At 37.5% G+C, this 288,358-nt stretch overlaps 1 protein-coding gene and 1 long non-coding RNA gene across 2 annotated transcripts; one reads left to right on the forward strand and one right to left on the reverse strand.

Moving 5' to 3' along the window:
• Positions 1–1,313: 1,313 nt before the first annotated feature.
• LOC135448959 (uncharacterized) lies at positions 1,314–30,367 on the reverse strand. The gene is made up of 6 exons (XR_010440617.1): positions 30,277–30,367; positions 29,423–29,556; positions 22,047–22,163; positions 13,521–13,627; positions 3,336–3,393; positions 1,314–1,505 (listed from the first exon to the last, which is right to left on the reverse strand). It is a non-coding gene; the product is annotated as an uncharacterized LOC135448959 (long non-coding RNA).
• Positions 30,368–44,646: 14,279 nt separating this feature from the next.
• LOC135448683 (chromosome alignment-maintaining phosphoprotein 1-like) lies at positions 44,647–153,037 on the forward strand. The gene is made up of 3 exons (XM_064714901.1): positions 44,647–44,767; positions 44,966–45,510; positions 152,689–153,037. Exons 1-3 carry the CDS (start codon positions 44,732–44,734, stop codon positions 153,035–153,037), a joined length of 930 nt encoding a protein of 309 aa, XP_064570971.1. The 5' UTR covers positions 44,647–44,731.
• Positions 153,038–288,358: the final 135,321 nt, after the last annotated feature.

The following is a 288,358-nucleotide window of genomic DNA, read 5'->3' on the forward strand; positions in this document are numbered from 1 at the left end:
TCTGTACCTGATCGTATGTATCTGTCATCCTGATTTTCCCTGCAAATAGGAGTGGGAGAGCTGCTAAGCTTCTTAGGGGCTGTGTGGGAACCTCCAGACATTTTCTGCATATTGGAGCATCCATTTATTTTGATCTGTTGCTGTGACATTCTTTGCAACTTTCTGCACTTAACATGAAGAGTTGCCTGCTCCTCATTCACATTTTAATTTTGTGTTTTAAAGTGTATTTAATGGCAAAGGAATTAATGAATTGCCACATTATGAGATCTCAGATGAAAGCTCAGTTCTTATTTGTAATCATGTTTTGCAAAGTTTTCACTATTTTGAACAAACATAATGCTGTGGCTATTGGCTGAAGAAAAGCTTTATGGTGACTTCTATAACTATTTCTGGTTTTTGCTGGTTCATTAAAAAACAAAAAGATTCAAAGCAGCTAATTTCTGTCAATCTTTATTAAAAAGGTGGGGCATGTTTCCCTTCAGGGTTATCTACTTCATGCTCTGTAGGAGACAACTTTTCGTAACTTAAGTAAAACTGCTATTCTCAAAATCCGATTCAAATCGATTACATAAGCTGTTATAAAACTGAAGTGTAATTAAAATATTAAATACAACCTAATATGCTGTGGTTGAGAAAGTCTGCATCCAACAGTGACCAAAATAGCGTGCAGCTATTAGACTACAAATGTGTATCCAGGCATGCAAAGAAAGGACAAGGCAAGGATATATTATTTTAACTGCAATACTGCAGTACAATACCCCAACAATCTCATAACTCACTCTTCTCATGTGCCTATACTACTTGGTTGTTTCTCACTTCCTTCAAAATATAGACAGTTTATTTCTGCATCCAAGTGACCTCAAAAAAAAAAGCCCACTGTAACTCTAGTGTTGATTGTACTTCTAAGCCTGTTATTCTGCATCAGTCCACATGGTGTCTTCATGGACCGTTAATCTTTAACAATAATTCAGAAGCCAGTTCCCTTTGAATGCAGCTTTCATTCTTCCCTTCTCTCCTCTGCACATATGTATTAACACACAGCTCATGTCTGACCCATTTGTGACTTGACAAGATTTAAAGCTGTTTACTGTGAAGATTTGATTTTTTGTTTTCTTTAAGGAAGGTGACCTAGTAAATGAATAATTTTAAGTTGCTTTAGGGAGTTAAGTATGTTAAAAGAACATGGCTTTTGAAGGCTTTGAATTGATTCTTCTTTACTTGCTAAATACTCACATTCAGAAGCAATGTTGTTCAATACATTACTGTAGGTATTTTAGATTCCCAAGTAAGACAGTGGGATAGTGGAACAGCATGTGAAAAAATCCCTGAGAGGAAAATCAGAGGATTGGAGTTTTTTCAGCCTGAGAGAAGAAGCCCAAGTGACGCACTTTCACTCTTCCAGTACTTGAAAGCGCAGCTGTGGTGGAGAGGGAGGTGTTTTCTTCTTAGGCATGCATGGGGACAGGACAAGAGGCAATAGGCACAAGTTCTTCAGAAAGGAATCCCTGTGGACACAGGAAATATTTTCTTTACCATGAGAACAACAAAACTCTGGAATAGGTTGCTCAGAGAAATGGTGGAGTGCTCCTCACAGGAGTTATTAAGAGCTTGGCTTGAGAGAGCCCTGGGTAACCTAATGTAGATCCTTGCCTTCAGGAGTTTAGAGCAGGTCATCTTAACAGCCACCATTCAACTTGGACTATTCTGTGTTTGCATGGTTGCTCTTGTTACCTAATTTATAAAGCTGAATGTTGGACATAATCTGTCTTTAAGGAGAAAATTCTAATGTTGCTTTTAGTGTGCTAGGGAATTGTTGTTTTGAGGACCCGAAGCATAGTGGTATACAATATATAGAAAGACAGAGACATAGGGAAAGACATGCAGAAAGAAGTAAGACTTGTAAAAAGAGTATGATCTATACAAATTCATCCAACCTGGCAAAGTCTTTCACAGGTTCCTTCTCCCATTTTGTGGCAGCATCAGTTGCAGTGCATGTCTTAGTTACTGAGACTGTGTTAGAATGGAGATAAGCTTTTGAGACACTTCCCAGACTTTAGAAAGTCAGAGTAGTCACTGTTCTCACTGTTACGGGAGGATATGTCAGTCTGCATGGGCCATCTCCTCTACTGAAAAAACTGTAGAAAACTATTCCACTTAATCTTTGATGCTAATCCACCAAATATTTGATGATTATAAAGCAGTGAGATTTTTTGTTTTGCTTTAACAAGACAAAATTATTTTCATATGTAAGAGCTGCCTGAAGACCTTGCTCTGCTATTACACAAGCCGACTTTTTAAAAGTAGGTAGCTAAAAGCATGACAATTAATATATTCAATTCTTGGTGTACCTTGAAATTAGAAAACCAGGATAAGAAAGCCTGGAAGTCCTCAAACAATAGGAGTATGCAGCATTCTAAAAGATCAGGGTGAATGTACATAACAATTTTCACTGAATTACTAATCATTAATAGTAATAAAAAGAAATGCCTACACTGCCTTTTTTGGTGTTGAGAAGACACTACAGAGAATGAAACAGAAAGCATAAACCTGTAAGTTAGAGGCGAAAGGATATATTTTTAAAAATTACATCACAGCAAATTGCTCAGAGCAGTCTGAGAATGTCAAAAAGCAGGTGTCACTATGTCTTCTATGTAGCCACTTGCTGGTGTTTCACATCCAGAACTCTGTGTTACATACCTCGGCTCCCTGTCACCATCTGAGTTTTATATTCATTCCTGTATGGAATCACCACAGCTCCAGCAGGAAGGGAGGACATGCTAGTGTCTAACAGAGGAGGCAAAGCTCTGAGTCAAAGCTTGTAAATATTCTTATTAAGGTCGTAAATAGTTTCATTGTAATAAATCATAAATTAACTTACATGCAAGACAGCAGTTTTTAAGGAGGTAGAGTTTCTCTCCTGCTCTTTGTTGGAATGCAAAACTAGCTGCTGCTGCTTACAAGGAAAATGTTCCAGTTTCTTTAGAGAAGAAAACCTACAGTGATGCAAAATTCTTCCCAATGCTTCCTCCTTTTTAGGTACTTGTGAAATAAATTCAGAGCAAATTAGAAATTTTGTTAATCAGAGTCCTGCTGGGAGCTGGAATAAATAACTGTTCACTGTGAAATAAATGACAGGTCTTTCGGTGCAATTATTTAATAGTAGGTTAGGATTTCATGCTTGGCATCTTTCATATTATGTTTCTGAAATCTGGTCATCAGCTGGTGCAAAAGTCTATATACAAACATCTCTCATTCCTCTTGTTAAATGAATTTATAAATTCTATGTCATGTAAAGCAATTTTAAAATCTTAATTCATAATTTTTGGGTCTCTTACCTCTTTATCTTATGAGCAGACTTTTGTTCCTGTTGCTTCAAGTACAGTTCTTGAGGATCTATAAGGTGATTTAAATGTTAGAAGATTTGGGCATAAAGCGCCATTTTTTATCCGTATTGAGAATTTCCAGGTCAATCTTGGTAATATAGAAATAAGGTGTAAAGGCTATAAGCTATTAATAGGTGCCACTGTGCCAAAGCCATTGTGCCAAAGTTAAGTTTGCAGCTGCTCACAGAACCACCATTCCATGACCTCAGTCTCTGAAACAAGTTTCAATCTCCACTTTAGCAATATCAGCAATCAAGTGAATCCTAAATTCTGCTAAATGAATAGGTATGTAAATGAATGATGACTAAAGGTTCATTTACTGTAGTAATTTACATTTTAGTAAATTGCAAAGGTGGTTTTTAAGAGAATTTTTACAGAAAACTTCTTGTGAAGCATAGTTTAAAACAGTGCCCAATTTGTTAAAGGCCTTGATAAAAACCCTTGATAAAAACAACAATTCTCAATAACTGACAATAAAACAGTCTAGCACTACATACATTTTGCAGTATTCAAATTCTGCTTTTCAGAGAAAGTGATTAATCCCCTTATCCACCTCTTTGTTCCATCTTTCAATATTACCTCAGAAGTGTACAGATATTACTAATTTTCACCACAAATCTGCAAAAGGAGTGATTATTATCTTGTTTAGCAAAGGAGAGACACAGATTTGAAGGACTGCATGTGATCTTAATTAAAAATAACAATTACTGGTGTAAGTCAATCACTCTTCAGACCATGGCTGCCAGTTTTGCCAGCAAAAGGAAGCCAAGACGAATTCCATGAACTACTGTGGGTTGTGGAATGATTTCTTCACTGAACTTGGCATTAAACATTTCATATGTTTAGACATGACTTCCAATAAGGCAATAAGCTTGTTAGCTAGAACATTCTCTACTGGCAGTCTGTGAAATGCTCATTTTAATTCATTTGTCAGCATTGCACAGTTCATAAGTGTGATATGGGATGAGAAGGAGCTTGAAGAAAAGACTAGTAGTAGTAGTAGCAGTAGTACTAGTAAGGCTGTATCATAATGCAGTCAAGAAGGATGAAAATTCAAACAGTTCCTAATTGTTAAGTGCTTAATTCTACACACAAATAATACTTTTGTAATGTTATTTTTATGGATAATTTCTTAGCTTAAAAAAGAGAACTCAAAGCCCTGGTGCCGCATCACAGTGAGGGACAAGTCCCTTTTCCTGTATTTCTCCAAGTAACATTTAAACTCATTGATAAATTTAAAGGCTTCCAATAGGTGCAGAAGTCTTAACAATATCAATTTTTTTCAACTAGGGTGAAAATGTAGCAGAACAGAGAAATAAGATCCCATATGAAGTATTATTATGGAGTGATATGGTAGAGCAGAGACATTTTTGGCTTGTGTTGTGTCCTACATGTGTATCAGAGCGAAGTATACCTGCCAGTACAATTAATAAAAATAAATCAAACAAATGAGTGAATATAATACTTTGTTATTTTATACAATTCCTTTATCAATGCAATCACATTTGCTAACACAATTTGTACCTTTACTGATCAAATCTTGGATATACTAATTCCATCTTTACTAACCCAATCTTCTCCATTTTTTTCCTTACACTAGTATTTCTGCACTCGTGACTTTAAAAAATACATACATATATATATATATATAGCTATATGACTATTTACATTTTCTCCATTTTCATGTATCTGGGTGTCTATGAAGAACATATTTAGAATGCCAGCGTAAATCAATGTCTGAAAGGAAGACGGGAATTTCTATGCTCAGTGGTGTGTGCAATAGCAATAGAAACATCCAGAACCATAGAGTACTTTGGGTTTGGAGGGACCTTTAAAGGCCATCTAGTCCTACACTCCTGCAATATCTAATCTTCAATGGGTAATCTTGCTCAGAACCCCATCCAGCCTGACCTGGAATGGTTCCAGGGATGGGTCATCTACCACTTCCTCAGGCAGTCTGTTCCAGTGTGTTGTAAAAAATGTCTTCCTTATATCTAGTCTAAATCTACCCTCTCTTAGTTTAAAATTGTTACCCCTTATCCTGTCTCAACAGGCCCAGATAAAATGTCTGTCCCCATCTTTCCTGTAGGTGTCCTTGACATACCTGAAGGCTGCAGTAAGGTGTCCCCAGAGCTTTCTTTGGGCTGAACAACCCTGATTCTCTCAGTCTGTCTCCACATAAACATATGGTCTAAGCCCTCTGACCATTTTGTGGCCCTCCTCTGGACTTGCAGTGTAAAACAACACAAGGCAACAGCCTCTTAAGTCCATTGCTTTTTTCCTTTTTGTTTTTTTGATTTTTAGTCTGGAAAATCCTTGGGACTCCTGAAATGCTTTTGATCAGTTTGATATTTCCCTACAAATTGTATTTTATAAGAAATCCTGTCCAACCTATATAACAGCTATCTCTTTAAAAGTCAGTAGACATCTGTGTAACACTATGGTGGAAAATCAGCTGGGACTTAAGAAAATAAAGGATATTACATTAATTTATAATGGGCAAGTAAAACTCATCTTTTCTCCAAATAGCTCTATAGAAAACTGAATACAAAACTGTTTGTAGGAGATCTAACCTCATAAGCTCTGGAAAAATTTAAGGATCAGAATGGAACTTTTCAGACAGTGGTCAGGGAAGTAGTATTTCTACAGCCTTCCTGCTTAAAAAGTCTGTGCCTTTTTTCCCCAATTCCCAGTAAATATACACGTTCTCAAGAAACAGTATGGTTTGCAGAATAGAGAGATTAATTTTTTTATGTAAGGTTTTTATATTTTTGATGTTGTAAAATCAACAATCAACTTTCTGAGAGAAGAATTTAATACTGAATTTAAGGATTTCCAGCTTTTTCCTGTCTCTCTTCTGTCTGCTTCTCTGTTGTTCCTTTTGTGCTGACTTATTCTAACTTGTATTTGAAATTAACAGCTCTTTCAAGGTGGGTTATTGGGATGGTTGGTCAAGTGATTGCATTTTATCCACACCATTCTCCTTATAAATCGATAAGATGTTTCTTCAAAGCAGAATGCTTATCTATGATAAAATGAGGTGCACACCTAATTTTAAAATTTTGTTTAAAATTCTGTATATTTTCTCATATTTAATCTCCAAAATCCTAAGGAATTTTTCTGTGTGGAACAGAAATCAAAGCAATGATAAAGTCTTTTTTATGACATTTACTTCAGAAAGTCATAAACACTTGTTAAACTTGGCTGGTTTTACACATTACTTCACATGGGATTTCATTTGGATCCCATGTAGCCAAAACAGATGTGTTTTAATAGCAATGAAAGTTGATTATAATTTGTTTTCTTGAACCAGCAGCTTTCATTGATGCTTTGTAGTTCAAATAAACTCTAGTGACTTGCCTCAGAAAGTCTGAACACCTCTTTGGAGGCTAAAATTATAGAAAGAGCTCTGAAATAATCTTTGATGTGATTTTTCAAGCAGTGATAGGTCAAAGTGACTGAAGGGGACTTTCTATGGAGAAGTTAACGAGTCTTTTCCCATTCTGCTCTCATTTACAGTCTGCCTGAAATTCTAGGAATCTTACCTGCCCAGCTACTGCTTTTTCTGTAAGACAGCCCCCATTGCTACAATCAGCATGGGTTTTATAAATCCCTTTCATAATGAGATGTGTTGTGAAGTAGCAGAAATTTCTATTGTGAACTTAATGAACTTTACTGCCAAATCCATGGAGAAAAGACAGGAAACACAAGGAAAGAGCCAACACTTCTGACCCCATTCAATTTCTTAAATTTCATATTCTACACAAGTTTTATGGGATTATTAGTATTTCTACTCATTAAATTAATCTTAGTGAAAATAGGAGGCTCTGATAACTGTTCATTCATTCTTTCCACTAAAATTTTCATTTCCCTAATTTGTACCTGCATGTAGGTTCAGATACAGTGAGAAATAAAGGTGCAACTTCACAACTCCTGGGTACATTGAATTTTGATTTTCACAGAGGTAAGGACTGTTTTCCTTTGTGTATTTTCTTATTATGGAAAACACAGCAAGACAAGAGCACCTTTAACATCATCAGAGGGTTGCAAACAGATCTGGGTTAGTATTTTCCTTCATACCAAATGGCTTTCACAATAGACCTGATATGGTTGTTTAGGTAATTCTTCATTTATATGGAAAATTTTGGGTCAATAGAAAATTGACTGGCAAACTTTCTGTGAATACTTTTCTCTCTGTACTTTCTAGTGTGTTTTGATATTTGATTTTGATGTGACAGGATATTTTTCTTTAAAAGTTTTCTTGTTGCTCTGCCCCTTTTGTGACCTTCAAAGAAAGTCAAAAGCCCTCTTCTATGTTGCTGCTCTCCTCTACCACAAAACACAAATACTCTTTCTTGGAATATTTGCTAAAGTACATGGGATTTACTTTTCTAGTAGTTAGTTCATGGAGAATATTTGCAGGAAGGAATATGTCTCCTTTCTGTTTGATTTTCCATTCCTGAAACAAAGATTTTAGCCTCTTTATCTACTTCACTGAATTTTTAGACAAGTATCATGGTTCATTCTTAGCCTAAAACCCCTTGACCTCATTTTTTAAAAGTGAAGTCAGCTTTATGTTTCAACACTGAGGCTGAAGAATAGATTAAATCCTTCATGGATCTTTTGTAATATATATTGACGTTTGTGTTGATGTATTGTATGCATTATTCTCCAACTAATTTGATAACTTACTGAAATGTATGGTAGTTTTTAAAGGCAAGAAAAAAGCAATTTTTTTTTTTTAAGTGAGAAAAGATGTAGTATTTATATAGACATTATGCCAAAATGTAACAAGCAGAATTACACTTAAAAATTAATTCCTGAGTTATTTTCAAGCACAAAGTGCTTGTCTTATTTTACTGTCTTTGAATTATCCCTAAAACTGTCATGCTCATGGTTAGTACAGGAAACTTTTAAAAATTATGTCTTTACAGTTTATGTTTTAATACAGGAACCTTTCATAAAAACTATATTTATTATGTATATAAGGAGAAATTAATGGTGATAACAATTTCTAACATTTTCTAAAATGCTGCGTATAATTTTTTAACCCTAGAAAATGCTCTATTTCAAAAATTCCTGAGGGACAAATATTGCAATAATCTCAGTTTAAGTTTTATAATCCCTGCCCTTTCAGCAGTTGCAAATAAAAATAGATATTGTCCTCTAGGTTATCAGTATGAAAAAGAATTCCAAGAAATTGTATATCTTCTAATTCTTGTTGGCACCATGACTTAACAAATTTATATTAAAAAAATTGCATATATCATTCTGACATTCTAATTTACTGAAACTTTGCAGATAGTGCCAAAACATTTTTTGTGAGCACACAGTTTTCTATTTGTACAGAACAATGACTCATTTTTGCCTACTGCAATTGTAAACAAGAAGAAATTGTTCTAAGAGCACACATGCCTTCCTGCTACTGTTCATTTTAAGATTTAGGACAGGGTGGAGCAGCCACAGAATTTTCACTGTCAAATCTTTTTAATTGTTGGACTTCTATCTTATTTTACAACTTTTAATTAAAAAATGTACACCTGTGGGATTAAATAACTTTTACAAAACTGTTATTTAAACATTTTTGTTACATATAATTTGCTCATCTTGTGTCTTCCTTTTATTTAAAGAAACTCAAGACTGATCTTAGAAAGTGAAGTATGTCTTAGTCTGCTCTGGCTGATTTAAGTAATAATACATACAGCTTTATTTCTATGCTGAAAGTATCTTGATAATTTGTGCTTGTCATTTTTATTTGGCAATAAAAAGGAAAAGAAATTAGAGGCTATACTCAATAAAGTTTGATACCATGAAATTTAGTTTTTTAAAGAACTTTCCCCCTAGATTACTCTACACAACCACCCAGTTTTTATTACTATGAAACTTCACAGTAGGTTTGAAGTGAAAGATTTATAAAGCTGTATTGCTAAAAAGGTATCTCAGCCAATATCTAATCTGAAGTGAGGGAAAATCTCAAATCCCATTCCACAGACTCTTTCCTCCATTCTACAGGGATGCATCCTCTTACACAGGATCTGCAGCACTAAATTCCCTCCTGGAGTTAGTTGCTCATGTCATTTTTCCTTAAAATACAAGTTAGGCTCATCCTTTCTTCTGTGAATATAGCGTGGCAGCTGAAGCATATGCTGAATTTAATTCACAACTGTTCTTGAAGACACTCACACCAACTTCCAACAGGATTTCCTGATCAGTATGTGAGAGATTTCTGCCTGGGCACTTGCTGCCTTTCCTGGTTAAGCTGTGCAGAAAGTTATGATGGGTTAGTCAGGGCCATCAGCTTCAAACTCGGTGTTTGCTGAATTCCTGATTCAAAGCATGTTTTCTCTTATAGCTTAAAAAAACCACAGAAGCAGACAAGACTGAAATTAGGAGTGCTTATGTAATGTAAATGTACTTATTGCAATTTACTCTTATTTGGATGCCCAGCACTGGTGAAAAAACAGTTTGAAGGAAAACAAATATCACCACTTTTTTTTTCTATGAAAATTCCAAATAAAATTATGAGATAGAGTTCCTGCAGAAATTTAGTTCAACAACAATCTTTGCATATACTTGGCTGGTGTTTTAATATTTTCTGTGATACAGATTCCATTCTGGCAGAAGAGAAAGAGTCATAATAAGCCAAATGCATATTAAGTGTGAAGGAGTATTTTTTTCTCCCCTCTAAAAAAATCTTCCTAAAATATATCATGATTCCAATTGACATTGTCTTTCTCAGAAAACTTCATTCTGAGAAATACTGAAGATGAATTGTCCAAGAAAAAGTCTTGTAGCACAGCTGTTGAGAAGGTTCAGTCTGCTCACATGCAGTGCAATGGAGGGGACATCTCCTTTGGGTGATCTATGGATGTTTCTTGCTACAGGCTCCTCCTGGAAATTTCATAGGTGAGGATCTATGCCTCTTTCCTAGTTTCAGGGCAAGCTGGATTTTCACTGCTATTTTTAAAAGCAAATTTTGAGCTTTTGACTGTAGCTATGGTGAGTAAGGTCAAGGGTTTTAGTGAGAATAACAATACAGTGTTAACCATGACTTGACTTCAGTTTGTGATAATTGAGGATTTTTTCATACTTCAGGTATATCAAGTTCAGAACTTAGTCATTCTCCACTTGTAGTCAAGAGCAGGATACCCATTCCCTTCATATATGCAGAGTGAAGCCTTGGGGGAAGGAACAGTTGGCTCCAGGAACTCTGGCATAATGTATAAGGAGCTGAGGGTAGCAGCTAGCAAACAGTAAATAATTTAATATGTATCTTTCTTACTGCAAGTCTAGTTTTCACTGCAGCTGATTTAGTCAGGACCAATCACACCAATGTGCACTCCGGTATCTGCCCACCCAAAAGTTCATACAAATGATCAGTTATTTCAGGAGCAGTTGCTTTTCCAGTACACTTATTTTTCATTATGCATTCTTAATCTTGACATATTGGTTTCCTTTCCATTTGTTTAAGAACAAAGGGCAGTTTGTGTAACTGCCTGATTTCTCATAGCTTCCTATTTGCTTCTGGAATAAATCTTCAATTACTTAATTTACAGATGAAATCACAAAAATTTTATATTTAAATGACCCTGTCAATCAGTGTGAGGGAGTAGTCTTAGTTCTTCAAAATACTATTGTTTTGGCATTTCTCACTGTGATAATCAAATGCACAAACCTGGAAGTATTTTGCTGTGAGTTGTGTACTACTCAGAGAACACATTTTGAGTTTGATAAACACCACTAATATATTAGGAATTTGATAGGTTGGGGGTTTTTTTCCTCAAGGAACATAGACTAAATATCAGCACTTTGAATAGTCATAAATTTAGAAAAGATTGCTTACCTGAATATGGAAGAAAACTATTTATAAGCCTTACTACAAATAAGCCTACAATATAAGCCTGCATATAAACCTAAAAATCTTACAAATGGGAAAGTCTAATTGCATTTTTTTAATTACTGTTTTTATTACTTCTGGTCTATAACCAGCATCACAAAACAACTTGACATTTAGAACATGACATTTTTAATGATATTAAGTGAGTTGGAAAATATTTCAAGAGGCCATCAAGCCCAATCTCCTGTTCAAAACCTCTCTTACTGCTTGTGGTGCGAGAAATGCTGGATATTCTGGTGAGCCACAGTTAAGACATTACTTGCTTGGTAATAAGAGTAGCACATTTGTTCTTTAATTAGACTTGGTTTCCCTACTTTGCATGGTCCTTTGAAATTCTGGTGAGTAACCTGATGCATACCTGTGATCTTGACCAAAATCATGCAGAAAATAAACAGTTGAGCTACACAGAAAATTCAGAAAGCTGAATTGTTTCAGCTTTGTTCAAGCCCTATTCTCTCTGGATTGCTTTGAAATTATTTGGGAAAATCCTTCAGGAATTTTTTCTGAAATGTGTGCTGAGGCATCAAACAGGAAAATCTCTATAATGGAAAAAAGTTCTGCATGACTGCTCTGCACCCCATGCAGTAATTTTTTCAGGTCTGTACTTATCCATAGCACTCATAAAACATGAAGAACAGATATTTTCTATGACATCCTACCATTTTTGGTGATCTGGAAGAAAATGTGTCAAATTAAAAATAGATTATCACATTTAGATACTGTTTTTTGGATTTTGTTTCCAACACAGGTCCCACAGCATTATTACTTGTTAATTCTGAGCAAAGTTTTACATTGGCTGATGGTGAAAATGCAGGATTAATGCTGCTTGCTTGTCCGGTTATCTCGGCTGTTTGAGGGGCCTGGAAAGGCCCGAGGTGGCCTTGGGACAGCCCGCGTATCGAAGGACGAGAAGAGGCTTCAGTTCTTCTTTCGGTTTTTATGTTTATTAATTGTTTATCTAAAAGATGTTCTTTCAGCCGAACAGAGATCTGCTCAGCAGTCAGCCATGAGCACACTGTCTGCTGCCCTCCGGGCAGCCACTATCTTTATACCCATTGTTACGTGTACAATATTTATCATTTTTCCCCAATACCATTTATTCTTATAACTCGGTGCACTTTCAGTAATAACCAATCCAAAAGTGCCACCATGGCCAAAGAAGATGGAGGAGAAGAAGAAGAAGAAGGAGGACAGGACACACCCCAATTCCTCCATCTTACTTCTCTAAACCCCCCTGTACATAAATCCTAAACCCTGTTTCTCACCCTCTAATTAACTAATCCCTTCACCATTCACCCCGGTGAAGCCCTCATCCTTGTCGTCTCCTGTGTAGGACCAAAGTCCAGCCACCAGACACTTCTGGCAACATTCCAGGACTCCCGAGCCCCCCAAGGTGGTCTCGGTGGCTCAGCACCTCAGGACTGAGATCCTGAGATCCGACACTTGCTCACCAGGTCTGAGTGAGAATTAGTTTTATCATGTAGTAATTGCATAAAACAATTTTCTGATAAATTGAGGAAAGTTTAATTTTAGCACTTTTGTTATCTATTAAAAAATAATTCCCTAAATGCTGCACTTAATCATTTGCTAGTTAATGGTATGTTCAGCAATTCTATTGCTGGTTACAATATTTAGTCAAAATCATCTCCTAATATAAAGACATTCAGAAAGGTTTTTTTCCTATTGACTTTGTGAAATGTGAGAGATGAGGTGTGGGTGAAGATCAAGACAGCAACTGCTTTCTGCAAAGACTTTTGATGGGGTTGTGGGACCTGCAGCTTACAGGGCTCTGTTCCAGCTCCTGTGTATTGGAAGAATATGAGTTATTTACTCCTCAGGAATAATGCATACCATCACACTGCAGGGTACTGTATTTCAAGTGCTGTTTTATGACTAGATACTTGGTAGCAAAAAATGCACTAAGATTCTAATGTACAAACCCTATTTTTATGAATAAACAGGTATTTTAATTTTTTTTTTAATTTTTAACCTCAGTTGAAGAACTGAACAAAAACATTCACTATCTGGATTATTTGCAAAACAGTTCTAGACACCTGATACTAAATGTGCTTTCTATAAACTGTTCTGTTTCCTTTTAGGAGGTTCTAATGTGAGATATTGCACACAAGAAAATTGTAAGAGCTCTACTTGATTACAGAGAGTGTGGTGAGTTCTTCTTGTTTCCACACTTCATATTTTTAGTCTTTCATCTTTAGCCAAAGTCTGAAAGTTTTACTCACATCTCTCTTAAAAATCCTGGGAGGAGAGGTGGGCATAATTCCAGCATCCCTTCTAATCATACCTCAATGTAATCTCTTGTAACATCAAAGCAGTTGGAGGATGATGACTGGGAGGAAAAAAAAAAAAGAGTCAGATAAAGTTCAGTCTCTGAATAGGCTGTGTTTGCCTTTAGATTTGTGTGTGAGGAGGAAGGGGGTGGTGGTGTCAAACTAATCACATGGAAAACTTGGCTTTTCCTGAAATAAGGTTCTTATATGGCTGGATAATGAATTTTTAAATAACTATTTGCCTTCATTAATGGAAGGGGAAACAGTTCATGAAGGAATTCAAGCTAGTGATTTTTAACCTTTAAATATCACACACCTGAATTTCATTTCTAGAAGCAATGTCCAACATGCTATGTGGCACTTTTAGACAAATTTGCAGCTGATAAATCACTTGTATTGCATCTTTGGGAGCCAAGTATGGACTGCATATACTGAATTGATTTGCAGAACTAGAAAGAAACTAATGCCAGATGTCACTTGTTTTAACTCTTGAAAATCAGTCACAAACCATTTAATTGTCCAGTCAGGGCAGGTATTAGAGGATATTATTGCTTGCAAAAAAGCAGTAAGCATTAATTAAAATCTCTCTCAAGAAACAGGCAATGAATGCTGAGACCATAGACTAAGACCGTAGTCTGTACTAAGAGCATAGACTTCTCCCCACATCGCTTCTGTGCACGCTGGCAAATTATTTACACAAATTCTGCTTGCTTTTGCAGAAGACTTGTAACAAAGTCATCACTTCTAGCACTTCAATCCTGCAAAATATTTTCTGCTGATCATGCCTTAGGCTTTTGCTGATTTCTTGAAAAGAAAATGCCCATTAGAACATTGTAAATTATTTTCTTATTGATCATATCCCAAGAAAGTGCTTTCTAGCTTGGACTCTTGTCTACACGATTCTTACTTTGTCAGACAGTCTTTTGAGGTATCCTGATCAGTACCACAGCTAGTGTTCCTGAATATGTGGTTACTTATACATTCTTTATCCAGGGAGAGGACTTGGGTTCAAATTCTGATCCTCCTGATGAAAGCTATTCTTATGAAAAATTTTTACCCTTTCCTATATTAAATCTCAGACAGTGGAAAATGTCAGAAAAACTTGAGTAAGAAGCAGTTTGGATGCAATAAGAAGGAAATATTTTACTCTGTATTTTACTCTAACAATTCACAGAAAGACAGTTTTCCATTGCAGCAATTTAACTGAAATTTATTTAAAAATTTGGGCATTAACACCTTCACCAACTTTTGTTTCTCTATTAGAATGTAGCATCTGTGACTGAAAAAAAGCTATAAATTTCCTGTTTATTATCTGCAAAGTTATTTGCATGTACCTGAAATAAGGTTCATTTATGCTTGGATAATGACATTTTCAATAACTATTTGCCTTCATTAATGTGAGGGGAAACAGTTGATGTAGGAACTCGAGAAACCTGATGTAGTTGAAGGTATCCCTGCTCACTGCAGAAGGGTTGGACTAGGTGGCCTTTAAATGTCTCTTCCAGTTCAAACTATTCTGTGATTCTATGGGTTTCTGCAGAATTTCTTCATATGGAGCAATAATAAAGTACAAAATGTCATTTCTGGGTAAAGTGTTGACAAGAAAATTATTTTCCTTATTCAGTTTGTATGGCTATAAAAGCCTTCATAGATAATATGAAACAGAGTAATGGAAATTTACAGTTCAGCAAAAGGAATGGGTAAAATTTTTGAATTCTAACTTACCTAGATAGCCACAGAGTGGCTGGTTTCAGGAGTCTGGTTTAATTGAAAAAATAAGTCTTTGATCCCATCTTATCTGGGTCTTATTCCATAAGAAATTGAATTAACATCAACTTTGAAATTAAATCCAGCAAGAGGACTGAAACTAAGAATGTACATAACAAAGTGTGTATATGTAGTAGATTTTCACACCCTTCAGTTAAAAGAGGAAGAAATAGGAAAAGATTTTTGGAGGAAAAAAATCAATAAATCTTGTTCATTCTGACTAGACATAAAAATTTGAGATCCTTTGGAAGATTTGACACCATTTTTGAATGTGAACTCACTTGCATGTCCCCACAATTGCTTTTTGCAGATGGAAATTTTTATTAAGTAATCCTATCACAACTTCTGTATACATTTAAGGTTCACCTGCACTCAAAAGAGTTTGGGTACCTGTATGCCATTGCTGATCTTTCCAGTTCAGCAAAGGAAAGTGAAAAATTAGGTTACATTGGTGCTTTAGGCTATAGTGATGGTAAGTAGAAAAGCACTCTGAAGTATCAGAGGTGCAAGCTTACAATCCATGTTTCTGGATTTCAGGTTGTAAATTGACTAGAAGATTTAGGAATAGAAAAAAAACTTTACTACTCTATATTTTTCATTGTGGGAATATGATTCTTACATTGTGAGTTTATTTCCTATGATAATTAAATGCTATAAAATAAGCCTGATATTCTAGCACTGTTAGACTTCAAAACTGAATAGTATCATCTTTTTTGTTGTTAGAACTCTAAATGGTCCTTCCCCAAACAAAGCAGCATTTGCTAATTTCTATTTCAGTACTTTTTAGCATTGATGCACTGAATCCAAAAATCCTTTCTGATACAAGGAGATGGCGGAAAGTTTGGAAATTTCTTAATAGAGTTCACAGACCTAGTTTAAAAGTGAAAAATACCTTTTTCCTACTATTTCTATTTAAATCAATGAGGAAAAAAGTTTAACTTCTGGGCAGACGAATTTATGCCTCATCAGATATAATTCATTCACTATGATTTCATTGTTTCTTTCCTCCTTCATATACAATGAGATGATCATACCAACTTGTTCCAATGTTTATATGAACTTGTTGATCTGGACTTTCTAGGAAATAGAACAGTGTTTTCTTCCTCATGGGTAAACACGTAATGCGTGATAAGGAAGCATGCTTGCAGATATGGATTTATGAGGGAAATTTCTTTTTCATGTAAGACAGTTGAAGCAAAACAAACTCAGAGCCAATCTGAACAGTTTTCAAGCCCAACCAACACAGCTGCACATTATCCTTGTAATCAGTACCAAGAAAAGTGGCTCTGTGGCTTGGATAACATCAAATTTTAATTCTGTGAGAGTGCTTTGACTGTGAAAGGGAGTCTATATGCTTAGCTGGGCATCTGTCCAGCCATTTAATTCATGAAGTGGCTTTCTCTCTACTTCAGGTGAGGTGCTCTAATGACTTGGTTGGCACAGGATGTGTGCAGTTTCAACCAAAAAGTTCCAGTTTTCTGAGACTTGATTTTTTGCCTTTGAATAGCAATTGAAACACATCTCCTATTAAATAACCTTCTGTATATTCCTCTCACCGCAGTGCTGTGTTATTGAACAAACTAAACCCATGACATCACTTGATGAGTTCAAGGTACTCAGCACCAAACCATTCAGGAAATACTCAGACTATTGCAGAATCAGGCCCCTAATTACAAACTTATGTGCAGTGTTCTGGTTCATTTCTATTACTGATGTCCCATTTCAGTGGCAAAGTTTTTTTTTTTTTTTCTCAGTAATCCACCTCTGTGACTCTAAATATTCTCCAAGGTCAAAGATGGCTACTGCTGAATGTGAGCCAAGGTTCCATAGTTGAATCTCACATGCAACTAAGAGTATAAGGCTGTGACAGAAGTAACTTCTGTCTTGTAAAATGTTACTGTCTCTATCTATTAGAAAAAAAAATTGAAACCTCATTTTTATGTTACTCTGCAGACACTTTAGAGATCAACATGCAGCCCTTTGGGCTGTTTCCTTGCACAGAAAACAAGTTTTTTGGTGGTTGGACACAATATTCTTTTTTAAACTAAAATTCTGGATAAAATAATTACCAAATTGTTAGTACTTTTAGGAGACAGTTTTTAAAGAAGCATAAGAGACTGACACAAATTGATTTGCAATCTCTAGAATGCACACCTCAGAAGTTAGAAATGCTGTATAACTAAATAATGTGAATTTTAAAATGGGTAACTAATGCATTGTAGTTTTGATGTAGGAAGATAGAGCTATTACTAATCTTCAGCTTTTCCCCGGGACCCACCAGCAATAGGATTGTGACTTTCCTTTTGGCTTCCTGCAGAACCGTACCAGCCTTATCTCTTGCTGACTATGATTTCTGGCGTACATCTATGCACTGAAGAGGACAACCAAAGGCTCTCTATATTCTCTGTATTGGTCCTATATCAATCCTGGTCCTATTTAAAGACTGCACAGAATTCCGTCTAAAAGTAGGTGATATGACTAGAGATACAGAGAACTGTGGCCTGCTGTGATGTCTGTAGAAATGAAGAAAAAAGAAGCTTGTTGTGGAATGCCATGTTTGGTTCTATAAACCTGGTATTTACATACCCTTTAAGGCTTACTTAAGCAGTTGAAATCTTTAGGAATTGCTGTAGAAAATGGTGAACATGGTAGTCTATACATCTATATAATTGTCTTTTTATACCTCTGAAACTCCACCAAATTCTTTGTTATATCCTTTTTCAAAGAGTAGTCCATTATTTTCTATGCATATATTCATTTTTCAAGAGCTTGCGTAGAGTGAGCTTGGTTCATGTGGAGGTTGCATTTGATTCTGTTAATGTGAATAATAGAAATGGAGTGTTCTGTGGTTAAAAATAATATTTGAAAGCTATCCTTATCTCTTTTCCATTCTCCCTCTTCTGTAAACAAATATTTAGAAGGAGAACTGCTAATACTATAAATATGTACTCATTTTTCACTTATAGTCAGAATGCAGAAAGTACTTCAGCTAAAGACTCCAAGCAAGATGGTGCAAATATTAGTACTTCATTTCCTCTACATGCTCCTGAAGTACCAATGGCTCTGCATATATGTTGAAATACAGATGGCTTTGCCAAAAGTCTTACAGCAGCTGAAGAGCAGCATGACTTCGGTAATGCTTTTAGCTATGTTGTCCCTAGTATGTCCTCTGCCATGATTCTTGAAGGATGCCACAAAATACTGCTCAAAAAAGTTACCCTGAATCCTTTCCTTGACACTGATTCTTCAAGCTCCTGTTGGAAAATGTTAGAAGTTTCAAATTTTTGTATTCTGTCTTCCTTAATGACATGTTATTTTGCTACATTTATACACACAAAGAGAAGGACACAACCCTTCCTCTAGTTCAGTCTATCCCATTCTGCCTGTTTTGGGGAGTGGAAAACATGCAATTGCCAGTGGTTTGTATTTTTATAATGTTATTGCTTTATTAGGTATTTTTAGGGATATCTTAAGCCTAACTATGTTTCTAAATCCAAGGACTTATTGTACAAGCAGAAAATAAGTAGCAGAAACAAAAACCTCTATTATGAAGCGGTTATTTTCATTCCAATATTCAAAGGAATGAAACTGTCAAGGAATGGTGAGTATGTGGTATACAAGAGCTGCTTCTGAGCAGAATGTTTTTTAGGAGATTTCATTTGATTTTTTTAAATGCTTCAATAAGGGACAGCTGTAGACAAGAGAAACAAAAATATCTCTGAAAGTAATTAAACATGTGTTTTGGCAACCTTTTCTTTAGAAAAGTAGAAAATGTTTCAGAGGTAGATTCTAATTCATGAAACAGATCCATCCTTTTTTGCTTTGTAGCTGTGGGTCCTGTCAGTTCCTACCGCTAAAAGTAAACAGAGTAACTCAGAAAGTTGTTCCTGTCTGTTGTTACCTCACTAGGAAAGAGGGTCTGTCCAGCTTCTGCCTTTATTCTCTGCATTGTTTAGAGTGAAATAACTTTATTTAGCTGTACCACATTTCAAATCAAATACTGTATCTGGTTGCTTGGTAAATGTTAGGTCAATTTTTTTCAATTATTTTTTTATAAATCAAGTGTCTACTTGATATGCATCTGTCCATAATACTAGAATTTCTTTCATTTTAATATAGGAACTCTGTCTCTAGAAGGGTTACCCCCACTGCTCCCTTTCATTAAAATGCCTATCCCATGGACACTGACCAGTCTCTTTTCCTGCATGATAACTGTGTTTTGCTGGTGAACCAACAACCTGTACCACTTTGTATCTCTCACTTAAGCTTTGGCATTTTTGCAAATGAGCCATAAAAAAACCCATAACAGGAATACAGGACAAGATCACACACACCCACATGAAGCCAAGCTTCAAAAGCCACCTTTCTGTCCCAGCAAATATCCCACTTATCTGATATATGACACTGCTGCTGTTACCCAGCTGCTTGGAAGCTACAATTAAAAATTAGCCCTTTTTTATTGCCACAGAAGCCTTGCATTAAAATTCCAGTAAAATGCCAATCTGTTGAGGATATGGGCTACAGGTTTATTCAGCTTCATATAAAGCCTATAGGTATTCTAAACAAACTTTCAGTTAAAAAACACTGAACACCTATTATTGTCTGATAGGCATTTTTAAATAATTATAACTATATTACCACATAGTATGACATTAATCGAATAACATTACACCTTGTTGCAGTTACCTATCTTTACTTGCTCCTTTGAGCACACAAAGAGTCTAAATTAAAATATTAGATTTTCTAGTATTTCTCTGTTTTAAAAGGCTAGAAAAAAACTAGACCAGACATTTTATTAACATATTTTGGTCTTTTTACACATAGATTGGCAAGTTAAAGATGATTTTTTAGTCACATGTTAGTTCAGAACAAAGGGGGATAAAATGGTATTATTGTAAAATTTAAATGTTATGCAAGTCCTGCTAGTCTTTCTGGCTTCTTATTAAGTAAGTAGGTAAGGGTTTGCATTTCTGAAGTGTCTTTCATCCCAGAGACTGGATTAATACACACCAGAAGCCCCTGCTACTGAGAGCTGTGATAGCAGAGTGTGAGTACAGTTAAAACGGGAGGATTAACTCTTGCACCAAATAGAGCATCTCTTTACAAACTGAATGCACAAAGATCCTAACTCACAAAGTATAATTAAAAATGCTGAAAGTAATAAGGTTAAAGGAGTAAATTTACTGAGAATCCTTTGATGTGATAGACCAGGTTTAATGTACTTCATCCTGGATTGTATCCAGTGTCAAAGTGCGCTTACATGGAACAGTATATCTTACAACTGAACTAAAACTCTTAGTGACTAAAACACAAACCAACAACTCATAATTTTGGAAAAAAAGATAGTGAGACCAAGAAGGGATGTTTGAAAAATGAACAGACTGGAACACAGGAGTAAACCGATATAGCAAAACCAGTGAAAATGTCAGCATTTTGATGAAGTGATCATGCTGAAGGTCCAATGACCTCTCATGCAGATTGTCTGGACTTTGTGTGTGCATACGAATGGTCCTGACTCAGCTAAATGCAGATCTGGAATTAAATTTTCCATTATGAATCTTGCTTGGTTGCCCCACATGTAAAAATAGGTAGATCCTAACTGTGTACAACTCTGTCTAGGCAGCTCCTGGGACACTTTAGAGCATAAATAATGCTTTTATCTGAAAATGATCCAAGTTCAGACAGCTGTGTGTAAAGGCTCCCACTCTATTCCTCAGAGAGGAATAAAAGTAAGAGTAGTTGCATGTGATTTATTACTGATGCTGTTGGTAAATTTCAGGTTGCAGCAATAAGAGATGGTATATATTTTAGAAAATATAGGCTGGGGCAAGAAAACAAGAAAACTGTTCAGAGTTAAACAGTAAACCGCTTTATTGCAGCTATGAATCTCACTCAGTGATAGTTGCTGTATGGCCACAGAAGTTGTTTTTAAGAGACAGAGAGCTAGGAATGATCCTTGGCCATTTTCAAGAAATTCCACGGCTGTTTGATTTCCATGTAAACAACTCATTAAAGATGAATTGCAAGACTGTAGCTTTTATGATAACTCAAGACTGACAAAGTTCAGAGCGTTTGATGTCTACAGCACATGGAACTAACAATGGCAGAAAATTGAAATTGTGGTATAGAATTAGAAAAGGTAATATACCTTAGTTTTACTGTGGTATAGCTTTTCCTTTAATTCCTGCAGAAGATGCTGTCTATTTATTGTCTGCTGTTACACATGCCCAACAGAGCAGAAACATCTAGCTTAGCACTGCAGAACAATCTAAAATGGTGTAAGTCTTCATTTTTTGAGCTTTGGGAATGAGTCCATGCATTTTAATTTTCATAGAAAAAAACATGCCAATACATCTAGAACAATAATCACTTTAGATGAAACTCTACTAGTTCCTTTACTTCACCTTCTAAATCTGGAAGGGGTGTCACACACATATGGAAGGCCCATTTCCCGTATTGCCTGGCTAGCACATCCCTAAAGTGTCTTGGAAATAGGACCTTTGAATGTATTTTAGTATTCCTTGTTCTCTCTCCAGAGGCTGCCAGCCAGTCTACAAATAATGCCAGCTGAGTATGCTACATTTTTGACAGTTTTTGCTTGTCTCCACAAACAAAAGTAGTTGTGCATTGATTTGTTTATATTTTGCTATGTCAGGCTTGTAGCAAGTCACACCATTGTAATGGAGTGGAGATGTCACCTTAGTTTCTCACCTGCAAGAAGATGCTGCCTCAGATAAATGAGGCTTTCTGTTCCTTCTGTTTTGACTTATATGGTCTTCGGCTGGAAGGTTGCAATACAGGATGAAACCACAGAACCCATGTTTTCAGCTGAAAAGAAAACATTTCCATGAATAGATGAGACTCATACCCTCAAGGTCACTGTTTTGGCGAAGAATGGTTTGTAAGAAATATGTGAGAAACTATGCTTATTCTAAAAGAAAATACAGGGAATTTATAACTTTATTCTATTTCTTAAATACTGACATTTAAAAAACATATTCTTTGAAAAAAATAAGATGTTAAGAATATCCTGGACTGGAAGTGAACTTATCCATAGTTTGGAAGAAACAAAATCAAAGAGATTTGAACCACTACAGTAGAAAGACACAGAAGAAGGCAAAACTAAAAATAGCTCTGGCAGCACCCTGTGTGTGGATTTTGTGGGACATAAGGCCTTCTGAACACACCTTTTGGAAGGCAGCTGAAGCTTCTGTCACTTTCCAACATTTGTCCTTTAGCTCAGAGATACTACAGACCAGTAAAGTATTTCCTTCAAGACAGTTGCTCAGCCAATTTATCCTCTTTGTCTGGTGCTGAAAAGGTTCTATCTAGTCTGTACTGCCTGGTTTGGTATTACATTTTTAACTTCTGAACTAGATTTTTCAGTCTGCAGCCTGATCACTTTAGCAGAGCTTATTTTGTGAAACTGGCATTTTTATGCCTCTTTTGGGCAGTAGAAGTTTTCACTTCCTAGACTCTGAACTGTCCTTAAAGCTTCCTTTAAATATTCCTGGCAGTGAAAGCACAAGGATCAATTTATGATTTTTTGATAAATAATAAATAACCAACTTTACAGAAAAGGCTTCAAGTAAGTGAGAATATTTCTGTCTGACAACTATATGAGAAAGTATTTATATTCTTTTCCTAACCTTTGTGTACTTGTCAGTTGGCCACATGGTTGCCTATGGACAGGGACTAGCCTTTTGCAAATTTTTTTATATGCGTGTGCTTGTGTGTATTTTTGTCTTTATATCTGTGTAAGTAATAGAAACGTATTTACCATCTCTCCTTACAGTAGATCTCAAAATGCATTACAAGGTTTAGGTCCTCTCCTGGTGATCTGCAGCCTCACTAAGACTTTTAACAATGTCTATACAAGTAGAATATGACAGAGCAGTTAGTTCTGGGACCACAAGATTACTATACTTAAAGCAGCCATGTAACACATATCTTTTATATAGCACCTGAATGCATGTGCACTTTGCATCTTACTGCAGTACAGAACATTGGTCTCATCTGGGAAGCAGGTATGTCCTTGGAAGGTTTTGGAGATTCTTCTTTCCTTTGGGACAACATTACTTGTGATCTGTGGTTCATTTACATTTACTTCATGGATTCTGCTTTTTAGTTCTTTCAGAGATCATTCCTGAAGCTTCTGTCAGATGCTGAAATCAATTCTGTGTGTGCTGGGGAAGAAAGATATTGGAACTGCAATCTGCTCTTGCACACGAAAGGAGAATTTTCTTTCAACTGAAGAGCTTGTCAGTGCCATTGAAACGTTTGTGAAATGTTATCAGTTGCACCTATATCTATTAGAATATATTATATTTAGAATGCAATTTAAGCTGAAAGCTATGCCAAAATTATGAGAAGCTTTTATCCATCACAGGGAGAGACTCATTCCCTATAGATAGCTTTCTCAATTTTACTGGCTTTGTTCAGGTGTGCATGAAAGAGGTATTCTTTAACCTTTCCCAAGTTGAATCTTGCAGCCTGATTTATAAATGGGATAATTTTTCTCCATGTAAATTCACTCCTGCCAAGGCAGTGCATCCACAAAATCAGTGGAATTATCATCATTAGAAATGTCTCTCTATGATGTCTACCTAAGATAGAGAATAGTCAGTTCCAAGTTTGCCATAAGATAAAGGTTAATGCTACTCCAGTTGCTTGTGTATATCTTCACTGAGTGAAAATAAGCTTTACTAGATAATTTTGGTCAAAATGCAAGAGAACTTCTTTTATGCTAGCTGTAGTAGTTCTTTTAAGTGACTGTCTGAAAATAATGGAAGTTTTAATTCTAACTAAAAGTATTAAAAATATTTTATATGTATAACATTTAAAAATTAAGATTCTTGGTCATACTAGATAGTTTAGTTATGTCTACCAAGGTTCAGTCATAACAAGTAAATAGATTTATCTGTGTGCATCTGTGGAAACTCAAGTACACAAAGAGTTCTCACAACATTCCTTTCTGATAAGCCATGCACCGCTATCTCAAGACCATTTCTTGACAACAGGTAGGCATTCAGCCTTTGTTCCTCCTGCAATTTTATTGCATGGTCATTACTGGCCAGACTTGACTCCCTCGGTGATTCTGCTCTTCCTAGGTGAGTGTCTAAGTGAAAATCTATCTCTAGTGTGACACTTGAGCTGTGCAGTAAAAAAACCCCACTCACCGGGAGCTCATATCTTTTCCTAATGCATCCTTGGGAATTTAGCATTGTTGTGAAACTATCTGAGAAACCGTGGTAATGGAAATGTTAACAGAAACCAGACAGTAGTGTTTAGAGAGCTATTATGAACTTTAGCTTCTGTTCACACAGTTCTCAGAAAAAACAAAACTTTCAGTTGCTGAAACTGCAGTCTGAAGGGGGTGAATGTTTACCAGATTCTTTGTCCCCAGCCAAAGAATCCACAGAAAGCATATTCCATCATATGTTTACATAGCAAATCACATCCACATACAAATGCTTTCATCAGTTGAACTCCACTGGAGACGCTCAGCTGAAAAGGCTTATACTAAAGCATATTGAAGTCAGTGGAAATTTTCACATGGACTGCAGCAGGTTTTCTTTCAAGTTCTAACTCCACTTTTAGCAGCTGAGTTAAAGAAGTAACTCCATAAGTTGTAAACTCGCAGCACATTGTGATCTGTGCCAGACCTAATCTCGTGACATGATTATTCATTATTATGCTGCAGTAAAATCGTGGTGAATATTGCACACTGTCCATAGATAAAATTTTATGAAATTTGCATTCCCTGTGGAATAAGCCTAAACTACTTCATAGACATGAAAATTCCTCTTTATATGCACAAATTCTCCTGCTGAGAAGGGATAGTTTGAGTTGGCTTCAAAGGACATATAGATCATTAACCAGGCCTGTGACAATTTCTTATATAAAGATATTTTTGAAGTCTACTATACAAGGGAAAACAATGTAAATGGTTAGGGTAGGGTATGGCCTGCAGTTCAGCTTCTATGTGTCTTCTATATTTTAGTTGAGTCTGGTTTGATATGGCAATTTGAACAAGGAAATTGCTTCATCCATAGTGAAATTACTTTTCATAGAAAAAAGCAGCCTCTGTACAGGGCTGTGATGTATATTTCTTGCATTTCCCTGTAGGGAACTTGAAAATTTAGGGGTTTTTCCAGTTTGAGCTGTGAGTATTTTGCTACATGAATGTGACAAAAGTCAGGTTTTGAGGAGTACATTATATTAGATGGGATTGCTAAGGACTGTCATCATGAGTCCACAAAAATTGCAGAATCATGTAAAGATTTGGATTGGAAGAGTTCTTTAAAGATAATCTAGTTCCACCTCACTTCCCATGGCCAGGGGCATCTTCCACTAGGCCACATTGCTCAAAGCCTCATCCAACCTGGCCTTGAACATTTCCAGGGACAGGGCATCCACAACTTCCCTGGGCAACCTGTTCCAATGTATGTAATACATATCCTTTTCTCTCATGACTAAATGGGTAAACACAGATTGCTTGGATATGCAGATCAATGCATCTATGGCAGTTCAGACAAGGGAAAGTTAACAGAAAGTGTTAAGAGCTGTTGGCTGGCCCAGACAGCCAGTGGTGTTACTGGGCTGCCATCTATTCACTGATCCTGTTATTCAGTCTTCCTCACTGTGCCTCTGGAAATTCACATCTTCATGACCTGTCAGGCCAATGCATAAAGAAATATAGATTCATATGCAAAGGATCAGGGAAGATTGAGGAGGACAATGAAAAGTGCTTTTCTTTTCTAAGTATTTGTGAGATTTTAAAAGATTTTTTAATCTTTAACAGCTAGCAAAAATCCATTGTAGGAACTTCTGAGAATAAAAGATTCTGTTTTTTCAGCTGGCTCAAATCAAATGATGTGTTTCATTTAAACAGCTTATCTTTTGAATACATGAGTAATTCAAATTCAGACAAAGTATGACACAGTCACAGAGTGTTTCTGTATATAAACTTGTGAATTCTTCTAGGTATAAAAGACAGACATAGAACATGACTTCAGAAAAACAGTCTGCTAACGGGCTTCTTGGAGCTGAACTTTGCTCGCAGCATGCTCTAGGGAACATGATGACACACAGTGACCTTAGTCACAGAGAAACATAGAATACATTTTCTCAAAACAAGAAATAGTGCTAGCTCTGCTGTCAGTTTCTATAAATCTGGGAACAGAAGCTGTGAACCAACCTTCTGTCAAAACAATCTAATAGTCACCAAGTACATGTTTTTTGTTATTCTATTATAAATATTCACTTAACTTTTTACAAGAATGGACACTGTACTTGGGCTTTCTGTAGGTCTCTGTTTTGTGCTCTATATAATTTTTCTTCAAAGCATGAACACTAATTATAAAACTAAACTTTTCCTCACAGCTTAGGTGAAATTAAGGATAGAATTGCATCCAAAACCTGGGATCAAACTTCCCTGAAACTGAAATCCTTAATTAAAACCAGATCAAATTTAATAAGATGGCTTTATTTTTTATTAAAATGATCTTCTTTGAATATCTGTTCTTTATTTTAATATTTTGATTTTAAGTCAGGTTGGGTGCTGGATTTAAAAACTCTTAGTCCACATCTTGAGTTTTGTCACTGACCTACTGCAGGGTGGAATGTCAGTTCAGATATTTCAATCAGGTTCAGGATTTTCTAAAAATCTCTAATTCGTGTCTTTTGCACTCAGAGAGAAGTTTAGATAGGAGATCGCTTCCTAAAAAGGTTGTTGGGGAAACAAAACACATTGTATAACAGGATTAGGATCACTTTGAATGTTTGAACTGCTAGTGGTTACTTAAAAATAACCTCGTGGACTTGTAACTGAAAATTCCAGTTGTATTTTTAACAGTAGGTGTTGCTGTAGGAAAAGAGAACAAAGCATGCAAAGCAAACTGCATTCACAGGAACAGCGCATTAGAGAAGAAAAAGGGAAGCCAGAACGCTTTGTTTAGAACTACTTTGAAAAAACCTATTGTAAGTTTACATGATTTAAAATTTTATGTTGTCACCTTTTCTCAGTCAGTTCTGATGAGCTGCCTGTAAAAAACAGTTAGATACTTTAGCATTTTGAATATTTTTTCTGATTATAAAATTACCACTCAAAATTAAACCTCCCTCTTCTCACTGAAATTTATAATAATATTCTGTCTGCATGAAAAATGAATCATAGACATATATAACTTCTAAATACCACTGCCTGGATAGTATTTCAACCTGAAGATGTGGACAGATCAGAACAAAAGTTAGGATTTATATTAGGTAAATAATGTGCACAGCTTACTCTTATGTCTAGATAGCAGGTATACTACTGGCAAAGCTCTGAATGTCACTGTAGGTACCCATTTGGCATGTTGGGTTAGCAGACAGATATGTCTGGGTGATGCTATCACTTTCCAATATGCTCATATAAATAATTTGTGTTGCAGTGGTTACAGACCCTTATTGGAAAGAACTCCATGAGCACATGGTGTACACAGAAAAAAAGCCCTGTTTGCCCTGGTCTACTGAGGTACTGTCATAGCCTGAGCAGCAGAAGCCCATGGCAGAAAAATAAGCACTTTTGTTACATTTTTGATCTGGAAGTGATTAGAAAGACTGCTAGGAGATTGTGGTGAAAATGTGTTTGGTTGAAAAAGGAGGGAAAAAGTCACAGCCATGCTTGTGCCAAGTGTTACCTGGGGAGAGCGTGCTCTGCTCCAGCCTAGTGGAAGGACAGGCCCTCTTTTAACTTGGGTTTTTTCTTTCAAGTTTTCCCCTCCCTCACTTCCATTACAATTCAGAACTTCAGGATAAAAAAACCCTATTGCCTTCTGAGGTTCAGCAGGTTTGAGTGTAAGGATATGTGTTGTAAAACAGGCTTGTGGAGGAGCACTGTGTGAGTAAGCACAAGCTGACAACTTGCTGAAAGCCCAGGAGCTCAGCTTTGCTTGTACATTGTGCACAGCCTATATATATTCCTGCTATCTGCTTGTGGGGAAGAACAGAGGAATTCTTCACTTCTCACTCTGTGGAGGCACATGGAAGTTGAGATGTTAGATGTTATTTCTTACCTAATAACATTGTGATACTATCAACAATGAGAGTTCTTGGTTTGATGGCACAAATAATTCATAAAAATATGAAAGCTTTATAGAAATAGCAATAATTGGAAGTGAACCAAGATGCCTTATAAGGGTGCAATCGTAAACATCAGAGCCTCGACCTTCTTCCAGATCAGACTACTAGATCCAGCTGAGTGCCAAACTGGAGCAAAGCCTCAGTAAAGTTACAGATTACAATGACAGCGCCAAGTTAATAGAAATCTAGGAATGTAGCAGAAAATGCCTTCTTTGATATATCTAACTGGAGATATAAGTAGTGATGTCTGTTGGGAAATATTCAGAGATGATGAAGTGTAAATTACAGCACATTAGGAAGTCACTTGAAAGTTTCTTTTTATGGCATGAGAGATTTACTGCGTTGAGAAGTTACTCATGTAAGGTCATTTTGTACCAATCCTAAACAGAGGCAAAAGGGTTTGAGTTATGCTTAAAACTGAATAAAGTTTATATATGTGATGTTCATGGCTCAAAATAAGTGAGTCAATGAATCAGTTCATTGTATAAGAATACCTTCTGGTCTCTCTAACACATACTATTCAAATTTAGAGAAGTGAGAGGGTTTAATGGTTTAATTACTAGTTCCTTACTTCATGGTTTGGGTGTTATGAAGGTATGAGATGTTGTCCTTAGAAGAAATTACAAAAAATATTTTTTAAAAAGTGTAATTTATTGGAAAGAGAAAGAGAAACAAGTCCCCACCCAGGGAGCAAACTGTAATAGCATTGGCAATTTAACAATGAAAGATCTCATCAGTTAAATTTGTAATAGTATTGATAGCAGAAAGGATGAACAAGTGTTGAATACTAACCAATACTTTGCCCAAAGAGTGAAAGATATGATGAGGGTTTGTGAATCGAATTGAATTCTTATCCTAACATTCCTTGGGTCTGTTCTTCCAAGGGTATCTTGGCAAACACATGGTAGAGGAATTGAGATCTTTTCTCCTTTATATCTTTAGAGTATGCAGCCGGTACCTACCTCGTGCTCCTCTCAGCACTGCAGATTGCCACTTGTTCCACACGTGCAGCAGCACCCTCGTGTCCTGCTCTCTGCTGAGGGGAGGAGCAGCTCCAGCCCAGGTGCAGAGCAAAGCTGCCTCTTGCTTCTCAGAGCTTTTGTTCAGGCAACACCAGGAGACAGGATGAAGTAGAAACATAGAAAAGAGAATAAAGCTAGCATCACAGGCCAGTTGTTAGCACCAGCACCTCCAAGATTTGATTTAATTTTGCATACTTATAGATATTACTTCTGCATCATCTGAGGTTATACTTCACAACATCTGCAACCATAAAAAACACGTAGATAGAATAAGAGGGAATCTTTGAGTTAAATCATGCAAAAATGAAGGAACAGGATTTTGTTTCCTCTTTACTGAATACATATATGCAGTCCTCAAATAATTCTAAATTTTGGCTAGGCATAAAAAAGAATTGAGGATAACATAATGGCTGACAGAGCTGACTGAAAATGACTGCAAACCTATAGTAAAGATCCTTGTTCCAGTGATTTTCTCCTGGTATATTTTAAATATTGCGTATGGAAACCAATGTTTTGTACTCATTAACAGCTCTGTTGCATGTCAGCCCAGCCTTTGCTTGCAGCTTGGTTTTTTCAACAATGTAGTTGGACTATTGAAAAGTTCAAACTTCAGGATATTCTCAAGCTCAGCTGAATCATTTATATTACATCTGCCTTGGAGTAAAATTAGGAATTATTACTAGGTGCTGCAGTATGAGGTGCCTTCTCCATCACCTGGCTCTCCTAAGCCAGGTTCTTCTGCAATAAATTTGGAACACAGCCATAAGACACGACATTTATCCCAGGCAATTTACCACAACAGTCACAGAATCCCTTGCTTCTGGCTCTTGACTTCTGGACTTTGTGTATTTTTGGTTTGCTGTGTCTCTGAAAACAGACCATGCCTGGAAGGGAACGCAAGACAGAAATACCTATCAGAAAGATTCAGTTTTGCATAATGTAGATAAGTTAGAACACATTCCCACTCTATTCTGGATTTTAGAAGAAGAATGTGGGCACCAATGCTGTGGGTTGAAAGATATATTTGAAAAAATTGCTCAAGGTTTTATTACTGTGTCTCCTCTGCGCTTTTGAGTAAATCCTCTAGTTAGTTTTCATGTAAAATCAAATGCACAAATCACATTTTGCTGACTGTCTTGAAAGATGGAACTCCCTGTGAGGAACAGATAATTGGACTTGACCATCTTTATGGGTCCATTCCAGCTTGAGATATGCTATGATTATAATCTCCTGGGGTCCAAAGGAAATGTGTTTGAAAACAGTTTTGTTTGGGAGTCCTTATTGCTGGCGCTATCTATACATCTTGTTAAAGAAACCCTTGTCTCTTTCCAAAACTAGAAGTGGAAATCACAATGGGAGTGAGAAAAGAGGAAGAGTAGAAAGATGTGCCAAGATTGCCACAACACACAAAAGGCAAAGCAGTTAATATCCTCCTTTGTCCAAGACTGTGTATACTGTTGACTCACAAATTCTCTCAAATTCTCCAAGGAGTAGTAGAAGACACAAAGAAGTGAAATTGCTGAGAGATTGAAAGCTTACCTTTGCAACACTGCTCAGGCCCCATTATGAGAAATACTATGTAAGAACATCAAGAGCCTGAACCTTTTCCCCTCACTGGTAATACCAATTTATGAATTTAAATCTTTGTTACTTACTTCACCCTATTCCCAGCAAGAAAATACCTAAGTATTTAAAGTTCTTCCATATAAGGACTGGATTCCTTTGAAATAAATTATATAAAAATATGAAAATAGTCTGCAGTTGAATCATACTGATTTTTTTTAATATAGGTTTATTCAGCAAATTGGCTACCAGTTGAGAGCAATGGTTTCCATACTACGATTTGTGGTGTATTCAAAACAGATGGAAGCATCTCAAAGCCTGCTTTGTCCAAAGCCAAGAACATTTTTCGGCAAGAAGTCTGAACTTGTTGCCACATAAACAAAACGAGTGATTTAACTTAGTGTCTACATATTTTGGATTGGCAAAAACTGCTGCAAAAAAGTAAAGCCAGAGAGCAGGCTCTACAAAAATAGGAAAAGACAGAGCAAAAAAAGGGAGAGATACACACACATATGCGTGCACCACACACAAACACACCCATTCTGGCAGCTGTTAGACCCGAAGTGTTTGTGTTGCGAGATTCTAAACAAGTAACAGGGTGTTTTGGTCCATCTGGAAAATTTCTTACACTTTTTGTTCCCTGAGTCTAGGCACTCGTGTCAATATTGAAGAAAGCATATTTGTATGCCTTCTGTTGGCAGTCCCTAAAAATAAAATTAGGCCTCTACATTTTCTTCAGGTTTGTTTGTGATGCAGATATTCAGTAAGATGCTTTCCAAGAAACCAAATGTATCCTAAAACTTTGAAATGTAGAAAGGTAAAGAGAGCAGATAATAATCTTGACAGCTGTGTATGTGTATACTTGTGTGGAAAGGGTCAAAGATTTAATTTTGTATTAAGAGTCATGTGCTGAGTCTTTTGGCCCTGAACTTCACCTAGATGATTCTATTGTGGAGACTATCATTGGGTATTTCCAAATCTGCAGTTTTTGTAGACATTGAATTTTTTTCCTGGAAGTGCTCATGGAAGAGGACTGAGTATGGGAGTAGACAGAGAAAGCTGTGCATAAGTCTGTCTCCGTCATTGGTGTTTTTGGTGGTTTTGGTATTGCAAAGCTGTATAGTTGTAACTCCAATTTTGTTCCCTTTTCTAGGGCAGTGTTTCTAGTTGAAGTGTACATCAGACTGTTTGGCAAAATGTCTTCTAACCTTGCTTTGTTGTTCCTCCAGTTTTTGCCACAGCAGAAGTGATGATGGTGGCATGAAATGAGAAATTATTATGAAAAATGTCAGACATGGCATCAGATATAAACCAATGCATTTTGTGATATTTCAAAGCCTATAGGTGAACAATGCGAAATTCAAGAACAGACTGACGAGGAAAATGAGTTCCAAAACTCATTGACAAAATAATAGATTTCTGACTAAAAAAATCTAGGACAGTTCAGGAGTGCTGTTGTTTGGTTGTACTATATTCTTAACCAGAGAACTATATTTTACTATATATCTCACAATTTGAGGACCATGGAGCATGCAATGAAGCTGTTGGTACATATGTGAAAAAGCAAAATTTTTTTTCAGAGAATGAATAAATAGCTTAAGTAACCTATAAGTAATTTGGAAGCAGAACTATTCTAAATCCAGAAAAAATGAAAGTCTAATTAATTTCTCATAGCAGATATTAAACTGCCAAAATTCTGTTTATCTCAGGAAAGGTAAAGTCTAATTTGAGCATCTTAATTAGACATGAAATAGCATTTATCTGTAGTGAGAACATGGTGAAAGATTATTCAGAACTGCTTAAATCATGGTGAACTGTATTTAACAGCCAAGACTACCTATTAGAGAGAAAGCTCAATGCTTGCTTTTTTAAATAAGAAATAAGGCAATTAATGGCACCATGAGTGGTAATTGAATTTGTATTGCTGACGAGATTTTAGGGGATTGTGACAAATGGTCTCCAGAAGAGGATCTGACAGGATCTGTCTGACTTCTGCAAGAGGCATCTGTGAGAGACAGCAGCTACACCGGCACTATGAAAGAGGTCTAGGACTTCCTGCCATGCATTAAGCTGGTGATGGGCACATGCCCAAGCAGCATTTTGATTCTGTGTAACAGTCAGATGCAGTTGCACATCCCATTATTCACACCACTGGATTTCCTTCAGAATTAAGTCTAGATATGCAACAGTGAAAAGCTTCATTTTAGTCTGGACAGGCACCTGATTTGGACAGATGGAGAAGTGATATGCTGAGATGCACGGAGAGTGCCATTGCTCTGCATTTTAGATAGCTTATGAGAGGCAGAAATTGGAAGAAATAAAGCAGTTACGTGGGCAAGGAAATCTTCTAACTAAGAAAACCTCTGTCTGAGAAAAAAGTAAGTGGAGCATGTATCTGGCACACCACCAATAAGATATTCAAATATTTTTTTCTCACAATTATCAACACATCTTTTCAGGACCGTTTTTGATTGTTATACATAGCAAATTCTGAGCCTAGCTATCTTCATGGTTTTCTTCTATGAATGAGATGCATTTTCTGTGGAATGGGGGTGTAGAAATGTAGTCATGACTGTCCCACAAGTCTTTCATTATCTCATACATCTTGGGCCAAGTGGATCAGGAAAACACTGAAGAGGATAAATTCGGACTGTGGGGTACAGCTTGAATTAGGGATTTTTTGACTTCATGTGACTCCTTTTATCTAGCATTTTATTAGCAAAAAGAGGCCATTTTTTTCTTTTGTGTAGCTCTGTTAAAGTCAGTGAGCTCAGAAATATGGATTTGTGTGACTATCCACTTTATTGAAATGCCCCCAGATGACTAGAAAGAAATCTTTGAATGTCATGGAATGAAAAGAAGCTATAAAGATTCCTGGGATTTTTAATTTGATTTCTAAAAAACATTTATCAAACATGCATTTGTAGAAAACATTGTGTCTTTCTCAGTAATCTGTTTTCTTCTAGAATATAACATAATGAAACATATACCAATAGATTACCAAGCACAATGGCAATACAATGTGATTTAGTGAAGGGGGTAACATTTCAAGTTCATAACAAACAGTTAAGGAAGCAGCACAGGAGCCCTAAACTCATATGTTAAAACTAATGTGAAGGGGGTTTTATACCTTAATTCTGGATCAGTCACAATAAAATACAAAACGTATTTTTAGAATGATTGGTAACTTCATTTTTCTGAGATCTGTTATTTTATTAGACATTAGCACAAAATTTTACTAAAATTTGCAGATCATTTAATGAACTTGAAGGTAATAAATTCTTCAGAATACACCAGAGCTTTGAAGGGTTATGCCAGCATTTTCTACAAAGAGGAGATGGGAAGGAATAAGTATATATAACTTTTCTCCTCATCCTTGCATTTTTGATGTTCAAAATTATACTTTTGAAGTAGCTGCATATGAAGCCTGCATATGAAGACTTGAGATTTTAAGCTACATTCCATTTATATTAGGTGCTCTGTTTGTAGATTTCTGACATATCTAATTTTAAAAGTGCTTTACTAATACTATATTTAAAATTAAAACCAAAACCAGAAGCCTTTTAAGGATTCTTTTACTTTGTGCTCCTTGTTGGATTTTTGTGGTTAGAGAACCACATTTTTGTTTCAAATCCAACAGCTCTGTTATGAGAACAAAACCTAATGATGAGGGAAAACCTTGCCGAGAGATGATTCCTAGTGTATATCAAATGGAAGAACAATTACTTACAGTGAAAAATGGCTTGACTGATTCCGGGCTTTACCTTTATATGCTAAACAAAATTGAGAATTTGCAATCCAGAATAAGCTAAACCGTAATAACAGTAAGGATTTTAACACTGCATAATCAGAAAAGTATTTAATTTCAAATGGTTTAACGCTGTGTAGGTGGTCCATGCTCACAAATTTCTTTTGTTTAATCTCAACACAGACCTCAAAGATGTGTCAGAGGTCCCTGAAGAGCAGTAAAACTAGAGTCTAAGATTCCAACCATGGTGAAAGGCGGAGACAGTGAATCAGATTATTAGCTACTAAGACTTGGCACCTTGTGGTTTTCCTTACATTGGTGTCTTTAGGAATAAAGAGTGATGAATTTGAAAGTAACTGCTTACTGGTCATTAAAAATTGTGATTCTCAAGCAGAACTGGCCCAGTGCTTCTCAGCAATGTAGAAGAACATGAATTTTGCTGTCTCAGGGGAGGGCCCTGCCACAGGAAACATAGGGACAGATGTCCAGGAAGTCTGTTATAGGGAAAGACCATGGAAAGTAGGGATTGCTGCTCCCACTGCCACGGGAAGGATGGACAGACAGCTGCTGTTTGTGAGGGCCCCTCCTCACCACAGAATGAGCTTTTGCCAAACCAACACTGGTTTGGAAGCAGTCAGACTGGTTTTCCACACCTTAGGTGTGGGTTAAAGGAAGCAGCCAGGCCAAGGTTACTGATAACATCCCAGAATTTGCAGTCTTAGAAAACTTTCTGCTGTACCTGAGCCTGCAGTAAGTCACTATTGGTCTTTTGCCTTTGGATTCTGTATGTATTATTTGAAGAGAATCTGTAGTTGATTATGTAGTTGACATCCAGAAATTTCTGCTTCTTACTTCAAATCTGAAATGCTGTCTGTCTCAGTGGTCTGGATAAGTAATTTTTTTATTGTTCTGCACCTTTTTCTGGTCTCATAACATGCCAGTCACTCACAGGACTGTGGTTAGGATTTGCCAACGTCAGTAAAGGATTTTAAAAATAAAGAAATAAAGTCAAGTATAATGTCAGAGTGTACCTGGTAGAGATGGGTTTTTGTATTCAGCAAAGAGCAGCTCTTCAGAGAGAGAAAGACCCTACCAGCTCAAATGGTATCATTACACCATTGCAGACAATCTCAGGCAATGGAAAATTCTCAAAGAAGGGTTTCTCCTCATCTTGTCTAAGATTTATGTTGAACACTTGGACCTCCAGGCCAGAGGATGCATGTTGCACAGGGAGAGGGCAGTTATGAGGACAGTTATTTATGTTGAACACTTGGACCTCCAGGCCAGAGGATGCATGTTGCACAGGGAGAGGGCAGTTATGAGGACAGTTATAAGAAGTTCTGCAGACACCAGATGGCCTGAAAGAGTAACTTTATGTAAGAGAATTGAGTCTTCTGCTTTAAACAGCCATAACTCTTGCTGGAAAACTAGGAGAGTAAGATATAAGGTATACAGAATCCTTCTTTCTTCAAAAGTTCCTTCCTCCTTGTCATGGTTTGACCAGGAAGAAGTTGGGAATTCTGGGAAGCTGTGGTCAAACCAATGAAGGTTTTGGGTTTCATACTGACACCTGGTGTAGCCAGTGGGGTTTGGACACACCTCCGAGAATACACAGGGGTTAAAAGCAGGGCACTGCCCTGGCACTTCCTCTTTGGACCTCGTCGGGCGAGGAGTTCAGATCTCCCTCCCCCGCCCGGCCCGCTGCTGCTGGGCGGGGGAGGGGCCAGCCATGCGGTAAGGCCTGGGGCCTGGACAGAGGGGGCTTCGGGGGGGGCTCCAAGGATGGAAGGGTGGCGGAGCCCCAAGAGACATCGAGACATCGGGCAGCCAGCCCCCCCCCCCCCCCCCCCCCCCCCCCCAGGAGGAGAAGGGGGGAGGAAGAGAGAGCCCGGCCGGCCGCAGCAGCAGCACGTGTGAGAGTATCATCTCCTCCCAGGACAGACAGAGACTGAAAACTTTTAACCCTTTCTTGCATGATTGGGGCCTTGCAAAAAATGCTAATCCTCCTCGAAGCTGAATAAGAAGGGAGATGAGAGATGAGATGAGATAAGGACTTTGGCCCGGAGATTGTGGAGATGATTGGATGGGGAGAGATGATTTGGAGTGGCCTTTCGGCTGGACTTTTCTTGTAGCCATGGACTCAGTTGTTCCTGTGACACAGACTGCATTTAGGGGGAGGCAGTGCCTCAAAACCAGGAGGGTTCATTCGTGAGGACCCCCCGGCCCCAGGGGGTTGGAAAAATATGGGGGGGACAGTTGTCCCAAAAGCAGAGACTGTGCCTTTTTGGAGTGAGACAAGGCATCCTTGAAAGACCACCCTAAAAGCAGCTCTGGCCATGTCTCGGTGGTGAGAGCACTGGGCATGGAAGGAACATGTCACAAGCGGCAAATGGACTTTCCGGGCGGTGCCGAAGTGACAAGGAAGCATCCGAGGTTTTCAGTGTGTTTCCAGAAGCCTATGGAACAAGAAGGACTCCTTTTCCTCTTCATGAACTGCAGTTTGAGTATACTAAAGTGTCGTGCCGGGCTGGGCAGTTGGTATTTTTTGAGAGAATGTATTGGATTGGGAAAGTCAGGTGGTGGGGAGGAGGAAAATGGTTTTTTTGTAAGGTTTTCAATTCTTTTTTCTTCTTTTTCCTTATAGTCTCTCCCTATTTCCCTGTAGTTTAAGTAATAAAGTGGTCTTTATGTTTAAGTTAGAGCCTGTTTTGCTTATTCCTGGTCACATCTCACAGCAGACACCAGGGTGAGGCATTTTCATGGGGGGCACTGGCTCTGTGCCAGGCTCAAACCATGACACTCCTGTGTGCTGAGTTTGCATATCACATTTGCTTGGAGAGAGAGAAGTCACAAAAATCACAGAAATCACAGAATATCCTGAGTTGGAAGGGCCCCAGAGGGATCACTGCGTCCAACTGTTCAGTGAATGGCCCATATGAGGATCAAACCCATGACCTTGGGGTTATTAGCACCATGCCCTACCCAACTGTGAAGTTTATTGTCCAAATGTACATTGAAATATGTCATTTTCAAAGGCTCAAAATTATGTCCCTTCCTGAAAGTGTATCTACTGTACTTTATCAAACACATATTTCAAACACAGATTGCAAAACTGTACTTTTAACTAACTGAGATTTCTAGATGAATAAAAAAAGCTCAGCTGAGTCTTAAAAGATATCGAGGATTCTTAACAATAATAAGTGCTAATTGAAAAATACCCTCTCTTGATTATTTTTCTGGTCTAGAAGGTTAACTCCAATAAATACCTGTTTTGCTTTTAGACCTTTAGCATGAAAAAGTTAGATGACTTAATTGTGATATTTCAACTCAGCCCAAGCTTGAGAAGTCTTGATTTTCTTTTCATATCATATGTTGCCTCCTCTAAAGAAATTACAAAAGGAAGTAGCATCAGATGATCAATGCATATTCTCTGAATCTTAGTGGCTCTTACAGGCAATTGTAGGACAGTGTGTGGCAAGCACCAAATCACTTATCAAATAAAGCTTTCCAGCAGGTAAATGTATTTTGTTGGGCAGAGAAGCATGCCATGCAAACCCATTATGAATTGCAGATTTTCATAAATGAGACTCTTGCCTTCCGACTTTTTAAAGGTAAGCTTGGTTGGCTATACTGCCTGTTTGCCTTGGTGGTCCATAGTATAATTTTGTAGACACAAAGTTTGCACCGTCTCAGAAAATGGGTCCTTTTTATTAACTAAGTTTCTAAACACCAGGGTTCAGAAGAGAACCCCAGGACAAAGGGAGTCACCCTATGTTCAAGGAGAGATGATATCATTTGGAAGTCATTTGCTCAGGGAAGAAATAGGAGGGAGAAAACATCTGTTGACTGTTGGGAGGCTTGCCAAGCAAAACAGGAGTTGCGGTTGATAGTTAGGACATGCTAACAAAACCAAGGAAAGTAATAATTGTGTATAGAAGCATACAGGACACATACTACACATAGTTTTCAAAAGATGACCTTCAAACTAACACAGCTGGAATTCTTCTGAAGTATGGTTATCTATCTTTGCTTTGCATGAAGAAAGTAGATGAAAACGAAACCATTTTTAGTTAAATATTTTGCACAGAAAAGAAAATTCACTTTGTCAGCTGTTTCTCAGCCTTCCAGATGGTTTGAAAGACGTACTTGCACTGGAGCTAAGGGAAAAAAAACCTGTGAGACAGAAAAAAATGTACTCTTGTATTTCAGATACTGCACAATCACAGAGTAGCCAGGTTTGGAAGGGACTCTGAAGATCAAGTCCACTCCCTCTGCCAAGGAGAGTTACCTAGGGCAGGTGACACAGGAACGTGTCCAGCTGGGTTTTGTCTCTCCAGATGAGGAGACTCCACAACCTCCCTCAGCAGCCAGTGCTCTGCCACCCTCAGTATAAAGAAGGGCTAGTTTTAGTATTTGGGTAGATCTTTGGGTGATCCATTCCTTCACCCTGTTGTTCCACTCTTTTATGGACAATTACCACAGAAGAAACAATGTGGCTACAATTACTCTTAGATGTTAGTTAAACAAATATAATTTAAAATAAAGACAGTGCCAAATGTTTTCATTTTTTTTCCTTTTCCTTTTTTTTCCCCAAAATATTACTGAGAGTATTCTAATGATTCTCTTAAAAAATCCTCAGCTCACAATACATTGAGGTGGGGAAAAATAATTAGCATGAAATGTAAGTACTAAAATTAATTAAACAGATTGGACGAAATTCCCCTGTGCTGGGTAATATAACAATGGAACCTTATAAGTAGGATATGGGTAGCTGCTCATCTCCTTAGTCATGTCTGTCTGGACATCTCATCAGGAGAAAACTCTTGCTTTATTTCAACACTTCACCTGTGGTCTCTGATGGTATCAGGAAATGCTGAAACACAAGAAAATTGAAGGCAACGGTCTGTTAAGAAGACTAACACGTAAGTTTAAGGATTTATGATAGACTGGGTCTCCAAAAGCTGGGACAAGTCTCCCATAACTTTCCATGGTATCTTAAAAATAAAGATAGTGAACAAAAGGAAATTAAATATCATTTCCCCTCAGCTTTAATACTGTTAAGATGTATTAAAAACCATCAAGAGTCTGAGAAGTATGGCTGTAGTTCCTTGATGGTATTCCTTAATTCCTGTATCCTCTAGAGCTCTCTAGTATTGGTAATGCTGAAGTCTGTATAAGAATAAAACTCCCTAAGTAACTGAAAAGAATTTTGATGAGTTAAGTCTGCCCACTTTCACTTCAGAGGTCTTCTGAACATCTTCACTCTTTTATGTAGAAGACATAAACATGCTTTTAATGGACCCACTGCTACTTAATGTCTTCTGAAAGTTGTGGCCAAATAGAAAATTTAGGCAAAGCCCACATTTTCTAAAACTCCAGGGACTGACTATTTTAATTTCAGAACTTTTCTTCCATCCTGGTAAGGGGCTGTGTAGATCTTGTACATATCAGGGCCCATGGAGGACCTAATTATGTCCTCAGCTTTACTCAAGGTGATTGCCAAAACCAGGTGTTCTGAAAGAATATTGCCCACAGAAATATATGGACAGGCTGGGAACTGCCTCAAAGAGGCTCCAAGTGTGAAATCAAAGGGACAATGAGGGGATTGAGGCCAGTAAGCATTACAGGGATGAAAGTGGATCTAAGATTCTCTCTTGCAGAAGAGAAATGAGCGTCCTGAAAACAAGGAGCCAGGGAAAAAATGAATTCCAGGTTGGACAGAGACCCAAGACTGATTATATAATTCTCCGGATTTTGAGGAATGACTGTGAACTCTTTTTTACCCCTGAGAAAGGTGTGAACTTGAATCACCCCAAGTAATTTGAGCTGCCTCCCTTTTCCACTCAGTAGCAATTTGAATGGTTTTTTCTTTGAGGAAAAACCTCATAATTTAAATTGTGTATCTCTAAACATATATGATTTTATATAACTGTTGAGTTTTACTATTGTTATTTTCATTTCTTCAGGATGAAGCTCTTACCAAACAGTTTGCTTGCAAAATTTGTCATTAAGCATAGTAGAATAAATAGGCATGGATAGGCGACCTTTGTGGTGTTTTGGGTTTGCAGATCCTCTAAAACTTCATTTCATAATTCTTTGAACTGATGAAATATGCCAAGTCTTCCCCCCCAATTTAATTTTCTTGCTCTGCCAGTGTATTTGTAACTAGGTGGAATCATGTGTTATTTAAATAATGATTCCTGTCTGAAAGTAATTTCTGCCCTGTTTGTGGAAGAACTGTTCATGCAAAAACAAAACCTGTGGCAGCTTAGGATTTCTATTTGAAATCCTGAATGGAATAAAATGACTGGAAATAAAGCCTCAAAATATTGTGTGTTGTAATTCCTTGTTCTGTGCTAAACATAGGACTCTGAGTTATTAAAGGGTCCAAGTTCTGGCACAAATAGTTTTCTCCTTCCTTTTAATAATTGCCTGTGTTAACCAGACATGGTGACAACAAACTTTGATCCTTACAGTGGTATTCATAAATCTCCAGGCTGCATCCAGTCAAACCGTTTCAGGGCTGGTGAAAATAAGTTGGTGCTTGCTAGATTTATATGGATCTGGTATAAGAATAGAAAAATATGAATGCATTTTGTGTTGTCTCTTGTGAAGGAAATTTGGAGTGCTAGTCTGGAAGATTAATATTGTGGTTGCCTTCTTATCAACAGTACATTAGAAAGCACCAATATTTTTTCAATAATGAGAACAGAATATGTCAAATAGTATGCAATCCCTGGTGCCAACATGCTTTATGTAAATATTTGCAGTAAACTATTTCTTCATAATAGATTGTATATCATATACATATATAAATATAAACATGTGTCTATCAGAATGCTGGAAAAAATCTCGTTTATATAAAAATCTCGTTCCTAATTTTTCCTGAGACTTTTTTTTCTTCCTTCCCATCTGGGTTTATAACTATATCTGAAGTATTATTAAAGTAATAAAGGAAATGGCTAAAATTCCACTAAAGTAAGGTAAATATTATTTTTAAACATTAGATTAGAGTAGATCTAATCCAAACCTGCACAGTTATGGATTCAATGCTCTCCACAGCACTACCTCAATTCCCAGAAAGAATGATTGTAAGCTGAAATATAATATTCTGCCAGGAAATCACTAGTTCCGAGTTATTAGATTCCAGCCCTGGTTGAGACTGAGCAAGGAGACAGCACAGGAAGCACTCAGAGTTCTTTGTAAGCGTGGCTTAACATTTTTTAAATAGTATACTTTCAAAGGTAGTGGAGGTGATGGACTGCAGCAACTAAACTGCAGGTGCAAAGAGACCCTCCTGTAAACTGTGATTATTTCTTCCCTTCCTGTTGAAAGTGTGAGCACAAGTACTTAATTTTGTTCTCTAATGTTTGGAATTGAAGTATTTATATTTCTTGCAGTTTGAAATAACCATATCTATTTTTGCATGAATCTCTGTGTGTGGGATGCAGAATGTTATGTTCTCTTTGAGCAGAGCCCACAAAATTTCAATCTTCACTAAACAACTTCAGCCTAATTCAGAAACATGGCCCAAAAAGCCTCTAAGGTTACTGAGGTTGCTGTTTGGTGGCATATTCTCGGTGCTAAGAAGCTTTACAATACTGGTTAAGAGGATCATATAGATAATTCAAACCTGAAAACAAGTAGTCTATAATGTATCAGTTATGATTTATTTTCTTTTAAATCAAGGGAATACTGGCATTTTTCTTTTAATTAAGGAACATCTTTTGGAGAAAGCATCTGTTTAGTGAAGGCCAAGAAAAACATTCTTTAATGTTGCTCTTTCATCATGTGGGACCTGCAGTTCAGGTATTTCCTGTTCTTACTTTTTCTCAGTTGTGTTTCCCAGCAGATGACATCCATCCTATTTATTTTTCAACATAAACCCTAATTGATTATTCCTGGAACAATTCTGCCACTTACATTGGACTCCTCTCACAGATCAAATTCTGTACTGGTCAGACTTAACTAGAATATGACACATGACTGAAAGGCTGTTTACATGGAATTATAACAATTTTATTTCTGTTAAGTGAGAAGTGGGCAGCTATTATAAAACCCCCTAAGACATTTTCTGTTGTAGCAAACATTTGCACTGCTGGTTTTAGTAGGGATAAAGGACTGCCTCCACTATGAAGAAACAGATTCCTTTCCATGCTTTGACTATATAGTAAAGAAAAACAGTTATTCTTTTTTCTCTGTCTCTAACATTGAAGTTATTGATGGAACCATGCTCTGGTGCTTAGGTAACTCCAGGTAATGCTGTCAGGGAACAAGCAGAGTCCTCTTAGCGCTCACTCTTTCTCTTTTAATAACTATCCCTGAAGCTCTAATGATCATTATATGTACACAAACCAGAAGAATCTTAAATAGTATTTACTCTGGCAAGTGTCCTGTATTTCAGGTTTCCCTGAGATTTTCTATACCAAGAAATTTGCTATCCTTGATGGCAACCTCCAGGCAAGTCTGTGACACTGATTGGTGTTTTTAAAAAGGGTCATTCAAAGGTTTGGACTAAATTTGCATTTCAGTCCTTCTGGTAGACTGAAATGTAAATAAAGATACTTCTTTACACTTGCAGTGTAAAGAACAAGTGTGTGAATTCACACAGTAAATTCAGAAGGAAAATATTTTCAAAAATGCAAATGAATCAAAAATACACATTTCTGTGATTTCCTTTCCTTTTTGTCATCAGTATTCTGTTCAATTCTGGGGTCCAATAACATTTTACATCACAATAACCATAATAGGGAAAATGGTGAAATGGTGGCATAGATCTAGTCCTACTTCTATAGAAGAAGAATATATTTCTGACCAGTGTCTACATTTTTTCACTGGAATCTTCATAAAAAATTTCAGATTTAGTGAAGGAAAAATACTTTGCAGAAATTCTAATTTCTGTGAATGCTCATTTCAGAAAAACACGGAGAAAAACCCATAGCTACAGTTTTCTTGTTGATCTACTGAGTTTTTAATAAGAACAGCTGGATAAACTTTTTTCTTAAGTTAATATTATGATATTAGAGGTATGAGATGCATCTCTGATGTAATCTTCATTAAATAATCATGTTGTTTTCCTCAGTAATAAAATTCATGCTAAAATATTTGGGCTTGCCAGTCAAAGCAATAGAAAATAAAATAAGGAGCCTACAGAAAAACACAGGACTGTTTCATTTTTATTGGATCTTGTGGAAGGATATTACTTCTAAAATTGCAGCTCTGCTACCTCATCTGTCAGGTTAATTTCACCCATGTTTTCCATTTCCTTCTGTTGAAAACCATTAAAAGGCTGGTATTTATTATGAGGACTCATTTTAGTGTACTGTTTATTTAAGACAATTGATGCAATGAAAGAATTAGGTTCTCTTTTTCAAAAGCTCCAAGATTTTCACTACCCAGATAGTTAAAATTTGGCCTTCCTAAAGTGACCTGTTAGTTAGTTGATTTTGATTAATGTCATAAATATTCTTTAGGTTCATTAATGTCATAGTCTTGTAAATATCCTTGTTCTTAAAACAGGTTGAAGGTTGTAGGCTGTTTATTTTCCTTCTATACTCATTTAACACAGGATACTGCCCACCTACTATCTCCACCTCACTGAAATGGACAGAGTTATAAACAAGAATTTATTTACCATGAGCATTCCGCTTGTCTGGTCCCTTTATCAAGGTTAAGAAAACACGAAAACATCAAAACAAGGGGGGCTGCCCGATGCCGAGCGCTGGCAGTGGCCCCGGATGGCTTGCGGGACCGAGGGCAGGGAGAAGCCAGCGTCCCTCTGGCAGCCAGGGACGGGCAGCAGCCGCCCTGCCAGCCCGCGCTCGGCTCGGCCCGCCAAGGGCCAAATGCGGTATCTTGTGTCCCCGCAGGCTGCCTTCTGGTACGGAAGAAGCAGAAGACCTAGAAGATCTGACTGCTTGAATATTTTTACTGCTTGAATGTCATGTTTTGAGGCCGATGCACTCACCTGCCAGGTAAGAGAGCAGAGAGAGCCGGGCCGCTGCAGCCGCGGGGCTGGGGAGCCTCCCGCGGTACCGCTGAGCGGGCAGAATGGTGTCCGTGCGCATAGGTGCGCCCAAACATTTTTTAACACTGCAGTGGCATTCTCACCGCCTATTTATAACAGCTGTACCCTTTAATTTTAAAAGAAAAATACGTATTTTATCCCGTAGGTCCTGGTAGTGTTTGTTCGCCAACTCCCTGGCTGGCCCGTGCCGTGCCCTCCCACCCGGGTCCCGGCTCTCGTTGCCCCGGGCCCTCCGTGGAGCCGCAGCTCCGGACCCGCCGCCGGGGGCGCAGCCGCGGCGGGACAGCAGATGGCGCCCGCGCACCGCCCGTCGCGGGGCTCCGCGGCCTCCCCGTCCTGGGAACCGCACAGCCCATACCGGCGCTGGAATCCCCGCTGCTCCCTGTCCTGGGAACCGCACAGCCTGTACCGGCCCTGGAATCCCCGCTGCCCCCCGTCCTGGAAACCCCACAGCCCGTACCGGCCCTGGAATCCCCACTTCCCCCTGTCCTGGGAACCGCACAGCCCATACCGGCGCTGGAATCCCCGCTGCCCCCTGTCCTGGGAACCGCACAGCCCGTACCGGCCCTGGAATCCCCGCTGCTCCACAGCCTCCGCCCCGGGCGCGGGAGGCGCCGCTTGCACGGGCGGCTCAGGGGGATGTTCAGACATTCCGCCTGTGGAACCCTCCAGGGGTGGCTCTCGGCGCAGGTAACTCGCAGAGGGCTGCACAAAGTAGCCCCAGCAGCTGTCCTCTCGCTGCCCGGCCAGGTATCAAATGGGAAACAGCTGAGGGGAAACCACCTTTTCAGGTGTTCACTCCTGATATAAAGAGGTTAAAATATTTCAAGTGTAAATTTCAAAAGGTAGGATGAAAAAAAATGTCCTGTCTATGCACAGGAGGATCCAGGCAGAGATATGCTTTTGCCTCAATGCATTTATTAAAGTGCATACTTAGACCTAGACTTTTAAAAATGGTACCCATATTAGCCTGTATCAGAACCCATATCAGAACAATATATATATTGGTGTTGAGAGGTTCTCCTGTGTATTTACTAGTATTAAAATATTACTTTATTTAGAGGTTTGCTAGTTTATAATGTAGAGCAAGTCACAATATGACATCTTCAAGATCTTGGATCTGAAGTGAAAGAATCTCAAGAGCAGTAACAAATACTCTGTCAAATACAAGAAGTTGACCTTCCAGTACTATGCTTTTCTTTTTAAGTACCATTTTCTTTAGCAATGGGCCTGATAACAATCATGGGAGATTTTGAAGAAAAAAAAGCCATGGTTTTTAAGCTTTAAAAACATTTGTTTGCTTCTGGGCAGGGTTAGGTCTGACTGGGAATAATGTCTTCCGTTTTGGAAATAGAGATATGCGAGGTTTGTTATTGAGACATTGGAGGCAGAGAGGGAGATCTTGTGGTCTGAAACAACTTCCAGGGCGCTAATCCCACATCCTCTGCAATATTTACAAGGCAAATAATTTATATGTAATCTGGCTTTACTCAGTGGAGCTCCTCCTGATCTATACACTGCAGTAGAAATCATAAACAGATATTCCACATCTGTTTCTGGTTTTGAACATGGGAAAAAAGGAATCAAGCCCAACATCTAAGCCTCAGTCCATACAGTTTAATATTCTAAATGAGACATATCTCCAGTAGGATGAGTTGCCTGCTGTGGATATGTGTAATAGTTAATTAATTAGCAGCCTTTGCAGACACTTTTTTAATTGCACAGCACAAGAAGTACGGAGCTATCAGTCACTTCAAAGTACCGCCACTTAGCAGTGCTTTTCTGTCTTTCCTCAGTTTTAAAATCCATGTGTTTTTTTGTGGTTCAGTCTCAGATGCAGTAAAGCTGCAGCACTAGCATTGAGACATATCATAGCAGGGTTTGTGGCCTTTTCCAATGACTAGGTTATATCATGGTTATAGTTCTAGATGTTAATATATAGAATAAATGACAGGCCCTGAAGTAAAGCCCTGTAAACACTGAGCATTGAGCGGACCATGACATCGTAATTAACCAGATGGGCAAGGTTCCAGAGCTTGCTGTTGTCACCAGTACCTTCTGTAATTGCAGCTTTGTCCATGGTATCTTCCTGCTTCACTTTTTTCTCTTTATAGTTCAGAGAACCAGTTAACCTTTTTAGTAGAAAACAGTTTTCTGGTAGGGGAATAAAATCTGACAGCTAAAAATTGTAACTATCAACATTGATATTTTACAGAGCCTAAATCGTTATATGCATCAAATGTACTTGACTGAATATGACAGTTCTGTCAACAGGGGATTAATGCCTAGCAGAGTTTTTTTTGTGTCAATCCTGCTTATTCTTATACAGAAGCCAAGGGTGGCAGAGAAGGTAATTCAGGGCATTTTAGTTGTCTCAGAAGCTGAACAATTCCCTTTGCAAAGAGCTGGTTCCTGTATCTGGAAAGTATTTGAGATGTAGTATGCTCCCTGCCTCAAGCAGAGTAAGAACTGTGTTCATTTACGGCATAAAATGGAAAAGAGAGGTGGGGCATATCTGGACTGGTGGATTTGCTGAGTTGAAAGAGTAATTTTGGGACTTTAGGCCTCTCAGAGCAGTTCTGTTGCTGGATGTTGGCTCCCTGCATCTGGTAAGAAGCCCATCCAAACAACTGTGCTTGTGATGGAGACACTTTCAGAAGTAATAAATAATTATTAATTACCTCTGAAATTAAATAAATAATAAATATTAATAAATAATAAATAATTACCTCTGAAATAAGGGATAAGTAATGAGGTACATATATGTATTTAACTTCAAGATAGGATTTGGGTCTTCATTCAGACAGGAGTCACTGAATGCAATCACAGAATGTCCTGATTTGGAAGGGATCGACAATGATCACCGAGTCCAGCTTCTGGCCCTGTACAGGAGAACCCCAAGAATCTCACCATGTGCCTGAGAGCATTCTCCAAATGCTTGCTGGACTCTGACAGGCTGGTGCTGTGACCACTTTTCTCAAGGCCTCTCCCAGTGCACAGCCACCCTCTGGGTGGAGAACTTTTGCCTAATACCCAATCTAAATCTCCCCTGACACAGATTCATAACATTTCCTTGAATCTTATGGGTTTTATGATTTTTATGACTTTGTATTTTATTTTTATTCTTTATGACTTCTCACTGTTATGAGTTCTTCTGTAATTGTTATTTGTTCAGTGCTTCTAAATTAAGTTGCTAACTTTAGAGTGAACTTAATAGAAAATTTATGATTTCTTAAAAACTTTTGCCCTTTTCCTATACTTTCAAACTACAAGAAACACATTGAATGCTCTGTAGTGGTATTTTTAATTCATTACTTGTTTTTAAAAACTTTTAGCAATGAAATCTGTGAGCAAGTGGGACACCAGATCTCCTCAGGAGGCTTGTACCTTTAAATGTTAAAATATAGTGAAGACTAAGGTTTTGTAATCTTGAAGTGGAGTTGTGTGGAGCATCTCTAAAAAGAATTATGTACTTTTGGAAATATTGCTGATTCCAGTGCTATGTTCCTCATATAAATCCAAGGCACCTTACCATAGTTTGTAATCTTAGCAATAGTGACAATAGCTTTTGAGGCAGACAGTCTCTTAGAGTTGTTTTACCACAACAAATTAAGATTTCTTGCTTTCCTCCTCCATCTACATCCACATTATATGGCACAAAGGAATCTTTTAAATTATAAATACATATAAAAGGAAGAAAAAAATATCCAAGATTTAGCAATCAGATTTTTTAATTAACTCTGCTTTATTCATTCATGCACAGACACAGTTTGCCATGTACTGTAATGATTGATTCAAACCATGATCCTTGTCTAATTCCATTATCCCAACCATTGAGATATAGACCCTGAACGTGGTATCTGTTTTTCTTCTGTCTTAAAAATTCATGCCAATTTAGTTTTGTTACAGGAAAACACATATTCCAATTGTCTTGTTCGAATACCAAGCACTGTGCCAAAACCAGGGCCATGCTGAGGAACTCCCTTTCTCCTCAGGCTTTAGTGGTTTGTATTAAATGAAATCTGGATTCACAGCTATTCCACTGAGGTTTTTCAAAACCTTTCTTAAAATCTTTTGCCATTTTTGCTTTTGTTGACCTGATGCTCTAAAATTATAGAGTTTGCCAGGGCTCTTACTACTTAAATTAGTGTCTAAATTATCACAGTATCATGCCTTTCTAAATTATAGTACTATAATTATGGTGCCAGATTACATTAATCTGTGATTTATGATGAACAAGTAGTAAACATTCTATCACTTTGTGATGTATGTGTAACTGCATTTCTCTGCTCTGCAAAATACCATTCCATTGTTATCGGTATTTTCTGTGGTGTACAGAAAATCAACTTGTCCTTCATTCATTCATTTAATCCATTCACTGTAATTTGAGGCAGTCCCAACCTAACAAACAAGCCCTGATGTTGCAAAAAATTACTTTAATTTTAAGTTTCATTCCCATGTGGTTGATTGCATGTGGAAAAAAAAAAAAAAAAGTAGTAGATAAACATACAGCACATGATAATTGCTTTTTTTCCAACACACCTACTGCTGATTTACCCCATCTTAGTTTTGTGGGTTTGGCATGATAAAGGCAGTATCATGCTTTGAGAAGTGAGACACAAGCTCTTGTGGCAATAGCCATATTTCTTTCTGCAGACATTGAAGCAGAGGGCTGGATGTGACCAGAAGAGAGAGGGATTTTAAGGAAATATTCAACATACAAGTGAATCATTGATATAAACTCCTGTTTTGTTTAATCCCATTGTGTAAATGTAAAGGTCTGAGTTGCTACTGTACAGAACTCTCAAAACACTGAATCAGCTGCCACAAAGCTCCTTCCTCTGTCTGATATTTAGCAGTATCTCATGATCAGGCTGCAGATTTGGTGAAATGTGGGTTCTTTCTTTCCTTATTAGTAGTGACAGCTGGAGTGGGTGTTCCTACCTTGTGAAGAAGTCCTGCTGGAGGCCAGCATAATCCTCCTAATCCAAGGAGGGCTGTGTCTCCCCTGTGTTACCTCTACTTTCTTTTACAGGATCAAGACTTACAAATGTTGTTGGGTCTTTTTAAAGAAAGGACTTCATTTTAGAAACAGAAGTATTTTGTTCCTTTAATGAATCAAAGAGATGTTTTAACCAACAAAAATGAGTAAAGGACAATTCAATTTATCATCTCCAAAAGTATTACAGAATAAAAGTTATTTCATTTATTATACAGTTGTCTCTGGCTATCACCATGATACTAGACTAGTCTTTTTTCTTCATTTTACACATTGATAAAAAAATTAATGTGATTTTGAAAAAAATCAAGCAACAATTTTTATGATTCATCTTTAAAAGTCATACCTCTAGACAAGCATGTTAAAACGGATACTTTACAGTTTTAACATATTTCAGAGTTTCATATTCTCTGTACTAGGAAAATGACAGTAGATAACCAGATTTATGATAACCAGACAGATAAAATCTGTGAAGTGATTAACTGTGAAGTGATTCCCCAAGTTTGCCTGGAATTTAATTTATCTGCAGTTTTTATCCAGTAGAGGTTATGATACTTAAAATGCTGAGGGCTTGAAGGTTGATGTTCACTAGACAACTGAATATCTTCTCTGTTGAAGAGGTTTGCACATAATCCTCACATTTTTCTTGTTGAAAGAAAGACTTGTAGTCCAATCTAAAGGTGTCAGTGTTAAATTAACTAAATTTTCTTGGTATAAAATTATGATTAAATCAAGGACTGGAGTGTTTCTCCACTGATTAGGAAATATTTCCCCCCACCCCTCCCTAACTAAATAAATATGTAAATGCATTTTTTTAAGGGAAAATAATTTCAAAGGAAGAAAAAATTTGTTCAGTGTTATAGGAAAAACTTTCTAGTGGATTTATTCAAGTCAGATTTCTAGGGAATAGGAAAATGGCAGGGGATAGGTGTTTGGTTTTTTTTTTTATTCTGAGTGAGTGCTTTCCATTGCACAGTAAGTAAAAGAGATTTTTGCCAATTTCTTATTTCATAACTTTGTGCCTTCACTTCTTTAAATACTATTTGGAAATGCAACATGTAGGAATAATTGAGCCAGTTTGTTTTCCTAGTCTTAATATTTTTTTCATCTTAATTTTTGTCTTTCACTTTGATTTCAAATCAACCCAAATTTGGATTTTTATGTTCAATTCTGCAGCTAAATTGACAAATTAGTTATCTGCAGCTTCACAGTTACTCTTAACATTTTTTTTACCCAGAGGCTCTTGGATTAAAACTTTTTTCTGTGTTCAAGCCTATATTTCTAGCAAGTTTTGTAGTGGCTTCATGTGTGATATTACAGCTGTGCCCCTTGAGGTGATAGTCTTTAATGCTGAAATTTACTTTTTGCTTTTATAAAATTAGCAAAATGACAATTTTATTATTAATAAGTCTTCATATTAAATAACATGATGTTCTACTTGTCCTCAAGATGCATCATAATTGATTCTTTCTAAGCATAGGTACATATTAATTTCATCTCACAGTGCATTTGTAAGCTTATTAATAAGGTCAAGCCTTAACATCAGAAACCTCCCTGCAATTTAGGGGGGCTTGTCTTATTTCCTGGTTAAGGGCCAGCCTTTTACTTCTGTGAGAGCACCTTTGCCCTTTTGAAATTAGGCTATGGCTTTGCACATTAGACAGTAATATCAGTTAGGAATTCTGGCAAGAGTTTTCTGAAAATCCAGGTGCACAGCATCCCCAGCATTCCCCGTGTTTGTGTTGGCAGTCACAGGCTCAAACAATTCCAGCAACTAAGTGAGGCATGCATGCCCTTCCCTTCCTGAGACCATGTTGGCTATCCTTGATTCAAGATGTGATTTACTGGCTGTTATACCATTTTCTCTTTTCCAAGGCTTTCCCCAAAACTGGTGCAAAGCTGCAAGAATAAGTCTATAGTTTCCTGATCAATAGGTCCTAAAAATGGCCTTATTTTGATGACACATTTTCAATTCTTTTCAGCCTGTATTCCTTTAGTTTCTTTTGAGTTGCAAAAGCCAGAATTTTATATCGAACTTTCTTTAGGGTTAACATTTGTCAGGATTTGCTGCCTGTAGCTGAGAAATCTAGAGAGCTTCAATGCAATCATCTGGTTCAAAGGAGTGGTGAAGGGAACACAGATTAAACAAGAGGTTTTATCACTGGATGATGAAGCAAACCTAGTAGAACAACACAAATTCCTAGATCTTGTAATGAAATTGGTGCTTCTTCAGAAGCCTACATGTCTCAGATCATAAAATCTGCCAATTTCTTGCCCTGTTAGCATCTATGGGCTTTTGCTTTTATAATTGAATAATACTTGTAGCTGAAAAGATTTTTAGATAAAACACAATTTAGAAGAGAGGCATAGCATCTTTGACTCATCCCTCTTTCATATTTGTTCATCATAAAAAAAAACATAAACCTTGTAAAGCTCATTTGACTAAAAATTGAAATTAATATTTTGTAGAAATAAATGTGGTAAAAAGGTAGAGATTTGCTCAGCAATTAATGTAGAAGGATGTCCAACCTGTCATTTTCTTCTCCAGTAATTTTGCAAATAATTATCTTTTTAAACTTTTATAAACTACTCTTTTACTAAGAAAAGCCCAAACAAAGAAAAGGTTGCCTATTATGAATTTTGAGTTGCTCTTTGGAGACTAGAGTATTTTCTTAAAAATGTTCTTTTAACTGTCTGTATCAAATCTTAGTAGTAACCTTTCTCCTTAGCTGTTGTTTCTTGAAGCGTGTTTGATGCATGAACTTCAAGGAAAAGAATAGAATTATGAACTTTTTCTGCAAAATTGCTAAAAGAAATTCTCAACATTCTGAGCATTTTGCTGTTAATTCTATGTTGCTTGAATGTAATTTTGAAAGAGAAGAATAATTGTGTTTGATGTGCAATATTCACTAAAATTAAAAATAATTGACAACAATAACAAAACCCCCTAGAAAACAGATTGGAAAAACAGTATAAAATTTGGCAGAGTAGAAGATCTTTCTTTTCATAATTTTTCTGATAAATTGAATTAAAACTCACAGTTGCTTTGCATATTATTCACACAAGGCCATTTTTGGCCATAAGGTGTTGCCAAGTAATAGAGATCCACATTTCATTTTTTAGCTCTGGGCTGCCAAATTATATAAGGAAATGTTTGCCCTCAGTGTTGTTCTTTTCTAAATTATTTGGAGTGCTGTGTTTCAGTCTCCTTTGGGTCTATTAATTTTACAGAGGTTCTGTATTCTGTCCCTTCTGTTCATCTTCCAATAACAGCAAATGTCTTACATCCAAAAATCTTTTCTTCAGTTGAAGCAGATAGATCACTCAATTCCCTGATTCCCATTACCCTTCACACAACCTATGCCTGCATTTTCCTGCCAGGAAAAAACCTTTTAGGAATCTGTTTTCCCCCTGCTCTTTACCTTCATCCTTGATTGGTTTTCCTTCTTTGACTCACTTTTTCCCCACTCTCTTACAGTGATATAATAGTTACATGCACAACAAAAAAGGATACCAGAACTTACAGTGACCCAGATGACTGTTAAGAAAGGAGTCTGAACTGGAAGATTTAAAAATGCCCTTTTTCTGTCAAGATAAAGCTGGTAGCTTTCCATGGAGCCTTTTAGAATTGAGTAAGAAGTTCTGTTATGTTGTAGTTAGTGAAGTGGGGTCGTGAAAGGTTGTCTGCCTTTAAATGAAGAAGCAGAAATCAGCTGGGCTGACAAATCCTTATTTTCAGAAGTAAAATGCTGTGTAAATCAGTTATGGAAATGTGAGATTTAATATACCTTGCCCAAATTAGCTCTTTCCTGCACACACTTAACTAAATATTTTGCTGTGTTTAAGTAGCTGCAATTATATACTGAATGGAAGAGATCACAATATTAAGTTACACAGAGCCATCACACATGGTGACATGAGGGATGTTATTAATTTCTATTTTCTGAGAAAGAGGAATGATGCCAGAGTAAAGATTCCTGAGCTACAGTTAGCGACTGAGAAAATAATTTGGATATTGTGTTTAAAGGGCATATTTCACAGCATTTTTCACTTAATGATCCCAGTTTCCAGAAGAAACCCATGCAGCTCTGGGACCTTAGGACATATGGGATCTGCATCGTTGTTGCTGAGTCCCACTTCTGTTTTAAAAGGCAGCAAGATAAACAGATATGTGACAGGGGTTTGACTTATGTCATGCCACAAATGTCCCAGGTTTAAGGTACAGTTATATCTGTGTTAATCTAAGCATCACAACAATGTAAACAATGGTATGTGTGACTAACAGTGGAGCTTTGTTGAGAATATTTGTACCAATTATATTATGAATGATGGAATTTCAGGCACGTGTTTGGATTACCTATCCATTTCAGTAGTTTCCTGTTGTTGATTCTTTCTAGCAGTAATTTTTTCCAATTACAGGAATCGTTAGGTTTTTTTTTCCTGGAGACACTAGGCCTTTAGTATGGGTAGGAAAAGAGTCTGGATGGTTTACATAGCCATATCCTCAAAGGGGCTGCTGCATAGGGTATCTTTCAAAGCTTAGCAGAGTGCATACCACTGCTAGAGGATGTAGAACATCTCAAGGGTCCCTGTGGCTGTTTAACTCTTTGAAATAAATGGTTCCCTCCAGCATGAGAAGGAAAAAAACCCACATTGGTTTTCCAAAGCTGTGCAAACACATTCATCCAAATAACACTGATCAATTATGTAAAAAATGAGACATTTTAGGGGCAATATGCAAATGAAGGGAAAGAGGCACAATTATTTTATTTAGTGATCATTTTTTGCTTAGATGAAAAATATACTAGGAAAAATCAGCTGCTAAAAGAGATACTCTGCTTATGCAAATGAAGGAAATGGGCTTTTTCTTTATTGTTTAGAGAACCAGAAGGTGCAAAAACCAGGCCTATTTCCAAAAGCACACTTTTTTTTTTAATGGGGAAACAATGTTTTCCTAGAAATGTTGATCACTCTGTTTGTGGACCAAGATACCCTTTTGCTAACACTGCTAAAGACATGATATTTATCCTAAACATGAATGAAATTTCAGCTATCAGTGAAAATTCTCAGCAATAACATCAGTTTGTAGAAATACTATTCTATTCCCAAGCCTGATTTCCTTTTATGACAAGGTAACCCAGCTCGCCGATCAAGGGAAGCCAGCTGATCTAATATATATGAATTTCAGTAAATCTTTTGATACTGTGTCTCACAGTATCCCTTTGGGTAAAATGTCCAGTCTAGATCTGAATAAATACATCGAGGTGTGTTTGATGATGAGTGAGCAACTGGTTCATGGGTTGGATCCAAAATGGGGTCACATGAGACTGGCAAGTTGTCTGTAGTTCCTATGGGGTTCTGGAGGGTTCCATTTTGGGGAAATGACTTGAACACAGACCTGGAATGTGTACTAGGTATATTTAATGAGGATACTAAACTGGGAGGAGCTGTTGACTCCCTCAAAGGCAGGGAGGCCCTGCAGAAAAAACTTTGGGAATCAGAGGATTGTGTAATCACCAGCCACATGAAATTCAACAAGGGAAAATGCTGGATTCTGCACCTGGGATGGGGCAACCCTGGATGTATGGACATACTGGGGAATGGAGAGGCTGAGAAGCAGCACTGTGGAACAGGACCTGGTGGTCCTGGTCTGTGGCTAGGTGAACATGAGTCAGCAGTGCCCTGGCAGCCAGGAGGGCCAGCCCTGTCCTAGGGTGCATCAGGCACAGCATCACAGCCAGGCAAGGGAGGGGACTGTCCCCTCTGCTCTGAGCTGGGAAGGCGTCACCTTATGTAAGTATAAGAACACTGACTTTTTAGAGATAGTCCTGAAGAGGACATAAAGGGTGGATGAAGATGGGAAAGTTTAGAGGGGAAGCCATATGGGGAGGTCACTTGTTCATCCAGGAGGAGACTGAGGAAAGACTTCAAAACTGTCTCCAGCTTCCTCATGAGGGGAAACAGAGGGGCAGGCATAAATCTCTTCTCTGTGGTAACCAGTGACAGGACCTGAGGGAATGGCCTGAAGTTATGTCAGAGGACATTTATGTTGGATATTAGGAAAAAGTTGTTCACCCAGAGGCTGTTTGGTCATTGAAACAGGCTCCACAGGGAAATGGTCACAGCACCAGCCTGACAGAGTTCAAGAAACATTTGTGCTCTCAGACACATAGTGTAATTCTGGTCCTGTGCAGGGCCAGGAGGTGGACTTCAATGATTCTTGTGGGTCTCTTCCAGCTTAAGATATTCTATGATCCCTTAAGTAATTAGGAGTTTTGGGGTCAGACTAATGCACTCCAGTGCTGTTTCTATCTGCTTTTTTATTTTCCAGGTATTCTTTAATGAAAAGTGTTACAGAATTGTCCTGTAGAAGGTGGTAAATGAATAATAAGGATGTAATGTAGGGCATTGTCTAAGTGGAATGAAGAAATTTGAACTCTAAGACTGTCTTGTCAACTAAGTGATAGTTAGCTTAGAATTGCAATGTGGAATTCTATTGCTTACAAAATATGCAATTTCCATTTGCTCCACCCTGTTTTCAGTTATATGCGGCAGTATGATTTAAAAGCAATAAGGCTTTCTGAAGATATGCAGGGGTACCAAAGATTAGTTTAGTGTCTCTCTTTGACCATGTAATGGTCAAGTACTGAGCAAAGGCAGCTCTAAGAAAAGAATTTTTTGCCTGATGAGCAAAAAATTTTTGACTAGTTGTTTACTGGTGTTATGTAAACTTATAGGTCTGTGCTCTTACCTAAACTCTTGAAACTGATGGGTACTTGCTTGCTTAGCATTCACATCAGCAGCAGGTACCCACCTTTTTCTAGACTGAAAATGGCATTTCTAGTAGTGTTTTAACTTTTATTGTCTGAAATTTTCCTCTAAAAAGAAATATGAGCATTTTTCAACTTATGACCTAACACTGTTCACCCCCATGTTTTATAGATTGAAATAAAAGCAGAAAATGGAGTCTTCAGAGCACAAGGATTTGATGAAACAGAAAAATAGTGCAAATGTTTGCAAATCTACTTAGCTAATTTGAGTATTTTTAATCTAAATTCCTCAATGTACATGTAAATAATCCATCCATCACTCCTTACAGGATTGTGTGACTGAGTTATAGTTCTGTCACTGAAGTCCTAAGGAAATCAATTTTTTCAGATGATAAATTTCATTTGCATTTTTTTGACAAGTGGCTTCTTTCCCTATTGAGTGCAAAATATCTGATGTTTTTGGACCTGAATTTTCCCCTAGAAAATTTTTCTTTAATTTTCTACTATGTGAATCTCCTCTTCCAGTATGTATCTGTGTGGTTTTTTGAAGTGGTTCTTTGGACTGTTAACTGAGTACCATGGTATGTGATGCTATTGTTCCTTAGATGACTGAAAATAAAAAGAATTTGCCATGCACGTTGGAAACACAATACTGGAAATTATTTATGACATAAATTTTACCAGAATCTAGGGCTTTCTGAGTCTTTATAACAAATTTTTGAAGGATTCTTAGCAACTCAAGAACTTATGGTAATATTTCATCTGAAAGGTTATATTTTCTTTTAAAAATTGACAAAAAAAATAGAGGCATGGTATTTAAAAGAAAACCATATTATCTGGACCAATTAAAGCAGCATTGAGACCTATCATGTGGATGCTGCTTCTATAACTGCATGAAACACGTCATTGTCTAGGATTTTGTTTGGGCAGGAGACAAATAATTTGAAATGTGGGATGGATATAGTCTCCTACATGAACACTTTTATTAGAGAAGAAGCATTTGCTTACTTTAACTTAGAGCTCTTCCCAAGTGATGCAAACAAACTTCAAAAAGCTTTGTGGTATTGAAAGCAAAACATCTGCATTTAAGATCATGACTGCATTATTTAAAATTTACAATGAAACTGTACCAAAACAAATCTCTTGTGTTGACAAGGCTGAGTTCCACAACCTCATGTGCATGGTCAGCAAAAATGAGTGATTGAAAAAGCTTTCTGTGCTCCACCAAATGAGTAGTTAGGAATGGTGGATTTGAAAGGGAGTAATCCATGGGTAAGAGAGAAAATCACTACCTAGTGGGCACAAGTAAAAAAGGTGTAAAGTATGACTGTTTTCAGCAGAAGAAATCCTGTAATTATATCTTATATTTACATCTCTATGGAAAAAGGAAGATCCATTTAGTGGTATACGAACATGACTTTCATAGAACACAGATGATGAGAAACAATGTTAAATGAATAGCAAACTGAAATTTCAATATTGCACATTGTGAAAGAAAAATACAAAAATATTTTTAAACTTTCCTTCTCCTGCATCTGGATCTTGCCCTTTTCTTTTTAGTGGTGTACATTTTACCTATCTGCATGTTAATGCATATGTTTAATGCAGACTGTAATTGCTTGTATAGGTTTATAAACAAGCTAAAATAGAAAACTCTAGAAATATTGTCATCAGGAATACTTTTCACCACTCTGATACCTGATATTTTTCTAGAATTTTGGGTGTGATGCCTTCTAGCAAAGAGCCAGGAAAAGCTGTATTCTGTCTTGGTGCCAGTGTCAGCTTGGAGCTATGACTGATGCTTTTCTGAGCCCCTGTCAGCTGTGGCCACAAAGGCAGCTCCTTTGGAACTTCACCAACGGGTATAAATTAGAGCAGACTTCAGGATGCTGGAATTTGTACAGAAAAGTTGGCCAGGCACAGGTGTGGCCTCGGGCTCTGGGTCCTTTTGCTTAGGCTGGTATAAGAGGACTGATCTTCACACTTGCACATGGCAAGAACGTGAGCAAAATTATTTGTGTTTGTGGATAAAATAGTTCAGCTCATTTTCTTTTTTAGTAACAAAGTTCAGAAGGTTTTGTGAGATGTTCCTTTTACAGTGGGCTTATTTCCATGATAATTTCTAAGAATGTAATTTCTAAATATGTGTTTTTTATTTTCCCCAAAGATGTATAAGCAGTGATCCTACATAAAAGTGATCTTTGATAGCAATAGGTTTTGCATGGATTCATTTCTGTTATTTATGAATTAAAGGATCTATATATTTTTTTTCTTCATACCTTGATGTATTGTGTTATTTTACTTCTGGCAAACATCGTATAAAATCACTAAATGTGCGTGTCTGACACAAAATGGAAGTGATTACTAGAGTCCTAAAGGAGAGGTGTAGTGGTAATACACATCCTAAAGTTTCAATCTGACCAGCAGACAAAAGAGAACTCCTTCATGACCCTAAGGTGAAGAGTTTTGTATTCTTAGGATATTATCTAGGTATTTAATGGGATTTTTTTTTGGTTTTATTGTTAAATATAAGTACTTGGTTTGTGAAGAAAATGCTTAAGAAAACTGACAGGTAAGTTTTAGTGAAGCATAGCAACACACATGATATACTTTAGAGAGTCCTAGAACATGAAGCCATCTCATGCAATATCTCAATTTCACATTAAATGTTTTGTTTTTCTTTTAACTGAGAGGTTAAGTCAGCTTGCTCCTGCATTTCTTATGGTATGGACCAGAATGTGACTGTATTCACTCCTGAGCAGCCATATGGTTTGTACAGTTTACAAATGAGACATTTTCTTCTACAGACATCTCCCTTTTTACTTGGAAAATGAACCTGAAATTTATATTTTCATTTAAAATTTGTTCCTTACAGGTGGTGCCTCCTTACAGTGCTTCCCCTCTCAGAGGTGCCCTTGGTTCAGTGCAGGGTGCCAGCCAGATGCCACTGACCAGCAGCACCACAGGATGCTATTTAAGCATTTAAATAACAGTGACTGTCACACTGTAGCTAACTGCTGGTTTGTTTTCTCCTCACATTTCAGAATTTTTAGTCGTACAAAGGAATGGAAATTCCTTGTTTAAAAATAGAGCTGTGTAATGTTTTCATGTTCAGATGGACTTAGGACCCAGAGGATTGCTTGCATGCAAATGGCCTCTCAAGCTAAAACAAATACAACTGGGAATTTGCAAAATCTAGTGTCCTTCTGTACTGTCTAATTACCCAGAATGAGTATCAGGTGTTGTGAGATTATTTTAAATCAATTCTGCATGATGATTAATTTATGCACTTACACAAAAATGTGTACAATGAGTTTTACTTTATTTCTTGTCTGGTTTTCTGTATCAGAACTGTGAGTTCTGAAGTGTTTTTTCAGTAGCCAGGCTTCCAAGTTACTTTGTGAGGTCTAGGTAACTAACTCCATCTACCATCTACAAGACATAAGACAAAATTTTGTAAGAAAACATTAATATCTTTAAACCCAAATTTAAAGAAGCATAGCAATTCATCACTGCTGGATGTCAACTCTTATTTGACAGGAAAAGTGTGTAAATATTTATAGTGAACTTGGAATTATATATACTAGGATTTTATTTAGTGTGTTTGTTTGGATGTTAACTTGAGCTTTCATGTCTATATTTTGCTAATGCCATTTTTCTAGTTTTACTTCTCAACTTTCTTAAATCATGGTGGGCAGAAACAATGTGTTCTAAAGAAGAAATTCTAAAAGGATGAATCTTCCAGAAATAGTCTATTAATGAAATTTTTAAATTTTTATTTTATACATGTACTTATGCCCTTGCATAGTATTTTTTTAAATGGAAGAGAGAAAAAAAGGCATAGCATGGAAGAAAGTGAAAAGAAGAAAATGAGAAGTAGACGATAGAAGAAAAGTTAAAAAGAAAGAAAGAAGCAGGAGAGGGAAAAAAGGATGAAAAGATAGGAAAGGAGGGCTAAAGTGAAAAACAGAAGGGAAAGGGGAAGCAAGGAGTTTACATCTCTTGAAACAAGAAATTTATTAAACATGAGAAGAGGGAATATTTTATATGGAAACACATGGAAATGATTCCTGGTTTATATTAATAGATCTGGTCTTGGTGCATGAAAATAATATTGGAAAGCCAGATTGTAAAGGTAAGTCTTCCAGCCAGGCCTCTACCTGATATCAGGTATTCACATATATCAGATATTCAAACTTTTCTTATTTAGATGTTTTTGGTCTTTCCTATATAAAAATGCTTTTATTTTTTTAATTTAAGGAAAAAGCATTCTCTAAAATTAACAGAAGAGTTTTGTTTTTTTCATGTTTGTAGAAATGTCTTGAGATAAAACAAAAACTACTTTTTCTACTGAGACTAATGAATTTCTAGAGTACATCTAGGACTGTAGCCCTGAGACTTTTTAGTAAATTATAAACTACTTTTTTTAAAACTACTTGAAAGAAAGTCACATGCTTGATCCCTGCAGAACAGGAGCACAGGTTGGACTGGACCTTTCTGCTGCAGTGGACCTTAGTTCAGCATCCTCTGAAGTTGAGGAAGGTGGAGGAGAACTCACTCAAAAAGTGTTCCTTCCTTTGGAGAAGTGTATTATTTTGCTTGAAAAATTTGTATTTAAAATGCTGAAGTTTTTAAACTGAAACGCAGTTTTGTTTGTCTGGTCAACAAAACAAGTGCTTGTTGATATCTTTGCTGAGCTGGCAGGCTGGCAGTCTTATATAGTATCACAAAAAAGAAAACACCACTTGTAATAACAGATTTAGTATGATCACCCTTACTTTAAAGTGAAAAGGAGGAATCATACTTCATCCTAAAAGAGCCATCCATGTAATTATCATTCCAGCTATAAATAAATATATCCTGACGGTGGTTAGGAGAGGGTGTCTCATTGTACAGCCTTTATGCCCTCAAATCAAAATAGACAGTGATGATGCTGAGCATTCTTCATGTTGGCCTTCTCATCCCTGGAGAACCAGCTAAGTAGCAGACAGAAGTTCCCTTTAAATCTCAGCAATACTCTGTGCTTTCTCTTAATGGCTTCCAAAACTTTTGTTTTGGTTACAGATCAGATAGGTAACACAAAGTGTTAAAGGTCTAGAATCAAAATTATAAACAATTGGGATTTATTTACTTATTTGGAAGTATTTTGAAAAGCTTCCATAGGATTTCATGATTGAAAATTGGCTCACATTCCTCAGTGAAATGGTGTCCAGGTCACTGCCTGTCATTTAAATGGGATGAGGCAGTGTCAGGGAAGGTTTTTATCAGTATAGTGCTACCAGTAGATAGCAGTGGATATTACATTATAATGCAAAAGGGAGTGAACATTAGACTTCATACAAACAAGTACTGATTTCATTTAAAATGCAACAAAATCAAAATAACTGAGCCCCAAAATTGTAATGTTTTCTTGTGGTATTTTTTTTATTGTTTGATGTTTGTTTGTTTGTGGGTTTTTGTTTTTGTTTTTTGTGAAAGTGTTTAAAAACCCTTATTCAGATCATTATGTAATGATCCAAATCTTTTAAACATACCATTCCAAAAATGCTTGATTTCAAATTCTGAGGTGCTGGACTTAAAAATCCTCACCTGAATTTGGACATGGTAGATCAGCTCTGATTCTAGGAGTAACTGAGTAATATCATAGTTGTTAAACTTTCATTTCAAATTAAATTTTGTGCTCACTTTGCATTGAAAATTTTCCTTCTTGAAATATCACTAGTAATTTTGCAACTGAAATAAATTTACATCTAATCTTCACTAATTTTAAATTATGAATATTTAATACACTCAATATCAATCTTGCACTCATTCAGTCAAAGAATCTAGTGGTCTACACACCCAGTAGTCTTCAAGGAATGAAGATTGAATTTAATAATAATTGGCTTTTATTCTCCAGGACTGGCTCAAAATCAATCCTCATTTTCATGATTATTATATAATAAATAATTTTGTGAATAATTTGAAACTATTATTTGAAACTAATAATGACAATTCACAGCAGGAATAAAGCTGTAAAACAGCCCAACAGCATTTATGCAGTGGTGATTTTTCCAGATGGCAAAAGTTATACCTATAAAAGAGATGGTAGAAAGTTGTCATCAGAGAAGGACCAGAAGAGAATGCTGTCCTTCTCAGCTTGTTGGAGCAAGTCTGGACTGTGAAGGCCAGAAAGGGACTCCTTTTTTTTTTTAGTTATTTGAGTGTTGCACTTTGGGAAAGAAATTAGTATCTGTGCTCAGTCCTCAAGCTCCCCCAGTAAACAAGTTATAGTTGTGAGATTGAGACTACTCGAGTCCGCATCCTCTGTTTTGTGGCAGATCTAACTTCACTTCTGAGTCCACTTGTATTCATTTTACATTGAAGAACTGATAGTGGCACTGTGGGAAAACTGATTCAACTGACCAACATTTTCTATTCACTGTGCCTTAAGCTTAGTCTTTTCGAAGGTTGGTATTATCCTCTGAAAAGAGCTGCTTTGGAAATGTTCTGTGCAATGGTAGCTACTGAGTTTTTGTGAATCTTTCAACTGTTTATGAGGCAAGTATTTGCACTTGTCCTTTTATTTGGAATTTTATATATTTTGAGAGAAGGAAATTCAGTGAAGGAGTGTAAGTGCTCCAAGGAGTGACATGTCATGCGTGGAACAGTCAATAAGTCAATAGACAATACTAGGAAGTGGAAAATAGAAGTGGAGTCCTTGTTTGCCTGATTTGATGCAAGGACAGAACACTTTCGTGTCAGATGAATGTTGCAGTCACAGAACAATTGGATTTTCTTGTGTGAGGGCTGTCTGATTTACATCCTGCATCTAATAAACAAACATTTCCATTTGCTCAAAAACAGGCCCACATTTGGCTTGAGAATGTTTTTCATTGGTCATGATAAAATAGTTATTAAAAAGAAAGTTATTGTAAGGACAGAAAACCCATTCACCACCTTGAAATGACACTGTTTTCCTTGATGTGGATAAATTGTAGGGAATTCTAGACAGGTTGTAGCTGCCCTGAGGGTTTATTTCAGGAAGCTACCGTAGTCAGTGTCTGTCTGATGACCTGTATCCCTTTTCTGAACCAGCTATAGCATTCATCACTGAAATCTGCCTCTACTGGAAAATAGGAATTCATTCCAGGACAGGAATTTTTGTTTCAAAGCTGAGCTTTGTCAGTGTCTGTGAGATAATGCACAAGGTCAGCTGTGTAACACTTTGATATCTGCACATAGACTGTTATGAGGCCATATCCCCAAAATAAGCACAGTTGCCAGAAATCTTGTGTAGCTACACTGGTACTCTGGGATTAACCAAATGCCTGGTGGTTATCTAAATACGAGAACTTATTTTCTGTGTTCCCCTCTCACTGATATTGTAGCTCAGGTAGGAAAAATTCCAAAAATAATGTATTGCTGAGAGTGGGACTTCCAAAGAAACAAACTGTATATCTTAAAAACACACTGAAATTATGACATTAATTTGTCACTGAAGGATTATGTATCCTAACCTGACTACTCTGACAGTTCCAAGAGATTTTGAAATCTAATATTCCATATTTTGATATACCTTCTATCTCAGGGTTGCTTCAATGAGCAGGCACCCTTATATGTACTACTTAAAGGGCAGATGGATCCTCAAGCAGAGAGGCTTTGAGTTCAGTGTTCTGGCTTCTGTGCTTTTCTCAGCTCTAGAAGTACTTGCCCAGATTAAATCTCCTGAGAATGTGTCAGATCTCTCATTTGCATGTCAGTGATGAAAACAAGTTGATAGACTTTGCATATGAAACTGGATGTATATTTCTTCATGAAAATATAGTGCAGACACTTTTGCTGAATTTATAATTTGAAATGTAATTGCTCTTAGAGATCACATGTGAGGTTATGGAAGAAACCTGTGGTGCTTTTAATAATATTTTTAAAATAACATGAGAGTTTCAAGGGTTGGACCTGATGATTGTTGTGGGTCCCTTCCAACTCAGAATATTCCATGATTCTACAATTCTCAAGTGCCGAGTCTATGAAAACAAGCATACCTTGTGTATTTGCTTTTTAAATTTTGGTAGCTGATTTGACTTCTATAAGTTACTTTTTTTCCGGTGTTTTTCTATTTATAAATTTGTTTTTGAACTTTGCCTGTTTACAAAAGAACATATGTGAGGCAGAATTTTGATGCTTTCTTAAACAAGGGATGTAGGAGGCACAAGAAACAAAGCAAATTATTGCCAGACTATCTGTACTGTACAGTGATGAAGTCTAGCAGCCCCAGTCATAAATCAGATACTCAGCAAATAAAGAGGAAAAGTTAACACATACTAGGGTAAGGAATCAATCAGAGGAAAGAACAACTTTGGTAAATAAACAAATATTAGAAAATGCATTTTCCCCTGGGTATGTTGTCAAAGAATTGGAGTTTCAGTGCTTTCCTCAAATGCATCTTCAAACTGCCAGATATCAGACACTAGATATCAGACAAAGTAGACTATTTGCTAGAATATGGTTTTCTTCTAACACTCACCTTTATCCATAGTCTCTTGAGAGAGCTGTAAAGTAAAAGAAATATTTTAAGAACTCTTCTGTATGAAATCCATGCCATACATGCTCTTTTAATGGGAGGAAAGACAATGAAAACATGAAAGCAAGCATAATTTAAAAGCAAGCACATGAATAAAGAAGAGCAAATTAGGATGACCTTTAAGTACAGAAGTAAAAAGTAAATCCATGATTTTGAGTCCATCAAAAAAAAAGGGCAATAGGAAGTGACAAGTCTGCAAAGCAGCTGCTCTTTTACCTGTTCTTTCCCTTTAATAATTTTTCTTTCTTTCAGTGGAAAGTGTTGGCTTCTTTTTCCATCTTGTTTATTTTTTCCCTTTTATTTTGGTGAAAACATGTTTCTTTCCAGAAATCCACTCTGCCCGCATCCTGGCAGAAACTTCCCACTGTCCTTAATATCCCTTGGTCTTACCTCAACCTCAAGCACTGGTCTTACCTCAAGCGAGAACTTCATTCTTTGCCTCTTCTTTTCCTAAGATTTCCATATGCTTCTTGTAGGTTATCCAAATGTCTACCAAAGACCACTCTATCCAAGTCCACAAAGATCTGATGGAATTATCTGCCTGAATTTCTAGTCTTTAAAGGAAGCTTATTTTGGATGATTCATAGTGACTGCTTATTTTGCTACTGCTTCAGTAATAAACACATTATTTTAATGGCTCTTAGAAACAAATCCTGCAGTCCTCACTGAGCAAAACTTCTGACTTCAATAAGTTTTCCTGGGCAAGTTTAGAAAAATAACTTCAGTATTAGGTTGAAAATAAGTAACATGAAAGGTGTGTGTTTTTCAAAACAATAATAAAATGTGTTGATTTTTTTTTTTTGGCTTTTAAAATTGTATCTTTCAATATCTTTGCCTGGTTTGCCTTCTGAAACCAAGAAAAAAACTTCACCATTGCTGGAACTAAGTGTCCTTCAGGCATTTGACTTTTCCCAAAAATGCCAGGGCCAAAATTCCTTTCTCAAGTGTTTGTGAACTGGAAAAAATGTGTATTCTGGTTTCTGGCATATGCATAAGCATGAGTTGGCTACTATTCCTCTGCATACTTTAATGGTCATAACAGTTTTCCATTACTTGTTAACTCCTGTTAATAGTGAAGCATCAAGGGATCACAATAAAGGTAGGGTTGATAAAATTCTGACTCACATGTAGCAAATGGGAAGTTTGGCTTAGCCCAAGGAAGGGCTCCTCTTGATGTGTCAAGACTTTTCTGTAATAAACACAGTCAGTAGCAATGTGTGGCACTTTTACTACAATAAATATGTACCCAAAGGGAAGATAAAATCTGGCACTTAGATTCTGCTTCAGTTCTGGATGCACCTGTTTCTTGTGAATGGCAGAAGGAAATGTGACAGCTGCTTATCTACTCATTCAGAACTAGAGATGGCTTGGCTCAACTGGAGAAGCTGAAGTGTTGCAGAAAAGCAGAGAAAGAGATGGGCTAAATTTAGGGATAAGATTATTTTTCCAAATCTGATACTAAACTTATTGCCTAGTATTAAACAAAAATGATTTTTGGTGATTCCTTAGCATTGCAATAGGACACAGATATGCAGTCTGTCACACCCCACATAGTATGATATTGTGAACGAATAAGATGTAGGTAGAACAGCTCATGCACTTGAATTTGGAAGATTCTGGCTGCCCATATCATGGCTTTTTCATCAAACAGATGTCTGATAAAGAGCTGTTTATTCACAACTGAATTTTAGTTCCTTTTGTATGTAAAAAAATTGCCAAATTATGTGCAATGATACCTTTTGTCATTAGGTTGCAGAATAACTTCAGAAGTTTAGCTTGGCACTGGCTAAACATAACACCTCAGCAACCTAGCCCAGAAAGCGGCTCTTAACACACATTGATCTCTGGGTCATACAAGAACTTTCTGGCAGGACAGATGAACACACCAAGTCTTTTTTTGAAACACTTTTTTTTCAGTTTTGTTCTACATACCACTGTTTCTCCTGAACTTATTGCTCCTGTTTTCCTGAGCGCGTAGCTCAGAGGAAATGAATCCATCACCATCTCACCTTTCTATTTCCCTCCTCCTTTTAAAAATCATTGCTCTTTTCATGACTTTTTTTAAAATTGTAAATGAGATACAATTTTGCACTGAAATAGCCATATTTAAACTGTCCAAGTGCCAATTTCCATAAAGGATTGACATATGCAAATACTACATTTATGTTTTTTCCCTCACATCGTTAGATATGAAAAGCTGTGGTAAGAGGAAACAATTATTTAGATGGCAATTGCTTGCTGATACTGGAAATACCAAAATTAATTCCTGCAGTTTAAATCTAGCATAGGCACAGATGTTCTCTGGTGGGAAGAAATAGTCTTCTATCCTCAGGGATTTCTCTCCTGGATATACAAATGCACTCTAGGCAAGTTACAATGCTAAGGTCAATGAACTGAGAACCCTGGGGGATTTCAACATACTTCAAAATTTTCTTATTAAGTCATTGTGACTGGAATACGATAAACAGATATGTTTTAAGTCTATTGCTCTCTCTGTTAGGTGTATTCTGTAATACATCTAAGTTACTTATACCTATTTAAACTTTTATAAATAACAGTCTACAAACCAGATACTGTTACACAATCGTGTATCAAGACATGAAAATAAATGAAACTTTTCTCTGTTTTCCTAAATAATTCTGAAAATGTTCTGGGCAAGTGACATACTCTTCTGGAACATTTCATTTGTCCATTGTGATTAGTGTCTTAAGTTTATGCCCTTACCCTTAGAATTTGCAATTGAATTTACAGTTGTTTACTTTCAAATGTATATACAGTAATATATTTAAAAAAACAAATAAAAGGGAAAATGGAAAGACTGTATCCATGATTATGCCCATGGCAGGGGAGTTGGCTAGATGATCTGTAAAGGTACTTTCAACCCAAACCATTCTCTGATTCTGTTATTCAAAGATAAGAAAGTACTGTGCTTTCAAATTCAATTACAGTTTTCACTGAAATAACTCAGAACTAGATTGTATCTGCTGAAACATTAACGGGATCTAGGGAGGCATTGGAGAAGAAGATTCACTTTGCAATAGACAGAACAACAAGACAGTCTCTGTACTTGGCTTTAACAGTATTTTTAGTCACAGCCATCCAGAGCTGTACTTGTTTTATATGCAACAAGACGTGATTACCAAGTAATTGCATTTTTTCTTTCATGTAATGCAGCTGCTATGGAAGGATTCTGCCCTGCTGTATGATCAGACAAGCCATATCTTCTCATGAGGATCGGGACCATGATTCTTGACAGAGGTAGCATTTTCCAAGAAGGATATTAATTAACCCTCATTAGAGGTAAGAAGGCCACTGCCACATTTATTTCAATCAGCAGCAAAGAACCGCAGACACAGTTAGGACATGTGGTAGACACCTGCTAGGTAGGCTGAGAGCCTGGCTCCTTCCTCCTCTCAGGTTTTTCAGCTCTTTCTCAGCTCTTCATAGATAAAGTGTTGGCTCTGTTAGAGTCAGCAGAAGATAGACCTTTAATTTGAGCAGGTCCAGGATTTCACATCATAAACCTGAAACTCATTTTAGAGTCTCTTCCAGACAGCACCGTGGAAAGAAGGAAGTATTGTTTTACTTCTACAGTGGTTGATCTGAGGTTTTTCTCATACTTGACATGAAATATGGAGAAGTATGTCTGAGAGCATGTGCAAGAGACCAAACATCCATCCTCATAATGCTACTGAGAACCTATTTGCCTTCTTTGTTTTGGGTAGAATGATATGAATCATTTTACTCAAGACTGGCCAATTGGATTGAAGTGTCTTGAACATTCAGCAAGGTTTGCAAGTATTTGGAAATTTTTTCTTTGACTCTCTTAATGAATTTAGCTATGCTCTCTCCTGTTTCTGTTCAGAAGCAGAGGGACTGATATATTGCCTGAAATATGGCTCCTAGATAGTCCTTAGCCTCAGTAGAAGAAATTTCCAAAAAGATATTGGAACTGAGATATTTAGAGAGTGCATTTGAAGATTACTTTGGCATCTCAGCTTTTGAATACTGATTATCTGAAACAAACCCCTGCATCTCTGAAGACTTGCCTACCACCTACTTGGTTGAACTTTGATGCTTACCAGGGGCTTTGTAGGGACTTGAATTTTAGTCTGGACTGAAATTTCTCACTATGTCTTTGGAACTATATCTCAGTGTAACAACAGGTAAGATAAAATAATCTAAAAGGGTTTTCATTGAAATTGAAATAGAATTAGCTATTGTGGTTCACCATCTGTCACATGTCCTATGCCTGAGGTCATTGGGTTAGACCTTGACAACACTGATAAGATTAACTTGTCATTCCTAGTGTTGAGTTGCAGATTTATGGATTTGGCTTCTACTGAGAGTAGCTCCAAGGATAGGAGGAAAAACAGCTTATAAATTCTTCAGAGTTCTTTGGAACTAAGAGCCAATTTTTGGCTAGCTTTGCAAGTGATATTATTTAAAGGGTACTTGGAGACATGAGAATAATTGAAGAGTAAAATAAAAAGTTAAAAATACTGGAAAGTTATTTCTCATATAGAGTAACTGATAAAAACTGCATTCATTATTATCTCCAGTAATGTTTCTCATAACAAGTAAACATTCTGTCATTGCTGCAAGCATAAGCATTTTTCAGGCAGATCACTCAGCTACATTTACTACTCAGTTTATCACTTATTTTCTGTTTATCACTTATTTCCTTGGAAAATATTTATGAAAAATGGGCATTTGTATTTTACTAAGATTTATTGGACTTTGGCCAATAAATTCCATTAACACATTATCTTTTAAAATGTCCAAACTGAAGCTGGATGGGAAAGACAAAGAATACAGTTTTTGTTCATAGGAACAGAAAATACATCAACAAGTCAAATCATGAAGCTTTTATTTGGGAGCATGGAATAAGTACTTATTGTCACTTAGTGAATTGACACGCACTAAGTTGCTGAGATTTTGCAGAACTGTCATGGAGGAGTCTCTCAGACCTTGTTTCACTTCTAGCTGATAAAGATCTAATGAAAGTAGTGGGGTTCTGAGAAGATTAGCCACAGACTATAAAGACATTCAGATTTTATTGGTTTATCATCCATCTGAAAGAATCCAATAAAATCCAAAGTCAGGGATTCTTCTGTCTGTTGAGATCATGAAGCCCAATATGACAGATAACTTCTTGTTTTGACTTTGGTAGACTTCTTCAGAGGTGACTAGTGCTAGCTGGAGATGTGGGGAGCAGGTGTCAGGAAATGCAGTAGTTATGAAGCCAGATCTTGCCTGTGGCTGAGTAGTTCACAGCAGAGCTAAGAACCATAGGATTTAAAAATAAGCTGTAGTTGCTCTTTTCCATAAGTGAGACTAACTAGGGATAAACAAAAATTATTGTATCTTGCTGTGCTTGCATTGTAGTTACAGCAGAGTTGTAATGATGTAATTGTGACAAAAAATTAGTCTCATTAATTTGATATTTATAGGTGGGAATTCTGATCCATACCTTGGAAAATCTCTACCATGTCCTGCTGAAAAGAATTCAGTATTCCTGCTTGGGTACTAATCAAGAGTGTTAGGAAATCTGAAACAGGTTGTTGTCCCTTTCTTTGGAACTTGTTAGTATTTTTCCTCTAAGCAGCAATAAATTTAGTCCTTGAACTTGTGCAGATCAAAAGGTTTATCAGTAGACCTTTCTGTAGAACTTGAAAATATTTGAGGTTTTTAAGATTTTTTCAAACTGAAAGGTGAGAATTATGTAAATGCATAAGTATACTGTTCTATACATTCTTTTTTTTTCTTAATGACTTCCTTTATTCTCTGCTACAGAACTTTGAAAGAGATAGAACTAGAGAGATTTTTTTGTCTTACACAAAATGGCTGGTTAATGCCCTTACCTTCCAAAGTGCTTCCTTTTGTGAACAGTAGTTAGAGAGTTAGGCTGGAATGATGACAGATACTATTCAGGTTGTCTTCCACCTGTTTCAGGAAACTCTGGGATGATAAATTGCCTTCTGACTCTCAGGCCCCTTGTTTCAACAGTCAACAGGTGCCTTTTGAATGGGAAAGTTTGGCTTTTGCCACTCAATTCATTTTTGGCAATGTTGCAAAAAAAAAAAATCTGAAATCTTGAATCTTATTATGAAAACAAAATACATCTCTGCAGACAGCTCTGCCATCTGTGCTTCAGGTTCCCTAAAGTACCTCTAAAAACTTGCACACTATTTAAAATTTGTCAGTGTAGTAGATTAAAAAGGTTTTTGTAGCCCATGTGCTTATTATTTTTTACTTTTTTTTAAATTAGGGTTGCCTTGAAATTTTGCTTACTTGTCTGTGGGTACATATGTATACAGAATTTAAAATAAGTGGTAAAAAATAAGCAGTTTTTTTCATGTTGTGCAGCCAGAAGATAGAGATCTTTGGGTTAAAAGGCTTCAATTTCATCTTCCAGTGAGAATTTTCGAGTTTTTCTGAGAAGCTCCAATTGGGGGCTGCTATTCTAGATTCAGGAGACAGGAACAACCAGTGACATTGGGGTTTCCATCCCCTCTGTGAACCAGCAGTGCTTGCTTCAAAATGTTACATCACCATAGCTGGATGTTGTGGGTGCTGAGTGGGAGTCAATACTGAAATTGTTATGATTTTACATAAATGGAAGACTCTCTAGAACTCTGGGTCTGCAAGAAACTGAAATGGCTATGAGAACCATTTTCTCAAAAGAATTAGGCTAAGGATGTTTAAGGGTGTTTTAGGCTGAGGATGTTAAGATTCCTCTTAGAATGTGTGTTTGTGTGATTCAAGAGATTTCTTGAGGTTATTCAAGAAAAAAAATAGACCAAAGGATAATTTATTAGCAACATGCCAATAGAAGGAAATAAGAATAGTAATAACAAAAGTCTTAGACCAAATTTCTTAGACAAAACAATTTCTACACCATTTCCAGATAGAGAATACCAAATGCTTATGCACAAAGTATCAGGACACTGACTTCCCAGGTCCTTGTTCGGACCTTTGATCTTATATTCAACAGTTGTAGGTAATATTGCTGGTTGACCACTACCAAATTAGTAATGATTGCAAGCTAATTTCTTTTGAAGTCTATGCTCACAAGGTCACTATTATATTTGAACCAATTTAGTGGTTCTGCAGAAATGCAACAGAGGATGAATTTTGAAAGACTGTAATTGGTGCAAAACTTGACTAAAGCAGAGGATTTCTGGACAAGAAACAGAAAATCTGATCTCTCTAATATTCCAAATCAACCAGGTCTTGGTGGATGGTTTTTTATTTACATACTTTTGTTTACATTTTATTGTTTACCATAGTTGTGTGCCCCATAGAACCTACTTGCAACTCCTCCAGTGTATCTAGATTTTCTCAGAAAATGGACTCAATGAAGGTGTTAATTTCCTTTTGGTGAAGGGAGGAATAAATGGGTATGATAACAGGAGTCATGATACATCCTGAGTTTGAGCAGCCTCTGAAAGCCTAGAATGAGTGGCAAGGTAATTCCATGCACCAAGAAGAAGCAAAAGAAAGAAAATACCTTTTATAAAGTGAGAACTGTGTAGACACAATCTATAGAAACCATGAATTTCCTCAAGGAACGGAAGTAGGGGTTGCTGGTCTCGGCTGCTGTTGTGCTCAGCAACTGTTATTGCATTTAGTCTTCTGGTTGATTAACAGATGCTTTGGTAAATGTTTCTGCTTGAGTAGAGCCTGAATTAAAAAAATTCTTGAGCACTGTTTCCAGGACAGTGAAATTTCCCTAAGAAATCTTGAACCCATGAGCTTTACTTCTGCAGTTGCTTTGCTATTTATAAGTAGTTAACCTACATTACAACACACTGGAGAAATCACTATAAAGTCCTGCAGTGTAACATAGTCAGTAGTATGCCAGTAACAAAATGAAGCTTCTAGTATAAATTGACTTGGATTTGGGGTGACTGTTTTGTGGAATATCCAATTTCACTGTGTGTGGCACACTTTTTTTGCTTTAGCTTCATCGTGTGCATCATGAAGTGATTGTTACTGGTTATCATATGGGATCTGTTCTCATCACCACAAAGATCTCTTTCTCAAACTCTTTGATGTACATGTAATTTCTGTAGGACACTGTGTTTGCTGCTGCCAGAAATATGTTTTATATGCTGCTTGTATATCCAAGTGCGACTGTTTATGCCTAAACATACATCAAAGGGACCTATGCCGCTGATGACTTGTGGGCTTCTTCTGTTCTGCATGGAAAGAAGAAACTGGCCTATTTCCTTCCTCTAGAGTGCTGTTTTCCTGACCATAAATTTCACCAAATGAGCGCACTATTGCCAAGTTGACTTTGAAAATGCCTGACTCCTATGAAGGCAACTTACAGGAAGTCCTATGTTAATCTTTATGATTGAGATCTTTCCATCTGTTCCCTTTCAATGACAATATTGAATGCCCTGTATTAAACATGCAGGTATTCAACAACCACTTCTCCCCTGTACTTATAGATTGTGCTTATTTTTTCATGCATGAACAAAACCTAGAGTATCCTACTCTAAATGGACCCTCCAAAACTTACAGTTTCAAAAAGAAAAATTCCACTTCCCTTTTTTATCTTTTAGAAAACTGGAATCTAGTGTATCAAAAAACTCTAAGAAACAAACATTTTTTTACACTTTCAAAATATTTAAATTCCTTTGTTACTGCTGGAAATCTGAGTGGTTGCAACTTTTTAATCTAATTATTCATGACTAGAAAGCAAATAAAAGATGGATTTTTCTTGAGTCATTAAAAATGGATGATTTTCAAGATAAAGAAGCAAGCTTTTCCTTTGTGAGGTCTCCAGAAAGAGCAACTGTCCTCTGTTTAATGGAGAATGATCCATGTGTCTCCTCTTTAGTGTGCTTTGAAATGAAACTGTTCTGGTCCTTGCCTGAATGAGGATTGCAGGGAGAGAGGTTGCCCTGTTGTAAAAATGGAGTCAGATGGGTAAAATACTAGGACCTAATTTTTTACCTTTACAAATTTTTGTTGTCATAATAAAAAAATAGCTACTTATTTTTGGGTGTGAAACTTGTCCGTGTCAGTCTGAGCCAGAACAGCCTCAGCCATGTGTTTGTATTTTGGTCTGACTTGCTCGAGAAGCCTCAGCACACCACACAAAGCTCCTCTGTCTCTAGGCTGAGTAACAGCCATATGATACTCCCAGAACATACCTTTCCTAGCCACATGACATATTGCCATTCCAAGTACTGAAAGCCTGTATATTTCTCTTTCCTGTTATTATAAATTCCACGTAAAAACGAAACTTCAGAAATATAGTGAGGTATTTGCTAGAGACTTGAACCTGAGAGTGAGTGCTTTTCTGAGATCTCTTCTGTCAGTTTGGACCTCTCCACACACGCTGGTGGCCCTCGGGGAATGTGTAGAGACCTACAATCAAAATGGGGGTGCAAGAAAGAGAAATGTTTATATAGGCATAAGAGGTAGTGACCTGAGGTGGCCCCTGTAAATCAACAAAAATGTGCAAAAGGTTTTCGTTGCATGAGCAGAGAGGGAGCTTGAGTCACCTAAAAAATAAAGGGAAAAGGAATGTTTTGGATGGAAGCCAGCAGGGACAACATGAGAATAGGAAAAGAAAAGCTCAAAATGGAAGCTGGGTGTGACAAGCTCCAAGAATAAGAGATGCATGGAGTGAAGGAAAAGGAGCATGTGTGCAATTCAGAATCGCAGAGTGACACAGTCACAGAATGTTTGAGGATGGAGGGTACCTCTGGAGATCATCCAGTCCAACCCTCCTGCTAAGGAAAGTTCACCCAGAGCAGCTTACACAGGATCACATAGGTTGGTGTTGCATTATCTCCAGAGAAGGAGTCTCCACAACCTCTCCACGCAGCCTATTCCAATGCTCTGTCACCCTCGAAGAGAAGTTTTCCTCTTATTCAGATGGAACTTGCTGTGTTTAAATTTGTGCCTTTTCCCCCTTGTCTAGCTGCTGGACTATTTAAGAATGTGTGGCTAAAAGGCAAATTTTATTATTTCTTATTCATTATTTCAGTATTTATGTTTTGATTAAACAATATTTGTGGTGAGAAATTATCTGTTACTGGGCTTGCAAGGGTCTTCAGGGTGAAGAAAGAGACGAGAATGTTGACCTCATGTTCAGAGGGCTTGATTTATTATTTTATGATATATATTACATTATGACTATACTAAAAGAAATAGAAGGAAAAGTTCTCAGAAGGCTAGCTAAGCTAAGAACAGAATAGGAATCAATAACAAAGGTCTGTGTCTCAGCAGAGAGTGAGACCCAGCTCTGCCGTGAGTGGTCAGTAAATCCAAACATTCACCCAAGACCAATCACGCATCCACCTGTTGCATTCCATAGCAGCAGATAACCATTGTTTACATTTTGTTGCTGAGGCCACTGCTTCTCAGAAGGGGGGAAAAATCCTAAAGAAAGGATTTTAATGAGAAGATGTCTGTGACAATTATCTTCTTTGACCTGATTCCCCTTACGGTGGAATTCTCCATTTGGTTGACTTGAAGAAAGGATAGTTAAGTTCAAGGGTGAAATGGTCACTGTCCAGTAAAACTTGCTTTATTGTATTCATCAGTATCTGAGGGAAAAGAAACTAGGAATTACGGGGAAGAGGAGAAAAGATGAGACCACAGCATGTGAAGGCCTTCATACTGTTTATGTCTGCCTGCAGTCCACTTGCTGCATAAGGGACACAAGTTGCTTTGTGGAAGAACAAGACCTAATTACACCAAAAAGTGCATAATATTGAATGATCAAAACTTACAGTTGGATATTCAGCTATAGAAGAAATAAAGATTTGCAATATCCCAAAGTCCAATGAACATTCTGGCTTAGCCTGTGTCTGCATGCATAATTGGTCACAGTGTCTATTGTGCACAGTTGGTGTGCATAGTTGTAACTCAACTTGAAATGTCAGAGTCCTGTACCATAAAGATTGTCATGGAGATATTTGTAGTGAGCCTCTTCCTGCACTCAGCAGCTCACCAAATAATAACAGTGCCATAATGGCATGGGATCCTACATACAGACATTCTCTATCGAGAAATGGGGATGGCAAGTTACATTTCTCCAGCTGCTTATTCCATGTGATAACAATCTGGTCTTTGGTTAAGAAACATCCAGAGAGAAGCAAAGGAATTGTAAAAAGGATCAGTGGAAACTACTGCACTCATTGCTCTCTCCCATGCTCAAAGCAAGAAAATCAAAAAATATTATTTTTTCTGTCATTATTAATGTCTATCTGAATCTTTCCTAATGAAGTATATTCAATGTATTCTGTAAGAATACACTTTCCCAGATGATGGGTTCTACTGCCAAAGGTGTCCCTGAGCCTGGACTTGACTATCCCAAGCTCTATGGGAAAGGAAGTGGATGGACATAATGATCTAACTGGATGCATGGCCACATTTTTCAAATAACCTCTCTCTGTGAAAAAACCCTGAATGCCTCTAAACTTTGAAATGTTGGTGCAGTAAATCTAGATCTCTCTTCTGCTTATATGGCTTGGATTTTTTCCTTTTACTTTTCAGTCCTGACTGTTATTCCATCTTTGAAATGTAGAAGTGCTCAGTTTATGTTACTTAGTTTCAATATTGTTTATGATGGCTCATCCTTTGGTAAAACCATAGGTCATCACAGGAGCAAACCTGAGCAAATTTCTTGTTCAAAAAGATAAGATACAGCACGTGCCATTACCAATCACAATTGCCTCTAGTTCTAGGAAGCAGAATGCATTGCAAGACCTCAATTGCTGTAAGTTGGGATAGTTCCATAAATTTAAGTGGTGTTGATTCGATTTGTAGCAACAGGGTCCTCATGCATGGGGAGAATAACAAAACCCCTGCATGTACTGTGTTCTCCTGCATGTAACATTTTTTGATTACCCTATGTTAATTATTATTGAAAAGGGGTGGTAATAGAAAATCACAGCTTCTAAGGAGGCTGAGGCTATTTTGCCAAGAACAACATCATATACCAGCTTTTACTTCAGGGTGAAGTCTGTTAAGTATCTAGCAGATTTGTTTTTCATCAAAATAGAGTTAATATATTATATGTGGTCCTTTAAAGGCTACATGGTTACTGAAAAAGTCTCTTTTGGGATCAAATTGCATTCATTGCTGAACTTGATATGGAGATGGTGAAGCTCATTAAAAAGCTTCATGGCTGGTAGTCAATGCCACTGCTACCACAAATCTACAATTTTTTTCCAAATTACAATTCCAGGCATACTTTGGTTTCTTCTGGGCAAAAACAAGTGGCACGTAGAAAACTATAGGCTAGGAAATGAAGGAAATGGGCTGTGTGTCTCCATTTGATTATCCTATTAATTTGCAATAATATACTGAGTATCACTGTAAATCATTGAAATGCCAGACCAAAACGCAGAAGATAGTATTAGGCATAGGCCCTCCAATTTCAAAAATATTTAGATTCCAGTGACCTAACTGGGAAGCTATTTGACAGCTAATTTTGACCAAATTCTGCTTTAAAGAATGGTCAAGTCTTCCTACTTTTGATTTCTTTTTCCCTCACAGTACTTTACTGTCATTAATCTTGCATTCTTAATGTTGTATTTAATCACAGTATATTTTAGTAAATACATATGCTTAGGCACTGGGATTGGAATTTAAGAAGATACTAAGAATTAAATTCAAGAAAGTGTTTTCCAGATCTTCACTTAGTCACTGCTTTTATAGTTCTAAAGCTACCCTTGTAATTTCCTAAATCCCCAGGTTAGGAAAAAAAAAGCTTCTGGGCACGGACAAAGAATTTCAGTTTTGGTTTTTCTGGGCATTTCAGCTATTTATCAGAAACATATCAAGAAATATATCTTCATAAGTTAGACCCTGAATAAGCTGTCATCCAGAAATGTAAGAGTCTCCAGTGTGCTAAAAACATAGCACAGTTACAATGTATGAACATTGGAAAATGAAATTTTCTTTCTTGGAATTTGATAATGTAAAATTCTTATGTTGAGCTTCCAGGACTGGATGAGCATTTGTCAGCATTTGAGCATGTGGTTTCTCACACAGGGCTGCACAGTAGCCTATTATGACCATTAGACCACTGACTAAATGTAGTGAATGTAAAATTTGAAATGTGCTTACAAGGCTACAGCTGAATAGCCAATTTGGGAATTGAAATTTGGAGTCTAAATTGTTTTTTACCTGGGCACCATATTCTCCTGACACTGGAAATGAATAATCAACATTGACTTTTGAAAAATTGCTTGTCTCTACAGTGGGAAAACAAGTCCTTTGGGTATACATTGCCTACCAAAATCACAGACATGCTCTGTTCTTTGTTTTCTCAAGATTGCTATCTCCTTCTTTAACCATCTACACATTCTGATTTTTGTTTTGTTAATGCTGGATATTATAGACAGAAATTGTTCTACAAAGTGATGAATTTTGCAAGACAAATTCTCTTTCACTGTCCAATTTAATAAGAAAACAAGCATATAAGGCTCAAGACAGAAGGAAAAGCCATTGATTTTAGGGCATGATTAATATTAAATATACATAAGCATACACAAATGCCATTCACATTGCCTTTTTCACTTTATTTCTTGTTCACTTCATTTTCTTCTAAATCAATAAATAAATTACAGTGGTGGGGACAATCGATTTAAAAATCTAAGATAAACATAATGCTAATCTAGGAAACAGAAAGATAGGAAGGTGTTTAGATAGATGCAAGGAGAAGAATTAAGAAGGTGGGTATTTTCAATGTCCAGATATATGAGACATATTTTTCATTAGGAAAGAAAAACATAGTGGCACAAAGACTGTAAGAGTGTAAGAAGCAGAAGTTACGTGGTAATTGAGGCATTCTCTTATAGGGAGCCTGTGAAGACTCCTACTCAACGTATGCTGAACTAAGGATCAAATTACAGGATCTTTTGCAATAGGAATAAAAGACCCTCAGATTCCACACAGACAGATTATATGAGCAAAGCAGCTAAATTAATGAACTGAGGAAAAGCAGGTTGATTAATCTGTAGCTGTTATGACTGTGGTGAGGATTTGATAACAAGCCAAGAAAAGCAACTGTAATAGGGAGCTACTATTGAGCTTTCTAGCTGAGAAAATATGTTAGGGTGTAATTTTAATTAGGATTCTGCATGAAAGACAGCAGAAAATAGCTTTGACATTGAAAAACTGAGTGTGAAACATTATCCATATTGCTCATTAAAGTTTATCTATTTTAATTTTGTGGTTGAAATATTTTTTCATACTGTGAACACATCTTTTTATATTCATGAGACTATTATTTTAAACCTTTTTACTCAAGGAAAGAACAATGTCTGAAAAAGAAGTGGGCAGGAAGGACTCTTTTTTCAGTAACCAGAAACATTGAGCTTATCCAAGTTTAAGGTTTGAAAGACTGCTCCTAGAGGAGGTGCCTTAATTATATAAATAAGTATAATTTTACTTGAAGCTTAGGAACCTAAAATTTTTTTTTTAAAGTGTAGATTTCTTAAGGAATATTATGTGAGTGCCAGGCCCTCCATTTACCCCTTGGCCATATTTAATTATTGCTTCTGTGAAGTACATGTATAGTGCGGTCCTGTGTGCAGTGCATAGTACCATCCTATATATTAATCACCTAGATTTGGTTACATAAATTTAAATTCTTTGACCTAAGTAGCACTGATACAAATATTTTCAACAGCTTGCTCACCTTTAGCTGCTGAGAGATTCTGCAAGGCCTTATCACTGCTGTCTTTGTACTCTTACACTTAGGAAAGCTGCAGCAACATTGACATCAAGTAGCTAGGAAAACATCTGCATGTGCATTACATTTACTTCTCCAGCTTCAGCTCAGTTGATGAACTGTCTGCTTCCATGTAAATCAAGAAAAACAGTTGATGCTTTCATCAGGTGAACAGTGCTCAGGAGTTTCTTTGAAGGTGGGGCTGTATTCACTGCAGTGGCTAAATGTGAATATAAACACGCCACCTCAAAGATGTTGTTCTGTTTTTCAGACAGGCTTACAGGTGTTCAGAGAAAGTGTGCCAGTGTGCCAGGTACCAGAAGCCAGACCAATTTACTTTGAATTTTTGGAATGGAGAGTAAAAAGAAAACAGCCAACAAAAATCCCAAGAGTGGTTTTCGAGATCTTAACAAAATAGAAAGGGTGAAAAGCTGAGATTGCATCTGGGATTTATCACCATGTTTTGATAAACCTTTGGGTTTAGCCAACACTCTGTTCTCCACTGAGGATTCATAAAATTACACCATATATATTCTCAATAGGGTTTGTCAGATCAACTTTACACCTGAGTGTTTTTGACTGATTAGTTACTGGCATAGACAAGTGAGGAGTTCAGAGAAAGGTGACTTTTTCTTCTTAGGAAACTTAAGCATGAGAAATATTACTAGGGAGTGTGACTCTAATTAGAAAAATGGGAATAATTAATTTGTTTCCATCCTAATTTAAAGTTAACATCTGAATCTTCTTAAAGAGTAGTAGATCCATTTTGCTTAATATCAAATTGATGTGTAATGTATTGCAAGTAAAGGAGAGGTCTGTAAAATAGATTCTTTTAAGATTACACAGTGTCACATGAATTGTCCATAGCCTTTCACAGTGCATGAGCTCTGAGGTACCAGAGCATGAGAATCCATCTCAGTTATCCACTTGAAAAAGTCAGGACGGGTCCTAGTTAATAAACTTTAGAGTAATTCTATTGCTGCATATTTGATTATTTTTGCAAAAATAGGACAGCTTTGACTTGAGAGCTGCTAACAACTTATCCCTGGAATATCTTGTATTCTGTCAGGCCCTGCTTGGATGTCTAAGGTATAGTGAGAAGACTTGACTCTTTCCCCATGGTCACGCTATCTGAAATGACCATTTCAGTGTATGCTCCAGGTCACAGTCCCTGTTCTGTGAGGCTATTCCTTCTTTACTATTGCTGTGTGCTTCCATGTAGCTGTGTCCTAAAACATCCAGGTCCCTTAAAGTAAGTTGAGAAAACCATGAAAATTACTCCATGTAAGCCGTCTTTTTTCTTTGGACTTAGCAATTATTTAGTCTTATTATCTTTATCTCTTGAACTTTCCTGGACAACATTTTGTCTTTTGTTCAGATAATTTATGAAAGAGATTTAACAGTATTTTACAAGGATCTATACCCATTCAGAATCCTCTCTGAAATGTCTATAACCAGTAATTGTATGTTCTGTTTAAAGTAGAGTTATAGTGATGGCATTAACAGTGCTAATACCTTTTAGACTTTTTACCTATATGGCTCCTATCATATATTAAAATGCACTTTTAAGAATGTCACATGTATCAACCATACATCTCTTTCAAGGACTTCAGTTTGCATGCAGCTTTTTTCTAAAATTGTGGTTTTTCTGCTTGCTTAGATAAGAATCATTGACTGCAAAAAAAAAAAAAAATAGCCAACATGGTGATACAGCCAGTAAAACTACAGTTTTGATGACAAGTGTATGATGCCCTCTAAATTTACCTACAGTCTTGTTAATAGTGCACATGCCAATATGTTCTATTTTTATTTAGGAAATTTAAAAAAAATCATTTATTAATAAATCAGAAAAGTGCCAATCAACCAGATATTCAGAAAGAAGTCACAAACAGTGTATGTAAACATAAGGCCTTTGTAACTCCAGATACTGTAAAATCAGCTGCCTGATGTGTTTCTGGAAGCCAAGGCCAAGTGACAGAGTATAATTAAATGTCAAATTAACCTGTAAGGGGTTCCTAAGGACAGAGGATACATTTTATTTAAAGAAAGTAATATTGTACCTCATGCCAAGCTGAAGTAATTTCCTTCCGCTTTCTATGCTTCCTGGGTTTCCAGATTTATATTTTTAACAGCATTTGCCAGAGCTCACCTGAAGAAAGCATTACTCAAAGTCTAAAGGAAATATTTTTGTTCAGAATCCAGACCCATAAAGAATAACTACTGTATGCTAAAAGAAAAAAATCCCTGTAATTTTACTACTAATTATGCACATAAGTTGAATAAATAGCCCACTGTTGCTGTGTTGAATAGAAAATTCACACATTGCTGCTTACAGCAATGCACTGGGGCTGCTTTCTCTATCACTAACCTAATTGAGAGACTTCTTAGCATGTTGTTTGTCTTTTCTTGGAAACCAAAGTAGATTGTGTGAAACGAAATACACACATGGTCCCATTGACTGGGAGAATTATTAGTTTAAATGTCCACTTCCTCCAATTATTCAAGAACTCAGCTACGTCTTGTTAGGTATAAAGGAGCTTTGGTTTAATTGAATTTACATTTAATATATAATTCACTAGCTGCAGAATTCCAGTAGTTCCACTGATATACTACATTATTTGAAGACCAAAAGGCTGAAAGTTTAACCATCAGGAGCTGGACTCACAAGGACATGTATGAGTCTAAATTTAGCATTAAGGTACCTCTTTTAGTCACAAAACTATCAAGCAGCTGCTGCTTAGAATCACAGGAGCATAAATTTCCCCAACAGTTAAGTTTGCACCAGTACAGCATTTCCAGTGGCTGCATCTGCTACGGAGCACTGTTGGTTCTGTCAGGGCTGGAACACATTCAGGGTACTTGGGTCAGGGACTTCAGTTCTTTTGCAGAGGGACTGGTCATCTCACAGTGACCCTTCCCAGCACAATGGCTTCCCCATGCCAGCTGGAGGCACTCATTTCTTCCACAGCTCCATGCAGGGATTCAGCTTGGGGATATGGATTCTGCCAGCTAGTAAGACAAATTTGACTGGTGCGTGACTTGAGTCCTTTATTTCATTTGTGGTGACCTTTTTGCAGTGCTGTGCAATGAGAATTGAAGAACTCAAGAAATAAGGCTGAGATTTTATGAAGTCACCCATCCCTCTCCATGAAAAATGCAGAACATGAATGGAGTCTGATATTCTCGGGAATGTGTGAAGATAACACAACCCCTGTATGACAATAACCAGAGAATTGCTTTTTCCTAATACTAGCAAATTATTTATTTATTTAATTATTATTTAACCTAGGAAAGAACCATGACGGCCGTCTTTCCTTCTCTTTCAACTTGGATTTGCTAGCCAAAAAAATCCTCAACTATGTCCTGATTTCCTGATTCATGTTTACAGAGAAGTACATGTGCTCTCATCTATCATTTATTTTCTGAGTATGTGATATTATCCAAGAATATTTCACAGCAAATTAGAAATCCAGATGAGTCACTGACTTCAACAGGGACCCATATCTGCCTGTTTTATGTGTAAAAACATTTTGTACAGATATTGTATTTAGTTTCATTAATTCTTGAGCTGTGGGTTCCTCCTGTTCATTATGTTGAGGATTGCGCAGGTGGATTGCCTGCTGCCTTTGGCTGGAGCTGTGAGGAGCGTGTCAGTGATGCTGTGGTCACAGGCAGATCAAATTGCCCTGAATCATTAATGCTGCTTGTGCCCGACCTCTCAAGTATTTGAGTGGTCTGTAGTAGTATAAATGATCTCAATATATACTGCAGGAAATATTTGAGTTAGTGTTTTGGTTATGAAATTATATGAGTATTGAGTCTCATGATTCTGTTTTGGAAAAAGTATTGCCTTCCAATCACTGAAGATAAATCACAGAGTATGCTGATGGAAGACACCCATAAGGACAATTGAGTCCAACTCACAGGATAGCCCAAGTCACACTATGGGCCTTAACATTGTCCAAACACTTCTTGAACTCTGTCAGGCTGGTGCTGTGGCCACTTCCCTGTGGAGCCCATTCCAGTGCCCAGCAACCCTCTGAGTGAAGAACCTTTTCCTACTATCCATCCTAAACCACACCATCAAAACTTCAGGCCATTCCCTTGGGTCCTGTCTATGGTTGCCACAGTGAAGGGATCAGTGTCTGCCCCTCCTCTTCTCCTCATGAGGAAGCTGTAGACTGTGATGAGGCCTCCCCTCAATCTCCTCCAGGCTGAGCAGGCCAAGTGACCCCAGCCACTCCTCACACAACTTCTCCTCAAGGACCTTCACCATCATTGTGTCCCTTCTTTGGATTCTCCATAATAGTTTAATATCTTTCTTATATTGTTGTGACCAAAACTGCAGACAATATTCAAGGTGAGGCTATGTGCTTCAGGTATTTGAGGCTGGCATCTCTCAGTTCTGCATCTTTAAGATAGTCTGTGACAATGAAGATTGCCCTGAGATTGTTGGTGGTATTTTTCCTTCTAGTCATGCCATTCCTATACAGGTGATTTGCAAGAGAATTAAAATTTAGATCAGCAAAACAGAAGTAATACTTCTTTCTAGAATCCTCCTAGCAATTTACACTCATTTCTCTTCTGCATGCAAAAATGTTAACCATTTTCAAAAAAGATAGCCTGATCACCAGAGAAACTTTACAAGGTGTGTTGTGTTCCATGATGAAATAGAGAAATGCATTCATTAGTTTAATTAGATGATAATTTCTGTAAATAAATCCTGTACCTTTGTTTTGAGACAAGTAACCAAATTGTTGCTGTCACCATGAGTCTCTATTGATAAAAATTAATCTAGATCTGTACCTTGTTAAAGTAGCTAATTGTCGTGGTTTGACCAGGAAGGGGTGGGAATTCTGGGAAGCTGTGGTCAAACCAATGAAGGTTTTGGGTTTGAGACTGGCGTCCGGTGTGGCCAGTGGGGTTTGGACACACCTCCGAGAATACACAGGGGTTAAAAGCAAGGCACTGCCCTTGGAACTCTCTCTTTGGGACATCGTCGGGCGAAGAGGTCAGATCTCTTCCCCCGCCCAGCCCGCTGCTGCTGGGCGGGGGAGGGGCCGGCCATGCGGTAGGCCCGGGGCCTGGACAGAGATGGGGTTGAGGGGGCTTCGGGGGGCTTCGAGGATGGAAGGGTGGAAGATCCCAGAGAGTCAGCCCTCGGGCAGCCAGCTCCCCCCCCCCAGGAGAGCAGCCAGCCAGGAGGAGAAGGAGGGAGAGTGCCCGGCCGGAGCGGCAGCGTGTGGGCAGCGTGCGTGGGAGTCGCTCCGGACCGACAGAGACTGAAAACTTTTAACCCTTTCTTGCATGATTGGGGCCTTGCAAAAATGCTAATCCTCCTCGAAGCTGAATAAGAAGGGAGATAAGAGATGAGATGTGGAGATGATTGGATGGGGAGAGATGATTTGGAGTGGCCTTTTGGCTGGACTTTTCTCGTGGCTATGGACTCAGTTGTTCCTGTGACACAGACTGCATTTAGGGGGAGGCAGTGCCTCAAAACCAGGAAGGTTCTTCGTGAGGACCCCCCGGCCCCAGGGGGTTGGAAAAATATGGGGGGGACAGATGTCCCAAAAGCAGAGACTGTGCCTTTTTGGAGTGAGACAAGGCATCCTTGAAAGACAACCCTAAAAGCAGCTCTGGTCCATGTCTCAGTGGTGAGAGCACTGGGCATGGAAGGACGATGTTACAAGCGGCAGAAGGACTTTTTTTTTTTTTCCGGGCGGTGCCGAAGTAACAGAGAAGCACACGAGGTTTCAGTGTGTTTCCAGGAGAAGCCTATGGAACGAGAAGGACTCCTTTCCTCTTCATGAACTGATGTTTGAGTATACTAAAGTGTCGTACCGGGTGTTTTGGGAGAATGTATTGGATTGGGAAAGTCAGGTGGTGGGGAGGAGGAAAATGGTTTTTTTGTAAGGTTTTCAATTCTTTTCTTCTTTTTCCTTATGGTCTTTCCCTATTTTCCTGTAGTTTAAGTAATAAAGTGTCCTTTATGTTTAAGTTAGAGCCTGTTTTGCTTATTCCTGGTCACATCTCACAGCAGACACCAGGGTGAGGCATTTTCATGGGGGGGCACTGGCTCTGTGCCAGGCTCAAACCATGACACTAATATAGGAAAACTATTTACTTTGGGCATTTAACCAGTCATGACAGTTTTGGTTTTTTTTTTAATATGCATAATTTTATCTAACAAATTTTAATAAGGTACATACAGAACATAGCAAAACTACAAATGAATGATGCAAAATAATTTAAAATAGAAATTAAAAATTATTATTTTATTAAGAGGTTTCTTTCAAATAGTGAGGGATTTTCCCTGTACACTGTCCTGAAGCTCCTCACGAGAAGGGACTGTTGTCTCTGTTATTTCCCTCTAGCAGAGAATGTCTGTGGATTTTAGTGCTGGACTAGTCCAAAAAGAGGCCATAGGAATAGATACTTCAAAACACCAGCTAAACATGGTGCCCAATTTTCATGCCTGGAAATGCAATCTTGCTGAAAGGATGTACCTGTTTCCAGCTAATAAATGATCCTGCCATTTGCATTATTGGCGCATCTCTGCTTACTCTTGGGTGATTTTATGTATCATACATTAATGGTAACATATAGTTTGGACTTTTGTCAAAATGACAACTGAGGCTGATGTGCTGCACAGACACGGTTTAAACTGCTGAGGTAACTGCTTTTTCATATAAACCTTGTTTTATAAAGCTTTATATATGGACATCTGCTTTGCTTCAGTAATTCTGCTACAGCTGATAAAATGCTTTTGGAGGATTAAAAATGTTAGAACTTATAATGATTATATAAACTTATAAATTATAATAATTTAAAAAATCACTAATTAGAGAATCCTGTGAAATCTGCTTGCTCTCATGAGATAGTCTCACTGAAATCAGGGGAAGGTACAGCACAGAAATGGCATCTGTAAACAGCCCTTTATCAGCCTTGCAATAAATTTGCAGCACTTGGATTTTACTGGATCTCCATGTCCTGGGTTTGTGATTTATGTAGTAGATTTTCTAGATTTTTAAGGTTGCCCTATGAATTTTGAGGTTTTTGGGTTATTGCTTGATGTTTCTTAGAGGAATGTAGAGCCTCTACCTTCAACAACACAGTTGAAAGTTGACAAAGCATGGAAATAATAAAAGTTTTTAATGATACATGAGCTAAGTCAAGCTCTCCTCTCGCTTCAGATGACAATAATGCAGAAAGGATAATATCTTGCTGGAACTGATTTGCATCCTTGTTTCTTGTTTCAGGGGAGATCAGAGACTAGTGGTCAAAGGCAGGCCAAATCGGAAGGCCTTGTGCAGTCTAACGGTGCTGTTTGACTTCAGTGTTTGGGGAGGTGAGACATGCAGACAGAAAAGATCTATTTTGAACTCATCCATTGTTGATGTTGCTAAGATGGAAGGACAGGAAAAGAATTAAAGTTTTCAGTGAACTGCCTTTTAGTTTCTGCACAATTCCCTTGCTAAATCCCCTCCAGAGTTTGCCTCTGCTTCAATGAAACTATCCTTCCTAGAGGATAGGAGCTTCCATTCCAGTGGCCAAATTCCCACTGATTTCAGAGCATGGAATAAGACTTCTAATCCTTATTCTGTTTGTTTTAATACCAAAGTCTTCCTTTATACAGCATTTATTTAATTTCTATATTTATTATAGCAACTTCAAGGCAATACTGGAAAAAAAAGAGAATTGAAGCACCTAAATGAGTTGAGTCCATTCCCATATTACAAACAGGCTTAAGTTGTTACAAAATGGACATGCAGCATGTTTTCTTATTATCCTTATTCTATATATTCATGTTACAAGTAATGGATTATTTTGCAGGGTAAAATGCACTTAAAGCACAGATGAAGCAAAATTATTAAGTTTATTATAAATCAGAAACATTGACTGAGGGCAGTGACTATTTTAGTCTTCCATTTCACTTTGGTTTTGTGGATAAAAAAATCACTAAATAATTCTGAGATATTTATATTAAAAACATAATAGAAAAAAGAATATATTGCTCAACATTGTTCATGCAGCTCAAAAGGTAAGATCCTAAGTTGCTTCTTGCCCTGAAAAAGGTTGGAAAAAAAAAGTCTGTGTATTAATATGAAAGTATTATGTATGTGCTCAAAAATCACCATAAATTTTAAAGTTATTGCAGGAACTGCAAAGAAGTTTGGACAAATTATAAACAATTTAGGAAGTGATTTGTTCTGGAGACTTTGGTTAAAAGGGAGTTTCAGTAAAGTGGGAGGAGGGAGGTTTACTAAATACAGACTGTATCCACAAATACATGCCCAAATGTATGACATTGCAGGGGAAGAGATGAGATACTGAAAACTAATTGGTTTTAAACTTCTCCCTTTCCATTCCAGCAATTTTCTTTTCTAAGAGGCATGTTTGCACATCTGGTTGGAGGGGAAAGTTTAGGCTGAAAGGACACCTCTCTAACCATGACTCAGGAACTAAAGCAAGAATACTTTTCAAAACATACTGAATAGATTAGCCATATGTTTTCAGTGCATTTTATTTGTTTTTATGGACAGAGAACAAAAAAACCTCTTTTATAGGTGAATGTTCAGCTCCAGGATTTAAAGACTGGAAGTGCAGAAATATCAAGAAATGGCAAAGTAGCGTATATTGCCGAATTTACTTGTCCTCCGTATCACAGTGGCTGTTTTTCAAGATATCAGACACTGTCCCCACTGTATGCAAGCACAAAGAATGTTATAGTGGCACTGTGACTCCACCTACTTAATCTCTTATTGTCTTTAAGATACTGCCCCTAAATAGTATTTTGGAATGTCTTTGTGAAGAAGGATAAAACAATAATGGAGGATAGCACAATAATGAAGGAGAAAACAAAAATAATTTGTTTCCTTTTGATTTACTCTTTCTGTCAAGCAATAACATTTAGTTAATTTATGGTCAAAATATGAATCAAACTAATAACTTTGTTTTGCACAAAATCATAGAAAAAAGAGGATGGGGAAGAGAGAGCAGCCAAAATGGGCAGAATGCTATGGAAATGTGATTATTAGGATCTTAAGAGAATCCAAGGACCATTGTGAGCAGTGAAGGGATGTTTTATACTTTGAGTATATTCTTATGCTCCACCTCACTTCTTTCCTTTATGATTCATTGCGTGCGAACTCCTTGCAACTTACATACAGGTTTACTGTAAACAGTTCAGGACATGGAATGTATCTTCCTGTGTGCTCCCTCAGTTAAAATACTTAGGAAAAAGAAGTAAGTTATGCATACAGAAAAAGGCATATACCTGTATAGAAAGGGGAAAACAGTAAAGCTATACTTCCTTGCAAGTTCTGTTTCAAACCTGGATTAAAACTCCATGATTCATGGCTTGATAGAAAGTCAGTTGGAGGTGGCCAGCAGGAGAAAATACAGTGTAATTGTAGTGAGAGAATGCTCCTAGGAAAACCAGTAAAACACTTCTGCTGCTGCACCTTCCCACCCTGTTATTGGAAGGAGTAGGTAATGTAGATGCGGCTTCCCCATTGCCATAGGAGTTGAAGGCACATTATTCATCATTCCTAGGTCTGTAATGATATTTCAGGTTTACTATTTTGGCTTAAGAATACCAAGTGGTGGTGTTTGGTTTTGGAAAAGTCCGCATAGTTTTCAATGAATGTCAGAAATTCTTGCTTACCTCTTGGACACTAAATCTTCCCCAGGATAATGTGGCCTCCTGTGAGTTAAAGGTTTTGAAAAAACCACATAGTGGTCAGGGTGGTGCTAAAACTGCAGCCTGAATTTAGTCTTTGGTTTTCATTTGTGTCCCTGAACTATGAGGACATTGTTTTCTGTAAACATCAAGAAAGAAAAAAGCCCAAGTTCATTGCTGCAGTTGTACTGGTAGCTTTAGACGTTGCATCCAAGGCATTGTGAAATGCTGCATCATTGAATGCATTGGAATTATTCTAAGAACTGTAAATAGACTTTAACCATTGTAGGTAGGCATCTATTTTGGGGACAAAATATTAGCATTGTGTATTTCAACTGTTTACCAGCCCATTAAACTGCAAGGTAATTATCCCCTATTTCCTAATGGACACAGATATTTTTCTTATTGTTATTGGAAGCATTTATGATGTTTAATAGTAGGAACTTCCTCCAGAAGAGGATTCAGATGAAATGATGAATATGTAAATTTAAAACCACCCCTTATATTGCACCTCTTTGAAACCTGGAGTAATAGTGGGGGGTTTTTCCAAACTGTTTACTGTCATGATTTAAGTAACTCATAGATGCACTTTAGCGGTAACCATTTTTATATTGTCAGAGAACAGTTTGTAATTCTCATGAAGTGAGTAATCAAACATGATTTTGGAATAATAATCAACTTTAGCTTGGTTTCTAGTTGTCCACTATTTATGTCTGATATTTCAAACTCAGACTGTTTGGATTGCATATTCATAAAGTTAGGCCTATTTTAGTTTCCCACTCACAGATGCTAGCAAAATTGTCCTGGTATGATCTCTTAACCTCCTGACTCCTGAAAAAAAATGGAGTAAACAGTCCCCTAGAGACATTTCACCTCCAGAAAAGGAAGACTTATAGAATCCTCTTTTTTTTTTCCACAGAAATTGTATATTTCATATGTCTTGACTGGTAATTTCTGGCTTGTACCAGAATTAATTCAGATACCTTCCATTTATCTTTAAAAAGAGTATGAGTTATTAATGAAAAGCTTTATGTAGTTTGTAATTTTCTATGAAATAAATTTGTGAAATAATATACAGTCAACCACTGTATATTGCCAAAAGTCTCGCAATCCAGCACTCAACACTTCAAACTTACAGAATTCTTCTGTGCTCTGTAGGTGACAGTGCCTGAGAGGGTGCATTAGGGGAAAATGAAGGCTCCCTTCCTCATCACTAACGTCTTTGGCTGCAGACACTGCAAGATAAGCTGTCTCCAAATGGTGCGAGGCACAGTGTGGCAGTTGTGTATTTTGAAGTAAGACTATTTGTTTTTAAAGCCTGAAGGAAAGGAGATATAGGTTGCCTATATTCCATAAATACAGTTAGGTCCCTGGATGATATAACCTTGTGGTTGTCCAAGAGGAAATTCCATGTAACTTTATGTGATTATTAGACTCTGTCTCTCAGTGTGTTTTCACCTCTGCTGAAAGACTGTTAGGAAAATGAAAGGTTAAGGAGAAGTTAGGGATCAGCCTCGGTGTGCAGTGAATGCTTTGCATATCCCCCACTTCCTCCTGAGAAGCTAATGGAAAGTAAAGCTCAGCTTTTCACAGCAGCTGCTTTGCACCTATGGAGGTCAGTTGTGTCTGTATCAGCAACATTTCACTCTGCTCCCTGGGCCCGCATGAAACGGTGACAAGAAGTTGACAGCTCTAATGGAGATACATGGGGATATAGGTGAAAGACTTCCATTGGACATTATGTTGCTAAGGGAAATTTTACGCGATTCAGCATCAAGCACTCTTTCTTCTAAATAAATATAAACCAATATTCCAGCAGACCACATCAGGAAAAGAATCTACAAGTAGGTTTGCCCTTATACAGAGATAAGTGTGAATGTCTTTATCAGTGGGAACAAAGATCTGGTGGTTAGTTTTTGAAAATGAATTGGTCTTGACCTCAATACATTGCCTAAAAGTGAATCTAGAAAAACTAATTCTGTGTTCTTAAACTTCTCCTCCAGGTTTATTTGTAAAACACACAATATTCTTCATGCCTCATTCTGCCCATGGTTTGGGGCTGCAGCTTTTAGCTTGCTGGTTTTATTTTGGAGGCGTTCTGAAGACACTACTTGTAGATTATAGATAGAGGTAGGGAGAAATTTTCATCCCACTGAAGTCAAGGGGAGTCTTACCAGAAAGTTGGTGGAGATTTTAAGTGCTTTGACCATCTTAACATTGTTTCTTAGTGAACGGCAGTAATCAGCTCCATGTCGTGCATCTCTATTTCCACAGAATGACCTGGATGAATATGCAACAAAAATTTTATAGGTACTCTGCATTCAAGTAATTGACACTCAATTTGCTATATCTGCCAGATATTTCAATGTGCATCTATAACGAATTTTTGTTAGCATTTTTAGTGTACTGTTTTTTCAAAATAGTAAGTAAATTGAATTTTTCCTTCCAATATAACATGCCGATTGTAGTTTAGATACAGATTACATCATGCAGCAATTGCTCAAACTTTTCAAAGACCTGAACTTATTGAGTAGCTCTCCCTTTTACAAGTGAATAACTTGGCATATTCAAAAGAATAATATATCCCAGAGCCCTCAACCCCCTGAACAATTAATTATTTTAACAAAATGTTATATCACATGTTTGAAAAAGCAAGAGCATAAATTCAGGGAAGATCTGGATTTTTCTGAGGAATTTGACTCCTATATGCTATTTAAATATAGAAAATGTCTCTTCCTTGTGTGTTAGATTTTGCAGCATTAGCCAAGTAATTAAAAAAACAAACAAAAAGTAGGATTTTAACACAGGAAGGATAAACATTGCATCTGTTTGCAAGGCAAAAATAGTATTTACTGAAAATACATTTAAATTATATACTAGAACAGCTTGTAGCTGGAACTTCACTTCAAAACTTATCTGCACAGAACACATTATCCTTAAGCAAGTGACTTGAAATAAATATACTATGGTTAACATTAAACATTTCCATTTGCCAACAGTTACCACATGAAAAACCTGAGATCACGACTGTTTCCCTTGCAATTAGAACAGGTCATATACTTGTGATAATTTTGTGGTAACCAATGAGAATGTTCTTTGTTTGTGACTTCCACTTGGACACACATTTTCAAAGAAACAAAACAAAACCAGGAACAGTGCTTGAAATTTGATTAGAATAAAGCATCATCCCAAAATCATAACATGTACCTCTAGCAGATGGCTAGTAAAAATATTGAGGTGAAGACATTTTTTATCTTTAGTTATTCACTTCAGCTTCTATTTTGCAAAATAGAAATGGATATACACAAGCAACTCAAAGTCAGAAGGCAAATTTTAAAAATCATTGGTGGAAAAATCAGACACTGTAATCCCAAGAGATACTTCCAGGAGTCATATACACTGTGATTAAACCCCTCCTCGATAAAAGTGTGTCAAGTAGGTCCAGCAAAGGAATACTCAATGCCTGCTGAGTGTGCTACCTCTGCTTCACCACCAGGGAGTGACTGTCCCATTGCACTTAAACAGATTTTCAGGTGCTTGCAGCAAAGATTTGTGTCCTTAGAGGCTGCATTTATCATGAGAAACAGTTTTTTTCTCTGAATTAATTTCTTTGACTCAAAATATTGCTTTAGGCAGTGAGCTGCTCTTTCCAGGTTATGCTTTCGTAAGGAAATGAAAAACAGCTCATGTTGTAATGAAAAGAGGTTTCTGATGTTTTCATCTTCTGGTGTCTCAGAAATAAGTACAGATGAAAAAACAGGAAAAAAATGTTTAGTCCAAGGGGTGAGTAAAGCTTCATTCAATCTCAACCAATTCAACAGTTCCCCATTCTTCTTATTTCGCATGATTTCCAGTGGTTTCAGATTTTTCTAAGTTTTGTTTCCCATCAGTACAAGCTTAAAAGATACACTGTACCAAATTTTAAGTACAAGTCATACCAATTACAGGAAATTGTTTTAATTCACAATATTGCTCTGAAACATACCTAAATATCAATTAAAATGCGTAAAAACCAAAAGATATAATTACATGTTGAATAATTACATCACATGGTAACATTCATATAGGAAATGGACTTTCAGAAAAAGAGAAGAAATGTGTAGACATAGATTTCTCTTTCAGTCTAAAGGACTTGATCACCACTGAATTTAGTATTACAGTACTGAATCTACCCTACAGATCCTATATACTCAGTTGGATAATGTGCTTCTGTTGAGGGAGTGACACAATTAAATTTATAAAGTGATACTTGTCACACTAGATTCTCCTGTTATTACCAAGAGATGTGCTCTGAAGAACCCGAGGCATAACAAGGAGGGGAGCTGAAGCTGTACCAAGTATGTACATGCACCCTCCCAGCACTGTGCTTTGCTTGGGAGTGCTCTCTTGTACTGAACTGTTCCATCAGACATATTTAGATTTCACCCAAAGGATTTTAAAAATATGTGCCACTCCAGGAAATCTTTATAGCTGCAGTAACTTTGAAAGAAATCTGACAATTTTACTAGCTGATGTTGTGAAGTGTTGGCTCTTGCTAAAGTTCAGTCACTTGGTAGGTGTATAAGAACAGATCAACAAAGTACACAGAGGAAGGATTTATACCCAGCTATGATTGTCTGTGATTGTCATCTCCTGAGGATGTGCACTGGAGTCTCTGTCTTGAGGTGGTTGCAGTTTATTATAGAAACATAAAAGAGAATAGCCTGGAAGCCATAGGGGTAGAGCTTCACAACTGGTGTTATTTGGCAGACCTCCACTAGATGTAGGACCTTCAGACTTTTGTTCAAACCAATAATGAACTATAACTGCTTTAAAACATCAGATTTATTTTCACCAATAGATTTATTATTCTTGCATGCTGTAGTTGTCTATTTATCTCCCAGCAGGATAAAATACATAGGAATTAAATAACCACTCCTTTAAGTCTAGTGCCAAGGAATGTAATCTGTACATTCAATAAAGGGGCACCCTGCGTCTCTACAGGTTTGCTAAATTATTTTACCGTGTTCATTTCCTTTACTGAAGATTAGTCACATGGGTGTCATTAGTTTCATACAGCTTTCAATTAAGCATGGATGTCCCACCCACGTATACTGCTATTCAGAATTTGTATTCCTTTTAGGAAACTCAACACAAAGAGAATTCTTTTGTTTTAAAATTGTGTTTTAACCTTAAAAATTAGCTTTGTAAAAATAACATGGAATTATCTCAATCCATGTTTAAGTATCTTGGAAACAATGTTTTCTCAGCATATATGTAAGAATCGTCATCCCTGAGGCAAACTGGGTATGGCTAGATTTTCCTTTGGTAATTGTCTGCACGCCATACTCCAGAGAATATTCCTTGCACATATTACACTTTCATCAGACCAAATATATTTAACTGGGCCTTTGAATACATTGGAAATAGGATGAAATTTGCCTCTTTGGTACTGTTGCTGAAAGACATCATAACAATGTGATGTATGAAGACATATAGCAGACTTTTCATAAATCTCTCTCCATCTGTAGACTCTACAGAAAACACCTCGGTTCCATTTGACATGTCTTCTCAGCCTTTTCTTCTGAAAATTTTAAACCAGGTACAAGAAACATGTAAAAGAAGATGGCCTCATTATAATGAACATAAATAAATAAAAATTTGTTTGCTCTCTGAATAACCTGTGGAACAGGTGAGATCTACTTTTCTAGTATAGCAGCCATGAACCCTGTCAAGTTCAACATAAAAAAATATGAAATAGTTCAGGTGTCCCATTCTCATCCTAATATAGTACTAGATGTATTCCTTTCTATGGGTTTGACTTATAAATTTAACAAAAAAAAAATTAGTCTCCAAAAGAACCTCCTTTGCATTATTTCAGGTCCATAGATGGATTTCTTTTAATAAATATGACTGGAAAATACATGCTTTGTACTAAAACGGTGTGGAGACATCAGTAGAATATTAAAGAATACAGAATTTTTAAGAAGTTTGGACTGGCTTGCTAAGTACAAATCTAGTTATGACATCACTGCAGTAATGGAGAACAATCTAATAATTAAAGAAATATCAAGGTATCTTTAAAAGAATCATTATTTTCTCTATTATTGGAAGTAATTTCAGAGTATTTCTTGAATGTGTAGGGAGAAAACTTGGTACTTAGCCCTGAAAAGTGGGCTGCAGAGCAAAAAGTACTTCAAGGTTTTAGTTCTGGTTGTCTGCAATAAGAGGAGATTCTCTCTCTCTGAGCAGCCCTGTGCATCTGAGATCCATGCTCTGGAGAGAAACTCACATGTATGCCAGCTGTTTGTGTACAATCCTTGCTGTAAACAGAAACTAAAGTTCAAAGTTTCCACTGCAGCACCTCTAAAGCAAAATAATGTGCCTTTTGACTGGGCATTTCAGATGTCTGCTCTCCAGCAAAGTCCTGACCAGAACTGTGTTGGACCAAGATAGTTATCTGACAGGTTGTTGTCTGTAGTCTTTGCATTTTGTGGATGCCTAACACAGTTGCTTTGCCAGCTAATCACCTTCCCTAGAAAGTTTCAATTAAGTTTTGTAAAGCCGTTATAAAAATGATAGTTTGCAGAAAATTCAAATGTACCTTTCAAAAGTAAAAGCGTTGCAATCAAAATTTTTGAGCAAATTGTTATCTTTTCTTTCCTATAAAACTTATTTAAAACTTTACTACCAATGTTTGGTCAGAAAAAATAGCTAACTGTAAAACTATCTTTTCATTTTCAAGGAAGTCTGGTTTTAAATTAAAATGATTAACATACATCTGGGCGTTCACTTAGGAGCAATTTCATGTAACCAGAATGAGTGTTGCCTTGAAAGGCAGTCTGAGAAAGATATTTTGTCAAAACTTGTGGTTTGTCTCATGAAGAATACATTAACTTCTTGTTTAAGTTGAAACACACATTTTGAGTTTTTTTCTATTCACATATTCTGCCTGACTTCCTGAATGTTTCTTTAGACACCTTAAATCAGTATTCACTTGGTGTGAAACTAAACTGCTGTCCACTGCTTGTGGACTCTGCAACCTGAAAATGTAGTAGCAGCTATGTCCCACTTTTGCTGTTCAAAGAAAACTTCTAGATTCAGTCATCCTCTCTTTGCCTTCCTGCCTCTAATCATGAGCCACTGAGTAGACTTCTCCTGAGTCCTAAGTGGTGAATCCATTTCACACAGATGGGGCACAGTGCATTCTTTTGGGTTCTCTGGGACCTTTCCTGGAGAGCCAGTGGAAATGGTGCAATGTCTTGTTTGCTTTCATTGTCAAAGAGTGCTGGTTGATCCAGGTTTGCAGATAAAAGTAAAATTTTTTATTAGATCAAATATTAAAACTGGGTAATGCAAACAGGCTTTCAAGCATATAAAATCTTCAAGCTAGAGAGACACAAGTTTGTCAATATTTTCTAGCTATCTGCAAAATATATTATCTCTATCTGCTAATTTTATGAGGTCTGGATGTGGAAGAATTATAAAGATTTCTGAGTCACCTCTCTTGGAATACCTTGTTTTACCATTTACCTTAAATCACAGTGAACTCCAGTTAAGTAAAATGTAAATAAAAGCATTCATTTATAATATCTAAAATTAGCAGTGTAATTGTCAATTTTTTTAAAAGTATTGAAAAAAGCAAGCCACCAGTCAGCCTCTAGAATTGATACTGTTCATAGATTATTGGTGATTTAATCCTGATATAATATTATTATCAGAACATTAATGTAAAAGCATCAGGTAATTCAGTTAGCCTATGTTGCGTAGTCATATTCTTTGGGCCAATATATTTCCTACAACATCTTGACTAGGCTGACTGCTGTGGTCCAGACTGTGGGCCAGATGTGAAAGCCAGCAATAAGGAGCTTTCATAATGTGTACATGGAAGAAAAAAACAAAATCCAAATCCCCCCAAAACCAAATGTAAATGAAAATAGAATATACAATCCTTTCTCAACCTTTGCTCAACTTATATTTTGGCCCTCAACTCATACTACCAGTAAATGTTAAAGAAAATATGTTGTCTTGTAGCAGTGTCTGACCTCTCTTACCATGGTCACTGTTTTATTCTCACACTCTGGTTCTCACATATGCTAGTCTGTGCAGCCCAGAGATTAGAAGGGGCTTGTGTAATAAAGGACTAGTAAACAGATTTCAAGGATTCCACCACTGCCAATTCACTGAATGTAGTGCTGAAAGCATATATAATTAATTTAAGCTATTAGATTAAAAAAAAAAATTATATAGTGCATATGACATGGCAATATTTTCTGTGTATTGCAGCAGTAAGATATCTGCTCCCTAGACATAATGGTTCAGTAGAGGGTAAATAGTTAATTTAAGAATAACCCCCTGCACCAATACAGAAAGCTGGAAAGTAGCACTATGGAGAAGGACCTGGGGGTGCTGGTGGGCAATAAGTAAACCTTCAGTTAGAGACTAATGAGTTATTATCTTATATAGAACATTTTTAAGTACTTGGTGTTTACAACACAGTACTTGTATATATTTATGTAATAGAGTTTTTTAGGGAGCTCTATGCACCTTATGGCAGGCACTGTTGTAGGTAGATATGGTAGAATTAAAAAGTAAACAGCATGTCCTTTTTTCAAAAGACAATAACAGCTTCAGATTTCAGGAGTATGGACATCATGCTCAGAAACTGAGGGATCATCCTAACCAAAACTTCTGTTAAACTGTAGGGCTCATCAAGACTTATTAGTTTGAAGCCAATTGCAAGTTGAATTGGTTCTTGCAGTTTTTACTTTAGTAAAAAGTAAAGAATTATTGTAGGTTTTTCATTGATTTTTAGCTTAGGATTTCTATTTCTCACTTCCCATCTGCATCTCTTAGAGTACAGTGAGGCACAAGGACTTACAGTGGGTGTACAAGCTACCATGGCGCTTTGACATCTATGGGTATCCATAGATGTTCTTTGCTCTGTATCTTAGTTAAAAAGAGGAAGGGTGTGGTTTCGTTGTAGCTGAACAGGAACTGTCTATGCTAAAACTCCTTTATTTAATCCAGCCACAAAAGGGCTCAGAGGAGATACATTCTTTAGAACTCAAAGTGCTTTAACAGTGTGGACTGTAAATTGACAAAACCACTCCTAAGTATGCGTTTTTCTGTTCTTGTTCTTACTAATTGCATCTTTAAAATTATAGTGCTGGGATTCAGCAATGTACTTCTTCATCTGTGAATCTATGGCATTTTGAGTGGCTGAGATTTTTGTAAATAATTGCCATTCAAAAATCACTTGAAATGTTAGGTTACTGCAAAAGACTTCATCTTAAAAAGCTTTAAAGCAAGAAAAATAATATCACCTCATAGCAATAATTCATCTTTTAAAATGCAAGACATTTCAAGTCACTGAGCACACAAAATTATAATCTTTAACTATTTTAACTAGTCATTCCTTCCTGCCTTCTTTACTTCCTTTCTCATATTTTGGAAACCAACTAACATTCTTCCTTAAAAAATTACCTAAAAACTGTTCTTGGCTAGCCATTATGTGTGCCTAGGTTTTGATACTGAGAGCATGTTAATGGCCAAATTATAAACCCTTGAGAATTAGAGTTCAGAAGACAAACATTAACAGACCCTTAACTGCAGTAGCACAAACCAAGATGCTATAAATTACAGGGTGGTAGTGTTAAAAGCACTGGCTTCCTGCTGTCTGGCACCCCAAACCTTTTCATTTGCGTGTATATCAGGCTGTGGAGAGGCTGCCACTTGCCATTTGGCCAGTATTTAGCTGGCAGAGATATTTGTTTAAAGTTCAGGCCAATCAATGGCTCAGGCCTGCAACTAAATATTTTGTTGTTATGCCATCAGAAATATTTACCCTTCTCTGTTTTTTTCTCATTCCTTCACTCGTTCACTCTTCTACCTTTCTATGTGACATAGAACTTGCCAGTTTTTGCGATTCTGGCCCAGTACCTTAATGAGCTAATTTCCATCTTTACAAGTGAACTTACAGCCAGGATAGCTTCATGGATTTCTCATGGATTATGGGCAGTACTTGAGGTATCCCTTCCTTTGCATGGGCACTTGCTGCGTTTGATGCCAGAGTCGCAGAGATATTTAAAGACAGGTATCTCAGAAACTTTGTATTTATTGCTTTCATTAAGGTGAAATAGCCAGGAATTTATATTTCCTCTGTTGACCAAAAGCTACAATATGACACAATTCTCAGACCATACCTTGTACATCGGTGACATAGTACAGGAAGTTTAGCATCTCTGTTGCCACATGCTGTGCTGAGTGTGGGAACAGCAAAGCTTTGGGATACAGTCAGCCAATCCAAATAGGAGGCCTTTAGCATGTTCTTTCCCAGGGGCCTTCCCTGTATGCTTAGCTCTGCCTTAGGTGAACTTTCATATATGTGAAAGGATTGTCTGCATACTGAACTGAAATTTATCACACTTAGTATGTTTGTTTCCTGGTCTGATATAATTTTGTTGCTTATCATTAAGGGACACTTCAAATTTGTTGAACTAACCAGAGAAAAAGTATTAAAGGAAATGATAGAATGAGTCAGAATCTCTTCAGCATTGCTCTTGTATTTATTCCTTCAATTGTGTCTTCTGGATCTCACCTGGACTCCATCCATGTAAACAGTAGCCTGATGAAAAAGCCCTGTTCCAGAAATAGGCTGTGCCCTTAATTCAAGGGCTGGTATAGGCACAGAGAATTAAGTGTGATTAGCAGTTGCATTCTACACAGTTCCATGGGATGCTGTACAGGTAGTAGGTCATATCTAATGCCTCACTCCAACACATGGCAGATTGCTTCTTATTGTTTCATTTCGGTTTTGTTTGCTTGGTATGGTCTCTGCTGTTATCAAAATTACTGAGGCGCCGAACTAAATCCCTTGTCTTTCATTAGGAAAACCTTAAAGCTGAGGCTTTGTATGAGAATAATGTGGGAATATACTCCACACCTTTATGGGTAGAGATTATCAGCTATTGTTCTATTCATTATTTGTAGTACATGGCATTCTTGGCATGTGGATGTACAATGAGGTAAACAGCCATGAGGAATGGTAGCATTTCATAATTAACCTTGTACCTGAAAAATTCAGATGTATATTCAGAGGGCCTGTAATCCCTGTTACTTGATGAAATAAAGCAAACAAATTTAGACTGCTTATAAGGAAAACATTACTTAATTGCAGCAATATATTAGACTGCGGGACAGCTTCCCAAGGGGAAAACAGGAAGCAGTCTGAGTAATTTAAAAAGAACACTCATAAAGCTCTGGAAAATATAATGTAGAAATAAGAACATTTTGGCAGAAGATGGAGCATATGCTTAACACATCCTTCTCTTCTTGACTTTTTTTTTGTAATTTTGAGCCAGATTATAAACCCGAAAGTTAATATCTTTCTGTCACTAGGACCTGCAAATTTGATCTCAGTGTGATTCCAGTTTAGAACTGGACTCTGACATTAGAAAGCTGTAAGGCAGAATTTTGTAATAGGAAAGCCCAGAGTCAAGGTTATTTCTTAATTTGAAAAAAATGAACAGGTTCTTTTCTGGTATAGGCACATTTTGCAAATATCTAAGAATCTGAACAGAGTCAGAAGTGTTTTGGGGGTAAAGTTGGAATGTTATGAATTTAGGTGAAAATTTGCCATATTCAAATAAAACGTAATTTGACAGTGCACTTCAATTTTGCTAAAAGTCAAGCCAAGGGAGTAAAAATATGTACGGTCCAAAAATAGAACATACACAAAAAGTGTAGAAAAGCCAATATACTGAATTTTTTCAGATGTATCCAATACTTGTATATAAATAGTACTATGGTTCCTTTGTACCAGTAATTACAGATACAGTGGTAAGAAAAATTTAGAGAGCTGAAACAATGCAAAACTCAAGCAGAGTTCATAAAAAGCCCTGACATCTTGATTACTGCAATATTTTCATTCGTCTATGTGTGAGGGTTTGTTTTGGTATTTTTTGTTTTGTTTTCTTTTGTGGGGTTTTTGTGGTTTTGTTTCGTTTTGTTTTTTGGGGTTTTTTGTTTGTTTGGTTGGTCTTTTTGGTTGGTTAGTTGGTTAGGTTTTTTTACAACAGTGACCAAAACAATAAAATAGATAATAACTGTCACTGGTTAAAACTCCAAACTTCAGAAATGCCAGAAAGGATTCTTTCCATCAAATCTCCACACAGCACTTTAGAAAACAAAACTTGTCCCCATGCTTTACTGTTGTTACAGGACTACAAATCATTCTGCAAACTTCACAAGTGAGCTGAAATTAGGACTTCTTCTAAAGCTTTACAGTCTAATGTAGTGATTAACTGAAGAAAAGTCAACATAAAAATAAGGCTAGGGATAGGCAGAGAGGAAAAATGAGAAAAACCTGTTTGTCTTGTTTCTTGTGACAGACTAGGTATATGTCTTCTTTTTAAAGCTACAGGCATTATGTAGCCATAATTATAGAGGTGGACTTTTTTATCACTATTGCTTAGTTAAAACTGTAAAAAAGACCATCTAAAATATGTAGAATTTTTTTGTTTTTCTTTTAAAAATGAGAAGGTATTTACCCCCTAAATTTGCAAATAATTCCTATGTTATAGTTTAAATTGATTTGATTTCAGATTTTTCTCAAGGGCTATCTGTTTCTAGGAACAGCATATTTTGAAAATTATTAAATATTCTCCAAAATACTTTTGCACTTTTTTGCTGTAATGGTGAACCTCAGATCTGTCTATCATTAAGTAGTGGTGATAACATCTGCAATAGAGCATAGGTTTATTTAAAGTTACAAAAGACTTTGTGCTTCCATTTCTTCTTCCTTTTCATTAAGGTATATAAAATTACAGTAAGCCAATTTGATGACTACACTTTGCTGTAAAGATGGAGCATTTTGCTACAACAGGAAAACCATTTTAGTATTGTGACATATGAAAGGAGTGACAGTATCTAGGGAAAACAGAAAAAAGTTTAATAAGAATTCTATTGTGGTCCATATTTTAAATTTACTAGGAAATACTGAGCACCATCTCAAAATAGAAGTGTTAACATGCATTGCGTGTTGTTTACAATTCCTGACTAACAGAGAGACTGGAAGTTCAGGAAATCTCAAGTTATGACACTGATTCCTTTCTGATCCATTCTATTTCTGCCATTCACAATTTAATCACGTCAGAGTAACATCTATTAAAAACAAAGATGAGTGAAACAAATTGCAAAAATAACTTTAGCTCTGAACAGAAGGTAGGGACATACACAACTATGAAGAGAACACTCAAAAAGCTAAACAGAAGACTATTGCTATAAGATTGAAAACAAATGCTTTCAGCAACTTGTCCTGGGCAGGGCTGAATATTCTGCACAGATTTCTTTAATTTCCCCTTTGCTATTGGGCTTCTTTTTGCTGTCCAACATCTTACCTAATAATGAGAAAACAAATAGCAGCCCTTAAGAAAATATGATCACATGAACCCTCATGGCTGTATGCAAATTAAAAAAACCAAACTCTGTCTTTCTCATGCATGCAAATAAATAATTGATTTCCTGACATCAGTTAGTCTAGGAAACTGTGGTCAGCCCTCCCTCTTTTACTGCAGGCAGGGTAGAGTCCTAGTTTTTCCAGCTTGTCTCTCTGCAACATTAACAGTTACTGAAGTAGAAATTAGCTGGATTTCCAATCTGTGATCCTAATGTTAAATACTAATAATATGAATAGTAGTAGTAGTAGTAATTTTAAAAGTCACTGCTCCTGATATGGAAGAGAATAATAAAAGACTGAGACCAGCATGTAACTTTGCTACTCAAATATTACAAATTGTCTGTTGATGTGTGTGGCTAGCACCAGTGGTGCACAAGTCTCCTTTGGTTTTGGATTTCAAAGTTTCTGGAATTATAGGAAACCAAGAAAATGTGCATTAAAGAGCATGGCAGTAAAACTGTACATCAAACAGCTGAAGCAGAAGCTTTGTTGCATGTGGTTTGTCATCTCCCTTTCAGATCTCTGCAGGAATATTTCAAGAAAAGCAATGTTAATGTTAATTTTATTCTTTCTATTTCAATTAGGATCAGATCTAATAGGAGCCTAAGATGTTGCATAAACCAAAAATGTATGAATCATGGAGAAAAAGAATCAGTGTTCAGAATATATGAGGGTAAGTGCAGAATATATGAGGGGAAGTTTTCAGAGAGTATTTACCAAATCTTTATGCACATACATGCCCAGTTCTGATGTCTACTGAACATATTCTGATAGAATAGTTATCAAAATTGGCACTATGATTGTTCATAAGTATGAAAGTCCCTCTTTTTAGAGAACTAATAATGTTTTAATTGCTTCATAGACTTATATAGAAAAAAGATCCTCTGTCATAAACAATTTACAATTCCAACAGGAAACAAGGCAATTCAGTTTATTTTACACCAGCTGGATTGACCATTCTGAGGTGTTGGTCAGAAAGCAAACATTTTTCTTCAATAATGGCATGTAAGCACCTGGCTAACTCTAAACCTCACAATTAGTAATGTCTTTAAGTATTCTGCTGAATACTAATACCTGAATGCTTTATTAAAGTAGGCCTTCAGATTCAACTGAATCTGAATTATTTTGTTGGTATCTCATACATAAAAAAAAAGAGTTAAAGAATCTGATTTTGGAAAAAAAATGGCCTAGACACTGGATTTTGAAATGAAAATAATGTACCTTGAAACCTTTGTGGAGTTCTCTGAAATTTAGATTTTAAAGCAAGATATTTGCATTTAAAAATATTTTTATTTTGATATTTAAAATAAATCCCCCAAGAGCTGAGTCTGCATATAGAAATTCTGTTTGAAATACATTCATATTTCTATGTACGATTGCTGTTTGAAAGAAGAGCAGGCATTAGGAATAACATTCTCTTACTGCCAAAAGCTAAGTCTGTTAGAGCCATCATTTGGTCCACCAGAAATGCCCTGCTGCAAACAGGGCTACTTTGTGTCTGAGGAATAGGAAATGGCCGTGCTGAAAAAGCCAGCAGCTACTCAACAGCCTTTTCTCTGTACACTGCTGCCTAAACAAGGAAAATAACCACCAACATTTACAACAAAGAGGCTTTGGAGGAATGTAACAACGGCTAGTACAAAGTCAGCAAAAAAAGGACACATGAAAGATAACTTCTAATATGTGTTTTATAAATGATCAGGTAGACTGACAGACTACTTTACAATTTCAAGTATCTTGCTTGAACTTTGGTCAAGTAATGAAAATAACAAGCAGATTAAGTACTTGTTCAATGAGTGGACAACATAGGACAATGACAACTATTCATGTGTTGTAGCCAGACATTCCCCCAGACAAGTCCAGTTCCTGTTCTGCAAGGAACAGAATTTTGTTCCTTAGTACAAAACGAAAAGAAGATTTTACACTCAAGAAGACAGATTAAGAAAAATAAGTAATTATGTATGGTAGTCAGTATTGTGGAACCATCTCTGAAATTTCCTTTAGGGTGTATAATGTCATTATAATTATTCTGGGAAACATAGGATGGAAACGTATCGGTATTCCAAGGGTTGTCTCTAGAGGAGTGCATGTATGAAGACATAACCTTGCCACCTGATCAAATCCTGGTCAAGTCATTCTTGAACGTGTTTTTGGTTGAATGCAGCTAAAACAGTTTCTGAACCATAACTGTTTAGAGGTACATCCATTTGCTGAATAAAAGGAACAAAAATGGAGGGAATTAAGTGTTTCAATCCCTTCTGAGGTGGTCTGTGCAATCTTCAAACAGTAAATTGGCACCAGGAAAGGACTTTTCAAACCTTGACTTTCAGACATATTTGTCATGCCAATGTTAAACACAGCGTAGAATTTGGAAAGATGTGGAAAAAAAGCCCTATGATATAGTTGCTGTATTATAACACTGAGTTTCTAAAACACAGCAGTATGTTTTTTTCTGTGGCACAGCTAGCCAAGAGTCTCACTGCCAGGTTTCCATGATCTCCCAGGGTAAAATGGCAATCATTTAAGAGTGAGTCCTCGATTCTGTAACTAATAAGGACCCACAGAACGCAGAGGGAGGGTAGATCTACAAAATTCACCTATGGAGGAAAATGGGGAAAGTTCTGTACACTCCAGCTTAGAGAGCAAACCTACTAAACTGGCTCTTTGTTTGGTTTTGACACAGTGCCTACTAGCATAGCAGTACAGCCTGAAGGAATGTTTTTGCTATCATATGCATAAAAACATCCAACCAAGAATATAATGAATGCATGCAATTTATACATAATACACACATTTGTGTATATATGAGGGTATATCCTATTTTTGTGACCAATTCACAGTCATGAATGCATACATGTGTGCAAGCATATGTGCAATTTTGGTTTTCTGTTTCTGAAAAAGCCACTGTAGGAGAATTTTATTAACAGATACTAACATGTGGGCCTCTCAGATGTTTCACACAAGTGTTTCACTTCATTTATACTCAGTGGGACATTCAGAATACAGGAATCTGACATAGCTCTTCACACATATACATGTAGATGCATTGAGCTTTCTAGGACAATATTCCTTTTTTTATTTGAAAATTTCATTCTGCCTACTTATTTTGTTCAGTTTAGTGTCACAAAATTGGGTAGTAATGATCAGGAACTCTGAGTGTTAGGGTCTTATTTTTTCTAACATCCATGAAACGCTTACTTTGTTCCTTCCACTTTCCCTAAGTGAAAATTTTAGTTGTTCAGTTGTGAAAGTGGAAGGAGAAATGGTAGGACTCAGATGAAAAATAAGTTCTGAACAATTTGCTCCATCATCCAGATGGATGGTATGAGGAGTAATCAAGAGCCAGTACCAGCAGAAGAAATAGGCACCTCTATTGGACATTAAGATGCACAATATATCTGGGAAAAGACTGATATTGCTGCAGTCTTTCTGTTAATTATACTTAAATTTCCAATTTTGGGCTTGATACTTTTCCTGCTCATTGATTTTATCAAGAAGAAGTAATACCTTTAAGTGGCATCAAAAGCTAATTGAGAACTACATGAACAATTTGAGTATAACCAAGATACATAGACAATAAACATATTAATTTATCTATGAATCACTGTATGGTGAGCTATTTTGAACACTACAGATCAAAAATCCTAGGCAAAGGAGTGACAGCTACTATTAAAATCATCATTTAACAATCAAGCAATACAAGAAAGAGAGTATCACACTTCACAGTATGGTTTAATGGAAGAACACATTTGACCATACCAATTTATGGACAACTCCTCCTTCTTAGCAGTTTTCCTTTTCTACACAATCCATGTAACAGGACCATTTTCTTATGATGAAAATTTTTGCATGTTTATATTTTCAGTTACAAAATATGGAATTCTATCTATTATCGTGTGCCTGTAATAGTTTTCTTAGAAATTTTAGTTTTCTGACCTAAGAATGTTTGACTTTCCTTAAAGTTAAAAACTTCGTGAAATATAAGAGAGAGGTGTTAGTCCATATGTATTGTCCAAAATCAGGAAACATTTTTCCAGTTTGAATGAGTGAAGTAAAAAGTAATCTTCCTTCTCTAGTAAGTCAGTCTAACTCTGTTTATGAGATCTGAAGGGCTGATTCAAGATGAGAAATCCTTGTATTTCAAATAGAGTGAATAAATGACATGAAACGGATGATAAATCTCAAAGTGTGAGGTATAAGCCCAGATAATTGTTATCCCATGCCAATGATGGAGAAGAGACATCCAGAAAAACATAGGTGACAAAGGAAAAAATGCTGTCAAATAACTGAGATCCAAACTACTGTCATTTATAGCTGAAAAAAGTGGTTAGGCTTTTGGGTCCTTCCTGTCATGGAAGCAACAAGTCCCCTTGAAGACATGGCCCAGTAAAACAGAGGAGATGGAAAACTGACGATCTGTCCCTTGTGGCTTCAAAAGAATCCAAGGAATGTTTGGTAGCAGCACAGTTTTAATCTTTGTTTGCCTTCAAAATTCCAGTTCTGGTCATTGCATTTAGCCCAACTAAATTACTTACATGTTTTCAATTGGCAAAAGTTATTTTTCACTTCCTTTTAATTTAATTACAGAATTTCTCTGTTGTGGAAAACCTATTTGGGAGGATCTTTTTGTGCCAAAAGTGGCAGTATTTCAGGTGAAACTGCATTTCATCACTTCAGAATACTTCTGAATCTTTGTGAATTACAGCCCCACACAGGCATAGCAATAAAAGAAAAATAAACCAATTTAAAATTAATGTTGACTGTATTTTGAGTGCTCAAAAAAGGTACAGTTACAGCTGTCTTTTTATTATCTAGCAATTTCTGAAAAACTTATTACATATTTGATTCTAATATTCAGTTATTTTTTTCATTAAGTTCATTGCTGTTAATGACTTTGGATCATATACCTCAGAATTTTGTTGTGGTTTTATTTCCTTCCATTGGCCATTCATTTTCAGTCACATATCCAGCTATTACTGTGGTGGCCACACCTCAGGTATTAATATTCAACTTCTTAGTATGACATTGGCAGAATGGCATTGTTAAAATGATATTATGAATCTGGAAAATGTATGCAGTGCTGAAGTCTATTAGCAGCACAGACAAAAGCCTTGTTTGAATCCTAAGGTGGGCTTATTGTACTTGGGATGAGCAAGTGATTTTGAGAGAATCTAGGACCACACAAACTGATTGTCTCCTACCCTGCTGCACCAATACCAGCCATTTGAAAGGGGGCACTGAAATGGCCAGAAGCTTTTTGTGTAGTATCATCCTGAGACCTCCTGATTGCTGCCAGGATGGTGGACTCAGATTCACAGTGTAGAACTCCACCACTCAAATAATGAGTGCCTGATGGAAGTGCTAGGATATCACCACATTTGTTCAGTAGCAGTTGAAGCCTGAATTCTACAGGCATTTTTTGGGACTCAAAACATCTTCAGGTTCAGCAATTTTTATTTCTTTCAATTTTTTTGCAAAGAAACATGAACTGGCTGAGCCAAACCTCTTATGTCCTGCCTGTCCAGCAGGTTGTGTCATGGACCCATTTCTGTCTCCAGCTTACTGTCCCACTTGCCTATTTTTGTTACTCTTGCTCAGATATTTTCCTCATGCTTATCCTTCTCACCTCCATCCTTCACAGTTTCCATATGTCTTTTCCACATAAAAATCTCCCCTTTCTGGTCAGCTCACCCCTGTTCCAGCCGTAGCCTGAGTGTACAGGTGAGACTGCCCTTGACTGTTACTGTGTTTGCCAGCCCTGAGGGCACCAGCAGGCCCTGCTGTCCCTGCCCACTGCCCACAGGGCCCAGTGTCAGCCCATCCATCACCCATCAGATGCTGCCCCAACAATGCCACTGCAGGGCCTTGTTCTGCCTGGCCATGGGCCCTGAGCTGTGCCCATGCACAGCCCCACATCCTGGTATGGCCCTAGAGAGGTGCCTGGTACTAGGGCTGAGACCAGCCTGGACCCAGCCCTGCCTTGAGGCATCCTTAGGGAGCCCCTTCACCCCCCACTACCGCCCCATGGAGCTGCGGGACCCCACTCCATCCCAACAGCACTGATTTCTCCATAGGAGTGTCATGGGAGCCCTGTTTAAAAGGCTAACATTTTTCCAGCCCATAGCTGCTGCACATTCAGTGTAGGCAGAACTTTTAGGAAACATTTTCCAACTAGCAAATATCTACTTGGTTTTAATGTACTAATTGTGCTCTCTGAAATTTTTTCATTTGGATGAGGTATGTATTTTGAAGAGTTATGAATGGGACGCCCTGTATCAAAGCAAGGCAACACTTCAGCATCTTAAATAGCAAAGGAATTTATCACTTTGGACATGAAAAGATTTTTCAATTTTCTCCCCTCACTTGCCCTTAGAAATTGCTGAGCTGTTTTGACTGAAAATTCCCCAAATAGCTCAAATAGCAGATAACTGCATGGAAGGCTTGTAACTATAATTAGAAAAAAAACAGAACTGGAAGTTAGAATTTGGCAAAGTTATAACAAATTACAACCAACTGGAAAGGGTCGAAGCAACTGGAAGAATATAGGTGGTGCTCCTTGCCACACCTATAATACATGAAGCTTATTTTTCTTAAGCTAAATTCATCCATTGACAAATTTATGAGCTGCTGAGTGTTGTGTCTGGGCTTCAGAACACTTTGAATTAATACAGGAAAGCCTCTTTTACACTGAGCATGAGACTTGTTTGAAATGCTGGCTATAACTAATTTTCCAAAAATTGTTTAAAACAATATAGCCCTATAAACACCAGCTAACCATACTCGGACTTGCCTCTCTCCCTTTTATGAAAAGTGTCTCAAATAGTTTGCTAGTATAACCTTACAGTATGTATGATGTTCAGAGATAAAAGAAACTAGAGTATATTTTTTGAAAATTAGATCATATTAGTTTTTTTCATTGGAAAAAAAATCTGAGAGTTACTTTTTCTCTGATGATTCACTGCAGTCACAGAACCAGAAGTATGGAAATTAATGCTTCCAGTTTCTCTCATTTTCCTCTTCTCCCTTGGTACCATGACTCTACTTCCCTTTCTTCTTTAACTCATGGGTCCTTCTCTCCTGAATTGCCTCTTGTACAGCTCCCTTTTATGTCAAGTAGGCTAGCTTGAATGTTGGTAGACTGGTCATTCATATCTTCTATGAAGAAGGGAGAAAATTCTTGATGTTCAACCAATTAGTACAAATGAATAGTGCCCACTCTGCTGAAGGGAAGTATGTGTGTAAAGGATGGTCACAGCTATGTTTCATAACTCTTTAGGCAGAAGGACACATATCTGTTTAAAATTGACACAGATTCATCTGAATAAGATGGTACCTCTACCTGCCTCACACTCCTTCAAAACTTGAACATAGCCCAAATAGCTTGTTGTCTGCTGCAGTCTGGTACAGGGCCACAAATGCAGAGATATTCTGTTGTACCATGAACTAATTTAGCCAGAAATATGTCCATATGCAGGTGGTTTTAGGCATAGGTGGTAGACCAGCACTTTTCTAGGTCTGATTTTTCCGGGAAATCTTGTCTGCAAGCACTTTAGCAGACAAGATGGTTAATGTTCTCAGCTGACTATGTTCACTCTGTTTTCAAAAACACTCTTACTCCACTAATGGTGTACAGAATCTGACTGATGGTGTACAGAATCTGACTGATTATGTCTAAAGGGCTGAGAGCTGTAAACACAGAAAGGGAAAGGTAGGAGACTGCTGAAGTTAAAGGCTAATGAAAGCAATGTGAGAGGGTGTTATGGCCTTCCACAAACACTGAGCAACTGAAGAGGCAATGGAAGGGATTAGTTGTGCAGCAGAGCAGTTTTGCCTGAGGTATGCCAGATGTCTGAACTGCAGTGCAGGACAAAGAACAACATTCAGAACTCGCTGGGTTGTTGAGAATATCCTTCAGACTTTGCTGCCTCCCACACTACTTTGTGGAGAGAGGAGTAAATAGGATGGCTTATTCACTTAATGTCATCCTCAGCATAACCCCAAACCAAAGTGTATGATTATTGTTATTATTATCCAAGACTAAAATCCTTCCTCTAGGAAATACTGAAATGCTACTTTTTTCTTACAAGGAATGCTGTTAGTGTGGTAGAAGCATACTTTGGTGCATTGATTTAGGTATGAAAATATTAATATCCCCCAAAGTCATAACTTTGGTGGTCTCAGTCTTTTTTTGTCCTCATCAAGTGTGGCAAATTATATTTTGATAGCATATGTTAGGAGCATGTTACATAGGAATTATACTGTATCAGAAATTCAAGCAAGATCTTCTGAAAACTTGCTTGAACAGCATGGCTGATGTAAGTGAGCAAAAAACTGGGACTACTGACTAGCAGAAACAGCAGTACTTTCACAGATGAAATGGATTTAGCTGACAATCACTGCTTCGGACTATTTCCCTTTTTTTTGGTTAAAAGACATAAATGTGCTACTGTATTTTGTTAGTAGTAGGTTACTTTACAAAACAAATGCCAAAAAAGCAAATACAGAAACAGAAGATAGGCTTGGCCTTTTAGTTGTCATTCAAGCTCTTAAAAATGGGCTGTTCCTGCTGCACTACAGGAAAAGGTTCTAATGGGCTTTTATGACATAAAGCAGAAAAATGCAGGTACAGCTTTTATCTGTCCATAAAAGGCCAAAACTATCTCTTCATTCAATGGGAAGCATTCATAATGAATTGGGTGACGTGCACAAGAATTTTTATTTGTATCTTAGGAATGCATAACTAGAAATATTATGAGCAATTCCTTGACAGTTCCTATTCTGCTTAGAAAATATGCTAACAATTTGTACAGTCACTTTGTAATATCTTCCTGGATGTTTTGAACAGAAATACATGCAGGACCAAATATTTGTTCTGTTGTGTTGCTCATGCAGACTGTTTTACTATCAAAATTTTAGTAATGAGTTTTATGGTACTGAATTCTATTCTAAGCACACAATTTTTGAAACGTTTGCTCAGACATTTAAAAAAGATTAAGAGTTTGCAAGTGAAAATCAGTGTATATTTCCAGCCTGGAAATGTCTTCTTTTTAGAAATTTATTCTCTACTATCTCTAACCATTATGGATCCATTAAGAACAAAACTAAAATCAACAAATTAGCCTGCTCTGCATCTTCATTAACAAGGAACATACAGATACTCATGTGTGTAAACTTTGTAGGATTCCAAATTTTCTCTTAGAAATCTCTTTCCCTTACTTGTAGAACTCACTTGAAAACTCATAACATTCCTCCATCAGAAGAACAGAGACTGTGTGAGCACTGATTTAACTGGGAGCAAGTCCATTAACAACAGTATATTTAGCAGTCTTACATTTCTTCCTATCATGAAGAGCATTTCTTGGTCTGGTCTGATTTTTTTCAGTTTCAGTAATCGATAGAGGAATATATTTTATTCTATTTGTTCAAATAAATCATACTCAGAAAGAGAGTTCTGAAGTAGTTAACACTGTTCACAGTCCTGTCCATAAAAGTGCAAATTATGCTGCAGAATGGTGTGACCTTCGATTGTTATGGGTTGGTTAGAAAAAAACTATGGTCTCTTTGCTTTGTGGGAAGGTAGTTTCTACCCTTTCACCCTACTGTCTTTTCTTGGGACCTCTGCTGCTATCATTCCTACTGCATTGAAACTATTTTTTCTAAACTATTACTGAAGATATTTCTATATTTTTTGCTCAAGGGCATGTTAGTTATAGAAATGTTTTTGTTTGGTTGGCTATTATTAATTTCTCCTTCCTAAATCATAGACTCTAGAATATAATAGATATCATGCTATGTTAATTTTCCCTCTGAAGTAAATTTCTGACTGCTTCAGCCCAGTTTACTGTATACCCTGTCTCTTCAAGTCAGTAAAAAAGAAAAAAGAGAAGGTGACAGATTGACCCTGGCTAGATGTCATGGGCCCACCAAAGCCTATCACTTCCTTCATCAGCTGCACAGGGGAGAAAAAATACAGCAAAAGCCTTGTGGGGTGAGATAAGGATACTGAGAGATCACTCATCTGTTATTGTCACAGGCAGAATTGCTTAAACTAGGGGAAGGTTAATTTAATTTATTTCCAGTCAAACAAGAGTAGAGTAATGAGATAATAAAAGCCAACATTTAAACACTTTCCTTCCTTGCCTTATCTCCACCGCTCTCTTCTTCCTGGGCCCAACTTCAGTCATAATTTCTATAACTCCTTCCCTGCAGTGGCACAGATGGACAGAGAATGGGGGTTGAGGTCAGTTCATCACCACTGTCTTCCTTCTCCCTCTGCTCCAGTGTGGGGTCTTTCCCATGGGAGCCAATCTTCCATGAACATCTTGAGTCCTGCCATAAAGCTTAACATGAGGCTGTAGTTCCTGATGGACTGCTCCAGTGTAGGTCCCTCACATGTACTTTACGAACAGACTGCTCCAGCATGGATCTCCCACAGGGGTCATGAGTGCTGCCAGAAATTCTGCTGCAGCATAAGCTCCTCTCTTAACACAATCACAGTTTCTTCCAGATGCCTGTTCCAGCAGGCTCCCCTTCTTAAATATGTTTTCCCTGAGGCACTAGCACCATTTCTGATGGGCTCAGCAGCAGGTCCATCTTGGAGGTGGTTGGTATTGGCTCTATGTGTCATAGGGGAAGTTTCTAGCCACTTCTCACAGAAGCCACCTCTGCAGCCCTCCTGCTACCAAGACCTTGCCATGCAAACCTAATATAGACAATTAATGTAACCATGAAATGTGCCCATCTCTCTCTTCCTCACAATAGCCCAGACTGAAACAAAGTATGATCACCACAGAAAGCCACCTAGAAAGAAGAAGGTGCTATGACTGTAAGAGTAGTTCCACTAATCATTCTTTTTTGACATAGTCTAGTTCAAGGATATGACAATTTAGGGTCAGTCATTTAGTAACTTTGGCTGCTGCACAACTCTGCTGTATAAAGAAAAAGTTCATGGGAAAAATCTTAATAGACAACTGCTTTCACAAGACACCTTTGGGACGATGTAATGACTGAAGATGTGAGGAACATCGCCTCAATTTCTTTCCAGGTGGAAAAGTCTGAAACAGCGTAAGAACAATATGTTGATCCATGTCCGTAAAATTCTAGAAGAATAGGCGTGCATATGTCTTGGAATATAGGATAGCTTGGACATGGGAAGGTTAATTAAAATGGCAGGAGGAAGGAGAGTTTAGCTGTAAAATCAAGGACGGTAATTGCAAGCATGTAAACTCTAAATAGAAGAGTCATAACTAAAAATACAAGGGGCAGAATAATTGTAGGCATCTTCACTCTGATTAGAACCTAAATATCTCTGGATTAGTGGGAAAACTGATTCAAAGAAAAGGACAGTAGTACATCTCTTTTAGTTAGTCTTCTCTATCAGTTTCTTTTCAGATTCCTGTGAAGAAATTCTTCCTCTGCCTATTTGTCTCTCTGTTTTTATGTCCTTGAAGGGTTAAAATCCCAAGGTGAAGCGTTGTATGTGTGAAGCTCTCGAAAAAAGTGCATTTCCTCTTTGTTAGACAATCTATGAGCAGGATGGAAACTTGGTCCTCACAAACAGGGAATCCATGTTTCAGTCTGGAACTACCCAGAAACTCTCTAGCTGAATGAGAAATAGATGGTTTTTTAGTATTTTGAGACAGTCTGAAGTCATGGATGCCATTTCCCATTGAAAACACAGGATATTTCTGGGAAACGGCATGTGTCCAGTAAACTTTCTCTGAAGGGCTTAAAAACTGGAGTTGTTGTCCAAGTGTATGTTAAGAGGCCCCTGCCAAAATCCTGTATCTGGATGTTGTTCAAACTTTGCAGGCTCTAATGATCATCTGAGTCAGTAAAGTAGATTCCAACACAGGAGACTGAGTACTGTCTCTATCATGAACGTTCTGCTATGTATGTCTGTGGAAATCTGTAACTGACCCAGTTATGAAGTGAAATATTTGCACTTAAACAGAAGAATTGCTTGCTGTTTGTTACTGATATTACCTGATGTCCAGTTTCTGATATGATATCTTTTTTCTAGAGGCAAGTAATTTCCTTATTCTTTGTCTAACCACATTATGCATGGTGGGTTTTATTCATGTGGGAGGGAAAGTTTTCCTTATTCACGTGGTAGGGCAATCTTTTGTTTTTCTGTACCACTGAGAGTTTCTCTGAGTGCATTGAACAAAAAAGTGCTACTACTTAGAAACAAGCTTGTTGGTAAAACACAGGATGGCTTAAGCTTGTGTTAGAATAAGTCAGTCTTACTTTTTTCGAAAATTTCTTAGGCTTACTTTCACCCATCATGCTGTTAAACATTGTCAAAAACCCCATTCATTGGAAATATAAGATGATTAACAGGAAAACTGCTTTATGAAACAAGCCATTTTTACAGTCCCCTTGCAGCCATAGCAATGCCCAAATTTATTCACATGCTTTATTCCAGTATTCAGTTATGAATTTTCCTTTGATTTGTGTCAATTCTTCCAGACAATAGGCAGAGTGTCATCATAACAGGTCATCCAGGCCTAGAATTGGGTTTTTCTATAAAGCTGTTGTGACTGGGCTTGTAGAAGTCCATACACTTAATATTATTCTCTTACTAGTTGTCTTTCTAAAAAATTGAAACATATTGCAGAAAAAAATTAAAGATACATGAAAATGTTGCTTAGAACAAGAGAGTCTTGATATCAAATCACTACCAATTATTCATAATGATTGTAACTTTCCATGAATAACTTTGATTCTGAAATCCTCTTATGTGTTAAGTGAGTTTGCATTTGGTGGAATTACCCAGAATCACATCACTTTTGTTTTTCCCCACTCAAACTTTGTTATACTTTCCTTTGGTAAGGAATGTAATAAGAGAAAGCCTTAATTATTTGCATTTCAGAAATTTATAAGAGATTAATATGATACAGGTAGTTTAAAAGTTCATAAGAAAAAGTTTGTATTGTCTCTTGTCTGGTTTTCAGCTGTTTGAAGGGCCTGGAAAGGCCCGGAGTGGCCTTGGGGCAGCCCGCGTATCGAAGGACGAGAAGAGGCTTCAGTTCCTCTTTCGGTTTTTATGTTTATTAAATGTTTATCTAAAAGATTTTCTTTTCGGCCCGACAGAGGTCTGCTCAGCAGCCAGCCATGAGCACACTGTGTAGCCCTCCGGACAGTCACCTATCTTTATACCCACGGTTACGTGTACAATATTTATCATTTTTCCCCAATCCTTTTTATTTTTATTGTCCGGTGCACTTTCAGTAATGACCAATCCCAAAGTGCCACCATCACCAAAGAAGATGGAGGAGAAGAAGAAGAAGAAGAAGGACAGGACACGCCCCAATTCCTCCATCTTACTTCTCTAAACCCCCCTGTACATAAATCCTAAACCATGTGTCTCACCCTCTAATTAACTAATCCCTTCACCATTCACCCCGGTGAAGTCCTCCTATCCTCATACAGGTGTCGTCTCCCGTGTAGGATCAAAGTCCAGCCACCAGACACTTCTGGCAACATTCCAGGACTCCCGAGCCCCCCAAGGGTGGTCTCGGTGACTCGGCACCTCAGTCCTGAGGTGCTGAGATCCCACATCTCTTTTGCCCAAGTGCCTGTAAAACCAATGTTTTCCTGAACTGTATGGTTTGGTCTGTTATGCTCCTTGTCCAGACAGAAATTGAGTGGTCTAGTGAAATAATTTCCAAGACTTCTTGTACTGCATGTGCTTTGAGCTAGAAGGCAATACTTTTATGGTATTTCAGAACTAAATTCACGAGTGCCTCAGTCAAGTTTACAATAATTGACAACTGTATGAATTAAAACAACTTGGCCAAATTCACTACTGACATCAAAAGAACCAAGGCAACCTGGGGCTGGCTACTTGCTGATAAAGCATGCACATATACAAATGAAGGGAGAATTTGGGTTATGTTCAATAACAGTACTGCATGAGCTAGTGAAGCAAAATGGAAATGAAAGATAGCCTTACCCAAAAATATATTTTTTCCAAACCAAAGTGTATGCAACCTTTCCCCTTGGACAAGTTAAGAGAAACCTGGCAGTCCCATCCTTTCAAAATTCTGGTTTTCCAGATCCAGCCTAGATCTGACTCAGTCAGCTGATCCAAGTAGTAGCTGGAATTTATGCACTGCAGCGTATACAGTGCATGGGAGGTCAGCTGTAGGCCTTTATACCTCTAAGAAAATCTCATAAATATATATATATATATACACATATACAAGAATGCATCTACTCTTAGTGCTCTAGAACAGAAAATGGCCCTCAGACAGAGTCAGGCAGAAAACCAGCTGTCATTACCATTTGCCATGCAGAGACAGTCACAGTAAAGGGCTTTGTATAATACCATGAATGATCTGGCAGGAGTTGCAGATATGACTCCAACTGTATTGCATCTTGGTCTGTTGAGCTGAGCCAGACTGAACTTCATCTCTCTCAGCCTCAAGTAACATTTCAGTAAATGGTAATTTTCAATAGTTGCTGAGACTTTGCCAACTATTCTGATGCAGATTGCCTCACATCCCATGTAAAAGGCACATTGGTTGGACTCTGGATTTCTGTGGCATGGAATTGTTCAACTCATTGCTGCCTCTGACTGTAACTATTTGTCTGGCCATACAGAGGAATGTGAAACCCTCTCATACAAACAACTAAGAATTACATTTTATGGCTTTTGTCTCTAGAGTGGAAGGCTTTCTTGAGAACAGATTTAAAGAATGGAGAACTAGACTAAAAGAATGGAAAAAAAAATAGAGGGATTATAAAAAATTGCAAGCTTTTGGAACTTTGTCTGAGGTTTTCCATTACAAGGGCATCTGTTTGAGGGTGACAAATATGACTTTAAAAATTGAATTGTGTGGCTTGATTCATTTGGGTTAAATAATAATGAATAGGCAACATCATAATCTGTTATTAGTCATAATTGTCTCAGAAAAATTTAGAAAAGCTGTGCCATACTAGTAATCACTACTTCAGAAATATCTGAAATTTAAGTATTGGAGGACATTTTTGTTACTAGCATGTGCGGAACATGTAGGAAAAGAAGGTTCCCAGATTAATTTTTGCATTTTTATTAAAAATTCATATTTTTGTAATCAAATTTTGAAATGTCATGCATAATGCCAAGCATAGATCACTCTTCAGTCTACATCCTGCTCTGGAAACTCTTCTGCTATTGGCAGCTCATATAAATACAGGAACTTCATAAGGGCAGAGATAACATTTCTGCTTCTTTTTCTGCAGATTTGCTGTAGCCTATTACAAGAAGAGACTGCACTTTTTCTTCCTGTTGAAGACTTTGCCTTTTTGTTGTTGCTTTTTCCTTTCCAAAGCTGGATATTACACAGTCACTTAAGTCTCATAGGTTATGCTTAAGTTCGTTTTTGTAGTCACATATTTATAGAACAAGTAGGGTAATCTACCACATCAGGAGAACAAACTATATGCCTTTCTTGCTGCTGTCACAAACGCCACAATGTGGTGTAACACATAGTTTTGAAAACAAGCCTCTAAATGACAGGAAGAACAACTAGATGTAGCACAGAAGCTGAGTGATCTTTGGACTTCTAGTGGTATGTCACAATTATAGAATATGTTGCCAAGGAAGCTCCATTGTGGCTTGCAAGCTTCCAAATTATTCATTATATTTCTGAACGTAAAGCATAATTCAGCTCATGCTTCAGATAAAGGCAGTCCTATTTCGGACATTAAAATACATGGAGTTCAGCTAGAACTTTGCATCTGCATTGTTTCATGTAAACTTATCAAGCTTTAATCCATATCATACATAAATGAAATGAGCAAATACATTGCATTGTAATCTGATCTAAATAATCCATGGAGCCAAGGAAAGAGAAAACGAGGCCTATTTAGTAATCTTAATGTTAATACTGTTGGACACAGCTCTGTCTGACACAGCTGGGAAATGTTCACAAAATGTTATTATTGCCAAGGGCTGAGTATTCCTTTAGTGATAAATTGAACATGAGTTCTTGTTTTTTCAGTTCTTTTTAAAGTCTGTTAGGCTATCCTGCCTCTAAATGTTTGATCATAACAAAATATTGTGAAGACATTCAAGTAACAATGATGCAATGTGCAGACAGCCACACGGCACTTAAGTGCCATCATGGTAGGTGTCCTATCAAACTCATCTAATTAGGATACACCAACATAATAAACAAAGGTCACTCATGTAAATCTAATCCAAAATCAGTAGGAATCCTAGGAATCTCTTCTGTGGTGACAGTCAAACACTGAGGTGAACTGGAGCTTATATTCCATGTCCTGCTTTCACACATAAGCCTGCTGAAAAACTGGAGACAACCCAGGGGTCTAATGGCATCTTTATAATGTTTCCAAACTGATGGAGGTAAAGAAGTGCAAAGCCAAACTGCCCTTATTCTCTTAGCTAATTCTTTCTCTTGCCATTTCCATACTTGGGAGAAAGGCAATTGAGCTTCTTCAGGCAAAAGGTTAGAATTTGACACTCCTTGCCGTTTAAAAATAAGAAGTAAAAATAAAAGAGAGAAAATAAGATTTATTATGTTTTGAATCTGCTACTGGGTGTATTATTGCCTTGTTTTTCCTTTCCAATCAAAGTCCAACGGATTTTTATTTTTGTGTGGCTTACCACAAAAAGTAGTACTTTTTTATTTTCTTTATGGAAAGGGAACACAAAAATGATTCATTTTTAGAAACCTTTTGGTTAAAAATAGATGTGTCCCAACCCTTTTTCTCTTCACAGTATGTGAAATCTGGTCAAAGTGTAATATTTTTGCCTACTGTTACCTAGATTAAATTTCCCAGGGCAGACAGAATGTTGGAAGCCAGAAAAGGAGTATCCTCCTGCTGCTTCATAAACAATGTCACACCTAGCTGGGAAAGACAGAGCTTTATAGGAATCCTGCTTTTAATGATGTGTCCTTATTTCCCCTGTTTTTGCTTTCAGTACTGTTACTGGAAAGTTGCATGGACTATTACAGTGACCATGGTATAACGCAGGTATGTTTGAAGTGTGTACACAAAACAATATCGTTAAACAAAACACCATGAGGAGAGATAAATAAAAATAAAATTCGGAAAAAGAGAAAAGGGGAAGGCTATATTTGGAAAAAATCAAACAGCTATCCCTAAAAACAGCAGTAGCTCAATTCAGAAAAAATCCAACGTACGTTTATGTCTCTAACCCCTCTTTCAAAGTACTAACTAGTGCTGCAGTTTCTGATTTTTAGATCAGTTGCATGACTGTTTTGACTAGGTCAGAAGGTAGCTTGAAAAGAGGAGTTGGGATTGATTCCATCATTTGTGTTGGTGCCCAAAGAATTTGTCTAACCCCAAAAATATCTTACAGGGAAACAGCCTGTCACCCAAAACAGACATTTCTTTTGTGCACAGTGACACTAGAGATGTGGTAGGAAACTATCTTCACATCTGTCCCATGTTGACTTATTCTAAATTAAAACATCTAGTGCACATTGCTAACACCACTGTATTAACAGCTGGCATTTCCTTGTGTCTAAGAAGAATTTTCTTGCTGTTCTCTGAATAACAGCTACCGTATTCAGTGCTTAATGAAGTCAAACTATCAACTACAGAGAGATGTGATAAAATTAAGGACTGTGATTGATTTCTGAAACAAATGCTTTATGAATTTACTGAACATGAGCTATTAATGCCTTTGCCATATCTAACAGATGAACACATTACAAAACTAGGAAGACTCTTGTGAATAAAATTTTCCAGTGAAAAAAATAAACAAAGTACTATTATAACTAATCCTCATTTGAGTTGCAGCCTTTAGTTTAGAAACAAGACAACAAACAGACATTTATTGTGAAAGTAAATCTGCTAGAATATTATATAATCCACTAGGTATTTATCCTCATTGCTTAATAATTTAGCTCTGTTTCAAGTAACTGATAGATTTTGTATCTTTCTTGAATATACCTAAAGAATCTTCAGTCACAATTTTATTGAAATACAGATAATCACACTCTGTGTCCAAGTACCTCTTTGATATCACAGTATTGCTCTCAGTATCTCTTCATATTTATTTGGTCTTTCTTTATATTTTCCCTATTTTTTAATTCTCTTATAACTGATTTTGTGGGAGGGCGGGGAGGGAGAAAAAATGGTCAAAGTATGGTATTATTTAAATTATTTAAATTTCTAAATACACAAATATAAACCTGAAGACTGTGCAGATCCCTCTAAAACAGCCAGCATAACAAACTCTATAAAATCCAGGAACAGGAGACTTTTAGGAGTATAATGTCACATTTTTAAACCCTTCCTATCCCTTTAAGGCTTATGAAAGAAGCTGGGACTTGCAAGGCGCTAAGGCAGTAGGCAATCATTCTCAGCTGTTCTTTCTCTGCTTCAGACAAGTTAACCAGAAGGTACAATGGCTGTAACCAAAGACTCACCTGTTTATGCTGGTTAAAACATGCACATGGACCAAGCAGAAATAGGCTCAAGGAGTTAATTCAGTTCATGCAAAGAAAGGATCAACTGTGTATTTCTAAATTCCAGATGAAAGCGTAAACTCTGAGCTATTTACCTGGGTGAAAGGGATGAGGGTAGTGCTGCATTAAATAAATCTCATCCGGTTTTAATATCTCGGACTGGGGTTTTAGCCATTGTGCTTATCTGTTAATGTCTTGCATGCAGACTATAAATTAAAACATCTTATGTCTGGTCTGTAAAACTTGGATACCAGCAATGAACATCATAGGAAGAGATTTCAGAATTTCATATAAACTATGTTTGGTTTTTTTTTTTTTGGATGCTGATAGGACCTGACAGAGAAGCAGAATAAATGATGTTGATCATGGCACCTTTCTCAACAGATTGCTAGAAGAAAGATGCTCAAATCCAAGAAGTTTTTAACTGATTCAGACAGTTGACTTTACAAGACCTGCTCTAATGAAAAATTAATCACCTGCTAGTATGACCACTTCATGGCACAGAAGCTGATTTGTGAAATTCCGTGAAATTCCATCAATGGCAGTCTCCTTGTGCTTTAGCTGAATTCTTGATTCCCCAGTAAAGACAGAAGTTCTGTCATTTTTTGGGAAGGAGTACATTAGGTAGCTCTATGCCTTATCATTCAAACAATCTGGGGATATGTTCTACTAAGCATAAAGTTACATGTGGCTGGGATTCAGTCCAAAGCTTCTGCTAGTGTTTAATTTAACCATACCTGTTCTATTCCTCTATGCTTTGCACCATGAAAGCAGGAGCACATCTTCATGGCTTCAGAAAACTCACACTGGGTTATTTCTCAGTTACTACAGCTGGGCAGCCTCATCCTGACTGCAAGAGGGTCTTTTGAACACATGGAGGGAATGAGATACAAGTTCCTTCTTAACTCACTAACCATATGCCAAAATGGTATCATTTTAAGATACATTCAGCAGGTTCCTGCTATCTCCAAACTGCATTCAACTGAATAAATTCTTTTTGCTAGTACTCTGTAACAGATTTTGTTTAATGCAACTGCAGGAGAGCACAGCTGTTCTACATTTGACTAAAAACTTTTTCCAGAAAGTCACAGAAAGTTTTGTACTAAGCTAAATTCCAGTCTTAATAAACAAGTTAAAAAAAACCTCCTAGAAGCTCCTTCATATCTTGATGCACTCTCACTTGTCTCCAAATATTTCCCTCGTCACGCTCCTTTCAATGCAAAACAATAACAAAATTATGTTCTTGTTTATTAGGGCTGCCAGCACTTGGAATTGTTCAACAGTCACTGAATGCACATTAGCTATGAACTTTGAGGTAGCAGGACCTGAAAAAAAGATGTTTTTTTGTGCAGTTATTGCTTTTTGAGAAATTTGACATATGAAAAATTCACTGCTGGGAAACATTACTGTGGCTCAGCTGTTCTGCCTGTTTGCACAGTCTTATTCTCCAGTAAATGTGAAAGATTTTAGTAGAAGAGAAGTAAATAACTGCATGTTTATGATTCAATGTCATGTGGAGAAATGGTGTGGAGATTGCTTCCATGCTTTATCTGCTCCAGGGTGGCTTATTTGTGTTTCAAAACACTGAGATACCAAGTAATGAATATTCTGGCCAATAATATTTTATTTTTGCACAGAAGAGTAATTGCACAACAAAGTTTTTGGCATTCACACTTCATTGATTTATGTAAACTGACTTAGAATATTTCCTTCTTTCACATACCAAGTTGCCGCTAAGCATCTCTGTATCAGAGATGATAGACTCAATAACCATTTCTTAACTGAATGAGATATTTCCTTGAAAAAGAAACACCTGTCTTCTAAACTTGATACAAATTTGAATGTCCACTCAGTAGGAAATGTCAATGTTTCATTGCTTGACTTAATTTCTTATAAAATCAAGTAAATGAAATACAATTTTCCTTTTTGTTTGCAATGAAACATTTCAAAATAGATATGCAAAAATAACCACAGCTTGTAATGTTTTTTATTTTTAAATTGAAATGGCATATCTCAGTATTGACAAAGGAAAGTGTTTTGATTTGGTTTGTTGAACTAACTAGAAATACTTCTTTTCATTTTCACACTGAAATGCTCTTCTTTGGAATTGTAAGTTGTGTCCTGAGTATACAAATTACTTCTCAAGAATGGAAGCATTACCATTCTACACTCTAAGGTGGCTTCCTAGACCTAGAAATTTTCCATGAAGCATTAAAGCACTTAGTTGAATAACTGCATTGTATTGTGCAGGACTTGGTCAGAGCTATGTTTCATGTGTGTGAATTAGATATATGAGCCTGGATTTTCAGGAAATATTGTATGCTGCAGTTAGACTTATAATTTTAAGCTTCTTTTCTTATTGTGATCCTTTTTCTGTGCTTGTTTAGTATTTTCTTTTATGTAAATTCAAAACTGTTTCCAAAGTACCTCCCTCTTCCTCTCCCTTTTCCTTTCTTTCTTCCCTCCTTCATTCCTTCCCTCCTCCTTCTCTTTTTCTCTTTTTCTTCTGTCCTTCCTTCACCACATGTAACTTCAGTGTCAATGGGGAATATAACCATTTGGCTGCCTTTCTTCCTAAATGCTTGGGTTGTAAAGCTCTCACTGACTCTGTTTTTCCATAATAATATATCATGACAATTGTTTCAATATGCACTGGTACCATGACTTTTTCTGCTATGACCTATTGCTGGGGTTTAACCCAGCCAGCAACCAAGTACCACACAGCCACTCGGGCAGCAGTGGGATCAGGGAGACAATCAGAAAGGTAAAAGGTGGAAAACCCATGGGTTGAGATAAAGGCAGTTTAATAGGAAGGGCAAAAGCCATGCACACAGGCAAAGCAAAACAAGGAATTCATTCACCACTTCCCATGGGCAGGCAGGTGTTCAGCCATCCCCAGGACAGTAGGGCCCCATCATCTGTAATGGTGAATGGGAAGACAAACACTACCATTCCAAAGATCCTCCATTCCTCCTTTTTCCCCACACTTTTTATACTGAGCATGATGTCATATGGTCTGGAATATCTCTTTGGTCAACTGGGATCACCTGTCTGGGCTGTGTCTCCTCTCAGTCTCCCATGCACCCCCAGCTTCCTCACCAGCATGGCCATAGGTGCAGCAGAAAAAGCCTTGCTCTGTGTAAGCCCTGCTCAGCAATAACAACTTTATTATCAACTCTGTGTTCATCAGAAATCCAAAACCTAGCCCTGTACCAGCCTCTGTCTACGGCAGCCAAAACCAGCACACCCGTCCAGATATTCTCTTTGCTCAATACCCCACGATACTTCATTACAGCTGCTCTCAGTGCTGCTGCCTGCTAACATGGAGGGGGAGATAGAAGAAATAGCACAGAGTCTTTCCCCAGATCTTGAGACATCTTTCTACCAGTCTCTGACTCATCGCCTTGGGCCCAGATTTCACAGTACCCTCTAGTTAATTTACTGATCTTTTACACTACATTTCTTCCTGCAATCATGATGGTTATGTGTAATATGGTACTCAGAATTAATAAAATATTGCCTGTTGCCTAGACTTATAGTCACAATGTTAATGGGCAAAAACTGCAATAACCATTAGATTTATTAGATTCTGCCATGCAGATTTGTAATATGGAAACAAAAATTTGGAATATAAAAACCACACAGATGCAGAAAATTTTACAACGTCTATTTGGGGCAGTTTAGAATTACTGCTAAAATATTCCAACATGAGGAAAAAGACAGATTGTCTAATTGCAAGCAACACTTATGAATAAAGTAATAAAAACTTGGTTATATGGACTGAAGGAAATCTTAGCCATGGTCTCCCAAGGGCTAGTCACAACAGAAACGTGATTAAATCTGGCCAGGAGCTTCTGTGTAACTGTATTAGAGAATTAAGCAAGCAAGGTCCATCATATTAAGAATTAACTCTGTGACAAAATTATGTTGTTTAAAGACTGTCAGCTGTGTGGCATGTCAAGGAAGCATTATTATTTTATAGCAAAGCAATCCAGTGGATAGACTTCTATGCTGAAGCACAGAGCCATAGATCTGATGGTCCAAGGATTAAACCTTTTTTTACCATAAATTCTTGGGTAAGTAATGCCACATTAGGCTATTTCCTGTTTCTTTGGTTAAAAAGAGACTGGATATTTTTCTTGCTTATGTCAAATATTCTAATTAGTTAGTAAATCTGCCATCTCATGTGTATGCCACTGAAAGAAAGAGTATAGTGATGAGTGTTTGTAGAAGCTGCCTAGTAAACAAGCTTTAAAAGACAAAACATTATCCAGCTATTAAAGCCAAAGGAGAACTTAAGCAAAAGTCAGAGCTCAATTCAGCTTTCACTGAAGAAGGAAATGCTCTTTCAGACTGTTGGTTTAAAAATGAAAAGGACAATTTATCTGAGCTTTGTTTTTCTTATTATTAAGTCAAGATCCTAAAAATATCAGGGCACTGTCACAAATAGAGCTGGGCAGTCTATTTTTAAGGAAAATTTATTTAACAAAACCTTTGTACATTGTGACTGACCCTTTAAGTTCAGTGACCACTCTGCTGCCTTTGGCAGGATCTCAGGAAGGGAGGGAGAGCTTAGCAGATGATAGAAAATGTCTGGAGCTCCCAGAAGTACTTTTTCAGATCTAGTGATTGGTAAAAGAAAGAAATGAGCAGGGCTATTTTTAAGACTCTACATGGGGCAATCTGAAAGCAAAAACTGAAAATTTGATGGAAAAAGCAGTGGAAAGAAAACTCTGAGGTGGAGAAATGTGTTACACAAGGAAGACACTGGAGAAAACTTGCAAAAAGTTTGACAAGTAGGTGAAATCCGAGGAATAGAAACTATGATAGCCAATGTTTTCAATGGGTGACATGTGAAATGGGAAACTGGAATAAAAGCCCAAAGGGATGGTAGGCTGCAAGAGCCTAAAAAGCATTTTCTTAGGAAGGGCTCCACAGGACCTCAGTGTGGCTTTGTGTCCTTGTAGCTGCCCTGACAACAAGGGTAGTGTTCACACAGGACTGTCATGCCTCACTTTTCCAGCTGATCTGTGCCTCATAGCCAGCCTTCTGTCAGGAGGTGCCCTCAGCTTGTAGCAGCTAAGCAGGACACGGATGCTGTTTGCAGGCTGCCTTTGGGACCGTGGCTGCTGCCTGACGGCACAGCTGGACACACTCTGTGCCTGGTCCAAGGCAGAGCACCATGTGCCCTCCTGGCAGCCATCGTCACACAGCCTTTGCAGCACATCTAATGCTGGGGCTGGGGGTCCCAGCCATGCTGGAGCTGCTCTGAAGGAGCAGGGCAGCTCCAGATGGGGGCCCCAGCAGCCCCCATTGTCATCCGTGGTCTTTGTACGACCTCTCTGCAGGCTGAATGCAAGCTGGGCTTCTGTGTCTCTTGTGTAATGTTAGAAATATATTTGAGTGGTCCAGGAGGGGCTTGCTGATGGCTCGCCATCACCTCAGAGACTGCTATTTGTTACTGTGTGTTTTGGAACTAGACTGGCACAGACTCTGTGTCTGCTCCTTGGCTTGAGAATGAGAAGTTGGCCATGCTTAGATGTTGAGCAGTTCTTGTGAATATATGTGAAAAATACCTCCTTTTTGTGAGCTGCCTTCTGGACAAACCCTAGCTCATCTGCTCTTAAAGATAATATATGCTGTGGCATTTCACATAGATGTTTTCAGAGAAGAAAAAAAAGGCTTATGTGCTTCATTAATATATAAAGGGAAGTATTTTTCTTAATAACTGTGAGTAGGTGATTTTCTTGAAACACAGATATTGGCAGTTTATGTCACATTTTGTACTGTACTTTCAGACCAGAATAATAAAAAAAAAAAAGTTCAGGCTCTCTCTGAGAATTTGGGGCATGAAGCTTGATTAATGAGTCCTTTAAACTCAGAGATCATATTTTAGGGAAAAAAAAACCAAACAAAAAATTGCCAAACAAAATAAAGGGCACCAAAAAGAAAACAAACAAAGAAAAACAACTCTAGAAGTCTGCCAGTGGGAAATATGTGTATTTAATTTCTGTAGTACTTGTTTTCTTGTACACAGAAAACTGTATTTCTTTTACTCAAAAGAGAGAAGGAGGGGAAAACCAAGGTCATCGTGAATCTTTAAAGGAAAGGTTGCTCCAGAAAAAATATTTGTTCTGAAGAATATTAGACTTGTCATAATGCTGACACATTCTTAATAAATTTTAATGTGATGATGTTTCAGACTATAGAGAGATTGGTCTGCAACTTGTTGGGCCCTGCATTTGAATGTCCTCTAGAAAGAAGTGCAGAAGAGGTAAAAGAGCAACATAGGCCTCTGCCTACTCTCTATGTTCTATGAGCTGTCTCCATTTACAGAGAAGCAGATAAGGAATGCCTGCCAGTCCTTCTCTGCTGGGAGTTTATAACCTCTGTCAGGAGAACCTAATAGGCATCTGGGGAAACAGCTACATTTGTCAGGCGTAGTCTGATATCCAGCTGTGTCTGATCAAGCCTTTAGAATGCTGTGCACTGTTTTCACATCTGAAAATCTTTTCATATACTTAAATTCTCTGACTTTGTCCCTTTTTCTAATGGAAACAGACTATGCTTTGTGAGAGGTTGCCATAGATCCCTCAAAATCTGAAATCATGCTAGATTCCAAATCTATTTCATTTAGGAACTTCTGTTCATAAAATGGACAATGTAATCTGTAAATAATGTTGTTAGGATAGCCCATTGTTCAAACAATAATCAAAAAACCCTCACTCCAGAAAGTTCCCTAGAACAGGGAGGAAAATATTTGTAATTTAAAATTTTGAGTTTTCTATCACATCAAGAGAATTGCTGTCCTGTTCCTATTCCTTCGGCATTTTCACCTTGGAAATACCTGGGGTGTGTATGTCAGTTACTCAGCCAGGGCCCCATGGCCAAACCTCATGAACTGGATGCTGACCTCTTCCCATCCTCTCAATGAGGGGCTGACATTTGATTACAGCCTTCTCTACTGGGTAATCTTATATTACTCTTTAGCATCATGACCCCATGACCCTGCAAGCATGGCAGTAATGTTCTAGTCATGGTTTTAGAAATCTTAGTGCTTTTTTATTATAACCTTTGCCATCTTCCAGTGTCTTCACTTTCAATCTGAAAGTAACTGTCCTTGTAATCCAGTGCCAGCCTCTACGACCTCCAAACTCCTTGTCTTTAACAGTGTATAAATGCAAAACATACTGAACATGTATTTTCTGTGTAAGAACATTATTTCAGATGACTGTCTGGCAAAGAGAATGTTTCTGGATTGGAAAAAACAGACTAGCTTGCAAATGTTGCCAAAAGTACTGAATCTTTCTTGAGGGCAGACACTTTGGATGCTTCAGCTGGCAGAAAATCACTGAGGGATATTTTTCAAAATATAAAGTTCTGTCCCTCTAAAAAATGCTCAGTTCCTTATAAGAATGTAAAGTGTATTCGCACCATACTGGAAGCCAGCCACCTGACACTGCTAAAGTAGGAATAGTTCTTTCAAATCAAAATTGGACTTTGTATTTTAATGCCACTAATAAAATAGAATGAAGGAAACCCTTGCAGTTGAGTAAGAGTTTATTTTTAGGTAACCTATTAGCTGAAAATAGGATTTTCTATACATAGAACCACATTTTTCCTCCAGTGTGTGTGTTTATGTCTGGGCAGGCTTGGATGTGACTACTGGTGACGGATGAATTATCAGTTCTGCACTCATGGCAAGACACACTCATTTTGCACTGGAAGCGTAATGATGAGCTGCTGAAATGCTGAACCCAGAGTCTTAGACATAAACCCAGAAAAACATATCTGTCTGTGTTGTGGGCACCAATTCTGTAGGCATTCTCTGAATTGATTTTGGAATGTAGCATGCTCTTTGGGCTTTTAGAAATGTTTTTCAATGAATTATATAAAAGTTTGCCCTTTCTTCCCTTTGTTCCTTACTTTTGTTCATGTATTTCCTTTCATAACACACCTCTGTGAGGAAGGTTCAAATAGTCTGGGGGATAGGAGAAGTAATATAGGCTCTTGTATTTTTGGGCAGGAACAGTAAGGATCATGTTGAGTACTGTCTGCCTGGTTCTGTCAAACGGACCTATAAATTATCATTACACAACTTCATAACATGAGCTATAAAAATAAGTATTGAGAAATGAATAGGTCAGAGAAAGAGAGTGAGTTCATTCTGTTGTGATTTCAAAACCACAATAGTTTCCCCCTTTCTCTTCTCCCCACAGAAGCAGAAATGAAATTATGTCATTTTACCTTGGTTCATCTGTCAGATTTTCCATAATTCATTTGTAGATTCAAGAGTTCAAGCTGTTAGTAGCTTGCCCTCTTTATTCTTAACTGGTTCTGGTTTTTTCTTTCTCTAATTTATTGAAAAACAGATATTTTTCTTAATTGGATTTTTCAAAATGGATTTTTTTTTTGTAGGTGCCTTTGAAAGAGCTTTCATTGAGAACTTTCCAGACAGTAGCCTAGCTATATAGAATATACAGTATATACATATTAGTATCAGAGCTGCTGTATTGGTATGAACTCAGTTTTACACAGTCTGGATGGACTCACTACTCTGGAAGTGGTTTCATTTTTGGAACTCACCCTTAACTTTCTAGCAACTAAAAGTCATAATTAATGAGAAAATTCTCTTGTACATTTATGGTGCTTAAAACATGAAAACAAGAAAAATTACTGATTTAATAAATGGAAATCCAAAGATTCTGAAATGCTGAAATCCATAGGACTGTGAAATAGTGTTTTCTGGAAACCAAAACAAGTGAATTAAGTCCCTCAGACATACTCAGAACACTGAAAATATATCATATGCAAGTCACTGTAACTTTTGAGGATGAAAAATTTGGCGACATAAAACATTCTTCTCTGATACCCAGATGCAGAGAAAGCAGGGCAGTGCAGTAATAGAGGCTGTTAAGCTGCCATGCCCATGGAATGGCAACGGCTTAGGGAGCACAGCCCTTGGAGCAGCACAACTGGGTAACACTTGACCTGTGTGGATGCAGCTGTAGTGATTCTGCTTTTCAAGCCCCCTCATATGGCAGTAGTTGAGAAATTGAAGTGCATAGCTGCATCTTCAATTGAAGATGGAAGATTGACAATGAGGAGATGGGAGGTTGAAGCCCTTATTTTGGAATATTTAGAGCTGCAGGAAGCAAGCTGGGATGAGCGGAAGAAGTATCACTGCCTGGAAAAGTGGTTTTGAATCAGAAGGAAACTAGACTATTAAAATCACAGTTTAAAAGCAGTCTGATAACTCTGATATTTAAGTGTTCTTTTACATTAGGTCCTGCTGTTTATTCAATGATTTATTTTCAAAAACTGGTGACTACCTGGAAGTACAAATGTCAGTACCAAAGAGAGTTCCATCCCAGTGCATCTCCAGTGCATCTCCTAGGACAGCTCAGTTATAACAAGTCACCATCTAGTCTTGAAATGCTTACTTCTTTTCTTGTGAACTGCTTTATAAAAACATATTCATGTCATAAACTTGCTTCAGCAGAAATTCAGTATTTTCCTACTACCACTGAGTGCCATAAAACCTGAGATAGGGAATTTTCTCTGATTTAGTCTCCATGTCCCCATGATTCCAGACTGCACATTGTGGGCACCAGGCTTGAATAAGACTGTCTGAGCCGAATGCTCCATGTCAGGCACACTCCTATCAGTCATGGGGATGTAACTGAGGTCCAGGCTGGTATTACAAGGTGATTCTGAGTGCAGAGACAGCTGGCTCTTCCTGGGTCAAATCAGCCTCAGCCAGCAGAGAGGCCACTGGAATGATCAGGGCAGCTGGGGCTCAAATGAGAGATCCTGTGGCTGATGTGACAATGTCCTCAGCTGGCTGAGCTTTCACATAAAATATGGGGGGATCAGTTACCCTGGGACTGAGCTAATGCCAAGAAACTCAGGGATACTTCTTAGGCACTTTTACTGTAGTGGACAGTCAGAGATGGGCTCCTTCAGAGTTTTCTGCAATTACAGGAATAACTCTCTGATGCTTATGCTCTGGCTCATTCTTAAAAGTAGTTTATCAGTCTCTATTGACTGTTTAGGGAGTCTGGCAATACACATATCCTCAAAAAATCTCTTTACTGAATGACTAAGGAGAAAAGTACTTTCCTAACTGGCACTGTGAATCGTCTTGCTGTGGCCAAGCATCTTTTAGCTGTTGAAACACCTAAGGTGGATATGTCTTAAGCCAGCCTCAGATAAAATCAAGATTAAAGCTAAAGAGTCCTAGTTCACAGATTTTTTTCCCCTGTAATAATTGGAAAACACTCTGTACTTTTCAACCTCTAGGTAGTTTCCATTATTTCAACTTCCTTCTGAAACAGACCCAAAGCTGTTTGCAGTATGTGACTTTCAGATATACAAGGATGTTCTGATATAAATATGGAAACAAAGAGGGTTTGTAATTTTTTTAAAAAATTATTTAACTGTAAGGGGTACATTTGCAATAATTGAAGATTTGGGTTCAGTGAAAAACTGTTTTCCATAATTGATACTCATACACTTTAAATCATACCAGAGGGAGCACATGTGCTATTCTGGGAACTTGTGTCAAGGAATCTGTCTTCAGCTTGTCCTTTGAAGGGTCCCTTCAGAGGGGAGAGACCCTTGAATGTTTAGAAATGGAGGACACTTGAATGTTTAGAATTATTTTACACGATACAGCATCCTCTGATTTCCTTTGTCACTTTTAAAGATTTATCTCTTCCTGTTCAGACTTTCTGAGGTGACAAGTGTATGCAGTCCCTTCCTGGTCTTCACTAAATTGAGGAATGGCAGTTTGATCAGGAAATATTAACTCTCCAGAGAAGAAATAGTGGAACAATTCTTCAGAATGCTTATATTTTTAATATACTTCCTTTTCCCAGGCCTTATCTTCCTTTGACAGGGCTTGTGATTCCAGCCTAGAGAGCTTCTGGATTGTTGCCTATCATTTTCTTACAGGAGTAGCTGTTGTGAACCTCCTGCTTTATCTCTCAGTGCCTAGATCTCCTCAGCTTTTTCCAGTGAAACACGCCAGTTCTCAACCTTAGGGAAAAGTCAGATGAAATGATCCAAGTGCCACATGTAGTAAATTGTGGCCCATTTTTCCTTCATTTCAACAACTACCTACTGTTGTAATTGGTGCTACTCAATGTGGAACTGAGTATTATTTTTAAAATAGGTATATCTTCAAAATATTTCTAGCAATGTGCTATAATAAGGTCAAAGTGAGAAAGCAGAGTCCCTCTATTGCTACTCCAGAGAACAGGATTAAAGATCCATTGGTTGTGCAGATGTTTTTGAATGCTGATACGTTTACTTATTATGAAGTTTGTTCCTCTTCCAACCCTTATGGTATGCATACTCCAAGCTGGTATCTTATTTAACCTCCCTACTAAACTTATGGTTTCCTCCTTAGATTTTAAAATGACTTTCTATTTTTTTGTGAATTCCAAAGGGCTTCTTGCCTGTGTACTCATATGTGCCTGTCTCATAGGAGACACGGATGGTTTGATCTGTGAAGGCTCGCCACATACTCCTGTCCCTCTGTATCTGAGAGTCAGACTAGTGCTTTGAGGTAGGCTGTTCTAATGGAGCTCCAGAATGTGAAAATTGAATGCTTTTACACTTTCAATTTGCTAAGATTTCTACCACAAATGTAGAACTTTAGATGCTGAAAACCACCTAATGAACATTAACACTTTTGAAAATGTACCAAAAATTTCCAAGGGGAAAAATTATAACTCTGAGAAAAAATTAAGCTCAGAAATCTTGACCTTACAGCCAAATAAAAACATTGACTGCTTCAGAGGTTGTAAATACTTTATCTAAAACTGACTTCAAAATACATGTTTGCTCTTGATAGGAATTGTAAAAATGCTTTTATTTTGTTTCAGCAATATGTCTTCTGTTCTTGATTTTTGTCACTTAAGTTTTTAAAAAGTGTTGGAAAAAGTATATAAGCTTGAAAAATTATCTGGGTAATCAATTGATACTAATTTACATTTAATAACATCCTGTTCCTGGAAGCACATTTCCTGTAATAAAAGGGCACCTCTCTTTGGGTTTATAGGCACCAATTTGATACAACCTTCCTCTGGTGCAAATAGATACTATAGAAAATGCACATTCTCTGGCCTGTTTGTATGCAATTCAGTTTAGAACAGTCATCTCCATTAATTTTGGTTTGGTATTTTTAGTCATTACAGTAGGTAGAATAATTTCTAAATCAAGATTCCATGTATCACTTTTCACTGTAGAAGCTTTCTTTTAAAGCTTGCTCTTATAGCTCCTTCTATTAACAAAGGTAATTTTGGACTCAAATTGCAAGTGTGTCTGATCTTTTTGTATAAATCCCCTCTTTCTCCATCTTTCCATACTTCTTATTAATAAGACAAAATAACAGCTTGAAAGCCAGATTCCATCTCTCTCATCATTGGATTCACCAGCTAAAATGTAAGAGATGCCTGGGGAAAAAAAAAAAGTCTTTCCTCTGTTAATTAAGGATGCACTTTCTATAATTAATACAAATTATCATTTAATTTAAACAACTTTTAGAAAAGGAAACAAGGAAAATTTCTTGGCCATAAATATCAGAGTTCTGCCAATGCACTTAAGGAGGTCAAATGACCTGACAACATGCCTGAACCCTCATATGGTAAAATAATAAAAAGGAGAAAGAATTCCTGTATAGCGTTCCAATTTAACTGTGCTGAGAGATTTCTCAAAGAGAAATATGGTATGAGGGAGGAAGTAAAAATGTAAGAAGACAACAATTACATTAAATTATTTTATTTGTGTCTTCCAAAATGAACAGCTGTAATGTGTTACTGCATATTTTCCTCTGTTGTAGTCTTTCTTGACATAGATAAGTTTCTGACTAATTGAAGGCTAATTAAAAAGATTTTTTGTTGTCTGTTTTTCCTTGCTGCAATTTCTTATGGATGTGGTTATTCTGTGAAGTGATGACATATTACAAAACCCATTGATTTAAATAAAAAAGGCATCCCCATTTTGTTCTGAAAATATCTTGCAGAAGGATATCGTTAGCATTTTTCAGACCTTCACAACAGGCCTCATCTGGTGAAGTCAGTGCAAGTCTTTCCACTGACATCAATGGGCAGTGGATCAGGGCTCATTTATGTCCTACTTCTAACTGTGTTTTCTCCATTCTTTTATTTTACAGTGCTTTCATGCTGAGATTTGTTGAAGTTGATACAGGTAATTCTTGTATTTCTTTGTAATTCTACACAAGTGATAAATACTGTGCTTATATGCGTCTTTTAATCCAGTGAGTTTTTCCAGTTATTTAACAATCCCATAGAAAGAACAAACAGAAGGGACCTGTATTTGTAATGAGAGGCTATAGATCAACAGGATAACTGTGTAGGAGTAGTTCTGGCTAAAGACCACCAAATCCCAGAAACATCTCATATAAAAGCTGCCATAGGACTTCAAGGTTTCACTTCTGCACACTTTTGTGTGCAGAAAGCTGCTGCTGTGCTTTCAGGGCATACCCCATCCACCACATTGGACTTAATATTAACCTTAATAGGCAGTGTTTTATTTGACTTTTGCCAAACTTCATAAAAAAGTGGTTTTCCTAGAGATTTTTAATATATAGTAAAGCACACGTACCTCAGTGTGAGTGTTCTGCCCTTTTGATAAACAATAGCTGTAGCTGGCCAAAGTTACTCATCCTAATTATCTGTTCTGGTGTAATTTTGGTTTTAATGAAGGAAGAGCCTGCTGACTGCCAATTTCTGCAGTGGAGGATGGTCATGTTTTTCCTTTGGAGGGTAACTGTGGAGGAGAGGGAAAGTATGAAGGGCTAAAGCAAGATACAAGAGAGCTGTGGCATCTGGGGCAGATTAGCCTAACACCTCTCTCAGTTTTGCAAAAATCTTGATAATTCAGTTATCAGAAGAGCCTCAGGAATGACAGAAGGAGGAACTGAGACAGACTTGCTGCTTCTGTCACAACTGTGATGGGGGAGTGGTAAACGAAGGTCAATATGGGTCTTCCAGTCTTCCTGTAAAAAACAGTATCTTTTTTCACACTTAATTGTTCCTGTGCATCACATTTTGATTGCTTCTAAAAAAAGAACAAAATACCTACCCCCATCAATTCCCCATCAGAATAAAGTAATGAAATGCCCAGCTGCAGATACAGCAAAATTCATTCCAGTTCTGCTCAGTTATTGTCTGTCTCATCTTTAGCAGATGGCTGGACGATGATGTCTGCAGTAATAAAAATATTAAAAACAAAAACTGCCAGCTGAATTGGAAAACTGACTAATTTCTATTTTTACAATGTGGTACATGAAGCTGTTACTTCTCAGGCCAGTAATGGCCATATTCAACAACAGCCATGTGAGAACATTTAGTGGAGAGAAGATGCAGTACTGGATTTCTCCATCCCTTGACTTCTGGGAAGAAATGGCACCTCACATCACATATAAAAAATATATATATATGTATATATATATATACACACACACTGCTTCTGTATGTTATGAAGAAGTGTCAGCTGTAACATACTGGTAGCAGTGAGCCAGATTGTCCCCTGGTGAGACAGAATATCTCTGAGGTTTGCTTCAGAACTGTTTACACAAAGCCACATAAATTGTGTGACCAGCACTGCACGTCCCCTCATGCTCACAGTGAGGGAGATGTCTTTGGAGCAGTCAGTAGCAAAGAGATGCTTTTGAAAGACCGTGGCCTTCATTTGTATTCCAGGTTCTCCCCTTGCTCCCTAGTAAGTACTGGCATTTTAAGCTGTGGAAATATAATAATATCATATAATATAAAATCAAATTATAATATTATATAATTAATTAATTACTTTCTATTATATAAATATATATTTATAATATATAATATAATTAATAGCATTATATGATGTAAAGCAAAATTGCTCAGGTAGAATTTTTTCTCATATAGGTTCTATGTTCTGAATTATACAAAAACAGAGGCTAAACTAGTCATGTAGTGAGAGGTGACAGAAAGTGATGAGAAACTGATGCTGTCAGAATATTTGTTGGATAATAGTCTTAATTATCTTTGTAGTGGATAGATCTCTAAATGACAGAAGATCATATGGCCCTAGTTCATGCACTCATGTGAGCAGTATTTCACTCCTGGAGAGTGAGGTGTTATCACTTTATCACTTCCCAAAACATAGGCTTTTGAAAGGAGGGATGATTTTAGAGCTCTGGTTTAATAGCCCATTGTTTGAAATACATTAGAATATTCTGATTTTCAGGAATTACTACACATCCTTCTTGAACTCAGACTCCATAGAGGTATCTTGATTATCTGACATAATCCTGTGTTCAGTATTTTGACATTTAAAGCATCCAAACCATTTAGCAGTTGTTACATATGTTCTAGCAGTAATAGTCTCAGTTAAATGTCTGTCCTAAGATTATATTGAGATTTGGGTGTTTGCTTTTTTAACTAGAGAAATTCACTGGCCTACAAAAACAACAGTTTTTCTTTGTGAAAAGCACATAAAGAATCCTACATCTGGCATCTCAGATCTTATTTTTAGTTAACATAGCATACATTATTAAAGAGAACAGCCTCTTCATTTTTTTCATCTTTCAGTTTCAAATTGTATTCAACAAGGGGGTAGGAAGAAATGTGAAATAATGTTATGTTGTATTGTGTTTGGCTCTTAAAATTTGTAGTGCATTAATTAATGCTAGGTTATTTCAACTTCTATGGCCAGGAAATTAATTAGTATATTGTTTGAATGACAGAAAATGCACAAATCAATTTTTACACATTTTATTACTTACATTTGGAGGAAAAACAAAAACCTTTTCCTGAGTGTTTTGGATAAAACAGAATTTTTATTTGTTCTTTTTTTAGCTAAGACTGTGCACACCTTATTTATTGGTTTATATTCAGACCTACCTACTGAATAAGATCTGCTCACCCCTTGCCATCCACTGTAACCTGACAACATATCATGGTTTAGGAAATGTATTCTCCAATTCAGTGTTCCCACTGAAACTACTCACAGCTCACTCACTTCCCTTGTCTCCTCCCCCTGCCAGTGACTGGAGATGAGAACTGGAGGCACGAAAAGTAAAGAGCACAGGTTGAGATAAAAATAATTTACTGGAAATGACAACGAGATAAGAAAAGGAACAGTAACAACAATAGCAATGACAGCAGACCTGAACATCCTGACTCAGAAGCAAGCCCTTCCTTACTCCTGGAAAATGATGTGGAGTGGTATAGAATAACCTCAGGGACCTGGCCATACCTTTCCTGGCTACTGCAAAAAAATAACCCTGTCCTGGCCAGAACCAGGACACAATTATAGTGACAGGTTTACCTTTCAGTGGAAGAGAGGGACGGACAAAAGCTTTGAAAACCAGAGTGTTCCAGTAATTCTTTTTCTTATTCATCCATTTTAAAAACAAATGCTGAATACTACTGGCCAGGTTTATAACAACATGAGAGAAAAATGTGTCTGTGCAAAAGTGTTTCAGAACTGCCAATGCAAAGACTGAGAGAAGAGAAATTACTCTTAATCTTGGTTTTCTGTGTTTCAGGCGATGCTTGCCATTTCATAATCTCTCTTAGAGACTATAAAATACCTTTCTGTGCGGTTTTGTTTTTTTTTTCTGTTAAGTATTATGTTTAAATCTGAAATTCCTTTAGAAATCAAAAATATACTTGGAATTATCCTTTATAAGCAGAATAATATACTTGTAAAATAGGGTACTGCCAGCCTCCTGCACTTTGTCACTAAAGCTTTTGCTGAGCTAGACATGACATCCACACATTTAACACTAATTTCTCCAGTCTCCTGTTTATCTCACTTAAGCTTTACACAGTAGGCAGGCAGGTCCACACCTCAGTGATGTATTCAGGCAGGACATACCTGCCACTGCTTGCTTTAGATTTGCCCTCATTAAGTTTCATTCATGGTCTATACTTCCTGTATTTGGAGAAGTGATGACCAATCTGTCCCCATCCACTTTTATTTTTTTTCTTCTCATGATTTTATAAATCTTTGTCATATTTTTGCCCAGCTGAGTCCTTTCCAGGCACAAGAGCCCCAGGTACTCAATGGCTCCTTGTATGCAGCTGCTGCACATCCTATTGGTGCTGCTGCCCCTCTCCACACCTGTATCCATTTTTTGGGACAAGGGACTCACCTGGGCATAGGATTCATGATGCAGCATGGGTCTACTCTGGGCAAAGCTCTTTTCTTTTTTTTCTCCGTCATTTTTCCTTACCTAATAATTCTTGTATTTTTATTTGCTACTTCAACTGCTACTGATCATTAAGCTGATGTTTTCCTAGCTCTTGCACAGTTATAGCTTCCAGACTTTTCCTGTGGTGATGGTGGTCATCTCAGAAAATTCTGACTTGGAGTTTTTTCTCCTCATTTGTGAAGAACCACTTACTCCTGACTATTTTTGAATCTACCACATGCTAGTTTCATTTGATATTCTCCATTTCTCTTATTGAAGAAATGTGAAGAATGAGTAGACCTCAAAAAATATGTTCAATGTATTAAATGATCCTTTTATTCTATTATCCTGTTTAATAAACAAGTCAGGCCACTGCATTCCACAATGATCTGATGGTCAAACTGTGAGTAATTTTTAAGAAAAATTTTAGGATACTTTAAAAATAGTCAGTTTAATGACATTTTTATGTAACTCATAAAAGTGGCAGGAAATAATATTGCCAGGATTCATCTTCACATTTCTTAATAGAATCCCTCAAAGAAGTATAGGACAGAGTTCATGGTGATATGTTATCCTATATTAACAGCTCTGAGGCAAGAAAATTTGCTTGTAAGATTTGAAGGACACAATGGGACACTATGAGAGACACTACTGAGAAAAAGCATTCTCAAAAACACAACTGAGCCTGGCACAGAGTCACTCTAAACATCTGTTTGGACAAACATTCACGTCTCTAGCTTGCAAGCTCAATAGAAATATTTTATTCATTATTTTGTCTTCATTTTAATTTTGTGAAGCTGAAATATTAGAAAATAGTCAAGTAAGCTTGTCTTTTGCATGCTTCTACTGCAACCTAAAAGCTCACTATATTTTGTAAAATGAATCTTAATCCTTGATACCACATTTTCTTTTTTAATTTCTTATGTATACTTCCATCATTTATTGTAACATATTGTATTCATTAGCTATAGTCATTTCCGAAAAAAGAAAATAACTAAACTGACAAACCCTATTGCATTGGAGGATGGAGTTTGCAATACATGTTTGCAAAAACTCACATATAATGCACAACCTCTTTCCTCCTGACATCAAGTAGCAAGACCTACTGGGCTGGCGCATGCTTCCCATGCTACCTCTGAGGGGAGCCATTATCCAGCAGTTGTGGTCAATGCCAGGAAACCATATATCTGCAATCCTTGCAGGACCACATAGGCCTGAATCTTCTCCTTTTTAACTGATGTGAGTCAAAAATAGGCTGCAGCCACATAGCCTTCACAGCATGTTGGGATAGAACAGATGTAAAATACAGCCAAAAACTTTTGCAGTCCGATCTGTTGTTTTCAGTATGGTACAAAAATGAGAAAAAAGGCAAATGAACTGTGTAGAAAAAATAACTTTCAATTTTTCTTCATTTCAGTATCTGGTTGTGTGTGATTTGTTAAGGCTCATTCAGAATAAAAGATATTCTTAGCTACTCCAAAGTTTGAGCAAATATAACTAAACAGATACAGAACATAAATCTTAACTTCAATGCTTATTTTTAATGACACTCCACACATTTATCTGAAGTTGAAAGCATATTCTGAAGTTTGAAATTTCATTTTCAATTGAAACCCTGAATGACAAGCATGATTTTCTAGCCTAAACTTTCATTTGGAAAGGTGGAGGAAAGATGTAGAAGAAGGCAGAGGAAGAGGGATGAAATAATTCAACTAACAAATGGGTAAATGGCATATAATCTTTATTGCTAGATTATTACTAGTGTTCGCAAAGAAAATATCCCATGTCTTCACACACTTAGCATTATTTTTTAGACTAGTGGAGTTTGTTTTTTATGTGCTGAATTGTCATGATGTACTCTTAGAAATATAACTTGTTCACTGAGGAGGCCAACAACAAAACTACTGAGAAAATTTCCTTCTTAATTACAGTCCTCTAAGAAACACTTTCTGAAAATCTCTGCCAGGAATAGGCAGATAATATAGTTAAAGATGGGATTGTATGTGAGAGATTAGTGAAAGCTTTTCCTTTACTTTGAACTATTCCCTTTACCATGGAAACTGTTTCATGGGATATTTACTTTAAATGCAGACTAAATGTGTTTCATTGGTTGCAGGGAAGGCTAGAGTGACAGACATAAAAAAAATTCCTTAAAAGTGGAAAACTTCATATAATTTAAATACAACAGGTTTTTTTCATTCTATTTTCTTCTTAACCTCTGTATTTGTTAATATATTTCATTTTACACTTGCTAAAAGGCAAATAAATGAAAAGTCAGCCTTGAAGAAACTTTAGGGTACATGTTTTTCAAATTACTGTAAGAGAAGTTATAGTAAGTTGTTTCATCTTCACTGTGTAGATCCCGTTGACTCTTAGCCAGGCTTAACAACAGTGTGACAATGCCAAGAGGGGCTTGCTGAGATCCATAGGATAAGGAGAGATACCTTAACAGAGTAGTTGGTGTAGTTAGTAATTTTCTTTTTTTGCTTAGAGGCTTTTTTTTTCCCTGATGAGGGATTGTCAGGATAGCAAAGGTAATGATGTCATTTCACATCCCCAGTCTCCTTATTTCAAATGTGCACATCAGAACTGGAGCAGACTAGGAGTTGTATGTCTTTCCTTCTGTTTAGAGACTCCTAACAATGTTGCAAATTGTGGGGTTTTGTGAGGAACGGATGCACTCATGTTTTGGAATTTGGACTCAGACCACTACTAGATCATTTCACATAGACTTCCAAAAAACTAGAAACCCCAAAACCCAATCATATGATAACTTCTGGCTGAACTCCTGCCCAGCTTGAACTAATGTCAAATATTGCTTTAGCTAAACTAAATCTCACTTGGTCCTGGCTTTCAAATAAAACAGTTGTTATTTTTGTTTTGTTTTGCTTCCCTGTTAAATGAACAAATCTGCTTGAGATGTCCTTAAACGTCCGTGCACTGATTCACCCCAAAGTAACAGTAGATGACTAAGACAAATGATCTGAGTTACTGATTTCATGGCTGGAGAGAGTGAGTAAGAGGTGCACTCTGTCCCTTGGCTGTCATACACTGCTTTACCATATCTCCATTAACACCCCAGTGAATGTGTTGATTACTGCTCTGGATTCTCTATTTAGTGGATTGTATGAAACTCTCACTGGAAAAAAAAAAATTATTAGTTTGGCTTATCTGTTTTCATCTTGGCACAATAATTCATTTTTCCTAATCAGCTGATTTGAAGTGAAATGAGGGGACAAGTTTCATTTGAAGTGAACTGAAGTACCTCCTGCCTTCAACTATACAGTTCTTTGCTGACAGCTCCTGCACTCAAAATTTGGGCAAGGTTTGCATGGCCCAGTACCAAAACAAAATATTACAGTAGGGGTTTTTTTGAGTGCTTGAAAGGCATGGCAATGACCTAAGACTAGCATTTTGTCCAAACCTAAAGATCTGTTCCAGTATATTCCAGTCAATCCTTACCTTGGGATTTAGGACTAAAGGCAGGGATTCAAATTTTGCTTTATTTATGAACATTATGTAGGAGACCTGCACAGTTTAGAGCAGAATAACTTTCAAGTCTGTAGGGATAAACACATGTGCTTCTGGAAGAATCCTGATGGTTTTCTCAGATAACTGTTTCTATACTCACCAATCTGTGAGTTTCTTCAAAGCCACCTTGCTGTGAGACATAACAGGGGGAGAAGCTAAATATCAAAAGATCAAAAAATGTAGCTTGTAGTAAAATAAATATAGGTCAGCATTAAATTCAAGTCACAATGTATCAGTATTTACCAAATTTGAAGAGGAAGACACTTCAGATTGCAAAGAATTTTTGGATCAATAATGAAGATCTTACTGTAATTCCAAGTCACATGCCTGTAAATTGCCTAACAAAGGTCTTATTATTCCCCTTCTGGTTTTTTTTTTTTTTTTCTTCATGGCATGAAAATTGAGGTTGAGATGCTTTATTACTTCTTAAATGTTGAGATAGAATAACAGAATGATTTGGCCTCCAAGTCAGACAGACAGGTGGTATAGATTTATTTGGTTCCTATTGAAGAGTGCTTCCAGCAGCTGCTGAAATGGAAAGCAAACACATGAATCTTGAGATGGAGCAACAGCTTAGGCCACAATTTGTAAACACAAAATTTCTATTTCTTTTCCTTTTGAAATCAAAGATAATTCTTGCCAATTTTTCAGAAGTGTCATACTTATGCATGAAACATATGTATCTGCTGATTCAGGTCATAAATTGCAAGCACCCAACACATGAAACAAAAGGAGGTAGTAATTTCTTTTAATGTTGTCTAAACATGTACAATAGTACTATTTTTAAGAGAGAAAATGGGTAGGGTCAAAATCTATAACCAGCTAAACAAGCTGAGCTAGCCAAATATTTTCTATGAAATTGAGCTTCACCTACTGGAACATTTATTATCTCAAGACAGGTAAACAAAGACATCTCTATTAAACTAACTTATTAAAAGTGTTACAGTTTCATAGGTATTGTTTCCTCCTCCCTCTCATTCATTCTGTTAATTGTCATTCTCTTCTACCTGGTCATTAAAAACAAAAGGCAGGAAATGAAAAGAGTAGGGAAAAAAAAGGGAGTCAAAGGAAGAAAGGTAAGAAGAAGAAAATGCAATAATTTAAAAATCAAAGCCTGAAAAGTATTTGATTAAAAAAATGTAGAGTAAACATTAAGTTTTTTACTTTTTTCTTGAAACATACTTGCCATTTTTCACCCAGTCCTGCTGCCAACTTTCTGACTGTGTAGTACAAACAGCTTTTCAGCTGCTCCTACAATGGTGCATTCAGAAAAAGATGCATGTGCTAGTGGCACCTGCACAGCCACTCATTTATGGCAGTCAAGGAGCAAGTGAACGTGCCAATCAGATAATATATGCAGGTTGGATAACTATATATCTATCTGCCTGTGTGTGGTACCATAGCTAAAGTCAGGGCAGCAGGGTGACATGGAGGCTGATGTGTTCTCCAGGGTACATCCATTTTCTCCATAGCAGGAAATTGGTTTTGCAATGGTAATGTGTAATTGGCACTGACAGTATAGTATAAAATAAATTGCTAACTTTCTTAGCTTTCGTTTCAGATTGAAAAGAAAAATTAATCTGAAGCAGTAGGTTCTCAACATCATATCTCTTCAATTATTTTTCTTGCAATATAAATATATGCAAATATATTAATATATATAGTTATCTGTTTGCATTAAAAGGATTATATATGTGTACATATGTATACATATATATCTATATCTATATGTGTGTATGGTGAGTATATTTCTTAAATGCAAGCAGATGACTATAAAGAGACTTTTAATCTCTGAAACTGAAAATATTAAGGCCTAGGGGATATTGACTAGACATTCTATTAGAGCTGTGAAATAACTCTTCTAGTATTTCTAATGAAGACCATCTGCAAAGAGCTTTTTTTTTTTGTTTGTTTTTCCAAAAAAGCATTCAAATTGTTTTTAATCCAGCTGAACTTTTCAGGGATTAGCTATTATGTTTTCATTACTCCTTTCACTGACAAATAACTTTCAGGAGCAATTCCATCATCAAACCAGTTCACCAAGTGGAATATTTTGTTTCATAAATGGGAAAAAAAAAAATCAAAGAAAAAGCCCAAACACCAAAACTTCCAAAGAAATCACAAAACCAAAAAACCAAAGGCAGTCTTCAACCTTTCTATAAATTGATCTTAAAATTGTCTTATGTAGTGAGTAGTTCTAAATAATAATAATAATTTTCACAGGATAGGATATACAGAATATTCTGGATATTTCACCACTTTTTTTTAACACTAAGCTGAAAAAGTTGTGAGAGTCAAAAACATATTTGTGGTCCTTCTGATTGATTCATTATTGTCTTTTAGAGATTTACTTAATTGTTTTTATTTTCTGCAGAGGAAAGGTAAGCAAAATTAGCAAATGAGTATGATACATATGCAAAAAAAGAACAGAAACTATGTAGGCATTTCCATTCTGACCTTAAGGAAATTTAGCTTACACTTTGACTAAAGGATTTTCTGGATTTTCAGGATTTCCATAACTGTGTCCTTTACAGAAGATTATATCCTTTTATTGATTCACAGGAAGCAGAGGAAAGGTGCCATTGCAGTAGAATGCATATGAAAGGAAAAATAAACAACCGAAGGCACATTTCTTTTTTTGCCATGCAACTAACCTCCCATGTTCTCATTTCTGTGTTACTGTTGGAGGAAATATAGAAATATATACCCAGAGGTACAATGCTCCTTCTCTGTGCCCATTTTCAGGCAGGAGGTCTGACCAAATGGTGATTATAGAGTCTTTTGGATTAAGATTCAGAAATTTTAACTGCTAGACCTAGAGTATTATTTATAGTCCTCCAGTAGGTTTATAATTATTTCAGCATTAAAAAAACCCAAAAACACATTAAAAAACCTCCAACAAACTCAAGAAAAAAAAAAAACAAAACCTGTATGAAACAACTCCCTGTCCCCAGCCTTAGCATTTCTATATGCAGGGAAAAGTTGTCATCTAATGGAAAGTTCAGTACTTCACTGAAGTCAAAATGAAGTTATGATGATGTATTTGAAATAATGGACTTCTCCCAAATTGGACATCAAAATCAGTATTTCTGTTACACATTACTGCAATCCTCTGGTGGAGTGTTTCTCATAATTATCCCAGTAAGATCCAAAGATAATTGAGAAACACCTTGTTTTAATTTACCTTGCAGATCCATAAACCGTCCCTGAAGTGATCTAGGGTTATCTGTGCTACATTCTGCCTGGTGTGCCTTTGGGCAGTATCTGCTCTGCACTTCTCCCTCCTATTCATGCAGCAAGAGATTTCTAGTAACAGCTCTGCCTGCCTTGCCTTGCCATGCCTTGCCACTCAGCATGCTCTCTCCCTGGATGCTGCTAGGAACTTGGTCCAGAATCCTGGAGATCAGCAATGTGGTGTGGCACAGTTCAGCCTGCTGGAAATCTAGGAGGAGAGAGCCCTGTAGTGTGCATGCTTGTGTGAGTGAGGATGTGAGAGCTGAGATCCTCCACAGTGCACTGTGCTGGGAGGTAAAACACAAGTCAAAACCAGACACATACTTCTTGTAAAAATCACGCAAAAAATGTTGTGACAGGTGGAGTAAGTGCTTTGCTCTCCTCATTCGTCTGCACAAAGCAAAACTCTTAGTGCTGGTTTCTGCAGACCAACACTTGCAGGTCCATGGCTGCCTAGAAGCCTCCCACCATATCATATCAAAGAAATGCTCAACAGTCCTGGGATATTTGTCAACAGAAACCAAACCACGCTTTTCTACACAGCTGAGCTATGTGTGTCCGAACTGCTTCCCCTGGTTTTGTTAGCCATTTCCTGGCCTGGGAAAGAGACATATCTTGGGGTTTTGGGAAGGGTTATTTGCCATGGGGCTCCCCTACCACATGACAGTATTGTGGATGGGTAGCACAGGGAGAGAGAGGAGCCATGGGGCTGTGGAGCAGCAGGAATCTAGCAGGGATGGGCTCTAGCACAGCAGTAACTGGTGGTGGCTGGTCCAGGCCCACCGCTGTATCTCACTGTGCTGTACAATGACTGGTCCATGGTGGCTGTGTAGAATTACAGCTGACAAAATAGCATTGGGTGAAGGTGTGTAGTGTCAGCCATCAGTGCAACAGGCTACTTGGTGCCTGCTGGTCTGGGTTTTGTATGTGACTGCTTGCTAGGCAGATTAGATCATCTGACAGCCTAGAACTTGGTATTCCATTGGCAGTGGTAGAGCACAGTCTTCTTTAAGGGAGAGAGAAAAAACTTCACTGCTTTTTCAGTGAAAAGCAGGAAGTGAGCAGGAATGTATCACTTCTTTAACACAGAGAGCAGGCCTGCTGCTGCTCTTGAGCTTTCCACTCTTTTTTATAGGTTACAGGAAGCTCCAGCTCCTTCGAGGCTCTACCCAGACGCAGGACTAGTGTGGGAGCTTGTGCTATAGCAGGAAGGATACAGGTTGTGCCCACCATAGATGAGATGTGCATGTGCCAAGGCATTTTTGAACATTTTTGAGAGCATGGAAAATTATTGCACACAGTGGTTCAGACTATCTCCTGTCTTATTGGATATACACTGGCAGACCAGGAAAATTCCTGGGGATCATCCACACTAGTGAGCATACAGAAAAAGAGGTTTCCTCCCTGGGATTTCAGCTAGGGCACGATACTGTGTGCAGAAAGAACCGGACACTATGTGCATTGTCAGAGAATTTGGCCTCAGGGGAACTAACAGGGATGCTGTGACAGGATACTGCAGACACAATGACTTATATTTCCAATCAGGATTAATAATTGTTCAGGCCATCAAACATAAATAGGTGGTGTTTAGACAAATGAATTTTATATCAAGCTTTTGGTCATATGCATTCACGCGCTGCCACATCAATTGAAAGCAGGATGAGAGCCATGAAAGCAGCAATAGGTTATGGGCAATCTGACCTGATGGGTCCTGGGAAAAGTGTAGGTTTCAGTGCTGAGTACACAAATCAGCTATGCTAAGCCTGCATGGGAAAAGGACAGCCAGAATATATTGCTCATCAGTATGGCATGAGACTAGTCAGTCTGAGGTTTATGCACGCACACAGTGGGCACATGCATACTCTTCTGGGTTTGGGGGTTGATTTGTTTACTGATGTTCTTACAGCTGTGTTAGCAACACCATGCCTCCAAGTGTCTGAATCTGTTACTGTTGCTGAAACAACAATAACCAGGTACAGAACTCTTTATCTGGAAGAGATGGATGCCATAGGGACAGAAATCACAGATCTACAATCCATTGAATAAGGCAGAGGAGAATTCACTGGTTCTGACAGCTCTCCTCCCTGGCAAGCTGACTACTCGGTCCAGAAGTCTGATGCTTATTTTCCTTTTCCTGCTTCAGAGTCATATAGATTCTTTCCCACCATGATTAGGTGGGAAGCACACTGCCTGGGCTGACATGACACTTGTGTAGGTGGCACCTCTTCATGTTGTTCATGCTCATATTGGCTTTGGAAGAACATTTGGCAAAAGCCATCAATTATGTGCTTTAATAGAGAGAATTTAGTGTGAAATGTAGTTATGAGATAAACTAAAATGTATACAGCAAATGAAAGAAGTCTCCATTGCAGCAGCATAACTCACAAGTACAAATCTACCCATGCCTGTGAAGTCATTGGTGTAGCAGTACGACAAAAATTGAATGTGAAAATTTGGCTCGCACATATATATCTCATCTCCAACTTTTAGAATTCCATGGAATTAAACTCTAAAACATTTCAGTACTTCTGTTAAGGAACAAAACTTAGAATTTTAATTAGTCACAGTTCTAAACACATTAGAGATTATGTTGATGAGATTTTTCAAACTCCTGCTTTTTAGAGTAAAAAAAATATGAGCAGCATGAAAAGTGGATTTTACCCTCTATTTGCTATCTTATTTAGTAAAAAAGCTTGCCAGAGCTCAGACAGACTGCCAAGATTGCAAAGGCTAAGCAATTCACAAACGTGGGCGCACCACCTGTGCCTCTTAAGTCCATGAAGGGCATTGGCGTCCCATTTTGGAGGCAAAACAAGAGGAAACCGCTTCTGACTCACTGAGACAGGTGGAGGAACAAAGCAGTGGCTTTGGCTTAATCATGGAATTGACTAGAGGAAAATTTTTATTGCCAAAGGATACACTCTATTTGTGATCAGTTCCACTGTTCTTGGCTTAAAAAAAATGAATATTTCTCCTTGATGTTCCATTAACTTATCAGTACATGAGTGAAGCCTACTTCTGGTGTTGGCTTAGTTAAGAGAGCCATCTTTCTAAGCCTGATCCAAATGCTGCTGCAGTCAATCAGATAGGAAAAAGAGTTAGTAAGCACACCAAAATACAGAGCGTTTGTTATAGACCTGAGTTATGACTCAGACTAATGGCTAAGAAAAGGATCCCTACATTTCCCTTTGCTTTTTAATTATTAATTTCTATGAGAAACATTAAAAATATCCCTGTTTCAACCTCTTGAATTAGAAAAGTTTTGTTTCCTTCAAGACAGAATTTTTCCAAAAGTAAAATATTTAAAATGTTAGCAAATTTAGATACAAAATTAATAAAGAAAGAGAAGCATGGAAATAGGATATAATGAAATTATTGAAATTAAATGCTCCCTCTGCACTCTGCCCACACATTTTTTGGATTTTCAATTTCTGGAAATTATTGAGATTTTTGACTTTCATCCTTACCCGAGAGGAAAAATGCAAGCAGCTCAGAACTATCTGCAGTAAGAGAAGGGACTTTCCTATCCTGTTTCAGTCCCATTTGGTTGCTCTCTGTTGAGAACTTATTTGCAATGGGTGACTTATTCCTGTAATTTATAAAGTCCTTCTAATAGAAGAGATGAGATGAGGCAATGGAAGTTGGTAAGGACTTCCTGAGTATGAAGACCAAAGCAGCTCATAACTTGTGTTCCCCCCTTCCCTTCTCTCATCTATTCCTTCCCTGAACTGACTTTATTCCTTATATGCTTACTGGGCAGAGACAAGCTAAGTACCTCCTAATACATAAGCCTCTGCCGCACTCAGAGACCTTAATGAAGGTTAAACTTCCTGCAGACTAGGTTTCAAAACATAAGTGTATTTTTGAATGCAATTAAAAGTCTTAATAGGTTTCCCAAAGTCAATCCAGAATAAAGAACATTCCTCTTTGGCAACTTGCAAATAATGGAGAAAATTCTAACCACAATGTCTCTGAAGCTATCCCTAGAGTCAAGCTGGAATTTTTATTGCTGCACTGCCTTTTTAGTCATGCCACTTTTTAGCACTGTTAGTTTTAGAACTGAAGGATAAATCTATGAGCAAGAGTTTCTGATGCCTTTAGAAGTGGCTTATTCAGCCTGTGTTGTTTATGAACTACAGGTCATTCCATTTCTTTCAAACCTCTGCATTGCTAAGGTTTCCAGGAAGTTGTCAGTACTATGGCACATATTAACAAGTAGTGTTATACACAGCACTAAGGATGGCTATCATTCCATGCTGGTGGAACTTATCCATGTTCATGTGGGCTGGGTTGACCTTGGCTGGACACCAGTTGCCTACCAAGTCACTCTATCACTCCCCTCCTCAACAGGCTAGGGAAGGGGAGAAAATAAGATGGAAAAACCTCATGGATCAAGAAAAATGCAGTTTAATAAAGCAAAAGCAAAAGTTGCCCATGCACAAGCATAGAGGAAAGCCAAAATATTTTGTTGTCTACACTCCACCAGCGGTAGCCAGTCACTTCTGAGGAAGTAGTGGTTACAATGGAAGACAAATATTGTACATAATAAATGGCCATGCTTCCTCCTTTCTTTTATATCCAAGCAGATTTAATCTAGTGTGGAATATCCCTTTGGTCATTATGGGTCAGCTGTCCTGCTTATCTACTTCCAGCCTACTTTCCCAAACCTTGCCTACTAGTGTGGGTGCGGAATGTTAGAGAGAGAGTGTTGATGCTGTGCCAGTTGTGGGCATCCTTGGAACCAGCTCAGCACCTTATTATTTCTTTGCCATATAACTGCTGAGACCAGTTATAACCTCTTATATGTATATAGCAGCATTTCAACTGCTACACTTTAAATTTGGACTATTCTGTGTTATTGAATACACAAAACTGTGATTCGGCATTTGTAAGACTTTCCAGACTCACAGCTATAGCGTGATGTCTCCTTAAAGTCTATGTGCTTATGAGCTGAAAATCATTTAAACTTTAGCTATCTCCTCTGAAGAGCAGATACAGAAATATTATGAGAAAAAATTTCTTTTGTTGGTTAGAGCCATTAAATCTGCAGGCACTCTCATTTCTGGCTAGGAATAGGAGTAACAACAACAACCCTCTCTTTCCTGGTCCTCATAAATCTGAATCCTATGTCCTGCAAGTGAACAGGTTATAAATAAAAGGGGCATAAATTTATGAGTTCTCTATATAGAATGTTATGCTCCCATATGAGAATCAGTAATAGCCATCAAAGCACAAATAACATGATTTCACCCTTATACTAAGCAATGACCTTTCAGGTTATCAGATGCAAAACATGGTAGTTAGGATCTATCAGAGTAAAGGAAGTCAAAGGGAAAAAAAACCAGTGAGTTTTGCTTTAGGATCTGGTGATCTGTAAGAACATTTTTAATTATACCTAGAAGAGATTAGTTCCATGTGCAAGCTCGCATGCGTGCAATTCGTAGAAGTTTACATGGAAAAGCACTCCCCAATAGATACCAGGAGTCAAAGTACTTGTAAGAAAGTCTTAGATGATTAAACTTCAAAATAACATATGCTTACTATTATCCCCTAAGTTCAGATGGTAAAATATTAAAAGGCAAAACCAATCAACTCCCTCTTTGACTAAGATTATTATTTTGGTGTGGTTTTGGAGGATTTTTGCCTGTGTGCATGCACATTTCAAACACTGTGTCTTCATGTGTACACGTATATTTTCATATGTGACATAAATGCACATACTGATGTATGTGTATAAAACATGTATCTGCAATATATTTGAAGTATCTATTTTGCATACAGTTTGTTGTTGGGGTTTTTTTTTGATTGTTTATTTTAGCCCCTTATCAAGTTTTGACATTCCCGATTTTTGCTTTCAGGAGTCCTAGGACGAGTACTGAAAGATGCATGCAGAGTACAAAATGCATTTCTGGGAAGAAATAAAAGAAGAAAAATAACATTACAAAAGCAAACTGCTTCCATGACTTGTCCCTCTGTCTCCCACCAAGAGTTTCTGGCAAACACAATGCACGCATTGGTTGTAGGGCTATGTCAGGTATATCACAGTCCTCAGATCAGGACCTGTACATACACATAGCCATGCACACAGTCAGAGTGTCAGTGGATACTGTGATTACAATTATGACAAGAGCTGACTTGGATGCATGCCATGTCAGAAATTTGATGGGCCAGGCTGTGGATTGAAGAGCTGTGTTTTGGTATGCAGAGTGTGTTATTAAAGGGCTTTCAGAAGTGAAGAGATGACTTTGCTTTGTGACTGGTTCAGAAGAACAGTTAGGGAAGAGCTACTCCATCCCTTTCCCTCCTGGCAGATACTGAAGGAAGTTATTCCACATACCCTGCCATATAAAAGACTGCAGATGAGGACAGTCTGAATAAGCAAGATAGAAACCAGGGCATTCACTTCAATTTTTTTAAGTATGAATATATGCCTCACATTGTAACTTGTTTCCTCAATGAGATTTCTATTAGACATTTATGTCTCATTTATTTCTGTTCTGAAAGTACTAATCTAAACCTTTTAAAGTTTCATTAATTTCCTTTGACCTTACAATTATCCATTATATTGGTTTTGTCATATTCTTTCTTTGAGGCTTACTAACTAACAAATTATCCCTAGGCTGATTTCATATGGAACGCCCCCCAACTTTCTCACCAAACATTAATATGTGTAGGGCTTTTTTTGTATTCCTGACCTCTGTGAAGCAAACCCATGGCCAGTTTGCAGAAGCAGTCACCATGTTGCTTAGTGGATTGTTGCTTAAGGGGATAAATTTGGTGTCCTGGCAGTAGGGTAAAGTATGGTTTGGCAAATATATTTAGGCTTTGATGCTATGAGTTGTCCTTTCCAAACAAGAGTTTCTGGGTGGTATTTTGAAACTATGTAGCCTGCTGCTGTTTTCCTGGATATGATAACACTGCAAGATGCCTGTTGTGTTAGCGGCCATGCTGTATGAATACTGCACATTTAATGATCTCTTCTTATGACCTTTTTTTCCCAGAAGTGGAAATGACAACAAATGAGCTCACGCTTCAAGGACTTGTGTACTTCAAGGTACCTTGGAGCACAGCCAGGGCCTAGAGAGGAGCAAACAAGGCCCACAGTGGGAGCTGCCAGAGGAGAATATCTCACCCTCAGCCTCTCTCACAGGTGACCCTTGGCCTTCCAGCTGGTTGGCTGGTGAGAACCTGAAAATGCCACTTCCACCCTTTTGGCTCAGGGCTTAGGTGTGAAACTGCATAACTCCCTGCTCACTATGAGAACTTTCCTGCATTTCTGCCAGGGGCCATGGAGGGGACGCTGGCTCCCTCAGCCCAGTGCCCCCAGCACATGCCACCCAGAGCCCTGTGGCTGATCACTGCCACCCAAAGATTGTGACCCATCTCGGCACATCGTGGCAGCCCAGCTGCTGGAAGAGAGTGAATGGGGATGCAAGAGACCCAGGGCTGTCCTTTCACCTGGGGCACCCCCACAGCAGCGAAGCAGGCCTTCCTCAGAGCTCCCGCTGCCTCTGGACCTCCTGGACATTTGCCCTCAGTGCCAACATCCCTCACAAGCATGACATGGGCCCTCATGTGGTCAGCGAGGAGCAGGATCTGGGAACCCAAAATGCAAATGTTCCCATTGACTGATCCATGTTAATGTGCTGAAATGGAGAGATGGTGGAAATGACTCCTTCTTGGTGGTGCCTCACTCAGGCTCACTGTGCTTGCCCTTGGATCTTTAGGAAAGCCTTCTCCTCACCTGCCCAATTATGCTTCCACTTGCAGTACAAAAATCTTGCTCACCTAGTCCTCAGGTACTGAAACACTTTGGCCTTTTTTCTTTAAGTTCTGCCAGATTCAATTTTGTATTCTGTTTTCCAGAAAGAGGTGAGATAGCATCACTCTCCAGAGTAGGTCTTCGCATATTTTGGTCTATCTAATGTCTGCCAAAAAATGATTACACATGGTCCTTGGCTGGGGTGAGGCAGTGACATCTCATGTAGAGGAGCCTTAGAGGTTGCAATATGGTATACTGCCTTGATACAGGGACTCAAACTTCAGCAGTTAAGAATAGCAGAATTTTTTCTTCAGAAATGGAAATTCAAAGGAAACTGCTTTGCACAGCAGCCATGAGTCTCAAAGGTGCAGAGAGGGGAGATAAGGTATTATATAAGAAATCCCAGGACTCAAGACATTTCCAAATTAAAAAAAAAAGGAAAAAAGAAAGAAAGAAAGAAAGATAAATATCTGTCTTTTTCACCCCAAATCTTCAGGTTTAGCTTTAAAAGCACTCCATCAGAGAAATTCAGCATTTTACTGCAAGACAAGATTTTGCACAGAAATCTATGATGATAAAAAAAACAGTTTAGAAATGTGAATATTAAGAAACCTCCAGCCTCTAGTCAATTCAAATATTCAAAATAGTTAGTTCAGGGTTGAAACAATGCAGGGCATTTTTATGGTTTTAGCCTATAAATTGTGAGATTCATCTTCACATAGTAGCATATTGATGATCTGTATTCTAAAAGCCTAGATGCTCTCTCTTTCTGGACAAAATTTGAGTTCACACCTTGGGCAATGTTGTCTTGTGAGTTTAATTTTCATATTGTATGTACTCTTAAATGTACATACATTTCTGGCTGGAGAAGTAGGGAAAACAATAAATTTGAATGCAAAACTTATTACAGTTCCAGCATAAAATACCTGGTCATGCCAAGAACCAGAAACTTATATATTCAAGTAACTCTGGGGAAGTAATTTTCCCTGTTTCTGCTGCTGGTGCTCATTGAGCAGATCTAAAAAGTCCATACGTTACTATGCCAAAAGACTGCTGGCAGACATTTTTTTTTACATGAAACAGGCAGTCTGTAATTAAAAACTTGTAGATGGCTGAACTCAGTGAGTTATGAATGCTCTGGGACATATAAAAAATCCCTAGAGCAAGATTTGATTCCATCATTTGGGGCAACAAAGCAAATGAGTTCTAAGCACAATTTAATGAAGTCTGCAAGACAACATAGTTATACTTTTCTTGCATTTAAATGCTCTTATGAGAACACTGCACTTACACAATGTCTTTTAAAAGGTGGGGAAATGAGCAAGAAAGGAAAATTCTTCATGTTTTAGTCAAAACATAACAGTTAATGCTCCTAAAAGGACAGTTCAGACTAAAGGACAAGTGTGAAATCTGTAGAAAATACCATAAATTCTTCTGGAGACAAGCTCTGATTATTTCTGCCTTCCCTCCTGCCTCTGAATAATACCATCCCTCATTTCCACAGATCCTGAGAGACCATTTAATTCCTACTCTTTAGCTCTGCCAGTACTGGTGCAACTTATATTAGTAGGTCTATGGTAAGGTTGACCAGCTGCTGACTTTTTGATTGCGATTTTGTCTTGTGGACCATAGATGCTTTGCAGCAACAGATTAAAGTCACAGGGAATTTTTGCACTGTTTGGCTGAGAAGAAGAGTCAAGATTTTGTGGGTTCTGTGCCACACTAATTGAGCTAGGTTGCTTTGGGATCTTCACATCGTGAGGATCTATCAGTGCTGGTCCAGGATATAGATCCTGATCAGTTCTTGGCATGTTTAGCACAGGTGCAAGTCTCCCATCCTGATTCCAGTTTCCAAGCAGCTTTCCATTAGCTCAAAATCTGATATTTATTGAATAGGTATAAATATACATATAATGCCTTTGACACTCCCTGGGAAGGCAGCATGACTCCAGTTCATGTGTGAGCAAACTTAAAATGGTTTGGGAAATGTGGAATATTTGGATTTGATTTAAAAAAATATATTTTGACATTTCTGAACTGATTTTTTTCCTAAACATATTGGTCTCTGAAAATGCCAATTTGGGATGAAAATAGTTTGGAAAATATCAGCCTTTTTCCCTAGGAAGGAAATTTCATCTGTCAACTCACTGTATCATCCAAAACAAGTCAAGGGCAGAAATAAGCAGAAAACACATGTCCTAAATAGGTACCTTTCTGTCTATTGCTGAGCCCAAGGAGTTTAGCTCAAATAGGAACCATTTGGCATGGCTGCTTGCCTTTTTTTTAATGGCCTAATTTTGCAGCAGTAGCCATGACTATCATAACAATGAAAACAAAGAAAAACATGGAATTGGACTCAGACTTAGCAAATTCTGTCTGCCCGTTAGGGGAAAGTCCAACCAAAACCTTCACTCCCAAACACACGCTAAATTTTCAGGAGGTTGGCCTAGGGCTTCATAGCTTCTAGCTCAATTTCATGTCTGCTACCAGTAATTGTATCAGATCTGTTTATGAAAAACAAACTGCAGGCTTCTATATTTTTCTAGCAGATTTATAATCTACATCACCTTGAAGTTATTCAGTTACAAAGGAAGAGAAAGAAAGTGTCTGTAAGCCAAATTCTTTGTCCTCATAATTTTGGCAGCAGCAGGAGCTTCTAAATTAGCTTTTGTAGTTAATCCCAACAGGTCATGCTGCTCTGGTTTCTGACTTCCTTTCACTTTGTGTGACCATTGACAGTTGTTCATTCAGGAGGAAACCTGCTTTATCCTTTCAACCTACTGGAAACAGGCTCTGCTGAGTGCTTCCCTCCTATTCCTAATGCCAGGGCCTGCACAATACCCTGCATCAGTTTCACTGTCAGCAGCTCTCATCAGTAGTTGCAACAGAAGACTTTTCCTCAGACATATATAGATACTTACAGTTCTTGTTTATTAATGCAGTCAGAGAAATAAAAATGTATTGTTCACCATCCTGGCTGATCTTTCCTTAAGGAAACACTTTTTCTGCCTATCAGTTAAAAAAAACAACTATGAAAGAATGCACAAAAAAGAGTAGACATGATACAACCATTTATGGGTCTCTGAGAATAAATATGTTAATATTGGCTTGCCTGCTTAATAAAGGCTCAGGCTTTGGTCTTGGACACACAGCTTTGTAATTTCCCACTATTGCACTATTGCAGCTGATGATGAAAGGCAACAGACCCTCTACATGGAAAGGTGTCTGCCCTTCCTTCCTTCCTTCCTGCCTTCCTGCCTTCCTGCCTTCCTGCCTTCCTTCCTGCCTTCCTTCCTGCCTTCCTTCCTGCCTTCCTGCCTTCCTTCCTGCCTTCCTTCCTGCCTTCCTGCCTTCCTGCCTTCCTGCCTGCCTGCCTGCCTGCCTGCCTTCCTGCCTTCCTGCCTTCCTGATGTTTTGCAAGATAGTTTTGTAGTTACCTGTACAGCTGTTGGATGAATCTTTTCAATTCCACATATTGGGCCTCTTTGCCTTCTTCTCCTACTTGAAATAAGTATTTTTAATAAGTCTTCCTTGTTTACAGCACAGTTAGCATTTGAATGGAGAAATACTTTAGGCAGAAAATGACTGCTGACAATTGTTATTTTCTTTAAAAAAAAAAGTTTCTTTCTTGGCAGAAACATCTGTGAGAAATGGGATCCTCACAAACATTTGGGAAAAACTCTACTGCCAGCTGCACACATCAAATTATTTTTCCCTTCAAAACTAATAACTAAATATGAAGATGTAGAAACCAAAAGATTGAACTGCAAACCTTACTCATGTTCTCACCATGCTGGAAGTGAGTGCCACAGCACTGCCAAAGTACGGGAAAGCTGGAGGTGCTCTGAGGGCCCCAGCACAGCTGGGATGCTACTGCTGGCCAGGTAGCAGAGATGTCATAGCCTGGCACTGCTGGGCTGCTCCTATCTGCAGAAAGCTGAAGGAGAAAGTTTATTACACATGGGAAGAGTGATGCTGCAGATAACACATCTCAGTCAGATTTGAGACTGCTCATAATTCAGAGTAAAATGGAGGATAATATACAACATAGAGCTGAATGTACTGAGTTCTTTAAAGAACGTTTCTGGACATAGTGCTTGATATTAGTTTCATGCACTCTGTGCATGAACTTTTATTTTTTTTTGAAGCTTGAAACTGGTGAACTGTGCATGAGGGAGAGAGATGATGGACACAACCACAACATATCCTTTTCCTTCTCAGGTCTCTTCTTTCCAGTATAAAAAGCATACAAAAAACCCTAAAAGGAACTGCAAGTGTTTGCAGTGCCAGGAATGAAAAGATTTTTCTTTCAGTTAATTTTCTGTGCAGAATTTGAAGGAAAAGATGGAAATAATTTTTGTGGAGGAAAGGCAAGCTCTTTTCATCTCCTCTGAGAACTAAAGAAAAATTGAGCTTTAACTTCTAGCTTGGAAATATCTCTTCTGTGAGCAATCTGATAAAATTTTAAGGGACAAATTTGAGCTGTGATGGATGACTTGTGGTTGTGACTTTTCAGCAGAGAGGAGGAAAGGACATTTATCATTTCAGACTCATGGAAAAACCTCATAAAATAAGGACTAGAGTGGTAAACATGAACATGAAATTACTCAGGTTATTTCAAATGCAATGCAAAGCCTAAAAATGTGACCAGTAACAACCAGGCAGAAAAACTCTAAATTTAAGGAGTCATGAGAAGCTGGCCTGTTATAAATGGCTTTAGGAATATGTGGGGGAAAAGTACATTCGAATTTTGAACCCAAGTCCTAAATAAATTCTTGATACACTCATTGGGTTACATATTTCTGTTGCTATTTTTATAAATTTCCTTCCCAGAAGAGTCTGTTCTGGACAGGATGTCTGACCTCCTGCATAGCTCAGGCCACACAGTTTCACCCAGCCATTTCTGCATTAAGCCCCAAAACCTGCATTGAATCAGAGCCTGTGTTTCACAAGGGCAGGACTTCTTGCACAGAAGACTCCACCTGATGGTTAAAACTGTGGCCAGTTGTTTTTGCTGTTAAGAGCTTCTGCCCTGTTTCTGAGAGGAACCTTGCTTCAGCTGGCCTTTATATTCCTTGGAATACTAAATTTAAAAGCTCTTAAGTCTCAGTTAGTCATTAGGGATGACTGGTACTCCACAATCCATTAAGTGAATATAAATGCCAGTAAGGATAGGTTAAGGCATGAGAAACATCCCCTCTTCACACAGTTGTCCATTGTTTGGCATTCTGTCATATCAGGTTCAACAGTAATCTGCAGAAGATGAAGGTTTTAGGAATGGGGTGTACAGAAATCTTTTCTCTACTTTTATGTGACCTTCATGATAATCAGAAATGTTTCTGGAACAAGAAAGTAATTCCTATATACTTTGTAGGAAACATAGGTGATCATGCTTATTTATAATCAATTATTGCAACTATTTAGAATCAATAAGGAGATTTTTTTTCCAAAAACTTTACTATGCACCTATCTACATACAAGTAATTAAAAAAACCTGTCTTATAAGGACCAGTGGGAGAAGGAAATATGTGTCAAGGTCTAAACATCTTGTGTTCAGACTTGTTTAAAAAATTAGTGGCTACCCTGCATTTTGCATTGATTTGGACTCACACTTATTTTACACAACTCCTAAGTTACCCTTTGATCTGCCAAACTGAGGAACAGACTGATGTAAGATTGCAGTCAGGTGGATTTGAATTTTTTCTTTTTGCTCAAGCTTCCTTATTTTTAACTTTCCAAAGCTGAAAATAAATAATTTCATATGAGCTAAGATTTTTAAAAATTATATTTACATCAATCTTGGGAGTAAATCTACTTTAAAAATGCAGTTGTAGTTTTGGCTACACATCTCAAGGTTTTCCTATTGCATTTTTTTCCCTCCAAGAAATACTACAGTTCTCCTGTTTGAATTGCAACTCTTGCAAAAGAAGTATGCCTATTTCTTTTCTCCAAAATCCTATTAGAAAGACAGCTCACGTCTAACAGGAGTATTTTCATCTTGCTCTGTAAAAATATCTGGCATTAGTATGGCATAATATATCATGAGCTTATTAGTGTGCCTGCCTCAGGCCCTGCAGACACTGCAGCCTGGAAAGACACCTGAAATGACATGCAGCCATGTTTCCTTACAAATTTGTACACAACCACAAAAGAAGCCAAAAGAAAAGTATAGGAATAAGCTCCTGCAGATGGATAGATGTAAAAATTAAAAACAGGATCTTAAGAACAGGCACTCAGGTGAGTAAGTGGTTTTTTTGGTCATTGATAGCAAGCCTCATGTGGATCCATGAATCAGGTCCTGTGAAACCACTCCCACTATGCAAAAACCTTTGAAGTTCTTCTCGTCACACAGGAGGATTTCTGCTCTATGGATTTCATTGTTGAATGGTACCTCCTGCAGGAACTTTTCATTGTTCACCCCTCAGCACCCCCTGCAAGACCTTCCCATCAGCATGTTACCTATTGTCAGCTTTCCCATAGAATGCAATGGGGGATGGGGAGAAAGCCATTTGCTGCCAAAAGTAATCTGCCCTAGTTTTGCACCAGTAACACTCTTCTGAACTGTGGGCAAATTGCTTATATGGAGGATATAGGAGAACAGAATTAAATCAGATTGATATGGTGGCAAAATATTTCACATCAGTTTTTTAGTTGTTTAAAGTCTCATGTGTTATCATCTTCCTATTTTACTGATTTAAAAACTGTTTTAAATTTTCAGATGGCTGGAGACCCCGGAATTGTAAGGTCATGGATTTTTCTTCCTTTATGTTTTGATAGAGTTGCTACAGATAAAAACATACAGGAAAAGAACAGTAACCAATTTCTCATGCCAAGTTTACAGATCCGTTATTGATTACGCTCGCAAATAGGGATGAAGTATTACCATGTTTGTTATTGTGTCAGCTCTGCTTGCCCGAGAGTCACCGATTCTCTCTGCTACCTATGCCATTTCTCTGACACAGTGAAATTCTCTGAAACCTTCTGTGGAATATTCACAGGAATGCCCATCAACCAAATGTGCCAGGAGCATATAGAAAATCAAAATACGTTAAAGCTTCAAAGAAACTCCTCTGGCTGAACCAGAAAATACACACAGGAAATATATGTGTTAGCTCTACAGCAGTTTAGAAGCATCCATGACATAGCAACAGATTGCAAACAGCAGAGCGGTTATACTGAGTAATGGAAGGCAAGACAGCACTGATGGCATTTTTTGTCAGGCCAAAGTTGTCACAAAAATGATTGATGTTGAAAGTGGGATCTCATGAAATAGGACATTTGATGAAATTTTATTTAATCAAAAGTACTTCAAAATGCTCAAATAGCAAGTTATAGATTCTGGCTACAGAGAACATTTTTAGTTTTAATGTCATCTGAGGTCTCAATAAAAAATAGACTTACCAGGACATTAGCTAATTTACAATAATTCCTAACATTTTTCCATAAGGAAGGTTCAAGTTTTCAGAACAGTATGTAATTCAAAAGCAATTGTTGGATGTTCTGCTGGGTTTGACTTAATCTCTGATGGATGTTCTATAATTCTGATGTTAATCCAAGGGGTTTTTTTATCCCGATTTCACTCTTAGATATCCACATTATTGACCTTAGATAAGGGAGCACTTCAGTGAAAAGGCCTTTCTCCTTCAATATCTTGGTGGATGTTTTGTTACACACATTTGTGCTGGACATTATAGAGAATCATGCGTAGCTATACCTAGATAAAAGAAAATAAAATATAGTAAATGAAAACATTATTTCATTTGTCTCTCCCTATTTAAAATACTAATTTTACTGCTGGTCTTCCTAGGGGCTCCTGATCTTAGTCATTCGCCCACTATGCTAAATAATAATAAACATAAAGCAAGCAGAAGATCTCTGCCTCAGAATTTAGAGCTGGGACAAGTCCAGGAAAAGACAAAAAAATGGCATTTTTTGTGTATGGCTAAATAGACAAATTAATCTATTATTATACCCTTGTGCATATAGATTTTTCTGATTTTTAATTTAAATTAATGTTCTTAAAAACTTTGTGATGGAAAAAAGCTCAATGTTTTAAAGCCTTATTTTGTCAAAGGCATCTAGACTATTTCTGGGTATTTTAATTGCAAATCTTGTATCTATTTCTCATAGCTTTTTTTATATATACCTTATTGCTATGTTTCTGGCTTACTTCTCGTCAAACCTAACAGACTCTCTTTATGACCCATTCATAAGGAACACAGAAAAAGAAATAGGCCAGGTTAATTATATACTTTTATGGGTAATTTACAAATTTTTGTATGCTATGTAAACCCCTTGATTCTCCTTTTGCTAATATGTGAATGCAGCTGGATGCTTCTACATATAAACAATGGCTTGAGGCAAATAGTGCCAGGACATGTTTTGAGAAAAATTAGTATTTGTAGCATGTCTTCCAATTTGACAAGGCTTGGTCCATGCTGGAACACTTTATTTTCTTTACTTGACATTTTGACTGGAATCACATAAGCAGCAAACCATTCTAGTAACATTCAGTATAATACTATACTTACACACTGTTGGTCCTGCATATGCCATGTATGCAAGATAATTCAAGAGGTCCCAAGGGCCTCCTGATAATGTAAAAGAGGAATGGCAATTTATGTATATACGCTAGCTTGAATGCAAATACTAGTTGTTACTGAGAAAAACAAAGAACAGTTAAATCCCTGGAAGAAGACCAAGGAAATGGTAGAAGACCAAGGTCTTCAGCACAAATACTATCTGTGAAAACTAGGGAAAGAGCATAAATAGCAAGGTAAGTCATATACAAACAAAATACGACTGAAAACAACACTCAGAGGTTGAGATAGCAAAACGTGAAAGAGAGGCAGGAAGGAAGTATTTTATTATTTGAGTCCGTCCTTCCTTATTCAGAGTGGCATAAATCCACTTTCAGAGTGGGCAGGACTTTTGGGAGGGAATGAAGGAAATGGGTAGTCAGTACTTGTTGAAGAAAAGGGTGTCTACACATTTATAACTAGCTGCCAAAAATGCTCTGTTGATAAAGAGCTTTTCATGCACATTCGATACTTCTACCCTCCAAAGAAAATTTACCAGTGACTCTGAATGGGAATGTTCACTTTTCTAAGCCAAAAGAAGTAATAAAAATATGTTTATGACTAGTTAGGAATTTAGTGAAAACTGTAGAATTTCATAGACATGTGAGATGAAGGTGTAAAATCAATGCTTATTTTTTTCTGATGCCATTTAAATCAGACTTACAAAGGTAGAGCATTTTGAAGAACGTATAAGTTGTTAAACAACACAAGTTATAATTTTAGACAGTTTGCTGAGAAAAAATAAACTTTATTGCAGATCCAGAATATTTCTGTCAAAAGCTTAGAAAAAATAAGAAAATGCTCAAAATTCTGGGATAAGTTCCACCTTATTCAAAGAAATTCCACTCTATTTTATTTTTAAAGGACCAAAAGTAAATGAAACAAAAATAAAAACAGAGAAGGGAAAAAGGCATCCACCCTGCCTTGGTGACGTAGGTACCAAACTAAAGCTCTGGATTCATGTGATTGCCTCATTGGGAGTCTATGACATGAGACCTCAGCACGTTCTGGTCCTGGTTTGTGCGTGGGGGTGGGGAACACCCTGTTCACATAGGAGTGTTTTTGTCCATATAAGTCTGGAAATTCCGGCGTGTGCTGACACAAGCTGGCTTCTGCAGGGGTTCAGCTCAGTGCTCAGCACAGAGCTGGGATGGACACAGCCGCCAAAGCTTGGCCAGGAACCTCCCCCGAGGAATGTCAGGAATGCCCTCAGCTTTTATTCAGCAGGAAGCTATTGGCTAAAGTCACACGTCAGCAATTGCATAAGTTTCTTTAACAAAGCAATCTGGGTTTCTTCAGAACAGAGATTGGCTTCTCAGTTAGGGAGGTAGATGATAAATTGTTTCAGTTATATTAAATCCTCTAAATAAGAGATCAGGTTTTGCATATCTATTTGTTTCCTTTTTGCATATAAACTAGCGTTGTCTTTTGGCTCCACTGTAGCTGATATGTGTTGCTGAAATAATTTTGATATATTTGAATCTAGCAATAGTCAGAATTTCTTCTTAGAGTTATCTAGGTGATCCGAATGATAAGCAATGATAGGTTTAAAGAGAAAAATTTTACTGTGTGCTGTTAAAACAGTCAAGGTAATAAAGTATGCATATAAATGCCCAGTGACAGACAGTCAATAGTGAAGACGGACTACAACTTTGCTTCTGAGACCCAGTTACAATCCATTCAGAATGTGGACATGGTTTGACAGTGAGAAAAGAAACATAAACATTTAACTTTGGAGTTTGTTCGGGTTTTTTAAATAAATACCTATACTGGTAAATGGGTAGATTAAGTTAACAAGAGATGTAAAATTTTGAGGCTGCTCTTAAGCAGCTATATTAGGAAAATGGCCTAATAAATGCAAATAAATTTTCAAGGTCTTACAAAAGTGGCTTCCACCAGCTTATTCAGGGCTTGTTACTGTTGATGCTGTACACTTGAGCCCAAAGAAACCAGTGTATTAACTTTCATGTGTTAATCACGTGTGTAAATCTAAATAATCTTTGAAATTTTTGGAAGATTTGACACCTTTCAAGTTCAAGCATTTGCAGCAGCTGGTATACTGCCTGGGACACAGAGAGCTATTGGCAAACCCAAGTTTTTCTGTCCTTTTCAGCAATGGTATGATCCACAGAGACATTTTATGGATCCAGATCATACTCAAAAGCAGTGGTTAGTGAGCCAGACACACATATTACTCCTTTCTCATCTCATGGGGCATGGACTTCTAGCATATTGTTCCTTACCATGATGGGAGGTTTGTATTCAGTCTTCATGGGTTTTGTTTTACAGTAAGTAGATTCCTAAGTCTGAAAAGATCAGATTCACTCTTAAAAAACATAGTACTCCATCATCATCTCTGCATGAATTCATCTTTAATTATGAATTTGACAACCAGTATATATGCATAGGATAGCAGAGCAGAGCCATACACACTGAAGTGGGTTCCCACCACAGCTGCCTGTTGAAGAGTAGGATGACTTTGTTTCTTTACTCTGCAACTTCTAAGTTTGTGTCAAGTTCAGGTGTTCCCTCCATTGCTTTTGAATTACACACACACAGACACACAGACACACACATAGACACACACAAAACACCCCAAAAAACCCCACCCCAAAACAAAAATAATAACAACAGCAAAAACCAAAACAAAAAAATACCCACCGAACCAAACCAAAAAAACAAAACGAAACCAAACAAAAAAACAACCCTCACAAACAAACAAAAAACCAAACACAAAAAGAGCCCACATTTGCCTAGTGAATGTTCAAATACAGCAAATCTTATTATGGTTGAGAAGTAATAGTTTAATTGGGATAGCAGTTTTCTTCAAGTCTTAACAAAATGTATTACTTAGGGAAGAAATTGGCAGTACAGATGTACTCATGGAAATCCTACACACCTTTATGTACATTTATTTCCTATGCTTATACATAGATGTATGTTAGTGACTGTATACATGTGGGTTTTGCTTTTCTGTGTATAGGGTATAGCTGAAAGGAGATATGACATTTTAGATGCTTTTACTTTGCCACAGAATCAGTACACAGTATTCTCTGCTTATACAAACTATGACCCAATACCTGACCTCGGGTTAAAACTTCAATGAATGTTCAGATATGCAGATATTAGCTTTTTTTTTTTTTTTTTTTACCTGGTCAGGTATGTTGCCAGTTCCTCATAATTTGACTGGAAGCCAGACATATTCCACATTAGACAAAGGATGTCTATGTGTCCAAACACAAATAAAAAAATCCATTGGGGTTTTGGTCAACAGCAATGTATTAAAATATAATATACATAAACACATAAAACATCTCTATGACTGTAGAGATTATAGTTCCTATTTCAGCTTTGTCCATATTTTGAGGAAAATTATTCTTACTCCTGGGATTAAAGTATGCATTTCACACTCATTTTCATCAGGCTGGATTTTTATACACAATTTCTAGTTACGCTGGGTTTCCTCTAAGAAGGTAGGACAGTAGGTCACGAATGGCCTGAGTTTCACTAACCTGACAACTTAAGCAATCAAATACTCCTCTATTGTTAAATTCTGTTTAGATTGACAGACCAAAAAGAGGCATTAGGGAGGTGATATTTTTTTATTTACTTAATTATGAGAATAGAAGCCAGGTTAGGTCATCTCTGCTGTCTCTCTTTTCATTGGTAGAAATTAATGTAGTTTATAATTTCTTAATAGAATGGCAAAGAGTTAACACATACTCCTTTATAGCAGAAGAGTCTCACGTGTTTTCTCTGTTTTAGAAACTCACAGAAATATTACCACTAGCATATAATTAAAAAGACTGATACATCCTTAGGGTGTAGCCTCTGCCATAATCTTTTACAAAATAACAGCACAAATCCCGATTAAACACTTTTCATTAATTTTCTTTTCATAGTCTCCATTTTTAGAGTAGGAAAAAAGAATGTAAGGTAATTATTTGAAAAGATAAAATACTACATGCTGTTTTGCAGAAACTGCATGGTAACTCTAATAGAACATCTTAATTCTGTAGGAAACCAAAGTAACTGAGTAATAAATTGTGTCATCTCTGTCTCTCAATTTATCTCTTGATAAATTTCAAAGATCTCACTAGACACTATTTTTATTGAATAAAGTGAAATCACCATGAGAAGTGTTGCTTCATTTTGTATTTTCTTGTGACAGCAAGATTGTTCCATATTCTTAGTATAATTGAGACAGCAAACAAGTGTCATTACAGGAACAATAACACTGGAAATTGTTCTAGGTTTGAAAGTAGTTCCAAAGGGTTTCTTAAAGGTGGAACTACACACACCATAAGTACTCAGGCATGTAACTGTAAGATGAACAGAGAGACATATAGTCTCTCTGAATATATGAATATATAGTCTGGAAAAGAAGTCTGGAATTCATCTAGCCCATTGTACTCAGAGCAGGCCCACTGTAGAATAGATTTTGGCAGCATCATCTTTAAATCTAAAGAGAACTGACATGTCAGATCAGTTCTATTGAGAGTATTAAAGAGTAAATTATTTTCCCATAGTCAGCTGATCCAGGGAACATGAGAACATTACTGAAGTGTTACAATACTAATGAGGAGTAAAACAACTGAGAAATTGCTACTATTGTCATGTTGCTTCTGAGCTACAGTATAGTAAATAGATAAAAAATTAGCTTGTGCCCAGAAGTATTATCCAAGCCAACAGTAAAAAAAAAACATAGAAGCTATTACTGTTTGTTAAGAAACAAAACATAGGTATCCCCATGTACCAGATGAAGTATTTTTTGAGTTGTTCAACAGAACATGCATTAAAATAGCTATCCATTCTACAGTATAGAAGCTGAGATCTTCTGAGATACTTCAATCCATTCTCCAGATGAGAGAACTAAAATAATTTCTGATTAGAGGTAGGACCTTTTCCATTGTTTTGGAATGTTTGAGATACACTATTAATGGGAGAAATCCAGATAATCTTAGAAAATGGCATGGAATAGTAGTTTGTTATAGGCTTTTTATAGATTTGGCTGCTTCTCTTCATGTTGTAAAAAGACAAAAACAAAAATGTCTGGAACACAGATCAGTAAAATGGCTGTTAGTTCTAACTGGTCATTGGGTACAAAAATACCAGAAGATAATAAAAACTATAAAACATCTGCTCTTATATGAGATCGTACTCCAGATATTGTCAGAGTGGACCAGAGTTGAAGATTAGTCCAACTTTTTGCTTCTACTTGATCAAAAGCTAAAATGAATAGAATTGAAAGGATTAAGGTAATTCAATAAACTTTTGTCTTGACTTTTCCATACATTTGTCCTTTATGTCTTGGAAATGTAAGTGACCTTGCTATAAATATATGGTAACGAGCATCTTATAAAAAATCTATATACATACCTCTGGTTTCTATATGATAGTGGCATTTACATAACCTCCAGTGCATTGCTCAATGGAGGCTAACAATGATATGGAAATAAGGACTATAAAAATGGTGTCTTTGAGATATAAACTTTAATGAATACATATTTTTAAAATTCACTCCTTTATTCTGTGTAGACTTCAAATAGCTGCTGGTCCCATTCATGACTAAAATTTGCTTCATACTGAAATACATATACTCCTAGAAATGCATGGGTCAGAAGGGATCTTAAAGACCATCTAGTTCCCAGCCCCTTCCACTAGACCATGCTGCCCTGTCCAAACTGCCCTCAAACACTGCCAGGGATGGGACATCCACAATGTCTCTGGGTGCCTGTATCTCACCACCCTGACAATAAGGAATTTCTGTCTAGTATCCAGTCTAAACCCACCCTCCTTCAGTTTAAAACCATAACCCCTTGTCCTATGCATACAGGCCAATGTAAAAAGTCCCACTCCAGATTTCTTGTATCATTTTTCAGGTATTGGAAGTAAGGTGTCAGCAGTAAGGTTTCCCCTCAACTTCCCTTTCTCCAGGCTGGATGAACCCATGTCTCTCAGCCTGTTTTTATGTGAGCGGTCTTTCAGTACTCACCATCTTCATGACCCTTCTCTGGACATGCTCCAGCAAATCTGTTTTGTCCTTAGGTTAAGAGCCCCAGAGTGAGACACACTACTTCAGGTTGAGTCTAATGAGAGCAGCTGAATGGGAAAATCATCTCCCTCGACCTGCTGGCTACACTTCTTTTGATGCAGCCCAGAATGTGGTTGTCTCTTCAGGCTGCAAATGGGCACTGCCAGGTCATTCTGAGCTTCTTGTCACTCAATGCCCCCAAGTGCTTCTCCTCAAGGCTGCTTTCAACCCATTCTCCACCCAGCCTGTACCTGTGTTTGGGATTGCCCCAACCCATGTGCAGGACCTTGCACTTGACCCTGTTCATCTTCACGAGGTTCACACAGACCCACCTCTCCAGCCTGTCAAGATCCCTTTTGATGGCATCCCTTCCCTCCAGCGTGTCAGCTGCACCACACAGCTCAGTGTCACCAGCACGCTTGCTGAGGCTGCTCTCAGTCCTACTGTCCATGTCACCAACAGAGATGTTAAACAGTGCCAGCCCCAGTGCCTACCCCTGAGGAACATCAACTAACTCCTCACTAGTCTCCATTTGGATTTAGAGCCACTTACCACTACATTTTATGAAAATCCAAGAAGCTCAAGGCTTTTAGTTCAGTCTGTCTTAATTGGTATTATTTTAATTATGAGAAAGTATGCACAGCAAAAATATCTTCTATTCTAGTGCCTGCAGGTTACATTGAGGTGGGATGTTGTCTCCTGTTGAACCAAGATTTCCTCTCTTTCTCCTCCTATGTTTTTTCAGGGAATTATGTACCGTTTAAAAGCTGCTTATCTAACTTATTTTTGCAGTACCTTTGTCCTACTGGAAGGTTAAAGTTGGAGAAGGAAATACTTGCTCCCAAGAAGCAGAAACTGAACTCTCCCAAAAGTTTGTAATGTAAGATATTATTATCTCTCTTTTACTGTGGTTTGGTGAAGCTTGTTTTCTTTCATGTTTTGTAATAAACTGTGGCATTTAACAATGTCTTCAATAACCTAACTAAATTTTTTTCTTCTTTAGATGCCAATGATTCATTTTTTCTGTGTATTCAAAGAATTTGTTTTTTCCACTATCAAAACTACAGTTTCACACAAAACCAATTCCTAGTTAAACCCTCCTTTTACTCTTGCATTTATTCAATGAGCAGTTGTTTATTGTTTTGCAAGCAACAAAGTGAACTTGTTTATCAATTAATAGATATATTTAGATATCTTTCATAAAACTTCATCCCTTTTGTTTGGTTAATAAGGAGAAGAAAGTCCCTTAAATACAAAAGCAGTTTCTTGGATGATGTGTTGCTTGTTTTTTAAAATAGGTTGGCAAAATGAGACAGACATGTCAGGATACTGTAGTTACACCAGTCAAGGCCATTCTATGCCCTAATTTTCCCTGTAGAGAGCATAATCCTCTGGGTTCATTCAAGGCAGGAATAGCTCTGATGAACATTTCCAGATCACGTATATCAGATGTTTGTGCCTAAACGATCAAGCATTGCCACTTGTGCATGTCTGATATTCAAGCTTGGTGTAATTTTTCATGTTAAGTAGGTGGTATGTTCTGGGAAAACAAAACATCATGTTTCTTCAGTGCATCCTGACCTTTTCAACCACCCTTTCTTTGGAAGATCTGACACAGACTAACAGCGCCTGCCCCATCTGACATGACAGCATCAGTGCCTCTTTCAGAAGGGGTTTCTTCACAGTAAATGTGTTTCTGTTTGTTCCAGTAAATCTGGTAATGCCAGAAATTAATCTTTTCCAGTCTGGTTTCCTAGATGCATGACTGTGGAGGGAGGAATTTAAACAGAAACCAGAGCTGCTGACTATTCATCAAGGAAATATTTTATATACACAGTTAGGATTCCTTTACCAAGCTTGTACATTAGTATATTCAATTTATTTTATGTAGAGCTTGCTTCCCAAATATTGTTCAGTCCGATGTCTGGACAAGGACTTCCCCTGCCCTTGTTTTTCATCAAGCAATGGAGTAAAAACTTCTCATCTCTCATATTAACTAACTGCTTCCTATATGGTGGAGCTGCAAAACTTACATATCATCACCCTTTATTTCCTACAAGTTACAAGAAATTTTATTTATATTAAAATTGGATGACTTGAAGAAGTAGGAAAACATATCGTTTACTAACAGTGTTTGAAAGTTTTTTTCAGTCCTTAAAAAACAAATAGGGTTCTCATACATGCTCTGTGGCAACTCATAAAAAGAATGTGCAAAATGCAGTGAAAGCAAAGCCTGGATGAGGTCCTGACATGTTGGATACTATGTCTTTAGCCAGACAAAACTTTCATTGGCTTTCATGCACTAGAAAGAGCATGTATGGTGCCAGTTTATCATCTCAGCTGCACCAGTCCACAGTCCTGAAATTACACTTCTTTCAGCTGCAACTCGAATTAGAACTGATTTCAAGTAGCAAGGACATGTATTACAGGCTTGTGGTTCAAAATATTTCAGTAAGACTACTTTAAAGCATTGAGATTTTGATCCAAAAGATGTAGAAAGCAAAAGAGTTAATATATTTTACACTTATTTTCATCAAGTTCAGTGACAAGTAAAATCTGAGCTCAGCTGCCAAGCAGACAGCTCAGCTCTGTAATGATGGAAGATGGAACCTGTTCATTTCCTTGCATTCCTCATTATGGCCAACAGTTCATTTTCTAAAAATATGACCGTGGAAAAAGTTAGAAATGTTTCAATTGATTCAGTTCTCATTTATAAGTCAGGAATTTACTCCACAGCTATAAACAAAGTCTCAGCATTTTGCAATCGCATAAATCAGACTATAACTTGTACTCTACATTTATGTTTTCCTGAATAGTCTTATATTACTTTAAATGTATAAATTCATCAGTACTCAGATTTTGCATTGCTTTGCATGACTTTATATCTAAAATCTACAGCAAGGAATTTACCAGGGGAGCAAAAGTCAATATCAAAATTCAAATCATTAAAACTGAAAGGATCTTCTGCAGCTTCATTTAGTTTCTGTGACTTATATCCTAAAAAAAAAAAAAAATAGTAGCTGCAAATAATACATTACAACAAAGCCTAATAACTTTGCCTCTCATTCAATCTCAGTTTAGTTGTTTTGCTTGGAGTCTCAGTACATGAAATTTTATCTATAAATCAAACTCTTGGAAATAAACTTGCTGAAATCACAATCAGAGTCAAATATTTATGTGATGATTTTTGTGAGAAGTTCAGTAAATATGTTGTCATCAGTTAAAGTCTCAAGAAAACATCTCGGGGTTTTTTTTCTCTTCAGCTTGGAAAAATATGATTCAGTCATGGACAGGAAAATTATGCTTGAAAAAACAGCTTCCTAGCAGGTCTGCACAGGAGCACCTTCACTGTGCTGCCCAGTTTTAAAAAAATTCATAGTGTGCTCATATTTCTTTGACACGTCCCACAGTTGATACTTGGATAGTATTTTAAAGACTCCATCTCTCTTCCTTCCCCATACTGATCCCATTTGTTTCTCTTCATCCCTCTCTCCTCCCTGCTTCCCTATATTTTTTGAAATTTAAGCCTGATTGTTTCTTGCTTTTCATCTTAATCATGCTGTCTCCTCCCAGCCACAAACATTCAGATTCCATTTCCATACCCTTTTTTTATTGCCTTCTTCTCACATTACTTGACTTCACACTTTTCCTTTCACTTCCTGCCTTGTTCACCATTCCCGTTCTCATTTCCATACTGTCTTAGCACCTCTCCTAATTTGCAGCTCCCTTGTTTGGCCTAGGAGGGCTTCTGCACTCATGTCCTTTGCCATGGATCACATCTTGCTTGTTTAGGTACTGGTGCTTTGTGCCAACAGCCATTGTCCTGATACTGGCTGATGGAACCCCTTCAGTTCTCCAGTAGTCTCTCTCTTCCCTTGACTTCTGAGGTGTTTGGGTCCTTGTTTTCTACTTCCATATATTGACTAGCAATTGACCATTGTTCCCAGGGAGTACTGCAGCATAGGTAAACCCATGGCTAAATAAATAAATGGGTACAGAAACCAGGATCTTCATGAGAACCTTTCCTAAGTCTGAGTGTACCTCAGTTGCGATGGTTAGGTTCGCACACAGGCTATTAGTTTGGTAAGGTCTAAAGAGATTTTAAAGATTCTTTGAAATAAAGGGTGCTGTGTAAATCTAGATTAATACATTTTTCCTGCAGGTAATATTTATGTTAATTTTGCCATTTTTTGGGTTTCCAGGGAAAGAACAGCTACTGGCTTAGTGTTTAACTCTGCATATTTACATAACGCTTTTCCACGTTACTCCTCATTCTGAAGAAATAAAGCATGCTTGTTTAAAAAAAAAATTATAAGGCACATTCCTGTAAATTTTCATTTTTAACCTTTTCCATGCTTTCTATTTATATTACACAAATACAAAGGTAAAAGCTCAGCAAATCTAGGCAACTGCAGTAAAAGCAACTGCAACTTATTTATTCTACTTATGTTCTCATTGGCTGTTTCAGAAACTCACTTCTTTGAGAGTGAGAAACTTTTTAAATTCCAGTGTAAATTCATGCTTTATTCTTCATGTTCTACGTCTCTTTCCTCCGCACAGATGCTTATTCTGGCTGTGTTTCAAGAAAAGAACTGTCCATCTTCTCTACTTCTGTTTATCTAGATTTGATAAACTGTGTAATTTTGTTACAGTTACCTAAGTTTCCACAGACATGGGAGAGCTGAGCTGTTCACATTTTTTCATTTTGGGTATGTATTCCAGGCTGTGTGGAAAAAAAAATTAATACATTCCCTTGAAAGTGCCCTTCTTAATACATCCTACATTTGCCTAGGTGTTTGACTTTTTTCCTGGAGATTTAGTTGTTTTGTTTAACCAACTTGATTGACTCTAAGAATGGGACAACTGGATAGAGGAGAGCAGTGAATGTTGTCTACCTGGACTTCAGCAAGTTTTTCAGCAGGCTCCTGTGATATCCTCACAGGCAAGCTCAGGAGTTGTGGGCTGGATGAGTAGACTGTGATTTATTTTGAGAACTGGCTGAATGACAGAGCTCAGAGGGTTGTGATCAGTGGCACAGGGTCTAGTCAGAGGTTTGCCACAGGTGGTGTCTCCCAAGGTTCAATACTGGGCCCAGTATTGTTTAACTTATTCATCAAATACTAGGATGAAGGGCAGATCCCTCCTCAGCAATTTCACTGAGCACACAAAGCTGGGAGCAGTGGCCGATACCCCAGAGGGCTGTGCAGCCCTTCAGAACAGGCTGGAGAGATGGGCAGAGAAGAACTGCCTGAGATTCAACAAAGGCAAGTGCAGGGCCCTGCACCTGGGCAGGAATAACCCCATGGGCCAGCACAGACTGAGGGCTGAGCTGCTGGAGAGCAGCTCTGTGGAGAAGGACTGGGGGTTCTGGTGTACAGCAAACTGTCCCTGAACCAGCAGTGTGTCCTGGTGGGCAAGAAGGACCATGGGATCCTGGGCTGCATTAGGGAGAGCATGGCCAGCAGGTCAAGGGAGGGGATCCTGCCCCTCTGCTCAGCCCTGGAGAGCCTCACCTGGAGGGCTGTGTCCAGTTCTGGGCTCAGTACAAGAAAGACAGGGAGTTACTGGAGATGGTCCAAGGAAGGTCTGTGCTGATGATTAGGGCACTGAAGCATCTTTCTCATATGGAAAGTGTGAGTCCTCCTTCTTTGCCCTTCTTGAAAACTGGGAAAATGCTCGAAAGTCATTGAGAGAGGCTTGGTGATGACATCAGCCAGCTCCTCAAGGATCCTCAGATCAGGCTCCATAGATTTTTAGGGATCCAGCTGGAGCAGCAGATCGCACACAAGTTCAGGGTCAGCCCTTTAAAATGCTCTTTAAAAAATTGTAAGAACTAATGTGTCAATAATGCCTGGAATTGTATGGATTTTTAACATATAAAAGAGAAACCAACTGCACCTGTCTGAAAAGCCTAAATTAATCACTTAAGATTTAGAATAGACTTAAAATAGCCTTATTCTGTGCTTTTTTCCATAAAGAATGAAAAGTAGTTTGCAACATATCAGGTAACTCCCCAGTCTTCTGTGATTTAGAATGCTATTCCATTCTAAGTATTCATAGACATAAATGATGATGATAATATTAATATTATTATTAATAATAATAGTAATAAGGAGGAGAAGAAGAAGAAGAAGAAGAAGAAGAAGAAGAAGAAGAAGAAGAAGAAGAAGAAGAAGAAGAGGACTTCTAGTACACATCTGTTGTGTTTCAGACTTGAAGTCAGAACAACAAAGACATCAGCGCAGCTGTAAAGGTCACTTGCATAGCAGGCTGAGTCAATAAACAGGAATATTTAATCATGAGTAGAAGTTGTGAGTGACAAACAGGACAAGCTGTATAAGGAAAAAGAATCCCTACATTACAGGAGGTGGTATAAAAGTACATTCTGAGAATTTTCTGATTCCCCTGTGAAAGAGTCACTAAACTTTTTATCTGGGAAGGTTGAGTCATCCTGTTCTAAGTGAACTAAAGTTTGTTTTGGAGAAATTTGTGCCTGGTATTGTTTGTCTTTTCATTTTTCATATCATGATTTTCCATTTGGGTTGGTGATAGAGCTGACAATTTGGAGATAGTTAGGGAATAAATGTATAGCACTTGCAATTTGAGCAGAGGAAATAAAAATAAACACTTTGTTATTGCAGGTTTCTGATCTTACTACTACAACAGAAGAGTTCAAAAGCTGATTAGGTAAGATCCAGATGACTAGTACTACTAGAAGGTAAGCCTTATTAGGTCCATGCCTAAAAACAAAAATTCTATTAAAGACTAGGTATTTTTTAAGAATTAATCAGATTTAGAATTTGTTTACATTTCATAGTTCATGAAACTAAAATAACCACATGCAAGATACTCAGGTACTAAGAACAAACAAAAACAATGTTACTATAGAAAAGGAGAAAAAGGCCTAATGCAACCTCTTAGCAATTGTTAGGAATTGGAACTTCAGTTTCCAGCTTCAGAAGCTCACATATATTCCAGTAATTGCCATTAAAAACATTTACTGCTCACTAACCAATATTGTCTAAGACATCCCTTAGAACAACTGTTTAAATCAGTATTGATAAAAAATCCTTGCACAATAAAAATTGGTCTTTTCCTAAAATTTTACCTTGAGTTTGGCCTTAAACAAAGCTCCTCTACTGTATCAGTAGAACACAGGACATGGATGAAACCCATGTCAGAGAAGCAATCAGCTGAAAAAAGGAAGAAAGAGGCAGACATAGATTCCCTCCCAGCATTTAGGCATAGCCTCACAGTTATTTTGGTATATCAGTATGGTGTATTGAAGGATGTTGTGCAGCTAGGCTCAAATATAATCCCTTGACCTCGTACTGGTAGGGGGAAAGATTTCACTGTTATTGCCTTGTGCTTTTCTTGCTAGAGGCAGAAAAGATTTCTGAGGTTTTTCTGATCCCACTTTTCACTTGGACCACATTAACTTTAAAACAAATAAAAATAAACAAATAAACCAGAAAGTTTGTTTTGTATTAAAAAAACCAGAATCTATCATAAATTTTATTATCAAACTATGGTGAAAATTCTCTAAGCATTATTGCCACATTTTTACAGGCATGTAGAGGAAGAATCCCTGGTGTTTTGGTTCCAAATGCTCCAGCCTTAGAGGATGTTAAAAATTAAATAGAATAGATGTTGGAAATGCCCAAGGCATAAAACCCTAGCATAGCTTTTTCAAAAATAATTTCCAATCTAGTTTGGTTTGTTGGTTTTGTTTCTTTTTTATGCCTTATCAGAACATGCATCAAACTTCTTGGTATTCACACAGAACAGGAAGTTTATAAGTTTATGTGTTCAAGGCCAGGTTGGACTGGGCTCTGAGCAAGGTGTCCATGCCCATGACAGAAGGATGGGATTAGAATTTTCAAGTGTCCTTTCCAACCCAAACCATTCTATGAAGCCTAGAGGAGGACAAAAAGAAATACACACCTTTCTGCTTTTCACTGGTTGGAATCAAATACCTTGGGACCAGACCCATGGAATTATCACAGTGAAATTCAATATGAAAGGAAAAGAAACCTTATTCAGGTAAGGTTTATTATTCTGTTTCTTTACATCTTTGATAGTTGAAGGAAGCATTTCAAAGATATAGAAAAGGAAGACTCTCCAAAGTAGATAAGTCCCTTTGGAAAAAGCAAGCATGTAGCTAAACATATGTAATGAATCTTGTTTCTTGCCATATAAGAACCTTAAAGCTTATGCTACCTAGCAGCCTACTTCTGGAATATAAGATATCAATGTCAGCTAACACAGCAGGCTGGAGAAGCAAATTCTGTGATGTCAAAGATACAGCACTTTTTATAACTGAAGTAAATAAAATTAATTTTAAGGCCAAAAATTATTTAGCAGTTGTGCAAAATTCATAGTACTAATTATTGTTTCAGCAGAGTGGTTGGGGGGTCCAAGCAATGCTTTGGCAAAGATCCTGCATGGAGGGCTGACTGCCAACAGCAGCTGTGCAGTGACAAGTCTGGAATGTCCTCTGAGTAAGGCTGGCTGCAAATCTCTAAGGGCTCTGAGAGGGGGAGGTTCTTTAATATCTTGAGAAATATGAAAGCTCCATTCAATAATTAAAAAAAAATCATTAGTCATAAAAGAAGGAAACATGAAAATAAACTTATTACAATGTCGCTGTTTATTCACCCTGGAAAAACATATTTCATGTGTGTTCAGTACACTTCCTCTAAGCTTCGCTTTTTCTGATGAGTAGCTTTATGAGGTTAGGGTTCACATAGCAGATCAAAGTTTAGTAAGTTTGACTGCATTCAGGATTTCAACATTCCTATAATGAAATATAGCTTCATATTCCTACACACCATAATACAGTATTCCAACTTCCTTATTGGCCAGAATTAGGGTTTTCCATATATTTCAGAAGTGTTACTGTGCTATGTGAACACCCAATTCTGCTCTCTAGGCTCAATACAAGGGGTCACTGATTGAGCAATGAGGTTAATTACTGTAACATCTGTATCAATCTACTTCTCAGATACATAAAAACAACTTTTGTACTAATGTCCTGCTTTGCTGTTTTGAAATCTAGTAATAGAAAATTCCTTAAGTTGTCTTCATACAAAATCTTAAATCTACACCACAAAAACCTTTAGAAGAAAAATGACACAGAATAAAGGATAATATATTTACCTGGGTCTTCCATAAACTCTTATTTTAACTGTATCATTTAAGTAACAAAACATAATTCCTGTTAATGAACTGGAACTACTTTAAGATGCAGTGGTGTTCAAATGCAAACCAGATATATTCAGGAACAAAGGCCCCATTTAGAAACTGAAGTTCAGCTGTCTTAAGTTTGAAACTTCAAGTATTTAGTGCAGAGTGATCTTCCTTCTATAGGTTTCAATGAATTGTTCAAAAAAAAAAATAATTAAGGCATTTTCTCCTACATTTGATTGAGTGATTTTTAATAAAATTCTTCTACAAAACGATGCCCTACAAGACTACATGTATCAGTTTAAGCATTTGCAAATGGCATCAGCTGTGTCTTGACAACACATTCATAACCAGCCTAAGAACAGACACTTCCATCACAAGACAGTGGTCACACACCAAGGCTACCAGCTCCAGCTCTTCTCTCCAAAGTTCACACTGACAGCCACTAAAAAGGCAAGATGTGGCTTAGGTCTAGATTAAACATTAGGAAAAACTTCTTTACCGTGTGGGTGGTGAGACACTGGCGCAGGTTACACAGAGAAGTTGTGGTAACACCTCCTGTCCCTGGAGGTCAGATGGAGCTCTGAGCAGCCTGGTCTAGTGGAAGGTGTCCCTGTCCACAGCAGCTGGAACTGAATGATGTTTAAGGTCCCTTCCAATCCAAACCATCCTATGATTTTATGAATTCTCTTTTAAAACTGCAACACAGTTTGTTTGCAAGTAATTTTTTTTTAGGTCAGATGTATTTGCATATAGAGTATTACAGAAGTCTGAAATCCATTACTTCATTGAAAAGAATTGCAATCTTTCTGCTCGCCTCCTGCTGAGATTATTCATGTTTGCACTAATGCCGCATTTTAAAACTTTAAATGCAAGAAAATTCTAAGTTACAATATTAATTGTCATCCTTGTTTATTCTTTCGAGCATCAGGGAGTTCTACAGGACCTTAACATCTAATAGACAATGGAACAGTGTATATTCAAGAGGTTGACCTTCAATTATGTTGACCACAACCTCACCAGAATTGCCAGGTTTTCAGCACTGACATCTTCGTGCAGGTGCTACAAGTGAGAAGTATGTGATCATAGTTTCAGCTTTGCAGAGAGAACTAATTGACTTTCACACAGGATTTAGATTACTGCTAAATCTGACTTTGTTCCACTTGGTAACAAAAGTCAAACATTCCATAATTATCTGTGAAAGGCAGTGAAGCTTCAGCATGGGAGCAGGTCAGCCCCTGGGCTTCCCCAAAGAATTAGTAGTGTGAGTGCTGTTTTCTTAAGACAGGTTAGGAAAGGGATTGCCTTGAAGGCTGCCCCTGATGGACCTGTCCCAGAGCTGCCTCCTTCAGCTGCTGGAGCCCCAGACCCATTCCAGCTGTGCAGCTTCCAGGCTTCTAAGGGACCCAGAGGAAAATACCAGTGTCGCAGAAACAGATTTCAATCTGCCTGAGCCAACAAATTCCTACCAGAAAATGTTTAGTCAGAACTTTTCCAGTCTCTTCCATTTGTAACTAAAGGCTTATGTTTTACTATAAAAGTGATTATTTTGCTGTGTGCAGCATGTTTCTGGGTACCAGTGCTGTCATTTGGATATTAGGAGAAGTGGGATCCCAACTTTGAACCATAAAATACCAAAGAAATTTCCTCTTGCTTTAGAATTCCTTCCCATAACTGAAATGAAGCTCAACATTGCTCATAATACCTTCAACACTGGCACAGGATTCTGAGAGGGAAACACATCAGAAAAGGTGCCAGTCTGTGGCAGGAGCAGTAATGGCCTGGACCAGGCCAGGCAGGGAGCACCTGAACCCTGGTCATACAGAGGACTTTGCGCAATACATGGCATGAATTTCTCTCTTGTACTGATGAAGGAGAACTGTTCCAAAAATAATGAAATACAGGTAATGAAAGGTAATGCTCTTACCTTTGAACATGCCACTTTATTGTTATGCCATATGCCACTTTATTGTTATGTAAGAGTGATGGTTATGAAAATGTGAATATGCTTTTCCTCCTCACAACAAGAAAATTGGCATGGCCCAATAGGATGCAGATGTAAAACATGCAAGCCAGATATGGCTTTAAAACCATACAGTATCACAGACATTTTTTCATAGAAATCCTTTCTTTGGGATTTGTTTATCTTCTGGGAAGCTGAGGCCCCAGAAAGAGAATGTAAGCAATAATTATCAGCTGATGTGGAATGTAACAGGTGCATCTGTGATTGGTCTTCTGTGAGTGTTTGGATTTGCTGACCACTCACGGGAGAGTTTGTCCTTGCTTTCTGCTGGTCACAGAACTTTGTTATTCATTCTTTCCTATTCTATTCTTAGCCTAGCAGCTTCTGCAACTTTTCTCTCTATTCCTTTTAGTATAGTCATAATGTATTATATATCATATATTAATAAATCCAGCCTTCTGATCATGAACCAAGATTCTCGTCTATCTCTCTCACCCTGAGGAACCCTCACAAGTCACTGCAATACATACAGTTCCTTCATTGTTCTTTTTAACCTGTAAAGTGCACAGAGAAAGAAAAATAGAGTGTAAAGTATGCACAAATTTTGGGATACCCAGCAAAAATCCTTATGGACCACCTATGGAATCCCTTTCTGTTAAAAAATTAAAAATATTAAGATGAAAGTTTTAAAATAGGAGGTTAAATTTTTTTATCAAATAAAGTGGCAGTGAAAAGCATCTCCTACTCCTGTAATCTTTTGGAGTATTTTAGGAATACATTTTTCTTTTTTAGTTGGTGGACTTTTTTTCCCTGAATGGGCAGTTACATATTTTTATGGAAAAACATTTTGTTTCATAGCCATTATCCAACTCTTGTATGGTACTTGCAATATATGGCATCTATAAGATGTATATTGGGAGCAAAACTGCCAGTCACAAAACAGGAAGCACTTAAAGAAAATAGATTAAAGGCACAATACATCTCAGTGCAGCATGCTGCAGAAGCTGCTCTCCCAAAATGCCCATTGCATTAACTTGCTGTCTGCAACAACAGTTTACATATCATCCCTTACTGAGTTGGTCAGTGGCTGTGAAGTCACAATGGAAACACATTTTAGCTTGTACTGTGGACTTAGTGTGGGACTCTGATCAGAGTTGCAAGAGACTAAGAAAAATAGGGCCCCATTAACTAGCAATTGCTACCTTGCTAATTGCTAAATTGCTAAAACATGTAACTTGTTTGACTGTGGTCAGTACTCAGTGCTCTTCACATGCAGTTGACCACCTTTGTCACTTTTTAAGTACTAAGGAAGGGAGATGTGAAGAGGCAACAGCAAGTAGTCAGGTTGTATCCTTCAAGTAAGGACATAGATTTGATAGGGCTGAAGCTGCAGGGAAGACAATTTTACTGGTTTAGACATTTTCCCTTGAGGTACCCATATAAAAGTAGATTTATTTTCATTTGTGAGCACATTGTGTAATGTCTCCTATTCCTGCCCAGTGAAGAACACTGTGCCCTATCCACTGCTTTTTCACTAAACAACTAGGCCCTTTTCCAAAGAATGTGCTTCCACTCCCCTGTAGGACTGGAACTCAGCCTGTCAACCTGTAATGTGTTCAAAGTATTAAGAGGAAAACAAGGTGTACCATTTTGGGGAAAGTCTGAACACTTCCCATGGAGTTCAGACACTCACCTCACCTCCCAAGTAAACGCTTATTAGATAACTGAGATGGATAAAAATAACTTGGCTAACAACAGTTCAGTGCCTCCTCTATGTCGTGTCAAACCTTACAAAATAATGAGGTATCCCTAGAGGTGGTGGAGGTGGTGGTGGGATGAGTTTGGGCTTTGGTGGAGAGATAGTAAATCCACCATTCACCTGAACTGGTAGCTTTACTACTTTGCTACATCTTTCATGGTCAGGACTTCTTTTTGATGTGCTCATTATGCTGTTTTCCATGAACTTTCCTGTCAGCAGCTTGAGGTGAGCTGTGACCTCAAGAGTGACAGTCACCACAGGACTAGTGATTGTGTCTAAAGCAGGATCATTACTGGACTACTCTGCACCATAGAAGTTCATGGTAAAGACCTCCTGAGGAGGTTTTGTGAAAGTTATTTTGCATCCCAGTGCAATCCTGATGAAGCTAAAAGGAAAGAGAGGTTCCTTGCATTATGGTAAATAACATTGGAGTAACTGCTGGCTGCTGAAAATGAGACTCCAGGCCAGCATGGGCCTCCTGAACAGCATGCACAACAGAGCTCAGGGATGACAGAAGTGAGTGAAAGCTGTCCTGCTTCTAGAGAAAATAAGTTTAACTGTGAATCACATTACTTAGATGAGATGTTTTCTTCCACAGAAGTTAATAAATATGCAAAATTTTTGCCTCTGTGCCCTGGGATCATCTGAGCTGAAATGTGGTGGATATAAATCCTAACTGGAGCTAAAAACCTGATACACATGAAGTGCTTGACTTATTATATAGCTCTGTCAGAGAAGGAATGGGGTCAAAGGGAAAATATGGTGGAAAGTGAGCAGAGCATACTGTCAAAGTGCTGCTGAAATGACGAGACACAGGTAGTCTCCTTTGGCCTGTCCTGTTCAATGTCAGTGACAAGAAAGACGCAATAAAGATGATGTCAGGCTAATGAGAGAGCAAGTTTGTTCACAGAGCTGTGATACCATACACAGGGAATCCAGATCAACAGTGAGTCATTCTGCTGAAAGAAAGCAATGCTGACAGAATTGGACAAAAGGAAAGTTTCTATACAATTTCTTATCAATGCAGAGTGGGAGGAAAAAGCCACCCCACCTGATGAACCAGTGAAGACTCTAAAGTGAAGAAGTAATGTTTATTTACTGAAATCTGCCAGCTTGTATTCTAGCTTCGCATGTCACTCCCCTCCAGACCCCCTACACTGACAAGAGCACTTATCCTGTGATACACATCTGGGGTGGAGAAAATACTGAAAAACATGGAATAGAGACATAGAGTACCATATACTTACACCAATTTGGATCTGTTCTAAGAAAAAGCCTTTTGCTCTCATGCTGTGAGGCCTAAATAAAAGAAGAAAATTCTCCCCATTCTGCAACAAATATAATTTAAGAACAGGAATATGAACTTACACAGCCTTAAAATAATTGCACTTCCATTGAATCAAGATCTTGCTTCTTAGCATATAGTATTTTTCAGGTTGTCTAGAAAATTATTATTTAGAAGAATATATACTATTGATTTTTGTGAATAATGCCAACAGAAAATAGACAGACACACTAGCACTTACAGCCTTCTTTTCCAGGATAGCTGCTAACTGCACAGATCCAGGTATTTATCACAATGTACAATCTTACTTTCTTGTACACCCTTCTCTACCTACCTGAAATCCTCTTTCTTATTTTGTTCTAAAATTAAAATGCTACTGAGACCAGAAACAGCATCTTCTTCAGGGATACAGAACCAGTGGAGGGAGTGTGCTGTCCACAAAGGATTACATCTTGTAGAATGATAAAAACATCTGCAAGCAGACCATGAGTTGACAACAAAGTACACATGTTTAATGAGATTTCTCCATTTTTAATGGCTGTTAAAAAAAACCCAACAAAATACTACTCTTCCATAATTTTCTTAAGGGAGTTACCAATTTTCAAGAAATGTAATAAACCTTTTGCATACTTACTGGACATTCTTCACACTCTGAGGGATAAATCTCACCCACCTAGAATGGCTGTGGCTCTATGTCAGATACAAGACATATTATGGAAATATGAATATAGAAAAACAGGCAAATATAATGAAACCACTTTTGACTGTATATTAGACTATATAAAGTTTATATATTATTTTTTGCAGGTCAATCGTTTATAACTTCTGGGTTTTAAAATTAGATAAGGAAAATCTGAGTGTTTGCCAAAATACTGGAAACCAAGGCTTTGCTGGGTGTACCACATCTTTAGTTTGTTCTACATGTATTTTTCATTCATTTAATGTTTTTATTTATTCACATATTTTCCCAATGTGTGTAAGCACTGTTACATCACCAGCAGCACAGACTTCATGACAGGATATTACAGCAGTGATGGACAACTCAGATAGGAGATTTCTATTAATGTGATAGAAATCACAGTATTCTGTTCAGTACTCTGAACACATTAGAACTTCAAGAGAAAATGCAACCAGCCTTAAAATTTATTATATAAGATACTAATCTACAGGTAAAAAAAAATCCTACCAAAATAAAGACATCTAACTGGAATCCAAGCCTATAATTCCTTAATATTTTAAAAAGTGTTGCTTTTTAAATACTGATTGAATGTGTAGATCTCAAATCAAAGTGTAAATCTCTGGTGTTTTTCCTTTAAATTGGTTTCTCTCTATCTAGAAAATAAAAAGAACTGTAGCCTGGGCAATTTACTGAGTTTCAGAGATAAAGAGAATCCAAGTACACCAGCAAGGCAAAGACAACTATTTCTCCAAGTTGGAAATCAAGCACCTGCAGCTTAACACAAAGATGTTCTGATAGGATCTTTTATTTTACTTGGCTTGTAGGCTGTGATCAATCTAAAAAAGCCTGAATAGCAACTTTGTTCCTGTTCTAGCAATCCTTGCATGCTTTTGAAGGGTGGCATTTTGAAGGTCATGAATGAATAGGCTAACGAATACTTTTATAAAAAATTGGGTTTTTTCAAATACCTTTGCAGGTTTGAAAATCTCACTAATGACCATATTCATGCTCCTCTCTCCTGCAGGACAAATTTTTCCAGCTTTGTTTTTTTATCTTCTGAGGTAAAATTCCTTCTCTCTTCTTTACCAAGCCATGAATGTTGCAGAAAGATGAAGTAGTGATTTTCTTTATCTTTTTTTTAAATCTGGATCCTCACATGAAAAAGGCCTAATGCACTTAGCAAAAAGATTAGGCTGAGCAAAGCCAAGTCGAGGATCAAGTATTGTAACATTCACATCCAAATTAGGTCTCACTCCTCATCTTGCTTTTTACATCTGTTGAAATATGGTTTCTATTATGGTTTTGGAAGATTTCCATTTACTGTAAGTTTCAGACGGTATTGATGAGGTCACTGTTTACTTTGAATAGCTCTTTGATAGGAAAAAAGAGAGCACAATGGAACATTCAGGAAGCACGGCATGTAATACATTATTAAATTAATCATATGAGAGTTGTATTGAGACATAACCTCTCTTTAGCCCTAGGGCATAGCCTTAGGGGACAGCTGTCCCACAGCTCCCCATCACAGCAGGTTCTCATGTAATTGCAACAAGTGATGCTGATTATTGATAGATAACAGCCATGTGAATTCTGCCTGCTCAAGCCACTGTGTACAGCTGTATAAACCAGAGGAGCAGACTGGAGAACAATGGGCAGAGGTGTGCTACCCACACACATGCCTTTACAGAGGATATTTCTGCAGCTAATACTCTGGTAGCAAAGACGCACTCCTCATAATAACTGGAAGTCTCTTTGCATGCTTTCCTGATAGGCTTCTGGGAACAGACTTGGATTATAGTCAAAAGCCTTATCTAGGTGTTAGTCATGATTAGACATTCAAACTGAGACATCAAAATCAATTTGTGGTTATGTGCTGACATTGAAGAGGCCACCGTGCTGTTTCCAGTGTGGAAGCAGTGCTGCTTCCGTGTGCCCAGCATCATCTTTAACACTCCTCACTAGGAGTCCTCCAGCAGCTAGACTGCTGTGGTGGGTCAGAAGGATAAGCTCAGTGGTTTTTCTAAAAACTAACTTTTTCTTTTTTTAAATTTATTTATTTTAAGCTCAGTGTATGTGATTTGTTTCTTTATTTTTACTGACAAACATACTTGAGAACATGAATTGAATGCAAGCAAAGACCCATGATGGCCCTGGTAATTATATGGGAAAAGTGTGATGTTCAGCTGTACTATATTGCTCTGCTAAAGTCCTGATACAAAAGGATATTCATGCAGCAAGCATATTTCATACTACTTCTGACAAATCCACACACTGTGAGGTGTATAGTGAAGATTCCTTATTTCCAGGGGCTCATAACTTCTTTGTTTGAATAATCTTCTTTTAGCTTTAGAGATAACCTGGCAGAAAGCTGATAAAGTGGTCAGAGCTGACAATCAAATCATAACAAAAAACTCCTTTCTTCATGAGAATATGAATTTGGCTGAAGTGAGTTCGTGACAATCTTGAAAGACAGTGGCCTTTGAAATATGTGTAAATGATCATGTTATGGGGAAGAAAGAGGAGCAATTAAATGTATTTTCTCTGTATAGTATATTCTTACTATATATTAAGGCAGTTTCAGGAACGTGATTTTGGTTTGTTAAAAATATTTTAGGAAAAAATACTGTTTAACGTGTCACTTTTGCTTGACAGAAGGTTTCATATTCAATATGAACTGCACTTGTTAAATACTCTAAATTAAATTTGTCTAAAACATTTCTTTTCAAAATGCTGCTTAAACATCCTGCTATCCTTTGTCTTAGATACAGAAGTATTTCTGTCAATATGTAAAGCATACATAAGTACTTAAACCTCAGAATTATTTTTAGTGATGCCTCATGCACTGTTTGGGATAGCCTATGAAGTGCTGTGTTAGGCAATCCTTCATTAAAAAATTATTTTTCTTCATAACAATAGTGACTTCCGGTTTTGTCTATGGCAAATTACAAACTGCTCAGTACTTCTGAAGAATTTAATTCACACCCCTACAAGGTGAAAACCAGCTATATGTGTGCATCAAAAAAGAAAGTTAATTTTTGTATTCAACATAAATCATCAGTAATGTAAATATAGAAACACACTCTTTAAATGAAGCCAAGAAAAGTATATTTAGAGGCAAATATTGAAGAAGAAGTATAAATAAGACGAGAAGATTTAACACAAAGCAAGGCTGTGAAGAAGCTCCATGTGTAAAACTGCACCTTTTCTGGAAGACCACAGATCCCTAGGGATGTGCAGATGCTTGAAGTGGTTTGAAAGGAAGGCTGATGGATCAGTTGGCATATACACAAGCACAGCTGCACGGTAGAGAGTTTTAGAGGAAGTAAGATTATTTTTATAACTTGAAACTTCAAGATATGCATTTAAATGATAGGGAATTTCCAAGGAAAAAAAAAGACATATTTCCTCCAAATAATATTATTACATCCTGAATATGAATATGTGCTGTGTATGTATTCTTGTACTGTCAGAAGTCGTGCATGCCAGTTGTGCAGTTGTGCATACCAAGATGTGAAAGGAAATAGGGTCTTATGCATGAAGAAATATCACAAAGAGGTTTTGGAATAGTAAACTTGATGAAAAAATGGCAAAAGACTATGTATCTCACATGACACAAATTCAGTTTGAAATAACTTGAAAGTGATCAATACCTTCAACAGAAGTAAAGAAATATACAGCTTAACAACCTGCTGGTTTTGACACTTAAATTTTTTTTTTTTAAATGCATGAAATCTGTCTGATTCTTGCTACTAAGTTTCTCTGCTCTAGTCAGAGGAGAGGAAGAAAACTGGCATGCTTAAACATAAATTTGGCTGCATTAGTAGGAAATCTACTGTAGTCATAAATGGAAAGTATTCAAGCTAAAATGTCAGTAGTAGATGACAGGAGTCAGTGTTAGAGGTCCAGATTTTAAATATTTACGCAAATATAACGTAACAGAGATGTGGAAAGCAAAGGCATCCAAGTTTGCAGATAGCACTTAATTAGCAAGTACTGCAAATAATGAAGGAATGTAGAGTCAGAAATCAGAGACTGAATGGAGAAAAAGTTTGAGCTGTCAGGTGAGAGTAGCTGTAATAATAATGGAGTTTTTAAAAGGCAACATGCAAAATACTTTTAATGTTAAAATTTTGTGAAAAACTTATCCTTTTAAAAATTTGGTAATAAGTATATATGTAGCAGTTGCTGGTTATTGTTTTAGTGTTCCTGTTTTTCTTAGGGACTACAGACCTCTAGCTCTGAAGAGTTACAGAGTTGCAGTCATTCCATGGTCCTTTGCAGGGCCTTTGGCCTAGAGAGACCAAAACACTTAGGCATTCACAGGAATTTTGCCAATACAGAGCCCCAAGCCACTCTGCATCTCTTCCCCAAAACCAATGGGGTTCCCCATGTCCCCTGGCACTCTGTTCCCTTGCACACTCACCACAGCCTCTGCCTGGCACTGAGTCAGTAGGGAGCTGCTGTCTAGGTCTCTCACAGCAAAATGAGTGAACTCGGTTCTCAGTCAGAACTAAGAAGGCAAACGCACATTCCCATTCCCTCTTCAGCATCAAAATCCCGCGCTTAGTTAAATTCCAGTCTTAACAAACATAAGTACAGAAATGGGTTCTTTATACTTGTCCAAGGGCATTTCTAAAATGACAGAAATTCTGTCTACTCCAGCCTCCTTCTCACAGCCCCAGCTCAGGTTGGCTGTTGGTTTCATTTCAGTCAGATCTTTAAAATTTCCAGGGAAATTGCCTTCTCTTCTCTGGCTACATGTTCCAGGGCTGTGCTACTTGATTTTGAAAGTTACTCCTTCCATTTGAGCTGAGCTTCCTGGACTGCAGTTTGTGCTGGTTTTCTCTTATACTGACTCTGTCTATCCAGAAGAGTTTGACTGTTCCTAATTCCTCTTCAGCTGTTGCAGGTTACATTTAGATCCCTTTCACTGACAGGCTGAGGATCACTGGCTTACCCAAACAGGTCTTCTGCTGAAATTCCCCACCTCCCTGTTCAACAGGATAGTTTTTTGGATATTGGATAGTGATGTTTGAATTGTCCTGGGCTAAGGAAAACAGTGATTCACACAAATTTGAGGATGCAGCCTGTCCTCGAGAACCAGGCTGGCTGCTGACACAAACCTAGAATCAGAATCATAGACTATTCTGAGTTGGAAGGGACACATCCAGATCATCAAGTCCAGCTCCTGGCCCTGCACTGGACACCCCAAGGACAACACCATGTTCCTAAGAGTGTTTTCCAATTGCTTCTTGTACACAGAGAGGCTTGGTGCTATGACCACTGCCCTGGGGAGCCTGTTCCAGTGCCCAGTCACCTTCTGGGTGGAAAACCTTATCCTGACATCTAAGCTAAACCTCCCCTGACTCAGCTTCATGCCACTTCCTCAAGTCCCATCACTGCTCACAAGAGCGATCAGTGCCTTCCTAGACTCTTCCCCTCATGAAGATGCTGAGAAGCACAAGGAGGTCTCCCCTCAGTCTCTAATCTGATCTAATGGATGTATCTCAGGCAGCTGGAGTTAAATGACATTAATTCCATTACAGCAGTCCAACATCTGCCGTTCAAAGCACTCGCTTCTAACACAACCCCAGACTCCCACTTCATAAACTGCTGAGTCTTTGCAGCAGAATAGGGTGCATGCAGATCCATTATTATTTAAAAATCAACCATGTTGAAAACATGGACCACACAGATTTATTTGTGTCTGACCAATAGGAAAGTAGCTGGGGAATTTTCCAGCATAAACTTTCATGTTTATGTTTGCCTTCAAGCACACTGTACTAACAGTTTTAAACACTCTGGTCAGCACAAAGGTAGGAGAGTTTTAAACTATCCCATAATTTTTGCTATGGGGCCAGCTGATAAGTCATAGCAGAAATTTGTTTTTAAGCATTCTTAACAGTTAAATGTTTTTGAAGGTTTGTATGCTATGATATTTATATTACACTATTTGATGCTTACATACTGCTGCAAACATTCTTTTTAAACACAAATCAGAATCAAACAGTAGTGAAGGATTTTTAAATTGCACAAAGGTGTCTTCATATATAGAGAGCATTTGGATGATATCAACTTCTCAGAGACAGAGCCTGTGTCTGTTACAAAACTTTTCCTCAGCTGTTATTTATCACACCTTAGAAACAGATTCTTCCCTTTTTGTTTGTATTTGTGCAACTGTGCAAAGGACAGTATGGGTGAACTACTGCTGCTTAACCCAGCAGCTCTTTCAGTCTCTATTGCTCTCTTTGCCATCCTGACAATCTGATGGGGTCAAACATTTAACCTTTCAGGTCACAGATCAGCTAAGACTTGCCCTCATTTGACCCATGTGAAGAATAATAAAACCCCTTTTCCAATAGTCTTTGTCCTGACCAACCCAGCTATAATGTCAATTAACTTGGCAAGGCTTAAAGCCACTTTGAAAATCATTCAGTGTCTGAGGAATGTTAATAGCAGAACAGCTGTTTTCAAGAATCTCACACTTTGTGTTTCTTGTATTAAGAATTTTACTAATTCTTCCCTCATTGTTTGCTCTCATATGACATAAGATATAAACTGATCTGCTGACCTCAAAAATGTGTTTTGCTTGCAAAGGGAGTAGTTTCTTATAAGAAAAACAGTATTTAGCTAGAATGTCTAAAAAGTTTTGTTTTGTTTTCTGCATAAGGACCTAATTTGGTTTCTTGTATTTCTACTAACACATGCTTCCAGCAGAGGTTTGAACCGGATGATCTCCAGTGCCCATTCTAACCTATATTCTTCCATAAATGTTGCTGAATTAAAAGCTGGTTTAGACTCTTTTCTGGTCTGTTCAGCCCAGGCTGTGAAGGAACCAATCTCAGCAGGTGAATGGAACTAGCCCTGACTTACTTTTCTGTCCAGTTCTAACCTTCTTCCACAGAAGAGGTTTATAACTCATATATCTCAGCACTTTTAATTTCTTGAATCCAAGAGCCTTTTCCATAATAATGAACTGCTGCTTTCACCAGAGCAAACACTACTCTAGCCTGGATAAATGCCTTTCAATTTAAAATTCAAAAGGAATTTTTTTATTTAGCTTTTGTCCTTGGAAACCATATTTACCTGGAATTTCAGCCCAGAATAGCACTTTCTGTAATTCGTGAGATGATGTCTGATGTATTGCCACTCAAATGGATTATGATGTGAACATTATATAAGCCAGAAGGAAAGCCTACCAGTTTTCCAGTGAGGTATAAAGTTCAGTTTTTCAAATCTAGAAGATCATAAGAGCCTAACACTGGAAACCATAGAATTCATTTACAATTCACACTAAAATACAGCATTAAAAATATAATACCCATTCCAGTAATAAACTTGCACAAATTCATAAATTTAAAAATTGTACTTGTAATGCAGCACTGATGAATATGGGAAATTACAATATTTAGTTACAGGACTGCACAGTACTATTTTCACAGGACTTCTTCCTTCAAGTTCCTTTCATGGTCCTTTGGCATTCAATACCCAATCCAAAAAGTTAGCCCTGCACAGGACTCATTTGGGTCAAACAACTGGGTCATCCCACAGCCCTATTTTCCTATATCCTTGTTCCTGTGATCTGTATTTCCCTCCTTACAGACAGATGCTTCAAGTCCCAGTGTGGTCCACCAAACTCTTTGTCCTAACATTCTCCTCCTGCAAACACTTCTGGCCATCTATGTTCTGAAAACAGAGAGCTTTGCACAGCTTGAGCAAGGACACCCAGATCTGACAGTGCTGAGCTCTCATCACATGCCCTCTTGCACCCCTCCCTGACTTGATCTACTCCAAAGAAAAGCCCAGTTCACTTCAAGCTGAAATCTCCCTCAGTATATGTAGCAGCCTTCTAGAGCTGTGACTTCAGAAGCCTCACAATCCTCTAGTTTGCAGACTGAGATATTTTCTTTCTGGTCTTTTTTTCATCTCTGCCTTTCTTTTTTTTTTTTTTTTTTTTTTTTTTTTTTTTTTTTTTTTCTTTTTTAAAGTCTTAAGTTGTTCAACATGCAGTTCCACATCAACAACAAAGAGTACAGGCTGGACACTTCAGTCACTCCTTCCAAATTTTATGTTTCTGTTTCAAATCATTAAAATTTCACACAAAAGAGGTAACTAGAACATTTTGATATGGACAGAATGATGTATTTTCTCCTAATTTAGTTCTTGGAAATAGTAATTTTGACTGATTTTTTCCAGAAAGATTCAGCCTGAGGCAGATTACCCAGTATGCAAAAATTCAGGCCAAATAGTTAAAGTTTGGTAAAGTTATGAGCTACAGAAAATTATTTTGTAATGGAATTTTTGGGCAATTTTAGAAGATGGTGCCACCAGTCCAATCTACCACAAATAAATAGTTACTTAAAATGGTATTAATTTTCTGGAAATCACTAACTTTTTTCTACCCTAGAAATAGCTTCGTACAAATTTTCTGGATTTTCTGATGAATACTGTAAGTGAATGCTGAACACAACTAAATACATCATTTGAAGTCTGAGTTTCAAAGAAGACAAGGATGTCTTACAGGAATGAGCAGTTATATATTCACAATATATATTGTGCATATATGCATAATATATGCATATATTCACAAGCAATTCCATGTCCTTTACACTGTGACAAACAATATGATAAAAGAAGAAATGACTTTTGATGCAATTCCAAAAGCAGCAGAAGTTTTAATGCTATTGCCAGAGGCAAGTGGACTAGAGGTAGCACTGAACATTATTTGCAGTCACATGAAGATGCCAGTGGCAGCTTTCATGCTACTTCAGGACATATTTGTATAAACATCATTTCAATATTAGCAGCATTAGTTTTGAAACTGCAATTTTTTTCCTACGTACTTACATACACAAATGCACTCACTAAACAGAGCCTTAATGCTCAGGTGTCATTGTGTGGCAGATTTGAGAATAAAATTTTAAAAAAACGCTCAGCTTCTCAAACAGAAGAGCTTATTCAGGCCTAAGACATTTCTTTTTCTTTATGATGCCCTTGAAATGCCCTTTTTCTTTATGATGCCCTTGAAATGAATTTTCTTGATAAACTCAGTACATTAGTGCTTAATTTACTATGATCCATAGTCCTTGTATATATTTTCAGCACTTGTCAGCAAACTGATTAGTTTCAGAGAATTTCAGGCATCTTTAAGTTGTTAGATATAAAGTCAGTGTAGTGAAACTAACTTGAATAATTTTGCATTCCTTCAAAATGAAATCTGTGGTTTAAGACCAAGGCCATGCATACTAATTATTCCAGTTATGAATAGATAACTGGATTTCTTTGATCAGAAAGAGCAAGCTGTACTGGTAGGATTTCTTCCTCACCTTACCCAGAAATGTCTTTTCTTCTTTTCCATGATGTCAGATATGCTGGTGCCACATTCCCCCACCAAACAGCAGCCGAATCAAGAAACTTGGTTTGGTTTGCACAAGTCAGGTGGCCCTGAGGCAAAGCAAGCTTCCACTTACTGAGCACATGCAGTGACACTTGGGCTGAATTTTTTTCAGTAAGTTCACTAGCGGTTTGTGAAGCTAGCCAGTAACAAAGAAAATGTTATTTTATGCATTATTTTCTGCTCTTAAAAATAGTTAAAACTATAAAGTGGCTAAAGTTTATCGCAATCTACTCAAAAGAAGTTTGGGTGTTTCAAAACATCAGTTGTCAAACAGGATGGAATAGGCAGCAGAAGCCACACTCTGGGCATAGTTTTGTGCTGTATCCTGTGAAAAACTAAACCACTTCAATTTCCATTCCCATGTCTTTTCTCTTGTAGAGCCACTTTAACCCATTCTTTGCTAATGCCTTCCAGCTAATGTTCTCACAGCCTCAAGAGACAGAGCTCTGCTTGAGGGATGCCAGGCAGCAATGTGTTCACACACACTGGCAGCTCCTGACCCAGATGCCACTGCCAAGGCTTGAGTCAATGTTGTACCATTTAAAAAAGAAACAGATCTTTAACCTGGCAGTGCTACTGAGAATCAGCTTGTGTTTGTTAAAAGTGGTAGGAGTTTTGTGATCTACTCCACAGAAACAACATGCCATAAACTTTTTAAGCTGAAGGAAAATGCTGAAGCGTCCATACAGGATCAACAAGGATCAGAAAAATTACAACACGCTTTGAAATTAAACTGACTTGTCACGGACAAATCAGTGAGGAGTGGTCACAGGAACCTCACCTGGGAATGTTTTGCCATCTGCTGTTTCAGTTGATAAAAAATTATGTCCAGATATGAGACCAGAAGCTGATGTAGATGAAGAAAGATTAGCAGTGCATGATCTTACTTATCCCATATTTAAAAGATACAGTTTGCTAGCATAAATACACAAGAAAGGACGGATGGTACCAAAGGTTGATTGAGAGGTTTCAGTGGGTCTCTCACATCAAATACATGCATAAAAAATTTCCAGCAGAGAGCAGTGTGTGCACTGAAAGAGCATTGTGACAGCATGGGAGACACCTACAGCTGGGTACAGCTCCCAGTCTGCTTTATAAATCAACAGCTTGAGACCTGCAGAGGGAACAAAACTCGTTCCTCAAAAGAACTGCAGGACTAAACATTTCCCGTTCTTTCCAAGAAGATGAACCTTCAGAATGAGAATTTAATAATCTGAAATAATTTGATATATTAAGATTCACTTAAATAATTTAAAGGCCTAATTATTGAAATTATTGCAAGTGGGAACTATGGTATATCTCCATTACATAAAGCAGTGTCATATTTGAGACATGCAGATTATCACCATCCACCATGCACCATGATATCCTGCCCTCAAAACCCAGCAGCTTTCTGGTCATGCTCACTGTGATCCCTGGTCTAGCAGATTCTGTCTAGACTAGCGAATCTCAGAGTAGTACCAAATCTACTTTTCAGTGCCCTTACCTGTTCCTCACCAATAATTTAATGATAAATGAATTTTCAAAGTTTATATCAGAAAGTAGTATAACAGATTTTGACAAGGTGCTGTAGAAATTATAAAAACAAGTGAAGACACCGCAAGACAAGGTAATATCAGACAGGAAAGGGATAAAGGGCTAAATGAGTGAGCTTTAAAGGCTTCTCCAGGCAAGACGATTACTGTCATCTTCAAAGAGTAGGTCTTGGCTTGGAGTAATTAGAATTGAATCTCCTAAAAGTAGCAGCTGCATCTGTGACCTGAAAGCCTTGTTATTTTGGGAGAACAGTATTTTTTGAAGTTTTCATTGTTTTGTCAATAGCTTTGTAACTGCTGCTAACTGTTGAAAACACAACTTTGAAACAAAATTTCCACTGACTGGCATTCTTGTAGGCACTTTTAGTGAAGCAACTCAGTATTGAAATACACTTCTGAGGCTTGTGAGAGTTGCTAGGTATAATCTTTTTTTTGTGTAGATCTCAAAAGTCAATCTACATCCAGTGATATATCAAAGCAATCAGAGGCCTACTGTAATTATTGGGGTACCTAGAAATAGACGCAGAAAAAAGAGGCAGTTTCCAAAGACTAGAATCAAACAAAAGTATTCCTCTTCTCTGAGAAGATGATGCTGTGCAGCAACACGTGATGTGAGTCATCAACAGAAGAGAGAAAACTGCCTTCTGCTTTGTCTTCTAAAGACATTATTCCTCAATGACTTTTGGTTTTAAATATCTAAAATTAGCATCCATCTTATTTAAAGTAGATAGTCTTTTTTGGAAACAAGGAAAGGATATTATTAATGGTGTGCTTTCTGAAGAATTTATTTCATTGTCACCACCAGTGAGAGCATAGTGAAAGGGCTGTTTGTGTTGGAACTAACTTTTAATCTCTGCAGAAGTCTGTAAAAGCAAAGTCCTTGAACCACCATGAACTCTTGGCAGTTATATGCTCCTTTAAAACTGCTCATTGTGACGAACCTAGCTTCATGATTCAGCCTGTGAATATCTTCATACAAAATGAAAAATGAATCTATAGCTGAACTTAGTGAGTGCTCTTCTGAGAAACTGAGAGGGAGAACATACAGGGAGAAAAAACTTGAGGCTGAATTTTCTGCTTTGAATTGGGGTAATGGAAAATGTTATTCCCCAGTCACCTTCTCAACTCCTATTTATTACACAATATCCTCTTGCTTTCCAGCTCAGCTCATGCTGGCTTTCATGTTTCTGCTGAACAATTTCTATGATACTGTAGGCCAGAATATTAGATCTCCTTTTTTATCATCTTGCCAAGTTCAGGCCAGACACTCAGCTGGACAAAACCACAAATTCTCAGAAGATTCAGTATCACAGAAATTGCACTTCCCTTCTGCCTACTGATTAGAAAAGTGCCACATCTTTAGCCATGTTCATATCTTTTCTTCATTTACTAGCAATCAAACACCAGAAATCCATATGCTCAGGTTCTGTTCTTGAACATTAAAAGTCTCATAAACCCTGATTTTCTGATGTTTGCTTGACACAATATTCTCTCAAGCCACATTATTCCTGGATATAACTGAATAACTTTTTTCCAGGGCAGTTGAAGACACTCAGTAATTCTGAGGACTATTCAGTAGGAGTCACAGGAAGGGTTCCATGGTCTGACTGAACCCTACAGAAGCATCTGTGTCACTCAAACATTTCAGAGTATAATCTGATAGACATCCTCCTTTTCTGAGATTTCAAAAATACCTAAAAGTTTTGATTGGAAGGCTTAGCAAAACTGATTTTTTTTTCTTAATCTAGTTTTTTTAATAAAAACATTTTTAAACATTAAAGAGAGAAAAAGTCGAGTTTCTTGAGAGAGTGGAGACTAAAGAGAAGTTAAAAGAAACTGACATCTTTACTGAAGAAAGGTTCCCTGAAAGTTACTGTACTTACTTTAAAGTCTGAGATACCAGCACTGGCCTTACTCAGAAATTATGCAAGACACCAGCAGAAACAGGATATCCATTCCTAAAGAGACTCAAGAGGAGCCATATCTTGAATTTGTGACTTCTGTGTGTGTGTGGTTGTGTGTTTGTGTCTGTGTGTGTGTGAATGGGAAGAAATATAATATTCAATAAGTTTATTATTAAAATAAAGCTGGGAAGGATCAATGAATATATAGATTTTGGACAGTAGGAGTCATGTGCTTATAGTAACAATAAACAATATTACTTGTTTCTCTGTGATGTTGATCTGGTGATTTTGAAAAGACTCAGAGGGTCTAATTTTCCTCAGGCAGCAAGGGGGCCATCCAGCTCCTTCTCCAGCAGCAATGTTACCATTTTACTGAAAAACGAGCCAGCATACAGGCATGCCTACTATACTATCATTAACATTCAAAAAACCCTCCCAACAACCTATGAAAGCTGACGTAAAATTTTCTGACCAGAACAGAATTAAAATGTCTTGAATTTTATCTCAAGCATTGAATCTAAACATCAGGAATTGCACAGATGCTCTTTCACTCCCGGAAGGGAGACAGCAAGGCACAAATTGCTCTAAGAATTGATGGCAAGTTGCCGGCTGCTCAGAACTTGATGGGGAAATCCTATACATTTCAGTAGGAAGCAGGCTACTCCTACTTCAGTAGGAGCAGAATTTATTCCAGAAGTTATGAGGGTTTATTAGGTGAACAGCGTTATTACTGTATTTCTTTGGAGACTAATCTGCACTTTTTGTTCTAGTGTGTGTAGAACCCAAAAGCAGTTTTCCTGCTGACTCAGACTGTTGGAGGTTGTCTAAGGTAAAATCACTTCTAGTTCCAGGTAATGTAACTTCTCTTTGCAGTTCAGATTGCTGTCAAAGACATACAGCATTTTTCTTTTATGCAAATGTTTTTCATGTTTGAGAATGCCCCACCAAGAACTATTAAAGGAGCTCAGCTAAAAAAGGGTTGGATTTTATTCTTTGTTTCTGCATTAGCTGGCACAATGGGGTTAAGAAGTAGTGTAATACAAGTCAGAAAAGCTAATGAGATACAGTAGTACAGTTGGCAAGGTGTTTGCTACTTTTGTAGGAAAGAAATGTATTAGCACCCTCCACAATTTGCTGTCTCCAGCTCCTCACCTAAACGAAACATCTTCAATATGGATGGAAAATTTTCCTTTTAGGAAAAACACTTCATGATGACTATTGCCAGCTACAGTACACATAGATAATTGGATCTCTAAACACTGTCCTCCATAAAGGTAAGGATTTCTTCTGCTGCAGGATTCCTGAGAGCCACTATTTAGTTTGAAGGGACAGGCCTAATCTTGCATTCTGAAGCTTATTTCTTTGCTGTTCTGAAAAGGAGCAGCATCTTCCCTTATCTAACAGACATATTTATGAGACAAACACCTCCCAGCCCCAAGATATATGGGCCCTGTCAGCCACAGGGAGATGAGAGATACTGCACTAGAGTAGCAGAGAAAGATTTCAGTATTGCTGAAATCCTCTGGCTGGCTTGCTGTCCATCCACTCTATATTCTGCACCAAATCAGAGCCACAAAGGCTATGCTATCTAAGACTTTTCACTGAAAGCATTACCCACAGACATAAAGGTATTACTTCTGCCAACTTTAGGTGGAACAGAAAAAAAAGTTTGGAAAACAGATCTGTTACTTTGTTTTCCCATTCTTTAGAAGATGCTTCTAGTAGATAAAATTGATAAGGACCTATGAGAGAAAGAGCACTTTTGAGTAATGAGGGAAGAAAAAAAATGATTGTGACCTGTATTTTTTTCCATAAACAGTAATGCATGCTGAATTACTGCTTAATGAAATCTGGTCCTCCACCATTATATAAGCTTTGATTGACAGTTTGGCAGAAATGAAAAAATTCTAAAAATTAAGAATAAAAGAGAGGAAGAAAAAAGCTCTTTTCAGTTCAAAGTTGGAACCATGATAATATTCCATTTCAGTGTGATTAGCACAAGTTCTGCAGTACCAAAGGTGTTTCTGCTTTTAGTTTTGCCACAATTATAAAGAACTAGGAATAGATATTTATTGCGCATATATTTTACAGTTGATATTAAAAAGTGCTTCAAATTTCACCTGCAAATTATTCTAAAGCATTCAGTTTTCTATGTAATCTCTAAGTCTATGGAAGCAGCCATGTTTTAGGAGACCTCTAAGTAAATTAGCTCTTTTTTGAACTCAGTGTGCCAAAAGACTAGCAGGAAAGAGGAAGTACAGTAAATAACTCTGTTCTGATCAAAGAATTGGTCAATTAACACTAAAAATTGTTGTGGTCAATTGATATTAAACAATGTTGAAACTATGATTCTTGTCAGAGAGGATGCTGTTTCAGGAAACAAAAGACACTCATTTTCACTGCAGTTGGAGGGGACAAGTTCCTAAAAGGAATAGAATTAATAGAAAGACTCATGGATATGCTAGCAGAACTGACCTGCATTCCATCAGCAGCTCATCTCCACTGCTCATGGAGAGCAGAAATTTTACATGCACGTCTGAAATGCATCTACAGAAGAACACTGAGGGCCATTACTGAACTGACTGATATCTGTCCTATGGCATAGCCACTGCCTTTGGAAGTCTTCCTTTTCTTGTTACAGCTTAATTGCTTCAAATTACTAGAAAAGTAGTTGACTGAGCAGGCAGTAGGACACAACATGGAGCACTCTGTCCCTCTGTCCTTAACATAAGCATAGTTATATCTTTCTGATTGCACAGGAAATTTGAGGAAGAGCCAGGTCTCCTCATCTCTTATGAATGAAGCTTTCCTTAAGGCTGATAAAAATGTTGAACCCACATGAAAGAAGACAAAGCCCTTAACTTAAGACAAAAAACACTTCTGTCTTTCGCCATTAGCAGACCTATGAGAATATTGGCCTATGAACTGATGAAAGAACTCTGAAAACAGGAGGTTGACTCAGTCTTTGTTGTTTCCTGCTTCTGAACTCTTCTGTTGTAGCCAACTATTGCCCCCTGATGATTTCCTGACCTGCCCTAACCTAACTCCCCTGCTCACTCTCCCTGTCATTAGAAGCTGATGGAGAAGTTCTCCTACTGAAGAGAGGAGACCTCCTTCCTCTCAATTCTTTGCCAAACTGTACTGTCTTACAAGCTTCCTCAATTTCTCCTACTACTCCCAGGGTTTAGTGAAGCCATGAGCCCTTGGCTGAGCAACCTCAAACTTGACCCAAATCAGTTAATACATGGATTTGGGAAATTAATGATAAGCATGATATTCACCATCTCTTTACCTGCGCTTTTTCTTCAAACGGCTGCCAAGTGACTGTTACTGGGTAATGGCAGAGATATTGATTTCTTCATCAACTATACAAGTGTCTTAACCTTTATTTTAGTTAAATAAAACAGTAGGACCATTAAATTTTTGAGTTGTCTTCAAAACGCTCCCAGTCTATGGAAGATAATTTCAGCCATGCAATGGCAATTTGTTGTCTGTTGTAAAAAGACCATGTCACAAAGTCTCATTTCTAGATTAAAAAAACATCCCACACAACACACCACAGTGTTGCTGGACAGGTAGTGGATATCATGTGTTCTTTAGGTTGATTTAGTTTATCAAGAGTTTATCATGATGTGAGCATTATGATCAAGTCTCTGTTTGGTATTGTCTGTATTTTGAACCAGAACTTCTGATTTTTGGGTACTGCTGCAATGTCTTAGACTTGCTCTATGTTCATTGTCTTTATAGGTCATTCTGTAGCTTTCTCCTCAAGGCTCCTTAACTTAGGTCTTTAATATGAAAAAGTGTTCACCTTTGTCAGTTCTCGTTTTTCCAGAACCTCACCCTGGAGACCAAGTTCACAGTTATATGAACAGGAGGAGAAAAATATGTACGGAGTTGCTGTCTGCAAGACAAAAGTTACCTCTCTCATTTTAAAAAATTGTCTCATTAATACAAATTTAGTTAAGCTTGTATTTTGCTTTGACATCTACTACTTCAGTTTAGATCTAATATGTGGTTTGTCGAATATTTCTGTCTGCTTCAGTTTCCCTAATAAGAGGTATTATCACTACTTACAAATCTGGTCTTACTTAAGGCCTTGGACTATAATAGCTACACCAATGGTGTCTTTAAATACAATAATCTGTCAAAAAATACACATATCAAACCAAAATTTTCAAAAGCATGTTGTTATGGTGAAAAAATAGCTCATGAATACACACAATCATATGTTGGATCTCCACTTAAAATGAAAATTGCAAAATGATCTACCAGCTTCATTCCAGAAGGAGAACTGCATGGATGAGTCATGCCCAAAAATGCAACACCACAACGCTGACAAAAATAGGTGCAAGACAATCTCATCACTGCACTGAGACATAAATTATTTTCTGGTAATTTGGTGCCAGCCATTACTACAAATCTGCTGCATAAGTGAATCTTGTCTGTGAGACATAACTGTATATAAAAAGCAGCTCCTCAGTCATCAGAATAGTTCACTGTCTGCAGTCAGCATCCGAGCTGCTTCATTCCCAGACAAAAATGGTATCTGACTACACTTAGTTTCAGTTAGTCCTGCAGCATTGATACTGACATGAGGGTTCCTTTCTTGTTGCATTGTTTTTGGTATATGTAAAGTGGTGATTTAGTAGGGCTTTACAGACACTCTCCCATAGCTCCCTTTCAGAGACATATGGATTGGATGAGTAAACTACCACCAGACATCAGGGATGGCAATCTGAACAGGAGCCAGCAGCAGATCAGAACCACCCTGGTCTTATTAGCAAGAATGTGTGACATTCAGGAAAAGGGATTATTGCCCTCTATTTGGCACATCTGAAATTGTGTTTGGAGTGCTATATCCAGTTCTGATCTTCCTTGTACATTTTAGGGTAAGTCCAGTGGAAGACCACTGAGATTATCAGAAGAACTGGGAAGTATAGAGAGAATCAGAGACAACTTTTACTTAGCCAAAGGGGAAATCAAGGGAGATCAAAGGGGAAATCTAATTTTATTCCATTTGCAGGAGAATGGAATGGTTATGGAGATGATGGAGCCAAATTTTTCTCAGAGGTGTATACAGAGGAAAAATGAGATGCAATTAACACAAATTGCAGCACAAGAAATTCTCTGTGCAATCAAGGAAAAAAAAGTCTTCTCAGTGAAGGTGATAAACCACAGAAACAGTTTGCTCAGATAGGTTGTGGGATCTCCACCCTTAGATACCTTCTAAGTTCAACTGCATATGACACTGGACAATCTGCCCTAACAAGTTTTGAGTTGCTTTGAGAGGCAATCTCAGAGAGAGATTCCAATGTAAATTACTAAATGATTCAACAAGTTGAGCTACACTCTTCTCTTTACCATCTCCTATTGACTGTTATAAATCACTTCTTCTTAAGCTGCTGACTCCTGTGGCTCCCACTTGGAGTAAGTGACACAGATCTTACAGAGCAATGCAGGCATCTATGTTTTATAATATTAGGCCTCTTGAAAAACAGACGTCTAAGTTTCATACTATTCAAGGTCTCTGAGAAGCTCTGTAGAATGTACCATAACTTCTAGTATCCTAAACCAAAGTAATTAAAACAATTCTACTATATTGTAGCCTAAGTACATGGATTCACAACCCATGGGTTGTAGAATCACAACCTGTAGCATAATTTAATTACCAACATCAATGCTGAGACTAATTTGTATTTTTCTGGCCATATACCCTATGGTAACCAGAATGTGGAGATTTAAAGCAGCCACAATGGCGGAAATGGGAAGAAAGAGAACGCCTTTTAGTTTCAAAACACAACTTGGGGGTGTTTTCTATTAATTAAGAAATTGTTGTGGTTTTATCTGTGGTTTATCTTCTGTTTTCTTGGTTACAAAATTTACTTGCTACAAAGTCTTGGCAACTAAAAACAAGCCCGCAGTTATCTTTAAAATGTTATATTTAACACACTAAGCCAGATTCTGGAAGTTTTGGTTAGCCTGAGCAGAGTCTAGATAGAGTAATTAGAATTGAAGGCGTGCCTCGACGAGGAAGGTATAGTTCAGTTTGAGCCACAGGGGCAAAATGAAGCTCAAAAAGACGTACTAAGGGAAAGAAGTAAAATCTTGGCTCAGCAGCTTTACACTGTATAGCAGCTCATATTTTGGGGCACATATGCAGTTTGTGCTTTGATTCAGGACTGCTACCTTTCACCAAAATAGCTATGTTTTAAAAGTCAGTTTCCCTTCCCACCCATTTCTGCATCTTTTGATTACAGGGAATACCTAAAGAAAAACATTACCTATCAAGATGTTACAAAATCAAAAAGAAAACAGTCTAGGATTTTAAAAAATTACTTTGTGCACTTTTCTCCCTTAATTGGAGAAATACATGTATTTAGATTTAACATACAAACCAGAAGACTCTAGCATGTTAATTTTTTTAAAAGGGGATTTTTTTGTCAGTACATATTAAATACCACACTGAGTAAACTTCTGGCGGGGTGCCATTCAGACGTGTAAAGGCAATGAGACTGAAATAAATAACCTTAATAATTTTATCAGGCATTTTATGTTGCAGCATGCTTGAAAATACTGAAGGAAAGTAGATTAATGACTCTTTTTATCTAGCTGCTTTTAAACTGACTGCCACATCAACAAAGTTAAATGAAGGTTCCATCTTAGAAATCTGTGTTAACCCAATCGTTTAGCCATTGCTATTCTTAACAAGATCAACAGTGATTCATAGCTATTTTTCCTCCTCAGAATTCAAAGTACAGCACTTGTACACAACAACTGGAAATCTCAGGGTCAGTTTTGAGTTATTGGTTAGATTTCTCTGTGGTTCTCAAGCCAATAAGGATACACCATTTGAATCCATGCTAAGCAAACTTTAAAAGTATATCAGACCAGTTTTGGCAATTAAATGTGAAGTTGATTATGAATCAAATGTGCATCTACTTATACAACTGGTCCATCACATATTAATATCACAAGAGTGGAGATTTTGTCACAAAAAATATTGGGCATTGACTGATATTTAAACTGCTGCATCTGCATTTCTTTGTAAACTGTGCCAAGGGGTGGACCTAAGACTGCAATAAATTTCTGTGTATGATGCTTTCCTGAATCAAGGTGGACCATGCTTATATTCCAGAGAGAATCTAAGAAAGCCACAAACTAAATTACAACCCTGACAAAACATGGCTGTAAGAGTTGTCCCATCAGCTTTTGCAATGATAAGTTCAAGCAGAAGTGCTAAGGGTGGTTATGCTCCACAGAATACTTGAAGTCCATTCTAAACTTGGGCATTACTTAAGTTTTAGACAATCTGAGCTGAAGCTAAATGCAGACTGTTGTCCCAGACACTAGGCTACAAGAGTGCGAAGCATCCTAAAATTCATTCTGCAGCTATGGTGTAGACACAACTTCTGAAGTATGAATATGGGACAAAAAAGAGAAAAGAAAACCATTTATTTGCCCAAAATGCATTGAAACATCACAGAACAAAATAAAGACAACCTGGCCCTTCAATTTTCATGTTTTCTGCTCTCTTCCTTCTTGTGCATTAGGGGTTTTTTAATGCTTTTCCATCAGTTGACAATATAATTTTGTTTAAGCTCATAAAGCTATTTACGTTGTGTAGTAAATCAGAGGTAACTTTATGGACTCATTCTACTCTCAATTTGTTTGGCTTGACATTAATGACTCAGTAAGTACAGAGCAGAGAAAGCTATGAAAAGATTATGCCTAGACGCTTGCTATTGCTTAAATTGCACAATGGATCTGGAATTGCATCCAGACAAAAATAACTTCCACTTTTTTTTGGTAGTTTGCTACATTCACTTTCTCTGGTGCAAATGACTCTATTGGATGGCAACATGTCAGACCCACTCAGGCTGGGAATGACAAGAGAGAGTTCTCTTGGGCACTCTCCCGCTCAAAGCAAGTAAACATTGGATTCAAATGAGGTTCTTCAGTTCCTCAGTCTCTCTAGTTTACCATTTCCAATGAAAAGTTATCCCAAAGGAGAAATATTTCCCTATATCTAATTGGAATCTCCCTATTTCAACGTGTCACCATTGTTTCCTGTTCTCCCCCTGTGCAGCTCAGGCTTGTTCTGTCTTCATGGTAACTTCCTCATAGATTAGAAGGCAGCTGTGCAGGCTGGACCAGCCCAGAGCCCTCAGCTGTGGTGTCTCTCTGCTGAGCTTGCTGCCATTTCTGTCTTTCTTGCATTGGATGCCCACAATGGGATGCACTGTTCCAGATGTGAGGTAAGGAGTGTTGACTGAAGGAGTACAATCCATTCCTGTGGCTCTGCTCCTATTTGTAAAGGCCAGTACATGGCTAGTTTTCAGCTGACAAACAGGACAAGCCTCTAACCCACAAAGGCTAAATCTACGTAAGATATTTGTGTGCACAGATCCATCATGTGAAGTCTTTCGTGTGCATATACCTGTTCTCTGATTAAACAGAAGGAATTGAAACTTTCAACATATTACACTAATTTTTTCCTTTAATTAGGGTAAATGAAAGCCTTTTCAAACTTATAATTCTAAGAAGCAGCACTAATTTACAGCAACTGGCTATTTTTTAAAGCATTTTCTAATTTTTTGCTAATTAAAGTCATAGTTTTCCAGACATGCTACAATGTAAGTCATTAATGCAGGGGAGACTTGGACTATGTTTGGCAAGTCTGAGAGTGCAAAACTCCTTAACTGTATTTTACACCTACAGTTTTCAAACCTTGGCAAACAGTTTAAAATGGAGAGATCTGAAACCAGGTAAAATTTCTGGCATTAGACTAGAGTGTAGTGTTTAAAGCTCAGATCCACCAGCAAGCTGAAACATGGTTTAAGAAGGTTAACTTTGTTGTTTTTTCTTACAATGTCCTATAGAGCACATGCCAACACATATGGAGTCTGATTCTGCTGTCAGCTATACTAATGTAAATCCAGAAGTACTTCAATGAAGTTCACTGAATTGCCCTATATTCTTTATGTTCAGAAGAAAAATGCTCCTTAATTTCTAAGACAAGCTTGTCACAAAGTGTTATGAACACACAGCCTTTCAAAGCCTAGAGATTTATCAAAAAGGTAGGTCCTGCAGAACTAAAAGAGTTCCTTGGTCAGGGCCTCGACTGTAGATTGCCCAGTTGCCATCTGTGAGTTAAGGCAAAACAATTATCCCTGTTCATAAACTCAGACAGCTTTGGCTGTAGAATGATGTACCACAGTTTGAGCCTTTCTCATAAAGGGTCTGAGCTGCGAGGAGATGGCTTAGAGCATTCACAGAGACAGAGATCAGCAGCTACAGATCCAAACTCATCAGGTACTAACTTCTTATGTCACAGTGACTTTATTGTGCCTCTGATTCCTGAATTTTCTCCTCTAGAGATAAATTGTCTCAACTATGCTGTATTTCTGCCTCTACATCTCCCATAAGGCTAGTAACCACATTGTTTTGTGGGTTGTGGATATAACAGTGTGTAGCTGTACTAACTGTAAAACGGTGAGGTAGAAGGGATGCTGTTAAATTGAACACCCAGAGAAAAAAATACCCCATGTTTTAGGAAGAAAGAAGGGCCTTTGACTCAGCTGACTGTAGCTGCTTTGCCTGTATGTATTTGGTCTGTTGCCAGCTCAGATTTGGCCCACCAGCACTCAGTGAATTTCTGTTTTGTCTCACACTCACTGCTCATGAGCCTCTGTGTGATTCACTAATATTCCTTGACAAGCTGGGAGCTCCTTGCTGTCTTGGCCTATCACTTTTTGTTTCTTCCTACCTATGAGGAGGTTGTGCCACACTAATTCCCCCACCTTGAGATTTCCCACTATCCTTATCCCACTACTGAGCGTCATATACACAGCATATAGAGAGATGAGGCCAATCTTACAGAGGTGTCTCTTTTGACCCTGTTTTAGGCAATGCACTGTTGTGATTACTGTTACAAAAGCCCAGGAAAAGAGGACCGCTAGGGAATCACAAACAGATGATATGAGAGAAGATAAGGATGCAGGATGAAGCAGATTGATGCACAGATTGGTTGTCAGAGGCACTTTGCACTGAATCCACTTTGTCCCAAATACTGTTCACTGCCTTGCAACAGCCCAGGTGGCAAACACTGGAATCTTTTGCCCAAGGGCACTCAAGCCTACGCTACGTGGATAGCAGTAGGCTGAGCTGGGCTGGGCCAGGAAATGTAAGGACTCTCCAAATTTACTAATGAACTTGGACTTGTAGGCGGCCAAGAATGAAGAATTTGCAATCCAGCCCAGCCACTGACAAGGTTGGCGGGTTTGGTGTCCAAGCCTCTGTGCCTGAGACTTCTGTCTACAGAGGATTCAATATCTCAGTATCCATCTGCATCAGCAGACCAGCAAGAAAGAACCAGATCCCAGGGTACTCTCTTGGATCAGTAGCCAAACCACTAGCCTACAGAAATACACTCCTTTTGCTGCTTCCCTTCTCTCCTTTTACATTGTTCTCTGCATGATAGAAATGAGGCAACAAATGGGGCAGAGCTCACTATTGGAGTGATTCACTACCCTGTCCAGGCAATGTTCTCACAGACTTTTCCATTTTGATGGAGTCCCAAAAATGCAGCCAATATAATATATTACTTACAGCAATATCACATTGAGTTGCTTTCTTAGCACATGATATTGATAGATTTGTAAGTAACAGCAAGAATTTTTTTTAATAGACTAATGCAGGAGGGGCTGGTTTTGATAACTTCTCATTTAAGCCAACGTGTTAAACTAGCCTGAAGGCTTTAAAAAGAAGCAGCATCAGTGAACATACATTACTTTTAAGAACAGGCAGAAGCTGCACACTAAAGGGCATATGTCTCTGATCTCTGGTCCAAGACGAGTCCAGCTCAGACAATTGCCATTAATTAACCTCTGTCTGCTGTTAGACAGCTGAGCTCATCTAAAACATTCGTGCAATCAAAACACCTCCAGAGGGGTGGTTCAGCTTCTTCCTCTCCCTTCATCAGGTTGGGACCTGTTTGTAGGCACAGTGTCCTGTCCTACTCTTTGTGCTGGCTCTGACTTATTGTTGAGTGAGTTCAGCTTATAAAACCAGATGAAAAAATTTCATTCTTTTGCTGGATGAGTTTTATGTCCCTTCAGAAGCCGAATTAACTTTTCACTGGGAATCCAGTGAAAGGCAGAGCTATCAAAAGTGAGAAAGTGTCTGTGTTGCTGGGCACAGAGGAAGGAGTAGTGGAGCAAATGGAATCAGTAATTTGGTGCTCAGCACTCAGTAAAAGGCTGCATTCAATTGGGTGTTTAAACAGAGAGCTTCTACATAAATAAAATAGTGCATTGCAGTCTTTCTGAATGAAAGGTCTAAAATCAGTCATCAACAAAAGCATCAGGCCAGCATAAGCAACAAAGATGCTATGGGAAGATCTAATGCAACTTCAGTGATGTAGGGATTCACAGAACAGAGAGACCTAAGTGAGCTTGTACACATGCCATGCCTCCAGACTTCCTTCATCTTACCCTGGTGGGAGATAAAAATAATATAGAGAAAACCCCAACCTGTTCAAGATTAAATTAGATAACAGCTTAACAACTACACAGTTACTTGCAGTTTTGTTGGCTGGCTGGAAGTAACCCTATGAATTAGATAAAAGCACATTTACGCTGTAAAAGCCTCTATTCAGTGGAAAAGAGTGCAATAGTGCACTTCTGTCTGACACCAAAAAGCTAATGTGTATAGCTTTTTGGATCTGGAGAGTCCTCTGTTACAAATAGGATCTGAAAAATGCACGAGACAGGTGTCTCAAACTCTTGAGGCATCCAAAAGATCACTCTACACAGTAGTGGTGTTACAGCATCAGTAAGAGCTTGTGCTGAACTGGAAAACCATCAGGTTGACTCAGCACCCATGTCATTCTATCTTATATGTGCTATCTTCTGGAGAAGAGAAACCTTTTAAGGTAAATGAACTGTGGTTTGTCTTAAATAATCTATTTTCTTGGTTTTTTTTTTTTTTTTACCTCCTTGTTATGTCTGGGAGAAACCAGAGCTGTGTATGCTACTGAAGCTACAAAAGGTCTTGCTGAATACCATAGAAATGAAAGATTACACTTTAGACATGGCTGCCACATAAAACCCTGCTGAAGGTAGTTACACAACTATAACTGTCCAATAAAAATGCTGCAAAAGGAAAGGGCTGCAAATGTCACTGCATCTTTAGGAATTTGTCACTGAGTGCACTGTTAAGGGATTTGCTAAGCAGCATTTGGCACGCTTCCCCATCCTCTCATTCCCAGAGGGGAATGCTACCAGCCTGCCTGCATCTGCCAGAATTGTAGGCAGCACCTTTAATTCAAATCTCAGTCAGGACCCTTAGTCCAGTCAGCACTTCAAAAATCCCCAAAAATACCTTAAAAAGAAAAAATTGCACAACATCTCATTGAGGTTCTAATTTTCTGTTCAGAACATGAAAGTATCCTTTTTTTTTTTTTTCCTTTGTAAATGCAGTCTTTTTTCTCATTTAGAATCTTCTGAATGCTCCTACACAAAGGACCTCCCTAATCTGTGTTTTTGGTCATACTACACTTTCTGGATTTCACCAGTCGGCAAGTACCATGTCCCACCTACCATCTCTCATTCAGTATTGAAAGCAGGGGAACAGCTCCTTCTGTAGCCATTCCAGATGATTTATAGTCTAGAGTTCAAAGCAAGCACCCTTTCTGTTTTCTCCCATTTTGCTTTTAGAAGTGTCTTGCGCTGACCTGTAAAGCTGTTAGTACTGTCCTTTGGTTCCTCAGTTCTTGGTTAGGATGAAACCTAGAAAATTTTGACAAGAATTAAGGTGCCAGCACTAGGGGCTGCACATCAACAGGACTGACAGCATGAGATTTGCTTACCCAAACATTGTTATTTTAGGCATTGTGCACTTTCTCTTTCTGCTGCAGGGATGTCAGAGTCACCCTAAGCACCATGTCAGACTTGTGTAGTTATCTTGTGTGGTAAAACACATCCTAAATGACACTGAACACCTTCATTTAGGCAGCTGAATCCCTCATATGTTGTCTTGTTTCCTTATTTCATACATATCCTAATCAAAGAATTATCAAATGGGTTTTTATACAGGGTTGGGTTGGAAGGGACCTCAAAGATTGTCCAGTTCCAACACTCCTACCATGGGCAGGGATACTTTTCACTAAACCAGGTTGTCCACCCACCCACCCACAAACTGGTTTGGGAAGAGAGGTTACCATTGAAGACTGAGGCAAAAAATTTGTGTATCTCAGCCTTCTCCTCTTCTTTTGTGACCAGCTTTCCAGCATTGTTTATCTATTGTTTATCAACGTTTTTCTTTTTCCAGTTAACATACCTGCAGAAGTCCTTCCTGTTATTCATTGCACCCCTTGCAAGGTTCAGTTCAAGCTTCACCTTTGCCTTTCTCACCTCATCCCTTCACAGCCAAACTTCATCTCTTTCCTCTTCCAGGGTTACTTGTCTTCATTTCTACTGCTTGTGCACTTGCTTCTTGCACTTCTGTTTGACCATCAGATCCCTGCTGGGCTATGCTGGTTTGTTGCCTTCCTTGTCTGATCTCTTGCTCCTGGCTGTTGTTAGCTCTTGCAATCTATGGAAAGACTTCCTTAAAAATCTGCCAGCTCTGTTGCACCCCCTTGTCGCTGAGAGCAGTCTGCCAAGGGATCCTATTGGCTATCTCCTTGAAGAGCTGGAAGTCTGTTTTCCTAAAGTTCAGGGGCCTAATGTTCCATGTTCCTGAGGACTGTGAACCTCACCAGCATGTGATCATTGCAGCCCAGGCTGCCCCCAGTCTTGGCATCCCCAATTAGCTCCCTTATGTTTGTGGCCAACAGATTGCACCCCTCTGGCAGGGCTGTCTGTTACCTGACTCAGGAAATTATGCATTCCAGGAGCCTCCTGAATTGCCCAAAGCTCACTGTGCTTCTTTCCCAGCACATCTCAAGGTGGTTGAAGTCCCTCAGCAGGATGAGAGCCTGAGAGCACAATTCCTCCTGTAGCTGGGACAAGAAGGCTTGGTGGGTATTCTCCCCTTGATCAGGCATGACCATTTCTGCACAACATTTTAGCTAAGTGTTTTATTGACAAGGAAAAAAAGCACTGTAAGAGTGTTTGAACAAGTGTTTACAGAAAATAACCTCTAAATGTAAATATGTGAATTTGGAATTAAAACCTGGTTTTAAGAGTGAAAATTTAGCCATAATTCAAGCAGAAGATATACAAGCTTCACTTTTCCACACTAATAGCAGTGCACTGAAATTTACAGTTTTTCACCTACTTTGTAATCAGACACTCTTTGAAGGCTAATTGTAGCACGTTTGATGTAGGCATTGATTTTGTTGAAACTGTATGTGCAGCCAGTGCAAACAGTCCAATAATCCTGAGCCTTTATTTGGCTCCATAACCATTTTAATGGCTTTTTCCACATTTATTGCTGGCAACAGCATACCTTCACAGAAGCTCAGTTGTGCTTTTTGTGTTGGTTTTGTTCTTGATTTACAGGCAAGCTCTTTAATTGAACTCTTAAGAACACTCTGTGCATTCAGAACCTTTGCAAATAGAAGATGCATTTAAGAAGTTGTTAATATAGTCTGCATGGTAGAACTTGGGTGACCATTTTCTGGCATGTAGAACACTGAAAATAATGAAAATAGACAGGATATTTGCAACTCTCTGTGATATGTTCAGGTAATTCAAGCACCAAGAAAATTAGAGAATGTCTCAGAACAAGTCACTTTGATTTCCTTTCTCTTTAAATATTCAGGAGTTTGCCTCATTCATGTCACAGATATATTGCATCTTTCCATACCAGAACATATTAATGTGGTTTTCCTGAAAGTGTGCCAAAGACACAGATTCTGACACAGATTTTCAGTACATTGCAGGAAAATGAGAATGGGACACATGTGAAAAACAGTACAAATATCCTTCTTGTATTTTCCAAGTTGCACTACAAACTAGATTATAAACAGAATGTTTGTTTAATGTTTTTTTAATGGAAAAGATAACACATTATAAAGAAAAAAATCCGGGCAATAAAATTATTTTAAAGGAATATAAATAGTGTCAAAGGGATGTCATAAAAAAGAGCAAACACAGAATTAAAACTACAGAGTTCACAGAGAACATTTTTGTATAAATAGTAACCTTATTGCATATAGATCCAAACTGAAAATTGGTAGATACAATCATATCTTTTCACATTTATCATTTTGCCATTTTTCACTATCAACACCAGATAAGCCTCACCAGGGAAGGAGTAATTTGTAGAATTAAGGATATAATCCTCTGTAGTAAAATGCTGAAGGAAATTTTGAGCCACTAGTATTTTTATATAATTGAGGTAGTTGCTTGGTTGTGATGGTTCTTTTGCTCATTCTTACAATACAGGTGCAATTCTACACATAAATGGACATAAGTATTTAGATTCAATTTGAAGTATGCAGTAAGGTTTGTATCAGCTTTTTGGGGCTTCTAACCAAATCTTAGCCTTTTTGTACACATAACATAGGTTAAGATCACTTAATTAAAGTTTTAACCCATATTTTAAAAAAATTAAAATATGAATAAGAATTTTTTATTTGGTCCCATTTCTTAAGATTCAGACTTTGCTTACAAGATCACACAATTCTTGCCCCCCTTTCCCCCCATTCCCATACCTTTCACCTGTAGGAAATTCCTGATTTATTTTTTGCAGGGGATAGAGGAAGTAAGTGAATTAAAGTGTCACAAGTGAAACACCTCATATGCAGAGCCCTCTGCATAATTTATTATCAAGAAGAAGAAACACTGGGAAAAGAGCCAGAAGTGTTGAAATTAACAAAATAAGCTCTTTTGACTAAGGGAGTTGCACGTTTCCCTGGAGAATGGGTTTCTATCCCTGCTGTTGCTAAAAGGTTGCTGAGTAATGTTTATGTGCAAGCACTAAGGCTCAGATGAGACTTAGATGCTCCTGCAGACACTAAAAAGGCTACAAATTAGGCATGTGGCTTAGGAGAGAAAATCTAAGTTAGATCCCCATCTTTACTCCAACGTCTGTAAAATGGGGAGCCTGCGGCAGCTGGGAGCCGGTGTCACAACACGGGCATGAAAAATGGCACATCTTCCCTCACAACTCAAATCTGACCTTCAGTTGTTTTGTCCTCTTTTTCTCCAACTTCTTCCCATTGAAATTCCAAGATTTCAATGAGGATCAATTGGGCAATCTTTGGTTCCTTTCCCTACATTTCAGGTTATCCCATTTGCTTTTATTGTTTTCTCTTCTTTTATTTTTTAGTATTTCATGTCTTCAATTTCTTCTCCTGTCTCTTTGTTTGTCTTCCTTCCCTGACTGAACTTACCCTCATCCCAGGTGTGTTTGTCCAGTCAATTCTAGGCTCCAGGACCAACATCATTCCATTTTTATGTTTCATTCAGTAATTCATAGGTCCAGGCTTCTTGGCCAACTACTACCTAGGCATCAATTTGCTGCTAAAACTTTTCCAGTCTCTGCTTTCTTCAGCTTCTGCAACATGCATTTCCTTCTCCATGTTGTCTGTACCTAGCTTAGAGGGGACATGAGAAGAAAAAAACTACATCCTCTGAGTTGTAATGGACAAATATTTCCTTTTAAGTATTTGGAAATACTGGGGACATTTTTTGGTAGTATTTTAGACTGTTTGAATTCCAGCAGCCTGAAATTCCCGTCTCTTTGGCCTTAAAAATGTTTTTCAATTTCTTCAGGAATATGTTGGATTTGGGGGATTTGGGAGGAGAAGGATGTATTAGTGTTTTCACAGAACAAGGAATTTGTTCATTGTGAGCATACAAGTGAATGGGAGCCAGAAACAAATAGAAAATAAACACTTCAACTCACGCTGCAGCTTTTCTGAAATAGCCATGTCATGGTGGAAAAATTCCATGTATTCTCACCCACTAAATGTGTGTTTCTTTGCCTATAACTTTCAGTCATGGTTATTGTCAAGCAACTATAGAGTCAACAGCTACATGAGGCCCATAGGGACAGGATTCAGGGAAATGCATACCTGATAAAATTTATGTAGCTAGGCAGCAGTAATTCCAAAGCGTCACTGCACCTACAGCAACTGACATTGTCTACTTCACTGACATGAACACAGAACAAGATAATGCATGTAGAACAAGATATGTGATTATCAGACACAGTAAGTTCCAAAATCAACGTGTCATATGTTTTGTTGTCATGTTTTCATAGCTCAGTGCTCTTGGCAAAGGAATCAGCCTTCCACAAAATGTCTGAGCAGAGGAGAAAGTCAGACAGGACAATATATTCCTGTCACAGAGTAGCAAACCACATTGCTGTAATTATAAGGAAAAAACCAGGCAATCCTCTGCTGTCTCACTTGCCTCAACTGCTTCTAAGCTATGTTGAGGGCAGAACGATGCAAGATGGGACCTGCCCAGTATTGAACATTATTTCTAGGAGCACGCTTTCCTTACTCTTTCATCCTCAGTTGACCTGAAAACATACTGCAATAAAGTTTTGCTTCTGGGTGTTCAGCTCAAAGTGAGCTTCTAGCGTTGCTTTATGCATTGCAAATTAGATAACAGGAAATGTAAATTATTTCTGCAGCCTAATCTTTTAAGTCTTCTCAAAAAAGAAATAGTTCAATGTATATTAGTTCAACATCTGGCATGTTTGGTCTTTCTGAGAAATCACCGTGTAAAGCAATGTGCTACACAACCTTGCTATTTCTTATCTTTCACTGACTACCTGCTGCTGGGAACTATTGGAACCATTACAAAAGGGATCAAATGATATTTCATATGTATAGAACTGGATGATTAAATTAATGTAATTCTGCTCTTCATGTGTGAAAAGTGGATTACCCTGCAATTCATAGATGGAAACAGAATGGTGAAGAAATCACAGTTAACTGAGTTGTGATAAATTTACAGTACAAAGCTGGCATAAAAACCATTTTGTCTTAGTTCAATGGCAGCATATGATCCCTTTCTAAAGACCAATTGCATTTTCCATTTTAGGATTAACTTACAGAGTACATTCATTAAATAAACCACGTTTCTTACTGCACCATGAAGTAATTGTGGAAAATTCAGTTGTGCCAGCCCTGAACTACATTATAAACACTGAGAATGCACCCATGTACCCAAGGTACCCATCTAAACAAAAGAAAACTAATTGTGTAAATAAATCAGGAAAGAGATTTGTAATAGATATTCAGGCCGATGACCTTTTCAAGGAAGACATTATGCGCTGTGCCAAAGAAGTACTACATGTATAATATGAAAATTACTATTTTTATGCAAAAAAAACCCCTTTAACCTGGGTCCTTGAAAAGTGATGCTTTTTTCTTTTATAGCTGTTTACCTGCTTCAGAAAAGCAGCCAGGTTTCAAGCCATGCACAAGAACACAAATGATTCACTTCCTGTTTGTGATTATTCTAAGCTCTGATGTTTTTACTAGAGAGCTTAAAAAGTGCAGTCTTCTATCTCTTCTATTCTGTGGCTGGTTATACATGAGAGCAGTGCAAAATCCATTAAATTTTTAGATCATCTGAGGGCTGCAAGAATGCAGGGTAGCAAGAATGTCACCAATTAACTTTCCAGGGAGATTATCAGTTTGGAAATCAAAACTGTAATAATAAATATGTAAACGCATATATCTATAGACATAAAATTTTGAGGTACAGCTTGATCTTAAGGTGTGAAATTACATTTGCAGACAGATGTCCAAACTCCATAGGCTTGTCTGTTCTCTGCTTCAGCAATGCAAAGTCTTACGCAAAATTTAGCTCCTAAACATTGTTTATCTGCCTTATGTAGCATTTTATCTCTGAAAAGGAAAAGAGAAATAAATTAGTAATTTTGTAAAAAGAGTGCACATCCGCTCAAGGAATAGGCACTCCGTGTGCTCCCTAGTTATACTGGTAATTTCAGTAAACTGCATTTGGAAAAAGATAGCAATTAGTCTTTAAGGTTCATGTCTGCAAGTCATGTGGTTTTAGCATAATTTTAGAGGTATTTTAAAAAAGATAAAAATAACAACTCAGCTATTTCTGGTAATATTATTAGAAAAAATACTCTTGTGTTGTCATCCTAGTAAGGAACCTCTGTTATAGTGCTTTAACTTCATTTTACCATGTGGCCCATCAGTGCCTGTGGAATGATGGCCAGAGAGTCCAGCAGCATTAATTGATTTGGTGGACTGTCCCCATTCAGTATTTAATCTCTCAGTGGATTGGACAATAGCTCCTGAAGATAATAAAAGTTTTGATTTGAAAGCAGCAATTCTACCTGACACAAAAAAATCCTCCCTCCTGATTGAATCAGTGAGATCTGTGTTTAGTGACAGCTTGTCTTACCTGGCAATTTCTCCTTGAATATCTTGCTGGTCCCTCCCAGAAAACATAGAAATATTTTGGCAAAGACATGAGACTGAAGAGAGGGTTCTTTGTTCTCTGAGACTGTGTATGGCTTGACAAGAAAGATTTAAAGATGTCTGTAGGTCACTGAAGGTTAGAATTTCCTGACATTATTACTTTGACAAATGAAGAGAAAACAAACACCCTAACCATAGGAACAGAACGTCAGGATCATTGCAAATCCAGAAGCAGGGAACACTAACAAACAACTGAAGGTAAGGTTTCTGTGGCATCCAAAGCAACATCCGACTGAGGATCTGGATGAAACTTGCTCCGGAGATTTATGTAGGACAAAGAATTTTTCTCTTCTTTCTTTGGGCATCTGATGTAAAATCCAGATGGCCGACTCCTGGTATTGCATGCAGTGGCTGACCACTAATTCTTTGTACAAATATTTTCCCCCAGCCAAAAGCAAGCCCACTTTGGCCTATTAGGAAGGCAGTTTGAGAAAGCAAGCAGCTACTGGTTCATTCATTCACTTACCCATCTGAGCAAGCTAAGAAAACAAACTCATCAAATTTTCCCCTGTCTAATCAATGCAAGTCAATAAAATGGTTTTAAATAAGATAAAAGTATTAAATACAACACTTTGAAAGACTTTATTTTTTTTCTGGTTTCTTTGGGTGTCTTGGTGTTGGTTGGTGATGACCCCAAAAAAAGGGTGCCACACAGACTCTACTCTGCAAGAAACTAATAGATGGAGTTCTTATTCTTTTCTGAAATCCATAAAAACAACTTTCTTTTACGGAGATAATAGCTGTTTCATCAGTTTTCATTTTAGTCTAGCATAATTTATAGTAAAATAATTGTAAGAAAAGGTACATTTTTAAACTTGCCACTTGTCATAATGAGAACAAGGACTGGATATAGGTCCTGTTCCTATCTCAGGACTCTTAAGCCCACACATGAAGGCCACTGTCTAATCCTACCTCCCACAGATTTAAGGTTAAAAAACAGAAAAGACCAAAACTTCCACTATACAGAGGCAGAATGTGTAGGGAAAAGGCACTTAGACAATTATTAGGAGGAAAAGATCTCCCATGGTTTCAGGTAGAAGTTGCCTGCTTCATCATCCTTCTTATTTTGCTTGACCCTGCTCTTCATGAACAGAATTCATTTTGCTCTTCTTTTGCTGCAGTTCACAAGGCTTCCTTTAATATCTCTTGTTCTTTTTTCCTACACCCATTACCTGATCTCTGTCATGAACATTTGTCACACATAATTATGGATATGTGAATGGAGTTAGATTTGAAGTAGCTACCAGACCACAGCTCCAGCAGGTCATTTTAAGTCACTTTAGCAGTTGTTGCATGAAGTTAGGGAAGAATTAAGAGCAGTGAAAGCTGGTCACAAAACAGTGTTTCAGTGTGGACATACGATCACATAATAATAACCTTCAACTGCCCTAGTGGAAAGTGTCCCTACTCGTGACAGATGATTTGAAACCAGATGACCTTTGAGGTGCATGCCAACCCAATGCTACAAGTGTGCACACTCTTTTTGACTTCACTGATGAGTTCAAATCCAGACAATGGACTTCAAGTTTTCAGATTAATTGTAGTGGGACAGAATTAAGGAGCGGAGTCAAAGCATCAGCCCACAAGGAGTGCCCTGTTGGAAAAAGTACAGAAGTCTGCCCCCATTCATGGCTCAAAGAGTAAGTACAGAAGGGGTATGACCATGCCATATTGTGGGGTGCATTTCCCTTGCAATCTCCCAACATCCGGAGGAGATAAAGCAGGGACCAACTCTCTGTCAGTCCTCCCCATATCCCACATGTTCACTGGCCATTTACAGAACCAGTCATGCTCTCTGCATCCACACAGCAGTCTGTGGTGTCAGTGCCAGTAGTTTAGTGCCTACAGTGCAAAGAAGTATTTTTTATTCTTTTTGTTTACTTGAAACCAGTCTCATACTCTTCCTTTGAGAGGCCTCTGCTTTGTACATATCAGTCACCATGTCTGTCATATCTTCATTATTTTCATAATCCTTTGAAAGTTTTCCAGATGATTTTCTCATTTGTCTCCTCTCCAAACTGAGCAGTCACAGGTTTTCTACTCATTTGATCTGTTATTAAACACTGGGCAATGAGAAAACCTTATGGAAAACTTGGGTGGCAAAGATATCTGAGTGCCTAAGAGGTCCTGGGAAAGGAAAAGGTTTGGAAAAATCCTAACTTATTCCCCTGAACTGGGCTTCTTTTCCAAGTTTGGAGAGTGAGGAGAGCTTAGTCACTAATTGTCCAAAAACCAAGTGTTCTTTCTTCATTGACACTTATAGAATTGTCTGATTCTTTAGGCTTTTCATTCCTTTTTTACCATAATCTGTTAAAGCAAGTGATGCCAGTGGAGAACATCAGTACACCTTCCCTGCACTAACTGGACCTCTGGAGCTGCCCTCACCCACTTATCAGTGCTATGATGGCACTAAGATTCTAGCTTTTATGTCTTTAACTAAAGCCATTGTTATGGGTTGTTGTAATCAAAGGAAATATGAAGACTTCAAAGTGAATTCCAAATGAATGGACTTACTAATTTGAAAAAAAATTCCAAACCCAAAAAATCCCAGATATTTGTATTAAAAAAATATTTCCTGAGATACAGGGTTAATGGAAGCACTTGAAAGTTTTAACCAAAGCATAATTTACAGAATGAATCCTGATTATTAGAACTGCTGGCTACAGTCAACAAACTACCGGGGCTGATGAAGCAAAACAGAAATCTAGAGCAATCATCTGGATTCAGAGTTTTAATATTGCTGTAAAGAGCGTGGATTTTCCAAATAAATGTATTTGGGAATGCTGTTTTAAAAAGACTAGTAAGGATAACAAAGTTACGGGAATATTAGGTCACAGCTAAATAGATGAAAAAATATCCATTGGCACATGTCCTGAGAACTGCAGCATGTGACCAGCTCAGGGAATTACTGATGTATCAGTTACAGCCATTCTATACTCTTTACAAATATAAGAATTTAAAACCACATGGGGGGTTTTTATGGTTTTTGGTTGGCTGGTTTGTTGTCTTGTTTTGTGTGGTTGATTGCTTTGGTTCGGGGTTTGTATTTCAGAAGGCTTCATTTCTAAAATATTCACCTAATGTTAGATAAAGTTTGAAGAAGCTATCTGTGGAAGAAAAAATCTGATCACAACAATTCAACAGAAATTTCTTAAAGATGTGGCTGGCAGTCACTCTCATGGTTCTCTCCATTCTGTCTCACCAGCTCTGCTTTTGGGTGTCTCCACAACTAATGTGAGCATTTTATGCTAACACTGATTTGTTACACTGCCAGCATATCCCACTGTACTGTGAGCAGATCAATTTGTTCGCTTATTGCAGGAAATCAGTGTCATAACTAAATCAAAGAAGGAAAAATCTCCTACTTTCAGTGTAAAACATTCATTTATTCATGACCAAATATCTCATATTTATAATTTCTTCCACTCAAAAGATTACAAATCTTCAAGTTAAAATGAAAAGGTAAAATAACAAAAATTTCAGCAGGAATAAATCTAAATATTTTCGAACCATTTACTTAAGACACAAAAAGCTCAAATTCATTCATTCATTCTTACTTGGCAGGTAAAAAATACAGAAGGTTCAAGATTGTCTGGTACTGAAGTCCAACATTTCACACAATACTGCGTAGCAAGGAGACTGTCAGGAAGGTTGTTTAGTCTTTGGTATGCTGTGGTTTTGGGATTTTCTTCTGTGACTGTGATTAGGTGTATCCTTGGCTAACTTGGTTCTCCTTACCAAGCAATTGTAAGCATCAGCATCAAATCTAGGAGATCTTCACTTTTCCAGCTGCTTTGAAACATGTGGTTTGTGTCTAGGCTCTATCAAATAATCTGTAAGCATCAGAAGACAAAGATGTGAGTCATCAGAAGCAGAAAGAGCACAAGAAGTGTGCCATCCTGGGAAACAGAAGATTTTTCTGGGCCCTTGACATTAATAGCTGCAGCTGTCAGCCTCACTTGCTGGCCCTTGTGTTTCATACTGATCCTTGGAAAGTGAGTTGTGACTCACTTCTTCTGGTCCTGATGCTTCTGCTGAGCAGGGAGGTGTCGCTCTCTGCCTGGTGAACGTGTTTGTGCATGTGATGTCTGGCCACACTTGTCACTGAGGAATTTTCGGCCATGAATCCTAAAACAGTGTTTGACAACAACATGCACCTCAGAGCTACCATTCTCTGGCATTGCTTTCGTCTTAGTTATGGAATGATGGTTAATTAGACCCTATCTTACTGGAAATTTTCAGTCTTTCCCCTTACTCAATTCTGTATTTCAGTAGAAAAAATAGAAACCACATCAAGACTCTTGATTTTTCCTTTCCTAAACAAAATTAGGCTGCCAATGACTCAAAATCTCAAAGAGAGGCATAGTGGTCCAAAATTGTTGGGTTTTTTTTTTATCTTGTGATGCTAAACTCAAGGGCACAGTATTGCAGGAACACAATCTGCTTCAAGTTTAAGCATGAACAACAGTTTTCAGTTCAAGCGACACTTCTTCAGAATACTAGCCTCACTAAAATAATATTTTAACAGTTGTCCAAAATCAAATACTGATTCATAATGTTTTCCAGCTCAATTTGTTATTGGCCAAGCAGATACCTTTCATATAATCATAGATTCAGAAAATCAGCATAGTTTGGGTTGGAAGAGACCTTTAAAGGCTGTCTAGTCCAGCTTTCCTGCAATGAACAAGGACACCTTCATTTAGATCAAGTTGCTTAGAGAGCCATCCAACCTGACCTTGAATGATTCCAGGGACGAGGCATCCACCACCTCTCTGGGAAACATGTTCCAGTGTTTTAACACCCTCATGGTAAAAATTTCTTCCTTTTATATAGTCCAAATATAGTCTAAGACAGTATATTTGGACTAGATAAGTTCTAGTTTAGAACCATTACTCCTTCTCCTAACCCAATAGGCCCAGCTAAAACATCTGTGTCCATCTTTCTTATAGGAATCCTTTAATGCTGAAAGGCCACAACAAGGTGTCCTCAGAGCCTTCTCTTCTTCAAGATGAAGCGTGCACAGTAAATGTGTTTCAAGCAGAATGCAGCAAAATTGATAAGGCTGGCGTTCCCAAATAACATTTTGGTTAAGAATTTTAGCACTTGTAATCTGAAACAGTGGAATTATTTCCTTGGCAGAAAACTACTTGGACCTGCAGAACCAGTATCACTTTACAAATCCGCCAACAAACAGTTCATTAAACTGAAGGAGTTGACTGATCTCGTAAGAAAACATGGATTTTGTACTGCAGCATGACCTTTAGTCAGGCAGGGACTTTATAAATATTATTTCCATTTATAATTACCTGAAATTATATCTTAATATGATTGGCCACGATTTCAATAAAGAACCCTGATACTTGAAATTATTCCGGTGTGCGCAAAACAGGATGCAAGTACGGCACACCTGGGTGCTGGAACAGAGGGCTGTTAAAATATCATTTTATTGATGTGTTCTGCAGAAAACCTCCAGCTCCAAGGTGAACACATTCTGTGCTGGTGGCCAACATTCCTGAAATACATCATAGTTCACAAGTAAGAACCTCTCTCACATCCTGTAAGTCTGCAGCGTGGAAATTCATTGCTCCATAATAGAACTTATTTTCATGACCATACATGAATAAGTAATTCCAGAAAAGAGAAAAGGCTGAAATATATATCTGCTGAAAAATGCCAAGCAATAAATTTTGTGCAAAACGTACAAATAGCTTTGAAGGACAATTTTGTAAAACATGTGGGCTCTTGTAACTCAGTGAACATACATATATATATGTTATATAGTGTGTGTGTGTGTGTATATATATATATATATATATATATAATAATTTAAATTTTTTTAAGAAGTAATAACATTGAAAAAATTTAGGGATACCTTCCAATAAGATGTCATATGACTGGAAACAGTTAAGTACCACTAGGATTGTTCAGTGGAGCTCTACTATCGTAAGGCAGCTACTACATCTCCTCACAAGTGAACAAAAAAGAAGGATGGGACTGTAGAAAGCTTTGCTGTGCCCAGATAGAGCAGATATCTGAATGATACCAGGCAGCAGTCAGTGCTCCCAGATGATAATGCCGGGTGCTACACAAATCTTTTAAGCTTTCAAGACCAAAATCAAAGACTTTGAAACAAGTTCTGAACATATTTAGAAAGCAGTCAATAGCACATACTTTAGATACGCAATAAAGGATGAATCCAAGCATAAATGCACAAAGGTAATTTTAGATCTCAGTCATCTGTATGTTTTAAAAATGTTCACTCCATTCTAGATAAAAGTGTACATATTTAGCATTAAGGGTTGAACATGATGATGTCTAAATTTAATTCATTATTAACGATACATTTGCAATGTATTTTTTCAGATGTAGTACTCAAGTTAGCTTGTACTATTTTAGGATTTGCAGAATTAAAGTTTTGCCTCCGTATCTCAGCCTCAATTAAGCATCAAAAACTTATTTTTTCTAGCAGACTTGGTGCTAGCCTGTTAGAAATTATTCAGTTCGTTTTCCTTGAAGTTATCTTGCCATTATTTCTTCTGCATCATATAGAAAATTTCTAACAGTGTAAATGAAAGAAAACTCCAATCTTCTGTTTCTCACTATCCAGTCAATGCAATGTAATCACTGCCTCATATATCTATCTGGACATTAATGATTTCTTTACATATTCTACAGAAATGTTGGAACAATCCTGATGCCTTGATTTAAATTAATTTTTCTTAAATATATTGAAGTTAAAGCTTCTCTGAGACAGTTTTACTGGAAATCTACAAATTATATTAGAAAATACATCTACTTTAAGCTAGGGATGCTTAGGGTGTGTATTTTAAATATAGATCAAGGTATTGATGCTCCAGTGCCTCAGAGTGGAGTTCCTCAGTTCCAATTAGTACTGTTAATGTATTTTACTGTTCCTCTAGAAATAAAGTCAGATAGTTTAAGCATTTTTAGAAGGCAATTTGAATACATTTCAATTTATATTAATTTGAACAATGTAAAAATTCTAATTAAAATTGTATTTTGTGAACTCTAGGAACCTGAAGTCAGGACCATACAGAGAACATACAAAATAACAGAAGTAGTGTTAGTAGTCTAGGAGTCATCTGGAAAGTGAATAAAGGAAAAGTTTGATGTACCCGACTCTTCTAGGGATGATGATATTTATTTTGATAGGCAAAGTAATGCTCTTAGGTCCAAATAAGAGGCATACCTGGAAAGTTAGTCTATTGTTGTCAGCTGAATTTGAAATCCCATCTAGCACATCTTGGGCAGTGAAGGAGAATAATTTCTGCTCATATCTGAGGCGAATCAAGCAGTCAAAAGAAAAATCACCCTTCACAAGGTCTTAGAGAAGGTCTATAGGTTGCTGAGCTTTTGAGGAATGAGTTTCCGCATGATCCCAGTGGCAGAAGCTTAAGCAGAGTGCAATTACTGGGACAAGGAATTTGTGTGTGAGCAAAGGTTATCTTTTATTGAACCCATCACCAACTGTAATATTTTCATTCTGTTGTGCAACTCAAGTGGGCAACTTTTCTCTTCATGCACTTATTGCACCACGGACTGGTCTTTCATATACTTTACTTTAAATAGAGATATTCCTATAGAGTTTAGAAAACATTTTTCCTAACTTCTTCAACAGGCATTTTTTCAGGAGAACCAACTGAAAGACAAGAAATCTCTAAGGCCATATTAGCATACCATTGTCAAGGAATGAAATTGAAAGCTTAGCCTCTCATTAAATAATGAGAAGAGCATCCAATCATTAGGTATATGCATCTAAACTTTTTCATAAATTTACTTCCTTGCTTCAGAGAGATTTGTTAGTGTATGCATTTAAAATAGTAATGAAATTATGTCAGAATTACCGTACGCTATCGCCAATTTAGTTTTAATTCATGGGTGTGATATAGCATATTTTTTAATGATTAGGAAATGTTATTATTTTCTAGGAATGACTGAGCATAGTTTAGAAAAATAAGAAATTTCTGAGAAGAAGATCATAAATGTAAAGTCAACTACTTTTTGGGGATATGAATTCCAGACAGTTCTATAAATCCATTTGTTCATTCTCTGTTTTTCAGAGACAGTAATTTTCTTCCTTCCCATTCCCATGTATGGCAGAGAACAGAAATTTTTCCATTTCCATGAGAAAAGCTATTCTTGAAAGTCCCTATGTACTCATCAAAAAGGTTAGCAAAATACCAAAATTTAACAAAAGCAAAAAAAGAAATATCTCAGTTTTCCTGAAAACAAGTCCAAACCTCCTACTCAGAAAGAATCTCTGCCAAATTACAGCACAAAATGGTCCCATGGTGAGAATCTTCAAAAGCAAAAGTGAAGTTTTAGCTTGCACAGAAGAAAAAAAAAGGAGTCAGAGAAAATTTTCACATGATAATCTGGAAAAGAAAAAGTAACTTAAGCCAGAAAGTACATAAATCATAGCGAGTTTCCTTGTCCTAGGGCTCACTTTACTATGATCTACTTTAATAATGCTATGTTTAATAATTCACCTTAATTCATAACTCAGACCTGAATGCATTAGGAATCTGATTTGGATCCAGTGTGAGAACATGCAAATACTATTCATAATGCAAAATAAATTAAAACAAAAGATGTGGATCTATCAAGTTTATTAACTTTGTCCTAAGCTACTTATATCGTCACAGAAGATTCTATGTAGAACTTAATTGCTTCCCTAAAGCACTTCCCATTTAACCATTCTAAGTGAACAAAACACATGATTTTCTATCAGGAGGAAAATGTACTTAGACAAAATCAGCAGAAAATTTGTCAAGGAGATTCTAAGTACATGAAGACCAATTATGATATAAACTCTCAGATTTCCACAAGCAGTGAGTTTTCTTTGTATCAATCTCTCAAGAGGTAGCAACTTGGGTAATTCCCTATTTCTGACCTATCTCATTCTGGTCTCAAATAATATCCAAATTTTTATGATTAATTTATCCAGTAATAAAAATACTCCCATAATTAAATTAAATTAAATTGAGGGCAGTTATTACCAGCTTGTACTTAATTTTAAGGGTGTACCTTCAATTCTGTATCAGAAATGAGGCTTGTGTGCTCTTAGTGTTTTGGTTTCTTTACAGTACAAATGGATCTTTTAAAATACATTAGCCTTCTCTACAAACCATGTCACACTCATATCCCTAGGTAATGGGTACAAGATTGCTTTAAGGACTTATTTTTACAGTTTTGCTAGATGTAGCCCTATGGTTATCTGTTTGTGGTTGCAGACTGTTCCTGAGTCTGTGAAGATGTGGTAAAAAAAGTGAAAGTCTATTATAGGAGGTTTGAATTCTTAATGGTAGTCTGTGTTTCCACCATCTCAGAAAGAGCAAACATAGAAAAGTTGAACACTTGGGGCCAGCTAATGCTTGTCCATTGCCAGCTGCAACCTGCTCACTGGGTGCACTCATGGCAGCTCCTTCCAGCGAAACAGCTTTGTTTGGAAACACGACAAGTTTCATTCTTTCACTCACTGAAGTTGTATAAATTCACCCATTAATACCTAAGGCATTATTATGTTATTTTAGTGAAAGTATTAATCCAAAGCCACTGAGGAGCACAGTCTGCTGGTAGGCACACTGTGTGCCCAAGCAAGGGAGCACACAGATGGCTCCCTAAGGACAGGCTCTTTTGAATTCCACAGGGAACTTTTATGTACTGTAGTCTTTTTTCACTGACAAGCAAAAGTTAGAATTTATACCCTCTTTCCTGAATAGGAGAAAAGAGAGGGAGGGAGAGAGGGAGGGAGGAAGGCAGGAAAGAAGGCAGGAAGGAAGGCAGGAAGGCAGGCAGGAAGGAAGGAAGGCAGGAAGGCAGGAAGGAAGGCAGGAAGGAAGGCAGGCAGGAAGGCAGGCAGGAAGGAAGGCAGGAAGGCAGGAAGGCAGGAAGGCAGGAAGGAAGGAAGGAAGGAAGGAAGGAAGGAAGGAAGGAAGGAAGGAAGGAAGGAAGGAAGGAAGGAAGGAAGGAAGGAAGGAAGGAAGGAAGGAAGGAAGGAAGGAAGGAAGGAAGGAAGGAAAAGAAAAGTCTTCAGGACACTCTCAAAGAACACTACTAATTTTTTTCCATACTTTCATGTCAACACTTTTTTTAATTTTTTGCTACTTTGTGCTGAACTGTAATACAGAAAGTTGCTGAAGCTCTGTCTTTATCTCTCCTTGCTTTTGGCTAGATGACAAGGCACTGTTCTGGATTTTTCTAAATTGGTTTCTTCTGCATGGTAAAAAGTAGGTTTTATAATTCTGTAAGTTAAATGTAACTCTTTAGCTGTTAAACCAAAGAGCAAACCAGTTTCTATCTGTGAGTGTTAACAAGACACACTATACACTGATTGCTTAAACTCAAGCTGAATTCAGATTCCCTGTGGATGCTGGCTGCTTGGAACAGGATTCCTTTTAAGACGGTCTCAAGGTGTTCCCTACTGCCTCCTGGTTCAACAAAAAGACATTGCTGAGGCTGCTGGGCTTCACCTGTACTGTGAGGGTAGTTTTTTGGATCATGTTCACTGAGTGGATTTTCCATTTCCCTGAGGAAAATCTTCAGAATTATGATCAAGTCAGCTCCAGGGTCACTCAGGCAGGGTGGTTGGTACTGTACATGGACAAACAATTTTTGATCTATGCCACACTGACAGCTGCTGTCCAGCACAGTGTAGATGCTTGCCTAATGACCACTGATGAGGTCATTATATCTCATGATATCAGTTTTATATCTCATCTAGAATATGGCTGGAGCTCTGAGAGTCTGATAATGCTCACTTCCTCATTCACACATTGCTTTTGTTGGCTTTGACTTTCCCTGACACTGGAAAAGAGCATTGACCAGACTGAGATCCTGTGGATGGAACTCTCCCAAGGTCTGGACTCCTTGAAACAGTTATCGATAAAATTTTAGAGCTGTGTTAGACTCTATTCTCGGCAAATGTAATAAAAGTGGCCTTGATGCCAAAGGATATCAGGTTAGCTTGCCCTGTGAATGACAGCCCAGATGTGTAAAAGTTGCAGAGATGGATGAGGTGGATGAAAGTGGCATCTGAGAATGATAATGCAGATGCTTCAAAAGTGTCTTTCATCCTATTTATCATGCAGCAGTATAAAAGAAACATGGTATATATATGCAAAAAGCTTTTGGCATGAATTTTCTGTAAGTGTAATGAAGTTACAGACATTTTCAGTATCACTTTAAACCACAGAGCTGATGTGAAATACTCCAGAAGGAGAACAAAGAACTGGTGTCCTAATAACTGAACTAAGCATTTAAAAATAAATACAAAAACACAAAACACTTTCTGTGTGGTATTTGGCCCCTGAGAGGTTGCAAACAGGCTGGTTTTGTCCTTATTTTCTGGTTCTGCAGACTGTGCTCTAAATAAAAAGAACTTGCCTCAGAGTCCAAAAGCAAGTCATCTGTAAAGTTCATTTTAATGATGGAATGCAGATTGTTGTTCATTCATTTTCTGTATATGTTCTTCTTATCCTCACAAAGGTAAACATCTCTGGAATGTCACTATTAAAATATCTAGAATGCTATTTCTAGTCATTATTGCTTATGATCTCACTGCTTTGTTTACATCAAGTTTCTATTTGCTAAGGAAATCTGAAATTTCTGAAGTGAATGTCATGTACATCAAATATGGTGGAGTAATAATTTAAACATTCTCATATTTGAGGAAGTCCTCTTGAGTGAAAAATACAATTTTTTAAAATTTTGTACTACTCAGACTCCTCTTTTAGTTTTCCTGTATTGTGACTCAGAATTTTTTATAAACAATGCTTTCATATCACAACCATAATTTTATTTTATTGGACAAAGTTTCTATTGGAAAAGGGGGAAATGTAATTATTTCCTTTTAAAGAGTCTTTTAATCACTCACTCCAAGCTCTGGGTACATAGTTATCATTATAAATCATACCTTTCATAAGTAAAAAATAGCTACACAATAACAAATTGATTCCCCATCCTTTACATAGTACCTCTCGCCTCTCAACCCCCAAATCTCAAAAACTGATGAGTTTTGCAGAAGACTTCCCTCCTTTAATAAAACTGATATAATAGCTCCCTTCAGTCCCTGGCAGCTGGGCACATGGCTGGATGAAATGAGTGGTGTCTGCTGTTTCTTTCTTTATGTTGCCAACTCTTCTATGTGTACTGCCGGACTTCAACAAAGGAGGAAATCCTGGAATCTCCTCACCTGGCTGTGGATTTCTATTACTGGAATAAACAGACTGTCCCACACTCTGGTACCAGCCCTTTCCTCTCTCTTCTGAGAATGTTCACTGTTTAATGATCAAGATCAGTAGAGAGGAAAGGAAATGCCCTGTCCTGCTCTGTGCCCTCCTGGTTACCCATTAAATGCAGCATTAATAGTCTTCATGCTAGATTCCCATTTTTTCCCTTTTGTTTTCCACTCGCAATATTGAGATTTTTTTCTGGTTTAACTGTGCTCACAGCCCATAGCTGTCTCTCCAGGTATACAGGAATGTGTACACCCACATAGTTCACTGGTATTCCTCCAGGAAAACCCTGGTCTGAATACCTTGCACTTTGAAATCTGCACAAGTATGCTCACAAAAGCATGCATATCTTTCCAATCAATGCAGTTGGGCTCCACTTAAGGCACCCTAAAGGTTTTCTACAAATTATTTCTGACTGAGTGAAGAAAGCACAAAGAATGAAATCTGTTCTGAGCTTTGATCTGATAACTCAATCCCCACAGGTGTCAGAAGGACTGATATGCAATTGTTTTTGAACTAAGTTATGTACAGGAATGCTCTTTGCCTCACTGGGATTATCAGTAAACCTCAGGACAGAAATACAAAAGTCTTCCTTTACCTGCAAGCAAACAGAAATCCTGTGATATACCATAAAGATATTACAGCCTGTGCTTAGAAGGCTAGAATGGAACAGCCTTTCTGAGCCTGAGGAGAGGCACACAGAATTCACCACCACATTTTAATACAATCAGGCTGTCATGAAACAGGTAGAGTCTCAGAATTCACTCAATCAAAAATTGAGGTAGGATACAAATAACACAAGTACTTGAATTCTGAGAGAATAAAAGGAAGGAAACGAAGTATTTCAGAATTGCTTTAACCACTTGGATTCACTCTGGGGATTTCTAAGCTACAAAGAAACTTTCCCATTAAATATTCCTCAGTTGGGCAATACTCTGGCTTGGTTATCTGTCTTAGCTATTCACAGTGCCCTCAGCAACACAGCACCTTATTGGTCCTTCAGGACTTCTGTAACATAAAATTTTACTCACAACACAGCTGGCATTGGGCATAGAGACATGCTGGTCACATTCTTGAAAGACAATTAGTTACACCCCCAAAATCAGTGATGAGTGTACATCCAAGGATCTGAGAAAATGACTGCCACAGATCACTGCAGGTGTTAGAGAGCGCTGCAAGTAGGATTTCCCAAGTCCAAGCTGGTGCTTAATGGATCTTTTTCATCATCATTGAACTATTACTTGAAGGTAGCCCATTAGTTCCTGTGAAAATAATTTTATGTTTATTTCAGTCAAAATCCAAATGAATAGAAAACACTGCAATTCTGAGTATATGAGCAAGCTACTCTGTGTCAGCAGCTTTCTAGCAATCATCCAGCCATGTTTCTTAGCCTCAGTTAAGTACCAGGCAATTCCAGGTATCTTACCTCCTCAGCAAGGGACACATAAGATAATTCAAATGTAACCTAGAATAAGCCTTGACAAAGAAAACCTTTTCCTTAGGTAGCTGCCTATATTCACAGCTGGTCCTACAGTTTTGCAGCCCATCCATACGGTCAGGCTGTAACTGCATTTCTACAGCTCGGAGAGAGCCTGATGAGGGGAACAAACTCAGTTTGGGGTAATAGCCTGCATTTGTCAGGAACTTGTTAAGCACTCACCAGCCCTGTTTTGTGATTTCAGTCAGATGAGCGCAGTGCCTGTGTGTGCCTTGGCCTGCTCAGTGGAGGTACGAGGTGCCAAGCTCCCAGCGGTGATTGGTCTCCAGAGAAGAGTCAGGCAGCTAAATACCCTTCTGTCCATGTAAACCTGAGCTACCAAATGGAGTCGTTGTGGTCTACCCCCTGGCTTAAACAAACATGAACTGAAACTTGTCACATATGACACCTAATTTTGTCAAAGTCTGCCTCAAAAGGACTCAGCCTTCACTTTATCAAAAAGGTTTTTGCCAGAAACAGCAGGTTAGAAACTGGAATAAAATGAATCAGAATATCAAGAAAGAAGTGGTGCTTTTTTCACAGTGAATTAATAATTGCCATTTTCAGAGCTGTTGGAACATTACCAAGGATAAAAGACTAACACAAAGACTGCTACAGAGAGACCCTCTTTCATAACCCTAATAGGAGCAAGCATCTGAAGGAGAGGTCGGATGCATTTACTGGATGTAGTTTAGCAAGTTTAAATAGAGAAACAGTGAAAGAACTTTTATAACAATTTATATGAACTCAACAGTGATTGCATTTTAACAGCTGCCCTTGGTCCTCTGGGCCACTGCAATCTAATGGAGTCAGTTTTTCTGCTGAAAGAAAAGATTCAATTGTTCCCATAGAGTCCTTGAAAGGTGTCAGTACAGGCAACTGGAAATTTAGGATCTAACAACCTCAGCATTGGAAAAAAAATCATCACTGTTTTATATTCCCCTATGGAGATCAAAAATGAGGAGTTAAATTCTGGCAGAATCCAGGCATTTTCTACAACCAGACACACATTTAAGTTCAACAAATTGGAATGTATATCTAGTCTCATTGTTTTCCATGTAAACTTTGACTGCTGCTTTGTGACATTTATATCATGTGTAAAGCCATAGGTCCCCTATGATCAATTGTGACCTTTATTCAGCATAGTATTGTATTACTCTCAAGAGTTTGTACATTGCTCACTACTGAAACACAGCTACTACTGTGGGGAGGTGGAAACACTTGGCTTTGTTTTGGAGGGTTCTGTGGAGCAGGAAAGGGACCCAAATTCTACTTTTAACTGAAACCCCAGGAGACATTGAAGTGATCATTGACTACATTGCATTACAGCTCAGTTTTGAAGGCTAATGCTTGGGTTGTAGCAAACAGCACCTTAGGGCCTCTGCTCATCTCTTGGGACTCTCCCTCTCTCCCATCTTACTCAAAGGGCTTGTGACAGCACACAGCATGCCAAAAGCGGATTGAGATGACAGATTACCCCATAGAATTTGCTGTTTGGGAAGTTACTTCATCCCTACCTAGTCTTGGACTTTATTTAACAAAATCAGAATTTGAGGGAAGAGACTATCCATTCACAGGCAGAAGTTACTTACAGCTGCAGAAGAAACCCCAGTAATTTGTAAATTTTTGTGATAGGTAATCATATGTATAGGACTAGATAATATAGCATCTGTGTTTTATTGACAAATATTTTACTCAGTTTCAGTCATAACCAAAGATACAAATTCTGAAAGGAATATTATGTAAATACATGTGGTGAAAAAAGACAGAATAAAATATGTCCTCACCAAAGGTACAATAGACTATATTTAATACAGAGCCTTTCCTTGAAATTATTTTCTCTGCAAATAAAGTAGATAATATCTCATTAGAACTCAGTATAACATTGAATATAAGTGCACTTATTAGCTCAGATGGAAAACTCTGTATTACATGTTCCAGACAAATGGAGTAGAGTTCATACCTTTAGGTTTAGATGTCTAAGTTAGATGAAAAACCAACTACTTAAAAGAGGAGGGAGGAGTAGTGGACAGTACAAGGGAATTTCCAAAAGCAGCTCCTTAGGGACTGTTGAAGTCCAGTGTCTCATCTGTGCTGTTACAAATGCAGAGTAAGGGATGACTTCTGGGACTGGAGTAACCAAAATGGTGTAAAGTCAACAGCAAAAAATGGAAGGTCCTGAATACATACACAAAAAAAGGGAATTAATTCTATAAACTAAGAAATAATAAGTTGATAAAGACCTAAAGAAAGAGTGTGCTGTTGAATAAGAGAATGAGTAAGACTCTAGTGTGATGCAATGGGGAAAAGACAGATCAATCCAAACATTCTCTGGGAAAATGTTTCCAGAGCTGAAAGAAGTGAACCTGAGATGAAATCCTGCATAGTTCTGCATTCTCCCTTAAGAAAAATATACTTTAATTTTCCTTTACAAAAGGAAATGAGAGAAAAATGGGATGACAAGAGGATGTATCAGGGGATGATCAGAGAGTGTATCCTGAGTTGGCAGAACGAGCATAGAATAAGGAATAGTTACATGGAACTTGGTTCCAACCTGCCCAAATGAATACATGCTCATGCAATGAAATATTTCTCAGCATATTTTCCATTGTTCCTGCAAATACAAAAATCTATACAGAAAGACAAAGAGATTGTTGATGTTGTTTTTGTTGCTGCAGAAAAGATACAAAGTTTGAAGAGAAAACAAGTATAAAATTCTCCTTAAGGAGATGTTGAGGTCTTTTGCTGTTCTGATCCTTCTTTTCTGATGTACACTGCCAAGCAAGGCTTGATGGTTGCCTATCCATGACAACCACAGAACATACATTGAAATATTTTTTACTCTTTTTTCCCTTGAATTGAATTATTGCTAACAATGCAACAATCCAGTTTGGATTTTCTTTAAATGTAAAGTGACAAGAATAGAGTGATTGTAAAATATGTATATGGAAAGCAAAAATTTTACCATTCCTTCAACTCCTGTTGCATATACTCTCTGAGTATCAAATTATGAAAGATCTTAGATTTAACTTTGGGCCCAGGGGTAAAACAAACAACTGTTGCATTAAAATACTGTGCTTGAGTTGCTAATAAATAGCATAGTAGTCTGCAAGAATTTTTTTTAAAGAAGGCAAGAAGATGAGCTTCTTTTTAGTGAAGTGCAATGTCTTGTGAGTAAAAGAAAAAAGTAATGAAGAGAAGCACCTTATTTCAGTTGCATAAGGAAAAGTATTGGAAGACGAAATCTCTAATAACATAATCATACTTCGTCACCATTTTTGACAATTTGTTTTCCTTTTATTTTAGAAATTATTTTTCTATATGAACTCATTCATAAACACAAACTAATATCAGTATACTAGAAAAACTATATAGCATCCTTATCTGAAGTACCTTGTTGTAATAATTTCTTTTGTAACTTTGTAAATCCTAATCTGATTTATTTACAGATTTCAAGAAGGCAAGCACACCCATATACAAATAATGTATAGTATACTTTCTATACGGGTGAATTATATTTAAAAATATATTAACTGTTACTAAATATGGAAAAATTATATATTGCATATAAAAATTATTTTAGCATTTTTCAAAATTTGAGAGAGAATAAGAAACCATTAAATTTTTTTTGATTGTCAAATAGCTTCTAAATGAATGTGAAGAGATATGTAATCACAATGTCTAGAGGAAAAGAAGTCTATTTTCCTGCTATTTTTAGAATTCCTCTAAGACTAGCTTCCTCAGCAAGAGGAGTACTTGGGGACTATGCAGAATCACAGATCTTGGCAGGAATCCTAGACATGTAGATTCCTTGAATCACTGTGTGCTCAGTAAAGATCAGGTGTCAGTCCTGGATCAACTTCTGGTCTGAAGAGTTCTCAGGAAACTTGAAGAGGTTCTAAGAATTCTAGCTAACAGATAAAAGCAGACTTCACAGATGGTGTCTGCTGTCTGGACCTTCTCTCTGCTTTTGTCATACCTGATTGGCTGTTGCAAGAAAGGTTCCTATTTTGGAAATTTTTGAGGATGTGGTACATGTCTAAAACTGGTTTATCAATCAAAATAAATTTTAAAACTGTCTATAAATTTAAGAATCCTACTGTAGAAGCTAAAAAGAATATTAAAGTATTTCAGAACAAACACCTCTGGATAACATTGTTATAAAGAAATAGAAAAAGTCTCACTTCTTTTTTGAAAACAAAACTAATCAAGAAAATGTCTTGAATAAACATTTCTCTCTTTAGGTAAAAATAGTGCAGCCAAGCAGCAAAAAGCAAACAGGCAAAGTCAGAGGGCCTACAAGTGATTCCTTCTGGTTCTCCAATGATTTAACAGTTGAGACATTTGTTCAAAAATCTCCAGGGAAACAAAGATTCTCTGTAGCCATATTCCATGTTTCTAATTGCTTACCAGAAGTATAGTTTAAATGAACAATACAGCCATAGAACTCACACAAGTCACTAATGTTCACACTTTCTATTACTTAAATATCTTAAAATTATATATGTAATAGCCCTACTCTTAGAAAGACCTGTCTTTTTATCTGTTCTTTGTAAATACGTAATTAACCCAGTAATACTTTCCCTTTCATATTTACTTAAATAATTGCATATTTATGCCAGGTGTTTCTAAATTCGCTGGAGCTTCTGGTGAGTGAAGGAGCAAAGTAATTCTGATAATATTTATTCATTCCTTTATATTTCCACCATGTTTTACAAATATTTATTTATTTATTTTATTTTATTTTATTTTATTTTATTTTATTTTATTTTATTTTATTTTATATTTATTTTGTTGTGTATTAATTTGAGGATGAGTTGCACATTACATATGTGGGGTTATATCTCTCCAGCTTTATATGCCAATCCAGCCCATGGATTCATGCTGCTCTTTCCAGCTCAGGCCAGCCAGGAATTAGAAAAAGACAGCCACTGCTTGTGGACAGCCTGAATTTGTCTACAACTAATGAAAGTCTCATTCCAGAAGACTGTTTGTGCAGGGAGATGGTGTAATACTACCTCAGTTAATTGACATTCTACCATTTCCTTATTCTCATTCTGGTACTGGTCACCAAGGCACAAGCTGTTCTTGGCCATGGGATCCCATACCATTGCATTTTGACACATGCCAGCTCAGATTTACACAGGGAAATCTCTGTGGTTAGAACCTGAATTTCTGTGGATTAACCTACCACTATATTTAAATCAGTGAAAACCAAAACCGTACGCCTCATGCCTGTGGGAAGAGAATAACACACATCTTGATTTGGTTGCCTTTGTAATAACCATAGTTCCTTGCAGGCTTCCAAAGAAAAACAGATGCCTCATAATCTTGCAGACTAAAAGCAGAAGCCCATGCTAATGAGCAGGGAGAGACAAATTCTACTTACATTCTTAACTATGCTTCAGAAAATAACTGAAGGTGTCATTCAGCTCACCTAATTTAACCATCTAGAAGTTAGGCATCTATTTTGCAACTACCAACTAGGCTACCTCTAGAGAAAATAGAAGAAAAAAGATCTTTTAAGATATCATCTAAAATAGATAGGGTAAGGGCTGTCTAAATGTGCATGTCTCTTTACCCTAGTCAGTGGGATTAGAGGCTCAATACCCTTTATTCTCTCTTTACTAGTTTATCTGGGTCTAGGTCTTCTCAACAGTCAGCAGAGGAAGATAAACATCTTCAGCATTGAAATCATTCCACTTTTTTCCCTTCAAAACTGATTTGGGATAAATCACTTTTGAAGTTTCTTCTGTATCTCCATGGGAAAAACTTATTCAAGGTGTCAAGGATAAAAATCAGCTGTGCACACATCTTTTGGAATTGGTTAAAACAAACAACTGAAAATTCATTTTATTTGAATTTTAGCTTTCAGTTTGATTACTATTAACTAGCAGTAATGCAAGAACATCGATGAGGTTTTATTAATAAAAAAGTCAAATGCATATGGACTGTCCAGTCTGATTAGGACCAACATAAACACTTCATTAAAAATGCCCACTAGCATGTGATTATTCATTCAAATTGGATGTCTGGTGAAATATTAAGAAGTTGCGTTCGTTGGTAGTTTTTATGTCTTCACTGGTTTCATCAGAATAAGCCAACTCCTTCTGGCTTATGTTCAAGTTCCTTGACACAGCAGTACATTAGACAACACCCATGTTGAGTTGCAGCAGCACAACAATTTTACTGCACATTGCTGTAATTCCATGAGTTATCAAGACACATTCTGTGTCTCTAAACAACTGCTCTCCTTCAAATATGCCTGGTTGTAAGTTTTGGCATGACCACTGAAGTTTACATACATAAGCACAATGAACAAACACATGCAGTGCAAGGAAAGCTCATTCTGCTGACAGTGGAGGTGAAGGGGTGCACATTGCCTCTGCAGCACATACTTGCCTTCCAAGAGAAGGGACAAATTGTCCATAAGCATTGTAAAATGGTGCCATTAAAACAAAAGCAAATTTATAGTGGGAAATTTCCTATAGACTCTTTTCCTTCCAAACACTCTGTTCGTCTGATCATTTTAATTTAGCTTTTCATTTGTATGTTTTAAAGAAGATTTTATTGTTGCATAATGACAGCTATGTGAAGAATGGTCACACATACCTAGGCAATGAAAAACTGAAAGGAAAGATGCAGATCATTTACCAAATACCTAGACTGTGAGTCAATATATTTTTGGATGCCTCAAGTTTTACCAGTGTGTGATGGAAATTATGAAAATTGAGGACAGAAAAACTACTCCTGGTAAATTATGGTTTAGAATTAAACCAAACAATTCAAAACTTAAATCGGTAAAATAACAGAGTCAGTCATGTACAAACAATAAAGAAAAAAAAAGGACAAAATATGAAAGAATAGAGTGGATTTATAAAGGAGTTTGCTTGCAGCAAGGGGATTAAAAAACTCTACAGCCTATAAATTTAGCTTGTCAGAAATTGCCTGAAAGTCAATTTAGTGACCAAAGACACTTGTCCAATTCATTCGCCACTTTTATCACTTGGATCTTATGCTGTGTTTCACAGCTGGAGAGCAAACATGCCAAAAGTTGACATTCTAAGTAGCTCTGAAAATATTTAAATCCCAGACACATTTTTTAAGCAAATTGCAAATTTGGCTTCCCCACTTAAGAAGATACCAAAGGGCATGTGGCTCGGCCAGTCTCCAAACTGGCTGTGACACCTAGGACAAGTTTACCTCAAACTGATTCTTTCATAGGGTCAACAAGCAACCCAAGAATGGTAGTAATATTTTTGGAAATTCTGGTTTTGATCCACCATAGGAAAAAAAAAAGTAATGAGTTTAGCAGTGCTAAATCAAATGCTGCTGGAAAGATATCCACAAACCAGTTCAGTGTAGAAATATTTCCGTGTTGGCTTAACCTCTTTATCTCTTACTGAAAAGGGAAAAATATATGACCATTCATTTATACCATAAAAGGAAAAGCTAAAAATTCAGTGAATTTTGGTCTCAAAGCATATCAATTTTTCTTTGCAATATTACAGACAAAATAACTTTTAATTAAAGGGGATTTTTCTGTAGTAGTAATTATCACAGCCTAGGCTACACTTCATAGCAGAAAGAGAGCTAATTTCCACAAGTTTGAATGGAGAGAAATGTATACTTCTAATGGTATATTTTCTCCATAAAATAGTTTAAAAATAAGCAAAGTAATGTTTAACCCATGATTCAAAATTCTCTAATGAAAATGGCCTGGTAAAATGTCATTCTATGCTTTATTCAACAATTGGGAAAAAAAATTAAAGGGCAGTATATGTAAATTGTAAAGTAATTAAAAACCTAAAATATGTGAAAGTTGCAGAATCACTGAGTCTGGTAGATGAAGTTCTCTAAAATCTCTGAATTCAAATCATCTGAAGGAAGTGGTCAAAAGAAAATCAAGACTCTCAAAAATATTAGACCACAAATTTTTACCAAGGAATGGAATAGGAAGGTTTCAACAGACAGAGCTTGTATAATAATTTTTTTTTATTGAGTGAGTGTTACTTATCAGTAAACATCTAATAGCAAGTGTTTATGAAGATATTTTTGCATAGTTCCAATATTTTTTTATTTTCCTTTGGTTTCTGAATTATATGCCAGAGAATTTCAAGTAGGAAACAACCACCCAAATTCTCCCCTGACCCTTCACTTATTCAATCCAACTGTCCCCAAACTAAAATAAGAACACAATATCTGCCAGGCCTGCAGAACACGAGGTGTGCTCATGGTGATGAGCTGGGACAAAAACTGCCAGGGCACAACTGGATTTCAAAGGAATTTTTTCTCTTTAACTCAGGCTAGAATAGATTGTGCCAGCATCAGTGGGTTGTTAAACTGACAGAAAGAATCAGTAGAAATGATACCAATACCTGAATATAATCCCTTGCATTCCCTGTTAGCACTAGCTGTAATGCAGATTTACAAACTAGCAGTGATTTTAAATGCAAAGATATCTCCAGACTTGAGCTGAAAGGTTGGTTTTTTCTTATTTCAGAGAGTATTCTAAGTTGGCATTTCATATGTAATTGTTTCCTAGGAATTTTAAGATAAGATGATATGAAAATTTTATTTTTCAAATGGAGATTCTAAGAAAAAATGTGCTAAATCTCTCTCTTAACTTTGGTCCTAGGATGGAAGAAAGTTCTTCAATTTTTAAAGTTTATAAAGCTAAACGTTTGCCAAATTGTGTTTTAAATACCAAAGGCTAAATATGGACGAACTTAACTCTGAATGTGTTTAATGCCCACTGTCTTCTCCTCCAGGTTTTCCCCAGAAGATGGTATTCAAGACCAATTTTATCAACAATTTTCATATTCAGTAACTTGCATGAAAAATAAATAAGCTTTTAAGTAATTTCAGAAAAGAAGACAGGTAAATAAGGTATAGTAATGGTATTTAGTTCTGAATGGTGTTTGTCACAATTAATATAACAAACCCTTTCACTTGCCTTGTGTCTTATACTTTTGTTGTTTTTCTTATGCTGACTATTGATGTAGTAGAAGGACTCAGCAGAAAGTAAAAATTCTGTGAACAACTGTGATTTTAATATTTTTTCATTTTAATTATGGTCATAGACTGTAATTTTGTGGGTTGCTTCTCCTCACCAAATTTTAACTTCTCCCTTAGGTGCAGTAAAATAAGTCATACCAGCAACTGATGGACTGACACACTGCATCACATTGATTACAGTGTCAATAACATTTTTCAAATCATTAGACTTCTTTCTAAAATTCTGTCCAGAGTCATGTATTTAGTGGGAAAGGAAAAAAAAGAGAACAAGTGAATGAGTGAACAAACAAAAGAAAGAATGATAGTTGCAAATAGAAGACATGTGAGCTGAAATTTTTTAGGGTAATTAGAGAATTTGATACGTGTGAGAAGCAGGTCACATCACTATTGCCTACAGGTGGCTCTCTGTAGTGTATCTACACTATCAGCACTTCTCTAATATTACCGTGGATGTCCTGAGAAGAAAAGCAATAAATTAAAGAATCCTACATTTGACAAAAGGAACAGAGCACAATAAACTTGTCAAATCAATCCCTCATTCTGTTCATCTCGTATCCTGAAGGTAACTATTATCTATCTCTTTTCTAAATCAGCATGCCATCTGGAGCTGGGAGCAGACTAAAAAATGCATTTTCTTTTTTGTTTTGTTTCACGTTCTCTTTTCTGTGGCAGAGACACTAATCACATTGCTATAAAGTAAACTCAACATTTTTATTTTAAAGACACTTAGGTCAGGTGAGTGTGAATTTATTGACTGTAGATAAAAGCATCACTACCCAAGTTTTTGAAAAATAACATTTATCTTTATTTTTATGTGGTTATATAGCTATTAGATATGAATATTTTCATTTGGATTTAGGTTATAAAGACAGAGAAATTTTCATGAATCAGTAGGGTTTGTTTCATTCAGAATTTAACAAACAGATTTTTAATTGGATATTTCTGATCATTCTTCCCACTATGCTTTATTCACCGAGAGGAAATGAGCTTTCATTAGAATTTTTAATTATAGGTCTTTTTACAGTTTTTTTTAAAGACAAAAACTGCTTTACTTAGCAGATTTTTTTTTCAGATAAATATTCAGTAATAGATTTTGACTGCAGTACTAATCTATAACTTCACTTTTAATTAAATATGAAATTATATATTTTCTTACAGAAACTGCTACAAATAGCCATATTAAAAAAGAAGTTCTTGTCAGCCATAATGTGAATATAATCTTAAAATTAGACTAAACATTTTTAAAAGTTGATAATTCAATGTATCATATACTGAAAACATTATTTGTTTAATGTCTTAATTAATTTTGGTCATAATATAAATTCAGTAAATGTACTGCAAAGTTATCTGAATTCCACTATGAAAATAAACTTCAAACAATCCACTCGTTTTAATACAGAAGCTCAGCAGCCACTCCATGCCCATTTGCTCTGGGCGTGTTGCAGTTCCAGGGATTAAAGGGACATTTCAGTAGTGGAATTTTGCCCTTTAAAGGTAGTGCAACAACTTACTGCAAATACATGTCAAAAAGACAGCTGTGAGTACAATAGGAGCCCAGGACCCTGGGCACCCCAATCAATCCTCAGTGAGAACCACGTGAACAGCATCTGCAGAGGGTGTCCCTGAGTATCCCTGAGCATGCCAAGGGAATTTGACACTCCGTGAGTTTTGGTGGGTGCTCCATGGACTTGCTTTGGACCCGACCATCCAGGGTCAGGCAGAGATGAAATTTTGGATTCTTAGTTGCTTAGGATAAAACAGTTGGCCAGAATAGTTCTAGAAATGAGGAGTCAGGCAGAGAGTCGCTCACAATATCCAGTGGGCATTAGAACAGCTCAGTGCTGCTCAACACCTCATGTGGAATAATTTGATTTCATAGCTAGTCAAAATGACATTGGAAAGCTTTGTACCAATCAAGTGGAACAGATATGCTGAAATGGCCCACTCACTTGTCAGCTCTGCATTTACATTCTAGCCAGCTAAGAATGTCTGTCTTCATGTCTTCATCTCTGGCCCTTTCATCTAAATGCATGTTTTGCAAAGTTAGGTTAATAACAGCAGGCATTTATGTATGTTTGCTAGGGCTGGGGGGAAATGTACAGGGATTTGCTAGTGAAGCAATGAGAGGTGGATGCTCTTGGGAGCTGATTTAATGTTCTGCAGCTGAGCTTCAGAGATAAGAAAATGCTGCACTGCATTACAAAAGGCATTGCCTAGTACAAATAGGCATAAGAATTTCAATAGCATTTCAAAGGAATATTATAATCAGAAGCACGCTAAATCAATTCTTGAATGGCAATTTTTAACTTGCATAGTTCAGATGTTTCTCCTGGCAACCTTCCCTAATGTCATTATCACTTACTAAAATTTGATACCATCTACAACCTGAGCCTGAATTCCTGACACACACTACCACAGAAGTAAATATTATGCCAGATTAAAGAGTAGCATGTTTTGACAGTTATGTAGACAAACGTTCCTCTTTTACAACAAGGAAGTCTCAGAAAATATGTAAATACTTAGGCAGTTAAATTGTGTGCAACTTGTGCATGAGGGAAATAACTTAAACACATAGCCCCAAGCTGTTGCAGTGCCTTTGGTTATGTACAGCTCAGCCAAACAGAAGAGAAGACATTCAGCTCCTTCCAAGCAGCTTCATGATCATTTCTAACTTGAAGTCACATAACTTCAGGCTGAGATACTCTCTGATCTCTAGTTCAGTGCATGTGAGTAAAGAGCTGCACCAGGGACCTCACATGTGTTTTGAGGTAAGAAAGAAAAAATGTTGTTTTGAGCCATGATTCAATCCATCACTAGTGAAATCTATGCTCCTAGGGATGTAACACTTCTGCAGGAGCTCAAGTCTTGTCCCAAATTCCCATCCACAGGCTCTTCCAGTGGACAGTCTGGCCTTCTATTACTAACTCCGGTATAAAGGTGCTTGAAATTTGCTTTCTGGTAATTAAATCTGTTAATTTAAAGTCTCATCACTACTTAAACTGGTTATGATGCATATTTTGTTTCTTAGGCTGAACTTTTTCTCTCATTTATCCACTGAATCCTACTATATATGTGTGGTGGCTGTGGTCACAGTTCTTTTCACATATATAAGTAAAGGTAGAAGTTCTTCTTAAAAAATTTAAAAGCTTTTAAAAACTAAGGGGATAAGATAGAAAATTTAGAACATGTATATCAGGTTCTTTTCATGTCCATAGGTACATACTACTATCACGTGGTTTGGCATTAAGAACACCAAACTGAAATTTAAGTAGTTACATGTCAGCTTTCCATCTTTTTTATTGTGATTTTTATGGAAAGTAAAGGAAAATTACAAAATCCTAATTCACACTTCACCTTGGCTATGCATCAGCTAAGTATTTAGACACCATTTATACCAGTTTTCATTTTGCTTTTTGGATTCCTTCTTGATTTTTTTCTTTCATTGTTCAGTGGAAGAATTATTAAATTTATGATGATTATTCTTCCCTCAGGTGAAATCAAAGAACATAAAAGCAGCAAAACTAAAATGTTATACAAGAATGTGTAAAGGTAAGGCTAGTTGATACAAAGACAACAGATGACATCATGTAGGGAGGATAAAGAAGAGAATCAGATAAGGAAAGTATGAAGTAAAGGGAATTTAGAAGGAATTTATTGCATTATTTTTAATTATTTTTTGCTAGGCACGTCTGTTGAAATTTTACAATGCATCCTTAATTGTCTGTTCAGGGTTGCTCTGCTGAGTCAGAACAAAAGACATCTCGCTCAGTGTGTTCTAGTAGCAACTAGTGATAGTAAATGTTAGGTAATGGTCAAACTGGCTAGGTCAAAAGAGGCACGACTGACACAGCTTCATGCCGCAGGCCCAACCAATAAGGAGTCTGAGCATGTATTCTTCCCAGTGGCACACATGGAGGCACATGTACAACACGTACTCATGGACACACACAGCCAGCTGCACAGATCAATACAGACACACACACAGGGCACTCATGCAGTGACAAACAGCACAATGCCCCTCTGGCCACCCACAATGGACCTCTGTTCCAACCCAGGGTCCCTCTCCAGCTGGTCAGGCTGAAGGTCCATTAGCGGGAAATACATCCGTATGTACTGTGCAGATTCCTATAGTGGCTGGGCTCAGGCCCCTCCAAGGTCTCTGGTCTCTGGATGCTTGATATCTCCTGCTGCTGGTACCTGGACACACGTGCTGCTGCTGCTGAGGCTGCAGCCCCTCTCCAGGTGCTGCTCTAGGCTCCTCACAGACTCTCACACACACACAGACACACAGACACACAGACACACACACACACACACACACACACACACACACACACAGACACAGACACAGACACACACACACACACACACAAGCACCCCTGGCTTCCAAATCACTTCACCTGCTCACCAATTAGTTTGGTGACCACATGCTGGCCTAAGCCCTCACTCGCACTTCTGGCAGCCTAGATGCACGGCCCCCAGTGACCCACAGTCCCTGCTGCAGCCAGCTCCACTCCTAGGCCTCCATACATTCACGTGGAACAGACAATTACAGCTCCTCGCCCACAAAAAGAATCCAGAGTGGAACTTGATGAGAAGATGGGTCAGACTGAATTGCCCAGGGGCAGGACATGACCAGGCAAGTGTACTGACCATATGCCAGCTGTCTTTTATTCCCCTTTTCCTCTAATCTTCCACACCCATTCCTTCTGAAAAGACCTTGAATTCTCCCTTTCACCATTTTGATACCTACCCTAAGCAGCACATTATAAGTTCTCCTAGTGAGTTCCCCTGTGTAACTCCCCTACCCCTGGGCTAAAACCCCCTAGCCTGAAAGGAGACCTGGAGAGCCTCTGGCACAGAGTCATGGATGGGGCCCACTCATGGGGCTGAGAGTCCCCTGGTACAGCCTGCAGAAGATTTGGGGCAGAAGCTCTTTGGTCTGAGCAGGTTATTTGGGTTCCAGCACCTCCTGCTGTGTTTCTCTGTTCTTCTGTGTTCATAGAGAGCAGCCTGTAATCCCATTACCTAGCAATAAATAGGACAAGTTGATAGTGAGCCTTCCTTCTCTCCACCCTTGTATTTTGCAAAAACCATTGATATAGGCTTTTCCTGATAAAAAGATTGCTTTCAAGTAATTTTGTTCAACTACCAAATATACTTTCTTCCATTAAGTCACCTCTTGGCTTTCCCTTTACACTCTCCTGAGGAAATGTATTCCACAATCTAATTACATATTATGTGACACAGTACTTAGTTTGGTTTGAACAAACTGGCATTGGGTACCCCTTACTTTTCAGGGCCAGTGAAAAGTGAAAGGTAATTCTTTATTCCCTGTCATTCATTGACTTGTATCACATCTCTCTCTGTTGTCTTCTTTTTAATGCTGACAGTCTCTACCTGCTCAACATTTCCTTCTACAAAACTGCTTCATTCCTTGGTAAACCTTCTCTGTTCTTTTGCGTTTGTTTTTCTTTTTTTTTTTTTTTTTTTTTTGTTTTGTTTTATTATATACTCATAAGTCTTAAACTGGATGCATGTAGTATTTAAGATCTAGGTGAACCATAAATCTACATACAAATATTTCATCTCCAAGTGTCATTTGTCTTTCTAGGCACTGATGAACATGGAACTGGTGATTGCAGAAAATAGCCCATAATATCCCATGGAAGTTTATCCTGCATGCTTTGTATCTTCTCAGTGTAGTCATCACCTACTAGAGTCAATGTGACCAAAAAACCCAGGGAGGGAGGAGTAGATATTTTTTCAGCAATTTATGTTCCAAATGGTTTTACTGTTCTTCATTGTTGTTTCAGTAGCCACAGTAATATTATTTTAGCACCTTCTTTCTGCTTTCATAAAATACCTCTCATTTAAAGTATAACTCAAGCTTCTTAGTGAAGGAAGCCACAAGAACAATCAAAAGTATACAAATATACAGCACGTCTAGGGATGTGACAGAAATTAAAATTTTCAGATTGCTTAAAGAAGAATAGGAGCCTCCATGAGACACATGCCTGATTTCTACCTGGCTTTAGCATCATGAATGTTACCAGAAATTAGAAAATAGTAAGAATCAGATAGGATTTCCTTTAATATATTTAGTGTTAAACCCTAATTTGGACTTAATTTTAATTAAAGGTAGCAATAGCATTCCTTTCTCCTCTTAGTCTGTGAAAGTCAGACTCAACCCTTCCACATTCCTGTTCAACCACAAAGTGTCTGAGTGTCTGCACAGACAACAAGGTACAAGGAATACACTAGACAGTGGTCTGCTTGTAGGACAAAGGATTGTTAAATAGACAATTGAAAATTGTCTGTCCATATCAACATATACAACCTAGCTTATGACAGAAATAAAGGGACCTCTCCTTATTTTGGACCAGGAGTTGCCAGTTTCTGCAGAGCCATTGACACACTGCAATTTCACACCACTCAAAATGAGCCTTCAGAAGCTCGAAGTAAATTATTAAAGCTAGCCATGGCCAAATGAGGAAGTCTCAGTTACTTTTTTTATCACTTCTCCTTATCTTTTTCTTCCTCATTTCTCATGAGGGTACCTCATGGATCCTTGTCTCTGCTTCTTATTGAGAGTCTTCACTGCGTAAACTCACCCAGCATAAAACTACCCACAATTTTAATCCCCCAGGGAGGTTCCTCTGAAGTTAGTATATTAAGTCAGTTCCTGAAGGTGTACCATTGATTCAGAATTGGTTCAAGTGTGAGGATTTTCCCCTAGAGAATCATCAACTCTATTTCTCATATTAGAATACATTTTTGGTGACTTTTGGAGATGATTCACAGGAAGAAACTTTATTTCCCACTATTACTGAGGTTATATTATTAACAACATATTATGACTGAATTAATTCTAATCTGCTGCTGCTGGGATAGAGAAACTACAGCCTTTCCTTTCTAGTGAATTTTATTGTTTTCACAGAGCCTTTATCAAAAGCTTTGAGCTTTTGTCTTCAGCTGACTCATTGTTAAAGAAGGTCAAACACCATTATTTATCCTATTCTAGGGAAACTACTATGACTGGAATGACTAGCTTGGCACAGCAGAGAGCAGACACAAAGAGAGCTCTAGGGCACAGCACACCTCTGCTGGCTGCTGGCAGTGCCTGGGAGGGAGGCTGGAGCAGGCAGGATGTCCTTTTGCAGGAGCATGACCTGGCTGAGGAGCTGGGCTGCCTCGTCAGGGGCTCTGCAGGGTGTACAGCACCAGGGAACTTCAAAAAGAGATTGACAAGGTTTTCAGAGAGACCCTGCAGAAATAGGGGTCTTACAGCTGAGTTAGGACATTACAGACCAGCTAAATGGGTAACTGGATAAGTTAAAGCTGGATAACTGCGTTCCATGAGTAGTGCCACTGGGCCAGTAAGAACTAGAGTTTTGTAAGAGGTCGGTGTGGGACCTCTACCCTTTAGCATCCTTATCTGTATTGGTTTTAGAAGGGAAATAATCTGTCTCATGTTTCTGTGTGCTCTAGGTACTTAAGCCACATGCCTCTTTAAAAATCAACTTAATTTTAAGTGTTAGAATTGAACCTCTGAGGTCAAAGAGTCTTTCTTGGTGTTTAACATCATGGTGGTACTGTTTTACATGAAGAAATAAAGAAGAAAATTCTCTAAGAGTGTGTCCAATGCACATGTGCGTTCCTTATCACAGGTTTTGAAGTAGACGAAAGAAGAACAGGTATATTTTTCTTGTTGTTTGTCTGAAAATGAGTGGCAGAAACAATCTCTTGTTTCGAATGACCCGCTGTTTCAAAAGAGTTTATGCTTTTAGGTCACACTGCTTGAAGTGGCCTGTGTAAGAGTGTTTTGAAAGTTAGGTCATGTTAAGTATAAATGAGCAACAGAAAATTTCCAAAGAAAAACCAACCAAACCAAACCCCACCACATTATTTGCTCAAAGGCAGCAAATAAAATGAGCCAACTTTTGCAATCTTCAGAGTTTACCTTGTTCTAATTCTGGCACTCCAAACAGAAAAATACCTAAGAATCTAGTTCCTAGATGTTTGTGATGAGTAGACCCTGGCTGGATGTCAGTACCCAGCAAAGGTGGTCCATCACTCCCCTCCTCAGCCAGACAGGGGAGAGAAAATACAACAAAAGGCCCATGGGTTGAGACAAGGACAGGGAAACATCACTCACCAAATATCACTGGGGATAAACAGACTCAGTGCACAAAACCTCATTTGCTGCCAATCAAATAAGAGTAGAGTAACGAGAAATAAAAGAAAATCTTCCATGCCCATCCCTTTTCCCTGCACTCAACTTCAATTCCAATCTTCTCTGCCTCCTTCCCCTCCAGCAGTATGGGGGGATAGGGGATGGGGCTGTGGTCACCCCTCAGGCACTCCCTGTAATGTTTATTCCACAGGGGGTACTACTCACTTTCCATGCCTCTGGGTGGGGTAGGGGACACAGTCCTCCTCAAACTTCTCTAAGGTGAGCTCACCCACAGGCTGCAGCTCTGCAGAACTGCTCCAGTGTGGGTCTCTCTCCACTGGGGTCAGTCCTGCAAGGACAGGCTGCTCCAGTGTGCAGCCCCCATGGAGTTTCCAGCAATCCTGCTCCAGGACAGACTTCTCTCTCCACAGGTTCGCAGCTCCTGTGTGTGATCTTCCCATGATGTCAGAGCCCCCTTCAAGCTTCCACCTGCTCCAGCACAGGCCTCCTCCACAGGCTGCATGTGGATCTCTGCTCCCCTGTTGTTCTCCATGGACTGCAGGTGCACAGCTGCTTCACCATGGCTTGCACCACGGGCTGCAGGAGAACCTCAGCTCTGCTGCCTGTAGCACCTCCTGTGCCTTCTTCTGCCCTCCCTTGGCGTCTGTGGAGCTGTTTGTTTGTCTCACATGTTCTCACCCCTCTGTTCTCTGACCACAATTGCTCTTCTGCAGTGTTTTTCCCCTCTCTTAGCTGTTACCCTGGAGGCACTGCCACTGTCACTGGTGGGCTCAGCCAGTGGTGTGTCCATCTCGGAGCCAGCTGGCACTGGCTCTGTTGGACAGGGAGGAAGCTTCTCTCACCTTCTCACAGAAGCCACCCTTGTAGGCTCCACCACTAACAAATCCTGGCCAAACAAACCCAATACAATATGGCACAGAGAGAGAGGATTTAGAAGTCTCAAACCTGTAAAGCAAAGCTGTGATAGAAATGCTCTAAGACACTCCCAAGACTTTAGGAAACATTGCAACATTTGTAATCTACCTCTGTTTCTCAAATGCTCCAGAAGTGGCAGCTGCTCTCAGTCAGAAGTGACCATTAAATACATCTTACAAATTGTTTTGGATTTTAAATATTCACTGTTCAAAAACAGGCAGGCTCTCTTTCCCAAAATGTATGGTAAATATAAAACTCACATGGTGTTCAGTCAGAGGATAATACCATGGGTTACAATTATGTATTTGTCCAGAGCCAGTTCTGGTTTTGGTTCAGAATTATTTTATATAAACAATATTTTTCTTGGACTACTTTGAAAGCTTACCTCTAAGTTCTGTGACTTTATTATGTTTATTACTTGCTTCATTTTCCTATGAAGCTGAAGGCAAAAACAACATCTGTCAAAGAGAAAGATTTCCAAATCAGGCCTTCTACATCCAGGCAAGCTACATCAAAATAACAGGCCTTGCAGGCTTGGCATCCTGAGAGAGATCTGTGCTTTAAAAGTATTTGGCAGCCATGATTTTTACTGCTTGTCAGCAGCAGATCAGTGGACAGATAACCTCAAGGAGTAGCTGATTAGTCGATCCTTCAGAAGCCATCTCAAAATATTGCCAGCCATGCCAATTATCACCTCTATTTTTTCTCTGTGTATGGGGATTTTGGAGAGCTACAGCCATGAATCTAAAATCCAGCTGTGTTTGTTCACTCAGATTTTCTTCAGGCCCAATCAAGGAAAGATTCTTTTGATTCACTGAGAACTTGCTGAACCACATTTGACTCTTCAGTGAGTGCACTGCATCACCTGAGACACTGCTGGACAGAAACAGAACACTGCTTGGTTATGTCCCATCCCACAGACTGCAAATTACTACATCCACTGCATGTAAACTCCATTGATTAGCTAATTTTATTGCAGGGTGTAGTGCAAAACTATTGAGAAGACTGAGGAATGACTGGGACTTCACAAGCATAGTGAGAATTGCTTCTTTTTAAAGACAAAATCTTTGATCTTCAGACCCGCCTGAAATGGGAGTGTGAGTTGGAGAAAACTGGATAAAGGCCAATTAAATAAAAAAGGAAAAGAGGCAAATAGGCAGAAAAATATCTACCCTTAAATAACAATTATAACCTAATGAAATTTTTAAGACATATCTAAAGGCTATGCTGGACTCATGGATTTCCTACTGATTTGCCCCTACTGTGTCTAATAGCAAGTTTATTTTTTATTTTCTGGCACAGGCAGGTTGAAGTGTCTTTCATCCTCTGTAGCTGGTAGCCATTTTCTCTACATTTGTTCCCATTTCTTGGGCTTCTATCTCATAGGTAGAATTATTTTTGCATACTTTTGGTTTCATTAGTGGCAGCATTGCCTTTGAGACCCAGCAGCTCTGTTTCTGCAAGCAAAGTTTCCTTTGCAGAAATATCAGCTCCAAAAATGCCAGCTCCTCCAGCACCTGTAAACACATCCCAGAAAACAGAATTTCTAAGACATTTTCAGTCTAAATCATTGAATCTTCATAATCAAAATATTGCTTTCTCCTGGGTTTGTGGTTTTTTTATATGATATAGAGTAATAGTTGGTTATGGAAAACTAAATAGTATGTCTTTATTTCACCCTGATATGGTTGTAACACATAAAACATTTTTTTGTAAATTTCAGTGATGGAAAATCGCTTTATAAAATCCATGCTAGACTGATATAAAAAAAAAAAGACTGAAATTTCCTACAAATACATGCATTTTATGCCACAGGTGTTATGACATGTATTTCTGGTTTAAAAAACTACTTCAAATAATGAGGAAAACCTTCCCATGGCATTTAAGCTTTTTTTTCCCCATAAATCCACAGGATGCAGACCAATCTCTGGGCCAAGTTCTGAAATTCTTACTTGTCTCCCCAGAAAAGATACAATGCATTCCTTCTGCTCTTGCCTTACCAACTGAAAGAGGAGTCAATTTCAACAGAGGATAACCATGAATGAATTGAAAAAGAATTTCAGAAAAGAAAAAAACAAGGGATCTGACTAGCTGCGAGCAAATGCCAAGAGGACATGAAACCTTAGAACATACCACATTCAAATGCACATTCAAAGCAGATAATTCAAATTTCATTAACTGGCCAAGATTTTAACATTCTTTGTCCCAATTCAAAGTACTGATTGTAGCATACAGCTTCTGTCAAACAGAGATTTTAACATGGAATGTCAATAATCTCTGTTTCAACTAAGAAAACCAAGCTCTTCACAGAGCAAAAAAGCTCTCATTCTTAAGATTTTGGCAGGCCACTGTCTATGGCAAACTGCTAATGGCAGTATTAATCTGTCCCTGACATAGGGATAGGCAGTACATTTTCCTTTCATCCCCACCAAGTCAAGACTTCACATCCTCTGTAAATTTTTTTGTTTCTTTTTTTCACATAAGGAAAAGGTCTCCATAAAGATAAAGAGACTTTGATACTGGAGAGTTTTAAGCACTTCCATGTCTACATCTCTTTGTGGAAAGAGCATCATGGCCACTAACCTCAAACCTTTCTGTCCATTATTGCAGTAGAAGGCATATGAATGCGTCAAAAGCTGATCATATTAAATTTTTTTAAAAATCCATCTGTCAGTTTTAGGTAAGTTATGTTTAGCCCAAAGATAGCTTTTGTTTTCACTCTTAAATTATCTCAGGTGCTAAATGTTAATCACATCTTTTTACTTTATTTTTGTTCCTTAAGAGCTTGCCATAATATCTGGTTGGAAATTTTGAGTGGTTTAAACAAGTTACGGTACACGGCTGTTAGAATTGTGGGGTGAATGTGAAATCTGTACATTCTTTGATGAAGGTATCACAATGTGCCATGCCCAACTGATTTCAAGACTAATTTACCTGGTTTTGAATCACTTTAAAATTTTCAGGCAGTTTTACCACCTTTTCAAAAGGAAAAATTGCTGATTCTTGTAGTCTGCGTAGAAATACTAACCTTTGGGATTTTTCATTGACAAAATGGTTACAGACTGGATTTGTATACTCTGAAACACTTGATTTTATCTGCATCTTCTGAAGAAGCTGATTCATAGCACAACCATTTCAGAAGTCCTACATATTTTAAGACAACTTGTGTCTCAAATAGATGTGAGATCAAATCATTAACCTGTCCTTCTAGGTGATGCTAGGGTACCTCCTTTCTCTAACAGAAAAGTGAGAAAATTAAATCCTTCAAAAAATGGCTTCCTGAAGCCTCCTTGTCCTGATGTCAGACTGCTTGTTCATGGCAGAAATATCCTTCACTCTACCACTGTTGTTGAGCTTCCAGAGTTAAGCTGCCTACAGGTGTGTTGTCTAAATGGCAACTCATCATCATCACCCTGTTATCAATATGGAGCATAAGAAATGGGCAAAAGCAAGGGTTTTTTATTAGTTCAGGTGATCTACCTTAACTCTCACAATGTCCTATTGCTTAGCAGGCTGAGGTCACTATTTGTGCATTCAGTAAGTCTCAAAGGACAAAACAAGGTACCCTTTATGTCTTCATCAGAACAAAAAATATATTCAGAGCATACAAGTATTTTCAAATGCCTGAGAGGAAAAAGTGGGAATGCTGGAGCCCACAAGGTTAAGTTAGAATTTAAACCGATATCTGGATTACTGGCCACACTAGTTATAATCTGAAAAATGGATGCTCTCTACACAGCAAAACAGCCTAAATAGCAGACACTCAGATTCTTATTGAACAATATTCAGCTACAAAATAAAATAAACTATTTAAAGGAAATACTGGGTTTTGGACTGCATCTTTCATCCTCTATTTTACCCAGTAGCTTGTATTGATCTTTACTGCTGTTGGTAGGCACCATGGGTTTTCTATCCCTTGTGGGTAAGATTTGCCTTTAAATGGAAAAAGAACTTGATTCTTCAGACAAATTTGGCATATCTATAGTAATCCAAATGTTTGATTAATTTGTTTCAAACACTTGATTCAAATGTTTGAATTTCTCCAGAATTAGGAACTAGGCATTGCTATAAAGCCTTTGGTCAGATATGGCAGGCTAATTCAATGATTATGCTCACAAATATGTGGAAAATTATTGAGAAATCCCACTACATAGACTAACAGGAAATAACTTGAACAAAGAAACACCTGTTTTAAGAACTGCAGTATAAGTTTGTCACAGTTTAAATTGTTGACTGAAACTGAATTTGACACACTTCCTAGAATGTACTGTTCTTTCTTCCTCAAGTTGTTTTGACATTAAAATATGATCATCTCCTAAAATGAGGAAGATGTTTGGTGCCCAGGAATACAGAAGCAATTTTGGGGTCAGGGGTGGGGAGGAGAATGGTGATAAATATTCATTAAGGGATTTTCTTTCAAAATCATAGTTTTGCCATCCTAACTTATAGTGTAAACAAATGACTGTGCCTTTTCCTGAACTTTCTACAATTAAGACTTGGTGAAAGGCTCCAGTAATTTTAATTTACAAGCACATGCAATACAAAGTCTCTGACTCCTGAAGTTTTAAAAATTCTATCTGGCAAATCTCCTGCAATTTGAGATTAAATTGCCAACCACTAACTATGGCAGCTCTTACTGCTTTAGGCACTGACATGAAAATCCAAGGAATGTATCTTCTGCCAGAAAAGTATCTTATCCCATAATAAGAGTTCATCATTGTGGTATTTTTATGCTACTGAATATAGCATATTCTTTTTAATTAATATTTGGATTTCTGATATATAATTTTCATCTATGACTCATTTCAAACAATGTCTCTCCATTTAATAAAATAATATTCAGATTCAACTTGCATTTAATACCTACAAACAAAGCATTAAAGCCTCCAGGCAATGAATAAAATTGGGGTGGTAATAGAAAATGCCTTGAACTTTACAATCTGATCTGGAGTTTTATCTGAAGGAAAGCAAATTAGGATTATATCACACTATATCAGCTGTGACTCTCTAGCTATTAGGCATAGTTTTGGCTAAAGTAAAGTTGAATGGGTACCTACTTCAGATAAAATAATGTCCAAACTGACTTTTTGTTTAGTGTCAAAATTAAAATTCTTCAAACAACTCATCTGCCTATCTCTGGCATCTCCAACTTGTATTGAGAAGGCCTCAAGGAAAAGATATTATTTTAAAATTTTTAGGTAGTTCTAAAAATTGCACTTACTTAAGTTCAAGTCTTTTTATTCAGATTAATGGATACTTTCTTGAAGAAAACTTCTAAATTATTTAATGTTGTATTCAATCCTGCTTTAAATCAGAGTTCTTTGAAAAATTTAGTGTTTATCCTGTATTAACTCTAACTCATATTTTACTAACATTACTGAAATATGCCTAGCAAATTTTTTTCCTAATCTATATTCTTCTTCTTTCCATGTAATGTACAGCATAATGTGCCAGAAATTTTCAATTACAAATGGAAATGTCAGGACATGTGAGCACCTCAGCCATTCTTAGTGTCAGACTTTCTCAGCCTTTCTTCCCTTGATGAAAGAATGTGTGCTCAACACTGTAATGCAATCTGCCTTGCTGCTCCTTATTCAGTGAAACCCTCCCAACTCCTACTAGAAAAGCTGCAAGGAAGAAGTTTAGCTAACCTATTATCTTTTTCTTGAAATTTTGGAAGGCAGACTCTCATGATTTCTGCATCTCTTATCACAGAGCAAAGCAATAGAGATGCTGCTGTTCTGGAAAATTATTGTCAAGCTGGCAGCTGGACAATGCAGACAAGAGTAACATGAATTTATAAAGCACTTCAGCAAAAAAATATCACTTCCAGAATGGAAAAACGTTTAAATATTATGTCTTGTATCTTACCTATGTATTTTTAATAGTAGTATATACTGATATTAGCTAAAGGAGAAGTAAATGTACTGTTTATAGAGTGTTGCTTATGCACTATATTAAAATGGTAAAAAAAGTAGTAATTTAGTATAATTTCCTGAAGAACAAAGGCTCAGTTCACAGTTCAAGACTGTTCTAATAGCTATTCCAAGCTGATTTCTGACAAAACTAACAGGAGGTAAAGACATTGTAGAGGCATTACATAACCACAAACTTCACAGAGGTAGGCCAGTAGTAGAGAGAACAGATCTTATCAATACATTATTGAAGAACCTTCCATTTGCACTGAGGAAACAGTGGACACAAATAAATTAGTATTTCTGCTGCTTATGCAGCAACTTTTTGATGTTTCATTATCAGTTTTCAGCAAAGTGACATGAAAACACCAAATATCTCATAGTCTAAGTATGCAAATATTTGAAAGTTGAAGTTCTATTACATGTCAAATTTAGAAATTTAGTGCAGTATTTTATGTACATGGTGTGACATGTGTTTGAGGTTGAATGAGGAATTTTAATGGCATTCATATCTTAATATATTACATAATTTTTGAACAAATTTAAATGCTAGGGAAACAGTCACCTTTTAAATGAATACCCTTATAGGATATGCTTTACATTCAGAAATATCACCATGAATTTTATCAGTTGAGAAAGAGGAATAAAACAAAGTAATTGATTAACAGGAAGGATGTGGTGTCTCTATGTAACCACTGTGCATTTTTATGCACTTTCAACAACACGGTGGTGTTTCTGTGGAACACCACTGTCTGTGCTTACTGCACATCACAGAACTGCAGGAATGTGCAGCTTCAGGGGCTGATGGATCATAACTACCAGAGTAGGGTACTGTGCAGATCCTTCACCCAGGAGCCTTATGAAATTCTATGTGCAAAGGATTTAAATGGAAAAAAAGAGCATGGATATTGCAGTACTGATCAACACACAATTAATTAATTTTAGGCAGAGCAGATTCTTCTCTCACCTGAGGTAGTTATCATGATAAATTCATGTGTAACTGAGAACATCAATTAATTGCAACCTATTTCTCTGGAAATACTTTAAAAATATTGATTGATAATAGAAAGCTTGATCTCAAGGGATTACCAGTGTTCAGATGTTTTCAAGCCACCACCCTAGAGTAAAAGGGGAAATATAAAAATAAACTGATAAAATTTATGTAACTCTTTTTATTCATTTCAAAGAAACACAAGTAATCCAGTTTCATTAAATTTCTGATATATAAATGATATATTAATAATTATAGAAGGGAATTTATAACCAGAAAAAAATTCAAAGCCCCACAAGATATTTTAAGGCTTGTCCCAGTGTGAGCTACTGTTACAAGATGAAGCTCTTCTCAAACATATTTTCTGAGTCATATAATAAATATTTCAGCTGAGACAGAATTTACCAAAATATGGGATTATATGGAAAGTATGTGAAATGTACACAAGGCAAGGCCACTAGAACATAAGCTTCTTGTCTCAACAGGATTTTTCAACCTGGCCTAAGTCCTGTATCCTGACACTGATTCCTGAAGTGGAATCTATCCAAAGGACGATCTGGGCCACGGATTTTAGCCTTTTTTCCTTCAATGCAGAGAAATTTTATGCATCTGTAAATCTCAATTGCAAAGTGATTAAGACTGAAGTTTGTACAAAAGATTCATGAGAAGTTCATCATTCTGTGAAAGTCCTCACAAAATTCTTATGGCATTCTTGAATACAGACTGAGAATTGAGATTGATTTGATCTGATTTTAGATGCAAACATATATGCCAATTCTGATAAAAAAACTCCAACTCCCTAGGCTAACCAAAAACAAAGAACACCTCAATGTACCTTATGGGTAATACAAAAGCTCTTCAGATTGTGAGGAGCATTAAACTTTTACAAAAAGTCTGTGCTTGAATTTTCCCCTAACCCCTCTTTTTATCTCTGAAAAAATATAGTGTTTGACTCATCTGTAATATGCACACTTATTATGTACCTTATGAAGGTTTAAATGACATCATGCACTTCAAAGCAGTTTAGAAAGCTCTAATTTTTTCCTTGGCAAATATACATATAAATAATCATGTGGGGTCTGATTTAACCTTTTGTATTCAAATGCTGATGCATCAGAGAATGAAACACAGATCACAACTGGCAGAAGTGCACATCCAAGATAATTGGATTATTTTAATTATGTTCACCATGATTCCTCATAAATCTCTCAAATTACTACTAAAAATACATACCATAATAGAGCAAAAATCTGTTTTCATCTGAAAAAAATCATGCTGTAGTGTATGTAAAACCAAGCTGCATTGCATATTTATCATTAGTCATGCACAACAAAAAGCAACTATATTTTTCTATCCAGTTGGATACTTAAGGCTTTTGTTAATCCAAAATTATCTTTTCCAAAAATCTTCACAGTTCTTTGATTAATAGATAAATACATTATTTCACAAGACTTGTAATATAATACTCATAGTTTCTTTAATCGTCTCCAGTTTTGGGCCTAAACTTGTTCCCATTCAATTTAATATGTTTCACCTAAAGAGTTTTTCATCCCAGGTACTTAAATCATCATTCTCACAACTCCCTGAGTGTAGTTCAAATCTTCTTGTGACTGACTGCACGATTTAAATTTCAACCTCCATTGAAAGGTAGGGTTCACAAATCAGTCTTTTATTCTTTCCTCCTGTTTTTCCCTTCTTTAGTTTTTAGAGTCCTGCAAATCTTCCAAGGCTGACAGGACCTCTGTGGAGCAAACATAAGCTTAGCAGCAGTAGGCTGCTTTTTTTTTCTTTTTTCGTTGCCTTCTGTAAGCTTGAAGGCAAAAGCAGTTCATGAGGCACAGGCTGCAAACTCCAGGTCTAAATTCCTAATGGAGTGGGAGTCTGAGCCCTTGCTCAGATACCAACTTGCCCAGCAGGCAAACGTTCTCACACCCGGTTGCAGCCCGGACTTGTTGGAGGGTCTCATGCACCCAAATTCCCTCTTGCATCATTCCTCTGGCTGAGGAAGAGATTCTCAGACATACAAAAATCTACAACAGCAAAAAGACTGGACTCAGCACTTCTGAAGCTGAGCTGATGGCAAGGAGAGAGTCAGCAGTGCAAATGTCCGAAGAGTGCCACGGCAATGACTCAGGGGGCCCAGACCCCCCTGCTGGCCCTGTGTCCTTGCACAGGGTCAGGGCACACCTCTGTCCGTGCCCCTGCATTCTGCATCCCTTGTGGAGAGTGACAGTTCAGCCAACTGCTAGCTCTGGGTTAAAGAAACACTGTCCAAAATGATGTCTGCAGTTTAAAGGCTTCCTCACACAGAATGGTTGTGTTATGCACTTCCCCTTATGCGCTTCAGAATTTTTCTTTCTAAGGATTACCTTTTATTAATCTCACTCTTCTGTATTTCAGTATTTCGAAGTCCTCCAAATCTGAGGAAAAATCTATTGCAGCCATTACTTTAAAAGAGTAATTAACAATTTAGTAAGAAAAAAACCCGACTGAGCTCAGAATGTTCTTTGTATACTGCTATTACAGCATAATATTTATTTCCAAGTTCTCGTCATATAGACAGACAAGCTCTTAGATAAGGTTCAAATAAATTGCACACAGTCCTGTCACCATTCAAATTAGAGAAATATTAGCAAGCAATTTTTGTCTCACTTTCTATTTTCCAATTACAGATTCTCAAATTAATTTGCACCCTTCCACATCTTAAAATAGAAAGTTGTTTTTAAATACATACCAAAAATTGCCACATTTCCTAAGAAACTTTAATTAGAATCTTATTCATTCAAAGTATTTTATAAATATTTACCACTTAGAAATCTCATTCCTTTTATATTTGATATTCCTGACATTAAATTTGTGTTCCTAATCTACATTTACTTTTGTGCTTGCCAAAGGAACACCTGCAGCTCTGCTTCAGTGATGAAAAGAGTCTGTTCCTTTGTCTGCAAGTCTTCACTTCTCATTATCTTATTTACATTTTAAAATATAACAAACTAGAAAATGAAGCATGAAAGTGTTCTCTGGATTGTTTTAATCAATGTGCAAGCACACATGCTGCTATGGATTGGTGAATTACAAGAAATTTGTATTTAAGTTGCTTCCTCCCACACTTGCCACCATATCACTGAGGCATCACATTTACTAATAAGAGAAATAGGAAACCTCTGTCCTCCCCACTTGTTAGTTTCTCACAGGGTGGCACATGGAGCCTACCTAAACTCTTCACACCTACAGCACACCTGACACAGATCACATATCATATATGGAGCATTGGCTTCCTCCAGCTTCTCTTTTGCCCATGTTTCCATTGAGTTGCACAGGCCTCACTTCCAAAAGGAATTTGAAAAAATAATTCAGACTTCAGAACTTAAACCTATTTTTGACCTTTCTAGTGAGACCATCAAGAACTGTAACCATTAAAAAGTGTGTTTTGTCACGTGAAGACGGGAAACAGGGACAAGAGGCGAACCATACTTTGTCTTCATTCCTGACTGAGGGGAAATAATTATATTTTTGCAATGCATGTTGCAGCATTAATCTGGGCTGACTCCAGTGGGCCCTAATGGGCTAACCACAGGTGACTCCATGACACGCATGCAGGCCAGAGTCTGTGGTGTTCTGCAGCTGGAGCTCCCAGAGAGATCAGCCTTGCACTGTCTGCTGACATGCTGTGGGTGATGCAACCATAGGGCTATAAATATGTCCTGCTAGACTGACCGCATGCTTTACACCAATGTTAGTCCAAATACACTCTTGCATTCTCATGGTGCCTATCAGCAGCTAATTAAACATTTAAACACCAGTCAGGACATTTTATACTGTCAAATTCTGGTGCTGAGTTTTGCAGCACTGGCGGCACCACTTACTAGAGGCGGATGTCTCTTATGGAATTTTCTCCTTGCTAGATCCCAGTTTTATTGACCTTCAGAATGCAACATAAATCAGCACATATTGTTTTGTTTTCATTTTCAGCCTTTTGGGAGGTTTTTTGTTTCATCCCAAAGCAGCTGCAGCAGTTCTATGAAGTGTATTGATGTTACTGCTCTGTTATTTTTAAGTCATATTAGTGTTTTGTGGCAGCAGCTGTCAAAGTAGTATCAGCTATATAAGTAATGGAACAAATAATTAAATCTGATTTTTGCTAGAAAGATAGCATGAAGCTTTTAACAGAATTTTTGAAGATCACCTATAAGTGTGACACAATATAGCAGGTTTCTAAAAGTGTTGTGTAAAACTATTTCCTGACAAAACAGCAAAAATTTAGGGGTAAGTTGGACCATGTTACCGTGTCTAGCAGTTTACCTCTAAAATTTCATTTGTTAATTTTTCTGCTAGAAGTTTCACCACTGCCAAGCCATGAATAAACACCTGCCAAAGCCTCTCTCCCTACCAAGAACTCACAGAAATGGTGGTAGGCAACCTTGCAACTACACATGCATAAGGAAAAAAATTTTTATGACTGTGCTGTTTGCCAGTAGTCTAACATCAGCTGCTCATTCTGCACTAATGTACTATTTGAGTGAATTCAACCCAGAGATGAATTATTTTATTAAATGAAAACCTTTTGAATTAAACTGTTTTGTCCACAGAAGAACAGAAACTTATTTTTCCAAGCAGAGATACTCATTTGGTAAAACATATTTCTTGTTTGTTTCTCTTCTGTGCTTTCTTGCAGACGCACTAAGAATATACAGATTATCTCATTGCCGTTCTCAGGGGTTTAATAATCTGGCCTCATTGGTGAGTTTACTCTGTAGCATTCAACAGACAACAGCTGTTGACATACAGAATTAAATAAAATGGCAAAACTGCAGTGGAATCCTTTCTGATCTAAGAATCACTGCCATGGGTAGTAACTCACTGCAGTTTCTAGCACATCTCAGTGATCTTCATCTAAACACATCAGAAAGACAACATGCCAGTTTAAATTCCACTACAAAACACAGTTTGAGAGTCTCACTTCAGAGGCTTACATGTTCCAATTAAAGAAAAAAAGCCAACAAAACCTGCATTGTCTCTCATAATTCAAGATGGGTGTCTACTGTAGTAAACACAAGACGGCTGGACCCTTCAAGAAAGTGCAGGGCTCTCTCTTGCAACAGAATGGGGGTTTCCAACACAAGTGATCTTTCATTTGACCCTTACGATGACCAGCCCCGGTTCATAAATAAGGAAATGTCTTAATCTGGTTATTCATCACATGAACAGAGAGAAGTTGACTCACTCAACCTTGTAACACTGCAACACTGAGGAACACAATGGCAGATTATGCTTTGCTCTCAATGCAGAATTCAGGCTGAAGAGATTCAGTCTTTCAACAAAACCCGGCCATGGAGCTCAAAACAATCTGAATCTCATTTCATGCCTTTTTAAGTCCGTGCTGAATTGTACAACGAAAATAAAATTTACAAGTGTTGTTTTTCCTTCAAGTGTTGTTTTTCCTTTGAAACTGTTTGACAATCCATAATATTATTTCATGTCTCTACTTTTGCACTTGAAGCTCAGGTAAGGAAATGGCCTTTAAAGGGAAAAACCCTGTAAAGTTTCCCATTAGATAGATAAAAATGAACTTTTTTGAATACCAGCACTAGTAGGCTGAAGTGTGATGTGAATATGCTCTATGGGTTTGGAAAGACAAGCACACCCATTCCTTTTGCCAGGGCACAGAACTTCTAAGGTAAAGTCTTTTGGAGTACCTCAGGAAATGTTCATCCCAGTTGTCAGTCCATGAATACAGAAGACAATGGCCATTGGTAGCTTGTGATTTTGCACTACTGGTATATTCTGTGCAGAGATCATCTCTAAAAGGAAGGAAAGATGAATTGTCAGATGAGTGAGAACGTGAGCTTACAATCTGGGCTGGGTAAGGTTCAAGACATCTGAGGAGAAGGTTTGTCATAATTTCAAACCATTTTCATTGAGATTTTATCTGATCTGAACATGGAGAACAGCTAAGAATGACTTGACAGTATCTTTCATTCTTATTCTGCAACAGGTTTTTCATCACTAGTTTTAGAAAATGAAATTAACTAAATTAACTCATCTGCTTCCTTAGAGTTTTGCTAAAATGTGAAGAAATCATAATCAGTAACAAAAAGGAAAGGTCACACTATCTGAGCAAAAGATACTATATAAAAAGACAGACTCCACGCATTACAAATATACATGCTTCAGTAATCTCTTGTGGGTTAACTCCTCAGAAGTGTTGTTTTTAATTATTCAATAAAGAGTAAGCAATACTGATAGCTAAATATTTTTGTACAAATATATTTTTACTTTTAATATTCAAAAAGTAAACTTGTATGCAACATTTCAGTTAGTTACGGAAATGTTCCTAGTTTGTTTACTGTGAAGTACAAGCAAATGCCTTCAAGCTAAAAACCAAATCAGTGGCAGTGTCACATCTGTGTGGTGCTGTGTGTTCTTTAATGTAACTGATCTTGCAGGCTGAAAGTGTAAAATTCAATTATTTAGAGGCTACCAGGAATAAAATTCTCAAAGATGTGTAAATCATTTGAAAACTTACAGTCAATAAAATTCACATGACATAATCTCTGTATGCATGGGTGTGAAGAAGCACGTTTATGACCTTGCACATGTTCCTGGACAAACATAAATCAGGTTCAGACCAGAAGCCATGTAGCTACATTAGTCTGACACTGCATTTCCCCTTGTCCACCCTGTCAGGGTAGAGCAGGGGGGCCCACAACAGCCCAGGTGTGTTTGTCTGGTCAGGCACAAGCTCAGGCAGAGAAGGAGACTCTGACCGTGTGTCAGCACACGCCTTCAGCACTTCTGAAAGCTTTGGCCAAGGCTTGCACAGCTCCCTTGGCTGTGCAGTCTTTCAGAATGCATTCCCATGGGGTGCTAGAGTGCCTCCCCAGGCTCCTGTTTGCCCTTCAGCCAGCACTGAAGTTATTCTGTAGGGATAAGCTCACTCTTATCTCTCCCCAGGCCTGTCATTTGCAGGAAAGGAGGCCGATAGCAGCTATAGGTGGGCAGTAGACACAATCCAGCATTACAGGCACACAGAATGTCCCAGGTTTGGGGTTATACAAGGTTCCCATGTAGCCAAAAGACTCCTCAATAGGTTATTATCATATCAATAATAATTAAAAAAATAATTTAGCAAGTAATTTAGATATTTATCATAATTCAAAAAAATGAAAAAATACACACATCTAATAAAGGGATGCCTTACTCACACACTGTTAACAAAGAGATAAGACCATGAAATATAAATTGCATTACAAATCAATGTTTATCTATTTGAATAGCTATTGAAAGGCTTATATAACACACAACAGTAAATTAAAACTTAGTGGAGGACTTATAACTTTTTCTGCACAGCTCTAGAATTGTCCAGGCCTATTTTTAATAGATATACAGCCACAAACAAAGTATTTTTTCTGTTAAATAAATCTCCAATCAAGATCTAAGATGAAAGCACAAAAGGGTACAGTGTAAATTGCTCTAGCATAAGGCAGTGAGCAAGGAAGTATGAATGTTCTTGGTTGTGATTTTGTGGTCCTGCACGGATACTATTCTCATAAACAGATCAGTCTCTCAGTTTATGGTTATTGTTCTGAGATAATATGATATGACAGGTCCAGATGTTTGAAACTTGCAGCAATTCACAGAATGGGAGCAATAAATTATGTTAAACAACATATTTAATTCAACTGATAGTGTATCTGGCACTGACAGAGCTATGGAATTTTAAGCTGAATACAATACAGAAACCATTATGTGCCCCAGCAACTTTTGGAAGTGAAGTGTGTGAGGCAGAGGGCATTGTTACAAAGCTGGTATTCTTTCTATCTGTTAGTCAGCAATCTCTGTATTGCAATGCTATCACATGTTGTATTAGTCTGGATTTTCCTAGTCTTGAAATAATTAGCAGAAAAATTCTTTACAAAAAAATTCACCCATGTTGTCAAGCTCTTTCATCCCATTCTGAAATTCAGAAATCCATGTAGCACAAACCTTTGAGAGCATGGTATGGACATTGTCTGTTGCACCAAAACCAACTTTTCTCAAGAATAGATTGCACATCTATTTCCTATTCAGTCACCCTTTATGTCAAGTTAATCCATGAAGATCATTCACCCAGTAATTACTGATCTAAGTGTATTTTATATACCTGTGCACTGTGGCACCATAAGACAGCAATTTAAGTTTTATTGTTACTAGAGCTCCAGAGTCATTAAAAGTAAGCTGCTTGTTTTTTCACGATTAAGGGGAATTCTCAGTGTCCCTCCTAAGACATCACTCTTTCTGTATGAAAATCTGCCTATGTGTCTATATTTGTCTGTTTCAAGTTCTGTCAGAAATAAGGGCTTATTGAATTGCCAGAGCCGCATGCGTGCCAAGACACATGAAAAAGGAGTCTTATTTTTATGGTGGTGATCCTGCCAACAATCATCCTCAAACCCTGTGCTATTCTAGCCTCTTCACTCTCAATATATGAAAGGCTCAGTTCTATCTTACAGCTGGGACAGTAAACAGAACTATTTAACAGACTTGTTTACATTATTCTTCCATCTGGAGGGGTGGGTGTTATAACAGACCTTTTCCACTACGTTTAGAACTGAAGAAAACATCTCTTCAGACCACATTTCCCTGCCTTCATCTCCTTCCTCTGTGTATGAAACAGTGCTTCCTCTTACAATTTACTCTTCTGATTCCCTAGTTATATAATACAAGACACTAGTTTGAAGAATGGCAAATCCAGTTTATTATTCTGCACAGCTTCTTAGCTGCCAGCAGGTCTGCTGACATTTCTAAAGCACTTGTGCATGAGACCCTGCTGCAGATCACTCAGAAGAGCCCAGGTATTTACCTGGCTCAGAATCAAACTGCCCTGTTTTCTTCAGGATGAACAAGTCAGGCACCATCAGAGGCCTCTCTGCCTTACCTCAGTTCCTTCAGTATTTTGTAAAGGATGTGATATCAAGGACTTCTTCATCAATAGAAATAATACTCTTTGGTATTTAGAGTTATCCAAGACTGTGCATCCTCTATCAACATTTTCTACTTCAAACATAAAATTCCTACTGAACGGCCCATCCCTCAAATTCATATCTCCTGTTCAGAGAAAAGGATTTTGTGTGAGAGAATGCCAAAGGCCTTACAGAGTTTTAAGTAAATGACATCTATGTCATCAGTAGATCATCAGCGTCATTAATTTCCTAGCCTGTATCAAAAAAACCAAAATAGCTTGAGCTTAGTTTCTATTCCAAGACTTAAATCATCGTCCTAAAATATTGCTTAAAATTGAGACTGACTCATTGAAATACTCTCCCAGTTTGTCTGTGAATCAATAATTTCTCACTGAGACAGTTGTGCAACAAAACTTGTGGGGAAAACATTACACAGACCCGACTTCTCCAGCTTAATTCTGAGAATTGATGTGACAATACAGAAGTTCTAAGCTCAAGATACATCCTACCAGCAGGCAGGCAGGCAAGAGGGCATCGTATCTCCATTAGGCAATTTCCCACTCAAAAAAGCATAAAATATTTACTGTAATGTGTCTTAGACAATTTCATGTTGATTGCTATTTATTGTTCTCCTTATTGTTACTAAGTAATAATTTTTTCCAGAATTCCACTTGGAATCCATTTCCTTTTTAAAATCATCCATATTTCCAAAGATAATTCTTCACCCTTCAGATACTAGTTTTAGTATTGTTTTCAAGAATACTGGACTAATTTTCATTAATGGACTTCATTCACATGCAATGTGACCACATTTATTTTATCTAAGCACCTTCAACCTGTTATTTATGTATTCATGAAAATTTTCTGTCTCCTTTTGAGAGTATCTATGTAATAAATTTTTAAGTTATAATGTAATGCTTGTAATGTAATGCATTTAAGTGGTAATGCTTGAAAATGGAAACAAAGAGATAATTCACTCCTATATCAACTGTACTTTGCATGCCTGTCCTGGTAAATGAATATTCCTTTTCCTTCCTCATATAGGAAAATTCTAGAACTTTGTTACATGATATGCTGTTTCTTATCTTTAGCTTCTGGGGAAATAGTTTCCTACTATACTAGTATGACCCCTGCTTTCCTTAAATGACAGCCCTTCTTCACTTTCTTCCCTGTCAGTTTGCCTTCCCTAAGATCTTTATGTATCAGCTTCTCATGTTTTCTAAAGGCGATTTCTCAAGTAGTTTTTTGAGAGATAAGTATTTTATTACTTCCTTACTTCAGAGTAATAAACTATTTTAGTGTATGATAATTTCCTTTTAGATTAGCATCAGTTCTTTCCTAAAGAAGTGATCCCTCCATAGGCAGTAGCGTCACCTTCAGCCCTACAGAGCCCATGAGATACATCATTAAGCACTTTGAGATTATTTAATAGGAAGAATGAAATCTCTTGTATCATCTTGAAGTTGTAGAAATGATACCAGTCTAGAGTGAAATATATTTCTATAAGTAGTTTGTGTATTGCATTCTTCTTACCAATCTGTGAAATTCCATATTCCTCTTAAATTCACTGTGTTAAATATGATGACTGAGATGGAGCTCAGTGTCCCCTCTGATAGCCCTTGACTTCTATCTCAATGCAACTTCATGAGCAGTTTTTCTTCGTTTCTCATCCTTTTCACTATTTATGAACAAATGGATGAAAAAGGAATTTAAAAAAATAATGACTCTCCAGCCACTGAAACACTAATTTTACTGAAAAACAGGAGTAGGAGTTCAGTCTGCAAATTCCACAGCAAGGCTGACTATTTTATCACCTTGCTATCTGGGGAATGGCATACACTGGCCATCAGAGAAAATCAGAAGTTATATCCAAGCCCAAATGGCCATATTTTCAGACATGCGATTTTCTAGTTATATCAGGTCAAGAGGTACAATTTACTTTTTTACCAGGGAAAAGCCTGCTTCTGACTCACAGATCAAGGATCATAACATCTGTAGCAGCAGATTTTCTTGCTCTTTTCTCTGAGCCACTCTCCTGCTGCCTAGCTCACATTGCCTTCGCAGCACTCCTGAGGAACAGGCTGAGGAAAGTTGAGAAAAAAACCCACAACATCCCACTCACTGCCCCCCTCTTGCCCTAGGCTACAGGTTTCTTCATATCTCTGCTCTCATTGGCAAGCCTATTCCAACTAGAGAGGTAACTATGCCATTAATTAACCATTTCTGAGCTAAGAAGATGGAGAATGTGCATTGATGTGGAACTGTAAACAGACACATACCTATCTCAATATGTGTATATACAGAGGAGACATACACACATTTTTATATTGCATAACCCCCCCTTGAATGCCAAAGAATTCTCTAGTCTGAAATCAGGTCCACCTCAGAGCATGCACTCATGCCAACTGTTTAGAGAGAGCCTTGTTTTACTGTCCTCTGCCTTTTCTACAATTATGTGGGAAGGAATTTTTCAGTATGTTTTGTGAGGCAATTTTGCTTGCAAATCTCTCTATAAGTGTTTTTGCTCTGTCGCTTTAACATCCTAATTATTTCAGCTATATTTTTATTTGCCTTCAGTATGAAACATATCATAGTTTGATGATCAGAGGAATAGAGGATATAGTGGAAGAAAACCAAACCACGACATCCTTTTTAAATGCTCCTAAATTAACATTATTTGTTTTGGACTGAATTGTCACTGACTTCTTTTAAATCAGTTTCGCTGTATCTCCCTGAAATCACAGTGTCTGTGACACTAGATGTGTTTCCCTGGGATGTAGACTGTTTCCTAGCTTCTCTGTTTGCAAATGGGGATTAAATATTTGTGGGTTTGATTTGTCTTGCAGCTCAGCAATGTAAGATGCAGTCATCTGCATTTGCAGCTGCCTTCCTTTAGGCTGCAAAATGGATGGAGTTCATTCTGTTCAGGATTTCTTTTTCCTCCAAAGATGCACAGTTCTATTAGGACCCTTTTAGGTTTGAATTGACTTCTAGTCGAAGATGAAGAAATTATTCATTTGGACAAATTTATCACAGTAGACTGTGATTTTTCTTGCCTCTAGTAATCAGTCTCCACTCTTCTGTACCAAACAGGGAGTACGTGTCAAGTTGATAATAACTGCAAATAATCAGATTTTAAAACTCAGGTTGTCTTATCTAATATGAAGAACATGAATAATTCCTTTTTTAAGGCCAGTACAACCCAATGTTTTATTATGCCATTACTAGTGAGGTAACAGACCTCAAACTTGGAAATTCCCCCAGGAAATTCTGATAATTTTACCTTAGCTCTTGGATTGCAATGGATCTTTTTATTCTTTATTATTTGCTGTCATAATTAATTTGAACCTAATTCAAACAAATTACCCCACAAACACCACTATCTGGCTATGAAATAAATGAATATGAGTACACCTATGATGGTGAATTAATTTTATCTAACTGCTTGTTTTCCCTACACAGAGGTCTATGGGTTTATGTGTACATTGCTGCAGGGGCAGATGCATCTCATTGCATGAACATGTACTCCATCGATTCATGTAATAAGCATGCAAAATTTCCTATAGCCTCTCCCAGTAAATCTGTATTTGTATGATAACCACAGCTCAGAACTTACTTCTCCCTTCTCTATCATGCTGCTCCAGTCTTTCCAATTCATTCATTGGTTCCACCACAGGAAAACACAGAAGCAGGATTTTTTCCCTTTTAAGCTCTGTGTGCATCACTTTTGTTTGTCCAAGACAGCTGAAGATAATGAAGAGTTACATATCAAATGGCAAGATGTGGTGGCTTTGACCATGGCTAGGTGCCGGGTGATTAAAGTCATTCTATCTCTCCCCCTCTGAATGGGGTAGCTGAAGAGAAGCAAAAATATAATTAAAAGCTCTTCGGTTGAGATTAGGACAAGAAGAGATCACTCACCAATTACTGTCACAAGCAAAACAGGCTCAACACTTGGAAATTAATTTCATTTATTACCGGTCGAATAAAAGTAAAGAGAAATAAAATAAATCTTAAAACACCTTCTTCCAACCCTCCCTTCTTCCTGGGCTCAAATTACCTCATGATTTCTCTACCTTCCTCCCTGCCAGTGGTGCAGGGGTACAGGGAATGGGGTTTGCAGTTTGTTTAGTCCCATAATGTCTCTGCCTCTACTTCCTCCTCAAGAGAGGACTTCAGAACTTTGGTGTTCTTCATGAACGGCTCCAGTGTGGGTCACTCTGCCATGGAGTGCAGTCCTTCAAGAACAGGCAGCTCCGGAATGGAGTCCCCAAGGGTTACAAGTCCTGCCAACAAACCTGCTGCACCACGGGCTTCTCTCCCAACAGGTCCTGTCAGGACCCTGCTCCAGTGTGGGCTTCCCATGGTGTCACAGCCTCCCCCAGGCATCCACCTGCTCCTCCATGGGCTCCTCCAGGGGCTGCAGGTGTGTCTCTGCTCCACCATGGACCTCCATGGGCTGCAGGGGCACAGCTGCTTCACCGTGGCCTGCGGGGGAATCTCTGCCCTGGCACCTGGAACACCTCCTGCCCTTCGATCTGCATTGACTTTGGTTCTGCAGAGCTGATTCCTTCCCATATTCTCGCTTCCCTCTCCAGCTGCTGCTCTGCAGTGGTTTTTCCCCCTTGCTCAAATAGGCTATCACTGTGACACTACCACACCACTCATGGGCCCAGGCTGGGTCTTTCTTGGAACAAGCTGGAATACACCCTGTACCAATTGACTGGGACAAATTCTGCAAATCCTGATTTGGGCAACTCTCAGTTAGAAATCTACCTCCATGAACTGCAGAATTTAACTCACAATAAATTCAAGGTTTCTTTTATTTACAGATAAACATATATGACTTTTTTTAAGGCGATAGATGTTTTACTTGTCCCATAAAGGGCATTTCTATATCACAAGTCCTGTATGTTAGTCAGTCAGATGACTCAAATCATCTCTCAGAATTGCATTCAGCTCAAATTATTTTGAGACAAGTTCTTTTGGAAAAGCTGAGATTATCTAACTGAATACAGCTTTCTTAAAAATCTCTCATGCTCCATCTGCACACTTTCTCATCTTTTAAAGGAGAAGAGCAAACACTACAGAGGAAATTCTTTGCTGATGACAGCAGTGCAGTAGCTTTCCCAATTCCCGTTCCTCCTCCATCATTCCTTACAGGTTGATCTTTACAGCATGTCTAATACATTAATTTAGTCTCCTTTTAGCTCTGGTAACCTCACTGCCTCATTTTTGGAGAAAAACTTCAGCAGCTACAGCTGCCACATTTTTGTGTGTTTGGTTTTACACATCCAACTAGATTGATATTTCCTGGAACCTCTGTTAAGTGTCAGAACTTCTTAAATATTGTGTAGTAAAAAGTGCTATCACTCAGTGCCACAAAGCATTTTTTTATCTGCCAAAGAATTCTTTGTGCAAGCTGGGAAAAAATTACACAACAACGGGAAATGATTAACAATATATCACCAGGAACAATTAAAATATCCTTCTGTTCTTCATCAAAAACTATTTGCTAATTCAGATATTTTGAGGGGTTTATGAGTCATAACTTTCCCCATCCATGAGATGACCTTTAAGTAGTCTTTTCTTGGTTGGTACAATGACAGATATGAATTTTGTAACATGAAAGAATATTATAAGGTATTTCCACTGGTCATTGTTCTAAGTTAAAGAGATAAGCAGGATGATGTAATGTAATTTTCCTTTCTTGAGCAACCACTATGCTGTGTATTATTTTCAGGATATGAAAGTAGTTAGTCAACAGGTAGATCCTATTATTTACAATTGCTATCACAAGAAATTTTATCTCAGTGCCCTGTGTCACCACTTGCAAGGTCAGTATCAGTTGCAGAAAAGAAGTAACATAGACAATTGCCAAGTCAAATTGCATTACTCTGGAACTAAAGCTTTGGGGGAAAAAAGTTAATTTCCTCACTTTCATTAACCCACTAGTATTTTTTTCTCTCTTAAGGCTACCAGGACTAGAATATCACTGAATTAAAGCTGAGATTCTCCCATATGCAGCAAATGTTGTCATGGCACTGCATCTAACATCTGTAAAAGGGATCAGAGATTAGGTGGAGTTTATTCTAGGAAAAGATGTTGAATTTACACAGAAATAAAATCCCCAGACCAAAATCACATTCCTAGTTTCTAGGTCATAATTCTTATCAAGATGAAAGCATCATCAGCTTTTGGGTGACAAGTTCTTATGAAAAACAGAACACATTTAAAGCCTAGAACTTATTGCACAAATCCAGTGATGGCAATGAAGAGAATTAAACCTTAGTCCAGTTTATTTCATAACTATCAGTATTAAATTAAAAATTCAGAGCCCTTAGACAAGCCTTGAAAGAAGGCACTGCTTTCAGTGTACCAGAGAAGAGGCAAGGCCCTGTACTTTGGGTACTGAAGGAGCCTCCAGAGGTCCTTCAAACTGGAGAAGCATCTGGAAATTAGCAGCCCCTTGGCTTTGCTGGCATTGCCACACTACTGAAGGTGCACACTGTGTCACTTTTGTCCCAGTTTGCCATCCACATGTTGAAGAGTGTCCATAAAATCAGAAAATCACACAGTCCACCTTTCTTCACCTCACTGTTCCACTCCCACTGCGCAGCCAGCTCACCTTTGCTTCTTTCCTGCAAAATCCCATCTGCCCTTTCCTCCCCTGCTTCCACTTTCCTCCCATTCACTTTCCCTGTTGCCAAGGTTACTTTTGCTCATGGAAAATTTTAGAAGTAGATCAATATTTGAGACTTAGTTGTTTCTGGATCTCAGGAATACTGTTCTCCCATTACACAGACTAGGGATTCACTGAAATACAGCCCAAGTTTCTTCCCAATCTTCTATGCAGAGAATTTAATTTCCACAGGAATCTAGTGTAAGAACAGAAGGAAGAACTGGTGGACACATGGATCTGGCCTTGGCAAAAAGCTCGAAAACAGGATAGGTCTGCACTCCTCAACCAGGAACCTAAAGTGTATTCCTATAACTATACATTTAGACATTATTTAGAAAACAATTATGATGATGATCATCCCCCTACTCAATCTACATGCTCCCCATCTAGCCTACCACATGCTATTTTCTGCATAATTCTGTCTGGAGTAAAACATTATTGGTGGAGGGATAAATAAAGTTTTGATGCCTGCCCAGTTGTTCTATCTTCAACTGAGAACACTTTACAGTTTTGAAAATTCCAAAACTTCCCACTAAAAATAGGATTGCAATCAAAGTGATTCACAGTCCTCAACAGCCTGCCATCATCTGGCCTCCCAGCTTGCATTCAAAAGTTAAGCATAGAAAGGAATCCAACACAATATATTTTTCATCTTTTTTATTTGCATCAAGATACAGGAAGCAAAACATCTGCAACAGAAGTTCGTGGTAAGAGAAAAGTTCACTCTTTGAAATACCAAGTAAGTTTTGCTGTGTTCTGAATTTCTCTCTTGGCATGTCATCACTATGTGAGACAGGTGAAAAGGAACAAGAATGAATTTCCAGTGTCTGGAATATGAAAACTACAAAAATGGGCAATTTTTCAATCTTCTCTGCACACTTTGCAAACAATCTTGCCTCACTTCAATTGCCACATCACTTACAAAATTTATGACAGAACGAACTAAAACCAACACATCACACGTTATTTGGTGCCTTTTCCCAGTAATACTAAGATATAATCATAACGCTGCCTTGTGTGTGTGTCAGCATAATGAATTTTGGCTTGGACTAGTAGATAACTTCAGTAAGACAGAGACATGCAAAATGACGAAAATAATTCATGTGAGCATCTGACAGAGACTGCTGCCAATCTACAGATCTGTGATAAAATAACAGCTACTATAGTAAACAAAAGGAGGTATGTCTGCTGCAAAAAGATGCATTCCAGTCTAAAGGTGTAAAGCAACAGTGTACGTCTTAGAATTTATCTCCCAATAAAAATTTAGCATAAGGAAAAAGAAGGCATTCCTATATGGGGTTGGGTTTTACTAACAGACCTTGAAACACACTTGACACAATTTGCACAAATTCTAAATTCTAAATTATCACACCAGTAAAATCTGGGCTCAAATAACAGCAAAAATGGAGAGAGAATATTCATAACCTAGGGAGATAGTCAGCTCTATTCTGACTAGCCAAGCAGGAATGTTTTTTTCTTTTCAGCATTCTGGCTTGCATAGCAAACTGTGACTTATATTGACCTTCTGGAAACAAGTGCAGGGAATGAATAAGCTTTACCAAACACCAAAATTTCTTTTCATCTGGATGTCCTGAACACTGGTCTAAAAATCTGTGCCAAAACTCTTAATTGCAACAATGCTCTTTCATCTAACATTTTTGTGGCTGAACAAAAACAATGACAACAGAAGACAAACACAAACAATCTCCAACAGAGACACTACTGACTTAACACTGTGAAAAATACAGGCTCTGTAGGTTTATTAATTCTTGTGACCATGTATAAACACTCAGAGACACAACTCTGTGAAGAAGCAGGAAGACAACATACTAAAGGTGTCATTGCAAACCGTGCTAGTTCATTCCTTACCCATTCATGACTAACAGAAGAAAAATAAACCAAATCCTAGCTTGATTATACAACTAGAGTTTCAGCCAGAGGTGTACGATAAAGTGGCTTCAAAGGTCAGGCATATAAACTACATTTTCAGGGGAGAATCCTACAGAGGACATTAGTTCTGAAAAGATTAATCCACTTTCTAGATTGCTAATTTTCCCTGAAATACGTAAGTACCCTGGAAGTAAACATAAGTTCAGCTTCTTTTACATGATAGCTTTCGAACCTTCCTCAAAAAGTAAAGCTCAGTTTTAGAAACATTTCCTAGCTTTGTGTAAGTCAGGTGGGACAGAATAAGAGCATGTTCGTGTTACAGCAGCAAAATTTTATGGCTTCCCTGGGTCACAGACTGGAACATCCAGAAGGAAATGTAGCAAGGAGGCGTGAAGTGGACCCAATACTAACATCTGCTCCTCAAAACTGAAAACAGCCCAGACCACATCTGAGGGAAATAGCTCAGTCCCATTTCACATTATAACAAAATAAAAAAGGTCTTTGGGGAATAAAAACCTGAAGGCTTTCCCTAGCAGAGTTAACAAGGATGCACAAGTAGATGATATGAGAAGTAATTTCAGGTGCGGACATCTTACAAAATAAGTTACTACAGCCCATTTCAAATATTAAATTCAGTCTAAAAATGTTGACCTTTTGGCCCTCTCAACTGCACTGTGTGAATCCTGCTGTTCACAATGTGCTCTGTTAATATTGAGATTGTGCATGAGGCCTAAGAATTTTGTGTACTATTTTTAACTTAATGGATAAATTACCTCAGGCCTCTTGAGCAGCATCTTGTAAGGGTTTCAGTTTTCCAGACTGAACTGTAAATATTATTTTTTTGTTATTTTTGACATTTTTAATGATCTTGCATTGTATGTACACAGCAATGGGAATTTATGGATCAATGGAAATAGCAGACAATCATTTGAGGATGTTTACAGCTACAATTAGATATAAGTCCCAAACTGGATCTAAAATCACGCTTCTCAGAAGGACAGATGAGATTCCACTGTTCTTGATAAATGGATGTTAGCTGTGTTTCCCTTCCCCTTTAGGCCTCACTAACTTCCATAATGTCTGAGTGTTGCAATACAAAAAATATTTTCAAACTTTGTCACATACAAACTTGCACTAAGGAAATTAAGGCTCTTGTAATAACTTGTCACCAGACTCTTCTGTTATCCTGGGAATTTTAAAGAAATATTCCCTGGAGAACCCCTTGAATATAAAACAAATAGAAAAAAATCTATGGGAAATATCATGTAAGGCATGACATTATTTTAAAGACTGACTAGTCCTATATTTGGTGTGGAAGAATCCTCACTGGGGTACCCTAGAAATGAATGAATAATCCCACCTACAGCTTCTCCTACTCTTCTGCTTTGTGAGAGTGCTGGTGCAGAACAACTGCATCAGCACACAGAAATAGAAGTGCCAAATTCTGTGGGTTTGTCCTATATAGCTATGCAATACCTGCTGTGAACTCCAAATTCTTTTGGATTTTCTCCTGGATTTTCTTTCTTCTCACAATTTCCTGTTGTAGCTGGGATTGCAATATCTCACTTGTGTAGAGTGATATGATTTACCACAGTTAGATTCAAATTAGAGAACTATTCCTTTTAATTAGTATAAAAATGACACCATTGAAGGACAATCTGATATTTATTACATGTAACTGCCAGCCTTGCAATGTATGAGGTATGCATGGGAATATCTGCACATCTGTAAAAGTTCAGCAGCAGCAAAGAGCCTTCTCCTCATCAACATTTTTGAACATGGTTTTTAATGAATGCAATCTGCAATATTTGGAGGGCAAACACTAACCACTGCCTGGAAATAAATTTAAGATGAAAATCTTTATTGTCACCTCTGCCAGGAAGAGAGATGGAGCTTCTTCTTGGCAGAACATCCTGAAGAGCACTTCAACTGTTATTCAGTGGTGCTCTGCCCCTGTCCTCTTCAGAAAATGCTTGAAGGAAGTATTCCACCAACATGAGACTGCAAACATTTACATTCTGACTCCTTCATCAAATCACTGTTTCAGTTTTGATAACAGCTGTCTGTATCCTTGTTCAGTTTTACCAGAAGGCATACAGAGAGAAAGGGAGGAAGTATTGATTTAACACATTTTCTCCTGCATTATCTTTGACAGGAGTTCTGCATATTTAGAGGGAGCCATGACATAAGAAACTTTCTAATTCTGTATTCTCAAGTAGAAAAGTTCTATTATTAGAATGCTATACTTGGACTATAATTAGAATTATTACAACTCTAGCCCTTACCATTAACCAGAACATAATCTCTCTTGTGAGTTTTTTTAAAGGATATTGGAGACCTTTTCCAGAAAGTTCATACCTCAGGACAGGACTTCTATATAGTTAGATCCATCCTAGCTCTTCTGCCTCTTAAATCCAGCAGCTTTGCATTGTTATTCCATTGTTGGATCTAACTAGGCAAAGGGAAGATCCTAGTATGCTGACCCTGCTCTTTTTTTTTTCATAGTTGCTCAATTGATGATAAGGAATACAGAGAACTTTCTTATAAATGCCTAAGAGATTGGTAGGAATAAGTTCTTATCAGTGCTTTTATATGGTGAAATAAAATTGGTAACTTGGTAAATGACAACATCAGTATGTATTCAGAACTAGACTATCAGAACACTTTTTCTCCACAAAAACACCAAACAAAAACCATTTTCATCACTTCCTCTATAGGTCTCTAGCATCTTCCTTCCTTAGTTTAAAATGTTATTGTTCCTGTGGAGCACAGCCCCTAACTTCTTCATTTCCAGTCTGTAAAGTCAAGTTTAAAAGACTTGCTTACATGGTCAAATATCCTGAGGCCAGTGAATAAAATATTACTATGAACTCACTCTTAGTCCGAACTGCCTGGTGCATTGCATTGTCCCTTGTTCATCCCATGAACATTTCTCACAGTTTTAAAAATTTAAAATGTACCTAATGAGTCTGTTAATAGATATATTCTATCTGGCAGGATTTAGCCTGGATGAGTTTGCCTGCTGGCTGGAGCACTTAAACCTCCTGTTCTGAGCTCAGACTGTGAGCCTACAATGCCTCATTGTTTGGCTCCTTATAGGTGACAATGAAACTGGCATTCAGTTCCCACTCCTGAATGGTTTCCATTCCACTCTGAAAAAGTTGTTTGCTGCTCCTGGTATTATATAACGATCTCAGTTTCAGCATGCAAGAAGGCATGCTCTAGTCAAATACCTTATCTCCAGGATTATATTAACAACTAAACGTGAGTCATGCTGGGCATCAGACATGTTTGTCTATACACAATATGCAGTTAGGACTCTTAAAAATTAAGCTAAATCTGTTAGTTCAATTAGTTGTCAACACATTACAGTATGACTTGGGCAGCCCTTCATTTACTATGCAAGTGGTCCCGTTGCACTTCTGTCTACACACAAGTGAACATTACACTGGAAACTGAAAAGAGCAGATTGCATTACATGATAGAAATCTGGCCTTGTCCAGGTTTAAATTAAGCTTTAAATTAAGACTTTAAAACTGCATGGTCAGTGCCTAATAAGCCAGGCTGAAAGAGCACTGAACTTTTTGACCCCAGTCCAGCAAAGTACTGAATCACGCATAACTCTATGGACAAAGTAGTCCCAGAGATTTCAGTGGAATCAAGTAAGCAGTTTCATGCCTATACCTATCAGAAACAGCATTCAGCACTTGCAAATGCAGTCACCAAAGCAAGCTCAGAAGCACTGAATAATGGATACAATGACCTTGAATGTATATCTACTATAAGAACAGCAAGTAACCACAATGCAGTACTCCTTATGCGAGTTGTAAGTGATTTGAAAATAACCAATAATATTTTTTAATTGCTGCTTAGTCAGAACTGCAATATTCTATGAGGGGAAAATAAAGGAGTCTTTCCAATTTAATAAAGTATGAGAAACAAATGATCAGACAAACAAAATATAGGTACATGACTGTAAAATATAAGAAAGAACAGAACATTTATGCTGTTCCTGAAAATTTAATAGATAGAAACCACGTGGGCGGTCCCAGCAAAATGAATGGCAACTGTTTCAGCGGTTAGGACAATCACATTGATATTTTATTGCTTTTTTTGGTTACACTTATAAGCTGGAAGAATTAAAAAGTGCAAAGCAGCTTCTGTGAACACATTCACCCACACACAAAAATCTTTGCCAGATATTTCTAGAGGTGATTAAATTATTTAAACCTTCAGTAACTTATTTTAATCTATTATGTTTGGTAGAATACATTACTGGGGAAAACAGGATATCATAAAGCTCGTCTAATCAAGAAATATCTGGAATAATGAACATTTTGTCTATCATCAGGCTTTCTCAAAAAGACTGTTGTATTCCTCAACAGTCTTTTGTCATTTCTTTCTCTATTTATTATGAAACTATTAAATTAATTGTATTTATAAATTCAAGCTCTTTGGTGCTTAAACCAGGATTTTAAGCCTTTGGGACCAACTGAGCATCTCAGAATAGCCAGACAGACACCTATGTCATAATCAGTGCTTGAAAACACTACCATGTTCCTTCTTGGCCTGAAATGTACCTACATGACTAGTCTTGTGCTACTGGCATTCCTGGAATATTATGGCCTGGGCAAGGGATATTACTCTTGCCTGAGATCTCTAGAAAAACTGTGGTTAGACCACCCGGCACCTAAATTCAGTAATTGAACTAAAGGCATGCTAAATGGCAGGATTAGGCTGATTTTTTTTAAATTGTTTGTGTTCTTTTCTTCTTAATACACAAAACATAGATCAGAAATTTCTGTTAATGTGCAAGTATAAAATTCCCATGTTCATTTTGCTCATGGTGTCCACCTGAGCAAAAAGACCAAATTCCTCCATTTCTATACCTAGGACATGTATGGACGTCCTGTGTGCATCAAGCACCATTTCACAGAAGGTGGGCACCAAAGTAACCATCATTAACACAGAAGCACTGATACGCACATTCCTGTCCCGGGTGGTGAGTAAAGAAGTATTGGACTCAACGTGCTCCCATAACAAAGATGTGTAAGAAATGCAGGCTCACTGAGACATTTCTTTCACTTGCAACACAAGGATAAAAAGGTGGTGTGTTGCCAGAAACATGTGACAAGCAGGCAGGGCTGCAATACTTAACTTGTCTATCTCATGGATTCATGCATCTGTACCTCACTTTCTCTTCCAGAGAAGACCCTAATGTTTAGTGGTTTAAACTTTTTTTGGCCTTAAAAACTAATCCATTTTGACTTTCTGAGATTCTCTAGTTTTGACTTTCTAATCTAATTTTAACATTTATTGGGACTTTTATTTTTTTCAGGAGTCAGTTATGTTTAGTAGTTTGGTACTGGAAATTATGTCCTGGTTTATTCCATACTATAGTGAGTATCTTTAAAAATAAAAAAAATTTAAAAAAAAGCAAACAAACCCAAACCCAGTATAGCAAAATAAAAAGAAAACATTCAGACATATAGCTTTTTTCATTGATAGAAAAGTTTAAAATCTTTGAGCCCATCCCTGAAGTTTTGGTTTCAGAAAGTGACTAGCTCATTTTTATGCAAATAAACAGACATTTATCTATTCTAGAATCTATACCTCAATAAAATCTGTAAGCAACAGAGCTTAAAAGTTTCTGTGAAATAAAACACAAAGCTGTGAAAAACAACATACCATTTCACTTCTTGTAGTAATTTCAACTGCAAAATTTATACGTTGTATTATAGTAAACAAACCATGCAAGTCTGATCTCATTGTGCAGCCAGTAAGCAGGCACACAGTTCCTCTTAATGTATATTAAAAATTCTTGGCACCTTAATGGAAACAAACTGCAATGAAAAAAATACCAGCATGAGTAATCCTCCTTGTCTTGCTTAAGATTTCCTTCATTGCCCCAGGATCAGTCTTCCTTGCTTCTTGCCCTGAAATTCATGCAATTATTTATGTAAGCCTGAGACAAGGAAGGAATCAAAACTCATGCTGAGAACATTTTCAAGCAGCCTTTCAGAAGTTTGATATAGCCACAGCACCAGTTCCCTTTGAAAATATTCATTTCTTTCCTCTGCAGCTAGAAACATGCCTTGGTATATCTCTGGTGACATCTGAGGAGCAACTGCATCGAACTTTCAGGGTAGCTACATTTTCAGTAGTAGAATTCAATGAATTCTGTCGTTTTAATGAATGAAATGGCCAAGCAGTCAGAACTCATTTTGCTTGAATTGGGTAAGAGCAAGAAGAGAGAATAAGTAATAGACAGAAAAATTTCCTTTATAAAGAAATTCAGTTTTATTTATCAATTGACTTTAGCAACATATCTTCTTAAAATCCCATAGCTCTGAGTGGCTCCGGGAACTATCTTAATGCCAGAAATGCTTTTACATTTAAAGTTTAATTATGGCCCTTATTTTTATCTTTTTATGCCAAGCTTCTGGTAGTCAGAGGGAGTCCTATACATCTAAAGTCACCTATGCAAAGGAAACATAAGCAATTGAAGATGTACTGTCAAGTAGATTTGAAATAGCACTTAAAACATTCCTGGAATTGGAATGGTAAAGAAAATTTTAATAGTTTAAAATATAGTTTTTATAAAGGGCAGTATGTTTCAAAAAATACGTTAGCATCTTCCATGTTCATCAAGAAATTGAGATATGTCTTTAGAGCATTACTCAGCAATTACTCAGCAATTCCAGTTCACTAAAAATAGAATTTTTTCTGTGTAGCAAACACAGCACTGATGGCTGTTTCAGATGTCAGCATCCCAGGTTTTTCAATCACAGCCATCTAACTAATGATCAAGTTGCCACCTTATCAAGACTCCTCTTTCTATTCCTTCACTTCAAATTCATTTAAAGTAATTTATCAAGTTATAAACCCAGTATAACTTCATTCCTTAACTTTTCTTGTGGGCCCTGTCAAACTAAATCAGTCTATAATTTTGTCTTCTCTGAAGAAGGAAAATTTGTATGAGAGACAAGGTTCACTAAAATATTCTGCATTTGTTCATAGTGCATTTGTTCATAGTACATTTGTGTATAATTTACCATTACATCATAAAAAATACTAGACCCTGAGTTATTGGTGCAATAAATTGGTGCTATGACAAGCAGATGACTTGCAGAAGGCAAGTGTGCTGCAAATAATGCTGGAGAGGACTTTTCTGATTATTTTACTCATAAGAAACACTTTTTACCATTAACCAAATAACATCCTTTATCAAGTTTTTCTTTTTTCCATGACAATTCCTGAAAAAAACATATTTACATTTCATATATATGCCATATATAACTTATAAATAAATATTTAAAATAAACATTTTAAATAGATTTTTGTCTGAAACCAACTCTTTCCTAGCAATTGTTGAGAGATAAAATTTCTCTGTAAAAGAATATAGCAAATATTCCTGTCTTGTAGCTTTATGACACCAGATTTTCTCCAACAACAAAGCATGAGGATTTAAAATGTGTAACATATACCTATAGTAATGTGCAACCCATACTCAGCAATTTTTAACTGCTTATTTTTATCTTGATTGACACATTTCTCTTGCCTCTTCTTCAAAACTCCATCTAGTGAAATATAACTTATTTTGACTTATACAATAGACAAGTCACCATCATCATTAAGAAAACTTACAATCAAGAAGAAAAAAAATGACATAACACAGGAGGAGTTTCTTTCTGACAAGAGGGAAACTTTTGCCCCAAAACAGAACACTGACCTTGCTACTTGAAGATGCTTCATAAATAAACACTTTCCTAAGAAACATTTAAGGTTGCAACACTGAGAAAGTCCCAGAACTCCCAGGAAATATATTGCTAACGCCACACAATGACTAAGCTTTCTAAAAATGGTCCCAAAAGAATGAAGGTCAAAAGGAACAGGACGAAGACGCAAACACACTGTGTGGTTTGGCTCTCCCCATCAGACAGCACAGCCCCACGGGTCCTTGGCAGATGCTTCTCCTGCCCCTCGTACCACACCCTACTGGGACAAGTGATACCTGCATTGTTCTCTCACGGCCCTCCAGTTCCTGTCCTGCTTGTGATCCCTGCACTGCCTGACCTTCCAACAATCTCCATTCTGCTCACCAAACACACTCACTCTCGCCCTCTCTTCTGCATTTTTCCTGGTTCTTATGCCAGGAAACCAATGCTTTCCATGACCCAGCAGCTGGATTTAGAGAGAGACCAGTTCAAATCTAGCACTGTTTATAAGGACAAATGATGATCTTTGTACATTCAAAAACAACCTCTTGTTGCCTCTTAACCTTGTCCCAAAACTGGACTTCTCCTCGGCAAGGTCAACTTAACAAAACATGACCAAGTCATGTCAATGATAGTATAAGCCAAGAACACGACAAGAATTTTGAAAAAACAGAACTGCAATGCCATTTTCAAAATGCTTAAGTGTTTATTTTAATCTGGCTGCTGAAAAAATTTCCCAGGGAATTTTAAAACCAAAGTGACATGAGGTGTACAAAGTTATTGGTAGTTTGCTTTCCTTTTGATGACATTGGGGATTATCTGTAAATTCCTAGCATTTGATGATCCTTGCATTGATAATATCTTAAATAAAATACTGAGAACAGTCATGGGAAGATGAAAAGGCCTAAGTTTAAAGCAGTGTAATGGGCCTAAGGAGATATAGGATCACTCTAGAAATTTAGAAGACATATAAGGATGTCATTTTTATGGGTCTTCAATCATTAACTGATAAAAATTATAGAGCATCCATATCAGATTTTGGGCCCATGATTATTTTTTATCACAGCTGCATCAAGTACAATATGTTTAGAATTTCAGTAGAGATCTCCAGGACATAGTGATATATACAAACCAACAATAAGAAAAAACTTTTAGCTACTTGCACAAGTGAAAATTAGATTACCATATTATGGTAATCATTTAATGGATGAAATTGTTTATTCAGACAAACTTCTTTATGTATTTTTAGTATTGTTAAAATTTTAATTACTTCCTGAAATAAATATTCTTCAGCATTTCACACTTCTGTAACTGTTCCAGATTTCAGCAAATATTAGCTTTTTGGCTGAAACTTTGAATGCTTCAGGATGACTCAATTATTACTGTCTGAAAGATTCTGATGTCTGCAAAGCTTCCATTAAATAAGACCAGTCTAACCTCTGAAAAACATGAGTTGTCTTACAGTGAAGAAAGGGTGGCAATAACACAACAGATCCTTACTGCAGGTTCAGACTGTGCTGGACATGCCCAGTTCCCACAGAGCATTCACCTTTTAGCTGAATTACTGCACAGGCCAGTACACTCTGGTACATGTTTTAATTGATTTACTCCATTATTTACTGCATTATTTCCCACACTTGCAGTCAGTTACCACTGGGGGGAGAGGACAAGCAAACCAAAGGCAACTAAATTTTCTTGTATACTACTGAAGTCCTGCCAATCCTAAAACCAATGAGATTTCATATTTCTTCTTCCTCCTAGGTTTAAACCTCTTTTCATATTTTAACAATCTTCTCTAGGATGAGATGGATTGTGTTCAATGTTATTGGTTCCAGGATTTCTCTTTCAGTAGAATATTGTTGGTGGAGGGGTAGACGTGGGGAAATTTGTAACAGAGCTGTGGCACAACTTCAGTTACTGAGTGATTACTGCCATTCCTTAGTAACCCACTTCCCTCCTCATGCTATGCCATTAACGTTCTGGAATATTAATTAGTGTCTTTGAGGTCATCTCAGCACCTCAGCTATGTAAGGATTTCTCAAAATTTGGAAAGAAGAAACATGAACCTTGTAAGAATCCAGGACTAGAAATAGACCTGTTTTGATGCAATCACATCTCAAAGAAAAAACAAGGTATTTTATTAATTGCACTCAAAATGTCTAATTTTTTGACAAATATTTCAGCAAAATGTATATTTATTCCACAGGGGAAAAAAGTTAGAGAGGTGCTCTCTCTTGTAAAGAAACCATATTACTTTCCAAATCACCTTGTGAGCTTCACAATCTTCTAGGAATATCTCCAGACAGACAGAGAGCTGCAGCATGGAATGGCAGGGATGGAAGGTCTCTCTAAATCCTCCAGTGCTGGAAGAGCAATTCCTATGACTGCTTCAGCCTCCTGGACCTAAATGGGCTCATGCCAATTCAAGGGTAGTTCACTTTTCTTTCTAAATAAAAGGCTTGGTATGGTCCTGAGAACTTCACAAAGTCACCTTCTTCCCAAGCAGTTACTGAGTTGCGTGGTGCCACCACTGTGGGTTTGTGACAACTTCAGAGACCAGAATTACCCTAACCCAGTTTTCTGGTCTCTGCCTCCCACAGTCTGAGGAGCTCCAGACCCTATATCTCTGTTCATTCCACTTTTCGGCCAAAAATCTGAAGGTTCTGCACTTGGGGCCTTTTACAGAGGTCCCAGGCTGAGATCAGGCGTCTGACTTCCTCCTTCCATTTTTGATCCATATGAAGGACTTGCCTTCTCACTTTCTTTTAGTTTTTAGAGTGTGTTTTATTTTGTTTTTACTGTGACTGAAAAATTTCTTGCTACTAAATGAACCAGAATTAAAGTATCAATAGTTTTTGCCTAAGATTGTATGAAGTACTGTAGCCACAGTAACACAATTTTAGGACAACTAATGAATGAGCTGAGATATGATGAGATAAACAAAGCATTAAGAATGTCAGGATAAAAAAAGATTCAAGAAAATGCTGACATTGGTCTCTCTGACTTTAATTTTGAAAAAATAATTTAAACTATTGTATTAACCCTGTAATAATTATTTTTTTTCCCTGAAAAGTACCTCAAAAAGCAAGGGACAAACACCTAAACTATTTTGAATTACTTTAATAAAATACATTACTTTTAAAATAACATGGTTAATCTGCAGTTTTCTGAACTACGGGAGTGGCTTATTGCCTTCTCCCAGTGCTTTTCAGTTGTATGTGCCCAAAAGCATTTGTGGATTCCAGGTCAGTAATAGTGGTTTATCCTATGGAGAGCTGGAGCTGACTCCATCTTTTCTTCTTTGTGTTACTTTGTTTCTATCCTTTTCGCATTTTACCCAGCATATTTGCATCTATGGTCTGTGATAAACTATATTGCTAATGGCACTTTTGATCTTCCATTCAGCCTGTCAGGATTGGGATGAGATATGGATCTACAGGAAAAGCTTGTGTAAAGGCACTATAGAAATTCTATTTACCCATTTTTAATTATTTAAGTAATAAAAATAAGGCTTTGTTTTTTCCTCACAAGCTTCAATTAAAAATAATTTAACAGCTCTCTATAATCTGAAGTAATGAATTCAACAAGGACACTAATCTGTATGGTTATTTCAAGTCTGAAGTACCTTTTCCAGATGAATAATAAACTGAACCTATGATTAAAAAATTAAAATAGATAGACAGATAGATAGATGATCCATAGATGCATAAATTCAACAATTTCTGAAAATTCATGTTATTTTACCTGCAAATATTTGAGCAATTTCCCAGGAGATAGCCAAAATGTACATGGATACAAAAGAAAGAAAAAGAAAAACCTTCTAAAAGACAATATTGCTTGCAACCATTTTATTTACCCAGCCACATCTGATTTACCCATCTGATTTAATTTGGTGAGATCTGAAAATATTTCATTCCAGCATAATTTCAGCTGCTGAGTTACATATTAGATTTTCTTCTGACAGGCTTAAATCCTTTGATTTCATGAAAACTCTGTAAAGCAATCTGTTTTGCTATAGCATTGTAAGCTAAATTCTCGTTTCACAGAAATTCACAGGAACATAAAGAGTATAGCATACAATAAATTCTGCAGAACTAAGAAATATTAACTTGTTTTAAAAAAATCTGATCACAATATGGGATAAATTATTAATTGTGGTAAGACCTGGTTTGTGTAAGAAATAACTGGAAGCACATACACTGATTTTAAATATAAAAAGGAATAACAATTTCTCAGCAGAAACCTACAGAGGAGATAGTTTTTTACAAATTCAACCTATTAAAAAACAGCTGAAATGATCTCCAGGTGAGAGGATAAGTTTACATCTGCCTGGGAATGAAATTAATGGCAGTTTTAAGGTTTTCTACCTACTATTGAACAGTTGCATAGCAGTGATAAAATTGTACTGGGGTTATCTCACAGCAAACCACTCCTGATGCAGTAAACTATGTACAGACATGCTTTATTTTTAGCATGGACTTGAAGCACTCTGTTTCAATGAAAGCACTTACATGTACTCTTATCAGCCTGGAAGGCAGTGCTCTCTTGAATACAGAGTCTGGTCCCTGTTCAGATGGAATTTCAAATGACATGAAGGACACATACTGCTACTAAAACCCAAGTTTACAAGCCCACCTCACTCCCTCTATATCACATTTTAATAATCCCTTAATAATTAAAGCTTTCATTGAAGAGCTACAACCCTGCACCCAAAGATTGGGAGGAACTGCTTTCTTAACCACTGATTTGACTGAAAACCTGGAGAGGGATGCAAGCATCATATATTTCCAAGCACACTTCCTTTTCTTGTTTTGGGTTGGGTTGATCGTTTTTTGGTTTTGGGGTTTTTTTTTTTTTCACTAGAGTGTTTGAAATAAAAATTGTCTTGAGCACAGGAAAAAACCCAAAACATGTGTTATAAAGGAGCAGGATGACCCAGCTCAAAAATCTGATGGGCATTTCAGAATACACTTGGGTGCTAGCTGTAAAAGTAAGGTGTTTTCCAGAATAAAAAAAGAAAAGCTACCTCAAGAGGCAATAACGAATATTTATCTACTTACAGAATTAGATCATATTCCAGAAGGTTGAGAAAGAGTTGGAGGAAGACTAGGATTCTCTGTGCAGTGTTCTGCATCATCAGCAGAATTATTTACCATGGAACTGATCCACGAAGGCTTTACCATCACTGTCACAACTCTCACCTTGCTACCACCTTGGGAACTGACAGCTGTGAACGAGGCAGCTCAGTTCATGTTCCAAGGCGCTGCAAAGTTAAGCAACAATAAAAGTGTTCCACAAAAGTAGTGCATTATGAAGAAAGCTTTCTCTTTTTTTCTTCTCTGTATTAAAGGAGAATGGGATTCACTGTTTTTCAAGATTATTCTAGGAATTTCAAAGGAATTTTTCGTGGAATTAAAATGCACGTTGATGGTTTCTCACAAACCACAGCTAGAAGAGGCAGTGGAGTAGCATGGGAGATTTTTTGTTTAATGTTTGCATTTTTAAATTTTTTTAAAATGTTTGCATTTTAAAAATTTGGCTTCCTTACAGAACACAACGCATAAACTGCAAAGTTACAGAGATTTGCACAGTCCTGAATGAATTGGTGTGCTTTTAGGGAAAAAACTGTTAACTTAGCAGATTCAAAACAAAAGGAAAGTGGAAAACATGAGTACAGTAATGTACTTAATGTCATTTTGAAAAGTGGTAACAAGTCTAAAGCTCATGACATTTGAGAAAATCGGTGTTGCAGGTAACTTGTTTGAATGTTGGGAGGGAAAAGGTGCTGTAAATAAAACAGCCTTCAGCAAGTGCACATGTTAGAAAAACTTCTTTTTAACATTCAATCAATCAATCAATCAATCAACCATTTGCTGCCAATTGCTTTTCACAGCAGGCTGACTCTGGATCAGGAAGTTTGTAGCACCTAAGGCATTTAGAATCAGACAGTCTTCTTTGTCAGTAATCAGATGTAATTTTTTAAATATACGGTGTTCAGATTAGAAGTACTTGATTAGAAGTCTTAGTAGTAATTCTCTGAAATTAAGACTTTAAAGATTTTGGCTAGACAGGCCATGAAATCATATTGCAAAATAGTTATGGACTCCTCACTCCTTCTGTGTAGTCTGTACTCAATTTCTACTGTGCTTAATGAAAGAGTTTGAAAACTTGCATAAAAAATATCACTGAACAAGCTTAAAGGCTGCAATTGTGCTATCTCTAAGATGAGGCATTGTGCATACCTAGCTTGAGTGGCTGGATTAATTATGTCCTGCCACTCAACTATATAGTTTCTGCAGCACTTCCTTCTACTACAGTCAAAGGAATTTGACAGGATCAAAATCAGGTCACCTTCAGCTATAGCAAGCCTAGCCAGCTTGAGCAATGAATGACAAAGCAACAAAGGAAACTCCAAGAAGCCATACATTTCTCTCTCCAGTCAGAAAAACAAACATCCTCTTCACAATTTCTTCAGACACTGAGAGGACAGTGATTCAGTAAATGACACATCAGGTTTGGAATATGTGTTAGCACACCAGAGGCTGTCAGGACACAGGCACATATGCTTTGTCAGCATTTTCCCTGCAATAATTCACCCTTATTTTAATGTGCTGATCATGTCCACATATACAAGCAGTACTTTTATGAGGAGCTTGATTTGGCCTGCCCTCTGGATTAGCCTGAACATAAACGTACATCATAATACAGCAGAACACCATCTTGGAAAAAGAGAATGGGCTTCATTCAACTATTCAGTTATTCATTTGGTGATTCGATCTTTTACACCTCCCACAAACTCACAACTGCATGTTAATTAAAGATAGTTTTTAGCTGTGCCAAGTGTTACTAAGCTGGTGAGCTGGCAGAAATATATAGGAAGATCCAGCTTTAATCCTACATAAAAAACCACTCTGAGTATATATTTCAATTATTGAAGTAAATTCTTATATCTGTCTTCCCCCACACACCACACACTCCCCCGCTCCCCCCACTCTTGCAAGTTAAAGTGTCTTCCTTGTAACCTGGAAGGAGAAAGAATAAAATTTAGCCTTAACAAATTTTCATTAGACAACCCAAATATATGAGCAAGTCTTGCTGGAAATTCTTTGGAGCATTTCATTTGACCAGTTACCCAAACTTTAGGGCCCTGTAACTAGTCATTATTTCTGGCAGGTGTTGTCACTATCTGAAAATTTGCATATTACACAACAAAAGGGATGCAATCCAATTGTGGAATAAGCATAATCCAAAACTGTTGTTTAAGGCATCTTATTTGAAGCAGAAAATTGTGCTGTAATCCTTTGGCATAGAAATCAGTGACCCCAGAGTCCCCTGTCCCCTCCCATCTTTTCCAGCAGCTCTTCCTCCAACCTCTCCTATGGTCAGTCATTTCATATGGCAGAAAAGATGGATTTAGAGTAAATCATTCTTTTCCACAGGGAAACACTGAAATGATAAATAACTCGTAGCTTAAAATGAGAACAAAAAGGAGTAAATGTGATAATGTTACACAAGACACACTTCCAGATTAACAAGCACAAAATGATATTAAATGACTCCTACATATAACTTATGTATCCCACAACAGTGTAGTTGGCAAGAGCATGCAAGGATCTACATACAGAGGTGCTATGGCATCATTTCATTGAGAGATATTTAAGAAATACAAACAAAATTGATTCTTACTTAGCTTAGAAACTTACTCTTTTTAATGGATTTTCTAAAATAAATGAAAGTACTTGTAATCCTACTGGTTCCTGACAGCTAACACAAAAAAATTACCTTAGAGGTGAAATACTGCAAACTGATGGCCTTTCCAGGTGTTGCCTACATATTTGTTAAATAAACAAAAATGAGATTATCAGAAAATTAAAAAGATGGCAAATATAAATAGGTATTTATAACCAGATTCTCCTACTCAAGCTGCTTAAACCAAATAGAAAGAAACACAGCATAATCACAGACACCAGGCTGGTTTAGAAAGCATTTAAAAGGTGACTGGATATCTAACTAAGTCTCTCATTTTTTGGATTACAGTAATATCCAAATAGATACAATCTACAAACTATCAATTTCAGCATCAGAAAGTATTATGAGCCTGAGGTTTTGTCAGTGGCCTAATGATATTATCTTCCCCTATTTTTCCTGACAATTAAGGGGAATAAAAATCATGTTACATCTGACCACACAATGTAGATTGCTTCAGATACCAAAGTGCCTTTCAACTGAAGCAGTCAAAACAATGTGTTTCAATTCCACAGGGCTGCTGATGCTCCTTTTACCAAGCCAGGTTAACATTTCCTTGAAGTTTTCACACATTAAGAAATGTTTTACACTCTGGTGCATGAATTGAAAAGGAGACAAGGTTTCATTCCATTCACACTACACATGGCTTTATGTCCATTTTAGGGCACTGGGTCCCCCATGACACAAAACATGACCTGATTAGAACCAACAGTGATTGAAATAAACAGTGCAGATGGGGCATATTTGTGCTGATGAATTTGTTTGTTTCCTGAGCAGGGTCTAAGAAAGAAGTGTATTAAAATGAGTCACTACAGAAGTGAGCAGTTCAGCTTCTATGTGTGATTCATTCCAAAAGAAGCTGGATGTCTGTATATGCCAAGGCCTCCGTTGAGAAAATAATGTATTTTGTGATTTATGTTGTTTCTCTATGTAAGTATTGGGCAATATGTTGATCTCAAACAGATCCATTTCCAGACCTCAATTCCTTAATAAAGCATTAATAGGCAAAAATATGCAATTCAGAAAGTTGTCCACCACAGCACTTAACTTGAAACAGGAATCTGAGATTATCAAGTACTCACATGATTTGAGCAATACTGCTTCTTTTAAACTGTATGTGAGTTATGGCTCTTGGAAGCATCTGTTTACTCAAATACAGTGTTTGGTAACTTAGCAATAGTTTATTTATTCATTTAATGCCCCATTGGTCAACGCCTTAAGCTTGTCAAATTGAGGGCAGTTTTTTAAACTGCAGTGCAGTTCAATAAAGAAAAATTGAACTATATTTTTGGGTCCTGAATGGTTCAATATATGTTCAGTAATAAAGAACTTCAGTTTCTGAAAAGTTGGTAAACTGGCATATTTGAGCAGCACTTGAAAATAAAAAACAAAACAAAACAAAAATCCCTTGGAAACAGAATCAATTTGTCTCGTTGCCTTACTGATGGATCTGTGAAATTCTTGCCAAACATTAATGCTTTACTCTGTCTTCCAAATTTTATAAGTTTTTAATCTTTTAAAAATTACTCTATAAATGACAAAGCACATCATTATGCTGGTTACCTCATCAACACAATTGTGTTTTGGGAATCACTAAATTTAAAACTGTTGCATGGCACTTTGCCCTTGACCTGTATCACTCAGAAAGCCAAGCATGCACACATGACCGGGAGGTCTGGAAGAGACAGAAACACTG

Source organism: Zonotrichia leucophrys, chromosome 5 (assembly GCF_028769735.1).
Source record: "Zonotrichia leucophrys gambelii isolate GWCS_2022_RI chromosome 5, RI_Zleu_2.0, whole genome shotgun sequence".
Classification (NCBI taxonomy): Eukaryota; Metazoa; Chordata; class Aves; order Passeriformes; family Passerellidae; genus Zonotrichia; species Zonotrichia leucophrys.

Excerpts from the sequence above, each read along its gene's own strand:
- LOC135448683 (XM_064714901.1), top strand. The coding sequence starts at position 44,732 with ATGTCATGTTTTGAGGCCGATGCACTCACCTGCCAG. Across the intron at positions 44,768-44,965 it reads CCGATGCACTCACCTGCCAG|GTCCTGGTAGTGTTTGTTCG; the intron begins GTAAGAGAGCAG and ends TTTATCCCGTAG. Across the intron at positions 45,511-152,688 it reads AGGGGTGGCTCTCGGCGCAG|GGGCCATGGAGGGGACGCTG; the intron begins GTAACTCGCAGA and ends CATTTCTGCCAG.